This window comes from Cyprinus carpio, chromosome A12, assembly GCF_018340385.1.
Source record: "Cyprinus carpio isolate SPL01 chromosome A12, ASM1834038v1, whole genome shotgun sequence".
Taxonomy (NCBI): domain Eukaryota; kingdom Metazoa; phylum Chordata; class Actinopteri; order Cypriniformes; family Cyprinidae; genus Cyprinus; species Cyprinus carpio.
The window spans coordinates 11,860,116-12,102,292 of NC_056583.1; the positions used below are offsets into that span (position 1 = coordinate 11,860,116).

Below are 242,177 nucleotides of genomic sequence, written 5' to 3' on the forward strand. Positions count from 1 at the left end.
AGGTTTGGCATGTTGCCATGGCTTCATTCAAACTTCTCACCTTGAATAATTGCAACCAACACTGTGATAAACATAAACCTGTAATTATCAGCACACAACCCCATACATAGAGTCCTTTTGCCAATGTCTATTTGTGTTCTGACCAATAACCGTTGATTAGACATAGTAACTGGGTGGAGCTGTATGAGTCATTGCTGCTGTATTCTTGATTCTGAAAAAAATATGCACATGCATTTACTACTTTTGTATTGAATAAATATTTATTATTTATTAGATTCTCTAATAGTTAGCATTGCAATATGCCAGAGAGACATTGTGAGAAATAAAAAAAAAATTATATATATATATATATATATAAAAAAAAAAAGCTTTAAAAAATAAAATCTAAGAAATGCTTCAATCTATATGATATGAAATAAATACACAAATAATGTTAAATAAATTAAAAAGTTTTAAAAATGATGTTGCTTTTAGGAGTGAAATTTATGGAAACTTATTTCTGCCAAAGGATGGATGGATACATACATACATACATACATATAAAGTCATTGTGACTTATTCTGATTTTATATCTCACAATTCAGACTTTATATCTCGCAGTCCTCAGAATTGTGAGATATAGAAATGTTAACTCACAGTTCCAGGGAATCCTATGAATTGTGAGATAAAATGTCACAATAACTTTATTAATTTCTTTATTTAATTTACTTTGGATTTAAAACTCAAATCAGAACTGTGAGATAAAAATTTGCGGCTTCCACAGAAAGTATTGGTCACTATTTTATTTCATTGTATAAAAAAGAGCCTACCTGGTCTCATGGCATAAATGTACCTGGGTGCACTTTTTACAGAGACGCGAAATACATACCAATAAGTACATATCACTGCAGTTTCCAAAATAAATGAACACTAGAGGCAGTAAAACTTTTTTTTTTTTTAAAAGACACCTTTTATTCCTTTTCACACAAATTTACAGAGTTTTGATTAATAAAGCGCACAGTTATTTGTGCGCCTTACTCACAGAGTAAGGAGATGTACTTGAGAGGTGAGGAGCTCTGGTCTGAATCCTGTGTAACTACGGTTCGACAAAGCCATTCAAATCTGCATATAAGGAAGTTCAAATGGCACGGTTGCATCAACAAATGCGTTTTAATATCAGTTTTGCATTCGTTAACACTATAAGGTAGGTTTAGGGTTGGGTTTGGTGTAGGACATATTTCCAACACAATAGAGCATTAACTTTTAGCGACAGTCCCCGTATATTTGAATTCTGAACCGCCGCAATACATACCAGAAGCAACATTTTTGCCCTGTCCAAATACACACACTTGCAATCTTAGCCACTTAAGTGCACGCGACAGGAAGTGCGCAAGACTGTCCAGATCTAAAAACACCAGAGCGCAGTGCCCTTAACGCACACTAAATCCACACATCTCAAATACTGCTGTGTGGGGGTATTAAAGTATTTGTTTATGACTTTATGGTTTGTGTTGTGGAAATAAATCGCGAGACTTTTTGCCAAGATCGCGAGGTCACGGAAACCTTTCCAATGTAAGTTAAATTTTAATAATAATTAGATATTACATATAATTTGGTAGTAAAACAAAGTGCTACACGTTTTGTTGGTGCAAAGGTGGGTAGCCTATATTTATTTTGTACATCATACGGCTTTGAAATGATAAACCTTTTCATTTTAAGAGCAAATTATTCCTTTAACAAATATTTAGTTGGATGTTATGCTAACATATAATAAGGATTAAATATTTCCCAACTCTTAACCAGTATCTGGAAGACAAAATAAATAAATAAATTGATCATGACTGCCAAAGCCATCTGTTTATTGTGAAGGGCCTGGCTGGCATAATCAGCCTCACAGTGGGAAGCGTGCCCACTTCCCAAAAGACTTGGGCCTGGTTCAGTGCAGTTTCCACAAACAGCCCCTTAACATCTTATCAGCAGTCATATCTGTTACTGCAGTCAGTTCTAGGTTAACACACCTTTGCTGTTGTATATGCTCTCCGAACATTAAAAGAGAAAAGGTGGGCTAAGGAAAGATTGTATCACATTCAAAGCCTTATGGTCCTGGACTGAGCGAAAAGACCGCAGCTGCTGTGATTAGCATCAACTTCAACCCAGAGCTCCGCCAACGTAATGGGCTACCCTCCACTACAATCATTTGAAGAACAGATAAAGAAGTCATGTCGCGTCGAGCATGCCAGCCCTACTGTTTCGTCTCCCCAACCAGTCTGATCTTAAACACATGGTTTTATATATTTACAGCTGCCCATTCTCATCATCAGTTAAATTAAAAATAATGTGGTGTGAACATGTGTTACATGCATCCTCAGGCCTTCCATGACCTTGGCATGAACTTCCATAAAGCCAGTGAATTAGACCTGCTGTTAAAGATTAGTGGAGGCTTAAACATTGAAAGCATGCAGCTGCGGCTTTATAGTTTTATTTATATGCTGTCCATTAAAAAAATTATAAATGGTGTAAGATAATACTTACAGTATGCTACTATTTACAGGTGTTAAAGGGATAGTTCACCCAAAAATGAAAATTATGTCATCATTTGTGGTTGAATTTCTGTCCCTCCAAGTCCAGGTAACCAAATCCAAAAAGGTCATAAAGTGGTCATAAAATGAATCTATATGAACCAAACAGTTGAATCCAAGTCTTGTAAAGAGGTTTAATCACTTTATCGAAAGTGTGTGTGTCACATGCTGTAGACCTCACTGGTTCTCATGCATCACACACACAAAAATTTAAGCTTCTGTGTTTACAAGATGTAATGAGCTAGATTAAGTGTGTTGATCATGTTTTAAAATGTAAATAAAAGCCTAAATTAAAACTGTTTATCATATGAAGTCATCATATCTCCTCACAAGGTTTAGATTAAAAATTTTAAAGATTAAAGCTCCTTAATGACCTTTTTGGATCTTCTAAGTTTTGGTTACTTGACTTTAAATGGAGGGACAGAAACCTCTTTCAGGTTTTATTCAAAATATCTTAATTTGTGTTTGAACAATCCTTTTAACTCATTGAAATGCTTTACATGTGAATGAATAATGAATAGTTCTTTTGGTAAATGTAGACACACAAGACTACACTTACACATGCAACTTTGAGCATCAAAAGTGAAAAAAAGAGAAAGAAATACAATATGATACTAAGATATGATGCCAAATATAATTGTTTATATTAAAATATATAACAAAATAGTAGATTATATATAAATATATCTAAATAGGCTACACTACAAGGTTTTCAAAAATAGCTACATTAAAAACAATCAGTCACATTTATTTATTTCAGCTTCCAGCCACGGAATTGGGAAATAGGAATAGTTCCTTCCCTGAAATGAAAATTCTGCCATCATTTACATATCCTCATGTCGGCTCAAACCTGTATCACTTTCTTTCTTTTTTACAAAACACAAAAGAAGATATTTTGAAGAACATTTTCGTCTGTACAATGTATATATACATTGAAAAAGGATCACCCCATTCTGTCAGTATTTTTTTGAACCACCTTTTGCTTTAATTACAGCCTTAATTCTATTGGGATATGCCTCTACTAACTTTGCAATATTTATCCACTCTTCTTTGCAGAACTGCTCAAGTTCAGTTAAATTTGATGGTGACTGTTTGTGGACTGCAGTCTTCAAGTTATTCCAAAGATTTTCAATGGGGTTTAAGTCTGGGCTCTGATTAGGCCATGCAAGGACATACACCTTTTTCTCTTTCAACCACTGTGTGGTCAGTTTTGTTGTGTGCTTTGGGTCATTGTCATGTTAAAAGGTAAACATTCTTCTCCATTGACAACTTTCTGGCAGAGGGCAGCAGATTGTCCTCATGAATTTAATGGTATTTTGCCCCATCCATTTTTACTTCTATCCTGACAAGTGCTCCAATCCCTTCTGCAGAGAAACGCCCCCATAAAAGGATATTACCCCCGGTAATGGTGAGTTGTTATGGATTTTCGCCAGACATATCGTTTGGTGTTGAGGCCAAATAATTCAGTTTTAGTCTCATCTGCATCAGAATCTTGCCTCAGAAGTGCGTTTTGGCAAAGCTTAGTCGTGACTGCATATTGCCTTTCTTGAGGAGTGGCTTTTTTCTTGCAACCCTCCCATACAAGCCACATTTGTGGAGAATTTGTGATATTGTTGTCACATGCACATAATGATCACTCTTTGTCAAAAAAACCTGCACCTGCTTCAGAGTTGCTGTAGGTGTCTTGGTCGCCTCTCTGACCAGTTTCTTTCTGGCTCTTCCATCCAGTTTGGAGCAATGTCCCAATCCAGGGAGGGTCTGTGTTGCACTAAATACTTTTCACTTTTTTAGTAATATACTTCACTGTGCTTCTAGGCATTGATAAACCCTTTGAATGTTTTTTTTTTTTTTTTTTTTTGTATCCATCTTCTTTCTTTTCTTTCTTCTGTTTGTGTGTGTGTGTATATATATTATATATACACACACACACACACACACACACATAAGAACTTTTTTCTGAAGAGCAGAGTCTGTAATTCCCAAGCATTCCTTCTAATAGAGCCACATATGTAATAAGGATGAGAAATGTGACCAAGCTGCAGCCAAATTGAAGTGGCAATGCACATTTCAAAAGACACTGGTCTATTATTGTTTTCTTTTGTTTTGTTTTGCATCTAGGGCACTGTGGGTTTGTTGGAGAGAGCCTTGACACTTTCATCTTTCTCAGATATTGTTGGCAAATCCAAAGTCCAACACAACTATTTGTCTTTGTCTAATTTAAAAAAAAAAAAAAAATTGTCTTTGTTCCTCTCGTCTCCTAGGACTCAAAGCAATATGTTAAAAGCATTTTGTCCCCTGAAAGGCTTTTCCAGGAAAAGCAAAGCTATCCTACAGAGTCTGATTATTGTAACCTTTAAGGATATAAAGTCTGAGGGGGTTATGCAATAGTATACAAAGCTAATTTGTTGGCATCATATAAATTATGATAGCGTTGTGACTTCTAATGAACAATCAATGTGCCTAAAGGGCAGTCGATATATTATTGAATTTGTTTGTTGTGCTTTTAATAACCTTTTAGGCTTTTGGTGTTAGAATTTGCCTGCTGTTATGTAAAATTATTTTAATCAATAATACTATTGTTTGAGGAAGCACACTTTTGTGGTGTTCCTTCTTGAGGTTATACCACACTATGTGAGAAAGTCAATATTCCTAAGAATTATGAGCCATTTGGAAAATAGAAAGAAATTTTTCCTAACAATTGCAGCTTTGTATTTTATATTTGAAACTTTTTATTTTATATATCACAATTGTGAATTTTTAAAATAGCAAAATCAGTTCATATCTCACAATTGCAAATTTATATACCACAATGTGGCTTACGTTCTCATAATTATTATGTAAAATTATTTTATGCAATAAAACAATTGTTTGAGGAAGCACACTTTTATGGCATTCCATCTTATGCCACACTATGTGAAAAACTGAATATTTCTTAAGAATTATGAACCATTGAAAAATTAGAGGGAAAAAAAACATAACAGGTAATTGCTATTACTATTTTTTACTATTTTTGATAATTGCTAAATTATTTAATATAATCCTGACAGCATCTAACAGTTACTACTACATTTTTTGACAACTGCAAACATGATTCTCGTAATTAAAATTTGTATCTCACAATTGTGTTTTACTCATAATTGCAAATTTATATAGATAGATAGATAAACAGTATTGATAGATAGACAGACTTTTAAATGACAATTTTTTTTTTCTCACAGTTGTTCATTGAATCATGTTGCAGTTTTTTTGTGGTGAGAATATTTTCCACTACAGTATGTGAGAAATTCAATCATTCAGCATCACATTAAACATGCACCGTTTTTCAGATTCAATCTCAGGCCTGTCAGTGCATCAACTTGCATTTCCTTATAATACATCAGTCTGATCATATATTCTGCCTTTACACAAAGGTGCTCACTCACTGTGAATGAACTGAAGTCATTACATTACCGAAAAGCATTTGGCAGACGCAGGCCCCTGCGTGGAGCCCAAGAGCCCGTCTATTCAGTTGTATATGCTTATTCTTCTATCTCAGTCAGGAGTTTACTGAATAAAGCAGGCTGAAAGCACCCATCTGTCAGAGTAAAGGACAGTTAAAAGAACTCTCAACACAAACCAGAACAATTTTTTTTTGTTTGCTGGATCAGTCAGAATGTTTAACCTGCTGAGTTTTAGCCTGTAAGACACACTAAAGGCTCCTAGCTGTGGTTGTCCATTTCTTCACTGGTCAGAGACCAGCCTTAATGTTTCCCAAAAAAGAGAACTGACTCAATGTTAATTTGAAAGGGTGACATTTACCTGCAAGTGGTGTGTATAGTTAGATCTGGAGTAGATTGACATATCCACACTCATCATCACTGATCCTTTTCATCACCCTTGTCAGATCCCCATTTCTCAGAAAGGAATAGTATTCTGAAACTGCTCCCTGTCAACAGTGTATAAGATAAAAAATTGACTACACTCATCTGTTTTGCCTTCCGTCAGCCTGCCCAGACAACACTGGCCAACAATGTGGCAAAGCCAGCAGATTCCTCGTGTTGGTTTCCGCACAATTTGTGCAGAGCAGCCGCGGGTGCTTGTTTGGATGTGTTTTGAATAAGTCTGAGGAGAGGCAGAGCTCCCAGCAGGAGCTGTGAGCACCACAGCCGCCTTCCCAATTAATGCATCAGCAGCCAACACATTTGTCCCCTGGCTAGATATTTCCTATCAGCATGTCAATACATTCTCAGCTGTCTTCAAAAATGACATTTGTGCCTCCCTCAAAGTCTCCGGTAACACAGTTGTATGGACAAGTGAAAGCATACAGTCGCTGATATGTCTGATTGTTAAACAATAGGTTCCTTCTGACCGGTTTCCTTTGGAACATTTTTAAAGCACAGATTCCATCAATGTGCAGACCACCAAAAAAATAAAAAATAATAAAAAAAAATAATAAGAATCTTTACATACTCGGCTGACTGGGATGAAAAGATGGCCTACAACCAAACGATGAAGCAGAACAGATGTTATTCCATAAAAAAGCACAGACCAGAACTCAAAAAAGCCATTTATATAAAATTCTGTCTTTTTAAGGCTGTGTAAAAGAGATGAATTACACTATACACCTTAAAGAGCTGTTCAATCTTTTGCAATGAAGGGACAGCAGACAAACAAACAGGCTGATGAAGTCATACAAAATGAACATTTGGTTCAGGTAAAAATTTCAAAAAGTCTCTCATTTTCCTTTCCCTGAAATGTACTGAAATTATGATCTTAAAAACTCAAATTGCACTTCATTGCACACATTATTCAAAATAATTACCTACACAAAGAGTATGCGATTCAGGATGCAGCCCACGATTTTTACCTAGGCAACTCACATTCTGCACTGACTTTTCATATGTATCTGCAGAATCCGAATTGGAGAAAAACACACAGAGACTGTGCATGCACCAAGAAATATTCTCAGTGTACATAAGGTTTGGTACACAGTGGAAAAAAACTATATCTATAAGATATTACACCAGCACAAAATATAACTGGGAAGGCACTTCCATTGTGGTGACCATGGTAACAACTGATCTGTAGTACATCACTGATGCATACAGGTACACATCATCAAGTGCTGAATGACACCGGTAATGACTGGTCACACTGTCTCTTATGACAGAAAGGTGAGATCATCCAACAGTTCTTTTTGTTGATGGTGTTGTGATATCACACTATTTTGTATTCCAGATGTCTCTATGTTTAGACCCTGATTCAGTCTATGACATTTCATCTTGTGTATCTTTGACTGCTGATTGTTTAAAAGGAAAGGTAAAAAGACATAAATGGCATAATTACTCTATTGAAAAACGCTAATTTGAATCTATTAGGTGAAGTGTGTTCCCACTGTCAAACATAAATCAGCAATGTATAATGTTTCAGTAATCAGATAATTTACTGCCTGAGGTTTCTACGATTATCTTGAGCCACACATTGCAGCGGTTTAACCCGGGGAGGTCTATAACACCTGGAGAGAGCTGTCCATTACGCATTCTCATTCATCTCAATGGCAGCTTCTTAGTGGTTATATTTGTGCCACACGTCTGCACAAGCAGGATTGTTTTGTTTGTCTCAAAAAGAATGAAGTATTTTGAACAAATGAAAATCAATTTAACAAAATACCTCTCCACAAAAGAGTTCACAAATATGTGAAATGCAATTTTCTGTGGCCAAATTACAATCTTGTGCACAAAACTGTGGCAGAAAGCTTGGCTGACTTATGACACCCCAGAAGTACAGTACATGATATAAATATGAAATTTAAGTCAGGTACTAGAAACAAAGTATTCATATTTCGAAAACAAGAGTATACTTAGAAATAGCCTTCTTGTGTGGTCATAAAAATGTTGTCGAAATTCAAACCAAACTACAGTAAGTGGCCCTCAAACAAACTTTCCCTAACCAAATATAAAGCAAGTGTACTCTAGTTGAAGGATGGATCCACTGAAACAAACATGGCACTACTTAAAGCTTTGCCAGTGAAGAGACCTGTGAGCTATTAACAGAACCTGACTTATTGCATTTTTTGTGTATCATCTGGTGGTGCTGTAACTGTGTTGTCATGGTGTGGATTTGATAGCCCATTTATTTATACAATCATAAGACTTTCACAGCAAACAAGGATCTGAGAGTGAACTGTAGAATTGTTTACTGCAGACACATCTAATTGTGACTAGGAACATGACACAGGCTAGCGCTCAGATGACCCAGACACTTACAGTATATAAGCAGAGGAGACTTCTATTGTTTTATACTGAGTGAATGATATTTTCTATGCCCTAAACTCTACTCCATCATGTATAAAGGTAACCTTCACTCAACAATACTGAATTTAAAATATTCAATATGCCAAATTTACAATGCATGACACAATGTTTATACAAGCCTTGGGTACATTAAATGCTGCAAAATCTAATAACAACTACAGTTAAACTATGGATACTGAGCAAGAACTAAACATTCGCAAGGGCAAATACATAGTAAAGGCTTTAAAGCTCAGACCTCCATGAATTATGGATCAAGTCATCAGTCTTGAGACCACTGGGGGTCCATGAAGGTCCTGCAGCAGGACTGTGGACATATATAAGACATCGGCTTAAAAATATAAACATATTCTGCATATTTTAAATGCATTTTTCAGTTTGGTACATTTTGTACTTTTTAGCATTATATAAATTTTGGGGGGTCTGTAAAGGTTGAAAAGCATATTTCAGTCATTAAGAGCCCAATGAAAGGAGAATGTCTTTTAAGGAAATCAAACTCATAAGATTGAGCCATTTTCGATATGTGATGTGGCATGTCGCCGGAAATTACTCTCATTGAAAGTTAATGACTTCTAGTTGTTTTGCCACTGCAAATCCCTGTATGAATGTCCCTTAAGATTAGTCAAGCAAATATAAAAGTGTGAACATTTAAAGGCATGAATAAACTAGACGAATTTTAAAATCTGACTAAAATTGCTGACATGTTGACTTTTTTAAATCATTACTGGGAAAAAAACAACAACTGTGCATCATCCAAAACACTTGCGCAGAAACATGCGCCTCACATAGCAGACGCATGACAACTGATAACAATATGTGTTCTAAAATCATCTCAAAATATCAAATATGATATCCATTGAATCATAGTCTATAAAAAAATAAAAAATTGTGCTAAAGTTGTGTATGTATTCTAGCTTTAAGAAGGCTAATACCACATAGGTCTAACAAGACTGCAAATGCAGCTCTGCAGATCCTACAATTTCAAGCTTATACTGTTTTATATAACCTTGATAGCAGCAAATACAAATCGTAAGATGCTATACAGATTCTTGCCAATCAACTAGAATGTTTCTAATAGACCTTAAATTGGAAATAATAAATAATAAATGCTGTAAGGGAAATCTGATACATGAATGTGAGGACTCAGCTTATCAACATTCTCATTATCAAGTGGAGCTGAAGTAATTGGTTTCTCTATTAAGCCATGTGACCTTTTAGTCCTTTCATAAAGCAAAGTGTGGATGTGATCCTTCAAAAGCTCTGAGCAAGTATGCACATTCAACTTTTACAAACTGGCTCAGAAAAGCTGAGTTTAACCTTTGTATCACGCCATCAGACTGTGCACCTTAAACGATCCCTTCATTCCAGGATGGCGGCTGTCATTTTTGTAATAGTTTTAAAGGGTAAAATTAGCAACTGAATTCCAGAAGGACAACAGCAACATTATCCTTTTTAATGGGAGAGCACCAAGTCTCGCTAAGATAATTACATCATTATCTGTCTATCAATCACCATTTGGTGTTGGGTAAATTACATAAATCCCAAAGCTGAGGAAAAATGAAGTACATCGCCTTCCCTGAATTATTTACAAGCTTGAGCATTTGAATAACACTGAAGCTTGATGCATGATGAAAAAGTCAGCCTCACTTCATCATGTTTATGGTTTCTACAGCTAAGAACTTCTCTGAAGAAAGAGATGCACTGTATGACAATACTTACCTTCCTCACCTTTACACTAAATGAGAAAAAGAAAAAAGATTTACAGATCATGGTGAGCTTTTTTTTTTTTTTTTTTTTTTTGGTCACACTTTGTTTTAAGATCTAATTATCCATTAATCAATTAAACCATTAACTATGACTTGCGTCAATAAATTCCTAATTTGCTGGTTATTAATAGTTAGTAAGATAGTTGTTAAGTTTAGGCATTGGTTAGGATTAGGGATGTAGAATATGGTTATCCAGAATATGTACTTTATAAGTACTAATCAACAGCCAATATATTAATAATAGGCATGGCTAATAAGCAACTAGTTAATAGTGAGAATTGGTCCCTTTACTAAACTGTTGCCTTTTTTTTTCTTTTCTTTTTTGTGTGGTTTTAATGGGAATGGAAGTGGAACATACAGGCTTTTTCCTCATATTTTCTGTTCTAGCATTTACCCTATGGTTAATAACTTCAAATAGTCAGACATTTAAAAAGAAGCGATACATGAAAGCGGAAGGACACCATTTGCTTTGTTCATACGAATAATGAAGTTGATATTACACACGCAGAAAAAGGCTTTGATTCTGTTCTGTGAACTTTAAGACATGCTAAAGCTTAAGAAATTATAACCTTCAGGTGTATTTGAAAAATAGTAAAATTAAATTTGTGATAGAATAAGTTTTGTAGAATGCATAGATTTAAGAGAAGTAAAATGCTGTATATTGTTTATCAACCAACATGGAATAAATAAATAATGTTTACTTAAATTTAATCTTTAAAAGCACTTCTAATTTAAAAACAGTGTTGAATGTAATCTTTAGCAATTCTTAAAGTAAATATTCATCTTCCATACTGTATGTCCAAATACTGTGATGCCTAAATGTTCTTTGTCTTCATGTATTTATTTAAATTAACTGACTATTCTTTTTTACTAATTTATTTTTAATTTATGCAAAATAGAACAGAATTTTAAAATGGACATTTATTGGTTATCAGCCATAACAATATAATTATTGGCTTATGCATACTTTTCAGAACTTTAATATTGGTGCATCTGAATAGATTCTCAGGCTATAAATATATATTTTTATACAGCACTTATTCCCTTTAGCGTGATACAATTTAAAGATGAATTTAAAGAAAACGGAAGTAGTTTTTATCCTGGAGAGACAGCACACTAAAATGACAAACAGAGTGTAAAATCACCGGATTCACTTCTTGGCATACCTTTTCATTGCCAAGATGCTTCATCACCATCATCTCCTGTGGAGCTCAGACACCACTAACGTCATTCAGACAGGAACTGAGCACCAGGTTAAGGACAACAGCTGTGAGAAGATATTACTGACATGAATTCGGATTTATCCCGAGACCTGTCAGGCAGAAGCGATACTCATACATGACACATGCTGTGGGAAAGCGCACCAACACGTACAAAATTTTTTGGGTGTAAAAGGTCAAGTACAGCTATTGAACAAAGAATCTCAAGCACTAAGCCTTGTAAAGCCTCCAGCAGATTGAGGGAAGTGTGAAAGACCTGAATGAATGACACCCTCTGTCTTAACTTCATCTTTCCATCTCACCACTGCCTTCCTCTGAGAATAAAGTGTGTCTTTTGCAGACGATGGTGACTGTCAAGCACCTCCATTCTGAGAATCAGTCAACTGCAGGGAAAAAAGGAAATAAAGACAACAATGGATCACAAGAGAAAAACGGAAAAGTGCCTATCACTTCAGGAAGAACTGGCAGCTTCCCACTGGCTGTTTTTGTGGAACAAGATCTCCTAGCTTGTGAAAGTGATACTCCAGGTGCCGGTGTTGTGCAAAAGCCATTTAAATAACAAACAGAGAAGTAATGGCCCTGACTTGGCTCATTGACCAAATCTCAATATGCGCCATGCACATGAATTCATATTTGTGTGCCTCCTCTTGTCAGAGTGTTTTCAACTTTATATCAAAGACTATTCCCAATTTGTTTCTGCAGATCCAGCAATCTGGCACGGCAGCTGATTGGAATGTTAATAAAAACGCCTCAGAGGGTGATGGTGTGTAATGAATGCTGAGTGGCAGTGGGCAGGACACTGCCGTGTCGTCTCACACATTGACACACGCTTGTAGACACACGGATGGCCTCGGGAGACTTCTTCGGGATGCCGTCCATCAAACCACCTTACAGACTCCAGAAGGTGCATGCTTCAAATAAATAAGTAAACGGCCCAGATACATCATAAAACACACACACTGACAAGCAGAAAGTACGTCAGGCTCGCTCAGCTCCACACAAATAGCCCAATTAGCGATCACATCAGGTCGCTACAGGAGAGGGATCATGAGGAGGGCAAGAGGCGGGCATTGATTAGGGGTTCCCGCAGGGACGAGGTCTGGGATATAAAGTAAATAGAGGCCTGGCCTGATTCCACACAGCAGCCTCAAACTCTCAAGCACCCTTCGGAGAGCAAAGCCTCCCACGGCGAAACTTAGATTGTGTGGAGCAAGTGAGCGGAAAACAAATAATGATCTGATTTTATAAGGACAATCAATGAGATTCTCTATATCTACTTTTTGATGGCCTTTTGGAGTGTGGACGTTCTTTGAGGAGACTGAATGTGCTTAATATGGAGTTAGGCAAAAAGAATTCTACTCATATTTGTTACATACTTTACGATACACTTTTAAAATTAAAGGTTACAAAAAGAGGTTTTTACCATGATTCCATGTAAGAACCATTTTAGGTTTCCCAAAGAACCTTTAAGTAAACAATTCTTAAAAGAAGCATTTTTTTTCTTAGACTATGTTTACACATTAGTGCGTTTTCGTTTTAAAATGGCGGTTTAAAATGAAATGTTCCTCATCTACACTTACGTTTTCACTGTGTTTCAGAAATGTTCTTCGTCCACACTACACAACCGAAAATGCAGGTCACATGACCATTCATGCAGGTACAACCATAGATATGTATACGTAGATGCCTCATTAGTGACTGTTACTAGGGGCCGCTATACGTAAGACGTCCCCCATATTCGAAGGGTCAACTTGACGTCATTCACCATAACAGTAACATAAGTTACCAATGTTTCAAAACTTGTAATATTGAGTTAATACATTTAAAAACACAAACCAACACATTCTCACTTGTAAAAGGTTATCCCATTTCTTCGAGAATTTAAATCCCAGCGATTTTTACAACCATCAGCTTTGCAGGATTTTGGAAACTTTGAATATTCATTGATTATTATGGTGAATGACGTCAAGTTGACCGTTAAAGATGGCGGACGCGTCTAGATGCTTGGCACAGTCAAATTGGGCATCTACCTATACATATCTATGGGTACAACAATGTGCATGATGTCATTGTTTACACGGTTGTCAAGGATAAGCAGAGTGAATGTGGGCAGCCACATCATTGTTTTCAAAAGTCTCCATTTTGGTTCGTTTACACTGAATCACAACCCCAGAGTTTTCAAACTAAAAGGGGGTCTGCAGTGTTTTCGAAAGTCTCCATTTTCGAGGGTCAAAAACCCCGAAGTAGTGTAAACGACAGGTGTAACTGTAGCAAAAGTTAGTGTAAACTAGTGTAAACGTAGCCTTAGTGTAAAGAACATAATCTAAAGAATCTAACTGCTCTTAGGTAAAGAAAGACCAGAGAAAGAACATGTTCCAACATCATAGTGTAGAGTTTTTTTTTTTTTTTTTTTTTTACACCATACTGTGTTTTGACACCAGACAACATACTTTGACTGACTGCAAGGAATAAGGAGGAGCATGAATATGAAGCAGAGTATTTAGGTAAGAGCGTGCAGACCAGTAGGTGGTCCTATATGCTATCTTCAGGGCCTTAAATTTAATGCTGGCAACCAAGAGGATTGTGACATGGGTCCTCTTTTGGCGCTTTTCCATTGCATGGTACGGCATGGTATGGCACGGCATGGCATGGCACGGCACAGCACGCTTTTGGGGGTTTTCCACTGTGTACAGTACACGGTACTTTTTCAGGTACCAACTCGGCTGAGATTCCAAGTAAGCCGTACCGTTACCAAAATGTGACATGTACACCCTGCTGATCACTGATTTGCCGGAGAGAATCGTCACTACCTGGGTCATTGAACTTGCGACACGACACACTAGACCCGCAAAATTAAATCAGCACAGCCAGCAAGGATCGAACGCAACAGTTTCGAATGAGCGCACCTTTTTTTAAACAACAATGACTCTTTCGTGGTCTGTTGAGTAGGTACAGACGTTCCTCTCTTTGATAGCTGATGAGCGGATCCAGCTAGAGCTTGATGGGATGACGTGGAATGAAAAAGTTTTTTAGGAGGTCTCTCAGCACAGCAGACAGCGCAACAATAATGACATGTCTATAATCCCACCCACTCTAAAGTGGTACAAAACTGCAGTGGAAACTCAAACCGAGCCAAGCCGTACCATGCAGTGGAAAAGCAACATTTGACTGACTGAAGATCAAAAGTGCCATAAAGGCTTCATCTTATTTTGTGTACTGAGTGCTGGGACTGAGAATGGTTCAAACCTTTCTTTTTGCCTTTGCTAATGTTTACTTTAAAACGTTATTTCCCTTTTGCCCCCAGAAAACTAATAGGGAACGTAACATTTAAGGGGCTCGTCTAAAGCATTTTTTGTTTTCTAATTCGGCTCACATTTAAGAAATTGGTGGAATTTTGATGATAAATTGTGTGCTTTGCTTGACTGATTTCGTTTATTGGCGTGAGAGGAGATTAGTCTGTTAGAATAGAATTTCATTTGATCAAGTTCACTTTAGGTCCTTCTATTGAAGACTTTAATAAGTGCAGAAAGAAAGACTTGCTATTGATAGCTGAGTTCTTTAAAATGTATGTTCCCAAAGAAGCTGCTAAGCGGGTAATTCGGATAGAGCTACTTTCAGAAGAGGTTTTGTAACTTATTGGGACTGCAGAAGAATCTGCATTTGCAGACCTGCCTCCCAGTATTGATCCTCCCAGTCCACATTTTGACCCTGTATTTAGATTTAAAGAGTTAGACCTTGCTCTCAAAAAACAAGAATATGAGTTACAGGTTGTTCATCTTCATACCGTATTGAGGCCGAAAGAGACGTTAAGTTACGTTTTATCGAGCTACAGACCTTACGCCAAAAACCTGTGCCTGCACCACGTTCTCATATTTCTTCCTCCCCTGTTCGTGTTCAGGCTGTTTCTCCCCCAGAGGATAGAGAATACATAAACATTGAATCTCGCTCTACATTTGCATTTGACATTACAAAGCACAAATCTTGTACTGCCATTTAGAGACGTGGAAGTAGACTCCTGTTTTGTTGAATTTGAGTGTATAGCAGGTAAACTGGGGTGGCCAAAAGACGTGTGGGGTCTACTTCTGCAGTGTAACTTATCTGGCAAGGTACAGCGAGGGTGTTCTGGCTTGTCAAAGGAGCAGTGCTTAGACTACGATGTGGTTAAAGCAGCCATTCTTTGAGTGTACAAATTGGTGCCTGAAACCTATCGACAGCGCTATCGCTTTTTAACGAAAACAGTCAAGCAAACGTTTGTCGAATTTGCTCAGGAGAAAAATTATCTCTTCGAGAAATAGTGTCTTTCCAGTAAAATTATGAGCTTTGAACTGTTGCAGCACCTGATTTTACTTTAAGATTTTTTTTGTTTTTTAAATTACCTGAGAATGTTGTGGTTGATCTAAATGATCAGAAGGTCATGACCCTTTCTGCGGGGGCAGGAATCTCTGTTTTCTCAGTTAACCATGCAATGCAGAAATTACTGACCACTGAGAATGGTGGGAGGGAAGATTTTACAAGGTGATATACCCCACGTTATATTGGGGAATAAACATGTGTTTCTATTGTTTTGACCCAGGACATATAATGAAGCTGAATGCATGGTGTGCAGGCACGATAACAGTGCTTAGGTGAAGAGCGTTGCTCTTGTGCAGTCTGGTTCCACCCCTACAGGTGACTTGCTAACAAACACTGCTGATTACAAACCTTTTATATCAACTGGAATTGTTTCACTCTCTCATGACTCTCCACATCACAGTATTTTGATGTTTAGAGACATGGGAGTGCCCAGTCGTTGATTCTTGACAGTAAACTCCAGTTTTCAGAAGAGTCCTATACAGGTACAAGTGTCTTTGTTCAAGGTGTTGGACAAAGCTGTGTGAAAATACCTTTACACTCTGTATGGTTAACTTCTGAAATAGTTTCTGGTTATGTCAAGATAGGAGTGTGCTCTGAACTGCCGGTATCAGTGTAATTTTAGGGAATGACCTGGCAGGTAGCAAGGTGTTCTCTTCTCAGACCATGGTGGGTAACCCTGACCAGAGTGTTCCAGCAGCTTTGGTTACGAGGTCCTCCACTACAGTTTCTGCAGATTGTGTCCTTGTTTCTCAAGCCAAGCTGGACACTCATATTGTTCCTGTTGTGCTTCAGGTGGAACAGAATCACGTAATGGCTAAGAGGGACCAGTTGACGGCTCTGCAGTTTTCTGAGATAGATCTGCCATCTGCCCACCATTTGCAAGTACTGAAACTAGCACTCCTGTACTTACTGCTTCCAGCTTTGTTCTACATTTTGCTGGTGGAGGTGAACACAACCTGGGTGGATGCAGTATTGTTATATGAGCATGTCACTGGTGTAGATCACCTGGTAGACTGCCCTATTTTAGCAATATACCATCCTCCTATTGGTAGAACCCCTTTTAACCCTAAAAGGGGCGACGTATCCTGGGGGATGCAAACATTTGAGAAGCAGTGAAAGTATTGGTCTCATTTCTTATTGGTTTCATCTTGAAAGCATGTGTTGTGAATATTTAGAGGAGATGACTTTTGTTTCTACATTCTTTGTTTAGCTCACAGGAAGCATTTAAACCTGCACGGCCGCCTGTAGTGGGAAATCTAATCACCCTCCGATAAAAGTTGGTCTAGTTCACATATTTACACATGTTGGCTTACCTGTTCAAAAAGTTGTTGTTCAGCATTAGCTTATTAGGTTTACATTGAAATTAAATGCTTATTTTTTTTGTAATCTGTCTCTAAATGTTTGTATCTCAGGGGAGCCCTTTTAGGGGTATAAATCAAGATATAAAAGATACATATAGACTGTGCAACTTTGTGGCTTGTGTTTTAAAAATTAAATCTTTTTGTAATCTTGCCAAAACATATCGTTTGAAAGGTCTGACAGTCAAGGTTCCATATTTGGTGACTGTTTTGTAATAGACATCATATTGTGACAGAAAATTATTGTTTTGTGACAGAATTAGAAAAATTTAATAGCGTTTTAGTGTCACCCAGTGGTTGTTTTTGGTATAGTCCCCAAACGAAATCTCACAGGAACCACAGTTTTTGTGATATCAACTTCAAATTTGGAACATAAATCTGTTAGACATATGCCTTTGATTTTATATCAGTTTTAGAGTGCAACATACGTCATAAAATATGCAAACAATTTGTATACCATATTATCTTTACTGTAAACTTAAACTTTTATGACTTTTTCATACTTTTTTTTGCTTTCACTTCAGCAATAATCTGCTATGTGTCTTCTTTAAAAAGAGACCAACCTTAGGTCTGTACTCCAATGCTTTAAGGAATTACAACCATGCTGTAACAAGCATTGATAAACAAGTGTTCCGTTTCAAGTGAATTTATACCCTCAAAGGAGCAACATATCCTGGGGGACACAAACATTAAAATCAAATATGAGTTTTGAAAAAAAAAAAAAAAAAAAAAAAAAAAAAACAAATCATGGAATTGTATTATTTGTGTCCCAATAAGAAAATAGCATTAATTTAATTTTCTGATGTCTCTTTATGGGTTTGCCCTTTTAGGTTTAAAATGTGTCCAGAAATGACAATGGGTGCTTCCGAGACTTGGCTCTGTGATGGGAAGATAGTTTGTTTACATTCGTGCAAACTAGTAAGGTAGTGTCACGGTTGCTTCAATTGATTTAGTGGCAAATTCCAGTGACGCTAACTTCTACCACAATATTTAATCTGGTTGACTTGTGAGGCATGAGGTGAAATGTGAGTGTTGTTTTTCTGTGATTGCCTTGATTACAAAATGCAGTGGTATTTGTAACTTATGGGTGGGAGCACCAGGACATATGAATTTGTGTTTTATAATCATGGTGTGTCATTCATTGATGTGCTGCCAGTGGACCCAATGGCCTGCTGGGAGCTGTAGGTTTGTTATATGTTTGTCCTATTTTTGTCCTAATCTAGGTGATTGGACCTACCAGCTGGTCCTCATTAATGTTAAGAGCAACCAGTATTTAAGCAAGACAAGCGAGTTCGTCCGTGAGAGAGTTCTTCTCCCAAGAGCATGGGAGTGGTGTGCTTGTTGTAAGTGTAAATGTGGTGTTATGGCTGTAGTGTGCAGCCTTATGTGTAAAGCTTAAACTTAACTTCTTTGCAGGTTAATTAGATTTCCTTCTGGCAGGTAGTGATCTTTTGTTTTGTTATTTTGGCTTTACCTGATCCTGAAGAAATGCTGTTGTTTTTTTTTTGTTGTTTTTTTTAGTTGTTTGTTTGGGGTTCTTTTTGCAGTGTAGGTCATTTGTTTATTATAAATTTATTTTAATTTTATTGTGTACTGAGTGCCAGGACTGAGAATGGTTCAAACCTTTCTTTTTGCCTCTGCTAACCTTCACTTTAAAATGTTATTTCCCTTTTGCACCTACAAATTAATTGGGAATGTAACAACATACTAAAAATATTTTTAAAAGACTGAAGTATTTTATTTGTTTACCTTCATGTGACAAGTAATAAAATTAAATCAATCAATCCTGACTACATACCACTTGTAGCCAGCGAGCATAAACCTGTGCAGTGAATTACTGGCTGCTAAGAGAAAGAAGCCATTAAAACTCAAGAGACATCAGACACTCAAACCATATAGACAAGCCTGTCATAATAACAATTTTGCATATTGTTGGGTCTATGTGTTCCTGTGGCTCAGTGGTAGAGCATTGTGTTAGCAGTGCAAAAGGTTGTGGGTTCGATTCCCAGGGAACATATGTTAGGTAAAAAATGTTAGCCTGAATGCACTGTAAGTTGCTTTGGATAAAAGTGTCTGCTAAATGCATAAATGTATGCAGTTTGTGGTAATATTAATGCATTTGTTTAATTTTAACAATCTTGCTATTGTGTTGGATCATTAAAAAAAAGTTGAGAACAGCAACACCAGTGTGGATTCACTGGTCTAGTTAGTGTACAGTCAGTGTGAAGCAATTCTGCCCTCATGTGGCAATCAAAAATTCAGCCAATCAACTGGAACAAAAACCACCAAAAATCCACTGCAAGAGAAGAAAACTCTGTGCAGGCTAAAAAAAAAAAAAAAAAAAAAAAAAAAAAAAGGCTAGTAGGAGAGGGCAAGGTAGAAAACAAAATCCTGCAATAACAATGCAATGTTTTCCCTCTGTAGTTACAAATCCTTGAGCTCTGGCAGCCAAAGTTGTTTTCTTGAGGGTTTTGTATCTCTTTTTCCAGAAGAGCTAGATCTGAACACTTGAATCGCTTGAATCTGATTTGCAAATGAACAAAAAGGCAGAAGCAGAGCCATATAATGATTTAGTTTTAAAGAGAAGCAGGAAACATTGATTGAATGCTGGTGGCAAAGAAACTAATATGACTGGCCTACTCATGCTCTGAAATAGATTGTTTGAGTCTTTGACATTCTCTCTTGTCATTTTAGCAAGTGGCTCAGAGTGGATCGTGATTCACTGAGCGCCAAGGCAAAACACAAGAGAATGCAATTGAAGGATAATATCAGAGGCTTTGTCTTGTTGCCATATCACTTGCCTGAGGAAATGTATTATTATGCCACTGACAACAGAGGGCCAGCACACTACAGGTGGCATTACTGTGGCACAACCCAAGAAATTGGAAGTGCACCCACTCTGCCAATAATACAGAACTGGAACTGGAACAAAACAAACTCACAAAACCATAAACAGCGCAGCCTGTGGCACTCCATCTTGTGTGGCGGCCGATAAGAAGGCACATTTTTCCAAAAGATGAGCTGAGTTGAGAATATCCAGGGAAAGACAGTGACTAACAGCCCTGCTTTGCTTCCCACTCTATTGACTGTGAGTGAAGGTGGCCGACGTTGACCTACTGCCACTCCCAATCCTTATTAATCTCCAACAAGAAGCAGGAAAAATCCTGCGTGCACCAGAAATGAGAAACTGCTACTCTGCTGAACAGAAATACTTTACAGGCTGCAATCTATCATGTGGAGTAGTCATGACTCATATATGCACATATCAGACACAGTAGCTGAATATATACAGACCCTTTGCACTTCCACAGATATTTGTATTACGATGCAAATGCAACACTTTCAGAGAGGAACAATTCCTCCTCCAAAACATTTAGGTTAGATGAGTTACATTGTACTTTGTAAGTCGTAATATCCTACAACTGCTTTTTGGAAATTAAAGTTCCATTCAACCATTCACAAGCCACTGAAGACGTTAGCACTGCAGACTCTAGGTCATAAAAGCTATTATAGTCTGCATTCAGAGTACACGAAAATTGGATTTCATACTATTCAGCTAAACAATCACTCCAAGGTGATCCCTTTTCAAGCTGCAGTAATTCTGCTCATATAATTCCCTTTGGCACAAGCACACACCTACTAGCCATAGTTTGTTATGCCATCCCTTAAACTGTAGAGGAAATACTGCCTTCAGGGACGGGGGTGAAGCATGAAGCTCATCTCTTAAGCACATTTAATGGCTCGTTACCCCACCGCTCGTTTCCGGCAACACAACACTCCTTGGTCAGGTGCCATTCTCAAATGTGCTGGAAATGAGCCATGAGCCTCCACCATCCTTAGACAGTGAGTGTGGTGTGCTCAAGGGGCCATTTTGGTACCGAAAAGAGTGCAATAGTGCCTTAAGCAGGAAAAAGGCCAAAACTGAAACTGTTGCTTTTGCAATTAACAGTGCCCTCTCTAGTGCTGCGAATATATGTAAAGATAACATAAAGTGAATAAATTCTAAATTAAACAGCTTGGGTATGACCTACGGGTCTTAAATGTGTCCAAGAAATACTGTGCGTGTGTAGCATTTATGAGAATTTACTGCATTTCGGCTTCTGCCGTCCAAGGTTATTTGCCACTGGGAAGAAGAGAACAAAAAACCCAAAGAGCATTCCAGAAAAAAAGTGAAACTTTCACGGTTCCCCCTTTAGTATAAAGAGGTACATAAAGGTTTGGAAAGGGGTCATTTGAGGAAAACTAATTCTGATGGAGGTAAAGTAAAATGGTTTTAGGTACTTTGAGAAACATTTAATAGCAACAATTTATAGTAAAAACAAAAAAAAATGTAACTTTGAAAATCTGGCAAATTCAGGCTTGAAGTTTATAAAAAACTGTAATAAATATCTATAACAATGCTTTTGACATTTCTCCTCATGTGTACAAGGAGACAGAAGAACTTATACAGCAGAATCAAGGGGCTGATGAGCATCACACGACATCATCAAAAGAAACACCCGTTTGGAAAGCTCTGGACCAACTCTGCGGGTTGTAGATGTCACACCCTCTCCGCGACGAATGAGGATGTCTGCCAGCAGACCAACTTTTTCATGTTCCGATTTGCACCGTGCATATGCCTACAAGTAACAGGTGTACATTCAAATATGAGATCTCGCACCAAAAAACATTAAATGTCATACATAAAATTATTCACCAAAGATCAGTATATGGCATTTGTTAATTTGTCTGCCGATAATGGGTTGGCAAATACAATTTGTATTAGTTGTTGTTAAACACTTAAGTAATTGAAAACAGATTAAACCTGAGCAAGAAGCCGAGGAGAGGGGTAGGCACTGAGTATAGCACTGGCCATATCAGGGCTGACGCGGTTCAACTGCTGTATTTGTCTCTTCCAAACTTGCAGAAGGCCGTTCCCTGTGCGGTCCACCTTTTGACCCCCTGCCCACTCACTCTCCAAACAAAATGTGAAACCCGTCTTGTCTCGCTCCCGCCTGGGAAGAGTAAACATACACAAGTAAAAAATAAACCACTGTAACTAAAGACGCAGCTGGTTGGAGAGCGATAAATATGGAAACTGGCTTCCCACTCACTTGAATGGTGCCTCGGCTACTGCTTTGGTTGACATGGTAATATAATCAGTGAAGTCTTTCCAGGTAGAGAGGAAGCGAACCTGCACCCCAGTTTGCAGTTGCAGGTCTACCAAAGCCTGATGGACAGGTGAGGGAAAAAAGACTGAGTTGAAGCAGAGGACCTCAAATATGGCCATGAATTTATATATCAACTGCCAGTGAGGTGGTTCAGCTTACCTCCTCCACCTGCACTCGCGAGACCTCTGGAAGCTGATTGATATCGTCTTTCTTTCTTCTCTTTTTCTGTGCTCCCTGAAGTCCTACATTCTTTTCTTCACCCAGCACTGCCTCACGGTATTTCTTCTGACATTTTGAATTCTGGGATCTGCATAAGAACATTAAATGCAAAATTAAGCAATTATAAACTCATTCAAAATATATCATAACATATGCTAATGCAAATGTTTGTTTTATGATTACTGTTAAAAAAAAAAATTGTAATTCTGATAAATCACTCAGGGTATAAAAACAAAAAAAATGCAGCATTAATTATTTATTATAGAAGTGTAAAGCTTGTATTTTTGTCAAAGCATTTAGATGAATTCTTCATTAAATTTGTCAAAAAAAAAAAAAAAAAAAAAAAAAAACTATGTCTGACACAGTTACTCACCTGAAGTACTTGTCTATGTCAATCACGACCAGACTGAGAGTTCTGCCTGGATTCCTGCTCATAAGTCCTTGGATCCAAGTGGTCAGAGATATGCCGCTTTCCATCAACACACCGTTGTATTGCCTCTATATTAAAAACAAAAAAGCCCAACACAGAGCCTAATCAGGAGAGAAATCCCAAGGCTGTCAAAATTCTGAAGACATGTATTTTTCAAAGATCAAGCAACAACATGTTTTAAAGAGCTTAAAGATTATTATTATTTTTACATAATTGAGAGGTGATCCTGTAATTATATTCATTACCCTTAATTGCTCTGACTCTTCTTAGAAAGGTCATAACTAACATTTTTAGTTGCCACATCATGCAAAAAGGGCACATCAAACAATTGTCTGATTAATGGTCAATTAGGTAATTATAATGGTCAAATTACACCATACCAGAACATAATGTGCCTACCTTGCAGTAGTTATTAATCATGGTTACAAAGTCATCCACAGGAACTTGGATTACAGTATTTGAGTCTGGAATGGACATCATCTCACCAGTCTGCAAATAAAACATTCAAATGAACTATAAAAATATATGGTATATTAGAGGTTCTCAACCATTTTGACTACAAGACACCCCTTTTGTCCAAGACAATATTCTAAATATTTCCTATCTAAACTAACACAAACCTCTGGCACGTCTGTTGAAATAAAAATTGAACACAAAAATATGTCAAGATTGCGGTACATTTTTTTTTTGTTTGTTTTTTGTTTTTTAATCATTAATTAAGATTATAGTGTGTTACTAAAACTACATTTAAATTTCAAGACTTACTGGGGCCCCCAGTGGGTCACGGCCTTCCCAGATATGAGACATCACACAGATATTTAAGGATCTTCTTTATCTACAAACCTATGTGGGTGCATGTGTGTGTGTGTGTGTGTGTGTGTGTGTGTGTGTGTATGTATTTATATATATATATATATATATCTTACAATAATATGTTCAGGTATTTGAATTTTTTAATTCAGCATCTATATCTGTGACATTCAACAAGAACTCCTAAGGTGACATATTGCAGAACAGCGATATTCTAGCAATTACATCATCCAAACGAAACTGAACATAATACATTGTTCATCCTCATTTCCCCAATTGTTACATTTACTGGTAGATTACCTTTGCCATCATGTAACCTCACTCTAAAACATTAATAATAGCACTGTTAAATCTTTACCAAATCTTATAATAAATAACCACTTTCCGTACTGTACACTATATTATGTTGTGATGCCTAAATTAAAAAGCATTTATTGACCCATATTAGTTCATAGTGTTTTATTATTTACAATAAAATTATTTATTTTAGAATATTTATTTCATATATATATATATACACAATTTCAAATTTAATATCAGCCTTAACCTGAAAATAAGTAATTTATTTAATTAATAATTAATTTGCATATCAAAGCAAATGACAAGGAATATGGCTAACATGTTTTCTTTGGTGCATTTGTATGTGTAGAGTGCTGTCGTGCCTGAGGGCAAGGTGAGCGTCTGGCCCAGGTGACACTACGAGGAAGAGACTGCTTCTCTATGGCACAACTGCAGCCCATGGCATGCAGGGAAGTCAGGAGAGCGCCGCCACCTTCCAGCTGCAGCAGGCCTATGGGGGAGAGGCAGCTAATCAATACTAATCCATTCAGCAAATGCAGCTTAATACCACATGCCAGTGCTTTTTAACAACTCGGGAAAAGTATCAAAACACACAGAGCACTGAAAGCAACTGTAACAGCAAAGATGAGCACTGCAGGCACATACTGCCACCTACCTGGATCGACCGTCACCACCATGTGTTTGATGCACTCCTCTGGCCTTAGGATTTTCACAGCATCAGCCAGAGCTTTCTTCTCCATCCTCAATCTCTCCTTCTCCTCCTGCTGATGCTCTCGCAATGCTCTTTTCCTCACGGCTTCCTGTCTGGCAGCCTCAACTTCTGCTGGGGTTTTCTTGCGTTTGGCCAGGTAAGTGCCATTATCTGCTTCAGGGGGAGGTTCTTTTGTGAGGTATTGTGCATTGTTGTTTGAGCTGCACTGCCTTATTATATTGCTACAGATGTTGTTACGTTCCACCGGCTGGGCCTCAGGGTTGATATGATGTGCTGGAACATCTAAGAGGCGTGAGCATCCATTGGAAACCACATTGGAAGCCCGGGTCTCCTCTGCACTGATAGCTGCTGCACTCAGACCAAGCTGTTTCTGTTTCAGTCTTACAGCTAAGGGAATCATGGCCTCCTCTTCACTGTCACTACTGACCATCAACACATTACTTCTAGCAGCTCCAGCGGGGGCATGGACTTCCAAAGATGAAACTGGATCAGCAACAGGAGCCATTTCTGAGTCTGAACTGTCTAAAACCACCAGGTTGGGCTGTCTGGATTTTGACTGTGAGAAATCAAACACAGGCAGCTCCTCTGAATCACTGGAGTCACTGTCACTTAGGAGGAATCCAGGTCTACCGATGCAGGTCATGCTGAGCTGTCATACAAAGATCTGCGGTCTGAAGGAAGGTTCAAATTAAAACACAATTTAACATGCAGGGCTCAACAATCCAGATTTTCTGATGCCCTGGTGATATTTATTTCCTCCAGAAAATTTGTGTGTGTGTATATATATATATATATATATATATATATATATATATATATATATATATATGTATATATATATATATATGAAATACATTTTATTTTTAACAACACTTTATTTTTAAGAAATCATACCATGCATTACTGGTTCTTTAAGTCAATACTTTACTTTTAATTATTTTATTAGCAAACGATGGCATTGTTCTAGCTGACGTTTTCAACACTACCATACTTCATTCTCATAGTTTCAACAAAATCTCATCTGACCTGTTAGCAAGCTAAGCAACTTGTTTAAATCAGCAGAATTCACAACTATGTTAAACAGAATCACAGAAAACAGAACAGATCCATAGCTAGAAAAAATGTTGGCCAACTACTGTAAAGTCATAATTATATAGGATTTCCTGGATATTTATCTCTTTAACGTTACAGCGGTAGATACACAAGCTACCACAGCTTAAACATTGTTCAATTACTGTAGTAACTGCGGGATGTAGGAAAATATGGTTACTTCCATAAAACTATTTTACATTAATATGCTGTTGAAATATGATCAACTAATATACGGTTAGGAGAACAGTTCTGATTTCCCGATATTCAGTCACAACCACAAACAGCACCGTCGCGTGTTACTGTATTAAGACAACTGTTTACACACACACACACACACACACACACACACACACACACACACACGGAAGAACAGAAACGAACAAAAGTTTCCAGCTCAAGACAGCAGACCACATTAAATATCAAGAAACAAATGCACATGTAACTCAGCATCCTCTCAGATCTTCTATTGCAGCTGTACATATGAAATATTCATAATATACATATTTTTCTTACACTCACGCCAGTCAAATTCTGTAGTTCGCGGGTTCTGAAGAATCACGGGAGCGCCGCGCGCGCCATGTGCGTCACAAGTTACCACGTCATTCAAGATGGCGGCGCTCGCGTCCTTGATGCTGCAATCCAGAGCCTGTAAGTAGAATTACCGTTTTTATGACTTTTTCTTATTGTTTTATGTTGTGTGGTGGTAGTGTGTTATTAATAGTTGTTGTTGTTGTTATTTAATTGGTGAGACTTTTCAGCGTTTTGTAATGACTGTTAGTCGGTCATCGTGTGCTAAGCCACCATTCCCTGACAGCAAAGTAAGCATGTGTTAAATGTTGACAGCAGTATCAACAGCATTTAAACTGTGATAAGCTGATTTGGCTTATATGTTGTAAATGGTAACGCAGGTCTTTAAGGATAATGTTAATGTTAATGTTAGTGCCAAGCAAACAGTTATATCAAACTGAAGCCTATGACGTGAAGGAAAGTTTCAGCATCTACTATAATGTTGCAGGCAATTATTTCTGTGTTCCTTTGGTTTTTGCAGGCATTCTGTTCAGTCAAACACCCACAGTTGTACTGACGAGATTTGCTTCAAAGAAATCAGGAGGAAGCAGCAAAAATCTAGGAGGGAAGAGTGCTGGCCGTAGATATGGTTACAAAAAACAAGATGGTACTTTTTGATTGTTGACCTTGATCTCATATGAGAAACACGTAGAGATTTAGTTTTTTCTGTAACTGTGACTAGTCTTTTTTTTTTTTTTATCCTCTATTAATTTACATTGTCTTTCCTACTTTTAAGGGAACTTTGTACATGCAGGCAACATCCTTGCAACACAACGCAAGGGTCTAATGCGCTGGCAGCCTGGAGCTCATGTAAGATGTTTGGAATCAAATATTTTCCTATGAGTACCTGTATATAGCTATAACTGTGCCTGGCTGGGGCAAGTTATCATGTGTTTTATTATTTATTAATTACAATTTCTGGTCCCTAAAACCATGCTTTGATATTTTTGTACAGTATCAAATTTCTATTTATGAGTTACTTTATGCTTCAAAATTGTTTCACCTTTTAAATGTTTGCTGAAATATCTAAATATGTAGTCCTATCTGTTTTCACAAGCATAGTGACAGAACAAAAGCACAGCATATAGCACAGTTTGTGATGGAGATTGCATATATATATATATATATATATATATATATATATATATAGTTCATTACAAATTATATTTATCAGTGTAACACTTTTGAATGTAACATAGAAATCTTAATTTTATTGCATTAAATCTATTTTTTTTTTTTTTTTTGCACTAATTTTACATCATAATGAATTGTTCTCAAAATCTCTTCAAATTTCTCAAAATCCTAATCCTAAACTCCATACAATTATTAAAACTGTAAATGGACAACATTCACCTCACTGGAAATCAATCACTCATTGTCTTGTCTTCACAGGTCGGTATTGGAACCAACAAAACACTTTATGCCCTAGAGGATGGTATTGTCAGATTCAGCAAGGAGGTGTACATTCCTCTACCACGTAGTGCCGAAGCCAGGGATGTGATCCCAAAACTTCCCCAGGGTTCAGTTCTGTATAAGACCTTTATCAATGTCATTCCTACAAAACAGGAGAATAAATTTAAACTAGTGGACATGGTATGAAAAAGACTTTCTTCAACTTCAGTTTGATCTGGATTCTTTGGACTGGTAACCCACCCTGGAATATTTTGATGGTCTCCTTTCAGATGTTTCTAAAAATTCAGCAGTAAAATAGTTAATTTTTTTTATTTGTACAGTCAAGTTATATTCTAATAAAAGTGTTAACCTAACCTTGTGTGACTTTATTATGTTCCTTAAAATACACTACATAATTAGAAACAAATTCATTTATATTACAATATAGATTTGTTGTTGTTGTTGTTGTTGTTGTTGTTTGTTTCTTTATTTTTTATTTTTTTTGTTTGTTTTTTGTGGAAAGCTACAGGAAACCGTTAAAGACTGTTTGTATTCCATTTTACTTTCATAATCGTCAACATTTCTGAGGTAAGCAAGAAATTGAGAAATGAAATGAAAAATGTAGGAAAGGACTTTATCCATTACAAATTGAATCATGAAAATAAATACATACAGGAGGAGATGGTTGGAAGGGAGGACTTTAAAAGTAAGAAACTGAGGGAAAACTATTACATCTTGATAAAACAGACAATAAAGATTTTTACATATAATACTATATGCAATGATTAATTGTTCACATTAAGAACAAGATTGTTAAAATAAAAAGTCTGTTTCGCATTCAAGTTGATTTTAAAGACAAAGAGGATGGCTCAGTCTTTCAGCAGATCAATATAAAGTTATTAGTGCTTGTAGATCTGCTTTCCATAGAGCATTAAACACTGCAAACATTGCTCTGTTGTTGAGGTGTTTTAATCTCCTTCATTGACTTCATCCATTCATCTTTCCTAAAATTCAGCACAGCTTTAGCGTTTTAAGGATTTAGAGTGTCTCTCTCCTCTATAAAACAGACAAGGACTATCTTTTAGCATTTCCCTTTGGGCTCAGAGTGTTGTTCATGTGCATTAGCAGGATTAGGGGAAGTGAAGCCTGAGAGTATCCTAAGGTTGGAAGAAGCCAAGGAGAAATAAGAAGGATTTTGCCAATACTTGGTAAGAAACAGTGCCAAATGAGTTGTTGCACCACACAGCGCCACTCTTTCAACTTTAGTATGAGTGGATTAAATATGGAGTGTGCTGAAACTTTCCAAGGACAACCACTCAAGCAGGTGCCACTTCATAAGTTCAAAATCCTTTTTATGATGCAGATGTACAGAATGTTCAAGGAACCTTCATTGTTTGGGAACTCTTTTGTACACATTGAAGAATAAACAGGTGATGAGATCGAATGCTAATGAAAAAGGGTGGGAAATTAATTTAGAAAGTAATCAGAGATTCTGAGCAATGCTCAGTGTAATAATCAATCTGGCAGATAATTGTTATTCAGCCCTGAACAACAGCATGCCACACTATATTTCAGGAGAAGCAAGATGCAAATGTGTCGGAGGAAAATTTAGTATAAACAGTATCAGTATAATCCACATACATCATGAATATTTACAAATAAAAATTTTACACCACTGAATCTTTATCTAATGACATTGATACAGAATTTGTAGGAAGAAAGCATGGTTCCATTTTACTTGGATCTAAACAGTGTTATGGAAATTCTCAATACAAATACATCTTAATACAAAACTAATCTGACTTCTCTAACACGTACAACTCAGACAACCTCCAGCTGTCAATAACATAATATAATACTACAGTACCAATTTACTACAATCCAATACTTCCCTTCCTGAAGCATCCTGAGGGTGTCCCGTCAAGAGGCTTCTATCACGACCTCAAGCCATACGTGAGCAACAGGTCTTTAGCATCTCTCACCACCCTTCTCAGGTGTACACTGGTCTGACACAGGATCAATACTAACTCAGAGTATTACAGCCTCACCCTGAGAGCGGGTCTATAGTCTTCCAATACTATCACTGTCTCTGCTGTGGTCCATCTTTAGTACTTTTATTCCTCAGCTGTGCAACATATACCAGACACAACTCCCAAGTTGCTCTTTGAAGGAAAAAAGTTTATTCACGGCCGGGATCCCACAGGTCACAACAACCAAGAAAGACTCCCTGAACAGAAAGATACATGTACATTTTTGTCTTGTAGATGAGTAAAAATCAATGTTACTCAAGTCTTCTTCACTGGTTATACTGATCTGGTCGTTGGTTTGTCATATGACTGTTAGTTCTACTGTTTTAAGCACTTTTTGGGAAAGTACAGATTCTTTATTCATAGAAACATGGCCTTTGATCTGAGCATCCTTAGTCTGCACTTTTTTGAACATTTGTACTATTTATTTAACATCCTCTTTTGACTCCTTCTGAGGCCATTACATAAAACATTTCCATCACAACAGTTTGAAGATGTTAGTGTCATATTTGCACAACAGTATTGTCTCTTTAAATTGACATGCTTACCAGGACAAAGATTCATCACCATGGAATTTTATTTATCACCAAAGAGCCCTCTGGTATTTTTTCTAAACATCCGCCTTCAATGCACAAGTCAACCCAGTGAGTCTACAGTCATGCTAAAACAGCTGTAACCAACATCTAATACAAGACATCGTAGAAAATTAGTTACAATATGATAGTTAAAGGCATAATTCAACCAAAAAATTAAATTATGTCTTCATCTAAAGTGAGTGGGAAATAATGTTTGGCCCCTATAATATTCTCCAAAGCATCTTAGATAGACAAAGAGGTTTGGAACTACAAGACCAAGAATCATATAGTTTGCAATTCACAATATAAACTCTAAATCCGGTAAGGTTTGGAGAAAGGTCCCTGGAATCCAATCTGATTCTCATTGGCCTTTTTGCTGAAAACTATTAGATGCTGTTCCATTGTTCACCCCTGAAAGCTACGACCCAGTATTCAGCCAAGGAAGCCTTGTTACGTCTGTCTGCTTTGCTTTGAAAAGAATGAATGTCAACCCCTGCTCTATCTACTCTGTTGCTTAGCAACGGCTGGTGCGTCTTCCGAGAAGATCTCACTCTTTCCTCCTTTCTGCATTTCCTCGCTCTTATTTTGTATACATTTGAATTGGAGTGGAGCATGATGGTTTGTCCTTGAGGAGAAAAATTAACAGTTCCCGAAGGTCAAACTATATTTTCAAGGGTTTAGGTAAAAGCTTAAGTATAGTTGCACAAAAGATGTTCTATTCCAACAGCAAACAGTACCACTGATGCCAGAACTTTCAGAACATATTTTATATAGATATATATTTTCAGTGTAATACCAGAGGTGGTGACGCATTTAACCTGGATGAGCAGTTTTAACTGCCTATTCATCAGGCGGGATTTTACAGCATGTTAATGAGGGCTCCGTCCTCTCTCTCTCTCTTGCTCTTCTGGGGCTGTTGCTGTGAGACGAACCAAAAGTCATGTGAATGTTAAAGGAGGTGGGGGGGCACTATGTGTTGAAATGCACAATGCTAATAAGTCACCAAGCAATAAAAGGAGAAGTAAGAGAGAAAGACAAAAGGATAAAGGCCAGAGAGAGAGAGAGAGAGAGAGAGAGAGGGAGAGAGAGGGTGAAGAGAACTGAAAGGCAGTAGCAAAAGTTAAAGCAGGGTCTTAATGGACGGATACAGTCTGAACATGAAATGGACTTGTAATTTCTTGTAGTTTCTCTTATGTATGATTCATTATTTCTAACATTTATTATGCTCTACCTGGGGAACAGATAAAATGGCAAATATTGTGCACCTGCCTCTCATTTGGATTCTCTGTGTTTGTACAAGCTGCTTCAGTGGTGAGATGTTTTATCTGCCTTGCTCAGTAATGGATGATATTTTTGCTAATTGTTTCCATTCATTGAACATTACATTACGTGACTTGTGTTCTCTATTTGTGGATGCATCTAATATCAGCACAATGTTTTTGTAATATTTCATGCTTTCCACTAGAATATTTTTGCCCAAAGGGGGCAAAAATTGACCGTGATGGTTTACGCTGCTACTGGATGCCCACATTTAAGTCAACATGGATAGAAGCAAAAAGGATCTGTCAGAGAGACGAGAGAGGAGACCTTGCTATGGTGGACAGTGTGATTGTACAGACCTTCATTCAAAATTCATTCCAACTGTAAGAGATCACAAGATTTTCTAGGGTTTTGTGGGTGAGATCACCTTTTTTTTCCCAACATAAAAATTTAAAAGTGTAAATTTAATGTTTAAACACAGAGCATTGCAACTTCTGTAATGGTTGATCCTGTATTTATATTTTACTTTTTGTAAATTCCAGAGAAGCTCCAGTTGGGGTTTGGTTGAGAAATGGAATGGTACAGGGTCCATTCTATGATTTAGATACTAAAGACAGTGAGATGAAGGAATGTACTTCAATGGCTTTGGCCTCTGGACAGTGGAAGAATGAACAATGTAATAAAGAAAATTTCATTATCTGTGAGAAAAAGATATCAGGTAAGCCAATAAAACTGTTTTAACCCCACTGATAAGACAAGAAAATTATAATATCCAAAATATCATCATCATCATATAGAGATGGTGGGCAAATAATCACCTGTACACCTTCAAACAACACACTAGCCTTAACCTTTACCTTCACTACCGCTGTAGTGGTGAGTTTTGCACAAGCAAGACAAAAGAAGGGAAAAAAAAGTAGTTTAATAATTTATAATCACTGAACTCAGCATTATACAACTTTATTTATGGAAATAAAATACTAGTATTACAGTGCTAGCATCTAGGGGGTGACTAAGCACATCATACATTTGTCTATGTTTGAGTCATTTACAGCTGGCATTCAGTTAATATAAGTAATATTACAACTTCTTTATCAGAGATGACAGCAGCATAATTCACTTTTTCTTTAAAGTGTCTTTGCCATCGCTGGAGAGCTATGTGACAGGTGTCCCACTAATGTCAGGCATATACACAGTGTCCCGGATACAACTGCTACCCTCTCCACCAGACGCAGGACAACAAATGGTTGAGGTAAAAATAACCAGGAGTTTACCCCATAGCGTAAAACTCAATGGGAGAGACTGTTTGAAAGGGAACGAATCATTTCAGACAAAGGGGTATGAAGAATATGCAGAATATGCTCATTGTTAATTTTTCTGCATATGTGTTTATTGAAAATGTACAAAAATGCAGGTTAAGTCATGTGATTGAGTAACAATGTTTGTTGATAAGTCATGTTTAAAACACAGTTTAGTAAGTTTTTTAAAGCCATTTGGTTTGTGCACAGATTATGTTGTTCCCAGGTCTTTGGTTCAGTCATGAGGGTCGAGTCCTGTCTTTGGATTTGGTGATGCAGCCAAGTGATCAGCTGACCTTTGCTAGAGTGCAAATCTTACGGCCGTACTGCAGTCCAAGTCATCACCTAGTACCACCTGGTGAGCAAATTAAACACTAATGAGAAATACATTTTTAACAGTTTATCAAATGATCAGGTCAAGATGTACAATTTATAAAACATCTTCTCTCTCAGGCTGTAGTTCTCTCCTGAACCCTTTCAGCTGCTGTTCACTGATGCCCATGTGCAACACCACCGGTGGCTGTGCCAGTGGGCAGTACTGGTGTCACCTGCTGGAGATCTGTCTGCCCGTCACCAGTCCGTGCAGCCCTTACCACTCCTTTAATGGGGGACATGTTTTACCTCTGCCTCCCCGCTACCCTGCGACGCCACCGTTCTTCCATATGATGGCAGACATGTCACTGACACTGACCCCAAGCACTGAACACACACACATTAGTGTAGGTGGCAACACTTGACTTGTTGGCTCTTTTCGAAAACCTAATAAGCATAAGTAAAAAAGCAAAAAAGTTGTGAATGAATTATTTCTCTTAATTAATTAAGAACTAATTTATAATAATTATTTTACAGTTTTAACCTGTTTATTATCTTAAAATGTCCACAAAGTAAAATAATCTATTGGACTGAACTAAACAATAGGCCTAGCAACAAGACAAGCACTTCAACAATATTATAGCAATATTAATACTGAAGCCTTTCAAGGTCGTATTATTGCTAAAATCGATAACTGAAAAAAAAAATAGCACTAATTGCAGAGTAAATAGCGATGCTGTGTTCATTTACACACAAGCAGCTCATGATCTGGTGTTTTCAGCATCTCAGAGCAACTCAGGTCAAGTAGTGAACTCCATCTTTACATTTACATTAGTTCAAAGGCCATTTGGGTACTCAGTGTGTGCCAGGTTTACTTTATTTACACATTTGCATAATTTCCAACATTTTTGTGGACAGAAGTTTATGGTGTTTTACCAGCATTCCATCAAAATAAAAGCTTGAGGTTTTGAAATGTTAAAAGCTTAAGGGTTTGAACATTTGGAAAGTAAAGAATATAACGCATACTTCTTAGGTCTATTATTATATTCAGTTTGATTAGATTTGTAAAACACCAGAGTAACAATAAACTAAAATCAGAGAGCCCTGAATATATTTCAGGAATTTTACTTGTTCACCATCTTGGATTTATTTTGTAAAATTTAAACTTATTTTAGGAGTCTAAAGATGCTAAAATTATGATGCAAATTAATAGGCAGCTCAATAGGTTTCTGGAACAGAGCCCATTTCACAGCTATTAATTGAAATCATAGTATAAAGTTTGACAATGACCTAATATCAAAGACACATATTTTTGTGTTTGTGCAGGTTATAGTACAAGACAAACATATCACTGTCTATCCTGATGACATTGTGGCATTGCAGCACACTAGAAGAGCAGGTGAATTTCTACACTGTGTTGCTACTGCCAGCTCTTCCTGGCGCCAGAGTTTCCTCTCCCTGCATGGGCCTGAGTGGGGGGGTTGGTTAGAGGGGGGTCTGTCTGCCCAACCGGGACAGGGCCAATGGCTGGATGAACTGGTCTGTGACCTCCGGGTGATTTACGAGGACACAATGCCACACTTTGGAGTTTCAGCAATACCCAGCACCTCACAGGGCAACAGTCCAATCAAAGCAGAGAGTCCTGTCACAGGGTTGCAAGTTTTGTATCCAAAGCTTGACAAGGACAACCAAATGCATGTTGCTGTCAATGTCCCAACCCTCATTGTCATCCAGATCATTTCAGGAGGAAACGCAACCAGTTCCTGGTCAGACCCTGTGTCTAAGAACGGAGTCCCTTTTGTATCTTCTTGCCCTGCTGAGATACCTGAGATCGGAGGGTGTGTTAGGGCTTCTCTTGACATGTGGTTCTCTCATGTATACATGAAGCCTTCTAGTCAAGGGGAACACATACTAAATATCATGGCTTCAAACAGCTTGAGCTCCCAAACTCTGAGCGTGAGAGTTGTGTCTCATATTCCTGTAACTGGGCTGAGAATCCAGCCTCAAGGCTTCAACAGAGTTCTAGTGGACATACCACAGGTATCAGTTTTCTTATGTGTGTCATTGTGAAAGAAAATATTACCTCGAAAGTTCACTGGTAACCTTTTAGAATTTGATGTGCTTACTTGGTGATTTGATGGTATTTACTTGGTATTTGAAGAAAAGGTTTCTAGAATGTCATTACTAGATTTTAAATGAGGTTTTAATTTTCTCTCTCTCTCTCTCTTTCTTCTCTACAGTTGTTTACAGCTTCAGTAGTCACAGGCTCATCAGTGGAGTATACTTGGGTTATTGATGACCTGGTCCAGTTTCCACACACAGGAGAGTCCTACAGTGTGGTTTTTAAGAAGCCGGCAGAATACAAGCTAAAGGTAAACATGTTAATATAAAAGAACTATTTCCAAGTACAAGTTTAAACCCCTTTGTGAAACTGAGACTAAAGCAATGATACAGTGATCCAGGTTATCAGGTCCTTTAGATTAGTGGTTCTGAGCTGGTTTTGCTTCAAAACCAAAGACTTCTTACAAAACAAAAACAAAGAAGTCTTTGTTTTTCAAATCAAACTTTAAAATGTATTAAATATTACAATTAACTGCATTTGCAGAACAATAAATTTAACATTTGAACATGCCACTAACAAATTTAAGTGAATTTTAAAAAGTGCCAAACTATTAATTTTAACATTGGCTATATATATATATATATATATATATATATATATATATATATATATATATATATATATATATATATATATATATATATATATATAGTTAAAACTATTTTTGCATGATTCTTTATTTTATACATTATCTGCATTTTATTATTTGCATTTAGCACTGTTGTTTTCCTGCCACTAATGACCCTGTCACCCATTTTGAAGTCACGACCAACTAAATGAGAATCATTGCTTCAGGTTTTGTTATAAATGATTTCATGTTTATAATTTCTTCAGATCTTTACTGCTTTCTCTGCTCTAGGTAACGGCAAATAACCCTGTGAGCTCTCAGTTAATCGAGGTAAAGCTCACAGCTGATGTGATGACCCCATTAGCTGACCTAGCAGTAATTTCCATGCCAGAGGCCATTGCTGTAAACACCTCAACTCGCTACACAGTTCAAGTAAAATCTGACATCTCTATAGGCGTTACAATCAGGTTAATGTCTCTGAATTATAATTGAGTTAAAATGATGAAATTATGTTTGACCTCTTCTGAATGTATAATGCTCCATTATGCTATATTATGAAATGATTTATCTCCCCAGATGGGATTTTGGTGATAATACAGCACCTGTCAGTCACCCAGTTTCCGCTCCTTTAGAGATGGAAGACAGCTATCTTCACCGAAGTGCCAAATATGTCTATCTGCAAGATTCTATCCATCATACGTTTTATTTTCCAGGTACTATAAATAATTTCAAATGATTTATTAATATTTACTTTATAATTATTTATAAAAAATATTTATATTATACATTTTTTGTTTTATAATTATTTATAATTATTAACCTAATATTTAAATGTGTATTTTAGTCCTCGTTAAAAGATTCATCCCTAAAGAAATTAATAGTACTAAAAAAATCAATTAATATTAAATTAATTAATCAAGACTGATTGCAATACATCATTAACTGAAACCATTTGCTTTTACTTGATGCTGCCAAAACCCAAAATCTGACAGCACAACATGAAATTACTGATACCTTTAAGTGGGAAAAAATACCTTGGGAAAACATGACACACTAAATGTATTTATTCATTTTAATTTTTTTTTAGGTGACTACACACTGAAAATCAAGGCTTACAACCAATATGACCAAAGTGAAACATTTGTAACTGTTAAAATAAGGACTCCAATATCAAGAATGTTGGTATCATCATCTCCTACTGTATGTCAAGTCAACCACACCATCCTCTTTGAGGTTTCACTATGGCCCTCTTCATATGGAGTGCTTTATTCATGGAATTTTGGTGATGACTCTGATCAAGTGAAGGAATATGACAGTAAAGTCAGGCATGTTTATAAAAGACCCGGCCTATACAATGTCTCCATTTGTGCCAACAACTCACTGTCGGTCTTGACTAACTATACAGCAGTGGAGGTAGTTGAGGCTGTCTCGGGTCTCCAGCTATATTACAATGGCTCCATTGAACTGAACAGCACCTTTGAAATCAGTGGCAGTGTATCTGCAGGCTCACATCTAATATGGATCTTTGACTTTGGAGATGGGTCGATACTTAGAGATCACACCGGAAGTTCAGCCACTCACATTTATAAGTCTCTCGGAAATTACACTGTTCAGGTTACTGCTTATAATTCTGTGAGTAAAGAACACCGGTTAGTCAATGTGGAAGTCTATCGTTTGCTAATTTTACTAATTATCCCAACAGACTGCATTGTGAGTAAAGCAGAGATCAATTTTGAGGTATTGGTCAAAGGATACGTTCCAGTTTTGACTTTTGACTGGGATTTTGGAGATGGCACACCACTGTCTGTTGTTAAAGGAGATACAACTATCACTCATACTTTTCTAAATTCAGGAGCTTACACAGTTGGTGTTAATGCTCATAGCTTGTTGGGTTCGGCCCATTATGAATCCACCATATGTGTTGAAACTCAAATAACAGATGTTACTCTGCATTCAGCCAAGAGTGCTGTAGCTGTGAATGAGGAAATATGCTTTGATGTTTCTGTGCTCCCCAAAGTAACAGATTATCTGTTTTGGTGGTATAAAAATCATTCTAGTGATGCAGTCCCAGTCAAAGGACTGTCACACCATTGCTTTGTTTTTCAAAAGGAGGGTTTGTATGATATTTCAGTGCAGGTCCATAACAAAGTCAGCAATGGAACAGCAAAAGCAACCATTTCAGTTCAAAGGCCTCTTTCTAACCTATCCATAAAATATGAAGGTAACTATGATGCAATGACTGTGAATCAGTCCTACTACTTTTGGGCTGAGCTTCCTGGTAAAATAGCTTCTTTTCAGTGGGACTTTGGTGATGGCTTCAAAAAGGAAGGTCAGAATCAGTCACACGTTTTCTGTTTTCCAGGGCGGTTTCGTGTAACGGCCACCGCATCTAATGTGATAAGTTCAGATTCGGTGTCCATAGAGATTGAGGTGCAGGCACCACTGTCATACTTAATGGTTAATACAAGTCAGCCGTTTGTGGAGGCTGGAAAAAATATACTGATAACAGCTCAGACTGATGTTAATGAAAATGTTGTGTTTTATTGGACTGTGAATCCTTCATCACCTCCAAAGCCTGGGACATCCACATTGATGCATGTGTTTCCAAAAGCAGGGGTGTTTCAGATTAAAGTCACAGCACAAAATCTTGTCAGTCGAGTAGAATCCATAACACACATTGAGGTTGTAGAGAGAATACAAGGGGTTCAAATTCAATCTCAAGCGCTAAAGTCTGGAAGATATTTCCTGACAAATCAGACCGTACTTTTAACAGCATCAGTGACACGTGGTTCTAACTTGACCTATGAGTGGACTGCAAACCAAAGAATGGCAAATAATAGCAAACATTTTCCACTTTTTACAAACAGCCCTGGTGATATACACATCAAGCTGGTAGTATCCAATGTTCTTGGATCAGTAGATACCGACCTTTCACTGAGAGCAGTAGAGCTTGTGTCTGGTCTGAGTATTTCATCACCAATGAATGCTGTAGCCAAAGGAAAGCCAGTGAGGATATCTGCGAGTGTGTCATCTGGAACAGACCTTCAATACTCATGGTTCTTGGATTCTGCGCATAGTCCTGTAATATCAGATGTGCCTTTTGTTCTGCATGTTTTTCAAGTTATCGGCATGGTCAAGATCAGAGTGTCAGTCTCAAATGTGTTTGGGTCTGATGATGCAACCAAGCTACTAATAATTCAGGAGAACATCTCTAAAGTGGACTTTCAGATAAATGGACAATTCAGACCATTTTTTGTAACATCAAATAGCCTCCTATTGCTCCATGGCTCTGCAGGAACAGGAAATGTCCTGCATTGGGAATGGGTTTTAATGTTTCACAACAACACTGTTATGGTTCTTGCAGACAATCAAACTGTAAGCTATTCTTTTGCGGATGTTGCAGATCACCGTATCTCACTTAATGCCTCAAATGACATTAGCTGGCAAACTGTTTCATATACAGTTACGGTTCAGGATGCCATCCAGGGACTTTTACTTATGGCTAGCAGCAATGTTATATGTGAGGATGATCCGGTTACTTTCACACCATCTGTCTCCCAAGGAAGTGAAGTTTCCTTTTCTTTGGAGTTTGTTAATGAAAGTTATTCCGTGGCAATTTGGCAGAATTTTACCACCTCTTCTCTTTCAGTCGGAGACCATTTTGTAAGAGCAATAGCAACAAATCATGTCAGTTACCAAACTGCAACAGTGATTGTCAGAGTTGTGGAAAGAATTAAAGGTCTGCATTTGATTGGATGTTGCTCTGCTGTCTTAGAGGCATCCAAAAACATCAGTTTTCAAGCGTCCAGTGGCTCACAAGCCAATTACCACTGGACTTTTCTATTAAATGGAGTCCAGTCCTCTCAAGAAATTGGGCAAAATGTTCACTTCACACCTTTCACTAATGGATCGCTGTATGTTACAGTGGAAGCTGATAATGGCTTCTGTTCACAGTCCCTGACCAGTATAGCAACAATACACAAGCATGTGAAGAACGTGAAGATTTTTACCTCCCATGATGGAGCTTTTGTTGATTATCCGATCACATTTGTAGCCATCACAGATGGAGGCAGCAACCTTAAATTCCTTTGGGATTTTGGTGATGCCAGTGACGGAGCCCTGGTTACAGAATCCAACAGACAAGTCCACACATACAATGTTACTGGTGAGTTTGTTGTGAAATTAACAGCTTTCAATAACATAAGTGAGGTCTCCACTCAAATGACAATTAAAGTACAAAAGCTGGAGTGTACCCAGCCACATGTCTACATTGTAAAAGAACAATACATACTATTAAAATCCAGACCAAGTTTCTTTGAAGCAAGAGTGGACTTCAACGGTTGTGTTACACACAAAGCATATTATTTCTGGGAGATCCACAGGGGCCAAGATTGCTCAGGAATGGACAAGGTGTCCTTAAATGATTCAGTGGATGTAACTACACCGCTTCTTTCTCTGCCAAAGCACTCTCTGAAAGTGGGAAACTACTGTCTGACATTCACTGCCAAACTTCGAGGAACTCCTCTACAGCAGAACAGGACTGTATCGCTTACCGTGATCCACAGTGAGTTGGTGCCTGTGATTAAAGGTGGTTCTCACAGGTTCTGGTCAAGTCAGTATGATCTTATTTTGGATGCAACTGAGTCTTTTGATCCAGATTCAGAGAAGAATGATATCGAGTTGTTTCAGTTCCAGTGGGGTTACACTATAGAGGTACAGTACATCACAAATACAGTAAATACTTGATTCACTAACATAAACATTCAATTGATGGTGTATTCTGTGCTTCCAGAACAAAACAGCATTGTCTTCAGCTGTTTCCACCCTTCATCAACATATTCCAGGAAATGGAAGTATTCTGCTTCTTCCTAGAAGTGCACTGCTGCCAGACAGAATGTACCACTTTACTCTCACCGTTTGCAAAAGTGGACGACAACCTGTCTCTATATCACAGTTGGTGAGTGTTAACTTATTTAACTTCACTTTGCCTTTAGCATTTCACTATGGACATACTTGTCATTAACATTTGTCATTAACATTAACGTCAGCATTTCATCACATTCATTACGTGCTAAACCTGTATGACTTTCTTTCTTCTCTGGAACATAAGATGTTTTGAAAATTGTCTTCTTTTTTTTCTTCTTTTTTTGTCAAAATAAAGTCAATGGTGTCTAATATTATTTTGGTCCCCACTGACTTTTATTGGACAGAAGCACTTGAAACATTCTTGAAAATATCCAATTGTCTTCTTTCAGATTTGCACTTTCCACAATTTCTAACCATAGAATAAAGAAAAATTTACAGATAAAAATGCTTTGTAATGTTACAGTTTATTCCAGCTCATATTTTACTGAAAATGATGTTCACGAAAATCTTCATTCTTATGGAACATTCTGTTAAAGGGATAGTTCATGCACAAATATAAATAATTTAGTCTCTTGTCATTCAGAATGCATAAGATATTTTTGATATTTTCTCATCATTTTGTCCATCCATTGAAAGTCTACTCAAATCTACTATTAATTTAAGATAGACGGAGGTGGAGGTTTTTGGTAATTAAAAAAAATATATATGTCCCCTTCCTGTTTCAAAAGAAAATGTCTTTAACTCTGTTTTTATTCTTGCAGGTTACCGTGTACAATATCACATTGCTACCTGTGACTGTAAAGTGTGTCTCCTGTAATTCTCTGCTGTCTTTCCATGTGAGACACAGCCATTACATTGCATTGGCTGGTCATTGTTCTTCATGTCAAGACACTGTACAGGTATTCAATTCACAATGTACCTTAAAATAACTTCATATGCCTTATTAAGTCTCTCTATCTCTCTCTCACACGCATACCTTAATAATGTTTTAAAACACTTCAATTACAGTACAGGTGGACTGCGGAAGATCAGAAAGGTGAAGCTCTATCACTGAATGAGGTTACTACCTTAACAGGAAATCTCTTGAGAGAAATAGTCATTAAACCAGGGGTGCTAATAGAGGGCCAAGAATACACCTTTACTCTCAACGTGTCTGAACCAGCCTCTGGGCTTTGGGGGTCGGCAAGCATCAACTTAGTCCCCAACCATCCTCCCTACGGGGGTATTTGCACTCTGTCACCCGACAACTCACTTCATTTCCTGGAAACCATGGTCTCATACAGTTGCTCAGGTAGTGTCATTTCTCTTTTCCTCTTATTTCTCACCCAAGTAATGGCTCTGCGGATTGATGCATTCTTTGCTATTTCTTTCTCAATGACAGAGTGGATGGATGATGATGGTGACTCAGCTCAGCTGATATTTTCACTGCAGGTGGCACAGTGTGAAAATTCTGGACCATTATGTCCCTTGATTACCCTTTACAGAGGCACTCAGAGCACGTTCGGCTCCCTGGTGCCACTGGGTAGACTGAGCACAGAGGAAAACTTATCTGTTATTCACATGCTGGTGCTGGTAGAGGACAGTATGGGGGCATCAGTCATCGCAGCAAGAAAGTTAGTCAGTCAGCTGCTTGGCAGTTGTATATAGTCAGAAAAAAATCTGACCAAAAATCACAGCTCCAAAGTTACAATTGATATTTTCTGCAGGAACCTGACAGTGCTTCTGAGTGACCAATGTACAACAGAGTGGTTGAGGAATAAGAGCCAATCAGAGTTCTGGGCCTTGCGCCAACAAGGCAACCCTCAGGACATTATTCAATACTCTGTTGCCCTGAGCAGCCAACTTAATCAGGTAACCGAGATAGCCATGAAAACCAGTTCTCTAGATGTTTATTAAGAGGTGTACCCAGAATCATCCTAATTAAAAAGAGTATGGATGGATAAAACTGATAAATAATAATAATAAAAACATATACACTCACATGAAATGTTCATAACTGTGAATTGAATTCATAAGTTCAAAGAGAATGCTTTTAAAATTCCAATTCAGTTTTGATTTGTATTTGTGGTAACAAACCAGATGCCAAATTCGCATTTTAGGAAGTAGAATTAAAATAAACTAAAATTAAAATAAACTCATAGAATCATAGTAAGCGAGAAATTTTAAAGACGGTTTAAAAAAAAAGTTTGAAAATTTTACAGACAGATACATCTGTTTGAAATGTCACTTATGTTGACATGTTTTTATTCATGTATTTAGATAAGATATGTATATGGAAAATAATGCTGGAAGTACAGTTTATTTTTCCAGAATGCCATTATCTGTTGAACTTCTCTGAAAGGTAATTGAGTATATTGCACCTCCTACAGTTCCAGTTCAACTTCCTGTGGGGTGTAGCTATTTTAATTCAAATTCTAACTCATGAACTAAAAGTGGGCCAAAGGATTCACCCAAAAATGAAAAATCTGTCATCATTTACTCACACCTTCTGTTAAACACAAAAGAAGATATTTTTTAGAAATGTCTCTGTACAGAGGAAAGCACCAGTCCCAACATTCCTCAAAATATCTTCTTCTGTGTTCCACAGAAGAAAGAAAGTCATACAGGTTTGGAATGCATGAGGGTGAGTAAATGATGACTGCATTTTGGGCGAACTGACCTTTAAATTCTGAATTTAAAGGGATAGGTAATCAGCCATTGACAATATTTGTTTTTGGGTAGTTGCATTCACACCACGAGGTGTCAGTCCAATACATCTGCCACAAAATGACTTGGTTTCTGTGATTCTCCACCTATTTTGTAAAATCAACTACTTCCACAGCTAGCATCCATAAATACTGAAGAATTGGAGGACAGGATTCAGATACGTGGAAATGTCATTCAGGCTCTAGCGTCTCTGCCGGTCTCCTCCTTGCAGGACGCAGCTCTGATCAGCTCAGCTTTGGCCCAGTCTACAGTAAGGCTTTTTATATCTAACTATTAAAGCTTATGGACAATATAGCATTAATCAATGTTAATCATAGCCTGACACAAAGTATGTCAGCATTTTAAAGATCCGGTATAATGTGATACGAGAAGGTGAGGCCTGTCACTGAATACAGATTGCCTGCTGTGCATAATGTGGAGTGCTGCCTAAGATCAAATTATTGTCACATGTGATGTTGCGAATGAAAATGATGAACTGTAAAATGTACTTTCCTGTCTGCAGGTGGTTCCCTCTGAAGTGCAGTGCAATGGCTGCCGTGCAAAGGTGCTGAAGGTCACAGAGAAGATGATTAAAGTGATAAGAGAACAAACAGGACAGGGTGACATCAACCCCATAGACACCGGCAGGAACATTCTGGCTGTTTTAAGTAACTACGTTCAGCAGAATTCTTATGCAGTATGATAACAAAGGTTCACTCTGAAGTTGTAAATGAACCGTGGATTAACCATCCTTCTATTTTCACTGCAGGCAGCACACTGACTGCTGATCAGAGGCAGAGGAACAATTCAGGCCTCAAGCATGTGGATACATCAGAGGCAGCTGTATCAGCACTGGGCCAGATTTTAGAGCTCATGCGTTCATTAATGCTGTCGCGGATGAGTGGAGAAGAAGCTCTCTCTCTCTCTGTTCCAAAGATCACTGCAGTGGGCATACGGGGTGACCCTACTAAAGACCTCCTGTGCACAGACCCCCTTAGCCAGTGCCAGTTTCACATCCCATCAGCACTGAGCTCTCAACTTAAGGAGGAAAAACAAGAGGTCCTGCAGATCCTTCTGCAAATGGAGGGTGAAGAAAACCCATTTATTCCAGCTGCAGAACCTGCTATATCAACCACACTTGCAGCCATAGAGTTTGCTACACCACAGGGGCAGCCTATTTCAATCGCCAACCTGACACTAGACACTGCGATACAATTTACTTTACACAAAAAAGTACAAGAGATAGAAAATGAGAGGTTACTATGGAAAAAAATTACTCTACCACCCAAGGGAAATGTAAATTTCACAGTCAAAGCAATGGACAAAGATCCTCAGACTGGCCTCTATGTTGCCTTAAACTTCAGTCTCATTCCAGGTAATATACACTAGCCAATGCATCTTTAGATTTCAGTATAATATAATATAATATAATATAATATAATATAATATAATATAATATAATATAATATAATATAATATAATATAATATAATATAATATAATATAATATAATATAATATAATAACATGTAGCAGTGCTCATTATATTATATTATATTATATTATATTATATTATATTATATTACCATTTAAAACTTCTACTTAGCAAGGATGCATTAAAATCATCAAAAGTAACACTAAAGACATTTATAATGTTACAAAAGATAAACCTGTGTTATGTATTGTGGAGCAGGAACTGGTGAGGAAGCCTCTGGACTAGTATGGATCTCTGTAGATGACCAACCTGTTCATCCACTGTCTGAACACACTCATTCTGAGGAACTCAGTCTCTCTCTTTCAGCTGGGACTTCATCAATGGAGCACACCATCTTCCTTACACCAATGTAAGTTCTTCCTGTTCTTTCCTTAATTAATTTCATTGAAAATAGTGATGATCAATATTGTGTTAGTCTAAACGAAACTAACTGTGTTTCACTGTGTCTGTAAATTGCAGCCTGAATGGCTCTGCCAAAGACCTGCTTGTGAAGCTGAATAGTAGCATCAGTGGTGTGGACGTGTCCGTCTCAGTGTGTGTGTTCAGCATGCTGTGCCGGTACTTTAGTGTTGATGAGAGGCGCTGGAGCAGTGATGGCTTGAGTCCTCTGAGTGGCAGCAGCCCCCATACTGCCCACTGCCTCACACATCACCTCACTATGTTTGGAGCGAGCCTCTTCATCCATCCTGAAGCACTTCTACTGCTGCCACCTGTATGCCATTTTGTTAAAAGATATAACATAATTTCACCATTAAAGGGAATATACACTGCTGTTTAAAAGTTCAAAAGAAATTAATACTTTTATTCAGCAATGATGCATGAAATTGATCTGAAGTGACAAGACTTTTAGATTGTTACAAAAAGTTTCCATTCCATATAAATGAAGTTCTTTTCACTTTTTATTAATACAATGATTAATTAAATAATTGTAATTAATGAAATATTCATTACAATGATTTCTAAAGGATGTGTGACACTGAAGACTTTGTCATTAGAAATAAATGATATTTTAAAATCTATTAAAATAGAAAACATTTGTATTTTATTGTAATATTTCATATTTTTATATTTAGTTTTGATCTAATAAATACAGCTGTGGTGAGTGACTGCTTCAACAACATTTAAAAAATCGTATTTACCCTAAACCTTTTAATGGTAGTGTGTATTACATTACTTATTTTTTAATTTAATTTCTATAATGAAATGATTGTAATGGCCAGTGGGCATCAGTGTTGAAAAAGCACTTGTCACAATATATTAAAATTGAAAAAAATATTTTAAATTATAATAATATTTCTCAATTTTGTTCATACAAATGCGACCTGGTGAATATAAGAGACTTCTTTTAAAAACATTAAAAAAAAAAAACGTACAGACCTCAAATGTTTTAACAATACTGCATGTACAAACTTGTGAATATCTTAAGGAAATGTAACATAACAAATCAGAGATGAACATTATTTGTGTCACCAGTCAGAGGAGCCGGTGAGGAATGTGGTGGTGGGAATAGTTTGTGGAGTCTTGCTGTTAATTTATCTGCTGGTTGGTCTTATCGCTCACAAACTGGATCACCTGGAAAGTCTACGTCTTAGCTGGGTTCCTCTGTGTGGTCAGAAAGGTCACCACCAGTACAGGGTTCTTGTCAAAACAGGCTGGAAAAAAGGGTCTGGTGAGTAGAACCTTTAATTTACATGCTAAAAATATTCACAGACCTCATAAAACTCAACAAATAATTGAATTCATCAGGTACCACTGCACATGTTGGCATTAGCCTGTATGGCCTAAATAAAAGTGGCTCACGTCACCTTCAAAGAGAAGGAGCTTTCCAGAGGAATAGCCTGGATGACTTCCAAGTTGAAACAGATGCCAATCTCGGAGAGATCTGGAAAATACGCATCTGGCATGACAACACAGGTCAGTGGCTGTGAATAGCTTCCTTCTTTCTTTCTAAAATAACTAATACTCATAAACAATGCTTTATTTTCCAGGCCTAGACCCATCCTGGTACCTAAAACATGTTATAGTCTGGGACATACAGACAGATAACATGTTCTTCTTCTTGGTAGAAGACTGGCTATCTGTGGAGAATGAGAAGAACTCTGGAAGGGTGGAGAAAGTTATTTTAGCATCTTGTAAGTATACACATACACAGTACAGCGTAAATCATATTTGCTTTTCATAACCTTGTGATCCTTGTAGGTCCTCAGGAACTGCAGGAGTTTAAGAGGATCCTACATTCCCAGTTACTGTTTGGCCTTCGAGAGCACCATCTGTGGATTTCATTATGGGAACGGCCGGCCCACAGCCACTTTAGACGAGCCCAGAGGGTCACCTGCTGCGCCCTCCTATTACATCTCTATCTGGCAGCTGGGGCAGTTTGGTATGGAGCAGTGGGCAGAAAGGGCAGCAGGTAATAGACTTGACCTTCAAAAGGCATGGGTAACAGATTGAGCTTGTATAGATTACTGTGTAGGTGCAGGTAATTACATCTTGTAAAACAAAGCAATTTCTGTTTTTCTCTGAGCTACATAAATATTCGTTATTGATTAATGGCACAGTAGAATAATATTCATCACTAAACAAATGAATGAATTTCTTCTAATTTCTCTCAAAACAAATGGGTTTCACATTCTTCACATTTGTTACTGTTCCGACTGCAGCGGCCCGGTCTCTACCCAGATGGTGATGAATGCAGAGAACATTCTGGTTGGAATAACACTTGCAGCTTTGATGTTCCCTCTCCAAATCATTCTCAGATTTCTCTTCCAAAACACCAAAAGCAAGGTATATATGTCAGTCTACATAATCCATTCTGAATCCATACTGTAGATATTATATTTTATGTTAAACTACCTTTCAAAATATTAATTTCTTAACAGTCTTAATGACCCCAAACTTTTAAGTGGTTGAGAGCATTCATGAAAAACCCACACTCATAGTGCAATGCTGATGGATTGTGTTGAAGTGACATTGGAGGTATCTCTGCCTCCCTCTCCTGTGTCTCATACTGTGGAGATGGATGTTTTCCTCAGTCACCCAGATCTCTCCTGTTCATCTTTCCCGTCTCTGCCGACAGGCCCTGACTCTTCCATCTATGATGGACCATCTCCTTTCACTGTGAGAATAAGTCCATTCGCATGTTTAATTAATTGATTTTATAGAGAGTCATCAAGCATAATTTCCTAAATGAATACATTTACAGCATATTCTCTCTGCATCTTTTTTCGCCCCTCAAAGAATTCCCTGCAGAAACTAGATTCAGAGTTCTGGAATACTCCAGATCCTCGGAATGACCGGTACAAAGTCTAATCTACGTGACATTGCAGTACTACATCCCATTAAATGGTTTATGTAAATATTCAGTGTTATTTGGCACATTTTACAGAATGGATCATTGGCCATCATGTGACAGTATCTTTGGCCTGTCTGAGCAGACAGGAACCAGTCACCTTCTGAAGAGAAAAAAAGCCATTCTACAACTACATTTGTCAACTCCGACCTCTGACCACAACACCTTAGAGCCAATCAAGTCTTCAGGTATGAAGAAACACAATCACTCTCTGGAATTTATGTAAATTCTGTCATCATTTACTCACCCTCACATTGTTCCAAACCTGTATGAATTTCTGTGGAACACAATATATATATAATATATATATATATATATATATATATATATATATATATATATATATATATATATATATTTGTGCTCTTTTTCATATAATAAAAGTGAATGAGAACTGGGTCTGTCAAAATCCAAAAGGACAAAAGTACACCCTAAAAGTCATCTATACAACTTGTATATGTTTTCAGAAAAAAAAAGAAAGAAAAAATAGATTTTTAGTTGAATTTTTTCTTATATGGAACCACTTGCTCTTTTTAGAGGAAGATCTTAGAACTATAACTGCAGACCTGGATCCCTCAAACACTCTTTCCTTGGAGCCAGAAGCATCTGACAGCGGCCATTTCACACCCAACGACACCATTCTGTCTGACATGTGAGTTCTGTACTGAACGTTTCACACTGACCCACGCACAGTTTAACCAGGATACATGATCACATACATTTGTTTTTCAGCCAGGACAGCTTGTGTAGTGAGTGGTCTGATCTGAGTATGGATACGCCTACATCTGAACCTGGCTTTCACAAGTCCTCCTCCTCACTCTCAGTGCTCAGTGATGCCAGCACATTTCTCCCTAGTCTCCCACCTGACTCTACAAGCACCATCTCTAACACACGCATTGGTGAGCGCACACCATACACAGGAAGAGAACTGATTTTTTTACTTGAGATATTGAAAGGTGGTAAGACACACGCTGTTACACGTTGTGCAAATTAGACTTGTGACCATGAGTAAACATGTGGCCATTTCCTCACAATACCAAAAGTTTGGGATCAGTAAGATATATTTTTGTTAATGTTTATGAAAGTTGCTTATGCTCACCAATGCTACACTTATTTGAGGAAAATACAGTAAAAAACATCGATATTGTTAATTATTACAACTTAAAATAATCTTAAAGATTTTAAAATATAATTTATTTTTGTGATGGATGAATTTTCAACAGTCTTCAGTGTCACACCATCCTTCAGAAATTATTCTTATATGCTGATTTCATGCTCAAGAAACATTTCTTATTATTATATTTTGGTATATACTTATATTTATAATGGTATATATTTTCTTTGAAGAATAGAAAGCATTTATTTTATTTTATTTTATTTTATTTTATTTTATTTTATTTGTCTTTACTGTCCCATTTGGCCAATTTAGTATTAGACCAAGTATTAAAATTAATATTTATAAAAAAAAAAAATAAATAAATAAATAAAAATCCTTACCCCAAAGTTTTGAACAGTTTTTTTGGAACAGCAGATTGAGAGAGAGAAAAAACCCTAAATATCACAAAGTATATAATCAAAATGTATGTGTATCATTTTAATTGTTTTTTTTTTCTGTGTGTGAACCTCTGTTCAGGAGTTGTTCGTGGTGTACCTGGCTTCTTTCTTCCATCATGGGTTCTGCGTATGATTCACCTGCTGGTGGCTGTTTTGCTGGGAACAAGCCTGGCTCTGGTGGGACTATATGGGAGCAGGTTTTCCAGCTCTGTGGTTCTCATGTGGCTGGTGTCTGCCCTGTCAGCCTTCCTCACTTCTGCCTTGCTGTTGGAACCATTTGCAGTGAGCTATAAACCTATTCTGCACTGTTCCTTAGATTAAAAGAAATTGAAAGATGTAGATTTTTACAGTATGTTCTGATATTTTTCTGCAGATATGTATTCAAGCACTATATCTGGCTGCTGTGGTGAAACCAGTGGACCCAGAGGTAGAGAACCGTTTGGCTCAGGAGACAGAAGTCAGAAGGACAGAAGAGGATCTGGGGGATAAGGTGCATCCTCTCTGTGGATACGGCCTGCTGCAGGCTAAAGAGGAAGCACGGAAGCTGAGAACACTTAGAGCCTTAATGAGGGTGAGCTCAGACCCACAGATGAATCCATTCAGCTCTCATTTAGTCCTCAGAGACCTATAACAGCTGGATTTCTCCTGCTTTCTGACTCTAATGCATATTAATATTAATTTTAATGTTCTTTTGTTTCATGTTTTACGCTGATAATCAGAGCTGCTTAGTCTATTTGCTCTTCCTGTTGGTGGTTCTGATGGTGAACTACCAAGAATATGTTCATGAGACTAACAGCAGACGGCTTCACTCGGCTATTAAACAGACGCTGATCACAGCTTTACCAGGCCAGCCCAGTCTCACTGCATTATCAGGGTAAGTCAGACTCTTTACATTCACTTCCCCCAGTAACCCTCATGTTCTGCTGAAACTGTTTTCTTTTTGAGGTCCCAGAGACCCCAGAGATTTTTGAAAAAAAATAATTTGGTGTTAATCTCTTTTAAATATGTTCCTCGGACATAATCAAAACTTTAACCCTCTGTTGTATTGCAAAATGCAATTCAGAAATGTGACTTTAGTTAATTCTGCTAAATTTTGAAGTCTGGGAGACCTTATAAACAGATTGAAAATTGGTTAGAAAAAGAGATGCATTAGTTAGCGGTGCAAAGTTTATTATAATAACAACAAAAGTACAAGATACTAAAAAACTAAAAAAAAACGGAGCAAAAGACTGCAAGAAGAGCGAGTTGAGCATGCATGATAAAACCAGACAATGATTCAACATTTTTTGTTTCAACATTTTTTTTTTCTCATAGATGGGTGGATGCAGAACAGTGGGTAGATGGGAGGTTAATATCACACCTGTTTGAAAACCCTTCTCTTTCTTTAACTGGCCCTGCAAGACTGCAGAAAGTTCGTTTTCAAGACTGTAAGGACTTGCGTCGTTAGGCCAGATTTAGCTTTTTGAGAATTTGCTAAAAATATATATACATTTGATTTTTCCCTCCTCAAAGTCTGCAGTCAAAACATCAGAGATAAGTTCCAATCTGGTCGACTTCCTTTGATGCTGACTGCTAATGTTTCATCACATGCCAACCCTGTACACCAGAGCTCCTCAACACACAGCAAGAACACTGCAGCACTTTCAGCATGGTGAGAGATAACAGGACACAAAGAGAAAGACTTTTAGTGTGTGAAAGTTGTCATGCAGCCTGAACAGCTGAGAATATAATGTTTTCCTTAGTGCATTTGTCTTCTGGCATATAATAACAATGTCCTCTCTCAACCAAGGACTAAGAGTGCATCATGTGCATTCAGTGAGTCAGAGGAAGTAGTGCTTGGGAACAACAGTGAGTCCACACGTCGGATCCTGTCAGGCTTACAGACAGCAAAGTGGATTACAACTGGGTATGATATTACGCCATTACACACAAAATAGCACTACAGAATAAAACCTTGTTCTTTAAATGTCCAGACTTGTACTAAGGACCTTTCTGCACACATGCTGTAAGTATGGAACTTATACAGTGTTATTAGTACCAGAGACCCATCATGCTCATCAGCTCAATGATTTTTGTTTCTTATGTTTTTTGTGACAGGACAAAGGCAGTATTGATTGAGTTCACTCACTATCATAAACAGACCAGCATCTTGGCACCAGTCTCTATTCTCCTTGATCAAACACAGACAGGCAGAATCCTTTCTTTCATTTCCGTCCAGCCTTTTCACATCTCTCCATTATTTGGTACAGACTTACATGTCACATTGACGGTACTGGCTCTCCTAGTTCAGATTCAGTTTGAAAAGAATCTTACAAAGTTGGATCTGTGGTCTTCTTGTAGTCGTATTAACGCCTGTTTTCTAACTAGGTTCTGCTACTGCTGTTTGCCCTGTGCTTTGTGAGCGCTGAAGTATGGGCCTTGATCAGAAAGCCAAGTCAATACCTGAGGCAAGCCTGGCGCTGGTTTCAGCCGTTGTTAGCTCTTCTGACGCTAGCAGCAGCTGTTCTTCGTCTGTATTTCCTCTACACGACTGCAGCCTTCATCTCCAGACATTGCTCCAGGCCCTCCTGCTTTGCTGACTTCCATAGTGCTGCCACACTGGCCAGAAAGTCCAATCAGCTCTCAGCAATTGTATTAACCCTCTTGGTTCTAAAGGTATTAGCCCTAAAGCTAAAAGGTTTTTTTTTAACTCAGTTTGCATTCCTGAATGAAATGCCAGTACATGCTGTAAAAATAGCAGCAAAAATGTTTTAAAGCTGGCATGATCTGTTTTCTAAATGGATGGTAGTGATCTTAAATGCACGCTATTGATTTATTCTTTCCTATCTTTCTTTTTAAATGTGATTTTATTCAAAACAAAATAACTGGATCTTTTGATGAAACGACAGACTTCTCTCTGGTGAAACCTCACCCTTTTTTTAAATTTGACCTCAAGCTCACATTCAGACCTGCCTCCATTCAAATTAACAAATAATGCATTGAGTCCATGCACTACATTTTGTTTTTTGTTTTTACTCGGCTGTACCTCACAATATAGAAGAAGAGGTCTGTCACTTATTCCTTTACATTACAACTTTAGCAAAGCTTGTAATCACATAAATACAATTCAAAAATGTAAATAACATACTGTAAATATAGAAAGAAAATGGGAAAGACATTAACAGCATTATACATATAACATAAAAAAATGAACTACATCAAAATTTGTGACCAATCACAATTCAGAGGTATGTTTTGACAGATGGTGGGGATCCTGCGGTTTGTTAGGCGATGGTTGGTGATAGGACGGGTTATTCGACAAGTATTCCCTCAGATCTGTGGCGTGGTGTTCCTGCTGCTCCTCTTGTTGCTTCTGTTCTCTCACACAGGCATCATGGTAGAATGTTTTTTTGTTTTTCATTTGACATTGCATTGTATTTTTTTCTTTAAATCTTTTTTGCTTCTCAAACACAGCTCAGGTCATTCTCTCCATCTCTTTCAGCTCTTCTCGGGTTCAGTAGAGGGCTTTAGGACCTTAGGGCAGGCCAGTTCCTCTCTGCTGTGTTTGTTAAGGGGCCACATGGGGTTGCGTCGACTTTGTGAGCATCATCCTGTGGTGGGACCTCTCTACTGCCTGTCTGCTGTGGGCATTGGATTTTGGGTACTGGGGCGCCTATGTGCTGCTGTATTGATTCGAACATACCGAATGGTACAGGCAGACATTTACAGACCAGCCATGGAGCCGCAGGACTATGAGATGGTACAGTTCCTCATTAAACGCCTCAAGCTGTGGATGGGGCTTAGCAAGACCAAAGAGGTACAAAGGACATTTGGGTTCATTGAGATTAGTTTTACATGTACAGTATTTATTCAGCCGACACTTTAATCCAATGTGACTTGACTAGAGATAATTAGAAAAAAATATATATATATATATATATATAAATTGATAAATAAATAAAAATTAATTATGAAATTATAAAATATAAATAATATTTATATAAATCATATTTATATAAAATACATATATTTAAATATATTTAAAGATACTTAGAGTACCATACAAACGTTTGGGGAAAATCATTTTATTTGGCAAGGATGCATTATATTAATCAAAAGTAACAGTTCAAAAATATTAAGCATCAAAAACTTTCCAACCTTGATAATAATAAGAAATGTGTCTTGAGCACCAAATCAGCATATTATATAATTCTGAAGGATTATGTGACACTCAAGTAATGGCTGTTTTGCAATCATAGGAATAAATTACATTTTAAAATATATTAAAATAGAAAATGGTCATTTTAATATTACTGTTTTACTGTATTTTTGATCAAATAAATGCAGCCTTGGTGAACACTTCTTACAAAACATTAAAAAAAATCACTGACCCCAAACGTTGCAAGTTTATGGACATCACCTTTAACTCTAATACACAATATAATGCAATGCATATTTCAAAATATGGGTAAAACACCTGTGGAAAAATCAATGGAAAATGCCTTCATATTAATACAGTACAGGACTTTATGGAATTTTCTTAGTGTGTATATATATATATGCATGTGTGTGTGTGGATAAAAGTGTCTGCTAAATGATTAAATGTAAATGTAATAAACAAACCTATTTCTTTTTATTTCCTTTGTAGTTTAGGCACAGAGTCAAGTTTGAGGGAATGGTTCCTCCACCCTCTAGATCCTCCCAGGGCTCTGAAGCCTCCAACTGCTCTGTCCCGCTCAGTCCCAGCGGTCCTCGCCAGGTATCATCTGCCTCTTCTTCGGCCTCCGATTCATCTGTCATTTCAGGCAGTTTTAACTTTCACCATTATGTGGACCGCCTGGTGCCCTGTGTTGACAGCCTCGTGGCTGGTTTCGACCGCGTCAACCAGCTGACCGATGAAGTCTATAACTTTGAGCTCCAACTTCAGCAAACCCAGAGCAGAATTTACCAGAGAAGAAAGTCTAAGCTTCAGCAGGTGACCTCCGAGGGACATGATCCAACACCAAAGCTGCCACCGTTCCCTCGACATCCATCTACCTCTGTTTTGGAATGTGACCACACTCCAGTTTCTCTTCAAGGTGTCATTAATACCCTTCCACGTTGCCGTGCTACACACTCAGAGTCCTCCCTGATGGGGCCTGCTGCTCAGTTAGGTAAGAGATTACTTTCTGCATTGGATGGAAGTATGAACAGCCCAAACCTGAGAAAATGGGGTGTCCCAAGACGCAGGGCCTGGAATTCAGTCACCTGCCATTCCGCTGACACCACTCAGAGGTTACCTGGATCTCACAGCACTGTGGCCTTGCCAGTGAGACCCCGGAGTGAAGACGGAGACCGAGATCATGTATGTGACGGCATGCCGATTAAGAGACAGGCATGGCACACTGAATAAGAGTTTCAAATATGGTAGTATTATTATATTAAATGTGAATAATAATTTTGCTCTTTTTTAATTTTTTGACACAGTGAATGCACAGTGTTAGTCATGACCACTTTAGATTTTGTATATTGTATTTCTACTTCCTGACTTGTGGTTTTGCACCGCTTTTCATGTAGAAGTGTTTATTTCGCTTTGATTTCACCAAAAACAGTCTTCTGAGACATGTATCTTCTTGTATAGTGAAGAATCTGTTTTATTTTTGCCAATAAAATGACACGGCCATGCAAACTGTGGCTTAAACATCAGAATATTTGTGTTTATCATTCAAAACATTTAAAAAAAGTTAAGGTTAGTAGAAATTGGCAAGATGAATCAATTTTGTTAGAGCAAATAAAGCTCTTTATAGCGTACATTATTTACTGAATATGTAAATGTAAGTTAAACAAACTTCATCGTATCATATTTTTTCCTTACTAAGAAATTCAATGTTAAATTGAAACTTAATTAAACTCTCAATCCTTTTTATAACATTTAAGTCTGCTAACACTTCAAAAAATATATACTCCTATATACATGTATATATATATAACTTTATTATTATTACTATTATTTAAAAATCCTTGAAATGAGACAAAGACAACACAGAGGTAGTTTACCCAAAAATGAAGATCTTGTCATTTATTCACCATGTTCTATCTTCGGCCAAAAACAACAGAAGATACTTCGCATAATAGTGGGAATCAAACAGGTTTGGTTACCACTGACTTTCACTGTATGGACAAACCCTCTGAGACATTTCTCAGAATATAGGTTAGGAATACATTTTTGGATGAACCATCTCTTTTAGACTTGTTTTCAAGTTGGTCATGTTCCTCATTTGTAAGTCGCTTTGAATAAAGTGAAAGTGTCTGCTAAATGATAATGTAAATTTATCTTGATTTAAGGACTATAAGATATTTTTAATGGAAAATATGTAAAAATAAAATAAAAAAATAAAAATTAAAAAATTAAATACTAATCGTTTGTTGAGGTGTGCGTAATTCTCCGCACAGACGATACCTAATGGAACCACTAGATGGCACTAACATCAAACTAATATTCTGGGAAATGCAAACAGGCTTTGCCTTCCAAGTCCTGATTTCAGACTCTTCCCAAGATCAGCAGCCAGATGCAACAAACCGCTTAAGCTAAGAAAACCCTTAGTGCTAATACCCGTACAATTATTACGAAAGGGATTTTTCAGCTTAAGGGGTTTATGAGGCTGGTATGTCCTCACATCCACTTTTAGAGCAGACTGTTACAGTAAGCAACAGAAGAATTTGCCATGTACTTTCACTAAAACCTAGTTTTGGATTCAAATACTGGTTTATCCCAAAATATAATTTCATAACATTGACATGGTCAAGCGTCTATGAAGCAAAGCATGTGGATGATCCCTGTTTTAATTCGTCCAGATCATGCATGCGGTCCAGTAGCATCTGGTTTACTTGTATAATAAATCAGCACCAATTACTGCATTTCTCGTGAACCAATGACAGATGCACTAAGCAGATTTAAGAATGAGCATCAGAAAGAGAACAACACCACATACTAAGTCCTTTTTCTCTCTTTCCCTTCATATTATATAAGAGGCATAACCCAGTGCATGCAGGCATGACGTAACCTGACACTGTCCACAGTCTGCGCTTCCTCGTGTAACAGCCTTTGCATCCCCAAAGGCTTGACACAGTCCTAAGACCTCCTGTCTCCCGCAGTCTGTCTGCCTCTCAACATCCCTACATGTTCCCCCCTTGCCTCGGCCCCCCATTGCGCCTAAGCTTCTTACTGTTCGGAATATTCCCATACAGCCATTCATAAACACTATGAGGGTCAGGAAGTGCTTCTAAAAGTGGACTGGTTTTCCAGTGTGGTCATGCAGTTTTATTCATATTTTGTTCAAATTAAGCTTGCATTTCAATTTGATTGTGCAGAAAAACTTCACCTCTCCAGCAGTTCAAGCCCTAGTAAGTGGCCTCTCTATTGTTTTTATCCTCTTTTGAAATCTCCCACTGAATGCACACCTCTGAAACACATTTTACTCTCAGAATGACACATCATGTTCACTCTGCTTGTTGAAATGAAGATTATTTATTATTATTATTAACCTATTTTTCAGCATTTATTTTTTATTTTATTCAGCAGTATTTTTGTCCTGTTTTCCAGTAATACTACATTAAAAAAGGCATAAACCTCACTAAATTTTGTTATTATTTTATTATATTATTGTCTATATATATAAGAGTATTATAACTGTATGTGTACTGTAAATGTCCTTATCGAGTATTACTTGTTTTAAGGATGTTTAAATATTTTTACTGGAAAACATTGGAAAATTACTTTTAGATGAAGTGATTTTTGCGGTGTAGAGGTAAGCAGAAAATTTGGAGGCCCCGTTTCCCTCTTTCTTTCACTTTCCCTCTCTGTGCATGTCCTCACTTGACCCTTGTGAGTGGAGCTGAGGAAATGTGGGGAGAGAGAGGGAGGTTCTTACATAATGGGTTTATACGTGTGCAGTTATAAACACGTGTGTGGGAGGGAGGAGGGAGACAGACAGACAGACAGAGTGGGGATGCATCGCAGTCAGTTTCTGTGATTTATAAGCAAGGCAGCATGAAAGCTGGGAGGTCACGGTCAGAGATACTTGTCTGTTTCTGTTTCTGTTTTATAAAGACAGGCCATGTAGAATGTGATCAGTTGTGGGATGCTTTTTACTTTTTATAAACCCAAAATCAATTAAGGTTTATATATTAAATATAAAAAATACTAAGTGCAGCTTTAAATAATACAATAAGTAATAAAGTTGTAAGTAATGTATTGTATATACATATATACTTAATATTTAGGCTATTTCATAATTTAAAGTTTGGAACTATATTTAAATGTTCGGTAACACTTTAGTATAGGAACAATTCTTACTATTAAAGCTGCAGTCCAAAACTTGTTTGTTTAAAAATGGTCCAAAATCAACTTTTGAGCAAGTCAGTATTCAAAACTATCACCTTACTTTAGCTCAGTTCACAACGGTAAGCGTGTAATAAAGTTTTCTAATTTGAGTGGTATGGGTAGGTTTTCGCTGGAAATTTGAGCATAGTGCTGCGTCATTATGTCACGTCTGTAAACATAAAGAAGTTGTCCTGGCTAGTATGCTATATCACAAGTGAGGATGCTGCAGGTGACAGATCCTTTATAGCAGTGGTTCCCAACACTGGTCCTGGAGGCACCCCATGTTTTGCATGTCTTCTTAATCAAACACACCTAATTCATGTCATCAGCTCATTAGTAGAGACTTCAAAACCTGAAATTGGTGTGTCAAAGAAAGGAGACATGCAAAATGTGCAGTGTTGGGGTGCCTCCAGGACCAGTGTTGGGAACCACTGGTTTATATCCTTTTCTCACAGCAGCTGGAATAAATGGCGGATTGAATTTGAAAACAAAGTATAATAATAACTGCCACTGTTTGATGTGATATGAGCTGATCATTAGATTTACTGACCACTGATAGCGTAATTTATTGTGATGCTTTTCCTAAGTTGATCAGAACAAAAATGGCTTACTTGTTCAGATGACATTCTCCAGAGAAAACTCTTATTTGGGTCATACTTTCAAAATGTAGAATCAGTGAATACAAAGTGCAATATCCACACCAGTGCGGTGACTGACAGCCACACATTAGATTGATCCGCGCTGGAGCCTTGCCGGTGCACACCCCACGCTGTAATTGCAGGTTTTCAAACAGAGATGGCGACAAAGAGGCAAAACTTACAGACTGCAGCTTTAACCACTTGGTTATTAGCATGCATATTATTAACATATTGGCTGCTTATTAGTACTTATAAAGCACATATTGTGCATGACCATATTCTACATCCTTAATCCTACCCAATACCTAAACTTAACAACTACCCTACTAACTATTAATAAGCAGCAAATTAGTAGTTTGGGGCAAAAGTTGTAGATGATGGTTTGTTAATAGCGAGAATTGGACCTTAAAATAAAGTGACCAAAGTTTCTTATGCTCACCAAGGCTGCATTTAGATGATAAAAAATACAGTGAAAACCATAATATTGTGAAATATTAATACAAGTTAAATTCTTTGCTCAGTTGCTTTTTTAGGTTACAGCAAGTTTATGTTCATCCAATTTGTTTAAATTCCATATCTCACTCCCACAAACAGTAATAAAGCTGGTAGTATGGTGGTATTGAAGAGATGCGCTCATAATAACTGATAATAATTAAGGATTAAATCATCATATTAAATGATTTCTAAAATTACATTTACATGTGTTTTCTATAGTATGGATGTCAGTGGGTACCAGCATCTGTTTGGTAACCCACATTCTTCAAAATGTCTTTTATGTTTAACAGAAGAAAGTCTTACAGGTTTGGATCAACTTGAGGGTGAGTAAATAATGACAAAATTTTCATTTTTAGTTGAACTATCCCTTTAAGTTTGGGGCGGGACTGCCTGATTGTCTGACAATTTTATTATAATTTAATTATAAACTTGGTCGCAGTTTTTTTCTCCGAAACTTAATAGAGACAATTGATAAATAAACTGAGACAGGCTAGGACATGTAATAAATGGTAAAATTAATGTCCAACCAATGATGCATTGTCGACATCTCTCTTAAATCTCTGGAAGAGATACGAGATCACTTTAGAAAAATCTGAGAAGGAGACTTAAGCAACGGTTTTATTTTAATCTCATTTACCTCATTTAATCTCAATCTCCTCAATGTCCCAAGCAAGATGGTGATTGGCTGGGCAGAAAGCTGCCTTTGTGAGGTCACTGCCTCCACAACAGCTTCCACCCACAATAGGAATCAAGCTGTGTGTCCAGTCAGCCAGCACTTTTCTCAACGACTAACAACTATTACTAGTGTTTCAGGGGGCAGAATCCTGCAAAAACCTTTATTTACAAGTTCTCATGATTTCATACGAGAAAGAAAGAATAGGGATAGTTCTTTTGTTGTTCCAAACCTGTATGATTTCCAATTTCTGTGAAACTCAAAACAAGATATTTGGAGAAATCAGTGTTTTTGTCCATTAAATAGTTACCAAAGGCAATAGTCACCAAAACTATTTGGCTGCCAACATTTTTCAAAATATCATCTTCTGTGTTCACAGGGGAAAGAAAACGATTCAGGTTTGGAACGACATAATGAATAAATGACAATTTTCAGGTGAATAATCACTTTAATTGAATCAATCTGGACGACTGTTTATGTATTTATTTATTGTCCTGTCCACATGTTGTGTGTTTAGGTGAAGATTAAACTATTCATTGAATATGTAAACTTCTCTTCAAAGATTTAGAGTTAGTTCATCAATGAAACATTGATCTTAGGATCCTTTTGTTTAACAAAATCATACAAAATTTGTCATACAACAAATAATATCACAGTGTTAATGTTTGGGTGAAAGATTGATCTTTAAGGCCCTTTTGGTCTAGTTTAAAAGAACATATGAGAATGAGAAAGAAAGATTTCGCCAATGGCCGATACACAATATCAAAGCAGAAAAGAACAGACAGTGTTAGGAAAATCCTAAACGACAAACATATTTCCATGTGAGACTACTTGCAGTACTAAGATGGGACAAAAAAGAACAGCGCCTTGTAGAAAAGTGCACTCAATTTAAGTATGAGCAAATAAAGAAAGCTTTGCACAAAGAGTGCAAATCTTTTAATGACTGAATCAGAAAGATACACATGCTCACACGGCTGCATTTCATTTTTATTCTGATGTCAGTCAGTACAGTTCATAATTCCTTCTATACAGTAAGCTGTCAACCCTGTTGAAGAGCGCGTAGACTGAAAGAAGAGTGTTGATGAGAAGTGAGCAGACTTTAAATGAGTCTATGTAAAAATCGACATCCACAGAGACTCTGTTTTGGCTATTGGCTCTCTGACAACCCTAGTCACAACCCGCAACAGTTGCCAAGCCTTTGTGCTGAGGACAAATAATCAGAATTCCCCTTCAACCAAGGGCAGTTACGCTCCCTTCGCTCTTGGCATGCGCTGAACATCGCAACCTGGGTCCTCAGAGGGATGATTTGTCATCAAGTGCTTTAGGAGTGATACAGCTTATGCTGAGGGATATCAAAATAACCGATATGTCAGGCGGTGTTTTCGCAAATCAAGAGTCTTGCACCTGCGACCTTGGACGAACTCCAGTGTGGCCAGAACAGGAAATGCAGGAGGCAGGAGCTACTGTACAGGATAACAGCAAAAACAGACCAGGGAGGCCAGGATGTAAATTGAGTCACATATTTATTACATAAATATATAGTAAAATAGACCAGCGACAATTACCATAAAAATATCTTCCTTTAAAATCCTGACCATAAACAAAGAGTTTGAAAATCACACATTGACATTGACAAACACGCTGATTGTCTGGACCTGTCGAAAAGAGCCAACCACAAGAAAACCTGACATCACACCGCCCAAAAAACTAGGACTGATAGGTGCAGGGGGAGGAAGGGGTGGTGATTGGGTGGTCGGCGTGACAGAGGTGTGGTGGAGTGAGAGGAGATCACAGTAGATATTAAGAGGTTCTGTGTGTATTTTTGTTGAGATATTCTGAGTTACACATGTCCATTTGGCCCAGAGTTTGCATAAGCTTTCCTGCTCCTCCATACTAGGTGGGAATGGGTCCTAAAGACTTCCTGAACCTGGTCCACTGAGCTGAAGGTTGAAACATGCTGTGCCGAGACTCACAGAACATGATCCGCTGAACTCTGTACTGAACACTACTGCAAAGCAGCTTCACGTTTGATCAATTTGCAGCACTCCAGCCTCACCATACATCTTTAGGTGCATCCAAGCGGTGTGACTTCCTCAAGGCCCTGTACAATTACAACGAGGTGAGACTCCCAGCTCTCTCAGCCAATGATTTGTTAGCTGGCCTCTGATTGGTTAGGACTCCTGAGTGACTGCAGACTGTAATGTTGTGATGTTTCCCAGTTGAGTTTTTGATCACAGTGAAGCTAGAAAATTCATGAGTTCTAGAATTATTTGCAAAAGCATTGCTGAAGCTAAACTTCCTCAAAATTCCACAAACGCACCATTTGCACAAAGTCTCTGTTAACAGTAAACAATACAATACAAAAGTTCAGTTCAAATTGTGATTCATTTTCGCAAGTGACACCTGGTTTGTACCTTACCATTAGGTCCAGACGAATTAAATGGATTCAATATTTTGTCTGTTTTGCTTTCAGCTGCCAATTTCAGCTCTATTTAACACATTTTATCATATTTAAATTTAGTCTGCATATTTTCCCCCAAAATTAGTGCCGAAAATGTGCAGGTTCTGTCTGGGTCTATGTATCAGGCACATCATCCAAGAGCAGCTGAACATATGGTAACTGTGGCATGTGGCCAGTGAACCACTGAGACGGAAAACTAGCGAAAGCAGTACAAACATGACAGCAAAAACAGACATGCACATCTACTTTAGAGCCCAAAGAGAGCGCTGCTGGAATACAGAGAAAGAAAAGACATGAACCCTTTTGTTTGCACCTGGATCACAAACTAATTTAGCAGAGAATGTCCAACCATCCAAAAGCACTATACTGAAAATATCCTTGCAGAAAGGCTTTTTTTATGTAAACTTCATTTATTGTAATTTAATAATCATGCATGCAGATTTTAAATCATCCAGTGTGCAAGGAGGGTTTATGTCCTGTAAGAACCAGCGCAGAAGCTGGATTGCTTCACATGAAGTTCAGGAGGAAACAGAGAGGTTTGACTTAAGCACCCTTTGAGGCCTTATGAGCAAACCTGAGCCAGCCCACACTCAAACCGCTCGCTTTAAAACCTAACAAACATTGCATAAGCATACCTGTAGCTGTTTTATTGCATAATCTATGTATATTCTTGTGAGGTCATTCCTTAAACGTCCTTATGTTTGGCGAGAAACATTCCTTGCTGTCCGTGCATAACCTTTTTAAACATCTGACAGAAATGACTCTGCAAACACCATGTTCTCAAAGCATAATACCACTAGCACATCTAATCTCCAAACCAAACCAAACTGAAAATGCAAAATGTACTTGGAACAACATTTGGTTTTGTGGGTGAAGTTATATCTGAGAAATCAAGTACCGTATAACTTAAGTTTCCACTACCCACTTTAAACAATAAGCCGAGCCCTGGAGACCGGTCTGATTGCAGGTCTGATCTCTGTGTGCACTCAATAAACTGCCATTTTGACACTTGATATTGTCTCTGGAGTCCTCAAGTGCACTAAATTCACTCCAAAAGGCTCTTGGTTACAAACTAAATAAAGAAATAAATAATAAAAAATACAAAAAAAAAATAAAATAAATAAAAATACAAAAAAAAAAAAACATTAAAAAACCTCTGCAGCTGCTGCAAATCAATGTGCATAAGTTGCAAACAAATAGAAAGACCTGTCCATCTTTAGCAGAACATGATCAATTTTCCATGCTGAATATCATTGGCTATAGTCCATCTAATAATATATATCTGTTTTTTAATACTGTATACAGTACATTTTGAATCAGGCCTCAAAAGGTGCAAAAAGGCAGGAGAACAGAAAGGCAGAACTGCATAGCATGAAGCCTCGTAATCAAAAAACAAAACAAAACAGAAAAAAAAACTACAAAACAAGCAAAGCATGCAGTTTATGAAAAGCCTTAAAATATGTTTTTTTTATACTACAATCAATATCTACACTGGTTTGTGGCAAAATCAGGTTATTGGTCTCCAAGAGAGACAATTTAGAAAAAATGGACAGCAAAGGGATGGATAGGACTTATTTTCGGCTTTTATACCCAAGATACAGAAAAGTGGTCCAATTTTGACCACAATGTACCCAAAAGGTAACAATTCAGAATTTCATTTTCTCTAGGGGGCCAATCAAAATTCATTGTGGTGCTTCTTTAACTAGCTTATTATATTTAAAGATATTATACTGGCTTCCAATTCCTTCATTGCTGCTGCTGATTTGCTTATTGCAGTTCTAAGGTTTCTCCACACTGTGTTAAAGCTTATAATAAGGACAGGGTGAACTGAAAGCCTATCCAGATTGATTCCAGTACGGCAGTTAATTGTAACTTCCTGATTCACGCAGGATAAATGCTGCCTGGCCGCTGAATGTGGAGAGACTTACTCATAGAAACAAAGTTTATAATGGAATAGTCCTGGTGGCTGACAGGAAAAGATGGTGGTTACTCACTCACAGGGTTCAAAATGTACTTTTTACCACACTGGCAAAAGGAGGGTGAATTTCAAGATATTTACCAGACATAAAGCTGGTATTAAAAAAAATAATAAAAAAATAAAAATTTGCAGTTATTATTTTTTAAACTTTATAAATATTGCAATAATGTCTTTTGGCCATGATTATCATATATTAAAAATCTAATAGTGAGCCCTATTCCACATGTCACCGCATGAAGAAAACAGTTAATAGAAAAAAAAAAAGAAAAAAAAAAAAAAAAAAAACTTTTTTTTAAAAGCCAGTTTCTTTGCTTGGTTGTTGTTTTGATTTTTGTATCTTTTTGTTTACTGTTTACATCCTTGTTTAAAAAAACACTAATCACACAGAAAATACTAGACTGCCTACTAGGCAGGGAATTTTTAGTAATGTTGCGAATATTATTTTAACAGTACTGTCCAGTCTAATAATGTTAAAAGTGAGGTTCTATTGCTGTCTTCTGTAGCATTCAGTTCTGTCACAAACTAGAGTGTTTTATGTCTCACCAAGCACATCCTGTAAGAGAAGCTGAATGAAATGAACATGTGGAAGCTTTGGCAGTTGGTCAGTGGATTGCTGAAAGGAAACAGCACTAGCCTGTCATTAAAACAGATGTGTGCGTGTGTAGGTCTGTTAACATCTATTGAACTGTGAGAAAGAGACGACCTTGATACATTGACCCTCCTATATAGACCTTGGCTGTTGGATGCATTTTATTCTATGTACAGTATGTCATTTTAAAAACATCCAATATAACATAAAATGCCCTGAATGCAAACCTGAGCAAGGCTGAACCAAAAGCACCCATTGTGAACCTGACAAGCGTTGCATAAGAATCTCGAGCTTTCTTTGCATAATATTACCATCACAAATGTTTTTGTGTGATTGGCTAAATGCATTTATGTGCAACTAGTGTGCAACACATTCCTTTCTGTCTCTGCATATAGTTTTCTCTCATGGCTTGGCAGAATCATCTCTGTACAAAATACCAGCAGCCCGTTTAATCTGACTAAACACAAAATGTTCAAACAAAACCATCACACTCTGGTGCAAAATCGAAATTTGGATGACAGCTAATTTACAGGATGCATGATCACTTTAGCCTTGAATAGCTACATGAAACAACCAAAACCCAGAGCAAGATCCGACTGAAATATCTCCATGTGCACTTATTCATATTTGCCATACTGAAACTAACCAGGAATATTTTTCTATTATAAACTGACCAATTTTCTTTCCAAATAAATTGACAGTTAGTTTATAATTACATCTGTATATAATAATTTCGGACACCTCACACTCATTCAGCGTGGCACCTTCAAAAACAAAACAAAAAAACTAACAAAACAGACAAAATTAATTAATATGTTGTGCATGTGTAAGCAATGACAAGAGTTAGAAAGCAAAAAAAAAAAAAAAAAAAAAAACACAAAAAATTTAAATAAACAGCTAACAGTGCAATAGTTCTCCGGTAGCAACAGGAAAATCATTAGTGATTCTATTTAAAGATGGACCTACTGTAAAAACAAATGATTGACCTCATTTCCCTTTCTGCTATTCTCCACTTCCCATCCTGACACCATATTCTCAGCATGAACTGCTGTGTTCACTGAGGAAATATTATTCTCAAATATTTGATTCTATGATGTATCAATAGAGCATCAAAGCATGTCCAAGGGGTCAGTAAGCAAATCCAGCCACATGGTCACTACAAAAAGCAAAGACACACAAAACACATGTGCACTCTCACACCCACCAGCAGACACATATTCACAGCACAAAAGCATGCATACAGAAAACTCACACAATGCACAAGTCCAAACCAATAACACAAATGTCAGGAGAAGCAAAAAATCATATGATTAAACATCTTCTTTTCATGTAAAGTTAGTCTTTCGCTTTTATGCAAACAGGTGCTTTTTGTTTTCTTAGAAATGTTGTTAATTTTTCACTCCCATTTGAATGTATTGTGTACTTGTAATTTGTTCACTTATTTTAAAGATGCGCTTTTCATGATTATAAAAAGAAAACTTTTTTTTATTAATTTTGAAAATACGTGGGTATGTGAAATATGTTTAAATCCATGTACAGTAGCCTAATAAAAGTGGTTTTATTTTACACTTAGTGGGTCGCTTCATGGAATCCGTCATTTTTAGATGATATGACCAAGTGACTGCTACTCACTTTATGTTGTTAACCCACCCGTTTTATCAAAAATTTTCATTCTACGCATTTCTACAACAGCTTCATTAAAAGATTAGCATGACATTTCATCCACACCACTACGTGTCAGTATAAGTTTAAAAGGATGTTACATAAGTGCTACAGAAAAAAAAAATAAAAATACTAAGTGCACCTAAAAAGTAGGACAGGTTTGAGTGGGTCTGGTTCCACTAAATGCTTGTATATAAAAACTATACTTTGCAGAAATATGAAGGCTTACTGCTTTAATGTTTAGATAAGCAGAGATGTGTTCTCACCAGGCTTTTCGTGATTGCCTTTGATGAGCCCCAAGAGTGCAGGAGAAATGTGTGTGCATGTGGCAGAAAGAGAGAGGCTGATCAGCACTAAAGAGAAGGAGACCACAAGACAAGAACACGGAAACACTCAGAGAGCAAAGAATGATGAGCTAACAAGAAGGCATGGCTGGAATTTTTCATCATTTATTTAAAAAAAAAAAAAAGTTTGTTATATTTCCTTTTTTTTTTCTTGTCTTTTTTTTTATTTTGTTGATACCTGAGAGAATCCTTCAAAAGCTTTCCTTTCCAGTCTCATTGAAAACAGCTGTGGTATGGACATCATCCCCGCTCTCTGCTCACACTCTCATGGCTGGGTGCATTTTGCACATGAGCACTTCTACATATTCACAAACACAGTTTAATCAAATGAAGACACTCACATTCAACTTTAAAGGGAACAGTGGAAATGAGGACTTTGACATCAGTGCTGAGGGCGGCCAATCAAACTAAAATGTTCAAAAAAGTGCACTTCTTTTTTTCTTTCGTTCAGTTGGGGTTTTGCATATACGGTATTAAAGCTGAAGTGTGTGATTTCTGCACAACTAGTGTCATTAAATGGAACGGCTTTTCCAAAACACTCCCCTCTTCTGCTATTGGCTACATAAAACTGATAGCCCCGCCTCAAACTCACGCCATTGGTTGCGCTGTTGCCAGGCCAGTGAAAAGTTTCCATAGAGCCTCAGAGACATGGTGTTTACGCTTTTTGGTGAAATTGGCTTAGAAATGGCTTATTTATAGTAATCTCTGTGTATTAATCAAGTATTTTAACATAAATAGTAGTTGATTTTGCATTAAAAATGACACACTTCAGCCTTAAGACTGACTATAACTTTGGTCTGAGATTCACTTCCACAGCTGAGAGGGGAGGGAATATCAACTCAAAAACATTTCAAGGTTGAATATTAATGATGTTTTGGTAAGTGTTTCTAAAAAAAATGTGTTTTCATTTTGAATACATGGAATGCCGTTTTGTTTCTAACAAGGTATTGGGTAGTACCAATCCACCAAACCATGAGAGCATTCGACGCAAACACATAAATATAAACACAAATGCAGTCTCGACAGCGTATGACATCAGTGGAAAGTTGAACTAGCGCCCCCCAAATTTGCAAGGTTTGACAAAGCAGGTCTCAGCCAGGCAGCAGTTAGGGCCATCCTTCCCTTGACTATGACACTGACCGATGAACAGACAAACTGACTGAGGCTCATGCAGTTGCGGTGGGTGGGACTTTGGGAGGGGAAGTGTTCAGAAAGACATATGTCTGCTAATCAGGGCTCAGTGACACATTTATCATGCTATCAGAGGGTTTAGCATTGCATAGACATTCTTGCTTCTGGGCGTTTTTTGTCTTTAAAAAAAAAAAAAAAGACGAGAAACAAAAGTACACCACCACCACCAAAGCAAACAAAACCAGTATCTACTGTTCTCCTCTGAGGAAACTGATTGGCAGTAGCGAGGCCAGCTAAGTGCTTCTGGGTACCAGACCATAACCACCTATGTCACTACCAGCAATCTGACCTAGCAAACAAATGTATGTCTAGCTACCCTGTCAGAAAAAGCGGTTTGAGTGTGGGACAGAGGGTTGCGGAGGCACAGGGATGGATTGTTAATTTCATGGGGCACTTCTTCTTCTTCATATTTGTATTGAACATGCACGTTTGTGAGTGCACAAAAGCACACATACAGATGTGTGAAGCAATTACAGAGCTATGTAAGCAGATTTACTTTACAAAAATGGAAGGATCAGTCTGCGCACGGGCTGCGTTCTGGCCTTGACATCCAGTATGTGATGGTTGCATATGGTTAACACAGAGATTTCATCTTTCAGTATCTTTTCATTTTGTATTTACATCCTTGGTTATGGCCAAAACACTTGTAAAAGTACAAAAAAGAAAAACAAAACAAAACAAAACAAAAAACACAAGTATTGCACCTTGAAGGCGGGCAATATATGCTTCATCATTTTGACAGCACTGTCCACTCTTGCTGGTGACCTGAAGTGAGGTTCTAGTTCCCAGGCTCGGTTCGAGCCCAGTCCTGTCAGCTACATTCAATACCCTGAAGCACTCTCTGCTGTCACGGATGCACACGACTCCCTTTCCAGCCTTCCAGCCACATCGCATCCCGTCCGCTCCCATTACGGCTCGTCGCATCAGCACAGGCGACACCGTTCGCAAAAGGAGGCTAATGCATGCAACTGGTGTAAATCTGAAACAGATGGGCTTTCGAGGCTGAAGGAGGGGGCTGTGTGCTTCCGCGATCACATGAACGCTTGCGCACATACACCCCATCGTACAGTTCAACACATGCACTGGACACACTTTGACATAAGTGCCACGGAGATACGCACTCCTACCAAGTTCATTTAAGCTCTGTGTTGTGTGAGGTATGAGTAGATTGTGTTTCAGTTTTTTTTTCAGTTTCTGTTGCATTATTTCTGTTTTTCTGTTTTCATAAAAAAAGAAAAAACAAAATATAAAAAAGAAAATATTCCTGTTTCTTGTAAATTTCCTCTTGATAAAAAGATGAAGGACAGATACACAGACAAACAGAGCAGTCGACTAATCATTACAAACTATAGTGAGGTGAAATTCTCTAGTTTACACTGCACGCATGGTCAAAAAGTGACTACGGCTGTTTTCTCTCTTACATAGAGCAGTTAAGCATCAAAAAACGAACACAAATTTCAGTTCAAAACAAAAAGAAAGAAATGAACAGCTCAAGCTCCAAGATTTGAACTTTTTGTTCTGGAGTCATTTTTCGTTTTCTGGGTTTGTATTTCTTTTATTATATCTTTTTTTTCTTTTTCTATCTCTCTCAAATAAAATTAGAAGGTAAAGCAGCATCGAAACCCTTGCGTTCACTTGATCAGCCAATCGGAACCACTGCTGCGTTATTCCGATTATTCCGATGGAATTCCATGCCAGATGTTTACGGAATGCTGACAGCTCCTCTCGTTCTGATTGGCTGCGTTCCTTCGCAACCATATTATAGAGCAACTCCTCATTCTGGCTCTTTCATTCTGCTGCTCCTTATTCACATTCATTCGGTGCTGCCATTTTTTGCATGGCATGGCCGTTCCTTTGTCTCACAAAGGAAAGGCCCGTTTCTGTTGGGTGTTCATCTCAAGCCACTTCTGGCTTCGAGGGGGTGGGGACACAGTGGTCTGTGTGTGAATGTGTGTTTCATCATTCGTTGAGAAAGAACATGACCGGGACTTAATACTGACTCTGACGGTGTGCTCAGGAGCACATGAAGGCGTGGCCTCTGTTTGACAGAGAGTTTGGGGCGTGTCCTTGGAAAACATGCGACTGAGCTGGAGGAGGTGGAGGGTGGGACCCATCATGCCTTAGTGCAAAAACTCCTTAAAAGGTGCCAGGGGTTGAATCGTCTCTGAAGATTTGGCTCTTTCAAAGCTAAGTGCTCTCATTCAACTGCTAGCTTCCCCGTGTCCACTGCCCCACCCTGAAGAAACCAGCCGGCCCCTCGCTCCACTTTGCAAATTACTGCTTGGTACTGAAAAGGAAACAGCGATAGACCCATTCGGTTCAGGCCTGGTCACCTCGGGTCCTTCATCTGTAGTTCTCTCCATGGCTCCTCTTCGTAGTCAGCGGCATGTATGGTTTAGTTTGCTGTCTGCTGAAAACTAGCATCCGTTTTGACAGAAATCGAAGTGACACTTGGTCCCACACGAAGAGAAAAACAAGAAACAAAGAAAACCCACCCAGAATTGTTTTTTTCTTTTTCTGTCAGCTATGTGTGATATGTCTGGGTGGGTTGGGTGATGGCAGGCCCTCCTGTCTACAGTGGTATTTCAATGTAACTGAGAAGAAACTGTGTCTGCGAGTGTTTCTATCCTGGCTGTCAGTGTGTGAGGATACGAGTGTGTGTAGGTGTGTGTTACTGTGTCTGTGTGGCTGAGGGTAAGCTGCCCTGTGTCCAGAGGTGAGGTAGAACCTGTCCGCACAGAGGCAGTCTTGGAGCCACAGCCAGCCAAAGGTGTGCCCACATTTGAGGTAAAACAAAAACAACACAAAGAAAAAACATCAACGACAGTCAGTCCGCCATGGCCCGTCAGGAGTGTGTGCGTGTGTTCGCACAGACCGGGCAACAGTAGCATCTGAGCGGAACACAGATGGGCTGGACTGAACTCTCAAAGCCCTGCATGGGAGTCCAGAACTACAGCACTGCAGTGCATACAGTAAAAATGAGGCATTCGAGTTTTGAGGTGTGTGTTTTAGTATGTTTGTGTGTGCTGGGTCTGGGAGTACGGTAATACTGGCTCCCTCCCGACACCTGTAAAATACACAAATCAGTGCGGATTGGAGGTGTAGGGGTGCCTGGATTTCCATCTCTCTGCGTGACTTTCCAGGGACAAAGAGGGGCTCAAGGAGCCCACAAATAAGCCCAGACAATGGCAAGAATGAACTGCACACAAAGTCACTGAGCGGCACCCCTGAATGTACACTAAAATGGCGACCGAGAGCTTTGAACGGTCCGTGTCCTACAGAGAAGGGAGGGGGGTATGGTCTCGAAAAGTCCCAAATCATTTTGAGTAGCTTTATTTAAATATAGCACCTGATTTGGTTCAAAAAGTCCTCCCAATTCACACACAGGCTCAATATCGAAGAGAATCATGAGGTCTGTTAAAGAAGATCCATGTTAGCGCAAAGCTTGAGATACCAACGGTTAATCTCACAAGAATTGAGATTTTAATCAATAAAATTAACTGACCACTTCACGACCTGGCGGAGGAATCTATATGCCAGCTGCCATCCAGTCTTAGCAGAGGGCACCTCCAGTGGTGGCATGACAGTAGTGCTGTCTGTACGCGTACAAATGCATATAAGCTCATCGGAGGATTTGAGTTGCATGAGTACTGCATCTGTAAGCACACTTACAGGAGTGTGTGTGTGTGTGTAGATGTATATTCTGTGTCTAAGGTGTTGGTAAACCAGTATAAGACATCATGCCGAGACAGAAGGGCCACGCGTGGGGAATTTAGTAGATGAGGGAGGGCTGAGTTTTCTGCGAAAAGCAAAAACTAAAAAATAAACTCCCCGTATAAAAGCCTTTCTGAAGATGACCCCTGCCAATTCAGCTGCTGCTGGTGAGTTTGGTGCGTGGAGCCGGGTGAGACGGGTAGAGAAACACGGGTTACAAAACATTGTTGATTCTCCTGCCGTAGCTCACTGGGATGTCACACGTCCTGATCCTCAAAGACCTCCAGGAAAAGTGGGGGGAAGAGTTCAGTGGGGCATTCCACCTTCATGTGCAGGAAGCGGCTGGCATGGCAGGCTCCGATCATGCGCAGGTCCGTCACCTTCATCAGCAGCTTGGGCCAGAAATGGGGAATGTTGTGCTTGCGATAGTTGATGTAGTGTTCGAACGCTAGGAGGTACATCTCCTGGCACTTCTCGATCTTCTCCACACATGTCAAGCCTGTGCGATCTGAAGAGAAAAACCACAGCAGATGCAAGGACAATACTTATTATGTGACCATTATAGGATTGTAGCAAAATACTACATTTCAAAAACCATCTAGTTAGGTTTCACACTGAATGAAGGAGAAATACCTCTCAGCAACTACAATATTTATCAAAACACCATGTTCGAAAACCTAGTACACTGCCTTAATAATCAACATTCCTGGGCATCAAATGAACACTCCAGATGTGAAGTATTTCCACTTCATTTTCTACATAGTGTTTGAAAAAAGCCAAAGCAAAAAACATCAACCAGGTCAAAATCATCAACATCAAAATCAACCAGGTCTGAGATGAATCATATTATAAACTATGATTTGAAGCAAAAAGTATCTGAAAATCAGCAAAAATAAATACTGTAGATCCAGGACTTTAACGAAGCAGTGTACTATTAGGGTGGACATCTTTCTGGTTTTAGGTTGGATAGTCTGGTTTTGGAAATACCATTTCCACCTACAGTACTTGCAAAGCCTTGAGCTTTCTTGTACTCCTCATCACTTTTTTTATACTTTATGCAATGGTATAAAATTAATAAATGAATGTATTTAAAAATAGGCTATGTTTAAGCTAACAGTAAGTGACATACATGTGACGTATTGTCATTATCGACTGAAAATTGTGAATACTGCAAAAAATTCCCCAATGAAAATAGTTCCAATCATGACCTTATGGAGAATATGAAAGTTTTTTTTTGTTTGCTTTTTTTTTTACTTACAGATCCCAACTGTTGTGCTTTATTGGGGTTTATTAGATCTTCTTGCATGCGTTACCTAAGAAGTGCTGCTTATGTCATGCAGTTATTGTTAACGGAGTTGCTGCTTATATATACATTCCATTTTAAGTTAGTGTGCTACCACAGAAGGCAGCTGCCTATGTAGACAGCAGAAAGTGAGGCAGCCCACTAGCTTTAGGAACAGAACCTAACAGACCTATCAAATCCCTACAGCTGTTTCTTGCTGCTAATCTAGTTTCGAGAGTTCTCTTACAAGGCTGATTTTTGTTTATGAGAAGAAATACTGTAATGTGTCCTCTCTCACCTGAGCTCATAAGCAGCACGGCCTGCAGCAGGGCCACCTCTGTGTCATCCAGGTTGAACTGCGCTAGACTCTTGCCTAAGTCAAAGATGGCGTCAGACACAACGCCCAGCCCTCCATTCTTTAGCTGCTCTCGTTTGACAGCCATCTCTCCATTCAGGGTCAAGGTCTCGCTTTCTGGGTCATACCGAACTGCAGCACGTAGGGACATAATCTCCATACAGCAACCCTTCAGCAAGATGATCTGATCCTCACAAGGCAGCTACAGAAATTAGAAATCACACAATAATACATATTTATTTAACCTACTGAAATAAAATCTGCTGTGACATCATCCTGAGATCTTGAAAAACCCTCCTTGAATACATTTCATATTGTTATGGTTTTAAATTAATTGTCTTCTTAGTGGGTGAAATGTCACAATTATTAAGCTTTAAATTAAATTAAATTAAATTAAATTAAATTAAATTAAATTAAATTAAATTAAATTAAATTAAATTAAATTAAATTTAATTTAATTTTAAAATAAAATTTTAAAATTATATTTTATATTATTTTAATAAAAAGATAATAAGGACTGATGTGTGCGTATAATCTTGCAAAGTTTAAACTTTTTTTTTTATTTCTGACTACTCTTTAATATTCACACAGCACAGAATGAAGTAGTTATAATGTCAAATTGAATAAATGCACTTTTAAAAAATTACAGTGTTAAAAGAAAAAAATTACTTAATGTGTTAGCATTGACAGCCTTAATCATATACTGGCAAAGAATTCAGAATGACCCAAACACAAAGGAACTGAGGAAAGAAAAGAAATGGAGGTAAAATGGCATCAGACTGAAATATTATTTACCTTTATGTATAAAATCATTTACAATAGCAACAAGAAGCCAAGTATTGTTCAGTATTCATTTTTGTATTACAGTCTGTCTAGGTGCGTAGTACAAAATTTGGAAAATACAGGAGGCATAGCGCTCAACTTAGAAAAGAGCCCGAGAGGTAGTGGATACGTGTGGAATGGATGACAAGGTAAATTTATGGTGTAGACAATAATAAATCCATTGCCATAAGGGTGCTGTGTAGTCTACTATGCAAGAATGTTCACACTTGTGGTTAAAAGAGAGTTGGTGAATGCTAAATATGGAGAGAATGCCACAATGACTGATGTAATGTGGCAATATTACACACACATTTACACACATACATTCACCAAAGCCACAACTGTACAATACATCCTAACAAGATACAGACATAGCACAGACATACAAACTCACCCCCATGGACAATTATGAAATATGTGTTAGTGTTTTCAGCTGAATAATTTGGCAATTATTAAAACATTACAACAATTTGAGCAGTACAGCAGCATATTTTCAGCTAATTAGGCAGACAGACACTAACATACTCTAAGTTCAAGGCTTAATTGGACAAGCTAATTACTACTGAACATAAACACTTCAAACTGGGTGTAAAAAAAAGTGAAAAAAATAAAATAATAATAATAATACAAAACCTAATTGTACACTCACCTCCGAAAACATGGGCAGTTTTTTGGCAAAGTCAACAACACGTGTGATGGCTGGGGTGATGATCTTGGTAAACTCGCTGAAGGCCTCCAAATCCACTTTGTCCCCGTCTGATGTGGGGGCCACCGGAGACTGTCCAATGTCCTCTGGCTGCAGACACAGACAGATTCACAGAGGGTTAACTCTGACTTTCACTTTTGGCTTTTGTAACAAGCAACAAATTTATTCCATTGGAGAATATATGAATGGATGTACAGATACACCGAACGAGATGCATGTGTGGGGTCTGGCTTTGCAGTTATGTAGGCTGATAGCCTTGGAAAACCACAGCGTTTAGTATCCTCGGGGTGGATTAGAGGTCAGCCATGTAAAAACTCTGGACAAACAGCCAAGCAGCCCTGACATCTGGAGCAACATTCTATGTATGCTGTAAGAGGCATGTAACATGAGTCAGAATAGAGGTAATTATAAGTACTCAAGAGGCAGAGCTGCAATTATAGCATTACATGTTGGCAACTGCATATATATTTTTTGAATGCGAGACATGGCTATGAATCATGGACTGCATATTTGCAGTGTGTCTCTGCTGCAATCAACACCTCTGAAATAAGAATAACAAGTGAAGACATTTACATTCTCAGGAATTAAATAAGTGAAAGAAAAAGTGTTTAACAGCAATGAAAGTATATTTTATATATAAATATTATGTTATCTAATTATTTACAGAATTTTTTTTTTACTGTATTTTTGTTCAAATATAAATGCAGCATAAAATACTTTTCAAAAACATTTAATAATTGTACTAACCCAAAATATATTACTAAAATTATATTAATAAATTCGACACTCCCTAAGACTTCAAACTGTGCAATCACATTGATTTCTTTGTTTCTGAACAAGCAAACAGACAATAAACAAAGACACTGAAACCAAGACAAGACTTCAGAGAAAAATGGTAGTGCTGGCCTACACAGAAACACTATTCTGTTTCATTGTGAGGCTGCGAGAGCAAAAGATTCGGGATGCTTCATCTGTGACAGACAAGCGGTTCAAATGACTGCTCATTAATATTACCCTTTTTTTAGCACTAAAGCTGATAGGAAGCCTTCATGTAAAGTATACAGGGCAGAAATTACAGCACAGACCGCACACAGAGAGGCGATGTCTAGAAGGTAAATAAAACACAAAGGAATCTGTTCAGGGTTTAAGAATGTGGAACTATGTAAGAATGTGGAACGCAGACGAAAAGGGCTGTTTTAACTGTTGTATGTGTGTAAGTTTTAACGAGCATGAACCAAAGTGTGTGTGTGTCTCTTCTTTCAGTAGGTGGGGGTAGCGCTGGATACGTCCCAAAGCAGCCTTTGCCTGTAAGACCCCAGTGCAAACTATCCCCTCTGCTGGTCCACCCTGGCCTTCTCACTGCTGAGAACTTGGCACTGCACTTTCTCACTCCAGAGATCTTAAGACAGCCCAGTTGGACTACTGACAGGACAGAGTGAGTGTTCCCATGGAGAGAGAGAATGCAGTTTATCGGGGTCATTCAGGGTCTCAGCCTTGCACTGTTATTGGAGGCATATCTTGCTATTAAAGGTTATATAGGCTGAATTTTTTATGGGCCATTTTATAGGAGTTCTCAGCTGGCTGGGGAAGTGGTTTCTCTGTCCCCCGTGGCTGATCGTCACAGGGTCTAGTGCAAGCCGAATGTTTAGATTGGTGTGCGTCAGGGCTTTGATGGTGCTCGTAACCACTGGGAAGATGAAGGGTGTTTGGTGGGCTGAGAAAACCAACATCGGTTCTACGATAGAGAATTTCCAAATCAGCTCTTCTGCTAGTAAGACATGCTCGGATATTGTGCGTATGCTCGCTTGAATGTTTGTAATCTATTTCGAAGAATATTTTGAAGAACTGATTTTGTTCTTGCAATGAAAGTAAACATGTTTCAAATCAACACTGGTCCCCATTAAAAAACAAATATATATATATATTTTTTGTCATTCACAGAAGAAAAAGACAAAGGCTTGGAAAGATATGATTGTGAGAAAAATTCCAAAAGATTGAATTATTTTATTTCTCTTTAAGATCAACAAGTCTTTCAGATCTCCAAAGCATGTGTGTCTACGTGTCTCCTAAACTCTTTCATTCCATTTTCTTTTCCTTTATCCTGCCACTATTCACAGTGGGTGGTATATTGTCTGAGAAAATGAGCGATTAATACTGTCTAAGCTCTCTTTCCTTCCTTCTTCATAAACAGAGGCACTTTTACAAAGGCCCTGCATGGCAACACTGCATTCCTGTTGTACCCGTCACTAACAGTTGCTGTAACGCTCGCTGTTGCCCGGTCACAACTGATATGAGCAGACTGGTATTGTCACTCATTACATTGATTAGCAAGCTGTGCAAACAAATGCTAATCTGTACTGACAGAAAAGGCCATAGCGATGCACTAAGCTGAAAATAAAATGTAGTGAGCAGACACACAGAAATAAAACACAATGAATAAAACAAGTTTTTTCTTTTATCAACCTATATATGTATATGTATATATAGAAATGTTGTTTAAATGTTATGTGCTTAATAAATATTGTTATGTGATTCTGTCATTTTCATACGCTTTAGTATAGTAATTTTCAGACTTTTTTATTTCAGTTGCTTGCTTACCAGGAACTTGCGTTTCTGTTTCCAGTGAGAGCCCTGTGCATTGGTGTGGCGGTGAGCTTCTGTCACCATACGGATCAGCTCCCACTCTGAGCTGGTGGGTTCTGGCCGATTCTTCAGGGATTTGACCATCTCCTCCTTCTTCCGCTTTTCACGGTTCTCCTCAATCAAGCGCCGCTTTGCAACCCGCTTGGAGTCGTCTAGAACCACTACACCAAAGAGAAAAACGGGTTAATTCTTCCACACGTGTGGTGCATAAAACACATTATTCAGTTTTATTTATGGTCCTCTAAGTGGCTTTTCCATTTCATTTTAAAGATGTTTAGACATTTTTCCTGGAATACAAGACAAATTCTGAAAAACAAAATGATTTTGCGGTGCAGAATGGCAGTGACTGAATGAGTAAGAGCATCGGGGAGGGATCAAAGTAGAAACGAGACATCCATAAAACATTATAGAAGGGAGGGAGAGAGAGGGAGTGACAGAGGAAGAAGAAATGTGGTCTGGGCTGAACATGTGCTGTACATATGTGAGGCATATGGACATATGTAAGGGGAACCCCAGAATGAGACTTCAGTTTGCATAAGATTAATGTACCATTGCTGTCAGCATGCGTTTGTGTATGTAAGGAGCCGGGCTGATTTCGTGATCCAGTACGGTGAGGTCAACCAAGTGAGGTTTTGAATTATTTTGTAATTACAAATGATATTAACTTAGGTTAGCATACAACTTCTAGAGATATAAGACAACTGCTGATGATCAGTGAACAGTGAGAGACTTGAGGTCCCCTCATGCGTTTTCATTTGTCTGTGTGCGGTTTTGCATGTTCAGGATTTTGTATGCTATTTGCATGAGAGTGCACGATGTTACTCACGATCCATGGCCATGCCCACGGCGGTGCATTTCTTAAAGCGGCACAGCTGGCACTGGTTGCGGGTGATCTTGTCAATGATGCAGCAGCCATCGTACTTACAGGAGTAAGAGGGGTGGAGGTTCTTCTGGATGGTGCGCCTGAAGAATCCCTGAGAGACAGAGAGAGTGAGGAGGATAAGGAGTGTGTTCAGATGCAGGGAGTCAGACCATTGATCATCTGTCACAAACTGTGCTTCCTGTCCCACATAAGCAAGTGGACAGCAAAACCCTTTTGTCTTGTTTTGCTGTAAAAATATCTAAATATCCTTTGAACATTTTTTGTCTTGTCATTAAATCTTGTTTTTTATTGCAGTGATGGAATTTGCAAGCTCTGAGAGCTCTTCAAATAAGCCTGTTTAGGCAGAAGTCACAGACTTTCACAGCACAGTTGTCACTCAAAATTCACGCCCTTCATGAACATAAAGACAGACAGCGGATAAGATGGTTGACACTGTTTTTAGGCTTGTGATTTGACAGGTTTGAGAATAATAGGATGTTTTGTTGAACAGATCAGACCTGAAGTGACATTCTAGCCTGCAAATATATGTGTGGGTATGTCTGAGATGTCTGTTAAAAGATGTCACTTGCACAAGTGATAGCAGAGATGTCCTACCTTACAGCCCTCGCAGGTGATGCAGCGGTAGTGATAGCCAGTAGCTTTGTCTCCACACACCACACACGGCTCATCCTTCTCCAGATAGCTGGGGATGTACCCTACCACACACACACACACACACACACACACACACACACACACACACACACACACACACACACACACACACACACACACACACAACACTAATGTTAACTCACAGCAACAAACAAGAACAGACATCAGTAAATCAACACCACAATACATACTAGATATAAAAAAAATTTCCTAGCTTAAAATGCAAAGAAGCTGTTAGTAATTTCTAGATTGTTTTTCCTAAAATATGTGTATATTAACTCAACTAATTGTGTTAGTTTTAAGGCAGAAACTGGAAAATGTAAAAAAACATGATTTCAAATTCAGACCTGAGTACCTATTTAAAACCTATTCTTGTTAACCTTGATTGTTGAAAGCCCTGAAGTGCCCTGAGTGACCCTGAGAGTGTCACTTGACAGTAATTACGATCCTCCAGTGTTTCTGACAGGTCTCTCATCTTAAGCTACTTAATTGCCTCCATGAAAATGTGTGAAGCCATTTCATAGATAAGAAACAAATTATTGATTGTGGTACATGCTACGGTTTACAGAAAGGAGAAATAGTCCACTGCCCAATGTTTTACTAAATTTACACTACCATTCAAAGGTTTGAAGTCAGTAAGATTTTTAAAATGTTTTTGAAGAAGACCCTTATACTCACCAAAGCTACATTTATTTGATAAAAAAAAACAGCAAACAGAGTAATATTATGAAATATTACTACAATTAAAAAAAAGGTTTTCTATTAATTCAGAAATTATTATAATCTATTGATTTGGTACTTAAGAAACATTATCATCAATCTTGAAAATCGTGCAAAAACAGTATTTACTTGAAACAGAAATCTTTCATAACCTTATAAATGTCTGTACTGCCATTTTTGGTCAATTTAATGCATCCTTTCTGGATAAAACTGACTCCAAAACTTTTAAACAGAAGAAAAATAATAAATAAATAAATAATAAATAAATAAATAAACCCATTTCACTGACTTTAGGTCTGGTATGTACTGTATATTTGTAGGTTTTAAGGGTTTAACTCACTACAAGTGTTTTATTCAGTAAAACCCTTAGCATAAATTTAGAATACAAAATCCAATGTGTGATTAGTTTTCCATTCTATCCATATCTTAATATTAAAGCAGTATAATTTATTTATTTATTTTTTATGTTTTTTTTTTTTTTTCTTTCACCATTCTTTAAACTAAAATATAGGGCTAAATAAAAATAAAGGCTATGTAAATATGGCATTTTTATTGGGATAAGTTTTTTAGACTTGTTTTAAACTACTTAACTGTCATTCTTTTTTAACAATGTTTCGTTTGTACAAAATGAAACACTAAACAGCAGTGTAGGTTAGCGTGAAATAGTAAATCTTACACCACACTGCTCTAGCATCTTTCGTTCCCAAGTGCATGTGACAGCACCATCTTTGGAAAACTACAAGGTAAGTGTCGATGTTGGGACTAACCCAGTTTATTTGGCTGCTGTGGGAATGAGGTGAATGAGACAGAGCAGCAGGGAAAGGCATAAAAATGCGGCTACTGGAAACCTGACGGATCTAAACCGAGCAGAGATGGGGTGTCCTAAGTAAATGCACTGAACATCAAACCACTTTTTTGAACTTCCTCAACTGAAAAGCCCCTCCTTACACTAATACAAAGCCAATCTTACACAGCCCATTAGCGGGAGAGAGATTGTTTGAACGTGAGTTATGATATCCTGAAGGAGTATCGCCAGAACATCACATAACAACAAGTCTATTGAGCTAACTGATGCTGGAGTTGTTTAGAGGAAGAACACGGGGCAACTGAAAACCATTCTCTCCTACTGGGTTTCTCGTGTGTTTCTCAGAAATGTGCAGTCAGTGAAGCATTCTGGGAGGACAGAGGAGGGTAAGCATTCTGCTGCAGCTCTAGGCAAGAGCATCCGTGTCTTCTGTGAGACATCTTACCAGACATGCTCTTCACCGAACACTGACTGTTCTTTCTCTTCCTTTTCGGGCCATCGAGCCACCTGGAAAAAAAGAGGAGCGAGACAGAGAGAAAGAGGATGATATTAGTACGTTCAACAAAGATGGTACACGGGAAGTGTGCTTTATGCTGATTCGATGGCTGCAATTCCCTGTGGTATCACTTTATATTTTTAACCAGCACACATTCAGCTCCAAGTGCTCCAACAACATGACAACCCTGTCATTTTGATTTGAGGAAATGAGGATCACAAAAAAGAAGGTTGCAAATACAGGCAACCTTCAGAGTGTTCCCGACACAATCATGTCCTGCCTGCAAAAGGATGTTCTAATTGATTTTAAAATACCTAATAAAATGATAAAGGCCCACAGCACAAGATATAAAACAAAAGCAGTGATTTAGCAACTGGAAGCTGTCACAATAATAGCAATTATTAAGATAAATTCTTCTTTAAAAAGACTCTTCTCTGACATTATTTTTTTTTAAATCATCACAATAATAATAATAATAAAAAAACACCAAACAATTTAAAAACAATGATTTAACCACGATAAACTGTCAGGAAGTCATTTTCAATATGATTTTACTATTAAAAAAATTAAAGGGCTTTTGAATATTTTAAAAAGTAGTCCAACTAGTCATTAAAAAAATAAAATAATAAAATTAGGTTTAAAAATCATACAATAACACAGATTACTGTCTTTGAATACTACCCAAAATTATAAAAAAAAAAAAAAAAAAAAAAAAAAAAAAAACCATTAAGAGTGATGATGTGTTTAGTAATTAAAAAAATGTCTGGAAGTAATTTCTAAAAATTATGCATTGTTATGATCCTATTTTAAAATGACATTTTTTTTTTTTTTTTTTTTTTTAATATAGCACTAATATTTTGATTCTCAAAAACTATGTAAAGTTTTGCACCCCACCAATAACATCAGGTCATCCAGCAGTAGGAACACCCATTATGACTGAAGAGGCAGGAACATTGACACAGACTTTCAGCACTAAAATGACTGAACATCATTAATTATCAATGAGAGCTGGCGATTTCCGGAATCGTGAGAGACAGAGAGAGTTGCTGATGTAACAAAGCTGAGCGGGGCAAATAAGCAATGATGCAATGCAGCAACTACCAATGAGACAGTGATCAGACTTATACAGCCGGACATCATGGCTTAACAATACAGCCACTCCACAACCTCCAGCAACATATACGTGTGAACACCACAGTCTCCAGGTACATCGAGGCTGGCTGTGATTAAAGGGCTAGAGTGGCTCAGTTCTACACTGGGAGTAAAAAAAAGCAGAGTTATGTAACAAAGAGTCCAAATAATGCAGGCAAATCTGTTAGCATTTGGTGTTAGTCTCTCAACAGCCCTTCTACGGCTTTGCTGCTGCTAACGCTAATGCAAGCCTCTTTAAATATACATCAAAAAGAGTTTGATTTCTAAAGGCAGAGCTGTTAGACCTCAGCAAACACCACATGATACTAATATACAAATTAGAATATATGCAAAATCATGAGCTGGATTTTTAGGGGAAAAAACACTGCAAGTCTGTTAAAGGCATAAAAATTGAATTTAAGCACCAAAAGGCACTTTGCTAGCCTACTAGAATGTACTATGGTATTTACGTGGAATTCTAAGGCACTTTAAGAATCCCAATAGTACTTTTTGTAAGTGTCTTGAGTTTGCCCTTTTCTCAATTGATAGAATCTTCTGGAAATTACCAAGAGAACAGAAAACAAGGTTCATGTGATGTGCTCCCTCAAGCCACTGTGATGTCACACACATAAACACAAAGAAGGCCATCTTTGTTCAAAGCCATGGGGAAAAAATTATAAAAGGTTCAAAGTCTAATACTGGGTACTGTGTTCTTTTGCTCGTCACGTTGTTTTTGTCATTTGCTGTATTGATTCTGCAGCTGTAGAACGTCATTTATGAATGTCATTTAATATGTCTGACTGAGGTTCAGTCAGGACACAGAAGCCTCTAGACTTTTTTCCCTCTCGTTCTCTGAGGCTCACGGAAATGTCACTCTAAAGCCGCGTTGTATTTGACACAATCACTCTGACTTTCTGTCGCGGATGGTTTTATCAATACAACTGTCAATCATCTGCTGCCTTCACGAGAACCTGCTCGTCACAAAGAAAACACGAACGTACAAACAAAAATCAAACACAGGCATCCCAGATTTCACACTTTGACACACCTCACCTAATTAATACTGAATACAAGATTCATTTAATCAATTCCATCATGACAAAAGCAATATGCAAAGATCCCGTCATAAGATAAACAGATATACAGTGCAATAGAAAGATAGGCAGATGGGCAGACAGAGCCGTAAAGAAAGATAAAGCAGCAAGGGCTTTTTTCCACTCTGACACTCACTATAAAAAGAAACCTCAGAGGATTCTGCCTACTCAGAAATGGACGGGAGGGGTAAATCAAATAAATAAATAGCTAAGTTGGTACTTGCTCTCTGCAGAAACATCAATTATTCCGGATCCAAATGGAAGGGCTACACAACTTTCCCATTAAAGGGACAGAGGACAACCGTTATAACATTTGAGAGGACAGGTTGCAGTTTGCACAGTAATACTGTGATACGAGCCGGGAATGAGCATCCATCGTTTTGCACACAAAGCATCAAACAACCAGCTCAGAATCTGTCTGAGCTGATGATACCGATGAAACAGTTTCTCATTAAATTCTCACACTATCAGAAAGAAAAGATACAAAAGCTGTCACTGCGGTGGTAACTTTTCAAAAGGTACACCTTTTGATATGAATATGTACACTTTAGGTATATTAATATATACACCTAGATACCAATATGGACCCTTTAGGCACAAAGGTGGACCTTTTGAAAAGTTACCGCCCCAGTGACAGCCTTTGTATCTTTTTTTTCTGAGAGTGCAGATGCAGCAGCATAAATGATTCCGAAGTATTAGAAACCTGCACATTTGGTCAGAAACAAAATCAGTCGACTGATGCATCACAGAAGATCCTAAAAAAGAAGTTAGCGCAACCTTCTCTGCAGAAAGGAACCTGAGAAGTTTTAATTCGATTAACTGACCAGGAAAAGATCTGTTCCGGGTTTTCCGCACTTTATACCAATGGATTACCATGGCTTTTTCATGATTTTTCCTTTCACTCGTACTTTAAAAAACAACAACAACAACAAATTACTACTAACACATAATATTAATAATATTACCAATATAATAAATACAATATATTTAGAGATTACACTTGGACACAAAGCGACTTCTATTTGATGAAATACTTTAGATCTTAGCAAAACTGGAAAAATGCGTTCATTATAGAAATTTTATAATTTTAATAATTTTTTTATAATTTTATAGAAATTATAATAAATAATATTTAATAAAATAAATATTAATATTATAATATATTTTTAATAATTTTATAGAAATGTCTATAAATTTCCCAGGTTTGGATATCACATCTTTCAAATTCCTTCCATGATCGAGCAGCATGGCTAGGCTTGCAGAGCGATACAGGTAGGAGAAGTGTCTCACCTGATAATGCAGTGGGATTGGAGGATGTGCATGATGAAGATGAAACTCTCAGCTGTTCTTCAGGATTATAACTCTTCACCGCATCAACGGAGTGAGCCGTATAAACAGTCTGACTGAATTCTCTTTGATGCCTCTCTTGCATAAGTGCTCTCTTTCTCTCTCTCTGTCATTTGGCAACCCTCCCTCTCTTTTTTCCCTCTGCCTGCTGTCTCTCTAACTCTGAATTTCCCCTGACTGTTCTTTACGAATTTTTCTAAGAATCCCTCATGAAAGATTGTCTCTCTCGCTCGTAATCCCTTCCATGGTCTGTGATTGGGTGTTGTGATCCCGCTCGCGGGCGGTAATCCGGGGTTAAGAGCGAGAGACGGTGAGATTGGGCAAGCGGTGTGATAAAGCAGGAGAGATGGAGCCTGATACATGCCAGCACCCATAAACATGCCAACCGGTTCTGTCACCTCCAGTTATTTTTACCTTTTTTTTTTTACTTTATACTTAACATTTTTTGTACCTCTGTGGCATATTTATATTTTCATTCATCCTCTACGACAAGGCAAACACAGCACAAGCACTGACAGTGGGTTAACTCAGGGGAATAATATAAATAACTACAATGATGGAGGGAGTTTCGGGGGAAAAAAACTAAACAAAACATCACACTACAATACCCAACACTGGAGAAGTGAAAAGAAAGTTTGTGTGCTCAAAACTCCACCCTGAATTTAGATGCACAGCAGTACGCTATTGTTCAACATTTTGGGGACCGATTTTTTTTTTTTTTTTTTTATCTAGGCTGTATTTATGTTATGAAAATACAGATGTAAAATTATGAAACAGTTTTACAAGTTAAAAGACCTGTTTTCTATTTGAATATATTTTAAAATGTAATTTATTCTTGTGAATACACATTTTAACAGCCAATTCTCCAGTCTTCAGCGTCACATCTTTCTTCTACAATGTTGATTTGGTGTTCAAGAAACATTTTTCATTGTCATCAGTGTTGTTGTTCTGCTTAATACACTGATACTTTTCAAGATTTTTTGATGAATAGAAAGTTATAAAACTTTTTACTGTCACCTTTGATCCACTGCTGAAAAAAGTTTGCAATTCTGAATAATAATAATAATAATAATAATAATAATAATAATAATAATAATGACTGACACTTTTTGTGTTTGTACATGTGTTTGTAGAGACACTTTGAAGAAATATGTCAAAGACATGCTAGGTAAATCCAATTTGTAGGGGGGAATGAATTAATTATTCCCAGAAAATGAAGTGCTGAAATCAAGGCTTTGCATTTTAAGAATCAGTAGCGTTGTGATTTGAGTGGCAGGAAGCTGAGAGTCTTCGGATCTGTCAAGCCGCAAGAGAAGTCTTATGCAAAGAAAGTTTTGGAGTCACTCCACCTTGCATTTCCTTCCTTCTAAATCCCTCATTGTATGTTTGCCGTTTCCCTCTCTCTCCCTCACTGTCTCTCTTCTCTCTGCCAGCTTTACGAGAGCTTATTTTAGACGCTGTCTAAATGTGATCTGGCAGCTCCCAGCTAATGTCAGAACAAAAGCCACGTGCACGCTCGCAAAGAGCAGAGAAGAAAAGAAGCTGAAGGGATGCCGCTAAATGTATGTAAATGTGCATTCTCACTTTTTATGTGTTTGTCTGGGGGGCACTGGCATGTCTGCGTGAGAGGGTAGATGAGACAAACAGTCTGCAAGCCTGAAGCGCACGTGACTTGAGCTGGAGGGATGGTGGCGCTGTTGTCTAAAGCTGTTCCTCTAATATATGTCCATGCTTGTATTAGTGCTGCACTGTACTTCTTTAATCTCTCAGTAAATGAAAGCTGCAGGGTTAGTGTTATGAAGTTTGTATGTTGGTACATCAGGTAATGTAGATGTAGAACAAAGCGTGTGAAAACACTGGTGATAGAGATGCACAAAGTAACTGAGATTTACTATTAAAGGGGTCATTAAATGCACTTTCAGAGCTTTATGTTAGGTTTCTTGAGGTTATATTCATAAAGTTTGTAATGTTAGAACAAAAAAGATCTAATATTTGTAAAAACTATAAAACGCTTGTAGAAATGGAAGTAGAGGCCACTGCTTTGAAAGTTCATTGGAGCATATCCACGCCCTTCTGTACAGCATGTTGTGTGTTTTTGTATACTTGAGATGGCAAGCGCTGTAATGGAGCCTTACTGTATATGCTTGAGCCGGAGTCAGAAGAAATTGAAACAATGCGACCACAATGATTGCAACAGTATTTGCAGCATGGTTACTGCTTTAGCCTGCTTAATTTTCAGCATATAGTTTTAAAAATACTAATATTCAGTCCCACCATGATTTCACAGGACGTTTTGCAGCCTAAAACTATCAAAACCAAGGAGATGATGGTCAATTTCCAGAGACCCAGGCCTGACCCACAGCCTGTGTTCACTGAAGGCATCTGTGTGGAGGTGGTCCAGACCTCTCAGAAATAAGGTACAAAAGTTGTCACTGGGGTGGTACCTTTTCAAAAGGGACATTTTTGTACCTTTTAGGTATTAATATGTAAACTTTAGGTTCTTATATGTATCTTTAAGGTACCAATATGGACTCTTTAGGTACAAAGATGTGTCTTTTGAAAAGGTACCGCCCCAGTTACAGCTTTTGTACCTTTTTTTCCTGAGAATGTACAAATGGACGACAGACTGGACTGGTCTAAGAACACAGATGCCCTCTTGAGGAAGGGACAGAGTCGACTGGACTGGACTGTTTTGGTCTGTCAGTTTTTACATTTTACGGCTTTGAAGTGACTTTTATCAAAATTTTTGGCATTTCTTGCATTGTTTTGAAAATATATCACAGACAATTTTTCTAACATTTTTATTACTTTTCTGATCTCAAGAACCTTTACGTTCTGTAATTTATAAAAAGATAAGCTTGATCTATCAAATAAATGACAAAACATAAAACACATATGCAAACTTTTTCTTCCATTAAAAAAAAGAGATCCTCTGACTAATTTCAGGCTTTAAAGTGTTAATAACAAGCTGGTCTTTTTTATAATTCAACAAAAAGAATGTTTATTGTAACAGTAGCCTACTTTTGAAGAATACACAAAATGTATAAAGTAAACGGATTAAAGTCCAAAAGAACACAACTATAAAGTCTTTAAGTACTTGGTGTTGTTTGATAAACAAACTCTTTTACGAGCCTCTTTTAAGCATTAAATAAACTGAACCAGTAGATGGAAATGATGTCATCATACACGTCCAGGTTCAAAATGTGTGGGAAATCTGCAGCAGTTTAGAAAACTTGCAAGGTCCTCCGAATACTGATGAGTTTGGTTGATTTTACATTTAATACTGCAATTGCAGATTATCATATTATTATTATTGTTATTATTATTATTATTATTATTATTTTCCTATTACAAAAGATGTTGCATCTTAAGTAAGTTTAAGAAATTCCATTATTTCGCATTCATTTGCCAACGGTTAAACATTACCAAATGTAACCACAGTAAAAGTTGGTCACGGTAAAATGATGGTCGCAAATATTTCTGATCTGGGTATGTACTAAATTGATTAGCAACACTCAAACATATATAATAGTGTTAAACACTGATTTGACATTTGTTACAAACATAAATGTAAACAAAAATAAATGTACTTAACTGCTTCCAACAAAATGCTTGGCACTGCCGTATATTTTCATAAAAGATGTTTTAGAAAACTGGCAGCGTTTAGAACAATTCACAAAACAGTCTGTTGTGAAATGTGAAGTTGGGCACACCATTAAAATAAACATTAGTTATGATCTTTATAAAGGCTATGCAAAGTTTTTGGAGGTGCGGTTTCTTTGTATCCATTGACAGAACAACATCTGGTTTTGACAGTTTTACATGACATTTTTATCTAACAGCATATCGCTCTTTTGAGTTGTTCAGAACATACTTCCTTGATTGTAAATGACAATGACACATGATAAAGGGTGTGTCGAGAACAATTAAGATGTCACAATTCTTCCAGTTTAAAATCTTGGCATTTCAGAAGGGTGGAAAAGAATGATTCATATTTTACTGGGGAGTTCGGAAACTTGCAGCATGGTTTTTTTATTTTTTATTGTAGAGTAAGCTCTTATATGTGTAAATATCAAGAACATTTGGATTCTCCATTTCATGACCCCTTAAATCCTAATGCATTTAATAATTTTAAACAGGCATGTAGTGTTTGCATAAATACAGAAGAGCAACGTGAACATGCCTGGTTCTTCTCCACACATCTCAAATAAGCTTGAAATCAGCCCAGACATCTGTGGAACACCCTGGTGCAGTTAGTTTACCACAAACTAAACGACATGGTTGAAGACAGTTTGAAATAAAACTCATCTGTAATAGTGCCAAACTGCAGACAATCATCAAATATAATTAATCGTAATCAAGTGATTCTGTTTGGAACATACTCTAATTCGTAATATGGGTTCAAATTATATCAAGTTATGACATCGACACAAGATCCACCAATGGCGTGAGTTTGGGGTGGGGCTAAATGTCTGCTAAAACAATGGCAAATATGAAGACTGTTTAAAGCTATTTCTCACTCACTTGGAAAAGAAACATCTGAAGCCCTATGGATGTGAGGTTTAGGAAGGTGATTGAGAGGCAGTCAGCAGAGGTGGCGAGGAAGCAAGAGAGCAAGTAATGAAAGTAAGGGAAGAATAAATCAGCTCGATTAAGATGAACAGAACCGTGTGATTGCTACTCCTGCTCTTTGATTTAACTCAGAATGCTTCGCTCTGTGATCAGCTAATCTACTGACAGGCGGCCTCGGTGTAATTAAGCTGAAGGGCCCTCATTTAATCGCCTCTTGAGCGAGCATGCTGGGAGTCTGACCCCACATTCCTGGGGTCTTGCCCATTATATGCGTGCACACACAAACACACACACACACACATACACACAATCATGGGTCTGCAGTTAAGAGCTGAGTCGTGTTGGAGTCTTGATGTATGGCCTTGTGTGGCGGCTCCTGTGTTCCTGATGATGCTTCTGTGTAATTAAAAGTGTGAACTAATAATTGCGTTGAAATCCCGTGAGCTGGAACACTTTCACATGCTCTCAAACATCATTGATTTAATGATGGTTAATCTTGAATAACATTTATAGACTAATTAAAGTATAATGCATTAAGTGGGGTGTAAAGTGGTAAAAGGTAAAATTCAAGACTCATGCCTTTGGCTATACATTAAGATATATATATGTATGTATATTAGGGATGCACCGATTTTTTCTGCCGCCGATATTTATCAGCCGATTTTCCCTCAATTTACAACCATCGGCATATCGACTATATAAGGAAAAAGGCCGATATAACAAACCAATGGTTTATTAATTAACTGCGTGAAGGCACTGAGCTGTATAATGTCTGTTGCATAATCCTAGCGCTGCTGTCTACACTTTAATGATAATCAAATAACAAAAGACAAAAGGTCGCACACTATTCTTGATTAAATAACTTTTGTAACTTTCATAAGTGTAGCGGATCTCATCTGAATGATGACCAAAACTTTACTGATGTTTTATTACGTTTATTGCGTCCTTTTTACTCCAAAAAAAATCACTATAAGAGCTAAACAAAACACAGCATGAAAAGTGCACATTAAACTATGTCTCTCAGTAGCATTATCATAAACATACAGCGAATTACACAAAACACTTATTACAACTAACAGTAAACAAATATATACAGATCTCATGCCTTTTCTAGGAGTGCCTTATAAACTGAAAAACTTTAAATCCGAAGAAATGCGTGCTTTCGTTACCCATATAGCTCCGTAGACTATAAAACCCATCAAAATAAGAGTCTTAGTAAAGGAGATCTCTTTTACTTATTTAAACTTATAAAAAAATTAAAATGTATACAAAAACAAATTAGTAGATTAATCATAATAAAGTATGTTACAATAAAGAAGGATTCATATGTATTTAATTTATACAGTGAAGTGTTATTTTACATTTGTTGACTTTATTTCTGTACCTGAAAACTGTTAAACCTACCTAAAAACCTAAAATGTATCTTTGTTCTGTTGTATTTATGTAGGCCTGCTGAATGTTAAATGGATACAATCCATGTTCATTAGAAATTATTTGATGATGCAGCAATTAAACTGCTAGTATAATTTAATGCAGGTGTTTTTGAACTTTACTGATTTAAAACATGATCAAAATACAATCTATTTTGATGCCAAAATTTCAAATAAGAAAGGAAGTGACAAATATCAGTATCGGAATCGGCCAATAAGTGTTTGTTAAAATTGGTATCGGCCCTGGACCACAAAACCAGTCTTTAGTCGCTTGGGTTTATTTTTAGCAATAGCCAAAAAAAAAAAAAAAAAAACATTGTATGGGTCAAAATTATCGATTTTTCTTTTACGCCAAAAATCATTAGGATATTATGTAAAGATCATGTTCCATGAAGATATTTTGTAAATTTCCTACCATAAATATATTAAAACCTAATTTTTGATTAGTAATGTGCATTTCTAAGAAAATCATTTGGACAACTTTAAAGCCGATTTTTGAATTTTTTTTTTTTTTTTTTTTTTTTTTTTGCACCCTCAGATTCCAGATATTCAAATAGTTGTATCTCGGCCAAATATTTTCTTATCCTAAGAAACCATAGATCAAAGGAAAGCTTATTTATTCAGCTTTCAGGTGATGTGTAAATCTATATTTATCTAAAACCATGTATATATACACATACATACCTTGTTGAATATATGCCACAAAGAATTAGGACAGCTCTGAAGGCAAAAGGGGTCCAACGTGGTACTAGCAAGGTGTACCTAATAAAGTGAACTAATCAACCTCACTACTTAGACAACCTTATATATATATACAGAACAGATCAAAAGTTTGGAAACATTACTATTTTTAATGTTTTTGAAAGAAGTTCAAAATGTTCATCAAGTTCTTCTGCTCATCAAGCCTGCATTTATTTGATCAAAAATACAGAAAAAACAGTAATATTGTGAAATATTATTACAACTTAAAATAATAGGTTTCTTTTTGAATATACTTTAAAAAAATAATTTATTCCTGTGATGCAAAGCTGAATTTTCAGCATCATTACTCCAGCCTTCAGTGTCACATGTAACATCCAGTCTATCACATGATCATTTAGAAATCATTCTAATATTCTGATTTATTATGAGTGTTGGAAACAGTTCTGCTGTCTAATATATTAGATGAATAAAAGGTTAAAAAGAACAGCATTTATTAAAAAAAAAAAAAAAAAATTCTAATAATATATATTGTAATAATATATTTTCTTTACTATCACTTTTTTATCAATTTAACACATCCTTGCTGAAAAAAGTATTGATTTTATTTTAAAAAAGAAAGAAAAAAAATTACTGACCCCAAATTACTGACCAGTAGTGTATATTGTTATTACAAAATATTTATATTTTAAAAACATAGCTTTTTTTTTTTTTTTTTTTTTACTTTTTATTCATCAAAGTATCCTAAAAAAGTATCACATGTTCTGAAAAAAATATTAAGCAGCAGAACTGTTTCCAACTTTGATAATGAATCATCATATTAGAATGATTTCTAAAGGATCATGTGATAATGAGCCTAAAAATTCAGCTTTGCATCACATAAATAAATGATAATTTAAAGTATAATAAATTTAAAAACAATTATTTTAAATTGTAATAATATATCACAATATAAAAAAATTTTCTGTATTTTTGATCAAATAAATACAGGCTTGATGAGCAGAAGAAACATCTTTCAAAAACATTAAAAATAGTAATGTTTCCAAACTTTTGGTCTGTACTGTATATATATATATATATATATATATATATATATATATATATAAGGTTAACTAGTTGTCTAAGTAGTGAGGTTGATTAGTGAGATTGACTAACCTATGTTTTTTCTATTTACAGCACCACAAAATGATATTGTATATACAGTACATATACACACTCACTGGCCACTTTATTAGGAACACCTTGCTAGTACCAGGTTGGACCCCTTTTGCCTATAGAGCTGTCCTAATTCTTCGTGGCATATATTCAACAAGGTGTTAGAAACATTCTTCTGAGATTTTGGTCCATATTGACATGATAGCATCACGCAGTTGCTGCAGATTTGTCAGCTGCACATCCTTGATGTGAATCTCCCATTCCACCACATCCCAAAGCTGCTCTATTTGTTTGAGATCTGGGGACTGTGGAGGCCATTTGAGTAAAGTGAACTCATTGTCATGTTCAAGAAACCAGTCTAAGATTATTTGAGCTTTGTGACATGGTGCATTATACTGCTGGAAGTAGCTATCAGAAGATGGGTACACTGTAGTCATGAAGGGATGGACATGGTCAGCAACAATACTCAGGTAGGCTGTGGCGTTTAAAATATGCTCAATTGGTAATAAGGGGCCCAAAGTGTGCCAAGAAATTATCCCCCACACCATTACACCACCACCACCACCAGCCTGAACTGTTGAGACAAGGCAGGATGGATCCATGTTTTCATGTTCTTTACGCCAAATTCTGACCCTACCATCAGAATGTCGCAACAGAAATCGAGACTCATTAGACCAGGCAACATTTTTCCAATCTTCTATTGTCCCATTTTGGTGAGCCTGTACGAATTGTAGCCTCCGTTTTCTGCTCTTAGCTGACAGGAGCGGCACCCGGTGTGGTCTTCTGCTGCTGTAGCCCATCTGCTTCAGGGTTTGACGTGTTGTGCATTCAGAGATGGTATTCTGCATACCTTGGTTGTAACGAGTGGTTATTTGAGTTACTGTTGCCTTTCTATCATCTCTAACCAGTCTGCCCATTCTGCTCTGACCTCTGACTTCAACAAGGCATTTTCATCCACACAACTGGCGCTCACTGGATATTTTCTCTTTTCGGACCATTCTCTGTAAACCCTAGAGATGGTTGTGTGTGAAAATCCCAGTAGATCAACAATTTTTTAAATACTCAAACCAGCCCGTCTGGCACCAACAACCATTCCACGTTCAAAGTCAATTAAATGCCCTTTCTTTCCCATTCTGATGCTCAGTTTGAACTTCAGCAAGTCATCTTCACCACATCTAAATGCCTAAATGCATTGAGTTGCTGCCATGTGATTGGCTGATTAGCAACTTGTGTTACCAATCAGTTGAACAGATGTACCTAATAAAGTGGCATGTGGTTGTGTGTTTATATATTTGTGTTGCCATTTGGTTGGATGGTTGTAAATTTGTTTTACAAATTTGTTTAAGAGATACTTTTGTTTTTGCCCCCATTTTACATGAGCTGAACTCAAAGATCTAAGCCTTTTTCTATGTACACAAAAAGTCTATTTCTCTCAAATATTGTTCACAAATCCGTCGGTATCTGTGTTAGTGAGCACTTCTCCTTTGCCGAGATAATCCATCCACCTCACGGGTGTGGCATATCAAGATGCTGATAAGACAGCATGATTATTGCACAGGTGTGCCTTAGGCTGGCCACAATAAAAGGCCACTCTAAAATGTGCAGTTTTACTGTATTGGGGGGTCAGAAAACCAGTCAGTATCTGGTGTGACCACCATTTGCCTCACACAGTGCAACACATCTCCTTCACATAGAGATGATCAGGTTGTTGATTGTGGCCTGTGGAATATTGGTCCACTCCTCTTCAATGGCTGTGTGAACTTGCTGGATATTGGCAGGAACTGGAACACACTGTCATATACGCCGATCCAGAGCATCCCAAACATGCTCAATGGGTGACATGTCCGGTGAGTATGCTGGCCATGCAAGAACAGGGATGTTTTCAGCTTCCAGGAATACTGTACAAGTCCTTGCTACATGGGGCCGTGCATTATCATGCTGCAACATGAGGTGATGGTCATGGATGAATGGCACAACAATGGGCCTCAGGATCTTGTCACGGTATCTCTGTGCATTCAAAATTCCATCAATAAAATACACCTGTGTTCATTGTCCATAACATATGGCTGCCCATACCATAACCCCACCACCACCATGGGCCACTCGATCCACAACGTTGACATCAGCAAACCTCTCACCCACACGCTGTCTGCCATCTGCCCTGTACAGTGAAAACCGGGATTCGTCCGTGAAGAGAACACCTCTCCAAAGTGCCAGATGCCATCGAATGTGAGCATTTGCCCACTCAAGTCGGTTACGACGATGAACTGCAGTCAGGTCGAAACCCCGATGAGGATGATGAGCGTGCATATGAGCTTCCCTGAGACGGTTTCTGACAGTTTATGCAGAAATTATTTGGTTATGCAAACCGATTGTTGCAGCAGCTGTCCGGGTGGCTGGTTTTAGACAATCTTGGAGGTGAAGATGCTGGATCTGGAGGTCCTGGGATGGTGTGGTTACACGTGGTCTGCGGTTGTGAGGCTGGTTGAATGTACTGCCAAATTCTCTGAAATGCCTTTGGAGATGGTAGAGAAATGAACATTCAATTCACTTGCAACAGCTCTGGTGGACATTCCTGCAGTCAGCATGCCAATTGCACGCTCCCTCAAACCTTGCGACATCTGTGGCATTGTGCTGTGTGATAAAATTGCACATTTTAGAGTGGCCTTTTATTGTGGCCAGCCTAAGGCACACCTGTGCAATAATCATGCTGTCTAATCAGCATCTTGATCTTGACTTGTTCAGTGTATATATATATGTTATATGTTATATACACATTTTGAAGTGAAGTTACGTGATGTGTGGTGTCCCATACTCTGTATTTTGTGCTCATCTAAGTGCACACACAGCAGTGAGTAGTGAACACACCCACACACCCACACCGTGAACACACACCCGCAGCAGTGGGCAGCCATTGCGGCACCCCGGGAGCAGTTGGGTGTTCAGTTCTTTGCTCAAGTGTCTCACCTCAGTCGCAGTATTGAAGGTGGAAGAGAGCACTGTTCATTCACTACCCCCACCTACAATCCAAGCGGAAACCTCCCGCTCTCTCTCGTGAAGCCAACAAGGAAGTGACTTAAACTGTAATTCGTCAACTGGCCGCTAGAGGCTGGCTGCAAAAGGGAGTCAGTCCCATAGACTATCCATGTTTAAATGCCCAACTTTACAGCAGAAAAAAACATGTTTACAGCCTGGTTCAAAAAATGATTTTGGTCTACATAGCTAATTTTGCCCTTCATGACAACTGTTTTGGGGGTGAATTTTTTTATAGCTCATCCGTTTAAATTATATTAAGCCTTAAAGTTCTGCATAATTAAGGGCGTGGCCACTTGAGTGACAGGTGGATTGCCGCTGCTACGGCCTGCTCCGCCCACTTTGAGCTACAAAAAATCTCTTCAGGAATCTACGGGTGACATCACAGACACTACGTCCATGTTTTTATACAGTCTATGCTACAATCCCTGCTGGTACCGAGACTAGAACCCATGACCTTTTGACATTTTGTGGTGCTATAAACTGAAAAACACAGGTTAGTCAGCCTCACTACTTTGCCAAATAGTCGACCAGTGCGACAGTAACAACACACCTATCAACAAATCATTAGGTATCTGTGGTCAGAGAAGCAGAAAAGCAACAATAGATGTGCCAAATAAAGCAGTTGCTCAAGGACAGATGACACAGACATTTCACACACATACACTGAGAATGATGTGTTTTGCTAACTGGCAGAAACACTGCTATTGGTTCTAAAACAAACTGTTTTTTTAGAACGTGAGGGGGCAGTCTGTGCCGTCCTGCTAAACCAAATGCCTACACGGCAGTGTGCACACGTGTGTGTGTGTGTGTGTGTGTGTGTTTGCATGTATGGTTTGAGAGTGTGCTGGACAGTAACAGGCATTCTCTAAGGCTTTAAGCGAACTTTCCTGCCGGCTCCAGACCTTATATAAAATGTGTGTGCTGAGTAGATGCTGAGGTAAAAGCTGGTCTCTTAGCGTCTGCCTTTAGACTCCAAAGCACGGCATAGAGCCAGCACCACACTCACTGTGAGATGTACACACACAAATGGAGCCAGTTACCAGGAAAACTGAATTATGTAGGAGACTGTGTGCATTGACCAGAAAATTTGAGTTTCCCAAAGCATCACTATGTGAAATATAATTCGATAAACAGAAGCAAGTAGTACGGGCAACTTTACACCAAGACGTACTATACGAACTTAACTTCATCATGACTTATGTTGTAGTCCCACTAATGAGTCTGGAATCTCTTGTGAGATCAGTTCTTAACAGGCTCACCGTTTCTCTTCTCCCTCTGATTGGTTTGGGTCCTGCTCCTTGGGCATGTGTTCCATTCACCTTATTTCCATCCAGCAGCCAATCATGTGAGACTGAGGCGGGCCCCACCCTCGAATGCACGCCTGTCATTCGCGGGTTGTGATGAGTCAGACAGTCATCGGACGGCTCTGCAGAGCGACGCTCGCAAACCAAGCCCACCTTACTCTCCAACTCAGATGGCCAGTGATAATGCAGCAATATGTGATGAGGTCTGCGAAAAAAAAAGAGAGAATCAAAGAATGCTGCAATAACTTACGGTAATGAAAAAAACTTTAGCATTTTTTCTAGCATAAAATTTCTTGGGGAAATGCAAAATTTTGCAAGCTAACACAAAGTTTTGTGGGGAAATCTTTTGTGAGTGAATGCAAAGTTTCTCAGGTGAAGTTTTTTGGGGGAGTGCAATACGTTTGTGAGCAAACAAAAAGGTTCTCTGGAAGGCAATTATTTTGAGAAATAATTGTTCATCTGATCTCGTAATTTTTATGGGGCTCCATACAAAACAAAGAAGTATAAGCAAAGCTAAAGATTTTTACATTTATTTATAATTTATGTATTTATGACTTTTATATTTTAATATTTATTTATAATTTATGGCCCAGATTTACTAAACATGGCAAATTAGCGTCTGAAAGGGAAACTCCTGCAAATACATATTCAATAAGGTCAGGAACAAAAATAACTGTGTCCATGCCTTTTATGTTTTATTTGTTCAGTGTGTGTATTTAGTAAATAATGACAGTACTTTTTTAAAGCCAAAAGACAGTTTTTTATTGTGTGTGCCGTTAGTAAATCTGGCCCTATATATATTATTTGTTTTCATATTCATAGCATTTTCACCACTAGGATCACTAATATTGACAGTTTACAAATAAAAGTTATCTTGTGTCAATGTATTAAAAAATAAATGACCCTCACAAACTTTGGCAAATCTCAATATAGTGGATTTAGTCAATTGTATTTTTTTTTTCTCCAATAAAATAAAATAAAATAAAATACATGCATACATACTCCAGTATTATAATTCTGGTCTACATTCTATTCTGAGATTGAGTGATAAATATGTGTGCGCCCTCTCCTCTTTTAGCTGACTGTCCCATTTAACATGCTTCCCATGGGCTCTCCAGAGCAAAGCCGGCTCACTGGAGACAGAAAGCACACTTTCCAGGAAACATTTTCGATTAGGAGGGCCCTAATCCCATCTCTCCCTTTACCCTGTGCAAACCCAGGAGCTCACGTGCACCACTAGGCTGCTCTTTCACTTCTTTGGCAGCAACAATGTGTCTTAAAACCTGTGTAAATCGCAAGGCCTCGACTGCCTCGATAATCTGGATTAGGTGGTGGGATATTGAAAAAAACGATGATCTCGATTTTACAGGCTACACGATTCTGATGAGCTGGACCATTTAGATGGATATGTCGTCGCTTCCAGTCTTTTAACTGTGTCTTTAGACTTATTTGTGTATGCAGACTGTACTGAAATGGACACACAATTCTAAATATAACAGATGAGATTAGACAAAGGAAGTTGACGTGATCGAGCAAATTAGAGATTTAGCACCACAACTAATCGGTATCCAAACTTAGTCTCTGTTTTGTCATTGTCACAGGTCAATGAGGTCAGACTATGAGCCCACATAAAGCCACTGATCTGGGATTTTTTTTTTTTTAGAACTGGGTGTTATACCGACTTTGTAATGTACACCGATATATTTCAAAAACAATATAGAATAAGACAATACTGTTATGAAACTTATGTTTCATGGTATATTCTCACCTCTAAATGTAAGAAACGCATGTCAAACAAGCGCAATCGAAATGGAGTGCAAATATAAATTAAATAAACATTTAGTCTGATGCTATTGTTTTTATTTATTTTAATTTAATGATTTTAATGTCTGCTTTTTTTTTGCTAATATAATGTACAGATGCACAAATAAATTCATTATATTCAATTTTCACTTTGTTTGGGGGACAACACTGAGCAGGATGTGGAATCAGATTTTTTTTTTTTTTTTTTATAAATACAGAAAATAAAAATAAAAATCAATTAATCGATTAACTTAAGAAATAATCAAACTGCAGCCCTAGTTTAGTTATTTGGAGATTATCCAGATTTAAAAGATCAGATAAGCAGTGGAACCATTTAATCTGTATAGAATGTCTTGATTATGTTGCATTAAAAAGTGGAAGTAGTGTACATTCAGCCTGAAAAAATACCAAGATGTATATCGTAATTTGCCATCAGCCTAAAAATACAGAGATATGATTTATGGCCTATATTGCTCAGCCCCAACTCTTTCTTTCAAGTAAAGTTGTCTTGCCTCCTCTATAAAGGCATCTTAAGTGAATACTGATGAATCGAGGCAAATTCACAAAGCGATCTGCTGACAAAAGAGCATGTGTAAGTGTATATAGATTTTTCTTTGGTATCTATTATGCACACAGTTACTAAATGCACTCCCCAAACAGAAACCGACGTGGAACATGCCGTGCAGGCCCTTTGAATCCATCAATGAATGGGTGGCTCTGGACCAGAGAGGGGAATTAGATAGTTTTATTGTGTGTGAAGAGAAAGGAAAGGATCTGGCGGCTTAAGCTCAAAGCTTGGCGAAGCACAATCACAGAGCTGAGTTGTGCCACGGGACTCCATGATATTCGTATATTGATACGGCAGGGATACGCTTGTGTATCGCCGCATCGGAAAGGCCCATATTCTGACTGAAGAGGTGCTTGGTGATTCAAACACATGGCTTGTGTGTGACGCAATCCTTTGACAATGAAGCCAAGAGGACATTTGTTCTGCATAAGTTAATACTCAGCTGGCCTATCATCTTTCAGCGGGGTTGCCTGTTCACATATTCGCCAGCCTAACAATCCTTTTCATCTGCCTGTCCGGCTGATGTGTGTTAAAGTGTGGTCCCGTTGATTTTGTGTAGAGTTAAGTGTGTGTGTGTGTAAATGTTTTTAAGCGGGTTATGACCAAAACAATGGTGACGCACAGTGGGACTGCTGCAACTAATCACAATAATTAGTCTCCAATGATTAATAAAGGATTCAAGAGAATTATGAGTTATGAGTGAGAAGCTGCTCATACAGTACTTCAAATGGTGATGCTGCCTCCTGATTGGTGGATGGCCCATGAAGGGATTGTTCAAACAAAATTAAATCTGTCTTATTTTTGTCACCCACATTTCATTGTAGATCTGTATAAATCTGTATACTTCTTTTTGTTGTGTGAAGCAAAAAAAAAGATGTTTTGAAGAAAGTTAATGCTGCACTCTTCACACAATAAAAGTGGATGAGGACTAGGGCTGTCAAGCTCTAAAAAGGCATAAGACAACACTAAAGTAGTCCTCATTTTTCGAATTTTCAAAAGCCATACATCCACTTTGTTTGAGGAACAAATCAGAATGTACATTTCTCATGGTGACATCTGTAAAAAAATATTTTGGACTCCTCAGTGATAAAGCTCATGGATTCAGATGACAATTTATTTATTGTGGAGGGGCACATTTTGTGATTCTATAAACATGGAAAAGCACTTTTCACATGGCCCATCACATGTTCAAAGTTTCTTCAAATATCAAAAAGGATTTATAAAATGACTTTTTGATTGATCCTTTCCTGTAAACTTAGAGATGCAGTTATATGCCTTATGTCTCCAATGAGAAACAATTATTGTCTGAATAAGGCTTATATGGAAAAGTGCAGCTTAGACACTCTGCTAAATATACCTTAGTGTTCTACAGAAAGAAAGAAAGTCACATGGTTATCAAGAACACATCAAGGGTGAGTAAATGATCTTAGAATTTTGGGTCAACTACAAAGCCCTTCATTATCACAGCCACATGGCTAAAATGTACACGTGGACAGTCTCGTCGCTGCCCAGGCCTGCATACTGTAGGAGGTCCACCTCTCCCCCCTGTTCAGTAAAGGTCAAAGTCATAAAGCCCCATACAATCAAACATACGGGATCTATAAATGTAGATTTACAAGGCAGGGTTCCTGTTAAACTTGCAACTGAGCGAGAACAGGGACAGGAGGGAGACCAGGAGCAAGAGAACAAGAAAAAGAATACAGCAGATTAAGTTTAATTCAGCATAGGGCCATAAACAAGGAAAAAAGAAGAGGTGGTGTTTGTTAATGATGACTGTTTGTTTTAGTGTGTGTGTTGTAAAAAGTGCAAAGGGAGCCAAAAATGCACAAAGGCCACATTAATTTTAAAGTGTAGCATTGCAGGTATCTTTGACACTGCACCTGTGTACGTAAGCCAAATGTGTGCGGGAGTGGGTATACTGTGTGTGTGAAGGGGCAACGCTTGACATATATGTTGACACAGTGCATACACTGGATATAAAAACTGCAGCAGGTGCAGCTGAGTAAGGTTTTCAGCCTCATTTTTCTTGCTCTAAGTTTGTCACTGTTTTCTGCATTCTCAAATGCGGCACTAAAACTTTTTAATTGGCAGGAAGAAAGTGGACTCTGTTACTCTCTTCCTCTGTTTGCCTACTTTCTTCTTGCCCTTAATTCAACGCTTTAAAATGCTGGTTTGAAGGTAGCATGAAAAATAATAATTAGTTAGTATGTTGCAGAGTGAAATGGCCTCTGTTAATTAGCCAATCTCTCTCGCTCTTTCTCTCTTGTTTCATTCAGGACAGAAGGCTCCAGTCTTCCTAATATAGAAAAATTATTTTATAATTACAACTATATTTCTATAAACATTTTACATCACAGCCACAGCGCAATTAAATTACACAGTAAGTTTTAAAAAATCTTTTAAAAAATGTTAAGATGATTAAAAGATTGTCATTTTCATCTTGTGGGTTTTTGACAGGTTGGCCGCTATACTTATGAACAGCTAATGACAGAGCACTGATGATTCAGTAGATAAAGATTCCAGACTGTGATCTGATATGATCTCAGTGAAGGCCACGTTGTGCAGATGCCATTATGCCAGTCAGAGCACACCATCCTTTAATGAATTTTTTTACACAGCAAAAAGAGATCCTTGTACCTGTATAACCAATCAACTTGGCACCTTAGAAAAAGAGCATTTTTAAAAAATGCTACTTTGCTTGATTGCCGATCTCAGCCTAACTAAAAGATCTAATGCACCAATTACACACATGCTTGCTCAGTAGCACCTTCATGTTAAAATAAAACTGAAGAAACACCTTTCTTGTGATTGTGCTCCTGAAATACCATTAGATCTGTGCACAGCCTCTAAAATCAGAAATGGTGGCAGGTTTAGCTTACAACCCATTGAGAATATTTTCATCTGGGTGGTTAAATGCAAGAAATATCTTGTCATCACATATATGTTTTATTTTTAGGGTAAAAAAAACCTTTAGGTATTGAAGATAAACGTACACTAGTCAAATACTAGTACACTAAATAAATACATATAAAATACTCACCACAGCCACTTTTTTTGTTTCATTTGGTGTTACTACTGGACCCTGCCTCACTCGTCCTCCTTCCCAACATTTGCTGTTTACATTAGGTGGAGAGGGCTGATAAATGTGTTTGATTGATGGCTGGTTAAACTGCCTCTGCAAGTCACCACATGCCTGATTATTGTTTCTGGGTAGTTGACTTTTTAGTAGTTGTTACTACTATGTGTCAGGTTTACAAAGAGTGGTTGAGAAATGGTTTAGAAAAGGACAGTACAGGAAAGTTGAAAGAGAAGAGTGGCCAATCAGTATAGATCTTTAATGCTGGTCTATATGATATAATGCAGCTTAATGCCAGTAAATGACACATTCGCAAAATTGCTTATATATATATATATATATATATATATATATATATATATATATATATATATATATATATATAATAAATTATATAATTATTTGATTTCTTATGGATCATGTAACACTGAAAACTGGAGTAATAGCCACTGAAAATGGAGCCATACAGATTTGTTTTTTTTATATTTAATTAAATACAGTTATTTATTTTTTTTTTTTTAATTGCATTTTATTTTGTATATATAGACATTCACACCTTTATGACTGCACAGTTTTTGTTTACAAATAATGTGTTTGAAGTTTAAGTGTATAGACACAGTACAGATATAATAACATGCAATCTGAAATACAAATTTCTTTAACTTGTCAATAAACTCAAAAAGTCAAATGTGAGTCAATTCATCAGGTAGGCAGATATATAACAGTCTTCTATTGTTCATCTGAACCTGTAGAATTTCTTTCTGCTGGACAGGGCGGGAGCTTCTTTTGGCAGATGTAGCCCCTTCTATCCAATGCTTTGCTTTTACAACATTAATCACCCCAGACATTTATTGCGTATGAATAATCGTCATCTTATCTAAGGAGAAATTTAGCTTGTGTCTGTTTAGCATCTTCTCTAGCTCAAGAATGAGGAAAATTAATGGGGTGGGTCTGCTCAAATGCAAGAAGGAGACGATGGTTATCTTGCACAAGGTCAGTCTGACAAAGTCACTTTCCTTAGGCACAGACGGCTGTGTAGGGGGGAACAAAAAAAAGGGGAAAGGAGGGGCATTGTGGGAAACTGACGCTACCTCCCCAACACACACACAAACACTCCCCTTCAGAGAGCGCACGGCCTCCTCCTTCATTCCACCATGCCTTTGGCAAAGACGGGTCAAGACGCTGCCAAGAATGTGACTGTATTTTAAAAAACATATTAGAGGCTTTCCTCTCCTGATTTCGCTGTTTCTAAGGTGGATCAATCAAAAAAAACAAAACTTTGATGTTCTCAAGAGGTGGTTAAAAGGAAGATTTGGCGAATTGAGCCCTCTGTGGGTTTGCCGGCTTTGTGGATAGCTAAATCATGCTCCATTAATCTTTCACAAGGCCAGTCAGTCAGGCATAAAAAACCTGAGATTTACTTTAAGACGGATGCTTCAGCATTTATTTTTCATTACGATATACCAATAGGACTTGCTTGAGTCTAGCAACTTATCAAGTGATCTCACTGCAGTCAGATGGATGTTCATGGTCAAGATGTGAACTTCACCTCAGATCGTGGAAGATCGCATACTGGTCTTCCTCTGACGCAACGTAAAGCTGAATGGACCGAATGCACAGCTTTCCATCTAATGACCTACTTTTCAGGGCTGTCAAAGTTAAACACATTTGATTAATTAAATATGTTTAAAATAAAATTTGACATTGTAAGTGCTTCATTCTGTATGATTTCTAAAAAAAAAAAAAAAAAAAAAAAAAAAGATGGGAGTATTCAAAGCTGATTAAAAGTGAATGGAGCCACATCAAGTGTCGCACACATACACAAGTTCTTTACTGTAAATTTTAAAGAATGGGGATATCTATTATTATTGCACGGTTGTTCCAAACCTGTATGACATAGTTTAATTTGTAGAACTTAAAACGTGAATTATTTATTTATTTATTTTATTCTGGCCACTTTTTTTTCAATGTAATAAAAATAAAGGAGGGCTCCAGTGAGGCCCCAAAATCACTATAAATGTGATTGTCATTATTCTTTGGACTCTCTTTGGCATGTTTATTATAAGCAATATTCAAATGATGAATGAATGACTCTTTTGAGTCCAATCTTTCAATGATTGGTTTATTCTTCTCACAAAACTGGTGTGAATGATTGGTTCACTGTCAAACTGATGGAGTTCTAAAGTTGTCAGTGAAACAACGATCTGTTCACAGCTGTTTGGGTATATTCCTTAACTTTAAAAAATATAACACATAAATCAAATTGATTAGTTTTATGTTTTCTTGGAGTCTGGCAGTTCGAGAAAAGATTGGCCAAACAAAATATAGTAGTTGACATTAGTAGTATGACCAAAACAAAAAAAATAATTATAAAAAATACATAAAATAAAGTTATACAGCTTTGAAACGACATGAAGGTAAAGTAAAGGATGACAAATTTTGGGTGAACTACCTTTAAATTGATCAAATTAAGGGACATATGTTTATAACAGTGCAGATTTGCATTTCCTTTTTTAAATTTCCTGTTCATTTAGACAAATATAAAATGCGTTTTTTTTTTTCTGTATACGTGATGAGTCAAAAGCACTGATGCAAAAATTTACACTACGAGTTTCTTTCACACAAACTGCCATTCCGAATAATCACACAAACACTTGTTAGTTTTCTTTCCTTAAAAAAGGAACTATAGCTGGGTTTCCATCACCCTGCTTTTATGCGCATTTTGAAGTATCGCATCAGAATCAAGTGATGGAAATGCTGAATTTTCGAATAAAAATTGCTTAATTCGCAAAAAAAATGTTACACTCACTTGAGGTGGTTTTTGACTTGTGCGAAAAAGCGTTAATGCATATAATCGGAGATGGAAATGCATTTTGCGAATAAATTCCTCCAAGCACATCAAAAAAGTTATGTGACTTTGCGCTATGGAACGGCAAATCCTGACTAACCAGCAGACCAATCTTGTTCCACAGCATCTGAAATGTTGTTATATGGTTATTTGGAAATGCCCGAGAGAATTCTCTCATCAAAGTATTTCTGTATAATTGCCTCCCAGAACTGTTAAACGATTGCGTTCCCAAACAGCAGCATCCACCTCCGAAAGCAGGTGCCGTCTGCTCGTTCTGAGGTGCAAGTAATTTATTACATAGGAAAATTATTATATTCAGTAGCTTCTCCTACTTTTCTTAGTGATGTTAAGTGCCAGTTTATCAGGAAGTTTATTCTCTTTGACTGCTTGTTCGCAAATGTTTTGTGCAATATTCCAATTTTGCACATAATTTAAATTCGCAACTTTGGATGGAAACCTGGCTTATGTGCATTACTATCAAAAATTATGACATTAATCATGTTTAGTGCTTACACATATAATTAGCATGACTTTAAGAAGGAAACGTAAAGAGACAAATGAACAAAGCCAGAGGTCAGGGATGCAGATAGGATCAAAGGTCACCACTGTGTTTGGACAGGAGCCCAGTTAAAGATCCATCTCCTTTCCCCCTTACAAACCTTGCCAGTTTGTGTGTAGTTCATACACTTCACCAGGGTCTGTGCCCAGGGAAGTGGTACAGAATTGAGATATCACACAATAAAACTGCCAACTGTAGAGTTACTGCAGTATGCGCTGGTTTCCATGTCTCCTCAAAGACGGAAAGAGTAGGAATCCCTCAGGCTGAGTGCAGTGTAGAGAGTAGCACTGACCCCTCCTCCTCATGTTGGTGCGAGCGAGTGCTCAGTCACGTGTGTATAGGATGGCCGAACTTAAGCCCCGGGTACACTTCACATTTAGCATTCCTTTCCGTCTCGTGCACAGCCGCAACCGCACAGCTTTCAAAAGTATATCAACTGTAGATGAGCGTGGACGGATGAGCTTGACACATGCGCAGCACCACGGGGTGCGCGGCTGTCTGTGAGCCCTCTTGATGACGAAAATAACGTAATGCCGACGGTACGCTGACGGCCGAAATATACTCTGGCCTTTACGGCAACCGGCCGTTTTTTGCCTTATTCCAACTCTCTGTTCTGGACTTGCACAAACTGTGTTGCTATGCAATCATTTTCCAAAATGTCATTTATGTGAAAATATGAAGTCTGTTAATGCCCGTTAACACAGGCTAAAGACAGATGCACAGAGAAAAATACTGTAGCAGGCAGATCACTCACTGTTCATGATGCACAAACTATTGGAAGAAAATCCTCAATATTTGGGGGTTTATATGAATGTGTTTCTGAGGGGAGATGACTGTCTTCTGAAAAGTTTACATGGTATAATTTCACAAAGTTTGTCAGAGCATTCAGTTTTTGCTTCAAATTGGGTAATTATTAAATCAAATTATGTATATGATTATTATTATTTAACTAAATTATATGAAATTACATAAATGATATAAATGATATGTATATGAATTATATAACTAAAATTAAATAATTGTAATTACAGATTTAGGTTAAATAAAGATGGCACTCTTTATTTTTATTTTTTTTTTCGTTTTAGGAAACAAATCAAAGAAAAAAAATAATTCTACTGTTTCTAATATTCTGTATGTTGCTCAAAAACAAAATATATTGTGTTCAGCAAAAAAAAAAAAAATATATATATATATATATATATATATATATATATATATATATATATATATATATATATATATAGATTTTTTTTTTTTACCCAGTCATTTAAAAATAACACATTTCAGAGCTATAACAACAATACCGTGATACCTTGAAACCGTGATATTGTTGCTTAAGGTTATCATACCATCAAAATCTCATACTGGCCCATGCCTAGTACACATACACAACAGCAAAGCAGGAAAAACCAGACACAACATCAAGTCTCACTGACTTCAAACCCCCTTGGGCTGTTTGTGTAAAGGAACCATTCACCTAAAAATGACAATTCTGTCAGCGCTCACACCCCCATGTTGTTGCAACCCTGTATTTCTTTTTTTCCTCCATGAAAAACAAAAGACAATGTTTAATGTTTGAGGTGTCCTTTTCCCTTTAAATATGACACATTCTGGCTTGGAATGACATGGAATGAGGTGCACAATAACTTTGTATGAGTAAAATACAGAAAATCTTTCCCTCTGATTAAGTTCTCGATTGTCACTTGAAGTCAAGTTCTTCAAATTTGTTCTTTAATCCTTTAAATGTAACACAACAGTGAGCACTACAGTAGAGGAGAAGATTTTTGCTAACTAACAAATATATGCAGCATACAAGTAAATAGAGTATGGGTTAGTAGCATAAAGCATGGATTACATATGATACTAAGTATGGATTACATACTGTATGATGCATATTTTTTTTTTTTTTTTTTTTGCTGTTAAGCAATATAAATAAAATAATTTGTCTTTGTGACAAAACATTCAACACTTTTTGATTCAATGAATTTTAATTAGGTTTCATGACCTGATTCATGCAATGTTCCTTCACTATAGAAGTGATTTTTTAGCTTTTATTAAAGGAACAGTTTACGTGAAAAATGAAAGTTCAGTCTTCATTTACTCAACCTCATGTCATTCCAGACCTGTATGACTCTCTTTCTTTTGTGGAACACAAAAGATGATATTTTGAAGATAGTTAAACCACTTTTAACAGTTTTGCATGGTATGGATGAAAAAAAAAAAACTGAGATTTTATCAAAATATCTTCTTTTGTGTTTTACAGATTATTTGAAATGACATGAGGGTAAGTAAATGATGACAGAATTTCTGCTTGCCCAAAACTCATTTTCTAGGAATTTCTAGATTTTCCATGACTCTGCTTTCAATATGCATGTGAAATTACATCACATACCTCAACATCAGATGCCCTTTTAATTTGCATAAAGTCGTGCAAGATGTAACTGTGTTAAAGGTGATCTGAGGAATTGCTATCATTTCTCATGGTTCTACCCCACAGCTCGCCTGTCGCTTTGAGAGAAAACTGATGTGTTTATTGCTGGCAGTGGCATTTATGTCCTGTAAGTTCTCATAAAAGACAGAACAACATGTCCAATTGTTGCTGTGTGCACACACACACACACACACACACACACACACACACACACACACACACACACACACACACACACACACACACACACACACACACACACACACAGTAAAAAAGCCAAGCATCACACAAGCACAGCACAAATAAAACACACCAGCTGCTGGCCAAATGCATAAACTCCAAAGCAAATAAAACTAGAGAAATAAATAAAACCACATTTATAAAGAGAAAAAGCAGTACCGTACACACACTTGTACTGTAAAAAAAAAAAACACTACACACTGTAGACCAGCATTCAGATTGTGGCGTGAATGGCCTGTAAATGCTTCTAGTGAGGTGCACAGTGACCCGCTTCTTGAAGCAGCCACACGTTGCTCTCCTCCTGTATCACGCCCCTATATTACCTCGCTCTCCCCACCAGTCACCTCCACCCATCACCTCCTCATCTCAGTCACCTCCGTAATGAGCTATAAATGTAGAGCGCTGTGGCATACAGAGGGCCGAGGGAGCTCGGACACACCCCTGAGACTAAAGATGCTGGCAGGTGGGTAGCTGGGGCCCTATCCCGGATGTTGTGGAGCCTTGAAAGCCGAGAAGGTGGTGGCGCTTACCAGGATGATGGCGCCTGTGGGAGAGGGGTGATTTTTTTGGCCCAGTGCCAGAGTTGTGACCAATCCTCTCACGCTTGTGTGGTCCTCGATTGTATTAGTACCCCTAGTACACACACATATTGTACCTTCAAAATCCATAATACACATATGTACGATCTGGGTGGAAATTCCCGTAACGTTGTTTTAAACATGCACATGCTGGATGCATTCCACCTCTCTAGGCAAAAACAACCTCTCACCCCATCAAAAATCAGGGCACAGTCACACATGTTGCAGTACACGCTCTGCTCTGGATTGTTTGGTTCTGTTTTCTGTAAAGAATAAAGTAACTGGTTCAGTTTGTCCTATGAGTTCATCTTGTTCATAAAAAGTAAAAACAAGAGGAGGAATTGAATATGTAAAAGTGACCGAGGACCATACACAATTAAAAGGACACTGGAGCAATATAGTAAAATTCAAATTTAATTTGCTTTTGCAGTTTTTCAGGAGCTTGATGAAAATGCTCTCTGCATCCAAATATGCCTTCTTTTCTATTATTTAGTTTGCGAAAAATAATATGTCAAATGAGTATCATGTCCAAATACGTTGATTTATTATTCACAAATACAAAGAACAAACTTAATTAATGCCATAAAAAAGCAAGTTCTTCATCCAGTGCATAACATATTCTGCATGCATTTTAGAATGCAGCAACTAACTTGATTTAATAATGTGACCTGCACATAGTGCAATCCATGATTGGTTTGATATGATTGATTAAAATTCATTAAAGTTAATGGTTTAATTTCAATTGATTAGAATGTTAAAAAGTCTTGTTTATTACACGTTTATGCATTTGGCAGACAATTTTTTATTTATTTTTTTCAAAGCAACATAGAGTGCATTCAATTTATAATTTTTTTTAGTTCATGCTATCCTTGGTAATCAAACCCATGACTTTAGCATTGTTAGTAACATGCTTTACTGTTTGAGCTACAGGAAGGCTTATAAATTTTCATTAGTAAAATTTTTATTTAAAACTATCTAAAAATATCACAATTCAATGTTATCAAAATTATTATTTTTTATTTTTTTATTTTTTTGTTAAACTCAGATGTGATGTTGGCATAACATTATTTTATTACTTTTTCCTTGTTATTTTATGTATGAAGTTTTCAACAAAGGTTTAAGTCAAATATGAAAATGGACCGGGCTTAAAAAATGAGAAGTGCTGTGAAGACAAGCAACCTATAAATCCTGTATGGACCAGATTAAACTTATCAGAAGATGCACGAGTTCAATGAAAAACAGTACAATTTACTCTGCAATTTTTAGAATTTTTTGAGTAAAAAAAAAACATAACCATGTAAACCATAGTCCCAGTCCAAAAAAGGGCTACAGACCGATGCAACAGGCTCAGATATGTGAAGCATATAATGCAGGGAAAGAAAAAGGTAAAAACATGTGGAGGAGGGAGGCTAGGAGATGGAGGACTTGTGGCAAATTGCCCCAAGGTATGAACTGAAACAGTTAATTATTTTTTCTGCTTTCCTCGCTTTTTTCCTCATTCACTACATGTCCTTTCACAAAGCCAAGGCCTTACTCCACACAGCGTTAAGGAGAGAAGGAGCGAGATGAAAAACTAGGTGCCCGACAGCTTTTAGCAGGGAATTCATCATTTTTTCCTGTATACATCTGAGTCTGTATATGTCTGTGCATCTTAATCGGGTTGTTTGTGCATGTATGTTTACTTTTTGGGAATGCGTAGCTGAGCGGCCTCTGTCTGTATTTAATAAATGTGCATGTATAAGACTAAGTCTCTGAGGATCACTCTGTCTATTTATTTTTAGGTAAACACTGTGTTTCCTCTTCCTGTGGATTGTGGGTAATGGGGTTCTACCTCCTTCTTTCTCAGACATACATTATGCATTGCATCTTCACCAAATCCGCAGTGCTGTAGGTACGGCCCCGGAGGGCTCATCAAACACCATGACCAAAAGTACAAATGGCTCCTTCTTCTACAATAATACTGCGTTTCTTACTCTTTTTTTTTTTTGGTGCGATGGCGTACAGAGAAAATGGACTCCAATTCCCAAAGCACTTGTGGTGAGACTTCTCACACATGCTCCGTACGTTTGGCAGCTCGGGCGCCGCGTGTAGCCATAATGAGAAGCAGCGGCCCCCGGCACTTAATCAACAGGACAGCAGTTCAACGTGTCCCACTAACATAGCATGAGATGGGTCAATCCCTCCTTCACACTGACGCCTCAGGAGAGTCAGGAAACATTATGGTGCATAAACATTGATCATAACCACACACGGGGGAGGACCAGCGAGATGAGGGCGAGAGAAAACCAGAGGAAGAGGATGAGGCCTCCTCTTCTCTCCTTACTTTGAATCTGCCAGACTGGAATAGTCAGTCTGTATCTGTAAAAAAAAAGATCTTAGCTAAAACTTTTAACTTAATATGACTGATTTGGCCCTTTGATATGGGTCTTGGTGGCACCAGTGGTTCTCCATCAGAATGTGTCCACTTCATCCTGACCATATGGAATCTGAGAGAGTCTTTGAGCGAACAGATGGCCCTCTGGAAAAAATCTATTATACTAGCAGCAGAGGCCGAACACACACACACACACACAAACACAAATGGCTGGCAGTTGTTGGCTGCTATAAGCATACATAACACATGATCTTTGTACTCGGGTGTCCAGGCCAAACGCAGGTAGAGGAGAAACAACCGAAGTGTGGTACTGTATGAGTCTGGCAGATAATGACACAGAAGGTGATGATAACTAATGCAGATGGCATTCAATTCCTCAAGTCTTTCTTCCCTGTGAAGCAGATATGATTGGATTTACAGTAGGGACCAGATTAAAAGCCCAGGTACACTTCATTTTCCACGTTCTGCTCTGTCTCGCGCACAGTTGAGCGTGCAAACCAGCGGACCTTTCTTTTAAAGCACTCAGATGACTCGCTCTGTTGTCTGGGTGGACACATGAGAGAAGTATACTTTTGTCTTATAGAACAATGTAGTTAGGTGGTCTCAAACAATGGTCCTCAACTGGTGGGTCAAAACCCAAAAAAGGGTCAGTTCTGATGGGAAAAACAAAGCTAAACACAAACAATACAAATCGAGTTGGAAACTTTTTAGGCGAGGTAGGATATAGTGTAAAAAAAAACAAATTCACAAACATTCTAACATCCAACAGGGAACGGTATAGAGATGTACTGCACTTGAGCAAATGGTTTTCATTTTCCAGACATCAGGTACATTCTCTTTTCTTTTCTTTTTTTTCCTGTGGAGAGTGCTGCAGAGTGTTCTGGGCATGATTTGAACGCCGCTGGCAGAAGCCGTGTCTAAAGATGACGAGGATGAAACTGACACTTTGGGTTGCGGGAGAAAGACGCCACTGTTCTGTGCATTAGAGCTGGAGAAAGTGAGAGAAAGAGAGCGAGAGGGAAACAGGTTACACTGTTACACAGCTACAGTGGTGCTCGCGCCCTGACATACATACTGATTCAATAACGCTCAGGTTTCCTCACAGAGCTGTCGTCTGTAATCTCCTGTAATGCTATACAGTAGCTGATATTTGAATGCAAGATTGTTTTACTGAATTTGGTTCAATGAACTTTATGAGCATTACCTTTAAACAAGACCAAGATAATTCAACAAATGCATAAAAAATGGAATCATTTAGATATTAGTCATGATTTATTCATACATGGTTAATTTTCTTCTTTCTTTTATGGCAATACTCAACCCAGTCCAAATAATGGCATCAAAATTGTGCAGAACATCAACGCATGTGATTCCAAAGAAAACATGTTCATTTTCATAATCTGTCATCAAAAACAACTTGTTCCATCTTTACTTTCCTTTTAATCACTAAAGCTCCATAACTGATTGCAAATTCTGTATGGGACACCCACATTTCACCATCCAATCAATTGCCAATGGATACAATCAACTTTCCCATCCATTTATTTCACACCAAATGTAATTTAATGCTGACTTAAACATAACTGAGTTGACTGTCTCTGACCAATTCTCTTGCTCGCCAACAAATTCTATTAAAATAAGTGCAATTGCTTTTTCACACCTTACTGCTGCTGCTTACAGTAACAGCTCAGATGCCTCAAGATTTAACAGAAAAGAGGAAGGTGAGAGATAAAGGAAAAGATGATAAAAGGAAGACCGCAAGGTACAGAGGAAAGAGGTGCTGGAAGATTGCATTACTTATTACTTATAAAAAATAATATATATATATATTTTTGCTAATGAGGAATGAAAAATAAACTTCCAAAATTCTAAATACACTATTGCTTAAATGTTTGGGGTTAGTAAGATTTTTTAAGTGACTTATAATATTACAAATAATTTCTATTTTAAATAAATTCTGTTCTTTTGGACTTTCTATTCATCAAAGAACCCTGAATAAAATGTATCATGAATTTCACAGAAGTTTAAACTATTTTCAACATAGACAATAATTATACATGTTTCTTGAGCACCACATCAGCATATTAGAATGATTTCTGAAGGATCATGTGACAGTGAATACTGGAGTAACAGTTAAAAAAAAAACAGCTTTGCCAAATTACATTCATTTCAAATATATTTAAATAGAAAACAGTTATTTCAAACTGTAATTAAATTTCACATTATTACAGTTTTTTGTAGTATTATCAAATAAAGGCAGCCTTGGAGAGACTTCTTTCAAAAACATTTATAATATCTTTCCAGCCCCAAACTGCTGATCGGTAGTATATTCTTTAAAAACAACTCTCAATATCTCACACAATATTGCTTTTCTAGTAAATGTGTTTTTTAATGTTTTTAAAGTTGCTAAGGTATTTTATTAGAAAATAAGACACACACACACAGACAGACACACACACACACAAACTGTTTAAGAAAAATGATGGTTTGCAACAAAGGTAGACATATCTACTAAAATCTTTGTGTAAATATCCATGGTAAATGAAAATGGGTTCCCCCACAAAAAAACAGTCTTTCCAAGTCCAATTTTACAGCTGAGAGGCAAAGAGAAAAAAGAGAGAGGGAGTAAGAGGAGAAACAGATTGACAGATTGGAAGGGAAACAAAAAAATGGTAAAGAATGGAGAATAAAAAGAGGGGCCGTGCACCTGAGACACACGGCGAGGGACGCTGAGGGAGTCTGATTAAGTGGTGCGGCTGAATAGGTTCCATTCTTCCTCAGCACTCTCTATGACTCCGGTTTCACAAGAGGAATTCTGCTTATAGAGTCAAATACACACACACACACACACATAGCAAAAAGGCAATGGCTTTCTGTGATGTGTGTATCGTTCATGGGAGTTACGCTCCCTCAGACAAACAGTCACGGCTGGGAAAGTATGTGAGGCCTCTGGGTCTCGTTCCATCCTGCTTTAGTAAACGTCATGCTGCCATGCTTTCCTCTCTCAACACGACATCATTTGAACAGATGAGGTAAATATTGTGGCACCCCCACCTAAATCACTGCAGCAGCAGCCGGCGGTCACCCCCAGATCCCCACATGACCAGCACAGTACCTCAGACCCACCTATAGGGCCCAAACACAAACAAACAGGTCTATATATTGAATCCTTTTACAGAGGGAAAGAGCAGCTTTGTCAAACCATCAACATAACAACATCTCCCTCAACAGACGAGTCAGTACTTGGTCAAGCTAGGATCTGAAGAGATCATCTTGTTCTGGTACACTGCATCCTGTCCTTTATTTGCCACAATTGGCCTCAATCTGCAGTAATATACACTGATTAAAGTTAAACAATACAATGCCCTGAAATGGAACACATCTCTACAAACTGTAACACCACTACTGCTGCCACAAGGATTGTAAAAATGCGGAAGATTTATTTATTTTCTTTTATAACACTATAATTATGACTTTTTTGCAACTTCCTAGCCTTTGAACAAAACATTCCTTATTTGACTAGCAACAATCGTAGAGGACAAGGAAAACACAAACACACACAGTGCATATTTGACTATTTTCTAGGGTCAAAAATGACAGTAGGCTCAAAGGGAGTGTTCAGCCAAAACAATGAAAATGCTGCAGTTTTCTTACTCTCATTTTGATTTGTAATTTGTGTTTGTTCATTTTTAGTTGATATGATATTGTCTCTTGCTGTGATGAGATAAGGGAGTTTAGGAGCTCACCATGTCCCATTTGTGCACCTAAAGACACACCACACATCATATACACAACAATCAAACAATCTCACCACAGACCTCATGTTGATTAAAAAAACACTTTCCAGCTCTCGCTCTTCCTCAAATGTTCTCTCACCTCCATTAAACACCAGCTGTTCACACTAATGAGCATTTCATCGATGAATGAATTATTGCTCATCACACAATTAATGGGAAATTTTGTATGAATTTAGAAACAAACTGCAGATGTTCTCTGTTTACTCAGAAGAACAGAGATGCTTTTCTACAGTATGAGAGAAGGAACAAAGAACAAAGAGTCAGAGACAAAGTTTATAATGTTGAAGGATCATTTTGTCTGCTCCAGTGTTAAGTGTGCATGCATATACTATGAAAAACTAGTGGCAGACAACTGGGACTTCTTGTAGAAATTTTGTTCCAAAAATCAGGCTTCAAAAAGTGGCAAGAGCATTTCCGATTGACAATGCTGGGACTTACAAAAAAGACTAAACACTGTCAAACAAACCTTTGAACATGTATGAACACTAGTACTGCCGTGATGGTAATATAATGCATTGTAATGAAAGGATCAAAAATTTACCAGTCGATATTAAAGTGTGAAATCAAAACCAAGTATTGGTTTAATGCATGTTACTGGCCTTATTGTGCATGATTAGCCTGTGCAATTATTAGTTTTTTTGTTTTGATTTTCAAACTTTTTATTGAAAGGGCACCTCTGAGTCTCCACTATACTACTTCATCAATTTGTCTGTCAACACCTGTAAGATCCATTTCTATCTACTAGTGACTATAAATTCATATGTCCTGGTCTGTGCTGCAAACTTTACATGCATAAACAGGAAGTGACAGCTTTGGTCAGGCTCATGTCAAAGCAACACTATGCATGTTGTGTTTGTAATGTGCCATTAAATGCAAATTATGGCAACCTTGACATTAGAAACAATTCTGGCCAGGTGTGCTGATAAACAGGTTAAACAGGTGTGAATAAATTATACATTGCTGAACATACTGTCAACAAAGCATACACACACTTGCAGGTATTTTACTCTCATTACATTTTAGTTTGTATATTTTAATCTGCATTTAGAATGAATTTAGCAAATTAAATTTACAGTACCGTTAATTTATGATTAGAAATAATGTGTTGTGTAAAGCAAATGCATGCAGATATGATTATGATTAAAACCTCACTTTATATATCTTTATTATGTGGAAATGAAATAAATGCTTTCATATGACTTTTCATAACTTTTTTATGATGATTTTTATAATTTTTTTTTTGAGATATTTTTTTTGTTTTTTTTTTTTTTGTTGTGAGATATGTTTTTGTAATATTTTTTTTGTGTGGATAATAGACATTGTTTTTGTTTTGTTTTTTATGTAGGTGTTTAGAATAAATAATATTAGAAACTAAAATCAGCCTATAATGGCTTATATATGTCCAAAAAAAGTCCAAAGTCAATTTTAATATTTAAAATCAACTTATTGGAATCAATGAATCAGTGAATTATGAGTGAACTCTAAATTCTTCTATAATCAATAGAAGGTGTTTCTTTAACTTGAAATGACTATTAACAAGTCAAACAAGCTATTTAATGCAAAAAAATATTAATCTATGATCCAGTTAACTGCAATGTAAAAAAAAGAGTTATCATTCCATAGCTAAACTAAGACAGATGGCAGGAGACGAGTGACTGAAAAAGTAAAATAATTAGAAACGTCAGCCTTGAAGTTACATTATGTTTTATTCCATAAGGGGTAAAAAAAAAAAAAAAAAAAAATACAAAAAACCTACCATTGATGAATAATTCAGAATCACACCAGAAACATGCATTAAGACAGTAAACAGTTGATTTTCATTTCATGTTCATATTTCACACTGCTAGAGGGAGCCGATAAACAGGCCTTGTGTGTGAGTATGTGTACATGGGGCCTGTGCAGCTTCAACGCAGCAATAAAAAGATCATACGCACTGAGTGAAACATCCAAGCTCCATGGCGGGGCACTAAGCTCCCCATGAGCACTCTCTGCTTTGATGCCCCACCTTGCTACATGCATTTTATAATCTGTGGTAACACTTGCTTTTTCATGTCTCACCACATCCTGCTTTATACCCCCCCCCACCTGCTCTGACAGGTAGCTTCATGACTCTAAACGCCAACATGTTACTGGAGAAATGTAATAAACTGAACAAAACTAAAATGTCAGTGATCCTGCAATATCACAGGAAGTAACATCGATTGATTATGAGTCACCTGTAATCCTGCAGTTTCATACAGGACTAGGCTACATCTGCAAGCCCACATGTGTTTGCATTCAACTAAACTAACAAGGACCCATTAATGGACACCTTAGTAATTTTGTAATGCTTTGTACATAAATGTTTGCGTGATGAATTTGCCTCAAATGCTGTCCAAGATGAGATAAGTCCACCATTATTTAAGTTTGGGGACAGGTTTTTTTTTTTTTTTTTTTAAATATATACTGTGTATATATATATATATATATATATATATATATATATATATATATATATATATATATATATATATATATATATATATATATATATATATATTTCTCTTATGCATACCATGGGTGCATTAATGCATCCTTGCTGAATAGAAATATTAATTTATTTAAAAAAAAAAAACCTTATTGAAAGAGTTATTGCTTGAGTCGACTGCTTGGTTCAAACTAGCCTTCAATTCCACACCCTTTCTACAGACAGAAATAGTTCCAGAAATATGTTTATGCCAACTAAACAAACTTACACTTAAACCTGAGTTCACACCAAAAACTGTATTGTGAAAAAAGTGCTAGGCCTGCATTTTGAAAGCTGGCTTTAATTGCTTGTGTAAACAAAATGAAATATAATAAAACAATGTACTATAATAAAACAATAAACTTGCCAACATAAAAGATAAACACCACCTAATTTGCACAGGGAAATCCTGAATTATTTACTACATTGTATCTTGCTGCAAAGCAAACATTACAAGACAATACACTGGCAAATGTGCAATTAGTATCACTCAGAAGTAATCTTTTTTTATTTTTTTTCCTCATGAAGTAATCATTATGTGTAAGTACCATAAGGGACATTTCAGTACCCTACAAAGACTTAGGCAAATGAAACGTAATAAAAGTATTATCATCATTAGCATATCCCCTTTTTCCCCTCGACCCTGCTCCACGTCTCCATGCGAGGGCTAATCACATTGTGCTGTATATGTAATTACGTACCTCATTAACCAAATCCCAAGAGTCATTAGGGATTAACTAACACACATAAGGTTACCCTCGCAGTTATACCCATATCTGCATTATTAATTTAGCCCCCTCCTCATCACCACTCCAGGCTCAGCCTCCTGGAGGAGCTCTGCTCAGGTCAGCAACCTTAGGAGAGGAACGCAGAGGAATATTTTCACTTAACTGAGTATTGTCGATTTAATTAAATCTCACTGACAGGGAAATTTCAAGGTGGCACTGAGCCTGCGGACTCAACCTGAACAGGCAGACAGGACGGCCGCTCATGCTTTGTGCTCTGCCAAAAATGTACTTATCACTCTCCCTCTATCTATAGCTTCTTTATCTTCTTTATAGCCTTATACCATCCTTAAAGCACTCTCACTCGCCTTCTTTGTTTATCTTTGTCTCGGTCGCACACACGGTGCTGATGAGCTCATAGTATGTGTAATATAGTGAAAGAGAGTCTTTATGAGACTAGATAGTAAACTACAGGTAAAACAAAGCCAAGTTAACATACTACACTCATAAAATGCCATCTGCCCAAGCCATACATACACACAAAAGGTAAGTGTGATTAGAACCACTGCAAATCTAATAAAAAATAATAAGGTAACTGCATGTTTTCTTGATCATTCAAATGAATTACAATCAATCCAATATCAATACTTGATAAAATAACACTTCAAATGAAAACAAGTTAAGACATTTTTGCCAGTTGAGATTCTTGAATATTTTTTTCAAGATTTGTGTTGTTGTTTTGTTTGTTTGTTTGTTTTTTATTATGTGTATAAAATAACATCTTATGATTTAATAAAAATAAATACTTTATATGTAATATTTATTTTATAATTTTTAATATTATATCAATTTATAATCAGTTACAAATGGTTCATTCTAATCTAAATTAATGTTTGATTTATGCATGCTTTCCTTTCTACATAATTTAAATACTGGACAAAATAAAAAAAATAATAATAATAAAAAGCTAGCTTAAAAATGTTTTTGAAAGATGTCTTTTACACTCACCTAGGCTGCATTTATTTGATAAAAAGTAACACTGTGAAATATTTCAATCTGAAATAACTAATCTATCTATCTATCTATCTATCTATCTATCTATCTATCTATCTATCTATCTATCTATCTATCTATCTATCTATCTATCTGTCTGTCTATCTATCTATCTATCTATCTATCTATGTCTATCTATCTGTCTATCTATCTCTATCTATCTATCTATCTATCTGTCTGTCTGTCTACCTACTGTACCTACCTACCTACATGATAAAAATAAAAACTGTGAGTCATTCATGTGGCTCTGCCCACACTTCAATGATTACCCAGATGTTGTCTCACAACCCCCCAACACGTCTTTACTTCATAAAAAAGAAATAGCATTCTGAAATCTGTTAGTACAGATATCACCTTCTGAGCCACAGAGTCAACACCACTAAATCAATTTCCCCTAATCTGGGTAAAGCTGGCCCTAAGCAGGAAATACTTACTACAGCACAGTCCTGGGAGAAAGAACCATTGTGCTGTGATGCAAAGCCTGCGCTGAAGAGGATCTGATTAGCAAAGTGCTTCTCCTTTGGGAGCTCCGACCAGCTTTGCTCTGGCATGTTCTGCGCAGGCAAACACCACTCCACCTGGCAGCAGACACGCTGCTCACTGTCTACACCAGCCGGGCCCACACCGGGGGAAGAGCCCAGGCCAGCAACCCTGAGGAGCTCATGCCCAAAATATATATCCACTCTCACTTACACATGAAAACACAGAGGTGTGCCAGCAAGAGTGGGCTAAGTGTCAGAGACCACTGGCAAATACTTTATTCTTTTTTAAGCATTAATTTAGATGCATTTAGGGTCAAAACAAGAAAAAAAAAATGGAAAAAATATTGAAGATTTTTTTTTTTTTTTTTTTTTTTTTGCAGCACGAGCAAGATAAAGGTTAGCTAAAGGTGTGACAATAATCATTGTGAAAAACAAACTCTCTCACACCCCTCAAAGTCAATGGAAGTTGATACGCAAGCAATAAAAAGGAGTAATCAGCACAGTATCCATTACACACTGGTAACTGGAGCACCGCACACCTTCTTGTTTCTAATTTCAATGCAGCTGATACACATTTACTGTGCTTCCGGTAAAGAAAAAAAAAACAAAACAAAACAAAAAAAAAACATTCATTGGAAACACCCCTGAAACACTCCCATTAAAACATTTATATGTGCACAGAGAGGAAGTCCTCTCTTTCCTGCGGCATGGTGGTTTCATATCCTGCTTTGTTGCCACAGCAACGAAAGGTTCGCTTTTGGTTTTGGTTTAGCTTTTGATCTTTGATTGAGGTAGCGTGTAGCAACAGAAAGTTTCTGAAAACCACCAACTGTCCCAAGTTATGTACTGAGTCAAAGACATTTTTCTCTTCATGAGAAAAAGACCAGAGATCATGGTCTCAGATAACCAGGACAGGACAGTGGCCCAAACTGAGAAAAAAATATTCTATTTGGTGTTTTTATTTTTTATTTATTATTATTTATTATTTATATGACCAAAAAGTAAGATGAAATTCTGATAGCTTGTTATGTAAATTTATTTTTACTACCTGTGCCTTCCAAAGTTTTTCAAACAGCGAATAAATTACACACAGAAAATGAGCATAGAACATTTACATTGTCAAGGAACAGTATGACTGACTTCAGTCTAGCGCGAGTTCAAGCACTCTTAAAAAACTCCCCTTATAATCAGTAAAGATGTCTATAAGCAGTTTGATAAATGAATCTCCTATTTACATCACACGTCCATCAGCACTTTGTTGTTTCTGATGAGATTGTTAGATTGATTGATTTGATTTGATAGTGGGTGTATGAAATTTTGTTAGATTGATCCAGCATTTCGCGATGACTCATCTGAATGCCTCTGATTGGCCGCTGCGTTCATAAACTCAACAGACTTGTGTGTGATTGGTTATAATGCGCAACACTGGAAAAACGCAGAAAATGAATCATGGTGCAACAACACTGAGCAGATCTAAATTTAATGCTGCAGTCAACACTTTTCATTTAATTTTCATTTTATCCGCAACAGCCATAATGGATTAGTTTAACTATATATGTTCAGTGTCTTCCCCAAGCTTAAAACTACCTAAATATTCGCTTCACCCACTAGCATCACAACACCATCTGTGTAAGATCTAGACCCTATTAAGCAACATCCCATCTAGCTATACTATGCCACACATTCCATGGTTAAATCCGTTTACATTTTGTTTAATTAAGCAAGGAGATGATATTACCTTGGGATACGATCCAGTTTGGCAAACAGTAAGAATTAACATATTAACTCAGGAAGGAACTTATAACTCAGGAAGGAATGCAGGCTCCATAACTCTCGAGACCTGTTTGTGCGATTGAACAAGTCTTATGGGGATGTTTACATTAATTAAGCATTTGAAAAGTTAGTTGAAAAATGAATAACATGTGAAGCAGAGAATGAAATGCATTTGTTGAGTAAGAATCCAACCAGAGAGGTTCTTAAGGCCATGTAAGGAAATTGAGGCAGAAGGGTAACACACCACTGAGTGGTTTACTTGTCTTCCTGCTGTTGGTATTTCATCTGGGTTAAAGTTGAAAGCTATCATGAACTGGTTGGAATTTCAGCTTCGCTTCTATCCGACGACCCTAATCCCTCCCTACAGGAACTGCATCTGTATAGTAGCGGAGGTGAGGTGGAAACACCTGTACAGGTAACACTGATTATGATCACAATCAACAAAAAGAGGAAGGAATACGATAGAGCATGAAAGGGCAGTACAAACAATGTCAAATTAGATTTTGCAGTGCCATTTATACTGCATTAGATAGTTTAAGTAAAAAAAAGTAGGGATGCACCGAAATGGCACTTTCTGTTTTCGCCCAATGCAACACTGTTGCAGATGAAAATATCAGGTTTCGCTCTCCAACGTGACACTCCGCTCAATTTTCCTTTCTATGAATGTGTGTTCCACTCATAGTCACCGGAAAAGCAAAGTCTGGGCAACACTTGTAAAATGAGGCTACCCTCTCATTCACCGCTATGCTGTCCTCACATGCTCTGATAATAATACCTTTATAGGACTATACATTATTTGGATAATTAGTCAAAAAAAAAAAAAAACATTTTATATCTGATTCTGTTGCATTAGACTGAACAAAAATAATATATTGATATTTAATATTAATATATTTTCTGTCCAATTTTATTGTTATTTTTAATAAAAGTGTGGTTATTTTATTGGCTTATTTTTTTTATAAAAATACAGTATCACTGAAATTATTTAGTTAAAAAAGTCTTACAAATTACTTTACATAAAATAATTATTACAAAGCATTTTTTGGTTCTCGTCCAAGCGCATCCAAAATTTTAATTTCGGTATATATATGTATGTATATGTGTGTGTGTGTGTGTGTGTGTGTATATATATGGAATATATATATATATATATATATATAGAGAGAGAGAGAGAGAGAGAGAGAGAGAGAGAGAGAGAGAGAGAGAGAGAGAGAAGAGAATGCTTCTGTGCTCAGGTCCAGATGTGGAGCAGCAGGTGCATCATGGAGCATCATCGTGAGGGATTCATAATCAAACTGATTAACTTAAACAACAAAGTAATGTGTTTCCGAGAAGCGAGAGGCTCTGTGTGCTAATCCAGCTCCTTATCCTATCCTACCATCACCACCAGAGAGGATGCAGCAAAACAAACACACATTTATTGCATTTTCCATCTTAAATAATAGTGTCACTGCACAACTAGCACAACACTCAACACTTTACTAACAACAAATCAGATCAGTTCAATCCACCATATCCTTGAACTATGACACTTAAGTATATGTAATAAATGAAATGTGAATAACAAGCTGATTAGAATATTGTCATTTCTGCCACATTGCTGCCTACAAGAAAATTTGGTTTTTATGAATAACAGATGTCATGAAGCTCTCAGGGGAAAACACTAATTCATTATGTTACAAAACATAGCACATGCTAAATTATTTCCATCTGTGTATTCATATCTTCTGATCTTCTTTATGCATTTTGGGTGACAATACCCAAGTTGTGTTTGCAGGAGGTCGATATTTCTCAATATTTCTAATAAGAGCTCAACATTTATGGTTATTACTTTTACCATGCCAGGCTTCATCAGTTCGTCAGCACTAAATAGAATCTGACTATCTGGATTACAATGTGCATTTAAATGTGTCACTCCGGGAGAAAAAAAAGGAAAAATGTCACAACAACAACAACACAGTTTAACAATAAAACACAGTTTCAATAAAACTTATGTTTGTTGATCTTGTGGTTTTATATCTTGCAAACTTAAATACTTGCTTTTTTTTTACTTGTGATGTACTGATTGCTGCTGCTGGGAATCCAGCTACTTAAATATGCCAAAGTAACACTATCTAGTCAGGAGAAAATGACAAATTGAGCCCTGAAGAATTATTGTTTTGTATTTTTCATGTTTCATATTTCTTTATGTTGTAAATTGAAAATGACCATGAGAAAGCTGTACAGATACAGAGTATTGCAAGCCATCAAAATAACAGCTTTTTTGAATCTGTGTACAAACACCAGCAACAGTTCAATTAACAAGGTTCAGTACATGAACACAGCAAACAGATTGCCATTAACCTCCCTGTCTGTGTGCGTCTCACGCTGGGAGCTCCCCAGGAAGTCTCCACATCCATGTCTAATCCACTTACAAAACTAAACAGAGAGGAAGTTTCTTTCTCCCTCACTCACACACACAAACCTACAGGCTATGGAAGTTCAAATAAACTGTACATAGATAACCACCGTTACTTTAGGGTGGTTATGCACATATGAGTCACTTTGTATACGCTCACCAATTGGAAAAAAGAAACTGCACACACTGCCACCTAAGTAGACAATTGCATTCATATGTCTGAAAAATTATGTATATTCCTCTTCGCTTTCCTTATTATAATGAAGCTGATTAGACACCTGGAGAGTGGGTACAAGAGCTATTCACCCTGGCACTACCCTCAGCGGTAACATATGAGCCTTTTAAATGAAGCATATGACATTTAAAATATGCAACTGGGAATTTATAATCACAAGGCAGTTAAAACTGAGTGAGCAATTCATATCAGCACTGCAAACCAGCGTGAAATCTCAGCTTTCCACAACATAAAACAGAGAGTCGGCATGAACCGGACAGCCACAATTACCATAGATTACACACAGAGGCAAGTATACTGTATACACATTTCCGAAATGTGGTTTTACGTTTGAGAATAAACCCTATGACTTTCTCAATCTGGAAAGCTCTAATCTGATTGGAAACATAGGGAAGAAAGTTTTGTGTTGTTGTTGTTTTTTTCAATTTGGAAACAAACTTGTGTTTACAGGGAACAAAGCTGATGAAATAATCACTGAAAAGAATGAAAATAATCACTGAATTTTCCAAAGTTTGCCAGGTAAGTGACCAGCATTATTGTAGTACAGCTGAGATACTATTATAGTTATTTTTTTTATTGTTATTTAAATGTTTAAAAAGTGTGTAAAGAAAATGTTAAATAATAAATGAAATAAAAAAAGAAAATCACTGCTCTTTATTTAAATAACGTTTGTAGCTTTAACAAGGAATAATCTATATTTAATTTATACAGTGAAGAAAATGCAATGTTATTTTACATTTGATTATTCAGTTTCTGTACTTGAATACCCACAAATCTAAAAACAGCATTTTTCAATATATCTTTGTTCTGTTTATTTATTTATGCTATTGCTTGTAATTTGTTCATTTGTTCGTATTTACTGACTGCTCACTTTAATAATGTTTGAACTTTATATTTGTTTGGCTAGTAGTTTTTGCTGTGTTAATGAAACTGGAATCGAGAACTGTAAAACTGAACTTGTATCTAACATTTTGTCATATAAGCTTATTTATTAGAATACAGGATAACACAGATCAAAAACAACTTTTTTTTTTTTTTTTTTGTGGCAGGGCCAGTGAAAATGTTGGTAGGGCAAGTAAAAATGTGTGAAAATAAAATTTAATAAATAAATCCTTAGCATTGGGCCCTGGACTAGTCTGTCCTAAAACTCTCAAATAAACATTTGTTAATGCAGCAACGTGGGAGGGAAGTGTCAAGAAATGGAACACTTACTTTTCCCCTTGCTATATTTACCTAATGTCCCAAATTAAAAGGCTGTAGGAAAACCTATGCAGTTTTCCAGTGAAGGAGAGCAAAAGAAACCAAGGGACGGGGGTGAGATTCAGTCTATGAGCTCTATACAGATGGCCTATGGATCATTTTTTTCTTCCAGGAAACCATTCATTGATGCAGGAGTGGCATATTGCAGAGGTTAGAAAAATCAATGATGTGTATAAAAGGTTTGAGCATACAAACCTGTGTCAAGAGCCAGAAACAATTTTGCACATGTGTACGCTACACTGTTGCATACTTTTGAGAAATGAGGGTCCCAGGACAGTACGTACTGTACTGTTCTGCACGCCTTGTAATTTCTAGTGTTTTATCCGTGTGGGGGGATGGTATAAAGGTTTGGCCTGCCACTGCAGTGTAAGCGTTTTCGAGCAAGTGAGTGATCCAGGACGCATACAGGAAGAGATGCTGCAAAGATAATGCAGTATAGTGTGCGGAAAACAAAACCTTGGTGGATTACAAAGAAACTTCAGAGTAAAGGGGAAGATCAAAGCGGGGGGTTGAATCACACATTCCTAAAAAAAAAAAAAACACCAAGGGAAGTAGTGAACTCAGTAGTTTTAAAATAGTAACCAGTCTATCAGAAGCGGTGCCATTTATAATTTATTATGTGTGTAAATACTGGCGTGTCTTCCGTGACTTTTTTTCCATATCACTTGAAATGTATCCAATTGAATCGTTGTTACCAAATATAAAACACGTAAAAAAAAAAAAAAAAAAAAAAAGGTGTGGGTATATTTTCTGTCATAAATCTCATACCATTCTTTCCTGAACTTTCTACCATCCGTTACTGGAAATGACATTACTGGTTGATTTGTCCCGATCTCAATAAAGTTTACACATGCTTTTGGTCCGTGAACTAGATCTCGCTCTGAATGTGCACTGTCTGTGGAAGTTTGGCCAGGACTGTTTCTGGGATCAAATAACTGAGGCTGCTCTCACATATATATATTTTTTGTATCTTCCATTACTATGGTTACCACTGTGTCAATCACTGCTATTTCGAGAGTGATTATAGCATAGGAAGTCTCACTCATCTTAGGTCATCGCGATCTCACAAAGTTCTGTTGTAATCAATGAAGCTCTCTAAACTGCACAGTGAATCTCTTATTTACATTGCATCTGCACTTAGCAATGAGATGATTCACGAGGGTGCATGTAGAAATAAAAACTCTGGCGCTTTCAGCAGTGAGTGAATTCTGACAAATTCACATTTTTCTGACTGGCCATTGAGTTCAAGAAATCAAAAGATATGCCTGTGATTGGCTACATTGCTCAACGCTACAAAAACACATTGTAAATAGTAACTTTTAACGTCTTCAGAGCACAAACGTTTGCCAGATCTTCAATAGCTTTTGCTTTTGTTTGAGGGTATTAAGCACCCGGGCTTGGATAACCACTCCAATTGGGGTGGGGCTAACATTGGGGATCCCATGACTAAGAATATACAAACCCCACCCCCCGCCGCCCCACCAATGTCGCCCATGCATACATTTATATACCGACTTTATTTGTATGAATGAACCACAGCAAGCATTTCCAGGCTCCTGAACACTGAGAGTGAACACTGGTCATCTCACTTTGTTTTCACTGGGTCCAAACTAGGCAATTTCTTGAGGCTGCTCAAGGAAAGAGAGGGGGAGTAACGGAAAAGCAATATCCCACACAGATCTCACTGCTTACTTCATTTCCCCTCAGTGAGCTTGAAGTTCATCAGGCCTCAGCAGCGTCGCAGCAGGTGTAATTTATGAGGTGTTAAGAATGTTAGACTGTAACTGAAAAATATACTGTAAACTCTAGTTCCCCCAACACACCTCTAACCCCAAAGCGTGAAGCCCTATAATAAAGGAATAGGGCCTCTTACTCCTTGAGAGTCCACCAAAAAGATTTGGTCGCATTTGGCTCTGGTTTCTATTCTGCAACACCAATTTCAGAATTTCAAAGAAAAAAGAAACAGAACCATAGCTGTTCAGGAGCATATGTTATGTTTCGAAAGCTAATGTCCCACCAGACTTTTCTAACTTGTTTAACCAGCATCACCACTTGTGGTTGAGGGTTCAGCCACCTGCCAGACAATTAACACCAAACCAGCATAAACCAACATGGTAGTTCATTCTGGACTAGCCAGTGTTTTATTCAGGGAAAGTTCTGGAAAATGAACAGCTACCCATTAACTTTTGCATTTGTATGCTGCCCTGTCTTTCTAAATGTACTCCTTAGTATCTACAGTGATTTTTCATGTTAACCAAAACAGTTCACTTGGTTTGTTTGGTTATACACTGAAAAAACTGGGGCATGTGGCATGAACCAAGGGTTATGAGCAATTAACAATCCTATACAGTAGGTGTAGACTGGTGAACACTAAAATCATACTCCGTGTCGATATATAAATACACATTTTGTGTTTTGGCTCTTAACAGGGTTTAAAAGTTTAGAATTTTATTGTGCTTGAAAATTCACCAAGACTGCATTTATTTAATTAAAAATAGATAGATAGATAGATAGATAGATAGATAGATAGATAGATAGATAGGATAGATAGATAGATAGATAGATAGATAGATAGATAGATAGATAGATAGATAGATAGATAGATAGATAGATAGATAGATAGGCTACTCCTTTTCCACTATTCAGCAGAAACACATATTTGTTCATCTGAGAACATGTGTGCTCCTTCTCACAAGCTGATAACCAAACTGAAAGTGTGACACAGTAGGTTTAGAGGTGCTCTCTTCAGCTGGCATTATCTAGTCTTTTTTTCTAAAGCCCTCGGACTAGGGCCAGGATTACATGCAATTATGCTTCATACAGCAGCTGCCTGTGGGACAGTAGAGAGAAAGAGGAAAACTGCTTTCATTCCTGACACAGCTAAGCTTCAGTAGAGGACAATCTAGCTGCTGACAGGTGTAGAAAACACCTCCTAATCCAAAAGATACCGTAATTGTTTTTCAGCTTGAGACCCCAGGGCAGAACATCTGTAATACTGGGATAACCTGCTGGAAAAATAAATACTCTACGAGTACAAAGCAAAGTTTGCATGTCTTCTCTTAAAGGGTGTTGAATTCCATTTGGAGGTATTAGAAACTCTCGTCGCTGGGAAGGGGCACTTTTTTCAACCAGACATACAGTAGGCTGGAATTCTGAGAATGTGTGTCTCCTATTTCCTTCTTAAGAATGGCTAGACTAGATGCCATTTATACCAAGGCTTTTGAACACCAGATCACCCCTCCCAATAAAATTCACAAGAGTAAACAGTATTTTTCCCGCAGCTTCTGGGCCACCAAATTTGACCCTATTTGGTAGCTCAGTTGAGCCAAGGAACTCTCACAGAAGCAGCCAGCGCTATATGTTACTCAGTGACATGCTACATCATTCTGTCATTCTAAACCAGAAATACATTTTGAGTTTTAAAGGAAAGTATCTGCTTTCTAATAGCATAACTACACTTACACTTCAGTATGTTTAGTTAAATGCTGACGGTCATAAATAATTGTATATAAAAAAAACATTATTACAATTCAAAATAACTCTATTCTATTTTTATATATTATATTATATTATATTATATTATATTATATTATATTATATTATATTATATTATATTATATTATATTATATTATATTATATTATTTGTATTTACAGAAAGCAGAGACCATACTGTATTTCTTATATGTATTTTTTTTTGTTAAATCCTATGATGGCAAAGCTGAATTTTCAGCTTTTCTTATATGTAAATTTGTTGATAAAAATATTTCTTATTACCAAATCAAAAATGGTTGTTCTGTTTAATAGTTTTTTTTTTCTTTGATGAGCATTTTTAGTACTTTTTTATTTGATGAATATGAAGTTAGAAATAACAGCTTTTATTTGAACTAGAAATTTTATGTAACACTATAAATGTCTTAACTGTAACTTAACAATTTAATGTATCCGGCACATGGCTGAATAAAAGTATTAATTTCTTAAAAAATAAAAATTAAAAATCTTACTGATCCCAAAATTTTAAAAGATTGTGTACATTAAAAATTTGTCAAAAATGTAAAAAATAAAAAATAAATAAATAAATAAATAAAAAAGGGAAAAAAAGCATTCAATTATAAATGTGTTAAATTATTAATATTATTATTAAATATTAGTTGTAATAATATTTATTTATATTTTAAATAAATAACTATATAAATAACAGATTTGGACAGAGGTAAAAGGAACGAATATTGTTTTTCATAAACAGCAAAACGCAAAACAGTCAAACGTTGCCTATTACAACTCATTCTATTGAAGTGTGATCACAAATATTCAGGTACTCTACAAGACAGAGAGGGAAGGCCACAGAACCTACCAGTGTGCTGTTGTGCTTTGTCTCTGGTTAATGATTTCCCCAGGCCTGGGTTTTCTGGAACTGTAGTCCACCGTCCTGTGAGAAATCAAAAGAGGCTTGTTCAGAGGGGGTTCAGAAGCAGAATATGGAAAACAAACAGGCAAGGCCACACAGCACAAAGGCTAACAAAGAAAAGAAACCGCCCTAGGCTTCTCCTCTTCCTCCCCACAAACTCCTTCCTTCATTGGAGCTTTTCCTTTAGTCTTGATGGAAAGCTAATTTCCCACATCCCTATACCAACCCTGAAGTGAATAGACTGTTTACAGAAAAAACACAGATAACTGTCTGCTAAGCACCGCTGCACCCTTTTTTCAAAACACTCTGTTCTCCTTTTTAAGTGCGGGGTGGTACATCTTCTGTTACTGTCATCTTGTTGAATTCCAGCGGCTGCAACAGGTATTAACATGTACATTCCTGAAATTTCTCAAATCAACGCATGATTGTCATCACAAAATTATAAGGCAATAGTAACGTACTGAACCTTAAAGAACTGCTCTCAAAAACACACAATCCTATTTTTTTTTTTTTTTTTTTTCTGTTTTGGACTAGCAACACTAGGCAGCAGGTCTAAACCTCTAGGGTTAATCTTGTTATATAATCAGATTTCAACAAGATCTTTTTGGTGGGAGGGTGTTTATGTCATCATGCTTCAATTAAAATGAGAATGGATGTCACACAGACTAAAGACAAAAAAGGAAAACCTAGGTTCGGGGAGTATGTAAATAGCTGTGGAGGCGCAGGACCTGAAGACAGGCCAAATTTGTGCCTGATTAGCTCAGGTCAGAGATCAGACTATCTGCTTGCTCAAAGGAGAGTTACTCCAAACTCCTACACTGGGAGAGCAAGTGCAGTATGACTGAAAGCACCTAAAGCTATACAATTATAATGTTTCTAGTCCATACAGTGATACTTTACTTTACTAAACACACTTACTTAAAAAACAGCTTTGCAGGAAGCAGGAAAAAAAGAGAAGGGAAAATAACCTAGTTATAACTCAGAGCAACTGTTAGCTCTCTTTCACTCTCCCTCCTTCCTCTCTCTATCTCTCTCTCTCTCAAAGTGGCCTGTTGCAAATTACGGCTCATTTTATATAATTATACAATCTAAATGTATAGAAATCATAAAAAAATTACTTATATATATGTGCATACTAATTGTAATAAATATACAAAACTATTAAATGTAAAAAAAATAATAATGTAATGTACATGTCATATACTCATAAAATGCACATCATGGCTTATCCACTACAGCAGCGGTTTCCATGGTCAGGGCCCACTTCTAATGATGGTAATAAGTCTTCCAATTATTTAAATTTAGCTATATTAACATAACAAATTCTTTAAAAAAGACTACAAATAAAGTCACATTTTATTTGTTTTTATTACAAATATCAGGTTAGATTCGGCCTTTGAATACTATTGCAGACAAAGTGCACAGGAGTCAAAAAGGTTGACCTTTCCAATAAACACTCAACTTCTAATCAACAGCTCAATCCACCGATTCTAATCAAATACCAAAAAAAAAAAAAAAAATCACAAAAAAACATGGGTTACAAAGCAGGTACAGACCAAAATGTTTATACTCCATCTTACTCTATCCTAGTGTTAAACACACTTCAAATCCTTTTTGGTCTTTTATTTTTATTTTTTTTATTGTGAGTCTGTTGTCAGCTGCAAGGCAGTTACATGAATGGACGCCATTGTGTACGAAAAAAAATTAAAAATAAAACAAGATTTTTTCAATGGCCATTTCCACTAATGCAACAGAAAACAGGTCTCCTGCCGACACTGTATGAATGAAAACACATTGCAGTGACTAAAGCTGAACGATCCACTGAATATATGAAACGATGACAGAGTTGTGGTACTCTGTCTTTTCAGCAGTGTAGTCTAGATGCCAGATTCAAAGAAGGTTTAGCTTCCTCTGGGGAGGGCAGGAGGGAAAACGCAGGGGCTCTTTCTTTAAAAGGCTTCGTCTCAAATTGCTAATAGAGTCCTTGTTTTAATTACAGCTCTGACATTGATGCTCTCTAGATATAGATAACAGATCTAAAGCCACTGAGTTGAAAGCCAACAGTATTAGCTCTCGGATCGCTGAAATAAATCCTCATGCTGTTACTCTGTCTCCATCAGGGGGTTTGGGTGTACATTTATCTGACATCCAAATTCATCCCATCCTGCCACGTCCAGGTACAAGATCTGAGACAGACCACTGTGCCTTGATTTTTTTTTTTTTTAAATGTATGCATGTTTTCGTAGTTTGTAGTACTCCAATTTTTCAGACATTTTTGTTGGTGTTGTTTGTTTGCCACTTGATTTGTCATATTGTATTCAATGCAATGAAATCATTACTTTTTATTGTGACTTAAGAGTCAAACCAAACAGAACTAAAAGCTAACCCAAACTAAAAACTAGGTCCGTCAACGTTAATGCTTTAACCTTACCATGTTAAAATAATTTAACGCAAATAAATTACTGAAGCACAATTTCTATCTAAACCTTTAAGCTGATTTAACTTCTTTATGTGATCAGATAATTTAATCCGCTAAACTCCGGAAAAGTTTTCAGTCCAATGATCCAGTAAGCGAATGCATTCAAACAATCGGTCCAAAACAGAACTAATGTGAAGAAAACTAGGCTGATGACATCAGAAATGGCACAGAGAATAAAGACTAACATTGCGTTTTCAGTGAATAATTCATTCCAGTGTGTTTCGCTTTAAAACACAAGCTCTGTCAAATTCTGTGATTGTTTCCTTCTCGCATTGCGCTGTGTGAAATACAGACTGAACGGAACGGCAAAACATCCCACAGCTGTATGACATGCCAGATAATACAAAAACGACATTTCTCGTCTTGATAACCAGCGTCTCGCTAGTAAAGTTTTGATGGATGAGGACTGCATTCAAAGTAAAGACGATTGTGGTCGTAAAGAAGCTTGCGTGAATCTGTTATATTAATGCGCAAACAAACCATGTATGAGCTCTCTTGACGCACTGAACGCACATTGTATTTATGCCCTGATACATTTTAGTATATTCACATTGTTATGCACACACATTCAGCATAATGTTTTGATTTGTCATGTAGGCCTATATGTTGCTGGGTTAAGTAATTCTGAATGGATTCTGAATGGTTTTAGGCATCTCCAAGTGTCCTTTTTTTCTTTCTTTGGGAAGGCATCTAAATTTATCTTGAAAAAAAGCTTTTGGTTTACTTGACTGCTGAATATAGCAAATGACAAAATGAGCATGTTAGACATGATAAATGGTGTATGCTTAATTTCATGATAAGTGCGTGATGAATCACACAAAAAGGGTTTAATTAAAACTTCATGTAAATAAAACGTAAAAAATAAAGAAAAACTATTTTTGTTGAAAAAAAAAAACTATTATTTAAAAAAGTAATTTATGAACTTCTTATGATTTCTGCATCCTCTTTAAGTGTGTGCTTAAAGATTCCCCCTAATACTGTGTTTAATTACACAGGCAGGCTAATGCCTGTTCTATTTTAGGCCTGCTGATCTCTGTATGTCCTGCCTTGCTTTGTCTGTACACGTTTTCTTCAGAACGTTCAAGAATCCAAAAGTCAGTGATTTCCTTCATTTTGGGGACAACGGAAAATACACAAATAAAACAAAAGCAGCACAACTACAATGATGATTACACCGTTTCTGATTTTCTCTGTAGCTGATCATCTGAACCATACTAATCTCAAATACACCACGAATGTGCTGAGCTTCATAATGGAATCTGCACGGCAACATCAAATGCTTCCTAAAACCTGACTGCAGATCCTGTACCACACAGCAGCTTTCACATAAACGCACCAGACATTCCCAACCAGCCAGCCAATAAGAGTCTTGTGTCAGAATGAAACCTGCATTTACAGTCAGGAGTTGTAAAATGCTCTATATAAAATGCAGTCTGTTTGTCCCTCTCCCAATGATTTGGCTGCTGTTCTATTTTGATTTGTGCTAGTGATTACACACGCTGAGCAGGCATGCTGCCACACCTCCATGTGGTACCAGCCTAGAACACACACCACAAAAAAAAAAACATGAAAGAACACATGGTTTTTTGCAATTATTTCAATCTAATCAGAGGCAGGTTTTGGTTTTCTTAAGTCAGACATTTACTGAAGTTTGTTTCCAGAATACTCAAAACGTTAATAAGTATTGTTTTAAAAAAGGTTTTGATAAGTAAGCACTGGCTACATTCATACTGGCAGCACACTTCACAGCAATGACAAAATGATAACAGATAAATGATAAAATGATAATTATCAGCACTCTTATTATTGCTTTGTGAAGTACAATGTACTGTACAACAGTACTATATTTCTGTCATAATTTATTAAGCGTAAACCAAACTTTTATTTTGGGGGATTGTAGTCAAAACCTTGGGTTTTGAGTGTATCAGACAGTAGTTTTACTTAAAATGATGAAAAGCTTGTGAGTGTCCTCATATAGTGAGACAGCAGATGCTAGAAACACCAAGAGTGTCTTGGATGCTTGAGTAAGTGTAACAGACGAAACTGCGGCACTCATTCACACAGACACACGCATAGCTGTCTTTTCGCTTTTAATACCCACAGACACTAGTCCATATAGTAATTTGATTAAGTGTAAATCCCTACTTTTGATTTATTCATCCAAATTCTGTCATTCTGCGTAATATACAGCAAATTCTATTTTTATGACTGGGTTCCACAATTCCATCTGCCCTACAGAGAGAAGACCACCAGACAGCATCTCCTCTCTCATGAACAACAAGACTGTGGGAACAAGAGTTCAAGCATGTGTTTAACCTTCAGAACGTAGTGTGCAATCATCTGTCAATGAGCTATGTGAAGGAAGTGATGTCAAAAGTGACTGAGCAGCGAAAACCCGGCCCTGAGATGGGAAAAAGTACTCTGAAAGCTTGCTTATGTCTTACAAGTGACTGTTTGAAACTCTACAAGTCCATTTAATCATTTTACACTTATTCACAGAAAATAAGACACCAAGCAAAGTGAACAGAGTGCTTGTCTGTTCTCTAATAAGCTGACACAGGTTTTGCTTGAGTATTGTTTGATTAATAATGCGCTTTGATGATAATCCTAGAGTTTCGATCTAAACTGTGTGGGCCGCTGCTCCACGGGAAATGCATTAGAACCCGATCCAATGCGAACATACAAATGTGCTACCTCCAGTGAGAGGTGTAAGATAGCAAGTGAAAAATCAAGAGGAAGAGAGATAGAGAGGAACCAGCTTTTCTTGTTCTGTTTCAAGACCTTGCGCTTTTCTCTTTGGGTCAATCCCAAAATCCCACGGCCAGGGGCCTTAAACTCTTTAGATCATTCAAAAACAAAACACGGGCGCTCCTCGGGGACACCGGCATATGGCACACATCCTGTAGACGACTCTTTCAAATATCTGTGGTTTGTTTGGTCTGGAGGACGGATGCAAAAGAATGCATGATGGGAGTTTAAGTATTGAAAGAAGGGCCTAAGCATGTTGGCAAAAGAGAAGTTGTAATGTAGCTGCACACTTATGAGGTCATTTTGAATAGGATATATCATTCCAAGCGTATGCGTTCATAGCATTACACTGAGGACAGTTTAATGATTAATGCCGCTAGTATAAGAGGCTGTTATCTGGAGGGTTTACAGTGGTCTGAGGGAAGGGCAGTACCAGGAGAAAGGGAAAAGGACACATATGGGTCGATCTCCCCAGCTGTATTTCGCCCTACGATACTCCCATCCGCCCACCCCTCTGCTTATGGTACATTCCACTTCATAATGACTTTCCACCCTGACACTAACCACCAATAAGCCCTCCACGCTGCCTCTGTCTAAAGGACAAATATACACACACATCGTAAACATGCAAATAACGCCTTCGTAATCCACCACACAAAGAGACACACATGCAAAGCCCGAAGTAATGTGATATCTCTGAAAAGCAATGTGCATGTGTGTAGATATATACAAACAGAAGGGCTGTCAAAATACCAACTTGTCAGTAGTCGATACAAAGAGGGAAATTATTACTATAATTAAAATAAAAATCATATCAACAATTTATGCAATATTCCAATACTCAAAAAAAAAAGTTCAATACAGTACAGTATATATCTCCTTTTATTTGTAAGTAACACTCCGCCAGATGTCGCAAAATGAAATGACGAGTTTTTACAAAATGACAAAAGGCCTTTTTTTGCAGCATCACAATGACAAAATGCTGTGTTTGCATCATGTGGCACTTTTGCTGACAAACAACCAGGGTATCTCTAAGAAAGAATAAACATTTTACATATATTACCAACTTTGTGACGATACAAAGTGCGTTGAAAATCGTTGAACTTACCCTTTAATAATGTTGAAGTATAGTGTTTAACTGAACACATGACTTCTTTTATCTTTGAATAACTTTGTATAACGGATCGACATCGGTCAGATGTATGTGTGCTGTTAGGGATGCAAACATGCCTTAAAAACCTTAATAAAAAAACATAGGTTTTGACTGAAATTATTTAATTACTGTCATAGTCTTCACCAAATTATGGTGCATTTGACATCCCTAATACATATGAATGAAATATGAATGAATCATCAGCTATTTATCACATAGAAGCTCCAGTTTAGACATTGTAAAAAGTTCCTTTGTGAGGCTTGCACATGCAATTCCATGTTTGTGTGTGTAAAAATTCAGCCATGGTGTCATTACAAGGGCATGGCTCAGGCCCAAGTCAAAGAGCCGATTCAGCGAGGAAACAAATGCATCATGAGTAGCAATCAAAGAGGAGGCGAGAGAACAGGCAGAGTGAGTGAGATAGCATAACAGACTGAGAAAGTGTCCATGTTTTCTGAAGGAAGAGACAAGGCCACGTTGAGTAGCAAACCACAGCTGGGCAGCTCTAGGTCGTGAGTAGGTTAGCTCAGGGTTAGGGGCTGGGTGGGGGAGAAGACAATGCCACTAGGCTTGTCAAAAGTCTAATTTATGGCCGGGTGTCCAGTGTGCAGCAATTTGGCTTACAGTTCTCTCGCGCAGGGGGATGGGAGAGAGAATGAGAAGCGCAGACTGTTTGTGTGTAAATGTGGCGATTGTGCTCATGACAGAGAGGAGAAGAGAGAGCAAGCGACAGAGAGGAAGAGAGAATTTGGGGTTTGTGTGGTTGGACCAGTTTCGAGAATCTCTGCTGTGTTGGCACGAGATAAAACTACTTGTATGTAAATACAGCTAGAAGAAAAAAGTATTAAAATACACAAAGCACTGAAGAGCCTAAATAAAATCCCATCCACTGGTTGGAAGTACCTTCCCCCAGCCCTTCAACAAGGTCATTATTAAAGAGTTATTGACAGGAAAACTGACTGGCTATTTGGAATAGTAAATCCTTGTTTAGCTTTTCCAAATGGAACAGACAAAGCTTCTAATTAATCCAGTTACAATGTCTGCTTTAAATATACCGTACCATTGTGAGTTGAGGAAAGACCAAGTGGGCTTAAATCTGAGCTGTGGACGAAAATAATCATTAAGACCCAGACCAAGATTAAAGGAAGGGTCTAAACTAGGATTTGACCTGCTTTAAAATGGTACAGTAGGTAGCATTTTAAGGAATCATGCAAATGAAGTTCAAAAAAGTAGCCATCTGAATTTAGCCTTTGCCGGGGTGCTTGATTGACAGGTGATCTGACCAATCCTAACGCCAAATCCGCCATTTTGTCTGACAAACAAACCAGAAAGGAGAGTAGATTAACACTGGTGGACTTGAACTTGAAAAATTGTGTCTATTGACGTCTTTCTGTGGTTAAAACAAGATACCTTCTGATGTTCATTTATGTTTATTTCATGCTGTAACTAGTAAATGGATTGTTTTTGTGGTTGATTTTTTGATTGTGATGTTCATTAATGTTTTTTTTTTGATCTCATCAAAGCAGTCAATACAGCACAGTCAAGAATAAATGAAGCTGCCAACATTTACTAAACTGTGGTACAAGAGCATCTGCCCTCTATGCCAGCATCACAAGTGAAACAGAGCCTTATAAGTGTCCAATTTGGAACATTCTCAATAGGCAGCAACTCGAATAGTGTCTTGTACTTACACAGAGATTATCACAGTGTGTTTTAAAATTGCCTTCCCAGGAAAAGATACATACAATGCTATCTCAAACTTTTAGGTTTCGATGGAAGCAGCAAGATTAAAGTACTGACCTTTTGGAACAACTTTTGCTTTGGTAATGTGCCCATGATGGCCAATTTCCTACAAAGATTAGCTCAAATATACCAGCCTGGAAGTTTCTGGTGATCCTGAAGACCTTAATTAGCTGGTTTAGGTGTGTTCAGTAAGGGTTAGAGCTAAATTTTGATGGAAGGTGTCCCTCCAGGAGGAGGACTGGTCACCCCTCGTTCAAAAGAAAAGAAAACAGGAACAGAAAGTTTCAATGAATATAACAGTTGAAGTATCTACTCTGGTTGTCATGCTAATTTTTGATGAGGCTAGTCACTACCAGGGGATGCTTAAAGTCTGTCCTCCCTGTCCAAACATTTTAACCTCTGTCCCCTGAGACGCCTGCAGCGCCTTGAGCGACCAGTCTTCCTCACACCCTTCACTCAAGCCGCTGCGTCAAGCATAATCATCTTCCCACCACTTTGATGAGGACAAACACTGATGCAAACAACTCAATTCACATTAGAGATGTCTCAGACAGCCCTTTGTCGAAGATAAACACACACACACACACACACATCAAATGTTGTCACCCTGAGTGCATTAACCCTGCTTCACTAGGCCACAGTATTAGATGGGATGCTTTCACGGCTCGCCTCTGGGAAGCATCACAACACCCAATAAAAATCTATGCTCATTCACACATCCTTATCTAATGAGGTCAAACAGGGTCATGTGACCATCACAGAGCCACCACATAGAGTGGAACATCAAAATCCACTAACCATTACAGACATGAATAGGAAGAGCAGGGAAAGATGATTAACAAAGAAAGGAAGGCAAGGTAGGAAGGACAAGCCAAACTCTATAGAGCGATTACAGCGACGTACGAAAGGACCAGCCGAGTGAGCACAAAAAAGGGGGGGGGGAGCCTGCAAGAGGGAAAGAATCAGAGATAAAGGCCGTCTCACTGTTTTAAAATGACAACAGTCATGAAAGTCAATTGGATGTCTAAAGTTATTGGCACGATTCTGTTACATCTTTTGACCATATTTTTTTCAACATTTGTTCACCTTGATACAGGATTTGAAACTGATAAGTAGCAGTATTAGGAAACTAAAGGTCATAGTGCTATTGACACTGTAAACACTGATTTTATATTCAATCCTTAGGGTCCATGAACAGTCTTACATGCACGCCAGCACATACTGTAGACACACGTGCACTAGATGATCCAATAGAACTCACTTTGGACCGAGGGAGTATCTGTTGACTGTTCCATGGAAACAGAGACACATATGCACACAACACTATAAGATACTTGTTTGTGTGAATGCAAGTGTGTAGGTTCAGTCATGGGGACACTTTTCAGAGCTGACTGGCATTCAGATCCCACTGCTTACATTCCAGGGATGGAGTGTGACAGCCAACAGCAAGTTTGAAGAGAAATTCACCAAAAATAAAAATGGGAATTCTGTCATTACTCTCTCACTTTTGTGTCAAAACCACAATATTTCTAAACTACATTCTGTAGAAATATACGATATATAAAAAGCACTATATTACAGGATATTCCTTGGGTCAAAAGTCAAAACATTGCCCTTTGATGAAATGAATATATGAATGCACAATACATACTATGGTTCAAAATAATTTTTTTTTAAATGGTGTTGAATGAAGTCTCAACAAGACAGCATTTTTTAATAAAAATACAATAAAAACAGTAATACTGAAAGATACTGTCGCATTTTAACATAACTGTTTCCTATTTTAATATATTTAAAAGTGTAATTTATTTGTGTTTTGGCGAAGCTGAATTTATGTCTTCAGTGTCACATGATCCTTCAGAAATCATTCTAATTCTGCTCAAGAAACATTTCTTACTAATATACTACCATGATAATTTATCCAGGAATGTTTGATGAACAAAAATCAGAAGAAAAACATTTATTTGAATTGGAAATCTCCTGTCATATTGTAATTGTCTTTACTGTCACTTTTGATCAATTTAATGCATCCTTGCTGAATATAAGTATTCAAAAAATAGATAGAATATAGATACTCGAAGTTCTTTGTGTTCTAAATGAATGATGAGTAAATAATGAGAGTTTTCAATTCTGAATGATATATTTCTTTAAGTCATTTGGATTGTCCTTTAGATGACTGAATGATGAGCATTAAAGGGTTAGTTCAGCCAAAAATGAAAATTATGTCATTAATGACTCACCCTCATGTCGTTCCAAACCCGTAAGACCTCCGTTCATCTTCGGAACACAGTTTAAGATATTTTAGATTTAGTCCGAGAGCTTTCAGTCCCTCCATTGAAAATGTATATACGGTATACTGTCCACGTCCAGAGAGGTAATAAAAACATCATCAAAGTAGTCCATGTGACATCAGAGGGTCCGTTAGAATTTATTGAAGCATCGAAAATACATTTTGCTCCAAAAATAACAAAAATTACGACTTTATTCATCATTTTCTTCTCTTCCGGGTCTGTTGTGAGTGCGTTCACAACGCTGCAGTGACGCTGCTGACGTGTTTTCTTTGTTATTGGGCGCACCAGAGAACACGTCAGCAGCGTCGTACGTCAACAGTCACAGCAGTCACGTTCACAACAGACCCGGAAGAGAAGACAATGATGAATAAAGTCGTCATTTTTGTTATTTTTGGAGCAAAATGTATTTTCGATGCTTCAATAAATTCTAACTCCATTTTCAATGGAGGGACAGAAAGCTCTCGGACTAAATCTAAAATATCTTAAACTGTGTTCCGAAGATGAACGGAGGTCTTACGGGTTTGGAACGACATGAGGGTGAGTCATTAATGACATAATTTTCATTTTTGGCTGAACTAACCCTTTAATCCATCCAGTCTGACATTTTACTTGCTTCTTAATTTAACTCTTGTTCTTCAGATGTGTTCAGTGATGCAGCACAAATCTTGTGTTTCTTGAATGCCTCATTGGAGCTGAACAGCTGACATCATCTTTGGTGGAAAGAATGTTACATCTCTTGTTTTAACATGATTTGTTACTATCCTCCAACATGACTGAAAAAAAATTGTTCATTTAGACTTGTATGAATCCAGATGGCACCAGGTGTTCTTCCATGCCAAAGTTCTCACTAGGGATGCATCGATCCGATAATCAGGATCGGTATCAGGTCCAACACTGGCATTTTTTGTGGATCGGGTATCGTTCAGACGACACCGATCCAAATCCAATATTGTGCGTATACTATTCTGTGTTATTGTTGTGCCCCACAAAAGGCACAAAACATGATACAGCAACTAAAAGTTTTCGTGCACTATATTTCAAGTGTTCTGAAGCTGTTCCATAGTTCAATGTGAGGTACAGATTAACAATTAAGTCATTAAATTCAAGTTCACATTACTGTGCTATACATTTAAAATAAATGTCTTTTAATTCTATAGTAGTCCTAAATATTTATATATAAATGTATTTACTTGTTTTTTTCATGAATGTATTTTACAACAATACAAAGAGCAATGTGCAACATTTGACCAGATTTAGACATTCACTTTTATTTGTAAATAAAAATATTTTATTAGATTTTATTAAATTATTGTGCACTCGTGATTTTTCTAGAGTATCTTTTGCTGCTGAATTATCCACTAACCTAGCTTGTAATAGTATTTTTGTCATAGCTTATGATTATATATTTTTTCATTTGTTATTTTTCATTAAAATGAAGTTGTCTATAGTAGTAGATTGTGTTTAACACACAAAATAGTGACGATCAGGTCAACACAGAGAGGTACAGAAATTCTACATCGATAAAAAAAAAACAAAAAAAAAAACGCTGGTATCGGATTGGATCGGTATCGGCAGATACTCAGAATTTTCGGTATCGGATCGGACCGGTTCTGAATAAATGGTATCGTCGCATCCCTAGTTCTCACCTGTCACTTCCAGAGAGTATTCCATTCTATATCCAGAAAGAAACACAACAAAGTAAGCAGAAAGAGAAGATAATGAATAAGGACAGAGAAAAAGCACACGTTTATTCCAGTCACAACATATTCTTTTCAAAATGTACAGTCCAACCACCCAGAAAGCTAGAGGTGACACCCCACTGGCTAAAACTGCAGTCTACCAAGAGCCTTTTTTAATACCACTGACAATACATCTTGACTGCATTGACAGGCTCCTTGCAACTCCATAAATTTATCTGTAAATATGTGTACATCTATGTGAGTGGGACAGTACATCACACTATACATATGTCTACACGCTTGCGCTCTACTGCTCCATGTGACAGCTCAGTCACATGCAGTAAACTGGCACACAGTGAGAATGTGCGAAAGACACCCAGAGCATGAGTGACAGAGAAAGAGGGTGACAAATACAAGGGAAATGAACCCCGTCCCAGCTGTGTTACCAAAACCGAACATCTTAGGAGGAAAATAATCTGTCCTCACCTCATTAACATTCACTGACTAGAATGCAGAAGGTTCTTCAGGTCTCTCTTGGCCTACAGAAAGAAACGCTGTGCTCTGCAAAGCTGTCAGACTTTCAAAGATGCATTTTCTCTCTATGTGTTCTAGAAAAAGAGCAGTTCCACAAATGGTGATTTACAACATGATTAATGTCTCTATTAAGGTGGCACGATATAATAGGGTCCCCTTCAGAGTTGGTTGGGTAGCATTACTTTTAAAAGTACTTTATGTAATATTTATATATATTTTATATTGTAGCATAACTAAAGTTGTTAGGAATGCAGCAGTTTTAAAATTCTGGCTAGTTTCGATAAGCTGATAAGTATTTTAATGGTATGGCTGATAACCATCAAATGGTGCTTATTATTATTAAATTCAATTTAATCTAAAAATAGCACGAGTACTCACTTTGAGTCATTTTAAATGCTACAAGTGCAATTAGCCATCACATCATGATAATTTAAAATTTGGGGGGGGGGGGAATGGTTGTTGATGTTGGCATTTGCTAAAGATTGCATTCAACAGTGTTATTAATTAATTTATGTTTTTAAAAGATTAACTTCAATGAGAGTTAGATTATGGCAAATGTAATAAAGTAAATTGAACATGCACAATTAAGTATCTAATATTTTATTATTCAATATTTCATTTATTTAGATAAATAATTGGAAAATAGAATAGAAAAATATAATTAAAGACTAATAAATAAAAGTTACAAAAAAGTAACAAATTTGCTTTATTCGTTACTTGAAAAATAATTACTTTTAAAACATTCCATCCAAAATGTATACTTCCACTAGAGAATGATTAAGATAAAGTATGAATGACACACACTCACTACAATAAATAAATAAATAATACACAAGGCATGTTGATGACACAGATCTAGCTTCATTCATGCATGTACACTGTGTACTATATGGTCACGTAAAACACTGTGATATCAGGCTTTGCCTGCATCGCCCAAGCTGTTTGCTGTTCCAGTAACACCGAGTGGCAGCCTGTGTGCCATCCCACACCAGCGAGGAGCCTTTGTCCAGAGCAGAATCAACACCAGTGAGTGTACAAGAGAAAAACAGTGAGGGTCTGTATGGAACACACACACACAAAACGCTCTTTGGCCACTTTAGTGATATGTGTGATGGAAAAAAGAGGGTGAGAGAGCAAAGAAAAGCTAACATATGAGCACATATATGAGACTCCAAACGTTTGGCTTTACATGTCCCCTGAGCCAATAACTACTGTAGCTACAGCTCTCTGAACTCAGGAGCAAGCCCTAAACCTTGACCATGTTGGACTTCACACATTGCCTGTGGGTCAATGACATGACAAAAAAAGAGACATTAAATAGCTAATTATACATACATACATACTGTAAAATTACATATGTATATACCTCTTCTATGATGACCATATGAATTATGATTTGTTTTGATATATGACATGATATCTCACCCTAGCCATTAACCCCAAACAGAGGAGGAAAATCTCCTTACATGAGCAGGTAGGGCCATGATAACACATCAGGGACTCTGTGTACATTTTCACTTCACCTCTTCATTAACCTTAACCTAGAGGCCTACCAACCCAGTCTGACCAACTTAAACTGAGCTCTCTTGGGACCAGCATACAGTGTTTAAAGAAAACAGAGGTGGAGACTGAAGCTGGGGGCTGAAGAAGGGGTGAAAGAGAGATTGAAAGCCCAGAACGTGGCAAAGGCTTTTGGTAATGACATAGGATAGCATCAGTGAGAATAACCTGACCCGTCCTCGAGTGAACCAGACGAGCCGCCATCTTGAGCAACAGATAACTCCCATAGAATGATGTCTAAATGTCACAAACAAAAGTAGGGGTGGGCGATATAGCCTCAAAATTATATCACGATATTTCAAGAATATTTGCGAAAATGATATTTATGACAATAACCCCACCCCCCCACCCCTCACTCGCTAAATAAATTATATAATTAATTGATTAATTCAAATAAATGCGATCTTACCGCACTGCATCTATGTGTCTGATTTAAAGCAGGCCGAATGCTAACAAGCCTTAACTGACAAAAATGAAAAATCGTAATTTGCACGATGGAAGAAGGCTAATCGTCTTGTCGTATACAACCATTCAAAAACTTGGCAGAATTTATGTGACCGCTGCACCTGATGTTCATAAACTTTACAACTGGTAAGTGTTTTTCTTTTGCTTTTTGAACTAGCTGAGCGTTAATGATTCTGTTACTTTACATGCATTTCTTTACTGACCGTTGCATGCAATCGTGAAATAGAGCATTTTTTTAAATTGCCTATTCGTTGAAAAAAATAAATAAAAAAAAAATAAAATAAATTCGGGTTCAGGCTCTAAATTTTACTGTTAGGTCGGCTACGGGCCCGTGCAGACCTCAAGTGCAGACACAATGAAGGGCATTTTCCATCCTTTTCCAATAAGCTACTATTGATGACAGACTACCTAATTGGAAGTGTAAATCTATTTTCATAAGGTGGCAGAAGCAGCATTTATAGTGCAATAGTAGTGACCAGTGTTGGGCAAGTTACTTTAAAAAAGTAATTAGCTATAGTTACTAGTTACTTCTCACAACCAGTAACTGAGTAACTGAGTTACATCATTATAAAAGTAACCAATTCCATGTTTTAAATGTAAAAAAGTATGTTTGTTCTGTGAGTTTCTTTGTCTGTGTAGTTGTGCTCATTTGTTGTGATTTCTCCAAGAGCGTCTCTCTCAGACAGGCTACGCGAACCTCAACTGGTGTGACCTTGTTACTGTCAGTACATTATTTATTATCAATCATCATTTACACTGATTGTAATAAAATCAGAATCATTCTCACCAAACTTGCTCAACTAAAATGAACTGGTAATATTATTTTAATTCAAAAGCACCTAAAAAACATAATGTCTGTAGGAATAAAATATAATGATTTTTAATACCCTTTAGGCCTTAATTTTCACAAAAATCATTTAATGATATTTAATGCTTTTCAATGCCCCACAGAAACCCTGTAATGATACCAGAGCTCAAGTCTTCTTTAAAAGGAAACAAAAACATTACTAAATGCCATTTAAATTTAAAGTCTGAAGAGGCACAGGGCATCTGTAGGATGGGCTGTCTAATGACCTACATCCAACCTACCAAGCATTAATCAAGAATGCTGTTAAGTAAAAAATAGCAGTGACTAATTTATGGTGATAGTAATTCACATCAAAGCAATTCCATCTGAAATGCTTTTGGGCTAAGAGTGGGAAACTGATGAAATGGTTCACAGGGTGCTGAGAGAGCAGAAAGCCAGGTCAAAAAAATAAAAACAGCAGTGTCTGAAATGACTGTTATTTATGACAAAATACACAAATGCAAAGTCCTACAATTTATGTTTTGGCACTGACCAAATTGCAATGAGAAGCTGATGTCACAGAGCACTCAAACATAAGAGGAATAGAATAGAATAGAATAGAATAGAATAGAATAGAATAGAATAGAATAGAATAAGCTGACTGAGCCAAGCCATGAAATTGAAACATTTTGCCTTAAAGGGTTCGTTCACACAAAAATGAAAATTAGGCTGCGTTTTACTCACCCCCGACGCATCCTAGGTGTATCTGACTTTCATCTTTCAGACGAATCCAGTCTGAGTTGAATTAAAAATTGTCTTTAATCTTTCAAGCTCTATCATTGCAGTCAGCAGGTGTTGCATTGCTTCAGTCCAAAACAAGTGAAATAAAAAGTGCCTTTCCATAAAAGAAAAGTGTCTCACATGGCTCTGGGGGGTGAACAAAGGCCTCCTGTGGCGAATCCATGCGTTTTTGTAAGAAAAATATCCATATTCAAAACTTAATAATCACTTTAGTCTAGCTTGTGCTCACTGTTGTAAATGGAAGCAGTTCCAGGTGGATGACGTATGAGGTCAGCTCTGCGCATGCACCGCTCAGAAGTGACGCACACAGAAACGCAGCGGAGAGATCAAAACAAAACAATGGTCATGATTAGAAGTACAAAACGAGGATTTGTAAAGAAAAATGTCGGTATAAGATTTCGATATAAGCCAAGAGGAGTAAAAGTAAGGAAACTTTGCTTCCTTTGCTCCTGTTTACAAATGTTGGTTTTTCACGAGACTCACCGGCGTATGCGCAACGCTGACCTCATACGTCATCAGCCCGGAGCTGCTTCTGTGTACAACTGTTGACACAAGCTTGATTAAAGTGATTATTATGTTTTAAATATGGATATTTTTCTTACAAAAATGCATGAATTCACTACAGGAGGCCTTTATTCACCCCCCGGAGCCATGTGAGACCCTATTTATGGACGGGTGCTTTTTATTTAACTTCTTTTGGACTGAAGCAATGCAACACCTGCTGACAGCAATGATAGAGCTTGAAAGATCAAAGACAATTTTTAATATAACTCCGACAGGATTCGTCTGAAATATGAAAGTCATATACACCTATGATGCCTCGGGGGTGAGAAAAACGCAGCCTAATTTTCATTTTTGGGTGAACTAACTAACCCTTTAAAAAAGACAATTTTAAACACCATAATGTTATGAATGCTTATGAATTGGTAGCATTGGTACTTATGCATCTTTCTCTTGCATGACTGATGGCCAGTCTTCAAAGGAGTTTGAAAATCTTCTTTTCTAACCTCAATATGTGCACACGAAACCAATCTTGCCCTTGGGCAAAGGTTCAATCAAATACTTCTTAAACTTACATGGAGAATTTGCTTGAGGCCATAAAAGCCATGTGCAAAACACAGACAATGCCTTTCCCCACGGGTATAGCACATACGTGGATCTCCCTTTCTGCCTCCTTTTCTTGCAATGTAGCTTGGTGATTTAAAAAGCCTTTCTTAGCCAGAAGAAAATGTTTACTAACAATAGCAGACAATTACAAGCTAATCTAACACTTGGTCCCAGACACAAGACTAAAGAGTTGTGTGCAGGGCTAGGCTATTCTCAAATAGCCTTGACCATTTCAAGCTAAATCAGCTAGTGAAAAGCTTTGGCTGTACGTTTATGGGAATTCTCCACTTTCAACCCAAAAAAGTAAAGGGTTGCAGTCTTCTTACTTGGATTAAGGCAAATTACCTTGATGGCCAGAAGATATGTCACATTGGTTTACTCCTTTAATATAGAGACAACGTTAAGAGCTGCATATTTCAAAGAGAGCCTGAATAAACAAAGCAATTCAATACATTCAAACCAAAATAGTCTGTGCCATTAGTTGAAGCAGCCACACAAAGGACAGTACTGAAGGAGAGAGCAAGAAAAAAAAGATAAAAAAGAGGCAGATAATCAGATGGGAAAAGGTCATGGAGAGGTAGAGGATTAGAAGGGAAGAGGAGGCCACAGGGAAGAGGTGAAGCTGGATCCAGAAAACCAGCCCTACACATCTGTATAACAAATTTCTCCACTTGGGTTTGCCTTTTCTCCATCCACTCTACAATGCTTAAAGGTAGAGCAATGGTAAGTGTGTGTTTGTGTCTGGATGTGGGAGGAAAGGATATATGAAGGCCAGAAGCGAGAACTAACCCCGCACCTTGGGACACCGCCAAATAACCACTGTCATATTCCTTTAATAATATATCCTATATTGTGTGGAATATGTGCCTTATGTGGAGGAACAATGAAAAAGAAAAACAGCATGAACATAAGTTGCTAAATAAAGACTACATCTAGTACAGGAACCTGAGATTATGGGCTTAACAGATCGAACAACTGTTGTAGTTCTCATATAGCAACTTGTTAGCAAACCTACTTTGAATTATAAACCCTTAATATTTTAATGTTAACCGTGAAACATTTGTCAGGGTTCTTTGATGAATAGATAGTTCAAAAGTTTTTTAGTTTTTTTTTTTATATATATATTTTAATTTATCAGTATCAACAGGCTATGTTTTTTGCTCTGAAATACTATGGTGAAGTTGCTTTTGAGTTTTTGCAACATACCATTTAAAAATGACAGAAATATAGTAAATAGGGGAGAGGTTATACTGCACTTTTTGGAGAGCTCAGGACAGGTTGCCAAAAGAGTCAGTGGAGGCCGCTGATCTGCACTATCCCAGACGGGGTCTACGTCCACATGTGGGGTGATGGCCTGAAAGCAGTGGGGCCCAGGGTGCAAAGACAAGCTGTGGTTGATTTAGGATTTTTGAGCTCAAGCCAACATTCCTAAGGGGAACAGAGTGAACGAGCTAAAAAAAAAAAAACCTAGACAGAGCAAAGAAATAAAAGAAAAAGAGGGAGGAAGAAAGATTATGTATGCATGTGTGCACATAATTAGACAGTATGTGTCAATGACTGACAAAAGGTGGGTCTGTATTTAATGTGGATCAGTAAATTCCACACTGGAACACAGAGTACAGTATGTAAAAAGTGTCACAATCTCTTCCAGAGTAAGAGTGGCTGAAAGAAAAATAGAGAATAGGAATGAAAAAATATGGTAAATTAATTACAAAGCAATTAAGGGCATGTTGATGTCAGCCAACAGGCTGTCCCACCTCATAGAGGCATGTGCAGGGTTGGGTTCTTCAGGAAATATATATATATATATATATATATATATATATATATATATATATATATATATATATATATATATATATATATATATATATATCAAAGTTGAATATTGCGGTTCAATATTTTTGTGGATTTTTGTTTTTAGGATTTTGATGAACAGACGATTCAAAAGAGCAGTGTTTATTTGAAATGTAAAAATTGTTAATTGTAAACAACACAACACAGAAGTCTTTACTGTTACTTTAATTCATTTAATGCATTAACTGAATGCCAGCTTGAACACCTGTATTTTAACTCACACTGTTCTGAACAGCTTTGTATAAAGCATCCTACCACAAGTGATCCATAAAGAGGTTGAAGTTGCTCTCAGTGCTCTCATTGAAAAAGAATATTATAATACACTACTGAAAACATTCTCAGAAAACCATTTACATCTTACTCTCTTGCATGGATAGGTTGTACTCGTGGATCTGCTTCAGCAGCCCTGTATCAGGCTCTTACAAGAGCTCATGAGAAATTGAATACTGGTCTAACAAGAACGTAAGCGTTCCCAGGCACTGAGTAGCTCTCTTGGCTGACAGTTTGACATGAGTTTGCATATTCAGCATGGTGGGGAACACTCTACAATCCTAACCTTGCAGACATGTTCTGGGCCTGTAAACCTGACATTCGGGTATAGAAATATCCTACTTGGTAGATGCACAAGGCCTCAGCCTTCCATTCCCATCACTTTCAATAAAAGGGCAAAACTGCATTAGCAACATGCAAGTCTGATCACATCTATCCTTCAACACCAGCAGCTTATTAAAATGTATGTCTTAAATTTACACATGGACCACATATTTACATACATACATTTGTACACACACACACAGAAGACTTGAGGGATTTAAGCATCAAATATGACGTCATATCTGTTTTAGAAGTCTTTAACATTTTGACTGTACGGTGAGATTATCAGACATTGCATGGTATTTCAATGTTCTGCTCATTTCATTTCTCGGTAAAAAGTAAAAAAAATCTTCTCATGAACTGCTGCAGCAATTTGCATTATGCATGCATGCCCTCTGGGTATAACTCTTAGTAAATGCACTGACAAATACGAGAAAACAGCAATAACTCTGTGATGTTTTGGTAAAAATGCATTACATTTTTCTAATTTTTTACCACTTTGCTGCTTGCAAGAGTATTAGTTATTACTGTTTAAATTTTTAGACGCTTTAGTGGGCTTACTGAAATTTCTAATCAATACATTTCTTGTAGAAATTCAAACGGTACAATTGATTTCTTTATAAATTGAAGTTTGTTTGTTTTAAGTATATGGCTCCATTATGAAAATATTGAGGAATTTTTTATGTATTTATATGAAGAAGAAATGAAGCTCACATTCACGATTTCTGCGTTTCTACTGACGGGTACGTGCTATATATATATAAACACTAACATTATATAATATTTTGTTAAAAAATATACACTGAAAAAAATTGTGTTGAAACAATTAAAACATTTAATTTCTAATAAATTTCATAAACGGCTGGAAAAATGGCAAGTAACTGATTTAAAAGTGAAATTTTAAGGTAGAAAAATTTTAATCTTGTAAAACATACATTAATGATCTTTCACATTTACATTTTCAAAAATAATTTCTTACTGTGTCTCTTTCAAGGATACATTAAGTTGGTTGTATTTTAATTTAGTGTTTAATGCCATGATGTAATTATGCTGTAAATACATTATCCACTTGCTTGCATAAGTGTAAATATGATTCCAATATATAAAATTAAAATATTAATCTTTATGAAAGTTAAAACACTTTGAAAAACAGTTTTTGGTAGAACTCTAAAATCGTTTTCTAATCGCATACAAGACAGCAAAATCAACACTATAAGCGCATGATGAATGGGTGAGGTCAAAGTCTTTACATTCACTATGTGTGGCTCCACCAAAATATACATCCAGCCCACAGACACTCAAAACATATGGTGGGGAATGGTCAAATATTCCTGATTTAAGTCAGTGAAGTGCATTTAAGGAAAACAGACCATACATTGTGACTGGCAGGGGTCTGTTAGATTTTGGCCAAGAAAAGTAATTGTAAAGTTAATCCCTTTCTTGATTTTGACAAATGCATGGAAACTGTCTTTAAATAAAGCTAAGCACATATATTTCATAGAAGTGTTGGTCTTTGTTGCCTAATGGCCATTTATATAGCTAGATACACAGCTCAGATGTTTGATCTGTAAATGAGAGAAAAACCGCAGTCTCTAATAAAACAATGAATGTCCATTTATTATAAATGTAGCCATTCTTTGACTACAAACGTCACTTTGTATAAGATACTTAAATACATTAATGCAATGTGGTAAAGAAGCCAAATTCTGGAAAATATTCCTAAACCATGAGGTCAGAGGGAGTGCAAAAGGATTTACATTTCAATCTCACATTCCCCAGCATGAATGATTTGGTGCTAAAGAAAAATATTTTATTATTATCAATGCTGAAAATTGGTTAATATATTTATGGCTTAATATCATTATACATTATGGATTCATTTATGAATAGAAGGCTCAAAAGAACAGAATTTATTTGAAAGAGAAACCTAGAAATCTATTGTAGTCTACTGTATTGTAACTTTTACTGTCATTATTAATTTAATGCAAAATTAAAGTAGTGACCCCAAACATTTGAACAGTAGTGTGTGTGCGTGTGCGTGCATGTGTGTGTAGAGATTATTTTAAATGGTACATAACACACACAGTTTCTGTCAATCTTATGTTAAACTTGAGTATGTATAGAGTAGTATTGCATCCTTCATATCTTCAGTTTTATCAGATTTATAAAAGACAGATCCAGCTTTGCGCTTCTCTCCGAAAACAGTCGAGCTTCAAACACATACTTCTCCAAAAACATACTTCATACAGACTGTTGATTTTGTGGTCTAAAAACAAAATGAAAACTCCTTCTCAAACAAGTCCAGTGCAGTACTGCCGATGACTTCCGGATGTGTGCAAGCGCTCTTCCAGGAGAAGTTCCCATTCAAGGAATTCCGCCCTTTATGATGTCATACAGGGCCATATTCGAAAAAAACTTTACGAAACTTATAAGAACCCTGAAAGAGTGTATTTGGCACAGAAAAACTCTGTCATACGCCCAACTCGGTTTTTTAAAACTTTGGCCATGTTTAGCATGAGAATCCAACTTTTTTAACAGTGTGAATAAGTCAGAAAGCATGAAATAGCACTAGACCTCCCCTTATAGTTTTACTTTATATAAGTGCAACCCTCTATGTTACATTGCAAGTAAATCACTCGCATATGTGACTAAATCTTCACTCTGGGTGACTAAATGTCTATCTCTAGCCATTGGCTAATAAATTCTTAGATTTTACACACCAGTGTGTGTGTTAGAGGCTAATTATAAATTTAGCTGAACACTCTGAATGCTTGAGTTTCGCTCTCCATCAAGTGATCTGTACTATTTCAATTCAGCTCAATGGATGCGCGGCATACCTGTATTTGACATACCGTAAACTCTAGTGTGAAGGCGCACGACTTGGCATCGCTTTGCTGATAGCACTGTGTTTCTCACACACACGCAAAGAGAGAGAGAGAACGAAAGAGTCTTACAATACATTCTGAATCGACACACTACATGTAAGCAATATTCTTTGTTGTATTTTCCTGTCAACATAAAGGAGTTCATTTAGATTTATTCCGCTTTTAAGAACAAGCAGAAGATATCCTGGTTTTTCCGGTAGTGGGAGGGGCTAATGCGCAAACAGCAATCTCATTGGCTGGCGCTCATCTATTACCATCCCTGTTTCGATTTCCGCAAAACAAGTTCAAGCTAGCGCTGTCAACGTAATTAATATTCATGAACCCATCAGCTCATCAATCCTTAGTGCGTTGTATGTTGTTAGTATTGCAGTAGAATTAGTAGTAGTATTATCTTGTTATAATTACTATCAACTATTACCATTATCTATTTTTTTTACAGAAACCCTGAATGACCAACAATATCTTAAGCATCACCACCAGTTTTAGTTCTTATCACTAAGGTTCTATCATTAAATAATGCTTAATTTTCATAATTTAATAAAAATGCTTGATTGACTGATTAAGAAGCTAAAATTTAAGAAGCTGTGACATTTTACAAAGATAAGCTGATTTGGTTGAATCATATGCATGCACATATATATGTGTGTGGGTGGGTGTGTGTGTGTGTGTGTGTGTGTGTGTGTGTGTGTGTGTGTGTGTGTGTAAAATAGTTACAACTAATAATACAATAAATAAATACAACTAATAAAAAAAAACTGTGCTTGCATTGTATCTTTATAAAAATAGTGATACTACTGTATATAAATATATATTTTTTTAAAGCACACTTTAAATTGTAATATAATAAAATATTTAAAATTATATAATTTAAAAAAAAATTATAAAATATATTAAATATATTTGAAAAGTAGCTTACATGGCTGTGTACTTTTTTTTTAGTAGCTAGTATTGTAGATAACTACTTTTCCAAAAGAATAGTTTGACTGTAGCTTCAGCTTCAACACTGAACTTGATGCTTTCAATGCCGCCAGCAAAAAAAGCTAGAAAGGGAGGAAGCAGAGAACACTGACTGTCTCAATTAAATCTAATTTCTGCTCAGCAGGTCTGCCTGCTGTTGTGTTTTATTGGATTCTATTGAATCAAAATCAAGAGAGAAATGTGATGAGATGAAACCTGAGATACGGCTTATTGAATGTGCACACTTTTATCAGGAAATTTCTAACAGAAACCATTTTTTAAGTTCCTATGGCTCCACATGTCAGAGACTGCTGGGTGATGCACATTCTTCAATGTTGACTGGAAGTTGTATATTTCTTCCGTTTTTGTCGGTATCTAATAACCCAGAGTGCAGTGCACACATGTGGCTTTTGGCTGCAGTCTTGGTCAGACAGCATTATTGGTCAGAGAGAAATTAATATGATTTTCATAATGTAACATTGTACTCATTATAGAAATTACCGGAAGATGAGAAACATTTAAACAGGTTATGGAGCTTTGCTTATATTCCAATATGCTGCCTGAATTCATTCATTCATTCATCCGAATTCTCATCATTGGACTAATGTAGTCACACTGGAAGAACCCTGTAAGGAGTTAAATGTAATTCATAGAGCATGCAAGGCCATTTAACCTGCTCCAGATAGCTAATGGATGTCCATCCTGTTCTGCAAGAAAAAGCATCAGAGCCTTTTAATATTGCATCCTGTCTTTGTCCATTCAATAGTCTCTTCTGTCAAAACAGCTCAATCCATTTACAAAGACACTTTAAGCATTCTGGACAACCGGCTAGACACTTTAGAATTGAAGAGACACAGCATATGTTGTGTATGTGCCGAGGAACTTTACAATGAAGGTATATCACTTGTCAACACAACACCCTGAACCGCATAAGTTAATTTACCTAAATTCAATTAAACAATTTTCTGCTTTAATTTCAGTTTTGCGTTAAAAAATGCATTTTTTGGTGCATTACTAATATGCATGGTTTATTCTGAGTCAAAAATGATTTTTGATGTTAGCTTACCTGTACAGTCATCGGCACATTAATTAAATTACATAAGGATTCACAAAATTATTAATTTACATTTGAAGTATTTGAGTTACCGGATCAACTAAGCATGGTGCCTTTTGAATTTTACTTTTTTTTTTTTTTCTCCTAGTGTGAATAAATGGGATATGGGATGAACATGCATGTTCTAAAGAAAACACTCAAAAGTCATTTTCAAGTTAAGACAGATAACCAGTAAATGTCTAAATATTTTGTCCACCTAAATAATAAAAAAAAACTGTTTCCATTTAACAGTGCATTAAATTATAAATGATTTAGAAATTAATTAGCCTATAACTGAGCGTTAGTGAACACGCAGTTAATCTAAATGTAAATATATGAATGTAAAATATATGAAAAATGAGAATGCATAATTAAATTTAAATTTGCTTCAGTGGCTGTAAGTTTTAAAAGGCACAATATTTTGTTGTTGTTGTTTTGTTCTTTGTTTTTCCCCAATAAAATTTTCCAAAACATTTTCAATGCAGGTCAAACCTTGCATATTAGGAACGGAACAGAATGGACAGACAGACAGAAAGAAAGAACAGAGAGATTCCCTACACACATTGTTCTAATTGGCCAGCATTCACACTACCAGAATCACCAAGAAGCAGACCGCTTAGGCAAATATCATGCTTTAAGTGAACCACACCACCCAACAGTCTGCATCAGCGCTGTCTGACCACAGGCAAATGAGTGCTTGAGTATATCCTGTCAGCAGCGCCCACCATGCTCGCTGGTGTTGAATACGTATCTTTGCAGTACCTCATGCCTGTGCTTTGCTGGCACAAATGTGTGATAATGTATGATTTGAGGTCGAAGCATGAGACTATATTGCTAGCAAATCAAATGGCTATTAAAAAAACTTGAATAGAATATATATAGAAGAACAATAATCACAGCTGTGCAGCAGTATAAAAACACATTTACGATCATTATCCAGACAACTGATAGACCCAAGAAGCCAAATGAGGTGGGACTTATTATCATCACACAATAATGGAACATGTGAGGATTAACAGAGAATTTCAATTAATGTCATTTTCTCTCACCAACAATTGGCTGATGTCTTTCCATGCACCCTAAAGCAAGGCTCAGGATGCTCCCGGAGGTGTCACTATATAGTGAACAACTTCCTTTTGATATGAAAAAAAAAAAAAAAACATCCCCGGCGAAAAAGGACAGAATGCCAGGAGGGTTCTACAGGAGCTCTCGCCATGACAACATCATTACACTGGCAGCTATTCTGCTCCATGTCCAACACTTCCACAGCCAGACAGCAAAGAAGGAATGTTTCCACAGAGGAATGAAACAGTAGAGCTATACTCAACAGTGTGATGGTTGCAACATAGAACATTTTCACAAATTCTAAAACACACAAAACAGAATAATGAATGGTCTTTCAATAATCGCCCAACCCATCATTCTCTGTATTTTCAATTTGTATAACTAAGTAAGATGTAACTAAGAAGATGCATGCTGTATAGTCTGTGTGGGGAGTCAAATAAGTCTGTGAATCATCAGACAAACAGTTCAATTGAAATAATTCATTAAGATTTCTTAATTCTTTTATATTAGCATGAGTCACCAAATTGAGTCACCAATGCTGCATTCACAACAAAATGACCAGAAATTAGCAAACATTTCAAACATAAAACTTTCTAAAATGCAAATATGAAAACCATTGGACCAAAAGCCGCACACATCACATTCATCACACCTTCTGTACCTAACTTCCTCTCTCAGTAACCCAAACCATACTAACTCCTACACTGCCACATTAAACCACAATGTAAAATAAACCAAGAGAATGAACCATGGATAATATTTTCTTGGTCTGGTGTCCAAAACCCATTGCTATTGCAGGTATTGTAATGGTTCCTCAACAGCTGCCTAATGTTTGTTTTTTTTTTTGTTTTTTGTTTTTAAGAAACCACAACAGGGTGATATATTACCAGGACAAATCCCAGATTTATCTCAGCCTACAAACAAATTATTAATTAGACACATTTCAATTCTCAAATTCTCACAGCTACAGGCACTCTCACTTATTTCCATCTACTGCCATTATACAGTGACATCAAACTATTATGAATATGACTATCATTTCCCAATCAAACTAACTGACGCCTTCCTGTCCTGGCCCACTCCACCTTTGTCCCACATTGCTCATGTTCCTGCTCCGAGTCTCCTCTCACACAGATACTAATGACCCCTCTAATTAGCAAATGGGTTCTTCAGAAGGAGCTCTCATTAAAATCTGAAATTGAAATGACAGTGGCACAAAATGCTACACACATGTGAGGCTTTCAGCATTTAATTGAGGATGTTTTAAATGTCAGAAAGTTCTGTGCTTGGCCTTAGTGCTGAAATAAAACAATTTCAAAGTAAGTACTTAAATACTCATTATGTAAAATTAAGTTCTCACATAATGTCAAGGATCCTAGCGATGCTGAATGAATGGTGGAATTATGAAGGTGCTTCACAGCGGACAGAGGCGCAGCCAAAAGCCCACTGTTCCAGGACTGAGAAGTTGATCACAATCCATGCAAGTATTGTGTAGTGTTTGGCACCTTCACTGCTGACTTCAGTGATTCAAAGAACACACGTTTCTGCTCAGCTCCCAAAGATCTGAAAAACCGGCAAATGCTAAGAAATAAAACAGATGCTGAGATCAGGGCTGGGCGATATAGCCAACAAAATTATATCTCAATATTTTTTAGCCTTTTGGCAAAATACTACCATTCAAATATTTGGGGTTAGATACATTTTAAAAGAAATTAATACAAATTCAGAAAGGATTCATTAACAAAGGTGACAGTAGCCTACTACCTTCACATTGTTACAAAAATAATAGTACTTTTTAAACTATATACTGAAAAACAATTACTGTGCTGAAACAAACTATATGCAAAAGATGTTTGCATTTTTTTCAAAACATACTGTATATGCATCACATCACTAGCTATCTGCAGTATCAAATACATGACATTCTATAAAGGTGAGTAACAAAGTTAGCCGAAAACAGCAGTGGGTGTCTACTTCCATTTCTGCGAGAGGTAATGCTCCTTGAAATTGAGTGTGTTTTACAGAGAGTAAAAATTAAGATGGAAGATACTGGACCTTTTTGGTAAAAAAAAAAAAAAAAACTACATTTCATGACCACTTCAAAAAAAAAAAAAAAAAATCTTACTAACCCCACTTTTGAATGGTAGTGCATATTAATATTCAAACATTTGCTCTGATTGCATTTGTTGCCAAGTAGATTCAAAATGTTTAAAGCAAAAAATAAAATCCAGTAAATGTCTAGCTAAAATAATCAAGCCAGTTTCAAGCTTTTACTATAGGAACATAAAATAATAAAAAAATAGTTTTCATTTATATGCTCGAACACATACAGCAATATTAACCTCCATATATATTTTACTTAAAAATTATATTTAAAAATTGAACACTCGAGTAAAGATGCAAATTATTGTAATTGTTTCAAGTTTTAAATGAATGTGCTAAAACAGACAGATAAAACTAATTCAAGGAAATTAATCAAATCTACCAAATCTAAGGGGGTTTTTCCTGCTGAAGTAAATCTCAAATCTAGAGACTATTACAACTCTGTCTTAACTCTCTTATTCTCAAAATATTATTACATTAGTATCATCACAAAACCCCTTGGGAAAGTGTGCAAATTCTTTTCCGTGAGATTCCTTCAGCTCATACCAAAGTTTGAGAGAGCACAGCCTAATTTGAATCCCTAACTGGGGAACTCGTGGCCTAATGGTAAGGGAGTTTGACTCCTAACCCTAGGGTTGTGGGTTCGAGTCTCGAGCCAGCAATACCACGACTGAGGTGCCCTTGAGCAAGGCACCGTACCCCCAACTGCTCCCCGGGCGCCGCAGCATAAATGGCTGCCCACTGCTCTGGGTGTGTGTTCACGGTGTGTGTGTGTTCACTGCTGCGTATGTGCACTTTGGATGGGTCACCATACTTGGCTGTATGTCACTCACTTCACTTCACTGAAGAGATGGCCAAAGGGAGTTTGTGTGAGCTCAAGCAGTGATGTTTCTGCAGAGAGCTGCAGGTCTTCTGTCTGGTGTTGGACAGGCACCAAACTGTAAGCTTAAAAGAAAACGACTCCTCACTTGTAGCAATACTCAAACTTAAATAAGATTTTGTGCACTATAAAGCTCATTTCCTCTGTGGGAACTGAACTGACATGGACATTTGGAGACCTTAAGGAACACTGACAGCAGAAAAGGTGACGTGGTAACTTGAAAGACATTTGTGTTCAAAAGTACACATGCTACTGATATTACAAGCTGTATATGCTGAAAATTATCCAACCATGCCAGCTACTACTAGTAAATAATTAATCCAATAAGGTAGCGTCCCATTAGCTGACCCTAAACAACTCAATATTGGTCATTTTGGCTCACGTCTTTTACACAATTTTTATTAAAACAGGTGATAGACTCAACGATATCTCTCTACTATTCCCGGTTATGCATTGACTGAACTAGGATGCATTTTATGAAGTAACTTTGCTCTGTAAATGTGTGTGATTGTGGTTGTTCCTTCAGGGCTTGGTGTAGAAATATATTCATGTGCTGCTTTCGTAAAATTAAAAAAATAAAAAGAGTAAAAATATTTAATTCAGTTAACAAATACCATTGTGCCTCTGATTGCTTATATAATAACTAGTAATTTAAGATAATTTGGCTTTGAGTTTGCAAAGGAGAATTTAGGATCAAGCAGGACAGTGGCTTGTCCTTCTTCAGTATGATTCTTCTGGTTTGACACCATAATTCAGAAAAACGTATAAAACAATTACCTTCTTTACTCAATTAAAATCAATCCATTTAAGCATTTAAGCCAAACAAAAAAGCCCACAGTAAACCAAAACAGAACATACTGAGCTGTTTTTATCTCATCACATCACAGATGAACAGATAATCTCAGCAATACTATCATTCTCTATCTAAGCTCCAGAAGATGGGACCATGAGGTCACAGACCCCTGACTATAAGAAGTGTTCTCTCCCATGTTTCTTACAGTACCTTTGCCTAAAGGGCCTGTCTTTCAGAGATTCAATATCTCAAGCAGACATTTACACATTCGAATGAAAAAGATAGTTAGTCTAGAGGCAGAATGGACCATACACATCTAATAGGACGATTTGTTCTTGGGGAAAAGAGACAATATTGCAGATTACCACTCAGTAGGTATGTTCACAAGACAGTGAGGCAAGTCATTGGGTCAACGCTGACCAATCACAGGCTTCATGTGACCAGCTTATTCCTCTAAAAGGCTTATGGACATAATCTTGTGGCTAAGTGAGGTTACACCTAAAGCCATGCCAAGCCGAAGGTGCTGAAGTAAATACAGAACTCGGTCAATTTTAAATGCTACAAGTGAATTTAGGCATCACAACATTATAATTTATGGTATCACATGCGCAGCCACAATTACTGTTTTTCTTTGAAATCCAGTCATTTTGATAGGAATCTATGCAACCAGGAATTTCTGCAAAAGGTTTCCCCATGCAGATTTCAAATTTGCTAAACGACGAGAGACAATGGACCTTTTTTGCCTGCAAAATTTCACAATTTTTTCACATTAGATGAAGGTAATGTAAATGAAAAAAATGGTGGAAATGAGCATGCACAATGAAATATCCATTAATGGCTGATATGCTGTATATACAATATAACCCTGTGTCTCCTTAGCAGTAATGAAAAAATGGATGGCGGGGCAATTTTACTATGCTTAAGAGGTTTTATTACCATTTTGACACCACAGTAAACCTTTCAGATCAAAAGGAGCAGAGGTGTGACGTATGTTTGAATTACATTTGAAGTTAATGGCTCATGTACTGGGCCAGTAAAATACAAATGAGCTCCGACTTTACAAAACTTAATAACATTTATAAACGTAATGAATCTTTTAAAATGTAATCAAATAAAAATTCAAACAATTTCTTTCATTTTTGTCGAACAAAGTGCTGCACAACATATTTACTGTTTACATTAAAACATGGACAAAAAGTTGTATGATAGTATGTGATATTCTCTTAAAAATAAAATGATATTCCAACAATATTGTTGTTATTACTTTGACAAGAAGTAGTAAATGTGGGTTTAATTATTATAATTATTATAAAATAAAGTGGTTTGAATGAATGCATCTTCCAATGAGCCTGTGCAATTCTGACATGCATTTCACTGCTAAATTTATGTGAATAGACATATTGTCCCTTGTACATTTCCAGCGGATTTCATCAGTTCCCATTAAGAAAGGTTACAATTTCAGGAGACCAAATCTGATGCCATTTAAACCAGCTGATCTTCTCGTCTGGCGAGGAAGAAAAGGTCATCCCTGGCGACTGATTAAGATAGAGGCTGGATGACAGACACCACATGCACGGATGAGAGACGAATAACATTAAGCTAGACCACCCGTATGACAAAGAGCGACGCTGAAACTGAAGACCCGAGCCGAAACGATATCTTGTGAACTTTCACTTTTTGATCTTGTCACTGAATATCAAGTGTTACTGTATATCTCTGAGAGCACATACTGTGACGTGGTGTCAATGTACAATGAATCGATAAAGGTATACAGAGAATGACGCAAAAGATTGTTAAGGACGGCCATTTGCATCTCAATGGTCCTATAGCAGACGCACTGAAAGAACGATGGGAGCACAGGGGGACAAAGCACATCTTTGCATTTAGTTTTAGTTACCTACTGTATGTTGCAAGGTAAAGAGGGAGCTCTCGATTACTGTCAGTTGAGAAGGGACGCCTGCGTATCAAGTTATAGCTATGTAGGTCACTTGAATGCATCCTGGATCCCCCCACACTGACACCTTTATTGGAACCCCATCTATGTGGTTTTTCTTTACCACAAAGTGCTAAAGTGAAGTTTCCATTAAAAAAAGCTAAAGTCTCCAACACATTAGTGAGTTGACGTCTGGCACAAGCTCTCCTACACTCTATCCAATAACCTTAGCATATGAATAATAAAGTTCATCCTGTGTTGAAACCACATAAGCTATATGGATGAGAATTTTATTGAAGACAGCAGCAACAGTACAATCCAAAAACTGATTTGCCAAAGGAGTTCAAGTCGACTCTGAAGGAAATAAAAGAGGTCAAGTGATCCTAAAAAAAAAACACATAGTTTAATAATTAGAACGAGCAAACAAACTAACACTAATTCATGAAACTGCATAAAAAGTTTTTTACTTCACTCTCAGAGTCCTCCCTATATAGTAGGTGAGCATTCTGCACTAACATCTGCCACAAATTATAATGCAAAGAAATTTGTAAAATTAGGGTTAGGTATCAGTTTGATTCTGATTTGCAAGCTGTCAATTTGACTCCATTTAAATAAACAAAAAAATCGAGTAACTTATGCTGTGATTCAGAATTATGATTCAGCTGTGGCGGTACAGATACAGTGGTAGAGAAACAGTGAAAGCACTGAATAATTCTGACGTGTAGCATGTCTCACGTGCACTGAAACATAGCATCTTACTCCCCCACCCATGGGTGTATGGACTTTCATCCGATTCCCATGTTAATCCCAACTAAGCCTTCTTCACTGTGTCCAGCAAGGGATAAATAAAAAACATCAGATATTGCCCATAAAAAAACCAAACAGGCTCAACTGTGGAAATAAAGCTATCCAAGCCATTCCTCTAACTTTAGCCAAGATTCACACAGCAGCCTCCAGAGGAACGGCTTAAAGCCAATGCTGCATTATGTTAAGAGGCACCAGGAGAGGGCTCACATACAGTCTATTCCCCAGGCTCCTGGTGATACTGTGTGGTCTTAAGTGTGAGAAATGGCCAGTGAAAGTGGAACATCCTGCCTATGGAAAAACCAGCTTTACCTGCTCATAGAGAAGAGATTTTCTGTCTTTATTGACAGCAAAGGGTCAGTAAAAAGGTAAAGCTTATATGTTCCTTCGACCAGAACAAAACATGATTCTCCCCCCAATATTTGGAAGCCTTAAAATTGAAGTCTAACACCACATCATATGTAGTGGGATTAAGCAATAAAAACTCTCTCTTCCAGGTAAATGGAGATTTTGCAACAAACAACATGACACTTTATCAGTTACTGATTTTCTACTTCTGTGGAATCACACCGGATAGCCCCACCCACCTTGAAAGCTTTTTGGTCCAAAATACTGCTCCACATAACTGAACATTAAAAGAAATTCAGCATCACATCACTTGCACACCAATGGATCCTCTGCAGTTAATGGGTACCGTCAGAATGGGAGTCAAACAGCTGATAAAAGCATCACAGTTATGCACAAGTAATTAAACAATAGTCCATACACTAACATCTTGGGAAGCAAAAAACAAATTAACAAATTAATCATTAATCATCAAGATGTTTTTAACTTCAAACCATTGCTTCCAGTTAATATACAAGTCCTCTATCCATAATACTGAAAGAATTTGTCTCATCTGAATCAGAAGAGAAATGTGCAAAGAACAAAGACTGCTCATAAGCAAAAAGTCCCAAACAGTTCTAAACAAATACGTTGAATGATTTTGATGTGAGACGAGGAGATACTTTTTCACAATAGGTATTTTTCACTAAAGGAAGTGTTATTTTGGATTGGACTGGTATTCACTGCAGAGGATTGATAAGCAAGTGACGCAATGCTACATTTCTCAGAATCTGTACTGATGAAGAACCAAAGGCATTTATATTTTGGATGGCCTGAGGGTGAGGAAATTCACCGAAATTAAAGCAATACCTGCACCTTCTAAAATGTTCATTTAAAATTTTAATTAACAAGCATGTGATGGGGTGAAACCACAGATGAACTGTTATATACATACAGTGGTGTGAAAAAGTGTTGGCCCCCTTCCTGATTTCTTTTTTTTTTTTTTTTTTTTTTTTTTTTTGAATGTTTGTCACACTTTAATGTTTCAGATCATCAAACAAATTTAAATATTAGTCAAAGATAACAAAAGTAAACAACATGCAGTTTTTAAATGAAGGTTTTTATTATTAAAGGAAAACAAAATCAAAAACTGCAAGGCCTGTGTGAAGAAGTGTTTGCCCCCCTGTTAAAACTGTGGTTTATCACACCTGAGTTCAATTTCTCTAGCCAAACCCAGGCCTGATTACTGCCACATCTGTTCACAATGAAGAAATCTCTTAAATAGGACCTGCCTGACAAAGTGAAGTAGACCAAAAGATCCTCAAAAGAAATTCAGAAACAAACGAGAAAGAAAGCAATTGAGATCTATCAGTCTGGAAAAGGTTACAAAGCCATTTCTAAAGCTTTTGGACTACAGCGAAACACAGTGAAAGCCATTATTCACAAACGGCAAAAACATGGATCAGTGGAGAACCTTCCCAGGAGTGGCCGGCCAACCAAAATTACCCCAAAAGCACAGCGACGACTTATCCAAGAGGTCACAAAAGACCCCACAACAACATCCAAAGAACTGCAGGCCTCTCTTGCCTCAGTTAAGGCCAGTGTTCATGACTCCACCATAAGAAAGAGACTGGGCAAAAATGGTCTGCATGGCAGAGTTCCAAGACAAAACCTGCTGCTAAGCAAAAAGAACATAAAGGCTCATTGTCTCAGTTTCGCCAGAAAACATCTTGATGATCCCCAAGACTTTTGGGAAAATACTCTGTGGACTGACAAGACGAAAGTTGAACTTTTGGAAGGTGTGTCCCATTACGTGTGGCGTAAAAGTAACACTGCATTTCAGAAAAAGAACATCATACCAACAGTAAAATATGGTGGTGGTGGTGTGATGGTCTGGGGCTGTTTTGCTGCTTCAGGACCTGGAAGACTTGCTGTAATAAATGGAACCATGAATTCTGCTGTTTACCAAAAAATCCTGAAGGAGAATTTCCGGCCATCTGTTGGTGACCTCAAGCTGAAGCGAGCTTGGGTTCTGCAGCATGACAATGATCCAAAACACACCAGCAAGTCCATCTCTGAATGGCTGAAGAAAAACAAAAGGAAAACTTTGGAGTGGCCTAGTCAAAGTCCTGACTTGAATCCTATTGAGATGCTGTGGCATGACCTTAAAAAGGTGGTTCATGCTTGAAAACCCTCCAATGTGGCTGAATTACAACAATTCTGCATAGATGAGTGGATCAAAATTCCTCCACAGCGCTGTAACAGACTCATTGCAAGTTATCGCAAACACTTGACTGCAGTTGTTGCAGCTAAGGGTTGCCCAATCAGTTTTTAGGTTTAGGGGGCAAACACTTTTTCACACAGGGTCATGTAGTTTTGGATTTTGTTTTCCCTTAATAATAAAAACCTTAATTTAAAAACTGCATGTTGTGTTTACTTGTGTTATATTTTACTAATATTTAAATTCTTTTGATGATCTGAAACATTAAAGTGTGACAAACATGCAAAAAAAATAAGAAATCAGGAAGGTGGCCAACACTTTTTCACACCACTGTATATAAAAATAATATAATCTCTCTTTGTCACTGACAAATTCACACAAACTGTCAATTATATGCAGATTCACTAGCTGCACACAAATGTGCATAAATATGTGCTCTATTTGGAAGCTGACACAGATAGTCATCCCATAATGTATTATTGACAAATGAGCACATAAACTGGCAGTCGCTTTATGACTGTTGTGGAAAATGTGTCTGCTGGATTGAAGCACCACATGTAAAATCCTATATCAGTTTAAAAATAAACTATATCAGTGCTTCTCAACTGGTGGGTCTCGACTCAAAAATGGGTCACAGAGTAAACAAAAAAAATTCAACTAGGAATGTAACAGTGCAAAATTAAGACACAAAAATAGACTTATCAACTTTTTTAACAGGAAAAAATGTTTCACATATATTTTTTTTGTTGAAGTCAAAGATTGTGAGGCAATCAAAGTCATTCACAGCTCAAATTCATTTGTCATTTGGTAGAAGCAACTTGAGAATCAGCCAACAACACAAAAACTAAACTAAGTAAAGTACAAAAAAACATGATATGGAAGAAAAATAATTTAAAACAAAAAAGCATGTTGAATTGCAATAACTGGAAAAATAATGCATTGCATTAACAGTGCTTGCATTTTAATGCCAACCCTCTACATTGCGAGTAAACCACTTGCATATGCGGCTAAATCTTCACTCTCGGTGACTAAATGATGTTTAATATTAGCCAATGGCTAATAAATTCTTAGATTTTCCTCGCCAGTGTGTGAGTTGGAGGCTGAGTATAAATTTAGCACAAATATATTTTCATTCACCAAACACTCTGACTGAGTACTTCAGAGTTTCACTCTTTTGAGAACTGCCGTTTTCTCCGGTAGTAGGCGGAACTAATGCGCAAATGATAATCTCATTGGCTGGCGCTCACTTATTATCGTTCCTGTTTTGATTTCAGCAAATCAGTTCGAGTGAACACACACAACCTGATTCATGAATCCAGCAGCTCATTAATCCTTGGTGTGTTTTATATTGTTCTTATTAGTAGAATTTGTATAATAATAATAATAATAATAATAATACTATTATTATTATTATTATTATCTTATCAGTATTATAGTTTCCTTAACGTTGTATCATGGCTTGTATGACGCTGAGTTGTAATACTGGGGTTTACCTCATACTTTCCTTATATTTCATGACTAGTAAATATATATTGCTAATACCTCGCCTTAGACAATACTACCCCTAAGTATGTAAAATCCACAAATATTTATAAGAAAGAAATTACAGCAATTCACCAAAATTGGGTTTTTCATGTTCCAAATGTTGTATTATATTCCTAGTGACCAGACTGACTTACAACAGTTGAAATTTTCCAATATCTTCCTAACTGTACATACAGTACACACTTATTCTTAGTAAAAAAATACTGAATTATTATATTAACTTTTTCCATGTTCCAAAAAGAACATAACCTCATGTTAACCTAGTGTGTGGAATGTCAGACTTGAGCATATAAAATGAGATATAAAGTGGTTGCATTTTGTTAAAACTAATCATGGTACTAATATCTTTGTAGGACTGTCGACTCTATAGAACAGTGGGCAAGGGAAAGCGAATGTCCGGTGAATATCAAACCTAAAACTAACTTTACGGCGCTAGAAGAGCGATTATAAAAAAAATGTTGAGCATTGCATTCTTCTGACCTTATCTGCTTGCCTGTATAGTGTGCATCAATAAGGTGTATACTGAGATCTGAGGCTTTTTTATATCACTCTATTAGTTCATTGAGGTGACATGGTTAACATTGTTGGGAAATCCTGGAGTGTGACATATGAGGGGAAACCCCAGTATTTCAACACAGTCACACAAGCCATGATAGTTAAGGAAACTAAGCAATCGAAAACAATATGTCTTCCTCGGATGTAATGTTAGTTCTGTATTTCAGCATCAGGTAAAATAGCATTATAATCTCCTTTGATAGAGAGAGCTGCTTACATGTAGTTACAGGGGGTAACAAGTAACAGCGAAGATGCTAAAATAAGCGAAAACACATCGTTTGAGTCCTAACCAGCTTTTCCGCATATACATACTGGCAGGGGCGCAGTAACGTGGGGGTAAGGCTAGGATGATTCCAAGGGCCCGACCAGGGAGAGGGAGCCCGGAAACACGATTTTTACAGAGGGGGAATTTAACTATGTCAACGTCTATTTCTCAATATGTCAAATTTGTTCAGCTGAAATATTGAGAGGCGGCTCATTGTGAACAACTTCACTATGGTTGGTTTAATTAGTCACCTTTTAGTAGGGCTGGCTCTATACCACTTCTTCAGAACAGATACCGATCCGATACCAAAAAATCTGAGCATCTGCCGATACCAATATTAATCCGATACTAGCGCAGTTTTTTAAAATCAGTGTAGAATTTCTATAACTCAAAGTGTAGGACGATCATCAATCTTGCGTATGTTACCGGAATCTACTAAATATAGACAGCTCCATTATAAAGAAAAATAACAAAAAAAAAAAAATATATATATATATATAAAATCAATATCTATGACAAAAATACTATTATAAACTAGGTTAATCGATAATTCTGTAGCAAAAGTTACTCTAGAAAAATCATGAATGGGGGAAAAAAAATACATAATTTAGTGGGTAACAAATAAAGGTGAATAATTTTAGGACTAAATCTGGTAGGGCTACACATTGCTCTTTGTATTGTTGCAAAATACATTCATGAAAAACAAGTAATATATTTATATATAAATATACACTATAATAGTCAGCATTTGAAGTGGATGATCAAAACCTTTAATCAAAGTTGTCCTAAAACCAAAACCATACCCGTTCTTGTCTTAGGACAACGCTGATTAACTTTTTTGATCCACTTCAAATGTTGACTACTGTATAAATTAAAAGACATTTCTTTTAAATGTATAGCAGAGTAATGAGGCAGCAACATATGACAGATAAGATAAAGATAAGAAAGGCTATTAATAATCTTTCATTTCACAAAAGTATTATAATACTAAAGGCCCCAAATACGGATTGGCACAAAGGGCTTATGCGCATCCCGTGTGCAGAATGAGTCAATGTTAATAAATAAACATCTGGTCTGCGCTTCAGAGCCACAAATACAATGACAGCCAGGCACAAGAACAGTTTCTTCCCCCTTATGAACAGTTAAATGTTCCCCCCATTGTGCAATAAAGATATGTGCAATAACCTTATATTTATTTGTTACCAACTACATCCTAGTACATCCCTGCATCTCACTCTATTCTATTCCTATTCTATCATCAATAGCACAACTGTAATTTAACACATAATTTATTTTAATTTATATTATTTTATATTTTTTATTATTATTATTTGTCTATTTATATTTACATATGCGTGTATTTTTATTCTCATCTTATTTTTTATTGTCTGTGTGTTGTTGTCTCTGTCTACTTAGTCTCGCATCATGACAGCTTTCTTTGGCCAAGGCACTTTTTGACACAGACATCTCAAACAACCAATCAAACTTTGTTTCGTTCAGCATCACGTTTCAGTGCGTGGAAATGTCGCCACAATAACAGACCTGTGTGTAAAACTCTCAGACGTATTTTAAAGATTCTATGCCGTGAACTTTAAATATTTCACATACTTTTGAAAATCCAGTGTTTAGTTGATCCTGATAAACTCGTCATCACAGTTGTAAACACTAAGGCTTTCTTCTTTCGTTAGGGGGTTTAGGCGTTACGGCTAGTGCTGGTTTTTTTATTCAATTTCGCTCCGCTGTTAATGATTATAGATTACATGACAAAATTTGTAGTCAGTAATATAATCTCTTAGATTACACATTTTTGGTAACGTAATCTGATTACTTTTGGATTACATTTAGATTACATTTGTGCTAACCCTTATTTGAGATCACATATATGGAATTAGCCTAATCTTGTACTATTTTGACAGATACAAAGAAACAAATATATTCCAAAAAATATATTTAATTCACCAACAAGAGCCACAATAGCTTCTTTTTCAAGTGCAATATATGGAAAGTTAATACTTATTTAAAATAAAATACTAATGCTAATGTACCTTGCTGTTAGTGTTTGCTAGTAATACTGTATAAAACAAAATCACATCTTATGATTTTAAAGAATATTTACTTATCCTTGTAAATTTAGAAAACAGCTACATTACAAAAAACAATATTGAAAAACATGACATTCACAGCAATATCACTGCTAGGTCAAATATTAAATCTAAAAGAAAAAACACTAGAAGTGTATGTGACTGTATCAATGAAAAACATCAAACAATAGCTACATTGCAAACTCACACAGCAATGACATTTCTATCCATCTCAAAACATTTTAAGTACATAGTAACAATGAGGAAAAGACAAACAATATTACAAAAATTAATATTAAAGAACATGAAACTCACAACAATAAAATTGCTTATATATATATATATATATATATATATATATAACTCAATATATATATATATATATATATATATATATATATATATTAAAGACCATTTCTAGGTCAAATCTTTCATCTCAAAACTTTCCCTATCCGATCTTTCCCCCCCCTCATCTCAAGAAATATCTGCGTCCACACGAAACCAAAAAACCGACCAGACCAGCATGTGGCGCTGTAATTCTGCCACAGAGATACACTAAAAACGGAGAATAAGACATGGACTATGCGCATAAACCTTGCGCTCAGTACATAAACGAACATGGAACAATATATTTATTAATCTGTGTTGTTAGTTAATAAAAAGACAATCGTTCAGTGTTTGTTCATATTTTTGTTGCTGTTACGTGACGTAGCGGTGTCTGACTGTGGCGCGAGACGTGGGCTGATGACTTCATCGTTTCAGAAAATATACGGATTCGCTGTCCACATGAAAACGCAAAGGGGGCGTTTTCAAATTTATCCACTCTGGGACCCGGTTAAAAAAAAATATCGGGTTCACTCTCCCAAAACGCCGGATCGGTGTGGACGGAACACATATACGAGACAAAATGTATGCATCCTACAGCGAAACGCGTCTTCGTGTGCACGTGGCCTTGAAGTGCATAAGGTAACGTAGTAACAATGAAGAAAAATCAACATTACAAAAAATATATTAAAACATGAAATTCCCAGCAATAACTTTGCTAGGTCAAAGATTTCCGTGGACAGCAAATTAATCCGTGGTAAGAAGAGCTTACACAGAACAGTGACATTTTTCCCCCGTGTCTTTCTTTAAAAATGAAATCATGTCTGTACATCCAGTGATTAAAGGCTGCGTTCTTCACTGTCCATTTTCCATTATCATGTTGCTGATTTCTTCTGAGTGCGATTCTGACACCCCTCCGCCAGAAAAACTCAAAGAACCACGAATGTATATAAGCGGCAGGTTTATTAGGAAAAAATATAAACGTTAAAAAAGTAAATTTAGGATAATCAATAATTGTGAACAACTTATTACCATTGTGTAAATAATATGTAATCATGTAATCCATAAAAAAGTAACTGTAGTCTGATTACGAGCATTTTAAAAAGTAGTTTACTCTAATTACAAGTACTTGAGTTTTTGGAATCTGATTACGTAATCCAGATTACATGTAATCCGTTACTACCCAGCTCTGGTTACGGCATCTTTGTTTCTGGACAGGACATTAAAGAACGTGACACGCACGTCTCCCGGAAATCCTGTAGAATTTAACCAATCCGATGACGACTTCAACACTCCTGAAGTGTTTCCACTTTTGTGTTCCATATGCATCAGATGTTTAGCCAACGGTCCATGGGCATGACATCTGAGCCTGAGACTACTTTGTACTGGAAGCTTGTGACACTAAAACAAATTCATTGCATGCGCAAGCATACTTCGGCAATAAAGCTATTTCTGATTCTGAATCTAAAGTTAATATTGCAAACAAAATCCCTATAAATATATATTGTGACTACCTGATAAATCAACCAGCCCTTGTATTACTACACAACTGCTTTTCTCTTAGTAATGCTCATTTTTCTGTTAAAGTTGTGTTTATTTCTGATTGAACAGCCTCAAGACAAAATAAAAATCAATAGAGCTTTCAAACACACACACAGAGAGAGAGAGAGAGAGAGAGAGAGAGAGAGAGAGAGAGAAAAGAAAACTCACCGATGTGGAGATTGATCTGCTGGGGTGAAAGCCAAAATGAGGCCCAGTCCACATGCCAAGTCAAATAGCTCTCCTGTCTCAACTCTGTACAGCCGCCAGAGAGCGAGGCGTTTGACACCTTTTTCATTTTCAGATAAAGTATTGCTTTTTAAAGGAATTACCTATTTTTCCCTTTTACTTGTACCACTTGTTAAAGGGTCATGAAACCCCCTGTTTCAGCATGGGTTAGTACACACCACAGTTTTAAAAAAGGCTAAAAAAGTGGGCGTGGTGCGCAGCAGCCGAGGAGGAGGAGGAGGAGGAGGAAGAAGAGGGGAGACAGACAGTTTCATTTCACTCCTATCAAGTTAAAAACACAAATAAATGCACAGCCATTTGCACTCTTCATCGAAAACATATATATGAACGCACTGTTGCACCTCTGAGAACTTTTAAGGCTTATTCTGTGGTGTTTATATAAGCCTTTTGACAGAAAAACGGTTATGCTCACCAAGTAAATGAATCGTGTTTGTGCCGAACTTTTATTACAAAGAAAAAAAAAACACTCCTTCAATCCATGAACATTTCTCTCAGTTGATGTGTGCGATGTCATGTCACAGTATGAAACGTCTGTCATAGCGAATCAACACATGCGGTTGTGAATAATTAAGAGAAGCGTCTTCTCATAGGATAAGAAAATGCAGTCTCATGAATAATTTAATAGACACCGACGTGTCATCTATGTACTATAGTCCACTGCCACGTCACAGATTGTGACGTCAACACAATGTAGATTTTAAACCCGGAAGATGAAAATAGCGCAAAAAGTCTTAAAATTAACCAGTTTTCTCCAACAGTTAAAATTATCGGATGCTAACATTGTCTTCTATGAGGTGCAACATAAACACCTCTGCTAAAATCTCAGAAAAAGTAGTCTGGGGTTTCATGACCCTTTAAAGATGAGCAATCCTCTGGATTTCAGGCAGACATACCAAGCCACCTGCTGCAGATGTTTGCTATAGAAATGTTTAACAAACTTATGATGGCTATAAATGGATGACTCTTACCTTCTGTGTTATTAGGTCATTATGTGATCGCTATATGCTTCCTTTTACATTTTTTTTGTGATGCAGCCACAATTTTGGCCGCACAGTGTCTTTTGATGTCAATGTCTAAAATCATTCTGCTCTGATGACCACGAGAAGGTAATAACGTAAAGCTCTAGGCCATTATTACAGGCGAGCCTTACATCAGCAACATTCATGATACAGTCCATGGCTCCACTCATCTTATTAAACACAGGTTTGAGTTTAAACTGGGTCATGCATGGCTGATCTGTGTGTGACAGGCCGCCACATACCTCAGAAACATGGATGGGGCATTCTGACCACACATGACTTCATTTAGAAACACACTGATATAAATGAAGACAGTAACCTGCCAGGTGATCGAATATACAGAAATTAAAGAACATGATTTTCTTGGTTAGAGATGGTTAGCTTTTAGACCGTACCTAGTTGGGTTTCTAAGCATACATTATAGTATATAAAATTTATGACTAAGGGTGTACTCACACTAGGCATGGATGCCTTGAACCGAGCGATTATCTCACGTGTGACACGCTCTGTTTAGGACCATAAGTAGAATATATCACTAGGTGCCATTCACACAGAATGCGCTTTTACACTGGCAGTGGAATAGCAAAAATTGCAGGAAGATGAGAGTTGAACTTCTTTAAACTTGAGTGCTGCATTTTTAAAAATTAAAAAAAAAAACTTTGGAAAAGCACTGCAATCAAATAAAAATCTGTAACTAGTGCTGCAACAGATCACAAAACTCACGGTTCGGATCATACCCCAGATAGCAAAATTCCTGAGGCCCAGATCAGGCCCACACCTAACACTTTTATCTGGCCCACATACCGGATGGAATGATGGCAATTGGGCTGTCCCCTCCAAATCTGGGCCACATTGATTTTAATCCTGGCCCAGATCCAAGACCTTGCTCTGGCCCAGATACTGCATGGAATAATGGCATTTGGGCAGTCCAGTTGTGCCAGATTTGGGCCTCAAGTAAGCCTTAGCATAGGTCCACAAGCAGGCCACTACCCAGCCACATTTTAGCTAATAATGTACAAAATAAAACATAAATATACATTATATGGGCCATGCGGAAAAAAATGTAACCGTACGGTTCTCCAAACACGGTTTGGCACATGATAGGACTGCGGTTCAACTTAAATCTGACAACGCATCTGTAATATGGTTTCTTATAAATAACATGTAAAACAAACAGGGTTCGACTAATATACGTTTCTGTTGATGGATGCGCATTCTGGCTTCCCTGTATATTACAACAAAAGCGATGAAAAAAAAAAAACCTTGGACAAACCATTCACTGCATTATGCTGGAATATGAGCATTTATTCAGTCATCACCTGGGTGCTGAGGTGTGCGCACTCAGGTGAGACCTGAACAGCACACATGTTGATATCTGTGTTTAAACTAAACTCATTTAAGCTTTGCCAGTTTAAAAATTTAAGAGCTAGAGTAACGCGCAGTGAGAAGATTTGTGCATGCACTCATCCGAAGCACGCAAACCCGCGCCTCAGAACGCGAGCAAAATATTAAGCATTCTCTGAAGTATTGTGTTTAAATGGACAAATTCACATAAAAATTGTCAAAATGCCCATCTTGGTAAGTATCCTAGCAGACATAGTCAGCTGAATGTACTGTATCAGTGCACTGGATGAACCGTGCAAAAGTTGAACAATTCCATGTCTAATATATATATATATATATATATATATATATATATATATATATATATATATATATATATATATATATATATATATATATATATATATACATATATATATATATAGGTGCATCTCAATAAATTAGAATGTCGTGGAAAAACTCAAATTGTGAAACTCGTGTATTAAATAAATTCAGTGCACACAGACTGAAGTAGTTTAAGTCTTTGGTTCTTTTTATTGTAATGATTTTGGCTCACATTTAACAAAAACCAAAAATCTCAACAAATTAGAATATGGTGACATGCCAATCAGCCAATCAACTCAAAACACCTGCAAAGGTTTCCTGAGCCTTCAAAATGGTCTCTCAGTTTGGTTCACTAGGCTACTCAATCATGGGGAAGACTGCTGATCTGACAGTTATCCAGAAGACAATCATTGACACCCTTCACAAGGAGCCACAAACATTCATTGCCAAAGAAGCTGGCTGTTTACAGAGTGTTGTTTTCAAGCATGTTAACAGAAAGTTGAGTGGAAGGAAAAAGTGTGGAAGAAAAAGATGCACAACCAACTGAGAGAACCGCAGCCTTATGAGGATTGTCAAGCAAAATCAATTCAAGAATTTGAGTGAACTTCACAAGGAATGGACTAAGCCTGGGGTCAAGGCATCAAGAGCCACCACATACAGACGTGTCAAAGAATTTGGCTACAGTTGTCGTATTCCTTTTGTTAAGCCACTGCTGAACCACAGACAACGTCAGAGGCTTCTTACCTGGGCTAAGGAGAAGAAGAACTGGACTGTTGCCCAGTGGTCCAAAGTCCTCTTTTCAGATGAGAGCAAGTTTTGTATTTCATTTGGAAACCAAGGTCCGGAGGAAGGAAGGGTGGAGAAGCTCATAGCCCAAGTTGCTGAAGTCCAGTGTTAAGTTTACATAGTCTGTGATGATTTGGGGTGCAATGTCATCTGCTGGTGCTGGTCCATTGTGTTTTTTGAAAACCCCCTCGTGCCCCAGACCAAAGAGGGGAGCACGTGCGGCCGCCAGACTCCGCCCCTTACCTGGACCCTTCTTTCCTGAACACTACCGGCCCTTCACATACCCCACAGCACGACGAGGACACCAGATTCCCTGTTTATTTTGGAAACTCTTCCCCTTTGGACACTTTTATTCCCTCTTTTGGTTATCTTTTTGTTAATAAAAGCTTATCCGAGGCCTGACGCCACACCCACTGTGTCTGTCGTTTGCTCCTCCCGCCACAATATATATTACACTGAAAACATTGGATCATAAAATGCATACGTGTAAAAGAACATAGTGCTGTGCTTCGCTGTGAAACACGCAGCACATATATTTAATTAAATTGCAGCCTTAATTTGATAATTGCACTAAACCATATCGTGAATTTTTTTTAGTTTTTTGTTTTTTTGATAAATTCTGCAGCTCTAGCCTAGTGTACGGTTCAAAGCTGGTATGAAAACAATACATCCTGAATTATCAATTAAGTATAATTTGCATAACATGCTCCTGGTTATACTTACTAAAGCATTATGCATTTCTCAACTCTGCTCATAACAGAATAAGTCACCTATGTGAGGAAGTCCACATTCTTCACGTGTCTTGCTGTTTTAAGTTTTGGTGATAAATCCTGAGGGATAAATGCTTCACAGTGGAATGGCGTCTCGTCGTTACCTAGTTACAGTAGTAAACAGCTGCCACTAGTACTCACAGTGGAACTCATAGAGGTGACGCAAACCTTCCGACGTTCAAACTCAAAAGTATAATGAAAGAGATCCATGGGGGAAGGGAAGAAGCACAGAATCAAACTTGGGTTCAGAACAAACAACCAAACCAAGTGTGAAAACCACCTGAAAAACATAAAAAGTGTTTATGCCTCTGTGGTGTCTTATGGGTGGGTCAGTTCACAGAACCACTTGGCTGCTCTTTACACAGCTGCTTTAGGTTTCACTGGTTCAGGGTCTTTTGGTGAAGGGTCTCCATGCCAGGCCCTCTCCCTCCTCACTTGCCCATAAATCACAGCCCACTACAACACAACTGTTGGCCTTGTCCAAATCCATTCCATGCCGCTGTGTGGTCAGGTTTCTTTAACTCAGAAATACACACCACCCTTTTAATTTCTCAAGTATAATTTTCCTTAAAAAGAATAGAGAATAATCATGATTCAAGCATGTTCAATCATGCACTGAATATTAAATAATTTGTAATTATTTTACTATTAAAAAACAATAAAAAAACATTTTAACAATATTGTTTTATATACACTAGCATTTTGGGTAAGTTTAAAATATATATATATATATATATATATATATATATATATATATATATATATATATATATATATATATATATATATATATATATATATATATATATATATATATATATTTTTTTTTTTTTTTTTTTTTTTTTTTTTTTTTTTTAGAAATTAACTCTTATTTAGCAATAGCAAGGATGCATTAAACCATTCAAAAGTAACAAAAGACATTCACAATTAATGTCTAATTAGTTACAAAAATTATCTTTCTATTCATCAAATATTGCCAATAAAAAAAAAATACAACCAAAATACAACTAAAACAATTGTACTACAGTTTCCAACTGAAAAATTAAGTTTTGCTATCACAGGAATAAATTGCATTTTAAAACAAGTTAAAATAGAAAGCAGTCATTTTAAATTGTAGTAATATTTCACAACATTACTATTTCACTGTTATAAATGAAGCCTTGGTGAACAAAAAGGATTTCTTCCAAACTCTTTCCAACAATAAAGAAAACTAACCAGGTTTTGAACAGTAGCATAGGCAGTTGCTAACATATTTGGTTATTTGGACTTACAGTAGAAGGGGAAAATATACTAGGTTACTCCTGAACTAGTCGGTCAAGTTTAAGATATAGCTAAAGTTAGAAATAAAGAGTGCATGACATTATCTTCACACAAGAATGATGACAACACACTTTGTGCCACAGAACTTTAATGAGACCCTGATCCAGAACACCTCTTGTTCCCTATAGTATCTGTTTAAGTTAATGTGGCTTGACCATTGGCAGTGTTCCAGAGATGAAACATGCTGAACGTTGCAAAGTAAGGCTGTAACCTGCAGCATCATTACATCCTCCAATATCCTAGTGAACCTCCACAGAATTCATACCAAAAGCCAGAACAAAAAGCACACAAACATTTCTCAATATTTTTAAACGGGAAAATAATCATAAGAAATATAAAGTGCTGTACTTACTTCTTCTGGAGGTGCAGCTGGATCATGAAAAGTGGGTACTGATCCATTGTTGTGTTTTAACTTTTCAGCAAAACCTGCCTTGATTAGTCCCTCATTCAGAAAGCAGTCTGGAGTAAAATGATTCATGCAGACATAAATGCGTTTAGGTAGATCAGGGGGCACATTCCCTTCAAAAACAAAAGTAATCCACTGCGTCTTCAGCGGCTCAGATGTCGGGAGTAAATGACGACTGCTATGTTCATTCTAACATCCAACAACAAAACACCTCAAAATCGCTTAGGAGACATTCTTGTCTACATCTGCTCTGACATCAGAACAATGGCGGACTGTTTACAGCTCACTCAGAGGGGGTCTATGCTAAATGTCTGTCAACAGTTGTGGGAGGGGCCTGTGCAAAGTGACTGCACTTTGTCCAGGTTCTGTGAATGGCTTGCTCTGAGAAAGTGCTTATGATTTGTGGGGATTTAAAAAAAAAAAAAGCACTGGGTGGATTTTTATTATTGTAGGGTGGTTGTGTACAATACACACACTGCCAAGACACATTTAAGTTCAAACACCATGTAAAAGTGAATTTTGCATCCAATGTCCCCTTTTTAACAAACAACTACAAAACGTAAGACAGGTTAGTCCAAAAAGACAGACAGACACATTAGTCTGAAAAATAATAGACAGACAAACAGACTAGTCAGAACAGACAGACTAATCAGAAAAGACAGTCAAACAGACCAACTCAGAAAAGACAGACAGACTAGACAGAAAATACAGGCAAACTAGTCAGAAAACACTAGACTAGTCAGGACAGATATATAGACAGATATAGACTTAGGCCTAGTTCACACTACAGGATTTTAAGCCCGATTTGCAAGTTAAACGTGGGAAGTCGTGGCCTAATGGTTAGAGAGTCTGTCTCCTAACCCTTAGGTTGTCGGTTCGAGTCTCAGGCCGGCAATACCACGACTGAGGTGCCCTTGAGCAAGGCACCGAACCCCCAACTGCTCCCCGAGCGCCGCAGCATAAATGGCTGCCCACTGCTCCGGGTGTGTGTTCACGGTGTGTGTGTGTTCACTGCTGCTTTGGATGGGTTAAATGCAGACCACGAATTCTGAGTATGGGTCACCATACTTGGCTGTATGTCACGTCACTTTCACTTTTTTTTCACTTTTTAAAGAGCTCGCAGACTGGTTGGGCTGTGATCGGTGGAAAATCAGCAGGTGATCAGCGCTCTGCAATCTTTTTGTGTGAACTACTCAATGACACATCAAAGAGGCTTGCTGACAGGTGTATACATATATCATATATATGTTTATAACATGTATACATATATCATACATATATCATACACACACACACACACAAAATATAAATCTACTAGAAATCAGGCTGTTATTTTAGGACTGAAATAACTGACAACAGCTATTTTCTGAGTTTGTATATGGAGGTATTTAGTGGTAAAAATAGGCATCTGGTGTAACTGATGGCCTAAATATCAAAAGCTTAATAAAAAGAAAATGATCAAGAGCTGTGGCACAACAGCACCGCCAAACCTTCAGCTCCTGGAAACAGTCCAGCTGAATTTCTCAAGCATGAATGTTTATATATAAAAAAATAGGATTCCTTCCTCGCAGTAACAGTTTCATAGTGAAATCGGATCCAAGATTATTTCAATGACTCACACCTCTCATGATTATGCCAAGGCCATCTCTGAAAACCCAATAATATATTAGCAATACAAAGCATAAATAGATGCATATCTGAAATACATGCAGCACACATAATGTTTCTCCCCCCAAAAAATACCTACAATTATTTTACCTATTAAAAAAAATACCTATTACTTTTAGTATTGATCATAGTGGTTAACCCATGACTACAAGTGCATTTGATTTTTTGCCAACTCACTTGTTATCCATTTTAGTGTACACTATCTATAGAAGTTATACATTACCCATGACTCTAAATGGACGGGATGACGAATACATTTTTCTGCTGTTAAATCATGCCTTTCATCAATGCATCTGACTTGGCTGACTTGCAGTTTTCAGAAACTCCCTCTTCCATACGCGACTCAAAACAATCAGACTTCTCTAAAGCAACCAAAACTGAAAATGAGCTTTGTGCAACTCCCATTCACAAAGTTAACTCAACACATAACATACTGTTGTGAGACTGCAATTTTCAGATCTGTGATAATCTCTTTACAGTGATTAAGGGTGGTTTGGTTTTCAACTTGGGGTGTGCAAAATATATATATATATATATATATATATATATATATATATATACTGTGTATATATATACTGTATGTATATATATATAATCTCATCTATGATAATATTGTAATTGTTAGAACGAAATGCGACTTGAAATTATAGAGTATAATCGCAAAAACCAAACAAATACATGCCCAAGGAGAGTGCACGCATATGGTACATCAGGGTTTCTCAAATCTTACCCTGAAGGGTCAATGCGCTGCAGAGTTTAGCTCCAACCATTATCAAACTACTCAGGCACTCAATGCCTTCAGGATCATTCGAAAATCACAGGTAGGTGACCTGTGATTTTCGAATGATCCTGAAGGCATTGAGTGTGTTTACATGCACCCTCTTAATGGGACTATAATGAGATTTTGGCAATATTGCGATTAAACTTTAACTCATGTAAACGCAATACTTCAATCTAAATAATGCGATTAAGCTCATAATCACAGCAAGCATAATCGTATTAACATAGGTGGCATATGGCGATTTTAATCGAAATATACAGGCATGTAAACACCTTAATCAAAGTATTGCTGCTCTAACCAAAGTGTGCATGTGCTTGTGACATACATGAATGAAGTAACATGCACCTGTAATAAAACTCAGATTAGAAACGATGGCTGGGAAGAAAGTATTGCATTTCTGGGGAAAACATAACTCGCTGCCACCAGTCTGTTCCTTACCCTCATCCAGAAATGGCGAGTAGAACGTGACGGCAGTCTAGGCAAACGAATTGCCATCACATTTCTATGGCACTGAAAAAGCATGGAATACAGCCATACAAACATGTTTTGCATTTGACGTAAGTAAATTAAAACAGCGGCCAGTAACACGCCTGCTCGTTGCATGTAAGTGAAGAGTAAAGAGCTTTGCTCTTGACATGTAAACATTATAATGTCATTAAGTCCTTACTCTGATTATTGGAAATAATCGCATTATTCGTGCGCATGTAAACATAGTCACTGATTAGCATGCTCAGGTGTGTTTGATCAGGGTAAGAGCTAAACTCTGCAGGAAAGTAGGGCTGTGTATTGGCAGGAATCTGGCAACACGATACGTATCACGATCAAGGGATTGTGATACGATATGTTGCGATACATTGCGATACTGTAAGCAAAGGGATATATCGGGATATTTCTTATTTTAGGAATAGGATATATTTTTAGGAAAGCTGTTAGGAATGCAAACCTAAATAAATTATTTAAAGGTGCCATAGAATGGAAAACTGTATTTACCTTGGTATAGTTGAATAATAACAGTTCTGTAAATGAAAATGACATACCATGAGCCTCAAACACCATTGTTTTCTCCTTCTTATGTAAATCTTGTGCATGCAAAAGACCACTGATAAATAGGTGAATCAGAACATTACACCGACTGTGACATTACAGTCGGGATCACTAATAGTTATGCCCCCAACATTTGCTATGCCAGCCACCAGCCCAACCTGCACAGCTGAATCATCAGAAGTTCTGCAGGTATTGTGAAGAAACAAGCGAGGATAATAGCGAAAATGGCAGATCATGGAAATAAATTTTGTGTTTCAGGCTGTGCAGGGGATGTGATGTGAAGGGATGGGTTGTATTCAGAAAGGCACAGAAAACAAATAATGCGTGTTCTAATAAAATAACGCGAGCCACTAAAGGGACATGGTTAGCTGCTTGCTAGAGGTAGCCTGTTACATTACAGTAAATAAGATTTCACTTACCACATAAACAGAATAAGGAGAGATAACTGAGGATGATGGCGAATGATTTAAGTACTGCCGCTGTAGTTTACACAGAGCAAGTGCGATCGTAAATCTTGAAAGTGAAAGTAAAAAGCCATCGTGCATTTAAAAGCAGTTTCAATGCCCCGAATATTAATAGCGTGCCGTGATGCTCAGATCAGCTCTAGTCTCTAATGTCACTGAATCCGCTGTTAAAAATGAACCATCAGTTCATCATATCATCATGCAAAACTAAGAATTAGAATCATTATAATGTTATGATCAAATATATGTGCAGGTGGCAGCCGGGCAGATAATTTGAAGCAGCGGATCGGGTGAAGTTTGAGCTCATCCGCGCATCTCTACACTACACTGACCTGAGTCGCCAGTCGCAAACAATGAATCTTGCTCTGCTGGACAAACTAAGTAATTACTCCGTTCAGAAACATTTAATCTGCGTTATATGTTCTGTAAAAAAAAAAAAAAAAAAAAAAAACATATCGGTGGCATAATCTCAGATACCGATATATCGGCGACAGGCTCATATCAGCCGAAAATATCGGCTAAACTATATATCAGTCGGGCTCTAATTTAGACAATGAAAATAGTTCCAAACAAAGCCACACCAGAACTGTTTTGCGTCTTTGAGCAACACACAGTTGTGTTTCTTTATTGAATCAAACAGCCGGTTCTAATTTAGACAATGAAAATAGTTCCAAACAAAGCCACACCAGAACTGTTTTGCATCTTTGTATCTAAAGTATAGCCTATTTTCTATTTTTTCCCCCAAACCATTTCAAATATCAGTATTCAAGTTTTTTTTTTTTTTTTTTTTTTTTCATCAAAACATTATTCATGCATTTGTAACTGCAGGTTAAATGCATTCATGTATGCATTAAACAGTAAAAGCTTCTAAATGCCACTTCAGATGCAGATTCTGTGGCAACATCTGAATTGTAATGCAACCTTGTCGATACTGATTTCTTTTGACTGGTAGTTCACATGTGTATTATTTTTTGTATTTATTTTTTAAATTTAGATTTTTGAAGATTTGGTTGGTTCAATACATTTAATTAGCTTAGGGGAAAAAATTGTCCTTGTGAAGATAAACATTTTAATAAAAGGTAAATATCAATTTAAACGTATTGTAAAAGTTAATTTCTTTTACTGCTGCAAATGAACCACTGGACAGAATATGAATAATATAAAAAGCTATGGGTGTCAGTTGTCCACAATAACATGCTCAGCAAAATACCGTCTAATTATCATTATCAACAAAATTCCACAAAATAGAAATATCCTTTTTTGTCATTATTGCACACTCCTATTTTCGACTTCGAAGATTTTAAACAATGATTGAAAGAAGCTCACGTTCAAGTCATGTGACCATGTAGTTTATTTATAGTTTAGCTAGTTGAGCTGATTGGCAAAGGTTATCTTGATGAACAAAACGTTTAAAAAAAATAAAAATAATAAAACTTTTTTTCTGTAGTCCAACTTTCCTTTTGGCTTTTTGTCAAGGGAACCAGGTTGACCTGCAAACTTACATCAGCCCTCAAACGTTCTGTAAAGGGATACAACAATTTTAATTTTTTATCCTTGTTCTCGCACCTAACATACTACATAAAACCATGCTATCTCATACACACAGTAGGAGGAACTGGGCTAGGGGTAACCATTTTTATCTAAAATGCAGTGGCACTATCTATTAACACATTCAGCTCTCGACAGCTACAAATAGTCTAGCACACACTACACTTCATCACATGTTGTTGTTAAACATATAAAAGACTTAAAGAGAAATCCCATCTCCAATTGCCAACTTCCAACGTTATTCTCCATACTCTGTGAGTACCTATTAAGGCTGCATGATATTGGAAAAACTGACATTGCGATATTTAATTTTTCTGCAATATATATTGCGATTTGAAAAAAAAAATCACCTCATGACTTGAATAGTTTATTTGGGGGGGGTCAATGATTGGGGTGATTTTGTAGGTAAATCAGCATAGGAAATAAACAAATTACAAGCATTAATAAATATAACAGAAAGATACAAATTAAATAAGCAGTGCTTTATATTTTTCAAGTAAGTCTAACAGTATTCAGGTACAGAAATTGAATAATCAAATGCAAAATAACACTGTATAGTCTTCACTGAATAAATTAAATTTAATAAATATGTGTTAAAGCTACAAAAGTTATTTTTGTTTGCGTTTTTTTGTTTGATTAACATTCATAACACAGAAAGCCTCAGGAACATTAAACTGCTGTAAACCAATATACTGTTACACATCCGTTTTTTGTGTGGAGCTGTTTACAAAGGCCAGATCTGAGCCTAAGTCCCTAGTCCTAATTGATATGGAAACCACATGAACAAACCAATAACAAAAACTAAAAACAAAAAAGATCAAATTTAGTTGGGAGTTGGCTTGCAAGAAGGGGACACTGAAAGTCAGACAGAGCTTTTTGTGTATAACAAACTAACCATATCAAACAAACCTATGCGTGTGTGTATCAGTGTGCGCAGCCACTGTGCATAGATCTGTGTGCTTGTGTGGGCAACGTTATCTCAAAGGGGCCAGAGCAGTGGTGGGTGATGTTCACGGGTGATCATAATGTGTGGTGATAAATTCACGTTCTTCAGGACAGTGGTTGTGCTTATCAGAACTGAAGCTGCTTTGCCCTCCGCAAACGTTTTAGACCAAGTCAAAGTTCAGTTTCGGCATCTGCCACTGTGCATCTGCTGCGAACGCAGTCAAAGAAAGAGGTTAAAGCATTACTTGTAGCATAGCCATGAATTATGTAACAGATGACACACAGCAAAGACAAGGCTATGTTACGGCTAAAAACTGTAATTATCTCTAAAAAGAAATGCAGGAAATTGTACAGGACTCCTTTTAATGCTCCAACACATACAAAAATGCTGCGCTATACATAATTGAGCTCATCTGACACAATATTTTTGTGGAAATATAATTTTCACAGGCATTTGAACCTCCTTCTGAAAATCTAGGGCTACATGCTAGCACCTGGACTACTGGTTTTTAACGAGCGGGGTGGGACCCACTAAGGGGCCTCAGCAAAATACCCAGGTGGCCTCAAGATGACTTAAAATGTTTTAAAATAAGAAATCAAGCTTTAAAGTAAGCCAAAACTTTTTTTTAATATATTTGTTAATTTAATTCATCCCCAAACTTTTAGTAATTCTACAACTATTTTAGTTTCTTATTTTAATTCATGGGCACTCCAAATTTTTGTAAATTATAAGGAGGCAGGGGGCTTTGAATATTTTTTGAGGATAGTGGGAGTCAGAAAACGTTCAGATCCACTGTCCTAGACTAACAGTGATGTACAATTCATATCTCAATGGCTGCACCCAAAAATCATATGCTTCCTGACTATATAGTTGATGAAAAACATTATGTGAAAAGAGTAGCATATCCAAATTCACAATATAAATAAAACAGTAGGCAAGAAGTACCCATATCCATATGATTTACTTCCTCCTGTGAGATTCAGAAGTGTGAATCTGATGAACACTTTACCAGTCCATGGGAGATTTGCGAATGGCAGTAAAACAACGCAACTGCTGATGTATGTCACATGACAATGACAACATGACAGATGAGAATGAGATGCGTCCAAATTACATTCATACAACACAAATTCATATTGTGTGGATCCTTCCCTCTACATTGCGAGTAAATCACTCGCATATGCGACTAAATCTTCACTCTGGGCGAGTAAATGATGTCTAATATTAGCCACTGGCTAATAAATTCTCAGATTTTTCTAGCCAGTGTTTAAGTTGGAGGCTAAGTATAAGTTTAGCACAGGTATACCCATTTCCACTCACCGAAAAAACTGACTGAGCGCTGTCAAGGGATCTGTGCTATTTTTCAGTTTATCTGAATGGATGTGCAGCGCACCTGTGTTTGACATACCGTAAACTCTAGTGTGAAGGCACACAACTCGCCGTCGCTTTGTCTCACACACATGCAGAGATAGAGAGCGAGAGTAAGAGAGTCTTGCATACCATGCAGAATTGACGCGCTACATGTAAACAATATACTTTATTGTATTTTCCTGTCAAAATAACGGAGTTCCTTTGAAATTCTTCAGCTTTTAAGAACTGTCGGGTTCTCCGGTAATAGGCGAAACTAATGCACAAACGACAATCTCATTGATTTTGATTTCAGCAAATCATTTCAAGCGAACGCACACAACCTGATTAATATTCATGAATCCAGCAGCTCCATAGTGTTTTATATTGTTCTTAGAATTCGTAGTATTATTACCTTATAAGTATTATTGTTAGTTTTTTCCCATTTTTTACATCACCACCTCCAGTCCTAAGTTCAGTTAAAATGACTAATATGCATTTATACATGGTTACCAAGTTTAAATTCTAATTACTAAAGTTCTATCATTAAATAATACTTGATAATCATAATATTATGTTATAATGCTTGACTGACTGATGAGTGTACTTTCAGATATTTAAAAAGCAGTGTGTGTGTGTGTGTGTGTGTGTGTGTGTGTGTGTGTGTATGTGTCTATGTATGTGTGTGTATATATATATATATATATATATATATATATATATATATATATATATATATATATATATATATATATATATCAGTCTGGCAAGTAAACTAAAGAATTTACTATTTACTACTTTTATTTAAAGTCACAAAGTATTGTACTTATTCAAAAGCAGTACTCTCTATTTAGAGAGTAGGCTATGCGAATTTGGATGCGGCCACTCATTCCTTCACAAATCAGACTTACTGATCCAGTTGCTTCATTTACTAGTTGCTGTTTATCACACAAATCTATCATATGACTTTGCAAGACTTGGAATATAGTGCATAAATCGTATGCACTATATTCCACTTTTATGGAACTTAAATTAATTTGGATGTCTTAGTCTTCATTCAGTTTCATTACATTGAAAGGAAAAGCCAGGATATTCATAAAAAAAAATAGTAAACAATGAATTTTCATTTCTGGGTGAACTATTCCTTTAAAGTGATAACTGAACATAATATTGTGGTTATACACTATTCTAAAATATAAATGATACTATAGTAAAGACTAAAGAGGCAGGGTATTGTCTTGTAGGGCAAATGTCATTTAGTAACAACAGTAAGTTGCAGCAATCTAAGTTAAAACTTTTTGCAGATTTTTACAATAATAAAATCCTGAGAGATAACGTTGGTTGATGTTTTACAAAATTGACATCAGCTTTCTAGTACGCGTGTTTTAGATAAAACTGCATGACACATTCAGGGTGAGAGACAGCACACTGTGATAAACTACAGGTCACAGCCTCAACACGTGCACTCTGCTACTTACACTACAAATTATTTTACACGAAAATGCACAAACACAAATGACAAGGCTAAGGCTTTGTATATTTCAATCCACAAATGCTTCACCATCTTACATAATCAAATAGTGAAAATCAGCCAAATTAAGTGTAAATCAGAATGACTAATCTAGGCTGGGTGTGATGTCACAACAATATACAAATCAAAATAATCAGGACAACTGATATGTGACGCAAAGGATTAAAAACACTTCAAGAATTTCCAAGTGTCTGATGGTTTTATAGAAGTGGCCACAAGCTAACCCATCATTGTTAGACTGACAAACCTCAAAACTATTTAACCTATCCAGCATGCTTTTTGAGCGTCTGTTCTAGCACCATATTGACTGGGATAACAACTTCAGCTGCAAAGCCTTAACTTAAGGTCACTGATCATTTTCACCTTGTGTTTGGCAGTGCTGACCTACTGTATATAGCAAGAGGCCATGGTATGGAGGGCTGCTAGGAGTGGGGCCCGGGAAGGTCACTTCCTTCTCATTAAAAACTCATCAGAGCCAGACACAACAAGCCAAGCCACTGTTGGATAATGACTGCAACTCATCTTTGCATAACTTTACAGCTCAAATCTAGCAAGACATGCTCACTTACAAATGATTAAAAAAGGAACAATCACAAAGGGAATTGACAACAGATATATAAAGAAATGTGTATGTCTGTTATATGTGTGTGTGTGTGTGTGTGTGTGTGTGTGTGTGTGTATCTATCTATATATCTATCTATCTATCTATATATATATATATATATATATATATAAAGCCTGATATATATCAGAAGATTGTAATGCAACAACAGGTGGGTTGTTTTGACTCCATAAAGGATTAGTTCACTTCCAGAATACAAATTGCCTGATAATTTATTCACCCCCATGTCATCCAAGGTTTTCATGTCTTTCTGTCTTCAGTCGCAAAGAAATTAAGGTTTTTGAGAAAAATATTCCAGGACTTTTCTCCACATAAATGGACTTAAATGGTGGCCAACAGGTTGAAGGTACAAACTGCAGTTCCCCTTCAGGAACTCGAGCTGCATCTAAACACTATGGGAACGCCTTCAGCGTGACCATGCTCTGAATCACGTGTGTAATCAGCAGAGATGTAAGAAAATTGAAACACATTAGTATCACGATATTTTGTTTGGCGATACTGTATCGATTCTCAAAAACGGAATATCAATATTTAAAAAATAATAATAATTCATACTAGGGCTGTGCGATATGGACAAAAAAAACCTATCACGATTTTTTGATCAATTTTGCGATTTCGATTTTAATCACGATTTTGACACACACAGACATGCTTTACAGTCATAAATGCATTCAGTATAAATTTGAAACATATTTCCAAAAGAAAACCAATTAGAGCTTTATCAAAAAGTTGTAACATGCCTCTAGAACAGACATAAGTCAAAATAATCACTAAGTAAAGACGTCAAACAAAATGTCTAGACATATGGCAATAAAATAAAATAAAATAAAACCCGTGTCCAGGGCTCTCTTTTTTTTTCCTTTTTCCATGCATTGGTCATAGAGCTCATTGTAGCGGTGCCTCAAGTGCTGAAATATATTTATTGCCCAAGGTTCACACGTACTCCATCAGCAGTGCGTATACAGTATGTGTGTGCGGTGCAGAAGCAGCAGCGAGAGCGCATTCTTGTAACGCGAAAGCACATTAAAATAATGCGCGAGCGCGAATCTCTCCGCTCGCACGCAGATTTCTTTTGCTTTGTCACAAAACCAGACACGCATGCTCAGATACACGCTGCTCTCGTCCGGAGAGAGCGCGCGCGCACTTAAAACATGTCTCATCTCACTCACTCACTCACTCACTCACAACTCTCTCTATGCTCATGCGCTAGATATTCATTCTTTTCGCACCTCTCGATTTCTGACCTTTTCTGTTCACATCTTTTACCGCGTGCAGTGTGAACGTTCTGGTCCATTAACATGGGCTCTGAAAAAATACGCATCACAGACAGTGTGTGAACCTGGAGTTAGGCATATGCCCAGTCTCTTCTGTTCTCGCGCTCCACTTAGGTGCGCTGCATTCTGATTGGATCGGATAGCATACTGCGGGAGGTCGGGACCGTGGAAAATCGTGCTATAAAGCGATTTAGAAATCGCGCACGCTCAAATTGTGATTTTATTACGATTTCGATTAATCGCACAGCCCTAATTCATACAAGATTCATGGCAGTTGTTTTGTTTTGAGTTCATATCCCAACCACTAGACAGCAGTCTTCATCTCTGAGTTTAAACAATGACAGGAAATACTTGCATTACTCACACCACTATCGTTAGCGTTATTATAGTTCGCTGCCAGTAATAGAGGATGAAAGAATAGTTCCAGTTCCCATTTCGGTGTACAAAGCTGAAGTGTGGCGTAATTTGGGATTTTGTGGTAACTTCCGCCCCGGGACCGCGACGCGGGTGGCACCTCGGTTCCGCCGTTTGCCGCGTCCCGCGTGAAGAGCTTTGGCGCAGGGTGCAGCGGACAGTAGAGTCCGCACAGATGCAGCTTTCTCTAGTGGTGGGGCCATTTTGTGCAGTTTAGGCGGTGCTCGCGTCACGGTCTCGGCGATTCCACGCGGAACATAAATACAAACTGAAAAACCTGTTAAATCCAAGTTGAAATGTTCTGAGAATGTTCAACATCTGTATTTATTGTATTGTTTTACAATTGTTTTGTTTTCTTTAGGAATCCTGCAAGAACTTTATTTTTCATTGATATAAAGCAGATGTAAGGAAGCTTAAAAGCATGTGTGGTGGAAACAGCGTTAGCTTTGTCATTCGGCAAGCGCTCTGTGTGTGTGTCTTATTTAGTGTTGTTTGTCCACTTTATAAGCTCCATTATGTCAAAAGCTTCAGCCAAAACAAAGCATTTGGGTGAGAGCAGGCAGCATTTTAGGCTGCCTGGGAGCGAAGCACACAAAGTCAGCTCTCGAGGGAGCTGACTGGCTGCATTGCGAGCATCTGTCACTGCGTACACTTTGCTCACGGAAAGCTCTCTTTGAGGAGGGAGCCTTTGCCAGCGTTCCTCGCGGTGCCAGCCCCATTTCTGCCGAGGCAGAATTGCGGCTGTGCTCGTGGGGTTTGCAGATGGATCTGGTGGAGGAAATGGAGACGGGCGAGTCCCTTACTCCTTCCTCACCCACCAGATCCAGGGCCCGCTCTCTGGGATCGGAAGCCCACTCTGCGGTTTCTTCCCTCCAGGGAGAGGGCTCAACGCTCTGCCTGTCTTCCTCCGAATAGGTTGACGTGGTGGGCGTCGATTAGTATTCGCCCCCTCAATCGCCCCAGTATGAGGAGCTATTGAAGGTGGTTATTCATGCTGTGACTTTGTGTGCTTTGCTCCGAGTGGCCCGCCGAGAAACAGGCTAAGCCGCAGAAAAGCAAACAAGATGAACGGCAGATAGACAATGGTGGTTGACCCTGTCTGCCATGGAAGAGAAGGACAGGGTCTTCCTCAAAGACACCCCGCTTGGGCCTTCTGGCCAGTTCGGCGATGCCATCAATTCTGTCATTGACAGGTACCAGGAGGCTCGTAAACAAGAGTCGGTTTTCCAGCAGTTCCTCCCTCGCCGCTCTCTAGCTCTGGGAGCTGCCGGGCAAGACCAGCCCCCTCCGTGTACCAGCTCCTCATACTGGAAGGCTCAAAAGCAGAGTGTCGCCTCCTGTGCTCCCCCTCGTCAGGACCAGGAGCCACAGTGATGCTCTAGGCTGGGGTCTTCTAAGTCGAAGCCAGAACTGCAGACCGTTCTTACGTCTTAGAAGGCCTCGGCCAAGAAGTCCTGACGCATGTGGCTGAGGACTTCTGAGGGCAGGCCCCTCTGGGGAAGAGCGGTGTACACCTTATTATACAGTCCCCGTCTTTTCTCAGTGCCCTCAGGAGATCGGTCTTCCAACACTGCCACCCACGGCGCATCAGGGCTCAGCGTCTCCGGCGAGCGCTTCTTTCAGTCACCGTCCAGAAACATAGTGGTACTAAGAGGCTCGCTACCATTGCGGAGGTCTCTAGAGCAGCTAGTTCAGCCATCCCCTGCTTGTCTACCGGTTCAGGTACAAGAAGTAAACACTCTCTTGAGGAAGGAGGCCATTGAGGGGTTCAAGAAGGATGGAGGGTTGCATCCCATTTTAGATCTGCGTCAATTGAACTGAACCACTTGAATTGAACCACTCAAACACAGGAAGTTCCTGAGGTTTGCTTTTGGGGGCAAAGCTTACCAATATAGAGTTCTTCCCGTTGGCCTTGCACTCTCACCCCACACTTTCACGTGTATGGATGCAGCATTGGCTCCTCTGCAACTCCAGGGCATCGGCATACTCAACCCACGATGCAGGCATGTCTGTCTCCTGCTCAGATCAAGTCGATCCTCACTACAGTCGCGAGAGTGAGAGAAGGCCAGAGAGAGTGTCAAGCAGTTTCAAAGACTGCTGGGTCTGATGGCAGCTCAGTCCAAGGTGATACCTTTTGGCCTGCTGTACATAAGACCCTTGCAGGGGTGGCTCAAGACTAAGGGGTTCTCCCTTAGGGGAAACCTGCTCCACATGCTCAAGGTCACGTGCCTTAGACATGTGTAGGAAACCTTGGTTCTTTGTCTCAGACACATACGTCCACAGAGCTGCCCTGTGGAGAAAGGCGGACCAACTGCTAGTGTGCTACGGTCCCCCAAAGAGAGATCTTCCTGCTACTAAACAGACCCTCAGCCGGTGGATAGTGGATGCCATTTGCATTGACTATGAGTCCTCTGATCTCCCCTCTCCTCTGGAGTCAAGGCTCACTCGAGCAGAAGTGTAGCGGCCTCCAAGGCCTTTTTAGCAGGTGTATCTATGCAGGACATCTGCAACGCTTCGGGTTGGTCCACGCCCCTAACGTTCATCAGGTTCTATGGCCTAGATATGCGAGCCACGTTTTCTCGCCCTAGCTGTGCTCTTCCACACTAGGCAGGGATTTGTAAGTCAGGCAACGTGGGCATACTCATTCCCATAGCATTTTGACGCAGCTTGAGTTCCTGAAGGGAAACTTCTCCAGGTTACACATATAACCATGGTCCCCCAAGGGAACGAGACGCTGCGTCTCAGTGCCATATTTCTGGCATCCCTATGAGCGCTTGCTTCATTTCCTAGAATCACGCAAATTCATGCATTATGTACAGTAATCACATTGGAAAGGTCACAAGTGGTCCACTCTTCATCTGTGTACTCTGGTTCAAAAAGGTAAGGTAGGACAAAAAACTCCATCTCATTTTCTCCTCCAACTTCAAAAACATCCGACATTGTTTTACCATTTTTTGTAAAGGGCGTTTGACTTTCTTTGCACGTTTACTTTGTAAACACTTTTTTTTTTTATTCAGATACCCAATTAGTCAAAAAGTACATAAACAATGCCAGCAAGCATGCAAGCTGTTATCAAAGGCAAAGGAGGCCATTTTTGTTATTATGTGAATAAATACTACTTAGTTGTTTCGGTTTGTTATTTTCCCAATAAATGACAATAACATTTCTAGATATCTTTTTTTTTTTTTTTTTGACAGATTCCTAAAATATTTGTGATTTCTCTATTATGACAGGTGGTCTTATAAATTGTTAAGCACTGTATGTTTTCATAGCATTCAGTTGGCACATTTGTTTGAAGGACATTGGGCAGACTGTGGAATAGTGTGTTTTTGTCAATAAAATTGAAATAAAGAAAATTGTGGGGGGGGGGTTTTCTTCGATTAATCAGAAAAAAATAATCAGCCAACTAATCGATTATCTAAAAAATTGTTTAAAGGAACATACATTTTTTATTTTATTAAGAAAATGACTGATCGTTTAGCTAGACAAGACACTTATTCCTCAGCTGGGATCGTGTAGAGACTTTTAAAGCTGTACTGAAACTGCAATTTGAACCTTCAGCCAGTTGTACCCCAATGAAGTCCACTATATGGAGAAAAATCCTGGAATGTTTTCCTCAAAAACCTTAATTTACGTGCGACTGAATAAAGAAAGACGTGAACATCTTGGATGACATGGGGATAAGTAAATTATCAGGAAAGTTTTATTCTGGAAGTGAACTAATCCTTTAAATTCTTCCATTCTACAGGCATTAACATATCTCATGTTCACTTACCCATGCTGAAAAATTAGATCGATTAGTAAATGCTTAAATAGTTGCATATTTAATTTGCCTTTACAGTGTTAAAAGCAACTGTATTTTCCCTGACCCTGACACAATTCAAAAAGCAATTACTTGATTAGTTATTAAAAACAGGCCACCTTGATATGAATCACTACATACATAACTGAATTTCACTTTGAAGAATGTGCTTAAAAGATGGAAATTACATTAATTAATACAAACACAGCTTTTCAGTATCTTCAAGCAATTCAACATATGGAAAATGGGAAATTGTCCATATAATTACATCAATTTCTTGTACACTTTATATCTGCAATATACTAGTCTTAATAAAAAAACCTGGGTTGAGTGTTTAAAAGTTAGACAGGTCAGACTTCATTCTGCAGAACTACCACTTTATATACATAATTTACACTTAAATGGCATTTTCACTTAAAAAAAACTCCCCAAGTTCAAACTATTAAATTAAAAAAAGGTACCCTGCTGTAGATGCTGCATAATGCAAAATCAGTTTACTGTAAACAGTTCAAACTTTTTTCACAGAGAGCAAACTAATGCATAAACTCATTTTATCATCGCTAAAAGTCCTTCACTTATTTACCTGTCGGTACCTGTCTCTTCTATGCACATGTTTTGGGTGGAAAAGAGTACCTGAAGTGAACCCATCAGCACAAAACGCGTGCCTGCTTCAGTACTGTGTGTGTGTGTGTGTGTGTGTGTGTGTGTGTGTGTGTGTGTGTGTGTGTGGCAGCCACATACTGTACCAGCAAACACGGGGCTACAATGTATCTGTTGGTACAGTATATGCCTGCTACAAACTAGGCCCTACATACAGAAAGACAATCTCCAAACCGGCAACCTGTGCAATGTCCGCCGTGCTAACATGCCAAAGCCCGCGTCCACTAAAGCCTGTAGTGTCTTACAGTGGAGAGCGACGGGAATGAACCGTTTTAGCTTTAGGACCGCTGACCTGTCAAACCACGCAGCTAGCGTACGCTTGAATCAGCTTCGTACGGCAGAAGAACACGAACGAATGCTGCATGAGCGAAGCGCGAGAGCCGTAAATAAACGCGCACGGCGCGCGACTCACCGAGTGAACGTTTGGCGGGTTTCCGGGAGATCGCGGCGATCCTGCGAGTCGCAGACAAGTCAAAACGTCCTGCTTCGTGTATCCAGTGCAAGTGTGGAGACACTAGTGCACACAGTGAGCCACAGTGTGCCTTCAAACTAATGCTTCCTCCTCCCAAAGTCCTCCGTTTGCTCTTTAGCTCGTGCACTAGGCTCTCGGTGGAGGGTTTTCCCCTTAGTTTGAAGGGGAGAAAAGTCCTCTGCCTTGCCCGTGCTGCCACGACAGGGATTTGAAATGAAGAGAAATACTACGATCGCTCCTCCCTCCCCGTCCCCGGTCGCGCTCATGTACAGTACCACAGGGAGCGTATTAAACAATTTAATAAAACGATCTACCGCTCTCTACAGGACTAACACTGTAAAATACTTCCATGACTGTACTCCATCTCTCTCTCTCAGACTGCTGTCATGTGAGGCGGATGACAGCTCGCGAAGCGTCCGTCACTATCCAACATCACTGAAGAAACTCACAGCCGCGCTTCTGATTTAAAGGTGCATGCAGCATTTTGCTAATTAAAAAGGTTTTACATATAAAGAAATGAACGTAATAATGTAAACTCACATGCGATCAGACTCCTGACTTCTCGGTCTCATAGAAAAGACTATTTTATTCTACATAGAGTGCCCCTCAGGAGAACACATGACCAGCCATGTCATACAATTTTTAATACTAATAATTAGAATAATGGTATAATTACTATATAGTTTACTTTAGCTCTTCTAGACAAAAATAAACAAACCAAACAATATAAAAACAAACATGAAACAGTATAGTCCAGAATAAAGTTATGGAGCAGGTGGGCAACTCACAAGTTCAAACTTTTAATGAGCTTTGGGCGTTCATTTATGAAACAATGGCATTTTTGGGGCTGAAAATGCAAACATTGAGGTTTTTTACTATTTTTTACTATTTTTAGATGGTGTTTTTGATTTTTGGTTTCAAAGAGCAAGTTTTTGAAAGCAATATATATATATATATATATATATATATATATATATATATATATATATATATATATATATATATATATAATTTATTTATTTATTTATTTATTACTTTTTGAAACCAGTGATATCATGGACATGCATATTAGATGTTTAGGTAGGTGTGGGGGGCACGTGTTTCTGTACAAAGTGACATTGCTAGCTAGTGGCCTGGCATGCATAATAATTTCATGTCATTTTTGTGGACCAGTGTGAACGGGGATCATTTTAACAATGTTGTCATCTTTGTGCAAAACTTTAAAAAAAATGTAAAGTTAAAACATTTACAGTACAACATTGTCATGTAAACATACCCTGGGTGGGTATCCACCTTATTTTTTTTATATATATATATACCTTATGGATGGAAGTGTAAAAATGTAACAGTCTCAGTTGGAGTAATGAAACAAACAAGCCACAGTGGCACACAGAACTTTTTTGACACAGATTGAGGAAAAATGTTAGGACATAGCAAGCACTAAAACATCACAGTCGCTGCAGGGGTCAGAAGGAAACAGTTGAAAAGGAGCAAAACAAAAAATAAAAAATATATTGCAGTAGCAGTTAGTAAACAAACTTCATTCATCCAAGGTGAAATGTCTCAATGCACAAAACCTCTGGAGCTCACACAGTATAATCTGACCCCATTTAATAATTGTAACATCTTCCGATAAAGCCGATTGTTACAAATGGGACCAATAAAAATTTGCACCTGTCAAGGAATAGTTGGCTAAAAAATAAATTAAAAAATAAAAATTCATTTATAATTTACTAATTTTATTGGAAATGTATAGAATAAGCTTTTCAATAATAATGTGGTATTGATATGAATTTTATTAAAAAGACACAATACCATTATTATTTTTCACCATGAGAAATACAGTCTACTTTAGACTGTTCTATTCAAGGTTGTTCTGCTAAATCTCACAGTGAGTTATAAAGATGGTACATATTTGAACCTTCTCAAGTCTGTATAAGTATTCTCAATTCCTTAAATTTAGTATTTAACTGCATTCTAATGAGGTCTGATCAAACCTAAAACAGAATTAGACATTTGAGCAAATAACTGGAAAAAAGAAATGCTCACTCTCATACTGAATCCAAATTAAAGACTCATCTTTACCCAGTGAGGCTTACCATGTCTGCGTTTGTTAGTCATTTAGATTTTAAATCAGTTGAAAAATAAAGAAAACTAATTTAGAGAAATTCATGCTGGTCTAAACTGTTTTTTTTTCAGGGTATAGGCAAGCTGAATCTGCCCCAGAGGGTCAAATAAATTGTACGATGGGATCAACGCTCCAAAGAACTCCTTCTTCCTCATCAAACCCTGGTCTCCCACAGTATAATTCTGTGTAAAACTCTTTAATGGCGCATGTTAATACTTAACACAAATGCTACATCCTGTAAAGTACAATCCAATTACTGCCTTAAAACCAGATCTGAGACTACTAAAACTGTTTACAAATGGATTAGAATCCAAAAACAATAAACTTTGAAAAAAAAATCGAGGTTTTTAAGATTCTAAGATTCTACGATGACTTCTTGTGGGATTTTAAAGTCAATTATGATATGTAAACAGCATAAATTTTGGTAAAATTGGTAGAGATTTTGGTAAATGTGACTGAAATTACCAAATTTCTGCACGGTTCATTCTTTGTCTGATCAATTTAATTGTCAAACTGTTGTGAAAATTGATTGTTAATGGAAAGAAATCCCAGTTTGATCTGGATGGCCACAGTAATTTCAGCCATATCTTGATAGTTTTTGTGTAGCTGAGAGCTCAACTTGGTTGTAGTTCGAATCCTGGGTGGAGTAAAAAAGGAAGTTGATTCAGTACAAGAGGGTAGAAGTTTCCAATGTTCCTGTCATTCTTTAAGGCAACAAGCCAGAAACAAACCATGGGTTTGTATATGGTTTCCGCGTTTACAGCACACACGCTTATTTGTGAGTAACATATTCTCAAAGCTTTTCTCTTTATTACTTAAAACATGTCACATGGACCGGCAAAGCCATAGTTGTCATGGTGCTGGCATAAATGATGGAATCAAAGAAGGTAAACGAATCTTTTAATAGGCTGTTTATGTCACTACAGTACACCCCTGCACAAACACAAAGCATATAAAAAGTAGATAGCCTGATGTGTTTGTGGTGCCACAGATAATTATGCCTCGTTTTCCCGTAACCTTTCCGCTTTGCATTCATTCAAAAGTACATAAATAAATAAGGGTTAATCTAGTAAATGGAGAAAGGAAAGCCCAGGAAGCATGCATTAGAGCAGAAATCTGATAAAACACGAGTGCTTTGGCTAGCCGCTCTTGAATAATTGCAGGACTTTACTGACTCTGGGATCCATATATGGCGTTTTGAGAGAAATCGTTTGTAGATAAAGAAAGACGTGTCCCATAACTGGCGAAATCTTTCTTTTATTGTTGACCTGCACACCAGTATCTCTCTTAAAGATAATTTTGAGTTGAGAGAAATGTCTCATTAGCTGTACATGGTGGGGGGTATTTAATCTAGCCCAGACTGAATGATAATACAATATTTGCAAGAACAGTCGTCATGGAACAAATCTGGTGAAGGTCAATTACACTGAAGGCCACTTAAGTCCAAAGGCACAATGTTGACAGGGTTTTAAGTAACTTTCTTATGTTATCTCTATGTTGATTGATCGAGCATCCAGAACTTTAGCCTACTGCTAGGTTAGGTACACCACTGACAAACTGGACATTGAACTTTCTCACTCACTTATATTATATTCTCCTGCTTATGATGTACACAAAAGTTTAAAAGTTTGGCATCAGAAAGTTTTTTTTTTTTTTCAAATTTTTCATTTTTTTTTTTTTTTTATTCAGCAAGGACACATTGAGACATTTGTAATGTTACAAAAAATTTCTATTTCAAATAAATGCTGTTCTTTTGACCTTTCTGTTGTATCACGGTTTCCAAAAATCAGCACATCTTGTTTTGAATGTTGATATTAATCAGAAATAAGAAAAATATGTTTATTGGGCACCAAATAAGCATATTAGAATGATTTCTGAAGGATCATGTGACACTGAAGACTGGTTGCTGAAAATAGCTCAGCCATCAAAGGAATAAATGACATTTTAAAATATGCATTTTAAGCAAAAACAAACTTCGGACCCCAAACTTTTGAACAGTAGTGTACTATAAAAGTAGTAATTCGAAATTATTTAAGGTGTTATGTGTTTTTATGGTTTTATGTGTATTTTATTCTTCTTTCTCCTTAAAAACTCAACTCTAGAAAATTGTGTACATTTACATTTACATTTAATCATTTAGCAGACGCTTTTATCCAAAGCGACTTACAAATGAGAACAGTAGAAACAATCAGATCAACGAGAACAACAACGGTATACAAGTGCTATGACAAGTCTCAGTTAGTGTAGTACAGAACACGTAGCCAGGGGTTTTTTTTTTTTTTTTTTTTTTTTTTTTGGGAATATGATAGAAAAGAAAAAAGGTAAGTACTAGTATTAGTTGGTTAAGTGAGTGGTGTAATGCTGACCACTCATACTGGAACCGGCAAATTTTATCTTACTCTTGCCATTACTGACTGACCTTTGATTTTAGTGTTCTTGTTACCATAGAAACAGACAAAACATGTGAGACCAAATGAACACCATTTATAATGGTTTAAACCACAAACACTCTACTAACCTTTTTGCCCTCACTACCACTAGAGAGAAACAAGAGGCTAAGTGTGTATACATTAAAGGGATTGTATGCAAAACTAAAATTCAGTCATTCCCAGAAAAACTCTATGAGAATGATTAAGAAATGCTCATCCTAGTTTGTTTGTTCAGCTTAGTCAAAAAAAAAAAAAAAAGAAGGCTGCTGCAAGAAATGTAGAACCCCCCAGCAGATCTCTACAGGTGCCGCTGGGGAGGAGGGGGATAACATTAGCTTTCATATTCACACAACGTGCCAAATACATATAATATATGTATGGTTATGTGGATTAGGAAGTACTCCTGTTATGCCAATTAATGATTAGTTAGAGTTTCATGTATATATTTGTAAAAACTCTTCTGATTATGTAAAAGCATACATCTGAATTCTGGCGCCCTGTGCTGTTTGTTGTCTTTGACTTTATCACATCTCAATATAGCCTTGATATGGGATGTTTATGTTCGCTTGGATGATAACTGGAATAGATTTGTTGCAATCATATTATTGGTGGGGCAATGTTAAGATGTTCTCTTACCCTGCTGATTTTATCACTTAAATTAAACAAAAAATTTCAGACCAGCTAAGATCCACATTTCAGCTCAAGTAATACTGGATAAGATTTGTACGTAGGAAAGAATAAACAGTTCCCTTTTTTATCAGGAGTTTTTGTATTCTTCAACAGATTTAATGAAACCCACAGCACTTTAACATCCTCTAAACAAATAAACCCCCGGTTTCACAGACATGGATTAAGGCTAGTCCCAGATTAAAATGCATGTTTGAGCTGTCTCAGCTGAAAATATCTTACTCTGAAATATCTTAAAAAATGTCAGTTTCATTGTTCTGTCTCAAGATGCACAAATGTAACATTTTCTTCTAAGGCATTTTTATAAAAGCTGCTTAAATATCTTAATTTAACTAAGCCCTAGTCCTGGCTTAAGATAAACCCCGTCTGTGAAACTGGACCAAAGCATCTTATTTTAAAATCCAAAATTCGCTAGACATCAGAAGTTATTGAAATTAATGTTTTGAGTGTTTGTGCAATTACAGCAACCCTACCCCAGGGTTCTCTGAACTTGGCCTTTGAAAAACTCCACTTTAGCAAATGGTGTTAAATTACGGTGCCCAGGAGATGACATGGTCGGTTCACTTAGTTAACTCGATGGAACATGATAATATGTCGTGGCCACGAGATATTAATTTGTGGGAGCGTCATATTAACTCGTGGGAATGTGATATTATGTCGTGGCCACAAGATCATTTTGTCAAGGTAACAACATCCTTATGTCATGGCCTCGAGATGCTATGTTGAGGGAACAACAACCATTTCTCGTGGCCATGAGTTTAATGTGTAAACAAACCTGCGTGACCATAGCAACTATGTTGAGGGATTATCAAAGATGGATTCATTAATATATATATATTTTTAAATAAGAAATTATTATATTATTTATTATAGAAATTATTAAATTATTATATTAACCAAAGGCCTTGGCTACCAGATTTACGTGCTATAGTCAGCATTCAATTGAAGTTTATCATGAATAAATGTTACATAAAGTGCATAATATAAAATAGGCTTACAAGAAAACATTTTTATCCATCCTACAGTATTGTAAGTCCATTAACTGTTCATATTTTTCCCGTAATATTTGTATATTATTATTATTATTATTATTATTAGCCTATTATTACTGGTTATATTTTTATATTCATTTATATAATTTTTTCCCCTTCATTTCAATCTCTTTACTTAACGGAATTTTTGCTGGAATGCAATTTAAATTATATAAAATATTTTCAGCTAATTAATAGACCGTAATTATAAATACTATAGTGTTTCATTGAGGAATTAATCATTCTCGTAGTTTAATTTGTAAATGAAAACACAACACGCTCATTTATCATCACACATGGGCATAAATACAATCATAAAGTTAAAAATTAATTGACATAACTGTCAGGCATTTATTTGCAAAATGTATGGTAGGTTAGCAAATACTAGCATAATTATACAAAACGTTAACTAGGTAAAGCGATACACAAATTGAAAGCGGAAATAAGCATATATAACAATAAATATAAAAATATAGCTCTTTAATGTTAAGAAAAAATGTTCTATCCCTCTCTGATAATCCCGGGTTGCTATGGTCACGCAGGTTTGTTTAGGCATTGAACTCGTGGCCACGAAAAATGGACGTTCTAACGAGTTACTATGACGTTCCAACAGATTAATATCTCGTGGCCATGACATATTATCACGTTCCCACGAGTTATTATGTTGTGGCCATGACAAAATTAAGTGAACGAATATGTCACCTCCCGGGCACCATATTAAATAAATACATATATTCACATTTTTTTTCCCTTTGTAAATCTTTTTCTGAATTTTGTTTTGAAATTAAAAAGATTGGTGGTGTCAACTGTTTTATGACATCACTGTCCTGTTGAGCATAAGAAATCATTGATGCAGTACCCAAAAGACCTTCATTTTCAATACCTTTATGTTGTTCCAAACATTATGACTATATTCTTTTTTTTTTTAAATTAGCTTTTACATTTATATTTTTAGTTTTCATGTTAATTTGTACTTGTAATTTAGTACGTTTGTTATGTGCTTTGCCATATTTGTGCTTTTGTTTTATTACTTTTTTTTATATTTTATTTCCAGATAGTTATTTTAGTGCTTCAGCTTAAACTTATTACATGTAATGCCATGTAATCATTTAGTTTATTATTTAGATTTTGTTTTAGCTTTATTTCAATTAACAAAAATATTAATAGTTTTAATTAATGATAATAGCCCTGTCTTCTGTACAACACAAAAGTATGTTGACCCGTCCATTTTAATGTAATGTTGTGAATGAAGACTGGGATTGTCAAATATATGCACATACCATTTTGAAAGTGGTCCATATGCTTTGTGTCAAATCAAACAAATAGATTCTTCAAAGAATTAATTTCAGTGAATCAGTTAACAAAACCAGACTAAAAGAATCGTTCGGACTGATTCAGTTCTTCAGTTCAACTCAATAACTCAATAATCTGGTTGCAGCAGTTCTGCTGGAGAGTCAGATTAGTGACGCATACAAAGTCATCATATGACTTCAAAAGACTTGGAATATTGCACATGAGTCATATGAACCACTTTTATGATTATTTTAAGGTGTTTTGACCATAAAAGTCGACCAGTTCATTATTCAAAATATCTCCTTTTGCATTCTATAAAAGAAAGCAAGTCATACAGAAACATCATAAGTAAATGATGACAGCATTTCAATATTTAGTGAACAAATCATTTTTGTGACAGAGTGGGTGTGCAAGGTGGTGACACTATCAGGTTGCATTATGAATAACAAGGTTTAAATTTATAGCAATGATTCCCTTCACTAAATCTAAGAGCTGTTCATCTGATTTTAATCTCTCCTCAGCTGCATTGTTAGCTATCCTGCATTCCTGAACACTGTCCCAAATACACATCTCATTCAACTCTTCATTTCCACTAATGTGTTAACAGCCAGCGAGTGTCAAATTAATTTTTAACTATGCTAATTTTATGACTCTTGAAGACCATGAAAGTGTCACAGGTTTGGCCTGAAACATGTGATTCACATTTCGAAGGGTGATCTTATTACATCTATGAACTCATCAGACAAGATTAACATTAATTAAGTTTAATATTGTTCAGATTCAATAACAGCGGGTCACCTGATAGCCTCAGTGTCTGTTTTATGAGAAGACTCAAATTTGCCATGCAGTCATAAGACCCAACAAAATTATGAGCATGACATTCCAGCAGAGCTTGATGCCCTCTTCTGGAGCTTGTGGCATAATATTCAAGCAGCCTGAATAATACTTTGGCAAAAGAGTAGCACCATTGTCAATCTGTAATATTTTAAAGAATCTGTCTGGCCACATTTAAACAAAACAATAAGAACAGTGAAATGCATCTTATACTGTTTTATGTAAGTGAATGATGCATTCCAGCATGAAAATTGTGTTTATGTCCAATGGGCAGTTGCATGATTTTTTTCCTGTAAGCAAACTTACTTTGATTAGTCAAACAGCATCTGCATCTGTGAATGCTTCAGTAGTTTAGTAGACATCAGGTGGCCTACATGGAATCTGAATGTGCAGAAATGCACCATCCATCATTCAAAAAGCCACACTCATCACCTGCCCTTTTTTCAGCTCCATTTAACACAATACCATGTTTAATGGCAATCTATAGAATACACACAATCACAACTTCAGTCACATTTCTAAGCAGGCAAAATGAGGGGGAAAAGGTTCATTAGTGCAATAGTCAGTTTACAATGTGCATAATGTGTATTTGTATTTCAGAATAAGGCTATACCTTGTCAACACTATGAAAAAAAAATCTATAAAAATCTAAAAATCTATATATAAAAAATTTATAACATATTGCCACAATTTACCTTTAGTTATCACAATAAAACAATATTGTATAATTGTATATTGTAAAATCTTGTAAATACAACTTTCATGATCATAATTTTGACTTTATAATGTAACTTTATCTTGTACTTTATATCATAATGTGACTTTATATCTGAAAATGTGACAATATTTTGTAAGTACAACTTTATCATATTTTGACTGTTTCACTATTTGATTTAAAATACAACTTTCATTTATAATTTAGACTACTGTATATCTCACAAATCACAATGTGACTTCATATTTCTGAGAATGTGGCTATATCTTATCAAAATTATTAGAAAATTGTATTTATGTCCCATAATATTATGACATCTTGCCAATATGATTTATTTCTAATAAATGAAACTTTGCATATATTTCGTAATTTGACAATATCACTTAATGTAAACCTGGTAACACTTAACAATAAGTTTTCATTAGTTATCATTAGTTAATGTATTGACTAACATTAACCAACTTTATATTTGTTGATTTTTTTTTTTACTTTGGCGCATTAATGGGCTTTCACAGGAAATGTGGGTACTGTAAAAACTATCATCAGCCAAGCTCCTTATCCAGCTGGGTGTCAAACGCACCCCTTCATTCTTCTGTGCGCAGCCTCAAATACACATTTTGTCCCTGAGGCCAACATCCCATTCCAGATTTGTGGTTCTTTTCTCAGTGCCAGTTCATAGGCATCCTTATGTCACTTCAGTGGGTACCCAGAGTAATTATATGGCCAGTGTCCATCATGTGTGCTGGGTCTGAGGTTGGGTTGGGCTTAGCCTTTCACAGTTTTGCTTTGTATGTGACAGGATGTGAAAAAAGCATGTGCTCTGAGCAAAAGCAAGGTCATCTAACTACCATGAAAACATGTTTAGAGGCAGATAAGTACAAAGGCATCTATCTTAAGCCCAGTTCCCCTGTTGATTCATACGGTTACAGCTTGTGGTTTAAGTAACCAGCATTATCTACATATGTTATCAGCATGTTCATGCTCTCGTTCTTATCTGAGCATGATCATGCGCCTATGCACATTTATCTGTGTGCATACGTGTGCACATGCATGCAAAGGAAAAATGCAGGCCTTAAAGTGCAGAGCTCTATCTGCTGCTCTTAAACATCCCAGTACCATCCCCGACACTTATTAATTTACTTGCATTCCATCCCAGAATAATTTACTCTGTGTGCACAAACTGTCACATAACATTGGCTAGACATGAGCTAAGTTCACTGCTCCTGGAGTTGCAGCTAGAAAACCACATTAAAATGTATCAAGCTAGTGCACCTCGAAGAGGATTTGGATATAGCCAACACTGTTGTGAAGGATACTAAATATACCCCTATGTGACACAAGGACTTATAATACCCCTGAGGCATAGTTATAGCACCACCCCAGGAAAGACTGAAAAAGGTCCATGAGAGGACATGTTGCTGTTAGCTCTTACATGGCCTTGTAAAACATTTAAATGTCCTTCCTGGGCAGCCCTCCAAATTTTATAAAGGCCTGAATTGATTTACTTTCAGTCATTCCAAGCCAATCGATCAATAAAACAAGTGAGTGAAGAGAGCAGAGGACAATGTGAGAGAGGAAAAACAATGGGTCTCCCTGCAAAAAAGAAAATGAAATGAAAAACAGTAAAATAAAAAAGGGACTGAGATATATGACATACTGTATCATTTTTGTTGTGTGTATTTAAGCAATATGACAAGAGCCGATATAACTGTAGTCGACTGCAAATGTCAAAATGCTTTTGTACAACTGTCCAGTAAACAACAATATTTTCAGTAACTTCAATTTTACGCCCAGTATTGTCACTTTTTCTGTCGTTGCCCAGCAATAAAAATAGTCTCTAACAAAACCATGGCAGAACAAACCATTAGGGCTTGAAATTGTTGGACTAACTTCCCCCAACACTGCTTATAGACTTGAATTAGAGTTTCAATTTTGAGAGTCAAATCATTTTTATTACACGGTTACAAACCATTCTCGGCCCGGAATTCTAGGCATGGTTAGACAGCCATGCTTAGCCGTGCTGTTAGCGTGCGTGTGCTTGCCTCCGCTACTCTGTTGCGTGGCTACCAGTTTCTCCAAACAGCCAAGTAAACAGTTATGCTACGTTCAATATAAAAAAGAAAAAAAAAATCTTGAGACAGTTTGGTCTGTGGAGGAAACATTTGCGCTTATTGATATTATACCCATCGTCACCTTCTGTTTATTTTATATTTCACGTAGAGAGTTGTCTTTTTCTGTTATTGAACAAAGTAAACATCCGATCAAAAACAGAAATATCCATTCATCGTCCATATCGCTGTTTATATTACACTTCTGTTACCAAGGCAAGGACTGACTCATTGGTATTGTATTTCAAAGAGCTCCGTTGTAAGCGCCACAGTGGAAAATAAAACCGTATCTGTGCTGACTGGCTAGGATCGGAACGGAATAGAACGGTTAAGCAAAGAGAACCGTTCGGCCCGATAGTAGAAAAGCTGCTTATGAATCACCCATGAGTGAACATTATGATTCAGTTCATCTGGAAGAGAAGACAAAAATGCCGAAGTGACCTCAGCTATGTGGGAGCACTTTAAACTGAGTGAGGACAAGACAAAGGCAGTGTGCCAGATATGCGATTTGAAACTGGCCTACAGCACATCAAGTTTGAAAAATCTGTTAGTACGCCTATGGTATTTTGTTGGTGTAAAACAACGAGCTGCATTTATCCACCATGTTAACCAGTAATTTTACACATGATAAAAACGTGCACTTAATTTGCTTGGAAAATACTTGCGAATACGGCAGTCATAAAAAACGTTTCACAAACGCTTAACATGGCTTTATGTATCCTACTAAAAGAGTGACACTGGAGGACACACCTCATTAATAATAAACATATAGGTTACTATTTACAGACAAGCAGAATAGCCCATAATATGGAAAAAAAAAAGGAAAAATAGAAAATTGTTTAGATTTTATTTATTCAGATGAATATTTCTGAAGTCACAATTTAGTAAAATTGAAAAAAAGAAAGAAAATGTCAATTGTTAATTTATGAAGTAGCTGAAAAAAATAGAAAAATTAATGTTTGGTTTAATTTTTTTATTTTTGCATTTGATCCATGTAGTCTGACAATTGAACTTTGAAGCGTTACACAGACCTATAATGACTGATAAAATGAATATTTGCCAGGCAGCAGAACTTTTTTCAAGTATTTTTTTCCTCACATACAGTGATGATAAAAAATCTTGCTTTAGTATTTCACATCCTTTTTTTTTTTGTTTGTTTGTTTTTTTGGTGTATGCATGTAAAAAAACGTACAATAGCCCAGCCTAATAATAATTTGTCTATATTAAAAGCAGGGGCATAGACAGCGGAGGGCCTGACGGACACAGGCCCGCTCACTCTGATGAAAGGCCCCCTACCCCCAGTTTATTATACACACATAATATTTGTTAAATAATTATTGTTGAATCTATTTTGACACAACTAGACACAATGGGGGGTGAGCCCATCCATCAGTCTGCAAGTAACGGTAAGACTTTCAGTTCCACGCACAAACCGGTTTATTCTGTGAAGCCTGGAAACACTACTGTCAGGCTGATTATGAATGTCATTTGAGCTCAGTCAGTGTTTTCAGTCGGTGTTCAATGTCTTAAGACTAAAGTCTGGTGTGCGGTGTCTAAAGAATTTAAGACCAGCTGTTGCCAGTCGTCCACACTATTCATTTATTTATTTATTTTTATATAATTTTTGTGACTGACGCCAGTGATTAACTGCACCTGTCTCCTAATTTGTAGGCCTATTATTTTAAATAACGAATTAACAAATTGAAAAAGAAAATCATAAACATGACATTTCTGAATAAAATAATTTTATACACTTTAGTTATATCTAATTTGGTATTCTTAATTAACATAGGCCTGTAACATTCTTCTTATTAGCCTATTATTATTATTATTATTATTATTATTATTATTATTATTATTATTATTATTATTATTATTATTAAGTTACATTTACATTTACATTTACATTACATTTAGTCATTTAGCAGACGCTTTTATCCAACGCGACTTACAAATGAGGACAATGGAAGCAATCAAAATAAAAAATGGATCAATGATATAGCAGTGATATAAAAGTTCTATGTAAGGTTTAAGTTAGTTTAATTAGCAGTGGATTTTGAATGGGATAATAAATTGCTAGAAAACAGATAGAATAGAAAAAGAATAGAGCAAGCTAGTGTTAGAGGTCTTTTTTTTTTGCTTTTGTTAATTGTATAATAAATTAAAAGAAGACAGATAGAATACAAAAAGATTAGAAAGCTAGTTAGAATTTTTTTTTTTTAAGAATAGAATTAGAATAGTGAGTGCTAAAGTTAGAGGGTCAAATAAAGATGTAAGAGATGTGTTTTAAGCCGATTCTTGAAGATGGCTAAGGACTCGGATTGAGTTGGGCAGGTCATTCACCAGGAGGGAACATTTAATTTGAAAGTCCATAAAAGTGACTTTGTGCTTCTTTGGGATGGTACAATCAAGCAACGTTCACTTGCAGAACGCAAGCTTCTAGAGTGCACATAAATCTAAAATAATGAATTTAGGTAAAGGGGTGCACTGGTGGTTTTGTAGGCAAACATCAATGCCTTGAATTTTATGTGAGCAGCTATTGGTAGCCAGTGCAAATTGATAAACAGAGGTGTGACGTGTATTCTTTTCGGCTCATTAAAAAGTAATCTTGCTGCCTCATTCTGGATTAATTGTAAAGGTTTGATAGAACTGGTTGGAAGACCTGCCAAGAGAGCGTTGCAATAGTCCAGCCTGGACAGAACAAGAGCTTGAACAAGGAGTTGTGAAGCATGTTCCAAAAGAAAGGGCCTGAAGTTTTTGATGTTGAATAAAGCAAATCTGCAGGACCGGACAGTTTTAGCAATGTAGTCTGAGAAAGTTAGCTGTTCATCAATCATATCCCAAGGTTTCTGGCTGTTTTTGAAGGAGTTATGGTTGATGTGCCTAACTGGATGGGGACAGTGGTAAGTTATATTTATTATTAAATTAATACTGGGCTACAATTAATTTGCCCCGCAATAATTTCATGGCGCATCACCGCATAACTGACACGCTGTAAGGATAATAAAGATTAGGCTAGCTTATTGAAAATGTTTTTTAAAAGGTCTTTCAGAACAAGTTTATTATACAATGAATTATAGGCCTATAATGAAAATTATTAACACTGCAATCATCAATGAAAAAGCTTTATTTCACGCACCGACATGTCAATTGGATGAACGGTTCTCGACATAATAAAAATGCAAACAGACTGACACACAGAGATTCCTGCCTTTATTAGAGAGAAGAATATGTTCAGCCCCTCCCTCCGAAGCTTCGAATATTCGGTGTTGATTACTGTCGAAGCTTCGAAGCTCAAAAAATGGTATTCAGATCAGCCCTACAAACCATTGCACGTTTCTGGTCAATACACAGTATTCCTGAATGAATCCGTGTTTTTAACAAATTGGTTAAAATAATGGTTTGATGACTCATCTATAAAGACATTGGTAACCAAACAGTAAACAGTAGATGTTAACTATTGACTTTCCATGGAAAAAAAAATACAATGGAAGTCAACTGTTTGGTTACCAACATTCTTCAGAATATCTTCTTTTGAGTTCAACAGAAGAAAGAAACCCATACAGGTTTGGAACAACTTGAGGTTGAGTAAATGATGACATAATTTTCTTCTTTATTTATTTATTTACAGTATTTTTGAGTGAACTATCCTTTCAAGGCAAAGGCTGTGATATATATATATATATATATATATATATATATATATATATATATATATCATACAAATGTGTGATTTTAGTTGCTTTAATACTGTAGTGTGCAGTTTTACATGTAATAATAGAAAAATATTTTTAACAAGAGTTTATTAAACCATTAGACAATATGTCAAATAAAAAAATTGCATGTGAGTATTATATTTGATTCATCAGGCTTGTATGGCTCATATAGTATGATATATGGAGCTTGTACTTAAAGAAAAACAACCCAAATGCTGCAACAAAAAAAAAAAGCCATTTAGTGCAGTTGCTGATATTCTGGTAATCTTGAAATATTACTGAACAAAAAATCTAATTTATCCTTACGTTTACTTTATAAAAATCAGTAAAGATTTTACAGCAAAAAGGAATGTGTACCATGACCCGAAGGTGGGCATAGAAGGCCTTTTACCTGCAAAAAAAGAACAAACAAACAATCAGATCACAGAAGGCATGTAGTGGATTGTGTAAAACCGATTTTTTCAGCAACATTTTGATTGTTGATAATTTAGAGACTTTAGAATTTTGCATTAAACATGATACAGTGTTACAATTTTAGCTTATTGGTGAATCATGCTTTCTGTGTAAAAATGTTCACACACAGGTTTCACTCACAAATGCATGTGCACTGTTAGTGAATGAAACCCATTATTTATCCTTTATAAGGAACTTCCTGTACTGTAAGTGCTGTGAGGTCTTGGCAGATGTCCTTAATATGCACTACGAAACTGGAGCCAGACCTGTGTTTGGAGATGCTCTTACCAGGAGGTAATTGCTTTAAGTAAGACTATACCTTAGGATAATAAAGTTTTTCTCAGTTCCTTAAACACATTTCCTGAAATCCATAGCACATTATAGCACAACTATAAATATCAATTATTCAAATTTAATTGTACAAACCTAAATATTTTAACTTTCAAGTGACTCACAAAACCATTATGTTCACGTTCTCTAGTTCTGGTATCTTGTTGAATATCAATTATTTTTTTTTTAATGAATTTAGTTTGTTTCTTTGTTTGTGTAAAAATACTTTTTTTGATTTATTATTATGATGAAGAACTTCTACCTGACTGAGGTTTGCATATTCAATAGCATTAGATGTCATTCCATTCTCCACTTATATTTACTTATTTTCTGAAATGTTTTGCTTGAAATGTGTTTGTGCTGGTTTTTTCATATACAGTAAACTGCACTTGCCACATATTTGTTATATAAAGCAAAAATATTCATTAAGTGTTCAAAAACGTTTTGGGGGCCACTGTATATGTGGAAAGTGCTGTCTCAGCCAAGGTCTTTGTGTGGATCATTTTTTCCCCTCTGAATCTGCTAAAACTACCACTGTCCTTCACTGCAAGAATGTTTTTAAAACAAATTGTGAGGACCAGAAGAAAAATGCATTACCATAATGCATCAATAGCACTTTCCTCAAAGGGTCATTTAGTGCTGGTCTCATTATATGCTCTGGGCTTCTCTGGAAATTGAAACAGAGCCATGCTTTTCTTACAGAAGGTTGTAATTTGGAGTTTATCCCAGTTATCCCTCTGACATATATTGAGGCCTGGGATTGGATCGGCTGTGTGATGCCAGGCAGACTAGGGGCGTCTGGGAGGGGTAACGGCCCCGCAGTGACACCTGAGACATCAGTCCTCAGCAGTACACACTGGCTCTTCTCCAGCTTAATGCTTCTCCATTCTTCTAAAACAAATCAATCCACTGCAGATAACAGAGTGCTCCATTACACACACTTCCCAGCTCATAGATCAGGGTATGAATTACTGCTCTGGATACATCGCATATTTTTCACATAAGTTGGTACTTTTTCTGTTTTGTATATGACACTAAACTCTATTGGCTCAATGCTTTAAGTGAAACACTCATTTTCTTTTTATTGTGTAATATGTGAAATATTCAAATATTAATTTCATTACACATTTGTCTGAAGTAGACGATTGTTTTTATCAAATGTGTTGTTCTGTGATTATTTGTATAATAGTCCATGTAACGCTTCACAATTCAATTTTCAGACCATATGGTGCAAATGCAAAAATGCAAAACTGAAACCAAACATTCATTTTTTTATTTTTTTTTCAGCCACTTCATTAATTAATAATTGCAATTTTCTCTCCTTTTTCAGTTCACTAAATTGTGACTTAAGAAATGATCATTTGAATAAAAATCTAAACAATTTTCTATTTTTCAAATTTTTTATCTTACAATTTGGGCTGTGGGCTGTACCATTAGCGCAGGGGTGTGCCGCAGACTGTTTCACAAACGCTTAACGTGGCTTTATGTATCCTACTAAAAGAGTGATACTGGAGGACACACCTCATTAATAATAAACATATAGGCTACTATTTACAGACAAGCAGAATAGCCCATAATATGAAAAAAAAAAAAAAATGGAAAAATAGAAAATTGTTTAGATTTTATTTATTCAAATGAACATTCCTGAAGTCACAATTTAGTAAAATTGAAAAAAAGAAAGAAAATGGCAATTGTTAATTTATGAAGTAGCTGAAAAAAAATAGAAAAATTAATGTTTGGTTTAATTTTTTTATTTTTGCATTTGATCCATGTTGTCTGACAACTGAACTTTGAAGCGTTACACAGACCTATAATAATGACTGATAAAATGAATATTTGCCAGGCAGCAGAACTTTTTTCAAGTCTTTTTTTTCCTCACATACAGTGATGATAAAAAAATCTCGCTTTAGTATTTTAGTATTTAGTATTTTTTTTTTTTTTTTTTTGGTGTATGCATGTGACAAAAAATAATTTGTAATAGGACACATTCAGTGCCTGGTTAGAAAATGCTAAAACACAGCTTTATAATTTTTGTCCCCTTAAGTAGGCTACGAATATAAATATGACAATTATTGTAATTTGAATTATGTCAGACATCATATTACATGACCAAAAGCTATTAGGGTAAACATCAGAAATTCTCATTCTTTGTTTGCATGCAGGCTAATCAGTTAGCATACTGTTTTAGCATACCACTAGTCAATTAGCCTGTTAGCTTAGCATATCTGATAGGCAAGCAAAATAGTAAAATAGATTGACGTGTGTGTACTAACTGAAAATACACTGTAAATGTAGTTATTTCATTAAGCACAAAGTTGGTGCACCTCAAATTAATTAGTAAAATAGTATACCTTTTACAAATGCAATTGGGAAAGGATGAAACATATAGATTCGTCTTTAAGAAAGTACACTAGCTAGGTTCTTAATTCCGTCTACATCATGTTTGAAACTTGTTAAAAGTGATTTTCATAATGGTGTTCTCTGATCACATAATACTTTAAATATGACCTATGTCTTTCTTTTTGGGCAAACCAAAGAAAATGAGAGGTGTGAATTGAAATGTCTAGTATGTTTCTGCCAACAGGTGCTGTAAGGGCAGAATTTCCAAACCCAACTTTTGCCTACAGAGCAAATGTAACATTTTCTTTTTTTTTTTGCTGCAAATAAAACAACTTAATTTGTTAAATATTGAAGTAATACTACAGTAATTAAATGTACAATACAATGAACTGTAATTCAGTACAATTGTTAAGTATAAAAATGGCATTGATTAAAGGAAATGTTTTGAATTGCAAAATAATAATAATAATTCATAATCATTAAGTTTTATAATTATGACTTCAAACTTTTCAATAATTTATCCACACTTCAATTTTTTTTCTATGGCCCTTTTCAAAATTTTGCATGGATGAAAAGCAGCTTTACATACATATAAAAAAATAAAATACAAAAATATTGTCAGTTTGAAATGGTGAAAGAAATTCATGTACTTGATCAGAAGTTGTATTACTTCAGTGTATTCCTAATACACTCCAGTGCACCTGTACTAATACACTTTTCCATTAATGGTTCTTTAATGGCCTGTTGCACTTGAAATGTGGACTGCAGCCCTTTGTGCTGTCAAAATATAATGAATTATTAAATGTATTATTAAAATTATCCTGACCAGCCTTCAAAATTAAACAAAAAGTTCAAATTCAGAGACGTTAACTGCATGAATAGTGACAACGTAAAATGTATTAAAAATAATTTCACTTCATTCATCACATCTAAATCTGCAGCGTAATGCGAAACCGTCAAACCGTCAAACCAAAATAATTTAATTGCTTTTTACATTAATAGGAACAGCTGTGCAGTGCATTGAGAGTTGAAGAGCACAGAGACTATGGGCAGAGAAATGTTACAGATGGTTTTATTCCATCCACATGCATTGAAACAACAGTTTACTTATAGTAGTACTTATACAGTATAGAAAGACCACAAAGTAGCCCTAGTTTTGGTCCGTATTATTTCCTACGTTCAATGTACATATGTGTATTCCCAATCTGTCACTGATGTTCTTTGGATAAGCGAGTTAGCTGGTAAGTTTACCGAGTTATAGTATGCCACAAATATTTTTAGTTATACCAAAGTGTCATGTTTCTGTTCTGTTGTGTTTTGGTTTCTCTACTTGCCAGTTTGCCTGTGTTCCCTCGTTTGTTTCTATGGTTTCTGATTTGTTAATTAGTTCCACACACCTGTTCTGTTTCTCCTTTCTTACCCTGTTCTTGTATTTAAGCCCTGTCTGTTCATCAGTTCATCATCTGCTATTATTTGGATTAACGTTGCTGAGCATTTGAGACTGTTTGTTTATGGACTTATATTATCCTGGATTTATGATTAAAAACGTCTTTTGAACTTTACTCCTTCGTCGAGCACATGATTACTTATCCAGCATGCCTATCACAAAGTACTGTACATACAAATAAATTGTGCTTAATTATACAGTTTTTCCACTAGGGTAGGTATGTTTTTTTTTCTTTGAAATTAAATAATACTTTTTTTGATTAAGTAATCGCAGTGTTGGCGAGCATAAGAGACATTTACAAATATTACCGGCCACAAACTTGTGGTAGGTAGCATAGTCAAAAAAAAATTTAGTGAAAGAACAACATACATGACTGTAATGTGATGTGTTTTTGGACAGTCATTACAAACATCTATTTCTTGGGGTCGTATTTGCAGTAATGACTGGTTGACTGTACATATTCATTTATTCATCCAGCCATGGATGCTAAAATCATTCTAGACGGGTTGAAAGCAAACATGTCTTCAAACGCCTTCTCAGAGCCACTTGTAAAAAAAGCTGTTTCATTTGCATTTCAAAGCAAGACCTACACATGACATTCAGTCCGTAATGTATGTATGTTACTCTGTATAAATAGCTAAATAGCTCTGTATCAAAACAAATGTGAGCTTTTGTACCTGACAGGTATTCTTTTCAAGTGCCTTCCTCAATTTCTAATCATATCTTCATCCACACAGCTGCCATATCCATATGGAAACACATGAAGATGTTGTGCTGGTTCCAAAAACTTATGTAAATGTAGTGGGTGTTACACGTGTGTATTTGTTTCAGAACGAGGCCAGCGATTGGTTTTGAGCACAATGACTCAATTCCTCATTTCCTCCCATGAGCATTATTTCACAGCTTCACTTCTGACCCATTTTTCTACCCATTTCACAGCAACTCTGTCTTCTGCTCATCTCTCTCTCCTCCTCCACCCTCTCTCTGTTTCTATATCAGAATTCAATGAGCAAACTGATGTTCTTAAAGGCTCATTCGCGAAAGATGGTACTTACTAGCTTCTCGCTGTCTGTCTTCAACTCATTCACTGCTTTCATATTGTGTTCTCGAGGTAGAAAACTTATGGTCATCGTTGTGAGGGATTTGCATTTGAGTCCTATTTGTCTGATCTATTTTCCTCCCTCAAAGGCATGGTACTTTGATGTACCTCAAATCTCATTACTATGGAATCACTCAACTGCAGACGGTGATTTCCAGTGCTCTGCGGTGCGTTAGACGAGGTGATAAAGTGTGAAATCCCCGGCGAGCTAGTTCTGAATGAACAGAGAAGAGTAGACAAGAAGAGGGAGAGATAAAGAGAAGTGAAGGGTTTAGGCTTAGTGCCATGCTGTGACGCATCATCTGTCCAGGGTGTTGGGTTTACCATGTTTAGCGGTAATTAGCATGCTGCAGCATGGCATTACCTCCTGCCATCCGCTAGCTAAGCCCTCAACAAACAAAACCTTGTACGAAAAACAAAGTATCTTGTCTAGCCATGTGTGAAGATGGCAACACACAACCACAAACTAGCATCTTTAGCTAAGAGCTGGACTGAGACGACACTGTGAGAACGCTTCAGGGAGCAAGCTAATGTAATTAAGGAACACTGAAGGCCATTCGAAGCCTGTCACAGGAATAAACCACGGATTCCTTACCAGAGGAAGTCCATGTGCTTAATACAGGCCTAGGGCGAATGACGCTCTTATCTGGAACGGCCACATACTTTCACATACACATACATTTTTCCATGCTTACATTTAATATGATGAAATATACATAAATAACATTCAAATGTATTTATTTGTCTCTTAATCTTTCTGTCTGTATATCTGTCAGGTTTATAAACGTTCAAATAAAGCTTTATCACACTAACCTTTAAAGTCTGCCTTGACAAACTTGCCTTTTCTAGTTAAAATGATACTTATTCAAGTCATTTCTATTAATCTGAATTCTATCAATTGAATAATTTCTTAATTCAGTTTCAAACTGCAATTCTGCATCCCATTTTTATGGCTTTTATATTTTCCTTTTATATATAAAACTTTTTTAACACTAAAAGTTTAGCCATTGGTAAAGTAATGGTGTCCAGCAAATATACTGTAACAGAGTGACATTTTGTGGTGCAGGATTAAAATCCTTGAAAATTGTATTGCCTTATAACAGAGTTGATTATTGGGTATTCATCACAGAGAAGAATTAATAGTGTATGCGTGTATATATGATTTGTGTTAAAAGAAGCTCAAGACATCCACACAATACCTCTTGGAGCTGACCTGCAAACCTGGAAAAAGGTTCAACTTACAAGGTCCTTCAAGTGAAGATGACAATATTTGAAGTATGGAGGGTCTCTGTGCAGTGTTCATACGTGCATGTGTTAAAGCATGGAAGTGACAGAACAGTTTGTAAATGAATCACTTTAAGTACAAGTCTCTCTCTCCATCCTCATGTTTATGTCTGTGTGTGCAATACAAGATATGTGCTTATATACGAATGCATGGTGCTGATCTCAGAATGTCTGAGAAGCTCTTCATGGACTGTACAAAATGGAAAAAGGTCTCACTTCTCATTTCAGACTTTCCCCAACACATTTATCCTGTTCTCTAACCATTTACTCTACCACATTCCACTCATCAATAATGTTTGTGCTTCTAACAGTCTACATCCAGAGCTAAAACAAGGAGTGGGTCACCTGCTTATTCATGTTTTTCCAAGTGATTGTCTCAGGACTTACAGTACTGTAGTAACAGGTGGAAATATCCTTCCCTCTGACTCTATATCTTAAGTAGTTGTCAGCAACTTGTTTGATTCTGTTTCTTAACTTTTTTACTCTCATCCATCTTTATTTTTCCAATATTTTTGGGAATATTAACACATTCTGAGATACCATACTTTCTGAGGTATCACACACTGGTCATAAGACTCATAATACACTGCAAAAAGACCTTCAAATTAACCATTCTTTCCCTAATCCATTCTTATTATAGACGTCAGAAAGAAAAGGAATAATACTTTCTACATTATTATTGACAACATAACACTGATTCAATGATGGAATGAGGAGTTTATTGAAAGTATTTGGTTATTTATTTATTGTATTGAGAGAGGTAAAACACTAAGCAGCAGCTCTATGACATCACAGAAGTTAGGAATTCCAATACAGTTTTACTGCTTTGCAGGACAAACTAGAATTGAGATGTAAAGAAAATTGTAAGCGTGATTGGTGTTTTGGATAGCTCTCTCAGTTGGCAATATTGAATCTTTAATTCTTCAAAAAATGGATCATAAAATCGTGAAAAATGATAATCCATCATGGCCAGAATCTCACTATGAGTCCTATAAGCACTCTCAAAGAGCTTTACTGCGCCAGAGCCTCTCATTGAGCACCCAATACTACTTCAAGCTTGGGACAAACACCCCTAAACTGAGTGTCTCTGAAAGACCATGGGGTGTGGACAGTGAGAAGAAATGCAAGTGGAAATGTCTCAGGAGTTCTAGAAATGTACCCCAAAGATCAGCTGACTGCAAGACAAAGAAGCAGAACTTTTCTCTTTGTTCTGCTATAATTGAGTGTCGGGCAATGCTGAAGGGAAAGAAAGACCACAAAGTGATTAGACATCCTGTAGCCAAAAACCATGAATACGCAGTGGACGATTCCTCTCTTCAGGGTCCTTCCAGGAATAAGTTTAAAGGAGATATGACACATCCCCATGTCTTTGGGTTGACGATCATTGAGCCTCAGCACTGTGGTGGACACCAAAGCAACCCAGTGAGACCTCTAGCAGAATCCTAAACTATCCTAAACAATCCTAAACTATGTAACATTTTCCTGTATTTGGAAAGGTAGTAGTTGGTTGGTTCACTAATGTGTTACATTTCATCTAATACATAAGTACAGTAACTTCCTAAAGAACACTGTCCCTGTTTTTGAATAGTTTGGACCATTTAGTTCATCTTACAGATGCAGATAGAGTTGATTGCATCTAAAGGCAAAGTCGCATCTGACAATAGATAATTAAAACTGCACATTATCTTTCAGGTGACAATGGCCATCCCCTTCATGCAAGATGAACCCACAAAGGCTAAGAAATGTCCCTTGATGGCACACTCTGGATTAACCCTTTCTGTGGAAGATTCCACTTTTGAAGATCTACCCAAGAAGTTCAAAAGTGATTACATTGATAAAGTGTCAATGCTTGCCCCGCTCTGGCAACAGCAAACCATAGATGACATGAAGAGGAGAGCTCAGAGGGAATGCCAAGAGGCTCCAGTGTACTGGCTTACAGAGCAGACAGTCAAGTGCTCCAAATTTACAAACAACTAGACAGAATGTAACGCTTCTAGCTCCTCTTGCTTATTGAATAACTGTGAATGGTCAAGAGTAAAGTCAATGTCCAAAAAAAAAAAAAAAATTAACTGCCAGTGGTTCTGTGCTATGTTGCATTGGAAGGGGCCTTCAAATAACATGAATATTCTTTTATACAGATATAAATGTCAACGTAATATATATTCTGTAAAACAAAACTTAATGAATGGTAATTTCAAAAAATATTATTAAAATCAAAAGTTTCATCCATTAATATTATTTAATAGACATTAACTAAGAATGGACAGTTGTATTTTCATTAACTAATGTCAGCAAAGGTTAATAAATACTCTAACAAACAAGGCTATTGCTCGCCGTTAGTTAATGTTAGTTGACACCTTAACCAATGTTAACTAGTGGAACCTTACTGTAGTGTTACCTAAATGTGCTCCATTAATCTTTGTTTTATATACTACTTTGAAAAATATTTTTTTCACAATGCATTCACTCACACCCAACAGACAGAGAGAAGGAAAAGAGTAAAAAGAATAGGGAATAAGAGAAATTAAGGAATATGGAAAGAAATAGTAAAAAAAAAGAATAAAAAGGCCACAGCAGAGAAAGGGAATGTGAAATGAAAATAGATATGAAGACTAGGGAATTAGAGAGGAAATAAAGATAACCAGAGATTTAAAAAAAAAAAGTTTAGATCTAGAAGAAGGAAAAAGAGAATCAGAAATTAAGACACAGAAAGTGGGTAAGAGGGAAAAAAAACTAAAGAAAAAGTCAATCTTAAGGAGAAGAAACAGAAATGGAGGAAGGTAGAGGGAGGAAAAGGAAGAGGGCACGTGCCGATGTAGCAAAGGTTAATAAATACTCTAACAAACAAGGCTATTGCTCGCCGTTAGTTAATGTTAGTTGACACCTTAACCAATGTTAACTAGTGGAACCTTACTGTAGTGTTACCTAAATGTGCTCCATTAATCTTTGTTTTATATACTACTTTGAAAAATATTTTTTTCACAATGCATTCACTCTCACCCAACAGACAGAGAGAAGGAAAAGAGTAAAAAGAATAGGGAATAAGAGAAATTAAGGAATATGGAAAGAAATAGTAAAAAAAAAAGAATAAAAAGGCCACAGCAGAGAAAGGGAATGTGAAATGAAAATAGATATGAAGACTAGGGAATTAGAGAGGAAATAAAGATAACCAGAGATTTAAAAAAAAAAAGTTTAGATCTAGAAGAAAGAAAAAAGAGAATCAGAAATTAAGACACAGAAAGTGGGTAAGAGGGAAAAAAAACTAAAGAAAAAAGTCAATCTTAAGGAGAAGAAACAGAAATGGAGGAAGGTAGAGGGAGGAAAAGGAAGAGGGCACGTGCCGATGTTGCTCATGTCTGCAGATGAGCACAGACACCCGAGGGAGGCGATGTCAGTGTGGAGGCTAGAGATTCAAAGAAACGTCACACATGAAAAGGGAGAGTGGTAAAGTGAGAGACGCGCGTGGGAGATTAATCCTGCCTCCTGTTGGGCAGCCTGTTGTGCCAATGTCAAAATAACCACTGTATTCACAAAACACCAATTACTGTAATAATAATAATAATGTACCAAAGTGCATCAGCTACATTGATATGCTGACAGCTCTTTTGACAGCTGCATTCAAAAGACATGAATGGAAATGTTCACATAGTGCTATGGAAAGAGAAACTTCAGCAATACTGACATTCGGTGGGACACAAAATACGCCTGGCTAGACAAGGTGTTTGTGAGAGACACTAAAGATCATAATCTATTTTCATGCTCTCCATCAAAAGAAGCTGAAAGAGGCTGTGGTCCTGTATGCATTTATTGTATGAAGAATGAGATATTGTTTATTATATATTTCAGACCAGCTGTGCACCTGAGCCACAGGAAGTAAAAAAAATATTCACAAATTTCTCAAACCAAAGAACATTTTGAGGCATTAGAATTCTAGATGATTTGATGCATGGTATTTTAATTAAATGTGTACACACACACACACACACACATATGCATGGGACCTGAGGGTACGTGCAGGATTGAGAAGGAAGATCTATAGGGAAGGAGTGATAATGAGGTCTTAGTCAGAGTACTGCAGGCGATGGACTGAGGTAAAGAAAAACACACTGTCTTAATCACATATTTCAATGAAGCCTTTGTAATGTGAATTCAACTCTTTTACAAGAAAGTCTCCCTTAGGTAGTGTGGTGAAGAGGAAAAAATAAAGGAAATCCACAAACTAGCACATTCTGTGCTAGTCTAAACTACATTTAAACATTTAGCCAACACTTCAGAGACTTCAAGGTACACAAGCAGTTCATGCATTGTAGATTCGCAAAATAATGGTAAGATTTCTCATCTCAATGTTGTATGCAGAAAAGAATCAATAAAATACCAAAAATCATAAATACAATAAATATATGAATTGCAACTAAAATGATTATTGTTTCTAAAGGCCAATTCACACTGCACCGACAGACACAGACCAATGCCACTTCTCAGACATTCCAAGATCCGACAATGCCAATTCAACATGTTCAATCAGTGAAAAAAAGTGTCAACAGATGCCAGCGGGGTGAATGTGTCTGTTTCTGTTTGTCTGCTTCTGTCGGTGCAGTGCAAATTGGCCTTAACAGGTTTCCTGAACACCTAAAAAAATATATTTTTGTCAACTTCAGATATGTACTGTCACAATAAGAGTCACACCAGAATGAAACACAGCATCAGTAGTTGGCATCCAAGACGTTGTTAAAAATGGGATGTATACCTACAGTATAAGGCCAATTTTCAACCCCTGTTGTCTAAACTTACTGTAAATCCATGATCAATTTCACTTCCTATTTCTCTTGTGGGTAGAGTAAATGCAATTAAGATGATATTTCTCCCGCAATTTCTGTATATGGTGCATAACATTCCTGTATTTATGCCCAAATCTTTTTTCAAAAAACTGGACTCTATCGTGGTTCCCATAGGGTTTCTAAATTCCACCTGTGTAAACCCAAAATACTGGGAGGGCTCAGCCTACCTAATTTTCTTTATTATTATTGGGCTGCAAACCTGAGGGCCTTGACGTCATGGATAGATTTGACTCCGGTGGGGGAGATTTGGTTGGTGTTGGAACAGGAGGAATGTCTCCCATATTCTATTAATGCAATACTTTTATCACCCAAAGGTATAGCTAGTTCACTTTATAATCATAACCCTGTTATTCATAATTCTGTTTGTATTTGGAAAAAGTTAATGAAACATTTCAAATTCACCCAAATGTTATTTTTGCTGTCTATCTCAGCTAACCCCTCTTTTTGCCTTTCAATGTTAGATAGTGCATTTTAGTTTTGGACAAATTTAGGGTTAAGAAACATAGGGGATTTATATGTAAATGGAAAATTTGCTTCCTTTCTTAGGAGCTGTGTGAGAAATACAGTTTTCCATCTAATCACTTCTTTAGGTACCTTCAAATAAGAGACTTACATTTTCGTACATTTAACATTTCTAATTATGTCATAGCTACACCCATGTATCTGGACACATTTCTGGAAAGATGTCTTAGCGTTGCTCTACAAGGGTTTAGAACATGTGAAAAGTCCATCTATGGAGAACGTTAAATCTGCCTGGGAAGAAGAACTTGCAGTAGAAATTCCTAGTAACACAGATGTTCCATTAATGCAAGACATTGTCTCATTCAGTTTAAAGTGACTCATAGGCTTCATTATTCCAAGTGTAAATTGAATAAAATATTTCCAGAAGTGTCTCCACTGTGTGGCAAATGTCAGTTTTTAGATTCCAGCCTGTCTCATTATAGAGTTTCTGGAACAAAATATTCCAAGTTTTTTCAGATACATTCGACATTCCTATTGATCCAGATCCTATATTGATTATGTTTGGAGTTTCCAAAGAATTTTTGACATGTACACGGTTACAACAACAGTTTGTTTCATATGGGTGGATCTCTGCCAAAAAAAAACTATTCTTCTGTTTTGGAAGAAAAGAGAAGTTCCAACTCTTAAATTATGGCTGACAGAGTTGACGGGTACGCTACATTTGGAAAGAATCAGGTACACCCTAATAGACAAGATTTTGTTATTTGAAACAATTTGGTCCCCTTTTGTGCGCTTTCTACAAACCTGTGATTAATATGTTTATTATGCCTTCAGTATCTACTTTTACCACTGGATAGCACTTATGGGTCAAGTTTTTGGGTGGGGGGAAATGTATTTACATTTTTTGTTAAATTATTATTTTCATGACTATCGTTTGTTTTTTTAATTTTTATTTGTTAAAATGTCATTTGTATATGTTTGTATTTATAAAGTGTAATTACAAGTGACTGTCTGCTAAAATTTCTCATAATAAAAATATTTAAATCATAAAAAATGGGATGTGCAAAATGTGCAAATAAAGGTGTTTAGGGCAGGATTAAAACAGTCTAAAACTAGAACTGCTGAACATTAAGGACGTTTTACTGCACTAAAACAGTGTTAACAATAACCTTGTTCACTTTACTACAAACCCAATCTCTAACTTTGTCTTCTGCCTCGGCAGACTTAAAGGGATAGTTCACCCAAAAATGAACATTCTGTCATCATTTACTCACCCTCCATTCATTCAACTGTTTGGATACCAAGATTCTTCTAAATATCTTATTTTGTATTTACCAGAAGAAAGAAACACATACAGGTTTTGAACAGCTAAGGATAAGTAAATTCTGAGAAATTACCCTATTTTTGTAAATACATAAAATGATGATTAAATTCAGAAATGTTCAGAGAGACAAATATTACAGTTTTTCTGAATTGCTAAAACACTAAACCCCAATCTCTGAACCAAATTCTCACTGCCTTAAACCAATTTGTCAAATAAAGCACTCTTTCTGCTAAACCTTAAACACATTCAGGCAGTTAAGCTCTATTCGCAAATCTCATGCACTCTTTTTGCAAAACTCTAAACACATTCTCATTCACTTAAACACTTATCACACTGTGATGCATTTGTGCTGCAAAATGTTAAACACAAGTGGCAAAAGTTAAACACAACTAAAGCACAGTTGTCATCGTTTACACACAATGATTCACAATTGTTCACACTTGTTTCTAATGATGTGATCAAACCAACTGTACAAAATATGAGCCATCAGTTCAGAGTGCACAAGTGGCACAGGTGACTGAATGATGATACAAACAATAGATGGAAACAATCTGAGAAGGAGAGGAGGAAGAGTACATGTAAGAAGTGGAGGATGAGGAGGAAGAGGATGAGGAGAGAAAGAGTAAGGATTAGAGGGTGTCATCAAGGCTGGATCTGTCAGACCAGAGGTATTTTCTCTTTGTCTAGCAAAAAAAAACAACATTACTTGTGATGTGGACAAAGTCCTCTGGCCGGGCTCAAGCACAAAGACATGATGCTGAGACAGAATGAATCTCTCATTGACCCTGATTTTACAATTGCACAATTTACAGTATTTGAGTGTACTGTAGCATGCTATTCATTTAGAGTTTTATTTGACCTTTGCATTTGGACTGCAGTATTTTTGCAGAATCCAAATGCTGAATATATACAAACATTCAGTACTATTCAATATTCAGCACAATACTATTGTCACAAATTCAGCCTCTATGGCTCCCTCCAATCACCACCATAGGGAACCATCACCGGAGTACTAATCAGTCTTTGGGACTTCATTTCCCACAATGCTCCGTACCTGAGACTAATCACCTGCATAGGTGTTTCCCATTGCCTGGCCTATTTAAAGCTGAGCCTTCGCTGTGCTCATTGAGAGGTCTTGTTTTGCCCTGCATACATTCCTGATTGGTTTCCCTGTGTCTGATCTCCTGTTTATTACCTGGACAGTTTACTCGTTGACGATTGATAGCTGCCTTCCTACTCTGAGCCTGCCTGCCTTGTGGTATTGTATTATTGTCTGTCTGCCGCCTGCCCTGACCCTGCTAATGAACTCTTATGATTCTGCCCAACTTGTGTTATATCTGACACCAGTAACCGATCTCTGCCAGTCTTACCTGCCTTGTTATTTAATAAAGCTGCACATGGATCCCAATGCCAGAAGCTCAAGCTCCCTCTTCGAATCCACAGCCTCAAGCTCCGGTTGCAACTATCTCCACCGCCAGCCCATCGGATGGCGTTCCCCGAGAAGTTTGGTTCTTCACCAAGCTGGATCTGCGCAGTGCACACAATCTCATTCGCATCTGAGAGGGCGACGAGTGGAAAACTGCATTCTATACTACAACTGGGCACTATGTGTATCGGGTTATGCCGTTCGGGCTTGCGAACAGTCCGTCAGTATTCCAGGCCTTCATCAATGATGTGTTCAAATCGCTGGGTAATTGTGTACATAGATGACATCCTAATCTACTCCGAGTCATACGGGGATCATGTCAAGCAGGAGCGGGCAGGCTTACAATGTCTCATTGACCACCAGCTATATGCCAAAGCCGAAAAGTGTGAGTTCCACCAGGAGACAGTATCATTCCTGATAAGTTCGGGAGGGGTAGCCATGGATGACAACAAGGTTCAAGCAGTTCAAGCAGTTGTCAACTGGTCTCTACCCGCCAACTTAAAGGAACTGCAACGCTTTTATAGGATGCGCCAACTTCTATCAGAGATTCATTCGCAACTTCAGTACTATAGGAGCTCCCATGACTTCAATGGTGAAAAAGGGTAGTCAGTGCCTCGAATGGTCTTCAGCAGCTCGTTCCACCTTCCTGACCCTCAAGAAGAGGTTTACTACTGCACCTATCTTGCACCATCCAGACCCAGAGCGAGAGTTCATTGTAGAAGTAGACGCATCTAACACAGGCATTGGGGCAGTTCTCTCCCAACAACAGGGTAACCCACCTAAACTTTATCCCTGCGCCTTCCATTCCTGCAAACTCAGTCCCACCGAGCAGAATTACGATGTGGGCAACTGAGAACTTGCCATGAAGGTCCCCTTTGAGGAGTGGCGACACTGGCTTGAGGGAGCTAAACACCCCTTTGTTGTACTCATCGATCACTCCAATCTGGAGTCTTAAATCAGCCAAGAGACTCAATCACCGACAGGCAAGGTGGTCACTGTTCTTCACTAGATTTGACTTCACAATAACCTACCGTCCAGGCTCTCAAAACACCATGCCGGATGCTCTCTCTCGACTCTATGAATCATCCACACTGTCTCCAAGCCAAGAATCCATCTACCATCATTTTCGCACCCATTCAATGGGACATCATGACAGAGATCACAGACGCTCAAACCACCAAACCACCATCAGCTGGAACCCCACCTAACCTCACCTTCATACCTTAACTTCTACGACAGAGTCATTCAGCTAGTTCACTCAACTCCCAGCTCCAGACACCCAGGTACTGCAGCCACACTTCAGTTATTAAATAATCGCTTCTGGTGGCCCACTCTACAAGCTGACACAATCACCTTCTTCAGAAACTGCTTGACTAGCAACAGAACTAACATCCCATCAACTGCCTGCTGGTCTCCTACAACCTCTACCGATCCCACAACGTCCCTGGTTTTACATAGCCATTGACCTTGTAACAGATCTGCCAGTCTCACAGGGTCACACTACCATCCTCACCGTCATAGATCGCTTCTCCAAAGCCTGCCGCCTGATCCCTCTACCCAAGTTACCCACGGCTCTTGAAACCGCTGAGGTCCTCTGTAACTATGTATTCAAGTTTTACGGCCTTCCTGAGGACGTGGTCTCCGATCGGGGCCCTCAATTCACCTCCCGAGTATGGTCAGCCTTCTGCCAGAAACTCAATATCAATGTCAGCCTCACCTCCAGATACCTTCCTCAGTCAAACGGTCAGGTGGAACGGCTTAATCAAGAACTCACTCGATTCCTCCGATCATACTGCCATCGAAATCAGTCCGACTGGAGCTGCTATCTCTTATGGGCTGAGTATGCTCAGAACTCGCTCTGCAAACCTGCAACTGGTATCACCCCCTTCCAGTGTGTCCTGGGTTTCCAACCACGGACCATGGGTTTCCCAACCTTCAGAACTTTTGGTCGTTAACTCATGGCTACAACAGTGAGGAGACCTGGACGAGGCTCACATACATCTTCAAAGAGCAGTTCTTCGTACTAGAGAACAAGCTGATGGCTGTCCACGCAGGATCTCTGTCTCCGGTTACCTAGCAAGAAGCTCAGTCCCAGGTACATGGGTCCATTCAAAATTCTTAGACAAATAACTCCTGTTTCATTCCATTTGGCTCTACCTTCCCATTACCATATCTCACCCCCTTTTCATGTCTCTTTGCTCAAGCCCTCTGGCGGTCCGGGAGGAGTGGAGGACCAGGAAGAGGCTGGTGACCAGAGGGCCCCCTCCCATCAACATCGCCGGCAAGGAGGCATACCGAGTTTGGGAGATTCTGGACTCTCGTTGTTTGTCAAATTCAGTCTCTGTGGCTCCATCCGATCACCACCAGAGGGAACCATCACCGGAGTACTAGTCAGCCTTTCAGACTTCATTTCCCGCAATGCCCTGTACCTGAGACTAATCATCTGCACAGGTGTTTCCCATTGCCTGGCCTATTTAAAGCTGGGCCTTCGCTGTGCTCATTGCGAAGTCTTGTTTTGCTTTGGATACATTTCTGAGCATTTTCTCTGTGTCTTATCTCCTGTTTATTACCTGGACTGCTTACCCGTTGACGACTGATATCTGCCTACCTACTCTGACCCTGCATGCCTTGTGGTATCGTATTATTGTCTGTCTGCCGCCTGCCCTGACCCTGCTAACAAACTGTTTACAATTCTGCCCAACCTGTGTTATATCTGATGCCATTAACCGATCTCTGCCTGTCTGACCTGCCTTGTTATTTAATAAAGCTGCACATGGATCCCAACGCCACTTTCCTCATTACAACTATGCTTGCAGTACATACAGTAGGCCTATACAATATAATCACCTTGGTTGCAATTACTGTAATTTTTTTTTTCTCTGTAGTGTCTAATAAATGCTCTTAAGTGTTTTTAAAAGTGTGTTATCTGAGAGCACAGTTTGATTTTGAGGGCAAGTGAAATGGTTTTGCAGAGACTGTTTGATTTTGATGGAAGTCAGAGGTTTCATGAATTTAGTTTGAGTATTTGGATTTGTGTTTAAGGTTTTGAGAAAATGAGTGGTTTCAAGAAATGTTTTAGCAATTCAGAAAAACTGTAATAAATACAATTACAGGATAGATAAAAAAGCAAAACATACATTTGCACGTATGAATTTCCATAAATAGCTAAAATTACATTACAAGCCTTCCCCATTCTGCTAAAACATGGAAATAAAACAGTGAAGCTCACATAAATGTGATAAATGAACAATACAAAGAACAGTATGAACAGTGAAAGAAAACTTTAGTTTCTCCATTACAATATGCATCACAACATGCATTCAACTGATGTCACTGCATGCAGATGCAACAAATTAGGATGCATTAGTTTTTACACCACAGATGTAAAGTGGTAACAAGGAAAAGCAAAGCAATGTGATAATCTTAAAATTATTAAAAACTCTATTCTTCTGAAGATTAAGTATTATATACTTTAGTTCCAATATGAAACTATTATAGTTTATATTAAACCTGTTGTTGTTTATGGTTGCCAAAAAAAATAAAAATGTTTTAACTGTCCAAACATGGCTCATCCAATAGAAAATTTAAGTGGCAAGGGTCTATCTGTTTTATAATAATATAACTTTAGCTTCAATATTAACAACATACATTCAACACAGCACGGCAATGCATAAAATATGTCTTGTGATTGTTTTATTTGAGATGATGTACTCATCTTATAACAAGGGCTCTCGCAAACTGAAAGACACTTGTATCACATGAAAACCAAGATGAAAGTCAACAGTTTTTCACAATACTGGAGTTCTCACGATTTGTACTTTGATAAAGATATCAAAGAGTTTAAAAGACTCCATGTGGCACACTGGGTACTGTGTGCGCTTGCATCATTCTCTGCATGGCTGTGTCCCTACTGCCATCAGTAACCACAGTGTGATTAGATGTGCTAGTGATTGTTTCTGTGTATCTCAGAGTTTTTTGGCAGATGCCTGTGAGAGAATGCTTGATGGTTCCTGGAACTGTTGTTGTGTGGTGGATATAAAGATTAAATTGTGCTATATGACAGTTCAGAATCGTTGCTTTAGATAATAGTCATCCTCCTTTACTTTCAGCTCTAACTGGCTTTGATTTTTTGCTCAAACAAAAAATCAATTTGTGTTGCGAGTGCTGTGATGGCTTTTGGAATAAACAGATGTGAATTAATCAATATCACCATTGGGCTCTGTGAGGATCCATCTCTTTTGAAATGATCAATCTAACCTCTGAACGAACTTGGTACTGTATGTGAAACGAGTATTTGCAGTCAAAGAAAGAACAATCTTTTCCAAACTATTTCTACATCAAAGATACATGAGACATGTAATTTTTTATACATTAAAGTTGCACACACAGAATGGAGGGTGAACCACACAGTGTGTATGTTTGTGATGAGCTTCTATTACGTGACAATAACAAGAGATAATAGATGTGGCATGCATTGGAGAGGAGAGGAGAGGAGAGGAGAGGAGAGGAGAGGAGAGGAGAGGAGAGGAGAGGGGGGAGGGGAGAGGAGGAGAGGAGGGGAGGAGAGGAGAGGAGAGGAGAGGCAGGTACAGATGACAAGAGACAAGACAGAAAAATAAATGACACTAAATGAAACAACAACAACAAAATTGAAACAAAAGTTCAGAAGAGACAGGATGAGACAAAAAAGATATATGAGAGGAAATGAAAGGATACATAAAGCAGAATAAGAGACAGGAGCAGATGAAAATAGTCAAAAAAAGAAACTAATATAAAAATAAAACAACAAAAACAAAACTAAAAAAAATATTAATTGATCAAAACAAACAAATAAATGGGGAAAACAGAAGAGACAAAATGAGACAAAAGAAGAGAGAGGAGAGAAGAGGAGATAGATAAAGACGGGGCAAATGAAACAAGAAGAGACACAAGATGAGACGAAATAAGGAGAGAAAGGGAAATAAGATGAGGAGACACAAGATGAGAGTAGAGGATAAAAGAGAAGAGAATAAAAGCTGAGAAGAGATAAGATGAGACAAAAAAGGAGATATGAGAGTAGATGAAACGGAAAGAAAACAGAAGCAGATGCAGGAGCAGATTAGAAGGAAAAAAGTAGCAATGAGATGAGACAAAAAAAAGATATTAGATGAGATAAGAGAATACAGAAAACAGAATTGGTAGGAGCAGATGAGAAGAAACAAACAAAACAAATAATAAAAAAAGCAGAAGAGACTACATGAGTCAAGAAGAGACATGAGGACAGGAGAGGAGGACAAAGGGAAAATAAGAGGAGAAAGGGAAATAAGATGAGGAGACACAAGATGAGAGTATAGGATAAAAGAGAAGAGAATAAAAGCTGAGAAGAGATAAGATGAGACAAAAAAGGAGATATGAGAGTAGATGAAACGGAAAGAAAACAGAAGCAGATGCAGGAGCAGATTAGAAGGAAAAAAGTAGCAATGAGATGAGACAAAAAAAAAGATATGAGATGAGATAAGAGAATACAGAAAACAGAATTGGTAGGAGCAGATGAGAAGAAACAAACAAAACAAATAATAAAAAAAAGCAGAAGAGACTACATGAGTCAAGAAGAGACATGAGGACAGGAGAGGAGGACAAAAGGCAGAGCAGAGGAGAACAAGGAGAGAGAAAATATGATATGAGACAAGAAGAGAGGAAAGTCTTATATAAACAGAGAAGAGGATCTGTGATTGAGGATTGCTATACATCCTTCCAGTCATATATATATATATATATATATTAGTGCAGATTTATATTAGACCCACACTGTGGTGTGAATGTTGTTTTAGATTAAATGTGCTCCAATGCAAACATGTTCAGAAAGTGTGTGTGTGTGTGTGTGTGTGTGTGTGTGTGTGTGTGTGTGTGTGTGTGTGTGTGTGTGTGTGTGTGTGTGTGTGTGTCAGCATGACTCCACACTCGGTGCTTATGTATATTCCCATGAGCCTCGCAAAAGACCAGTGTCACCCACAAAAGTGTTTCTTCTGAAACCGAGAATAAACACACCACACATTCAGAGACTTATGCTTGCCACCTTCTCCTAAAACGAGGCCACCCACATGGTATCTCTTCTGCTCAACAGATCAAAGACCTTCTGCTTTGTCTTGTAACTTTCTCTTTCTGTGTCATTTCTTTCTTTTCTTCACCCTTCAACTCTCAACTGTAATTCACAGCTCAAAGTTATTTTAATGGATACAGAATATCAAAAAGCAGAGGAATTAACTGGTCCACTTGAGGGCCAATATGCCTGTCTGAAATGACTGTGCAAATAAAATTTTATTATCTGCCTACTGCTGTTTCGACCAACAATTTCTATCTTCAGTAACTCAAAAGGTTACAGAAATAAACACAGTCACAGTCAATAAACGGGCATGCCAGTATGGAGACAGATTAGTCTCAAATATAATTCACGCAAAAAACACGATTCACACATGCGTAGACAATTTCACATGCATGAAACCTAATTCACGTACACACAAAAAAAATTCACGTGCGTGAAAAAAAAAAAAATATATCCACAAAAAAGCAATTCACATGCGCAAAATAAAATTATATATTCATAAAATACATTTCACAAATGCAAAACACAATTCGTAGATATACAACTGTGCACAAAAAACCTTTGAATGTTTAAAATGTACGAGTGTCTGAATGTACAAATCGTCATTTACTACGAATCCACTCGGATTTGTGTGTGTGTGTTTTTGAGACTTTCCTGGCAGAGCTCTCTTCCCACGTGGGTCTGTCGTACTCTTTAGCCAATCAGATGCGAGCTTAACCATTCAACCAATCATATCATAAGCCACCGAGAGTGCATTCAAGGAGCACAATTCTGCGCACCTTTTGCGCAATATGGATTAATTAGAACGGAAATTAAGCCTTTACATCAGTAATCCCATAGACAGTAAAAGAAATGGACACAGCGACCCAATTGGAACTCAATTGAGACAAGTGAAGCCCATTTTTAGCGATTTTTAGAACTTCCGTTTCTGACGCGCAGACTCAAACTAAGCTTGATGACGTCAGCAACCTGTCTGACAGATGTAAATCTTCTAGTAGCTGTGCGTGCAAACTGCCATCGTTAATCTTGCAGAGACTGCGAGCTTGAGCGGGGAGTTCTTTGGCGTGAGTGAGCAGGAGTAAGTATTCTGATTAATTATTTTGTATAGTATTTTAAAATGTAACGCCAGGGATTCTATGGGCTTCTCTCTTGACGTCTCCCCGATTGCCTGCGAGCTTCTGATGCACTCTCAGTGGCTTATGATATGATTGGTTGAATGGTAAGCTCGCATCTGATTGGCTAAAGAGTACGACAGAGCCACGTAGGAAGAGAGCTCTGCCAGGAAAGTCTCAAAAACACACACACACAAATTAGGGTGGATTCTTATTGGATGACGATTTGTACATTCAGACACTCGTACATTTTAAACAGTCAAAGGTTTTTGTGCACAGTTGTATATCTACGAATTGTGTTTTGCATTTGTGAAATGTATTTTATGAATATATAATTTTATTTTGCGCATGTGAATTGCTTTTTGTGAATATATTTTTTTTTTTCACGCACATGAATTTTTTTTGTGTGTACGTGGATTAGGTTTCATGCATGTGAAATTGTTTACGCATGTGTGAATCGTGTTTTTTGCGTGAATTATATTTGAGATTAATCTGTCTCCATATGCCAGTTTATTAAAAATCTCACTGGCGTAAGGAAGAAATTACACAATCTCAGCATAAATATTCTTTTTAGTAGTCTGAGTACAATAGTTGCAGCAGTTTGCATCACTTATGTCCTCTGATTTTGCCAGATATGTTCACTGTTACCGGAGAATGAATGGTAGTGACGAAACAGGACATTGCTCTGCTAGTACTTAAGTGTTAATCAGATGCAGCTGGAAAAATGGACATAATTTGATGTTCCAGTTAAAGAAAACTCTAAACAGAATATCAATTTATGTAGGATACCAATATATTTTTCTGTTCTGATTCGTCATACAGTATATACACTTACATTAAAATTGTACACTGTTAGAGATTAAGCAGCACAACTGTTTTCAACATTGATAATAATAATCTTGAGCACCAAAAACAGAAGACTGGATTAATGGCTGCTGAAAATTTAGCTTTGCCATCACAGGAATAAATTGTATTTTAAAATGTATATTAGAAAACATTCATTTTTAAATTGCAATAATATTTTAAAATATTGCTGTTTTTACTGTATTAAATAAATTCATCCTTGGTGAGCATTAGAGACTTCTTTCAGATTTGCCCACACCGAAACTTACTTTTGAACACTAAGGTGTATAGATAAATATGAAAAGTTAAGAGAAAAAGAGCAGCTTTAAAGAGAAAAAGTCACTGGAGCATATGCTAATTGACCCTTTGCAAAGACCCCCCCCCTTAGTTACTGTAACTATGTCCGACGAGTCATGGCGCTCTCATGCCACACATCATCATGTTCTCACACAGTGAAAAATATATTGCAGAGCAAACTGAAAACTGACAATGTGCCAAAAGACAAGACAGAGCAGGTTACTTTAGGTATGAAACAAAGTCTCAACTATCAAATTCAAAATTCAAACAATAAATGCTGTTTTGTGGCTCTTTAATGTGCCGAGCCAAATCGCTGTTCAAGCGGCACGTGAACCGATCATCTTTTCCTCTTAAATAGTTATAGCACAAAATAAACATGAATGAACATCAGAAGGTATGTTGTTTCAGCTGCGGAAAGACGTCAGTACACAGTTTTTCAAAGTTCAAGTCCATTGACGTTAATCAGATTCAGTGTTATGATTGGTCAGATCACCTGTCAATCAAATTCCCTGTGAAGGGTGAGTTGCAGCATGATGTTCATTCAAATGATTTTGGTCAGAATAAACTTTTATATTTTCCAAATTTCATTTGACAAGCTTTATAAGTATGTAAAATAGCTTTATATATAAATAGCTTTATATATATATATATATATATATATATATATATATATATATATATATATATATATATATATATATATATATATATATATATATATATATATATACACACACACACACACACACACACACACACACACACACACACACACACACACACACACACACACACACACACGAAAGCACCAGAGCAAAGGATGCAGGTGTGTAATTGATGCACTGTATTTTAGCATTCTGTGCCACAGAGAATGATGGGAAACAGATGGGTCATTTGTTTCCTTATAAACCAGCTTAAAATGTTTTTTTTATTGTTAATATTGGCAGGTTTTGCAAATGCTTTTACATGCTACTTAGTTAAAGAGGATTTTGGTAAACGTGCAATTGAGAATAACAACTTACTAAAATTCTCCTTAAAGATTTGGGGAAACCTAGCCTTTATGATTTGCAGATCTTCAAAAACACAAGAAGAAATTGAATCTACACTATATTATTAATATTAACAATCAACATAGATGCAGAACAATAGAATGGTGCACCAACTCATAAACTGCCTTTATTACATCCCACAATGCTCCAACCTCACAGCTCAGTCTCTGGCTTCAGCCGGCCTGCTGAATGTATGTTATTATATGCCTGCCTGAAAAAACAGAGCTGCAGAGGAAAGGAAGAAAACACTGCTATCAGAGGTATGTGAAGCAGACGGGAGAGCTAATTTCTCATGTTCAGTGCCAAACAAAACGTCATTGTGTTTGAAATCCTTTCCTCTTTGCTCCTGTCGAGTCTGTGCCTTTTTAGTTTACACTGATTAAAGCCTAACCCTGCAACACCTTCATGCAGACATGGCATATTAGAATGATTTAGAAAGATCATGTGACACAGAAATCTATACTTAATTTTGTACTCAAAAGCAGCTTGAGAAGAGGAAGTGATTGTTGCAGGATGGTGCAAATCCTTATGCCATTTCTGCTTTATTTCCTCCTGCTCTTCACTAAGCTTCTTTCGCACTGTTTGTCAAAGCCACTCTCCATAATTTTGGTGCTCAAGTATTGGTTTAGATCCTCTCAATAAAGGCATCCGACATCAAAACAGCCCCTCTGACATTTCACATCATCATAGTTTCCCAGAAGAATGTCTTCATCATGCACTAGCTTCACTTTGCATTTCAGCATATACAACATTATTGCCAGGAATTAGATGATAAACTAAGAACATTGTGCAGACAACAGGTTTAGATTAGATCGTTAATAAAGATGTAAAGACGTTGTTCTTTACCATACTATTGGTGAGACAGAATGAGGAGGAACTTGTTTGAGACTGGCAACATTAGCAAAATCACAGGACTGGACTTGCAGGCCTACAGTCACCAAGAAAGAGAGAGAAAAAAACAATGTGCTTGTGTATGGGAAGTGAGCATATTAAATATTAATTCAGTTTAATACCGCAGAGACAACTGCAGCGAGAGACAGATGTCACAAGAAATAAAGACAACAAATCACTGTCAAACATGTCTCCAAATAGAAGCAGCACAAATCAAATATTTGTGATAATAAGAAACTGCTACAGAAGAACAGACAACTGAGATATTTATTCACAATTCATATAAAAAGCAAAAAAGTAATAATCTAATAATCAATCAATCCAAGATGATGGAAAAAGTCAGAAATGCTGATTATAGGTATACTTATAAGTAATTTGATACAAACAAACAAACAAATAACCCAGTGAAAAAAAAGGCTTTACTGTATCATACCTAAAAAAAGACTTATTCTGGAAATAATATACTTATAATAATTTAAGAATGTATTTAAGTGTCAAGTGAACGTAATGTTTTCAGACAATAAAAAAAAAAAAATTATATATATTTATATATATATATATATATATATGTGTGTGTGTGTGTGTGTGTGTGTGTGTATATATAAATATATATATATTTATATATATATATATATATATATATATATATATATATATATATATATATATATATATATATATATATATTGTACACAGAATTACAGAGCAAGGTTCTCTCGCTCTGTGTGAATGATTCACAGATGCGGTTACCTCATCAAAACACTTCCAATTGCCTGTTAAATGGCATGTTTGAGTAGCCAACAGCTAATCCTTCACCTCCACCTAGTTGACACCTGCGCTGCTCTCCACCCAGAAACATGTGGCAAAAATATGGCAACCAGACATGAAGAAAAGATGACTAAAGTCTCTTCTGGCGTCCAGGGACCATTTCAACCACCTTTCAGCACGGCTCAAACTGCAAGACTCTATTGCAAAATTCCTCATCTATGATGCTTTGCTCCAGACAATACAAAGAGCAGAGTAAAATAACTATTTTGAGTAATGTCCATCATCTCTCTTTTTATTTCAGCTCAATTTATGTGAGCCAATAGCATAAACTGACAAGTGTGTTTTTCAACATGTTAAATTTTGTGCAAGTGCATGACTATGCCGCACAAATATGTACATTATGCGTGTCTAAACTAATTAAGACAGGAACCTTGCTCATTTTGCCGTACTGATTATGTTTAGGAAAAGTTTCTTGTCTGCCAGAGCATGACATACACAGAGAAAAGAACTATGTCAACTCTCACAGTCCAAACCAGGGGTCTGCAACCACGTTTAATGCCATGTTTAATCTTTCTGGTTAACCATTGTGCCATACTGTATTATACAGTACAGAATGCATTAATGCTTTGTACAGTACATACACATTTTTAAATGATAAGATTAACAACTAAAAACAATAGGCCTATTTGATTTTTATGCAAATAGTTTCTGACGATTTTTCTTGAATAACAGATATACAGTGTGACCATACTGAACATCACTGTATGTGTGTGTGCGACAAAGCCAATGCATTATAACCGTTCAGTTTAATCACCGTTCTATATTAATGTGCTGCTTTAATTGATGCGCACACACACACTGACGCACAGATCTGAGATCGCTGTGCAAAATGTAACATTCAGAAGCGTATAAACTTGTTGTCAGCGCTGCCACGCGACTTTTATTAATCAATACTGAATCTCTACATTATATTTCTCAGCAAGGAGGGGGGTAAATTCGCTGTTTTTAAGTACTAACTAAACTCAGCTTCATTGTTTGTAGAGAGAGACAGACGCAGACAATTTTCACATTCTCTCTCTCTCTCTCTCTCTCTGTCTCTCTCAAAATGGCCATATTTGAGAAAAAAATTGAGTAGTTGGCATCACTGGATAAAGCTGTCGGTCATTTAACATTTCTATCGTAAACATATTGGTAAAAGTTGACTCATTTTAAATCCTCCAGAGGATAAGTGAGAGGGCCGGAGCCGTCGAACCCTTGACGCTACACTGCTAAGAGGGAGCTAGCTCCCTGGAGGTGGTATGATGATGGAGTCTGATAGAGGCCATCGTATATCAAACCGAAAGAACCCGAGCGCGCAAGGTCGGGATGTCCAAGTTATAGAATCTGACAAAAGTGGACGGCGAGGACCAGCCGGCCGCCTCACAGATGTCCTTGATAGAGACACCACTAGACCAGGCCCATGAAGAGGCCATCCCTCTAGTAGAGTGGGCTCTTACTCCTATGGGGCACTCAAGGCCCATAGAGGAGTAACATAGAGCGATAGCTTCAACTATCCAACGTGAGAGGCGTTGCTTTGAGACCGAAGACCCCTTGGTGTGGCCACCAAAGCAGACAAAAAGCTGGTCAGATTGCCTGAACGGCTGTGACCGCTCAATGTATATCCTCAAAGCCCTCACTGGGCAGAGCAAATCCAGCTCTCGCTCACCTGACAACGGAGGCAGAGCTGAGAGGGAAATTACCTGTGCTCTGAATGTCGTCGAGAGCACTTTAGGGACGTAGCCATGCCTGGGTTTTAAAATGACCTTCGAATCATTGGGCCCAAACTCAAGGCATGCAGGGCTCACCGAGAGGGCCTGCAAATCGCCAACACGCTTGACCGATGCTAGAGCAAGTAGCAGAGCGGTTTTGAGCATTAGGGGCCGAAGGTCAGCTGACCGCAGCGGTTCAAAGGGAGGTCTTTTGAGTGCTCCAAGGACCGTGTGAAGGTCCCAAGTGGGAACGGTGAGAGGACGTGGGGGCTTCAACCGCCTAGAACCTCTCAGGAAATGCACAATGAGGCTGTTTCGACCCACTGATTGGCCAGCAATAGGAGCATGAAATGCTGCAATGGCTGCTACGTAAACCTTGAGCGTGGAAGGGGTGAGACTCTTGTCTAGACGCTCTTGGAGAAATGACAGTATCGGAGATACGTCACACTCAACAGGGTCTTCGTTTCGTGCTGAGCACCAGTCAATGAAGACTGACCATTTCTGGGCGTAGAGGCGTCTTGTAGACGGGGCTCTTGCCTGAGCAATGGTGTGTAGCACGTCCCCGGGGGAGGCTCAGAGGCTCCCATCGAGGGACCATACATGCAGAGCCCAGAGTTCTGGCTGTGGATGCCAGATTGTCCTGTTCGCCTGAGAGAGGAGGTCCTGCCTCAAGGTGATCGGCCATGGGGCTTTCATGGAAAGCCTGAATAGCTCCGAGGACCAAACTTGGCTCCTCCAGAGTGGGGCCACCAGGAGGACTTTGTGCCTGTCTTCCCTGACTCGTCTGATGACCTGAGGGATCAGAGTGATCGGGGGAAAAGCATAAAGAAGGAGGCTGGGCCAGTCGTGGGCCAGCGCATCTGTGTCCTTTGAAAAATAAGTTGGCCAATGAGAGTTGTTTTCTGAGGCGAAGAGGTCGACCTCTGCCTTCCCAAAAATCTCCCAGATTTTGAGAACCATCTGGGGATGGAGCATCTACTCGTCCAAGGGGATATTGCTCCGCGAAAGCATGTCTGCTCCCAGATTCGTCTTGCCAGGTATGTGTGTCGCCTTGAGCGATTGCAACCTGGGTAATGCCCATTCCAAGAGGCGCTTTGCCAGTGTGCAGAGGCGGCTGGACGAAAGGCCGCCTTGGTGATTTATGTAGGACACCACTGTCATGCTGTCCGACTGGACTAGGATGTGGCGCCCTTCCAGGATCGCCTGAAAGGATTGAAGGGCTCGTTCTACTGCCAGCATCTCGAGGCAGTTGATATGGAGATGGCTTTCCTCGTGCGACCACGAGCCGAAGGCTGGTCTGCCCTCGCACAGAGCACCCCAACCCAGGTTGGACGCATCTGTTGAGAGCACCGTCCTTTTGGAAACCGCCTGTAGGGGTACTCCACGACTGAACCAAACAGGGTTCATCCAAGGCTCCAGGGCTGCTAGACAGGCCTGGTTGACCCTGATGCGAAAGCGGCCGTGCCGCCAAGCATGAGGTGGGACCCGGAGTTTCAGCCAGTGTTGCAGGGGCCGCATTCGTAGGAGGCCGAGCTGTAAAACTGGGGAGGCGGAAGCCATCAGCCCTAGCATCCTCTGAAAGAACTTCAGAGGGAAACAGGCTTTGTTCCTGACGGAGGCTGTGAGCTGCTGAAGTACCAGAGCGCGCTCTGGTGATATGACCGCCCTCATATTGGCTGAGTCGAAAACCGCTCCCAGGAATGTAATACGTTGGCTGGGGAGCAGTGAGCTCTTGGCAAAATTGACCCTGAGTCCTAGGCACTCTAAGTGGCTCAGGAGCACGGATCTGTTGTGTTCTAGCTCGGTTCGTGACTGGGCCAGAATGAGCATGCACTTCGTGAAAGTGCGGGGAGCTAGAGACAGCCCAAAGGGAAGGACTGTATATTGGTAAGCCACACCCTCGAACGCGAATCTCAAGAATTGTCTGTGATGGGGGGCTATCTGGATGTGAAAGTAAGCGTCTTTCAGGTCCACCGAGAAGAACTAGTCCTCGGGGCAAATCTGCGTGAGGATCTGCTTCAATGTCAACATCCTGAACTTCCGTTTCATGAGGGAGAGGTTCAGGTGTCTGAAGTCTAAGATGGGTCTGTGACCGCCATCTTTCTTGGGGACAAGGAAATAACGGCTGTAGAACCCCGATCCGCTTTCTGAGGGAGGAACCATCTCTATGGCTCCCTTCCTTAACAGCGTCATCACTTCGGTGCGGAGGACCTGAGCGTCGTTCGGCTCTACCAAGGTGGGAATCATCCCACGAAAACGCGGGGGTCTTCGGGTGAACTGCAGTGAGTAGCCGTGTTTTATTATCCCCAACACCCACTTGGACACTCCGGGGATGGCCTGCCAGGCCTCGGCCCACGTGACAAGAGGCTGGATAGTGTCGGATGGCAGGCCGCTGATCAGGGGCCTGAACACTGACGAGTGTGGAAGAGGAAAAATGCTCTCTTTTTGAAAATGTGAAATATTTATTGTGTTCGCCATAACAATGTCGCTTTGCGTGGATGCAACAACGGTGGGCCCAGGTCGCATAGCAGGCAGGCGAGAGAGCTTCTGGGGTGGTCTGGCCGTGGCGGGACTTTGCCCCTTCCTCTTTCTTCCCCAACGATCAGGAGGATTTAGAGGGCGTTGGGTCCAGCACAATCCTTTGCCGGGGGCCCTGACGTCTAGGCTGTTTAGCGCGCTTAGTGGGGCGAGCGTGGTGCTGCTCCTTAGAGGGCGCCGCCTGGGGGGTAGAAGGGACAGGTTTGCTCTGGTGCTGAGTCGGCGCAGTCCTGGGGCGACTCGGGGCAGAGGTGGAGCGCTTGGGCAGGAAGTGTCGCATGGCCTGGGCCGACTTCTGTGCTGCAGTGAAGCGCTCTGTAAACCCTTCTACGGCTGGCCCGAAGAGACCGGATGGAGAGACCGGGGCATCGAGAAAGGCCACTTTGTCGCTCTCCTTAATCTCTGTTAGGTTGAGCCTGATGTGGCGCTCCAGCACAACCAGGTTGGCCATGGATCATCCGATGGCCTGGGCCGTGGCTTTCGTGGTGCGCAGGGCCAAATCTGTGGCGCTGCGGAGGTCGCGAAAAGCAGGTTCACTAGGGCTATACTCATCCAGGGAACGGAGAAGCTTTGCCTGGAACACTTGCAATATGGCCATGGTGTGTAGTGCTGAAGCGGCTTGGCCCGCAGAAGTGTAGGCTCTGCCAGCCATGGCAGAGGTCGTCCTGCAGGGCTTGGAAGGAAGGGCTCTATTGCTTTTCCACCCCACAGCCACGGGGGGGCAGAGGTGAGCAGCCACGGCCTCGTCCAGGGGCGGCAATTGCTCATAGCCCTTCTCCTGAGAGCCGTCTACTGAGCTGAGAGCTGCAGAGGAAGTGCGTAGGCGGGCCGAGTAGGGGGCGCGCCACGACTTCGTCAGCTCATCATGAACCTCAGGGAAGAACGGGGCAGAGCGCTGGCAGGTACCACTCGTCCAGCCTGCTGCGTGTCGGCTCTTCAGGGGGGGCCCACTCCAGATGGAGTTCCTCTAGTGACGGCAAGTGGGCGGGGTCAGAATCACCGGCCCAGTCTTCCATTTCAGAAGCCGCGAGTGACATGGAGTCGTCAAGCGGCTCGTCCTCCAATCCGCCAAAAGAGACAAGGTCGCTCGCTTCAGCCGAGGGACGCTGCTCTGGGCGTGAGAAGAGGACAGGGGATGGCTCTCTCATTGGAGAGGGTGAGGCACGCAGGTGCTGAGCCGGCGTGAGCTCACCCAAATCCGGGCGCTGAGCCCCTCTTCCCCGCTGTCTTTTCCTGGCCAGCTCGCAGGAGGAAAAAGACGGGGGGCGCGAGGGGCGGGATCACTTTCATTAAAGAAAGCGATCCGCGAGCGCAGAGAGGCGAGACTCATGCTCTCACAAAAGCAGCATGAGGTCTCAGTGAGTGCAGCCTCAGCGTGGGGTTTACCCAGGCAGAAAACACACTCACCATGGCCGTCATCATCATGCAGAGGGGCTCTGAATGTGCCACAGCTGTGGCGCGGCATGGCCGCCGCCATTAAAACAGCGTTAGAAACGCTCTTTTAGAGCGGTGAAAACTGCTGGAAAAAGCTCTTTTGTGATCCGCTGGTCCGCTGCGGTGCCTCTTCGACGGCGAGAGCTCGTTCCAGGCGAAGGCGTTCAGCAGAGATCCAACGAAGTGAAGTCGTCGCTGAAGGAGTAAGATCTGATTTCCTCTGGCGATTTGCCTGCTTATATAGCCATTCGCCCCACCCATTTTGGCGGGCTTTGGCGCGCTGCATCGCCTAAGGCTCGCGCAGCTACGCAGCGCTGTCATTGGTTTAAAAAAGTTTACATATTAAACCAATGGCAGTGCGGTTGCACTGCGTTATTTCATTTCATTTCATTTCATTTTCATTTTATTGTCCACAATGAAAAAAGGCTTCAGTATCGAGGAAAAAGGAGCTTTTCCCCATACGCAGTATGAGTGAAGTATCGAAAGGGAACTACTGTTATAAGCATGAGCCCCGTCAGACTGGTCGTGGGGGAGGTGTTGCAACAATATATAGTGATATTCTCTATGTTACCCAGAAAACAGGATACAGGTTTATATCATTCGAAATACTTCTGCTTAATGTTACACTGTCAGATATGCACTGTGTATAGACCACCAGGGCCGAATACAGAATTCCTAAAAGAATTTGGAGATTTAGCTCTCAGACCTGTTGGTTACCGCTGATAAAGCGGTAATTTTCTGAGATTTTAACATTCACGTTGATAATACAAATGATGCATTAGGACTTGTGTTTACTGACTTAATAAACTGTTTTGGAGTAAAGCAAAATGTCACCGGGCCCACTCATCGTTTTAATC

At 37.5% G+C, this 242,177-nt stretch overlaps 4 protein-coding genes across 7 annotated transcripts; 2 read left to right on the plus strand and 2 right to left on the minus strand.

The window, feature by feature from the left end:
• Positions 1-21,823: 21,823 nt before the first annotated feature.
• eme1 (essential meiotic structure-specific endonuclease 1) lies at positions 21,824-26,893 on the minus strand. 2 transcript variants are annotated; one of them, XM_042767561.1, is made up of 9 exons: positions 26,778-26,893; positions 25,110-25,837; positions 24,817-24,944; positions 23,744-23,833; positions 23,288-23,412; positions 22,855-23,002; positions 22,639-22,754; positions 22,350-22,539; positions 21,824-22,164 (listed from the first exon to the last, which is right to left on the minus strand). In XM_042767561.1, the coding sequence occupies exons 2-9, from the start codon at positions 25,807-25,809 to the stop codon at positions 21,988-21,990; spliced, it is 1,674 nt and encodes a 557-aa protein (XP_042623495.1). In that variant the 5' UTR covers positions 25,810-25,837; positions 26,778-26,893; the 3' UTR covers positions 21,824-21,987. The 2 variants fall into 2 exon arrangements, with proteins under 2 accessions (XP_042623495.1, XP_042623496.1); XM_042767562.1 differs by having other exon boundaries at positions 26,772-26,892.
• Positions 26,775-28,591, plus strand: mrpl27 (mitochondrial ribosomal protein L27). The gene is made up of 4 exons (XM_042767563.1): positions 26,775-26,906; positions 27,307-27,432; positions 27,562-27,635; positions 28,218-28,591. Exons 1-4 carry the CDS (start codon positions 26,867-26,869, stop codon positions 28,422-28,424), a joined length of 447 nt encoding a protein of 148 aa, XP_042623497.1. The 5' UTR covers positions 26,775-26,866; the 3' UTR covers positions 28,425-28,591.
• A 3,318-nt stretch (positions 28,592-31,909) lies between these two features.
• Positions 31,910-55,980, plus strand: pkd1b (polycystic kidney disease 1b). Its single transcript, XM_042767564.1, has 42 exons — positions 31,910-32,130; positions 32,285-32,462; positions 32,622-32,797; positions 33,213-33,331; positions 33,588-33,735; positions 33,831-34,096; positions 35,016-35,729; positions 35,930-36,061; positions 36,671-36,846; positions 36,956-37,092; positions 37,467-41,092; positions 41,172-41,336; positions 42,007-42,144; positions 42,254-42,536; positions 42,627-42,858; positions 42,952-43,096; positions 44,067-44,201; positions 44,454-44,598; positions 44,700-45,305; positions 45,622-45,772; positions 45,883-46,135; positions 46,897-47,092; positions 47,170-47,337; positions 47,412-47,555; positions 47,623-47,833; positions 48,084-48,207; positions 48,388-48,540; positions 48,661-48,719; positions 48,809-48,960; positions 49,310-49,424; positions 49,505-49,671; positions 50,406-50,608; positions 50,700-50,897; positions 51,046-51,200; positions 51,641-51,753; positions 51,839-51,978; positions 52,111-52,232; positions 52,424-52,595; positions 52,694-52,981; positions 53,568-53,702; positions 53,808-54,122; positions 54,954-55,980. The coding sequence occupies exons 1-42, from the start codon at positions 32,067-32,069 to the stop codon at positions 55,695-55,697; spliced, it is 12,063 nt and encodes a 4,020-aa protein (XP_042623498.1). The 5' UTR covers positions 31,910-32,066; the 3' UTR covers positions 55,698-55,980.
• A 15,266-nt stretch (positions 55,981-71,246) lies between these two features.
• thrab (thyroid hormone receptor alpha b) lies at positions 71,247-195,071 on the minus strand. Of its 3 annotated transcripts, none has more exons than XM_042767565.1 (10): positions 194,555-195,071; positions 130,605-130,679; positions 97,502-97,751; positions 81,728-81,789; positions 79,698-79,798; positions 79,047-79,194; positions 78,176-78,381; positions 75,521-75,667; positions 73,993-74,251; positions 71,247-72,920 (listed from the first exon to the last, which is right to left on the minus strand). In XM_042767565.1, exons 3-10 carry the CDS (start codon positions 97,555-97,557, stop codon positions 72,670-72,672), a joined length of 1,230 nt encoding a protein of 409 aa, XP_042623499.1. In that variant the 5' UTR covers positions 97,558-97,751; positions 130,605-130,679; positions 194,555-195,071; the 3' UTR covers positions 71,247-72,669. The 3 variants fall into 3 exon arrangements, with proteins under 3 accessions (XP_042623499.1, XP_042623500.1, XP_042623501.1); XM_042767566.1 differs by lacking the exon at positions 194,555-195,071 and adding an exon at positions 177,988-178,874; XM_042767567.1 differs by lacking the exons at positions 97,502-97,751; positions 130,605-130,679; positions 194,555-195,071 and adding an exon at positions 85,294-86,331.
• Positions 195,072-242,177: the final 47,106 nt, after the last annotated feature.

Excerpts from the sequence above, each read along its gene's own strand:
- eme1 (XM_042767561.1), bottom strand. The coding sequence starts at position 25,809 with ATGACCTGCATCGGTAGACCTGGATTCCTCCTAAGTGACAGTGACTCC. Across the intron at positions 23,413-23,743 it reads TGATTAATAACTACTGCAAG|AGGCAATACAACGGTGTGTT; the intron begins GTAGGCACATTA and ends TTTTTAATATAG. Across the intron at positions 23,003-23,287 it reads GACATAGACAAGTACTTCAG|ATCCCAGAATTCAAAATGTC; the intron begins GTGAGTAACTGT and ends GTTCTTATGCAG.
- mrpl27 (XM_042767563.1), top strand. The coding sequence starts at position 26,867 with ATGGCGGCGCTCGCGTCCTTGATGCTGCAATCCAGAGCCT. Across the intron at positions 26,907-27,306 it reads GATGCTGCAATCCAGAGCCT|GCATTCTGTTCAGTCAAACA; the intron begins GTAAGTAGAATT and ends TGGTTTTTGCAG. Across the intron at positions 27,636-28,217 it reads GCTGGCAGCCTGGAGCTCAT|GTCGGTATTGGAACCAACAA; the intron begins GTAAGATGTTTG and ends TTGTCTTCACAG.
- pkd1b (XM_042767564.1), top strand. The coding sequence starts at position 32,067 with ATGGCAAATATTGTGCACCTGCCTCTCATTTGGATTCTCTGTGTTTGT. Across the intron at positions 42,537-42,626 it reads GGTCTCATACAGTTGCTCAG|AGTGGATGGATGATGATGGT; the intron begins GTAGTGTCATTT and ends TCTCAATGACAG. Across the intron at positions 52,233-52,423 it reads GCAAAGTGGATTACAACTGG|GACAAAGGCAGTATTGATTG; the intron begins GTATGATATTAC and ends TTTTTGTGACAG.
- thrab (XM_042767565.1), bottom strand. The coding sequence starts at position 97,557 with ATGGAACACATGCCCAAGGAGCAGGACCCAAACCAATCAGAGGGAGAA. Across the intron at positions 79,195-79,697 it reads TCACCTGCGAGGGCTGTAAG|GGATTCTTCAGGCGCACCAT; the intron begins GTAGGACATCTC and ends TCTGTCTCTCAG. Across the intron at positions 72,921-73,992 it reads CGTGCTGCTTATGAGCTCAG|ATCGCACAGGCTTGACATGT; the intron begins GTGAGAGAGGAC and ends TTTTCTCTTCAG.